A 216,876-nucleotide genomic window follows, 5' to 3' on the forward strand; every position below is an offset into this window, starting at 1 on the left:
CCTCACTCCTGTTCAAAATAGTAAAAGTGAAGGAAAATTTCTGAAGAACAAGGAGTCAGCGTCAGAGCACTTCATGAGTAGGGAAATTCTCAACGTTTAACATATTTATTCTTTTATTTATAAACTTGCAATGCTGTATTCATGTCCAGCATGTGAAATTGTCTGATTTCCCGCTCTCTCACAGTCACAAGGATGTGTTCAGGCACCAAAACATGGTACCGTTTGATATTACGTGAATCGGTACTTGGTACTTCAAACAGAATTTGGTCAGTACCTATAAAAGTACCTAATTCAGTACCCATCCCTATTCATGATGCTTGATGGTTTTCTCATTTGTATAACTGTTGCTGCAGCATTCCATGTTCTTGGGGGTCCCAGCTAAAAATACAAAGTTAAACTCACACATAACAAAACACAATATAAACACACACACAATATAAACACACACACACACACACACACACACACACACACACACACACACACACACACACACACACACACACACACACACACACTCCCTTATTCATATCTGAATCATGCCAAACGTCAGTCTTTCATTAACTCCATAGGCTCAGCAGTTAAATAAAGACTGCGTTAAACACAAAAAGACAAAAAAAAAATGTTTGAAGAAGAATTCACTGTCACTAATGAATGAGATGCCCTTTTATTTTTTAAATCTGAGACTTTTGTATTTCCTGAGCCATAATTTAAAAGCTGTGATGAGTTAAAGGGCCAGCAGAGCTAACAAAATAGACTCTTTTAATCTTATTGAGACATTGCTTATTATTTTATCTTTAAAAGTAATGCTGATGTAATGAAAATTACCAGTAGAATAAAAACATGGAAGTTGTAAGTACAACATATTACAGTTGCACCCTTTAATGCTCATGTTTATTTTGATCTGTTAGTGACCATATTTCGTCAAAAGGTCTATTACATCTTCCACTCATCCCTAAACTGAATGACAGCTCAAATATTCTGCCTGCCACAGCTCAAGAGCAACATTATTCTGTCTCTGCTTTCTTCAGTAGAGCCTCAAAATGAAAATCCTGCTTCACTGAAGAAAACTTGAGATTTGTTATTGATCCATCAACATGAATGAAATGTTTTCTGAGGTGGTTACAAAGAAAAGCAGGGTGATTCACCAAGGGAACGAAATAAAACTTCTTTTGGCAGTGAGTATAGTCGCCCCCTGCTGGCCCATGTTGAAGATGCACACTCTGAAATCAATGAGTCCCTTTAATTTCAGGACAGGCTTTGAGTTCTGTGTTGATTAAAACACATCTCAGAGACAGAGAAGTGTGTCGTCGTCATGAATAGGTGGACAGAAGCAGATGTTAAGACAAATTTGTGGTTTTCAATACTTCGCAGTGAAGACTTTGACAGTTTTAAACCAGCTCCAAGTTAAAGTCCTCTCTTTGCATTTGTTATTAATCCTCTTGTTAAGTAGCCAAAGATAAAATCTGTCAATGAATTAAGTCCTTTAGGGCCTGAATGCATTTTTGCCTGGTCACTTTTTCAGGCCTGTTGAGCTTATTCATATGGATATTCACTAACACCACCACCACACAGAAGTCAAAACACAGTTAAAAGGAGGGCCTCTGGATTCCTGGAGAGCTCTGGGCCCTGGGGCTGTGGGGTTTTGGCCTCAGGCTTATGGCTTTAGTAGATTATTTTGAATGAAATAGATTCTCAGAAGTGATTGTCTCATCTTGAAAGTTCTTTAAAATATGATTTTTTTTCCCTCACATCAAAAGAGCCTCATAAGGAATACATCCAGCCTCTAAATGGTTGCCTTACCATGCTGCACGTGTTGCTGCGTGCACAGGGGGGCAGTGTTTGGTCGTTAATTGGCTCTTTCATGTAGAGCAGGCTGCTGCTGATTGGCTGCCTGGGAAACATCTGTATCCATAGTTCCAGAAGCTTGTGTCTCCGGCCAGAAAGGAGCTCAGACAGCCCAGGTCCTGGAGAGTGTGCAAAGTGGTCATACCTTCATTATCACTGTCATCGACTGCACAGGACATCTCAGTCAATGAGATACAAGCTGGGTTGCATTCAGGCCTGTATGTGGTGCTGCATTCTTAAATCATAGTGGTTTGTATTCTGTTAAAGGAGGATAAAAAGTTATGAAGAGGATGGAGGACGGATGGCTGATGAAGGAGCTCTGAGAGACTGTCACACACACAGACACAGGCACACACACAGCAGCGTGCTTCTTCTTGCGGAAGGCACTGCCGAATCCCATTTTTTTTCTTGCCAGCTTTATTCCAAGTCGCCCTGAGGACGTGATGAAGCCCATCCCACTCCGTTCCCTAAATTCACTGCGCCTGCCGGAACACAGCAGGAGGCGTTTGGCGCTGGATTTGCCGGCTCCCTTTACCTTCATGCAGCCGCTGTAACCTCCAGGTAGGCTGCTGCTCCTTTTTTGTAGGAGTCGCTGCAGACACAAAGGAAGTCGCTTTACTTTTCCCCCCATATTTTTTTTTTAACCGACTTGGATATCGATCTGTGCGTGAACGCAACGTGGAAATCTGTCTCGTCTTGGATATTCCGCTGTGTGGATTTCACCGACAGGCTCCGGAGGACTATTGATAAGTTTCTAATCAAATCGACGATCGTTGCGTCATCGAGGGGAAGTCAGAGCGGCCAAATCTGCTGCGAGGAGCTGATGTCTTAATGGACCGCTGAATGGTTTAATAACACAGCGATGAATGTTGTGATTCCTCTCCCCTGATAGAAGATAGCTTCTTACCCAGAGCCGCAGCAGCTGCCTGCCTGCCTGCCAGTTGCCTTTAATGCATAGCCTTTGCAGGGTCAAGATGCAGTTTCGGACTGTGCTGGACGTGAAAGTCGTGGACGTGGAGAAGAGGCGCAATCCGTCTAAACACTACGTGAGTTGTCTGCCTCAGCTTCATCCATGTCACCTCATTCCCACCTTGTCCCATTGAGATGTGTCAGCGCTGTGGCCTGTTCACAGTCTCAGCATGACACCTAAACGCAGCGTTTAGTCCACTAAATGTAGCCCGGCTATGCTAAGCTCACGGGCAGACTCTTGTTCTGCAAGATACCTGCTCATAAATTATTAACCAATCCAGAGCATTTCCAGCTAACCATCAAGAGCCTTTCAGCAGACACAGTTCATGGGCACAGGTGAGCTGTCATAGCCGTGCACTGTCAAAGAGGCAGTCATTATGCTGGATTAAACATGTTGAACATCAGGAGCCTGGGGGGCTTTGTTGTTGCACAGATTCATGTTTGGATGACTGGGGTCGTGTTCAGAGTGTCATTTGAGAATTTCTTTTTTTTAAACAAATGGTGAAATTCTTCTCATAATAGTGTTATCCATTGAAGGTGGGAGCAAACTTCACCACTAAAAAAGACCAAAAGCAATGTCCAATGTCTTTCTTTATGGTTGAAGGATGGAGACTATCTCTAAGCAGATTTACATGACAACTTGTTTTTCTTACTTCGACTAGAACAGAACACAATAGGAACTGATTCCCCCCCTAAATCTGCAAAACTGTCGCCCCTGATTCATGTTTCTTGCTCTCATGAATCTGCAAAAGGAGTGACTGGATCTGAAATGATTCAGTCCAAAATGAACCAAATTATCTGGCAACCCTTCCTCAAAGTACAATTTTAAGGAGAAGTATGTGAACCCTTTGGAATTACCTAACACAGTCTGCTCAAAATAATACCATAACAATTCTCTGTTTTCATGTTTGAACATGTCAACATTCAAAAAGTATGTGAACCCTTGGGTTTGATAACTGGTTGATCCCCCTTTGGCAGCAACAACCTCAACCAAACATTTCCTGTCGTTGCAGGTCAGGTGGATATCTTTTCCCCAAATTTATGAGCAGTCTATGCAGAAATCCAGGTCATTCCACGTGGTTCACATATGTTGCTTGTTTGGAGCTTCAGACTTTGGCCCTTATCAGTGTTTGCTTGTCCAGTTGTCACAGACTGGTAGAAGTTGACGTGATAATAGTTCTCTCAGAAGTCACTTTGTCTGTTTCAGCTTCAAAGTTTTGGTTGAAGGTTAATCTTGACTTTTGAAACATCAGTTAACAATATTATCATTTCACCACAGAGTCTGTACAGTGTCATTTTGGTGCTATTAGGCTCAATCGAATAACCTGACTTTTTCTGATCTCACAGATTTATTGTAAAAATGTTGATCAGTTTATCTTCCACTCTACCAACCGTGCAAAAGGCCTTTGATAAATTATCACCTTCCAAACCCCTTGTGTGTCAGCCTGTGTCGTGGTTCTTGTTACGTCTTGGCCCTTCATTTAGATCCTGTTTTGAGCTCACAATTAATGACTAGCTCATATGCAATTATAGTCCCTTGGACCCTTGGCGTGGTGATATGTGGGCACAATTAGCCCTCCTGTCCTCCATTGATAAGGGACATTCACAGCCTTCATTAGATGTACTTCTCTACAAGACAACATGACAGTAAAATTTCATGGACATGGGATAGTTTCTAATTAACAATCAAACTGCTTATATGAGCTTGAATTATATCACACTTGCAATATGAGTGTGTATCCTTTAACGTGGTGAGACTCTAGTGAAACGGATCCAAAATTCTGACACTGTTGAAGCAGCTTTGTTCAGAGCCTCAGGGCAGGAGCAAGCTGCATGTCCATGACTGACAACCCCAACCCCCCTTCCTCCCATTCTCCAAGATTATTGTATATGTTGCCTTCAAGTACCCATCAAGTACAGTGTACACAGCACACAGACTTGGCAGCTTAATTATACTTGGCCTGGAGCTCTAAAATCTAACCAGTGCTCCTTTACTGGAACAGAACCCACCCCCAGGTTCCCTGTGTGCCTGTTGGTTTGTGTTTACTTGATTTAACACAACCTTATTTACTCCTCATGTAACAACAATATCAGCTGCAAAAATGGATTGTCTTCAAACCAGATGTTAATACGACTTCACAATTAGGTTTTGATGCACTGATTCACAGGCCATTCACTTCACATTATGACATACATTATGACTTGTGTGGTTCAGTAACAACAAACTCAGGACACTTACTTAAAAGCTCTAGGTTTTTATTACATGAGGAAGATTGTTTCAAGTGTGGAGGTATCATAAACAGAATAACAAAAATTATGAAAACTGTCAGAAAATAGTCTAAATAAATGATGGTGACATGTCAGCTGCCATAGCATGTCACAGACAAACTTCAAATGACCACATTTTCTTCCTAACATTTAAATACAGACACTTGTTATTTGTCTGTAAAAGATTTAATTCACTGCAACTTTTGCTGCCAACTCCATAGCAGAAACTCTTTTTCTAAATTCTTGATTTTGTATGACCATATAAATCCAGAGTAAAAGCAACACTGTCTGTGTTATTGATTGATCTCTTGAGACAAAATACAACACATTAAATCATCCCGAAGGATTTCTTAGGAGTAATAAAGAGATCAAAGAGAGGAGACAGACCCCACACGTCCCTCACGTACTGCCTCTACTGGAGATGGTCTCATTGTTTATCTCAACTTCCATCTTTATCTTAGTTTTGTCCATTAGGTGTCTTGATGCTGCTTCCCTTCTCTGTCCCCTCTGGAAAAGAGGACCTAGGATCCTCTGATTTTGGAGCAGTATAATGATATTCATCATGTTTCAGACTGCATGGTTGACTGAGACAAAACATCATAGATAGATGACAGCCAGAGTCTGCCAACGTAATGATTTGAACGGTTTCTTTAGTATACTAAGAAATGCTGGTGTCAAGGCAGAAAAAAAAACTGAAAAGAGCTGCAGATATTTTGTTTGCATTCTGCAAACAAACTCAATCAAGTTATTATTCAAATACAAAACAGAAACAGAGAACTTTTGGCTCTCTGTTGTCCAGATGGTCCAGTTTACTGCTTTAGCCCAAAGGTAATGTAAACTGAATAGTGTGTGAAATTAATAGTTCTGAGCTGCAATCACTCCTTCAACATATATACTGTACATCTTATGAATTAATATGCTTTAACTTGTAATGTCTGTATGATATGAGACTAATGAGACAGGGAGTTTTCTGTTGCTGTCATACTGAAACACTTCTGAGTAGGAATGGTTACCCAAAGGTACTTTGATAGGTACTGACCAAATCCTGTCTATAGTACGGAGTGCTTATTCATGTAAAAGCAAAAGGTACCATGTAGGTACCTTAACATATTCTTGTGACTGTGAGGGAGTGGAAGAGTGGGTGATTTTCCATGCTGGACATGAACACAACATTGCATTGAGAAATAAATATGTTGGATTAAAAAAAATTGACATTTAAAAAAAAAAAAAAATGTTTATTACCGCATAGACACACGCAAAAGTACTGAAGATTGTCACGTTGAGTACTGTTACAAATTGCCAGATACTGGGCATCGGCACCACCGCATTGTTTCAAATGTGAAAGGTACCCATCACTACACCTAGGAGCTTGAGCAAGTCTCATTTAGCTCCGAGCTGAGATCAGGGAATGAACATCTGTGAGACAATTTGAGAAACTCAGACCATAAGACTAACCTGTCGTCTTGAGACAAATCTTTAAAACCTACACTGATCTAATTTTTCTTCCAACTGTAAATGATATCAGAGGCTCACAGAGGACTCACTTTGACACTAAACCCTGTCTAGTTTTCAGGAGTCGCAAACATAACCAGCAGGATTGACGGCTTGTGTCTCAGACTTCCATTACAGCTTGTCTTTTCTACAGGTTACATTATGATAATCCAGACTTGTGTCTCTCTCAGCCTGTCTTTATATTTCTTTATTAACACAACCTTTACCTACAGTTAGCTTGCATAAGTAGCAGCTCATGTGAGAAAATTCTCTCTAGCACAATTATCTGTTTTATTAAAGGCACCAAATTAGCAGCTCACTGTTCTTATTCAGGTATCTCTCCCACAGAGTGATACATTAAGGTAAGATGAGCCTCTTACAGCAGTACAGTCTCACAGGAAGGGTTGTGGAGCAGGACTAAGTACAGGTGATGTGCTGGGTCCAAATACAGCATATACTGTACATATAGTATAGCCTACAGAGTATTTTTGCTTTTAAATCTGGAGGTCTTTTAGACACGTTTTTATCTCACTGATTTTAATTATGCACACAGAAGACAGAAAACTAAAACTTCAAGTTGTACAATTTGGACCAGGCCCAGAAAGCTGTTTTCTCTTGCCTCCAGTTTTATGCTCGGTGGCATGAAAAATTGAGCTCTGATTACTGCCTCATGCTTGAAGTTGCATAGTTAAAGCAGCCACAAAAGATTATTTTAAACCTGACAGGTCAAATGTGTACATTTCCTCAAAGACAACACTGAAAACATGAAACAGCACTAAAGTTAGCTAGCATTAGTAGCAGCTAGTGTATTCAGATTTATTAGCAGGATGAGCTCCTTAAGATAAATCATTTTGTTTTGACAATAGCAGCAGCACAATTCAGCACAAGATATATTACGAAAGAGTGGAAATTCAGACAACAAACTTATCTACAAAAAAACACAATAAGGAAGTGGGAGGTGGTGCAACTTTAGAGAAAGAAAACAATTCTACAAGGAGCAGTAACTTCTCAAAAAAATATATGGAAAATGAAGGCTTTCCTAAAAACATGAACAGTTTGTTTAAAGATAAAAAAGTTCAGTTTTAATTAGGGTAAATATAGACAAAGAACAAATATTCATAGGTGAAATAGTCCGATCCAAATTCCTAAAACACAAATGGGACCACAAAAAGAAGACAATCCGAACTTCTTCTTTCATAACCCAGGGTAAAATAAACAAAAAATAGCTCAGGTAATTAGGACATATTTAAAAATAAAATAATAAAGTGAAATTGGTGTCTTGGTTTTATAGAAAGCCACATATTTTTATCAGTCATTGTGAAATGTGAGTACCCACAAGTGTCAAACCCATTTCAATTCAAGGGCCACATACAACCTAATTTGATCCTAAGTGGGCTGGACCACTAAAATTGTCGCATAATTACCTTTACATAACAACAAATCCATGTTCTCCTTTTGCTTTAGAGCGAAGAAATACAAGTTTATTGAAGACTTATTTATTTTTAATGATCTATCTTTCTACTTAGAATTTAAAAAACAGCCTGAGATTTCTAAAGGAAGATAAAAGCATTTTCAACAGTAATAGGCCTATGTTAATCAGCTGTACATGCTTTATATAACTGATCACATTGATTCTACAAAGGCACAATACACTGAATGAAAAGTATTTTGGAACTTAAACATATAGCATTGCAGAAAAGATAAAATCAAGGCATGAAGATCTACAAAGTATTTTAACTTGATTTTTCCACATCTGTAAAGCTATTCTGAACGCAAAAATGGATTCCCCACCTGTCAAACTGAAGTGGGAACTATCCAAAACCATGGACTGCACTCAGCATGGACAGTGTGGCCCCTTTTTACTATTTTATGGTCACAGGCACAGAAAATCTGCAGGGATATGATAATAATAACCCAATAATATCTTCACATCATGACACCACAAGGCTGTGAGAAACATTTCTACTAGGTGTATTTATTTTTTTAGGTGTGTAACCACAGCAACCACTGGGGAGATTGGGTTTTTGATCTGTTCATCTTTTACAGTCTATGCTCTAAATATATAAAGAACAAAGTTTCTTTAAACTCTTTAAAATCTGCCTGTACCATATGACAAATAGTTCTGAAATCTTCTTCCACAGTATTTATCGTCAGACTAATGTTAGGGAAAGTTGGTTGTTTCTTTCTCAGCAGTCTTCAGCATGCATGTTCTCATGAACTCCCCATCATAGAAAAACTTTGATACTAATGCTAAATCGTTAGCATTTAGGAAGCTGGCTTTCACTGCTGCATCCCTGACCTCTGGGCAGACTGCAGTTTCATCAGAGGCATCGTCTCTCTGCTACTTTGTCCTTGCAGGCTGTTGTATGTTTTGCCATGCTTAGTCTCATAGTAGTGCTGGGCCCGTATGCATGTCAAGCCATTAAACAAATGGGACCATCAGTCCTAATGTTCTGTTATGGAACAGCCCGTTTGGCTGCAGTGTTAGCCGCATGCATGACTGCAAATGATCGTCCAATTAACTAAGTACACCTTGAAAGAGATGCAGGTGCAGATTACGTCATAATTAAGAGGAACCTCCTGGAAAACCCCATCAAACAAACTCAAAACTGTGCATGTCTATCCCTCATAAACTGGCGACTGGTAGTGGTGTGACTGAGAGAAGATCAAGAAAAACATTTTTAGAGGAAAAAATGGAGATTTTATAACAGAACTATACAAACGGCTGTTATCAGCGAGTCAATCAGGTAAACAAAGAGAAAGAGAAAGTTTGGCGATCTTACACAGAGTAAATGTGTGTGGTGTTTCTGTAAGCACAGTAAGAAACCTCAGTATTAAAATTCATAATATGAAAGCTGCTTTGAGGAACAAGTGCTGCGGTAATGCCCCAGTACCTCCATGAATTACTTTTAAAGTAGTTTATGAACTCCAACATTTTACCCCACACATCTTGAAGAACCCAGACGTATAAAAGCAAAGAGTGAATCAAACTTCTTGAACTGACAACAGCGAGCCTCGCCGGTTTGAGACTCCGATTGTCACTTTTATCTCATCTATTAACTGAAAAATGTCATGTCCTCTAAACCTAAATTTGCTGTATGGCTACACATCACCACCTTTCTAAAGGATTGTCCAATGTCTTTGCAAATTTTGTCTCAAATGGTAATGTATCACGCGATGTCCATCTTTAAACAACTGAACAGGCAATGTTATCCTGCTGTTAACACCTGTAATGGTGGTGTTTACCTCCATTAAATGTAACACTCTTTTTTCCCATTAACCTGGCTCATGCATAACCCTAATCTATTTGTTTTTTGCCGTTAGTACAAACAGTCCGTTTTCCCTGTTAATGGCTTGTCATGCATATGGGCCCTGGATATCATATTCCTTGAGTCCCACAACTTGCATCAATCACACTAACCACACAGGTTTCCCATTCACCTCTGAATTCATGCTGGTCTGATTAGACCCCTTGGTGGGTGGGTTTAGGCCTTGTTAGAACCCAAAATTTAACTATGATTCGAAATGTAATTTAAAAAATGGAATTAAGCCTAAACTTGTTGATAATGTAATAAAAGTGCTGAGGCTGAAATAATTCATTCATTCATTTTTTTGAACCGCTTATCCTGTGCAGGGTCTCGGGTGGCAGGAGCCTATCCCAGCTGTCATTGGGCGAGAGGTGGGGTACACCCTGGACTGGTCGCCAGCAAATCACAGGGCTAGGCTAAAATAATAAATAGTAAAATAAATGTTATAATAATTAAAAAAAAATGTTATAAAACCCAAACTGTAATAACCAACCCAAAATCCAACAAGTTGTTACATTTTGGCTTTATCATCAGGCCTGCAAAACCTAAGTTTGACACCCCTGAACTGTACCCCCCCCCAAAAAAAAAAAAAAAAAAAAAAAAAAAAAAGTACTCTGGTGCTTTATGGCAGGACAGATGATTATCAGTTTAACACAAAAATACACTCACACAAACAACACCTGGGTCAAACTTTCAACATGGTGAACATTTTCTATCTTCTTTCATTTAATTGTGCTTGACACAGATAACTAAAGCACTTGAAGTCAACTGCGTATACTGAATCATTGCTACTGTCTCTGTACTTTAAGCAAATAAGAGTGTGTGAATCTTTTTGACTCATCGTGAGCCAAATTTGTAGAATTGGTGTGAAGACGAGCGGTTGATTGGCTTTGCAGTGAGTTTGCACTGGCAGCTAATGTGAATCTTTAGCAGAATAACGGACTGTTTTAAGCCGTCTACTTTTTTAAAGGTTTCACAGTTTTTACCCCAGCAGAGAGATCATGAGGTGAAACATGAGCTTTCTGTATCTCAGAGCTTTAAAGGCAGGTTTTCTGAGCTGGACCCAGAGCTACTGTACACATGGCTAAAGTGTTAAAGGAGTTTCTCGTTACTAAGCTGAGCTGCAATGTGTTTTAGGCTCTTCTATCTCAGTGGGCCAGTCTGTGGCCTAGTTTCCCTAGTTACCCGGTCTCATGAGACAAGGCGAGTCACTGTGAGAAGAAAATAGAGGGAAAGTGGGAGGGAGAGAGGAGAGAAAAATGAGAGAAAGACACAATCTGTGTCACCCATTGAATCTCATTTGTGATGTTTGTGAAACCAGCTGGAAATGCTTATCTTGTGAGAGGAGCGGGAATGAGACTTGGGGCTTTGTGCTTGTCTGACCGTAAGGAAAGCTGGACCACCAAGTCCCAAACATGCATCAAACACTCTCACACACGCATTCTCTCACTGCTTGCATGTGTGTATGGGAGTAGTGTTTGCAGGACAAGGTGATAAAAAGAGAGTGCAAACTTGGACACGGCTCTGTTTACTTTAAGCTTCTGTTTCCCTACAAGTCCCAGTCCCATAACATTTCATTTTCTAGAGACTCCTGTGCCACGCTGAGGCCCAGACTTGAAGACGGTGTTGTTATTTGGCACCATAAAACATCTCTTCTGAGACCTGTTCTCCACTCAAATATTTATTGGTCCATCAAACATGGAGTGATATCTGGGTGAAAAGGAGTCCCTGTTTTTAGATGCTCACCCCAAACTGGGAGTCACACGCTGGGAGAAAGAGGAGTTCAGGAGTCTGTCATTTTACAAAAGACTGCCATGTGTGAATGAGTGAAAGAGTGTGGGAGACACAGAAAGGAGCTTTGCTAACATCTGTCAGCGCAGTCAGTGTTCCTGATAGTCAGTTTGCGGAGCTCTGACACTGACGCTGACATGATCGTGTATCCGGGTTGCGTTCATCATCATGAGCAGCTGACAGAAGCGGCTGATGTCATCTTGGCACTGTTATTACCAGGCCCTCACACACATGCTGAGAGTTGTTCTCGTGTGTTCAGTACCAGATGTTGTTTGAGATAGTGGAGCAGTTTTTGTGGCCCCTGCAGGGCTCCATTCCCAGAGCAAGGTGACTGCTACAGTCTCCCTGTGCTGTGAAGGTAAAAGCTCATGGTGTGAACTTTAAGTCTGAAGCGTTATTTCACACAGCTCAACTTCTAATGATGACACCATGATCCTCTGTGAAGAGATAAAGTATGTGTTTGGATCATGTATGGCATGGGAATCTGACCTGACCTAAACTCTCTCAGCATCACTGAAGATGTTGTTTCGTGTGATCTGTGAGTTTTTCAGAGGCAGTGGAGGAAAAAAGAGATTAATAAGATGAAATTGAAGAATGAAGGATCAGTTGCTAGCAGCTCACTTTATGAAATCACCAGATCGACTAAAACTTTATGAGAACTTGACGGACTTTAAGGGGATAAAAACATGTTTTTTCCCTACCAAAGCAGTTAGGAATGATTTACCACTTATTTAAAAAATTTAGAGTGAGTTTTTTTTTTTGCTCAGCCAGTTGCTTCCTTCTCAAAAACCTTCTCTCTACTCAACATGAATATACAGACCTCGTCACAACCAACGTCACTATGAAGATTCTTGTGCAGTAGGGCAATGGAAGCAGTGTTTAGCTCCATTCAATGAAACAAGTTAGCATCAAGATTTAAGTAGAACTGTAAGAAGGACAGAAATGTCTATAAGCTCTATGGTCAGCTGTAAGAAATTATTTTAAATAGGGATGGGTACCTTTCACATTTGAAACGATTCAGTGCCAATTCTTAGTACCTGGCAATTGGTATCGGTACTCAATGGTACCCATTTCCAGTACTTTTGCGTGTTTATTTGGTAAAAAAATATCAATTTGTTAAATTATAAAATCTAAGTTCTTTTCAATTTAACATATGTATACAACCTTGTAATGTTGTGTTCATGTACAGCATGGAAAATCACCTACTCTTCCACTCCCTCGCAGTCACAAAGATGCATTTGATTTTTTGTGAATCAGTACTGGGTACTTTTGACAGAATAAGGTCTGTACGTACAACAGTACCTAATTCGTTACCCATCCCTGATTTAAAATCATGGAGTCAACTTCTGTTGAGTTATGACGGATACAAGGCTATTGGTGTTTTGGAGTTAAGAGTGACCGTTGTAACAGGTGACTCTCAGCCGGACTTGTCAGTGACGGTCACCAGTTAACAGGGTCACACTTTACACTGAAACACCAGCGAAATCCATGGCTGTGAGTTATTGAATGTGTTTCTGTATCAACCTCAGTTAATCAGGTTTGACCGCAAACAAGCTTTGTGAGCTGCTAAATCTGAATGCAGTTGTTACCAATCCTGGTATCTGCGTACCCATGCCCCTCAAAGCTGGATCAGTATCTATGGGAAGGGGCCAATCCATGGTGCGGATCCAGGCGACTAGCTCTATGCCTTTTTTTTTTTTTCTTTACCAGCACCCTTAACTCATTGGTTTCAAATGATACTTCTGGTGCATTTTCTTTTTTTCCCTTTTCTTTTTTTGTTTTTGCTACATTACCAGTCTACAGGGTACAAAAGTTCACTGCTGAGTAGAATTTCTGTTCTTTCTGAAGCAATTTTCTTGCTGATAAACATTTAAATGTTTTATACTTTGAATAAATATTAACTTCAGTAATTCCATCTGAAGAGTTCTTTTTCAAAACACTATAAATCCATTTAATTTTCAGGACGGGGTTAGACCAGGAACAGGATTGGTGCTTGTCGCAGTTTGGAGAAAAACTGCATCTTACAGATCTTTTTAAACAAGGAAAATAAGTGAATTAACATAAAATAATGATAGAGCAGTGAAAAGGTTCAGTGCACAGCAAAATGGCATTATGAACTCATTTTTTTAAATTGGCATTTATAGCATTTTGAAAAAGAACTCTTCATTCACTAATTTTTGTCTTTTACCCAAAACATTACCAGTCTTATTTCACAGTAGAGCAGGGATCTGAAACTCGTGCCATGGAGGGCCAAGAGGCTGCAGGTTTTCTTTACAATCAAAAACTCCACCAGCTGATTTCACTGATTAGCTCTCTGCTTGAAGGTGAGGTTATCAGTGAAATCAGCTGGTGGAGTTTTTGGTTGGAAAGAAAACCTGCAGCCTCTTGGCCCCTTCAAGGCATGAGTTTGAGATCCCACAGTAGAGCATGCAGGTTATTCTTTAACACTGGTATCGGTTTGGGATCAGAATCGGTTAATGCCAAAAACCCAGATATTGATATTGGTGTTGGAATGAGAAAAGTTGGATCAGTGCATCCCTAGTTTTTACTTTGAGTATTTACCAAAGAAAATGGTTTGGAATTGAGATATCACCAAATATGATCTCAATATGGAGAGTAAACAATGAGTGAAACTATAAATTATAATTAACAGAAAGATTTTAAGTTCAGAGTAAAACTAAAGTATATAATCAAACTACAACCCAGTCTTATTAGTAATCTTCAAATACAAACCATTAATATTCTGTATATTTGGAGCAGTTCTCTGTCTGGACATAGTTTTCTTGCTCTTTTTATTATAACCCAGGTCTCAGAAACATCTGCCTATGTGCTCTTTTTGGTTTGGGAGGGTTTTTGCTTTATTGACACAAGTTGATGTCTTCATATTTCACCGTCTGGTCAACAGATAATGCAGTCTCAAGCACTGAGTGACTTGTTTGTGTAAACTCCTCTCTGGGGTACACTCTGGATTCCCCCAATAAAAACGTCGGTCCACTGAATATCTGTCCACTAGCTGATGTTTTCCATCCACTCACTGATTTCTTATGAAGCTGTAAGTCTTTTACGTCCCTAAAGTTGTTGCTATTTAGGTAAAAAAACATTGCTTGGCCAACCATTGTACCAAAGACTGGTTTAACTATGCTTTGCTATACTTCTAAATGGTTGTTCCCTCTATTGCAAACAATTTAACAGTGAACTCAGTCTTCTACAAATGAGTTAACGTAGTGGTTACTACCTGTATTTAAAAAGTCAAATTTCTGTTTTCTGTGTTTAAAAACCAAATATTGAGTTGAGATGTTGGATGTCAATCCTAAATGTAAGCAAAATATCACACTGTGAGGTGAACTTGTGCAGGGGTAATCTGGTATTTAGACTCCAGACGGCTTGTTGTTCAAACAGTCCCAGCAGGATTACACTAGAAGGGCACAGGACTTGCTCATGTCATGATTCACCAATCTGTAAATCTCCCAAAATGGATGTAACACTTAACAAACTGGCACATCCTGATCTCTCTCTTGTTGTTCTCTTCACTGAGTCAGATCCATGCTCAGAATTCATGGCTTTATACTGTTGGTGTTATTTTAAACACTGATACACTCAGTGATGATGGCATTGCAGCATGGCAACAGTGGAAAAGCTCCTAGAGAGCTGGCCAATTGCAAGAAAGTCGGCTCATAAAGAGGAGCTCTGAATACAGTCCTGAAATAAAGAGTTTCAGGCAGATATAAGGACGATCAAGGACACCAGTTTTATGAGCTGTCGATTACGTGAAGCTATGACAGAAGTATCAGAGTGATATTATGAATATTATCTTCTCTATTGACTGAAAACATGCACTCACCCATGACTCAGCTCTGCACTTGGTCAAGTTTTTCCGCCTTGTCATTGTCATTATCTGTGTCCTTTTCTTTCCATTTATCAGCCTTTCCTCAAACCTTGTTTCAGGTCATTGTCAATCTGGCACACCATCTTCAATTTTAAAGTTTTTCCTGGAGTAGTCTTTTGTTTGGTGCCCTAAACCTCTCCTGTCTTCCTCCTTGAACTGTAAACAAACTGGCATCCAATTAACCAATCGTCTGTTGACAGATTGATATGATCATAGTTGGTCAACTGGAGTCTGTGAATAGAGCTGAAACCTGGCACTGTTATGAAGACAGGTTCAGCAGAGTGAGGCCAATTAGACTCAAGTATTTAACAGAGCTGTGTAAATATCTAAACTGGGTTGCACCAGCTATGTGTAACATCACATGCTGCCAAGTTTTCAATGTTGTTTCTACTTTAGGATGGAGTTCACACTCGACGTTTTTTTTTGTTGTTGCACCAGCTGAGATAGTTCCAGCGTTACATTCATGAGCTAAAGTGAAGTCCTCTGTAAAAGACTGGTCATCATGGAGCAATGTTTTTAAAGAGGTGATCATAAAAAGGGTGAGGAAAAGTTGTGACATGTCAGCAATGTGTTTTCTGTGAAAAATTACATCAATCAAAAACAACATCCAATAGTGATTTTAACTCACAAGAGATGAGATAATTACCTTACACTTGAACAACATGAAACCAACAGTAATTTGGGCAGTAGAACTGCTGTCTAAGACAAATTTCCTGCAAAGGACAACAAAGTTGATCAAATCTAATCTAATAATCTATTTTAACTGCAGTTTGTTGACAGTTTTCCCGCTCCATGTCACTGTTGTTATTTCCTGTACGGAGTTATAATCAATATTTTACAATGTGTCATCTTGTTTTACAAACCTTCTTGGCCAAATCTAAGACACGACTTTCTCTGAGCTGGTACAACAGGCCTTGAGTTTACAACATATCCAGGACTAGCAACACAAAGCTAGAACATTCTCATAAATGCTGTCTCTGAAAGGATTCTCCGAGCAGTGGTCTACACCAAAGTCAGTTTGCACAGCACAGGTTAAGTTAAGTTTTTATTTGCACATATTCGAACAAAATACAATAAAATTAGCCTTCCAGAGTGCTTATAACTTAAATATTGTACAGGCGAGGGTAAGAGCCCAAAGGGGGTTTATGAAGACACCACCCCTCTTGGAATAACAGGCCATAAAACAGATTAGATGAAAAATGGTTTTGTATTTACAAATACATAAATGACTATGTCAATTTACAAAACTAGTTTCACAGTTGCATATTAACCTCATGCAAAGGGTAAAATGAGATCAGAGAAGTATTTTCTGAGTGTGGTCACACTGGCCATTTGTACTGAAGCATGATTGCCCCCTGGCAGTGCCCCCCCTCCCTGCAGTCACACTACTCCATGGTCCACGTGTGTCATTGTGAAGCGTTTGTTTACATGAAGTGTGATCTCATCAGAGTCAGCGCTATAAGACACAGAGAACACTGCTACAACTTCAGACCTTTTGACTGATGCTAAGACTAGACATGCACAGATGGATTGGTGCCAAATTCCTTAGTTTTGGGAGATTGGTGATCGGTGATCAGTGATCAGAGAACGGTGATCAGCCTATCCTTACATATGAAACGTATCTTATATACCTCCATGAAGGTCTGACAGCCAGCCATTGTTGCTTTATGCTCTGAGACCTAAAACTCAGGACACTTTATTGGCAGTTTAAGGTAAAACATAAAGATTTGATTGATCCACAGGTACTGTTCAATTATTTTCAAAGAATAAGATTGGAACATTGAAGGTATATGCTGCCAGTTATAGATAAATAAATAAATAAATAATAAAAATCGGTACCGGCCCAAGTCGGTATCAGCTGGTCAGGCTTTTTAAAGATCAGTGATCAGCCAGAAAATTGTGATCAACGTTTTGGTCCTCACACCCTTGGCACTCCTTAAAATGGTTGTTAAGTGGAGCGGTCACATCGATCATACGTCATGGATCACACCTCATGTCTGCGTGCTTGTGCTCGTGAATGAAGCGAACCTTGTTGAAGCCCACCTCTTCAAAGCGTGCCAAAGCAGAGAAGTCAAAAGTGCTCAAGCACGGCACTCTAATGGTCACACTGGCCAAACCAACTGGACCTTTGGGTTGAAGCGTGCTTAAGCACGGTACGGTTTGCCAGTGTGACCGTGTCCTTAAAACCCTGTTAAATGAGGTGTGCTAGATTTGATACATGTTTAAGTATAAACAGATACAAGTTTGCACTTTTTGAAAAAGAGGAGCAGATACAACACATCTTTTATTCAACTTATTTAAATTTACAGCACAAAACTGTAAACTAGAATTCATGAGGATGTCATTTGGCTCAAGACTTGAATGTGTAAGCTTTAGCTTTAACCCTTTGACTGCAAACAATATGGATGATATGACTCTATGTCATCACAAAGAAACAAGTATGCAAAAAAAATTGTTTGCGCTGACATCTGAAGCGTGTGCAGCGGTGATCTGACTGCAATCGTCATCACTCTGCTTTAGCTTACATTAAACTTGGAATTGAAGCAGCAAAAATCCCTACTCCAGAACGCAATCTCGTGCCAGTTTGGAGTAGACACTGCAGGCACCTGCGTCTGTCAACACACCTGACAATCATGAAGTCACATCCTCTTTTTCTGCATCAAAGAACAACTTCAAAGCCCCCAACACTAGCACTTACATGTAAAATCAGGCAGATAAGAACAAACTGTCATGACTGAAAGCATGTTGAGGAAAAACTGACTTGACAGTCATTATAAATTGGACTGGTGTTATGTCAGAGGAGGTGTATGTCCTCTGTCGCAGCCTGTCAGTGTTTGGATCTCTAAATGTTTTGGCTTCACTTGAGGGAAGCTGTTCTGTCATTACACTAGGATTTTAAGATCTTAGGTTTTTGATAATCACCACAAATCTTACATATTGCATAAAAATGTTTCCTTACAAAACTTTTTGTCTTCCTGACTTGTTGTTTATTCCATCATTAGATTGAAAAATGGATCCATAAGAATAGAGCTAAGAATAAGAACACAGCTATGTGTTTGCAGCATCCTCATGTTATCATTCATATTCCCACTGCTCCTCTGCTGATGTGATTTATCACTGTGTGCCACGAGATGTTATGTAATGCATTTTAGCACAGCATGGTTCTCTTTACAGCTCTTTGTCTCTTGTTGCTTTCCAAATTCACATATCAAAGTGCTCATAGCCAGACTTGTGCTTACAACTTTCATTTTGCTGGAATCCAGTGAAATTAAATTGTTTACATGACACACGACCCGGTCTGTCTTTTGTCTTTGTTGGAATCTGAAATGAAAATCACTCCAGCATTGTTTTTTGTGAGCAAGAACATACAGGAAGTACCTGCTGAATTTACACTTTTCTTCAGCAGGTTGCTGACCCTCACTTCCTGTGCCCGGCACAAAGGCACAGACGGCGTCATTGGTCCTCTTTAAAGTGGAAGTGACCTCAGTTATGTAAAGCTGAGGCGTGGGCCTGGTGTGTGGTTTACAAAGGGCACTTTTCTGGCAGTGATAACAAGAACTGTCTCTGTAGAGTTTTGCTCCAAACTCATGAATGGGATTGTCTTACAGTTTATTTCACTCCTGTGACATTTTTGTTGGCACTGCTTTGAAGAATTTGTCAGGCCTCTTTGTCGTTTGTTAAAAACCGGCTGTATTAAAGAAAAGGAGCGCACATTCAGGGCAGACGTGGTTACATGTGGAAAGATTTCACTTGCATGCAAAGACACTTTTTCCAGCTTCACTTTTTGAAGTACAATCGTTTGTGCCTTGATGGTCTGGAAGTATTCTGTGCGTCTGTTTTATAGGTTACTTTAAATATAGTAGTTTAGGCGGGGTTCAGTGCATTTAGTGGCTAGGCCCACATTCTCTGCCCCACCAGCGAGTGCACTCTTTTCCCGTCTTCGCTTGAGAGCTGAAGGACTGGGTCCTGGCTGTCCTCCGAAACTGTAAGTTTTCATCCTCTTCTTTTGAAATTGAGTCTATCACTTTAATTTTTGAGCTATGCGAATGTTATTAGAAGGATTACTGCTCGAGGAGAATCTGAGGGGAAAGGGTTGTTCAGTCGGCATGAATATTCAGACGATCACTATGGGATAACCAGAGGTCCAATTTGTTTTGTCTGGAGCCCTCATGTTCTTTGTCTTTCCTTCTGAACATGAATAAAACTTTTGTTTCCAACTTGTGCTTCCTCAAAGGGAGTAGCACATGTACACTTCTCTCTTTTTTTTTTTGCAATCTGGGACAATCAAGCCCCCAAAGCTGTTTTTAAAGTGTTAAAATCTTTTGCTCTTTCTGCTTCTCGTTTTTTAATCAGTTTTAGACTCATGAACCAAATGTGCTGAGAAATAAATGTGCTAGAAATAAAAGAACAAAATGTCAGGTGACTGCTGTGAAATGTCAACTGAAAACAAAGATAAAAACAGCTTTTTGTCACCGCGTGTCTGAATGTCTCATCTTCCTTGAAAAGATTTGTTATATCACAGTAACAGCTGCACAGTGCAGCAGCCTCAGCTCAGACAGACTCACGTCCTCTCTTCACTCGTTAACAGTGACTTATAGTTCAGCCCGCTCATTGTTTCCTAATCCCTTGACGCTTGTTTAGTCCCCAACACCTTCCTGTTTCCAAATGTAGGCGTGATTATTAACAGCTTACAGTTGGAAATCAAACGATCACATGGATCACGCTTTCCCATGTGAGCTTTAAAGTTGCCTTCTAGCCCAAAATTCAGCCTTTATTTGGAACCACGGCCTCAGTGCCTCATTGTTCAGACATGACCGCTGTGCTCAGTGCCCTGAAGCAATCACAAGATAATACTGGACTTTTTTATCTTGATTTCTGCATTTCTAGAATCCCTGTACAAGAGATAAATTGAAGAGTATTAAAAGTTGATGAAAAGTGAAATGACTCATCTCTAGTTTAAACAAAAGATCTCTTTAATATTACAGTTATTATTTAACAGACACTGATTGAGCCAACTTTAGTTTGAAACACTTTAATCACTTCACCCTCAGTAAATGCTTTGAAATGGTTTATAACACTTTAATGTGAGTGTGGGAAGATGTGAGAATCAAACTGCAGTAAACTGTGAGCATCCACTTGATGCAGATGTTAAAAACTATGAATAATGTTGAAGTAGTTCAGAGTATAAATGATTCATTTTAACATTGCTTCAATTTAGGGACATGTGGTGGCATTAGTAGTAGCGCTAGATGTGAAAATCATATCTTGACAGAACATTTAGTCCCTCCTCTGTACCTCCTTCATTGTTGTGATCAAAGCTGATTGTTGACAGTGGAGCTTTTGCCAAATGAGAGGTAGAGCTGCCCTATTCTTAGAAGGCCTGTTATTCAGAAGCCCCACTAGTTTGAACATTTGTTTGGATTCATTAATAGTCTTAAATGAAAACCAAGCATCTGACTAACATGCCCTCTAAATCCTGGCCTAATTTTTTGACCAGTGGGCCTTCTGACTTTCGGGCCTTCTGATTTTCTGACTAATGGGCCTTCTGACTGAAAGGCCTTCTGTCTAACAGGCCTTCTGGCTAACAGGCATTCTGACTATAGGGCCTCCTGATTTTGACTAACAGGCTTTTTGACAAGTGTACCTTGTGACTACAAGGCCTTCTGACTTTCTTACCAATGGGCCTTCTGACTCATGGGCCTTCTGATTTTATGACTAACAGGCCTTCTGGCTTAAGGGCTTGCACTAATGAGCCCTCTGTCTAACAGGCCTTCAATCTAATTAGGGATGGGAATCGAAAACGGTTCCTGTTGAGAATTGATAAGAAATGTTTCAATCCATCGATATTGTTAGCCTTTGTGCTTAACCAGTCCCTTATCAATTCTTTACATTGTGTCGGAGCCGCCGGGCCTTATGTCGACTAGTCTGCTGCAGCTATCTTAGCTTAGCAGTTAGATAATGTTTCCCAAGAAAACTCTGGTTCAGGATTTTCAGCTTGACGTTTTACTGAAGAACTGACTTCGTAAAGAAATGTACATTACTCTCTCTCAGGAGATTCATATTCAGTACATTTGAAATGGTATAAATCACCTCATTTACCATAATAACAAAATAGCGCAAGCTTGATGCTAACCTATGTGGGAAACTGCATTGATATGCTAGCTGTTAGGATACATCAGTATAACTTCAGCTTCAGAATAGAATTTAACCTTCATCACAGAAACATATCACATCAACTCTTTGTCAAAAAAAATACTGAGAATTCCAAATGTCAAACGCTAACAGTCAGTTGACAGGCTCATGGCTGAGCTGACTCCATAACTACGGAAAGCTTACAAACAACTTAAACCATTGCTATAACTACTTTGAGACACTAGATGGCCTACTTGAATCATTAATATATTAGAACACAGTACATTAACGTCACATTGTGTGCAATTTTTACCTGTTTCTGTATAATTATGCGCGGAAATATCCAGACTCAGGGACCAATTACATTTTATTCACTTACAGTATGAACTAAATTACATGTTGACACAGAAAACCTGTAAAGCTACTTATTGTACCAAGAAAATTCACAACAGGAATTGATAAGGGAATGGATAAAGAATCAGATCTATAAGCAGAGTCGATAAGGGCATCAGTATTGACAGAATCGTATTAATTCCCATCCCTACATCTAACAGACATTCTGACCAGAGGACCTTCTGATTTTCTTTTTGAGGCTTTTTGATCAATTAGCCTTATGATTATAAGGCCGTCTGACTAAAGAACCTTATGACTTACTTGTCAACGGGTCTTTTGACCAACAGACCTCCTGATTTTCTGACTAAAGGGCCTCTGGAGGACTGAGAGTACTGTGGTGCCTTGACTAATGAGTTTAATTTGTTCAGTGACGGAGCTTGTAACTTAAACTGCTCATATGTCCAATCAATTTTTTCCCATTGAAATAAATTGAAATTCTATAAACCTGTTCTGGACACCCCTAGAGAACTCTGCAATTCTTTTGTTACATTTTTTTAAATAAGAAAAATGTAACAAAACACGACACAAAAGAATGTACTGCAATGAACTGTTTTTATTAATAGTATAATATTCAGCATTTACCTTTGAGATCAGATGACTTGAAGATGTTGACACATAAAGCTTTTGCGCTTTTCACCACATGTCCAATAGGGTCTGTTTTACTTTCTCCCTTCCAGAATGTTTCTAAAATAAGTTTGGCAAGTGTCATTAAATCGGCTGTGGCATGTCCACTTGCAACTTTTTCTGGGTGATTTTTTGAAGAAAGCCTGAAAGTTTTGTAAAATAACTGCGAGCACAAATGCGAGCACAACCCTGACGCTTCCACTGCGAGCTAACGACTTGAAGTCAACCAGCGAAACACTGGATGCTGGGCGCATGTTACTAAATTCATGTGGTGGTTGCTGCAGTAACTAGCTGAGGGGTATCTGAGGCTGGCTTGTAACCCGACTTTTAGCTCTCAACTCAATACAAAAAATGTGAGAGAGATGGATTTTGTCTCTGTTAGTTGGGTAAGTCAAGGTACCACTATTTTTTTCACACAAATGCTTCATTTGATTGGAGGCATTTCCACAGCACTCACAACTGGGTGTGCTTGAGCTGTGAGTCAGCTTATTTCTAGTTATTTTGGTTTTGTATGAGTGTGAAGGAGCTGAAAAAAGCATGCAATATACAAAATGACTAATCAGATACCACCACTGGCAAACTGAAGGTGCTGTTTGTTTCCTCGTTTGTCTTGAGAGCTTAGACTGTTATAATTTCCTGGCTGTGTGCAGTGAAAGGGGTCTATTTTGGATGACTGGGGGGAGCATTTGGTTTGGGCTCGATATTTTGGGCATGAGCATCTCAGATGGTTGTTGGTTGTGTTTTTCACTGTGGTTGCCATCACATACCCATCTGCTTCTGGGGTTTGGATCTTTTCTCTGAGTCCACATCTTCCTGCCTGGCTCCTATCTTATGCCTCAGCTCAGCACGGATTTGCTTCTGCGTGAAATTATGTGGCCTTGAGGCATGATGGGAGGACGATACTCTGGCATACCGTTGAGGTCAGAGGAGTTTATAGCACACACACACACCCACACACACACACGCACACACACACACACACACACACACACACACATACACACACACACACACACACACACACACACACACACACACACACACACACACACACACACACACACATAGCTAGAGACGTGCCACATAGATTTGCAATTAAGTTTGTGAAGTAAGATAAGGTCCAGCTGGTAATTTGATCTCCGGATATATAACTGTCATGTTTATCTGAGATGTGTTTGTGTGTGGATATTATGTTGGTCTGACAAATATCATAAACTGCATGTATTCCTTGAGTTGAGTGCTAATACCATTACATGTAGAAACTCACAGAGGGATAGCCTGGATGCTAGAGTTTGGCAGATATGTGTCCTCAGGTAGTGACCTGTATTCTTCCCATTCAAGGGACTGTGAGGAGTTTGAAAGTGATCTTGAAAAAGTCTTCCATCTAGATAAATCCACACTAGATCCACACTTTAAAATGAGATTATGAGCGCCAATATTGCTGGTTACAGGTTATTTCAAATGGCTACTTCTTAGCTTCCAGGTCCCTCTAAAGAAGGTGAGGTTACGTTAGCTCTGCTTTGGCAGGACATAGCTAACCAGGGTTCACTAACGTTACACATTACAGACCTGTCTTGGAGCACCGGACTGCCAGCTTGGCTAAACATAGAAAGCTACTAAACTACTTACAAACTGACGGTGTTTACTTGTTGTCACGTTAGCCTACAGATACGTGCCGATGTTGCTATGTATAGCCAGCTACTACAATGTTTGCTTGACGTCACATTTCAAACCCTAGCACTACGTAACTGTACTGATAAATACCTTACCTTGGTGCGTTGTATCCAGTAAAAAGTTGTCTTGATCGAAGAAAATTTCTTCAGATCTGATCTCCATTCAATTCCAAAACAAAAACCCAGCTCACTTAAAGTCATTTACGACTGTGTGCGGAGACTCCAAGCCACAAGGTGGCCAATTAAAAGAGATCCTCCTCATAGCATCTTTAAGTTGAAGGATGATGAGTGAGAAGTCCTGCCTACATAGGCACTGCTATTCATAATACTGGCTGCAGTGTTTATGATACTGTTGAGGTGTAAGGAGAGATTAAGAGATGAGGGGGAAGGAGAGGTGTGAAGAATCATTTGAAAAATATCGTCATGTGTGATGCGCTGGTAATACACCAGTTACGTCTCTGGTCCGGCTCCACTCCGTTGTGTATTGACTGTGTATGTGGACTCACATGGGCTGCTTGTTCAGTTCGGCCCCTTGGAGGACACTTGACAGCCTGACTCAGGAGTCAGATGAGTTCCCACCCAATTGATGAGCTTCTCCTCGTTCACGTTGAGCTGTAAAACCTCAAACCTGTTGACTCCTGTTCTGGCTCTGCTTATTATACCCATTTGTTGTTGTGGTCAAGCTAAACATGATCTGGTTTAGACACGGTTTGTTGTATTTTGACAGTCACTGGGTGTTTTTGGGTAGTTTATGGACAACATCTGCCCTACAGTGAATGCAAAAATAGGATGGTTGCATAAATGCAGTAACCTGCTGAAGCAGGGGCGCTGCTGGACCGCACCAGAGTGGATCCAGAATGAGCTGACACATTGACTTGGAAACCTATCTGATTTGTTGTTGTTGTCATAAGTACATCAGTTTGGTATCTGGGCTGTTGTTCCGTTGTTGTTGGGTGGTCAGTGAGTTTTCTTTTTGGGGTTGTGTAAGTGGTCATCGGTCTGGGATCTTTTTTTTTTGTATCAGGCTGTAAACATGTTTACTTTGGTTGTAAAAATAGTTATTTTGGCTTAATGTGTTTGTGGTTTTCTGTTCTTCAGGAGCCAGCACTTCCACATTGTCTTCATTCTCCCAGCTTAAGTTTTTCACTTCATTTCTACAAGAAACAATAGATACAGGTCAGTGGGAAGTGAGACTGCTGACAGGGCTGAGTCTGCCACTAAATTAAGCTGATATTTAGACATTACACAAAACTGAGGTGCAATAATATCAAAATCATGATAATTCAGTTGCACATGCATCATAGACCCTAACAGCCAGTCACTGCATTGTGGAGGAGTACATCCGTGTTATATCCAACAGTGCAATACAAACAGGTTTACAGGTGGCAAAGAAAAGTACTGGAATTCTCAGAGAGGTGTCTTTCAAAATTAATTGGCAGACTTGGCCCTGTGTGTTTCTTCCAGCAGTAGCTTGTACGATTACTAATGACATGTAACTCATAGAATCCCGCCTCAAAACTACTGAAAGATGAGTTACGATGGGAAAATGTTGGAGCTCCACACATCTGTGGCGAAACATGTCACTTCCACTGTTTGCACACTCCCTTGTCAAATTCAGGAAGATCTCAGCAAATTCATAATGGGATGGCGAGAACCAGGGCCCGTATGCATGTCCAGTCATTGAAGAAACAGGACCATTAGTCCTAACGTTCTGTTATGGAATGGCCCATTTGGCTGCAGCGTTAGCCACATGTACGACTACAAATAATTGTCCAGTTAGCTGATTACATCATGATAGGGGCGCGGTGCAGATTATGTCATAATCAAGGGGGACCCACTGGAAAACTCCATCGAACAAACTGGAACTGGCAACTGGTAATGGTGTGACTGGGAAAAGATCAAGAAAAACATTTTATAGAGGAAGAAATGGAGATTTTTTTTACAAGAAAACACAAACAGCTGCTATCAGTGAGTCAGTCAGATAAACAAAGAGAAAGAGAAAGTTTGGTGACCCTGAAGAGAGTAAATGTGTGTGGTGTTTCTGTATGCACAGTAGAAAACCTCTTTAATAAAATCAGTAATATGAAAGCTGATTTGAGGAACAAGCACAACAATGCACCAGTACTTCGATGATTAACTCTTAAAGCAGTTTATGAACTCCAACATTTCACCACACACATCTTTAAGAACCCAGACATGTAAAAGCAAAGAGTGAATCAAGCTTGTATCTGACGGCAGTGAGCCTAGCTGGTTTGAGACTTCGATTGTCACTTTTATCTCATCTGTTAACTGAAAAATGTCATGTCCTCTAAATCTAAATTTGCTGTATGGCTACACATCGCCACTTTTCTCAAGGATTGTCCTCTGTCTTTGCAGAGTTCGTCTCAAACGGCAACCTATCGCGCAATGTCCGCCCTTTAAACAGCTGAACAGGTGCTGTAATCCTGCCGTTAGCACCTGTAATAGTGGCATATACCTCAATTAAATTAGCCCCTTTTTGCCAGTAACCCTGGCTCATGCATATCACTATCCTTTTCTTTTGCCGTTAGTACAAACAGTCCGTTTTCTCCTGCTAATGGCTTGTCTTGCATATGGGCCCTGAATTCCAATCAGGAATCAGGATCATTGTCCTGTGTTTAACATTTTTCTTACCCAGGACAATGATCCAAGAGCCTCCGGTAGTTTCCAAACTTTTGGACACATCTGACAACGTTAACTGCTTTGCTTCAATCTTCTTCGCTAAGTGGTCATAATCTTTGATTACCCGACCAAAAACTAATCTAGGTTTTTGAGTTAGAATTGGACACTGGTCGATACCTGATACAAGGGTTGAATTGGAGTACCCCTTTATATCAACATTTCATCCAACCCCACCACCACTAAGAAAAAAGACAGGTCTCCTTTTGGTCTTGCCTTGAGCTGATTTGATGGAGGAAACATAAATGACATCACATTAGATTTTACTCCACCATGATTTGGTATCAGCCTCAAAGTTCTCGTTCTGGTGGGACGATAAAACACACTCATCACTACTCAGAAATTCCTACCTTACAATTGAAGCCTGTGTTCTGGAGCAGCCTCTCTGTTCTCCCTGACATTAACAAGGGTCTCTGTAAGGGTGAAAGTGACTAATAGCTTCAGATATTATGAGTAAGACTGTCAAGTACCGGTGTAACTCCAACATTTAAGTCTTTAAAGCTCAGATTTAGCTCCTCTGAGTTTAAGGACACCTCAGCCACCCATTAACCCACTTTTCCCTTTGTGCCCTTCTCTGAAGCGTGCTCTACTTTTGTCGAGAGCTGCTATGTTAATGAACAGCACAAAGAGTGATATGCTGTACTCACGAGTCCTTGTTAAGCTGCAGGAGTCACAAAGACACTTGGTAACATCGCTGAATGTGGCTGCATGAGCCGTTCTTTACTTTTATGATTCTGTAACCCGGCAGGACCCGGGGGAGCACATTTCCATAGCAATAAATGCCAAGCTAATCGCTGTGGTGACACCCCACTGTGCTCAGAACAAGTTCGTCAGTGTAGTGTGACAGCCTCAGCCTGGGGATGCCAGTAGCTGTGTTTGCATGGGAGCGAACACACTGCAGTGGCTCCTCGCCAGCAGCAGCTGAGCCCCCTCCAGCAGCAACAAGGCCTTTTAACCCCCGGCTTTGTCGTGGAACCTTTTCTGTTTAAAGCTGCTGCCCTTCGCGCGTCAACTTCAGGGTCTTTCTCTCGACCTCATTCATCCCCGCTCTGCTCTTGAGGCTCGTGGCAGGTACAGAGAGACTGAGTGACAGTGGAAGATCAGTCACAAAGATTGAGCTAGCAGGAGTGAGGTGCAGAAATGTCTCACCAGGGAAACTCGCAACCTTTTTTTGATCTGATGCCATACATGAGGCAAAGTCAATCGTTTCTGTGTTCACGGTGGCTCGAAGTTAAGTGGATTTCAATTTTAGCTGTGTCTGGACCCCTTAACTTGAATGTCTTGGCTGCACCGTGTTTTTTTGCGTATCACTTGATAATGGCTATTTGAGCCAAACATTGAATCTATGCCAAATGTATGATCTGGCAACACAACAGCATAGGGAGTATCTATATTTGTAGTCACAGTTTTCTTTTGTGTTCTAGATACATATATTTGTTTGTTATTAAAAAAAAGCATTTAAATATTGTTAGGTTTACCAGATGTTTTGGAACAAATGTGCTTTGTGTTAAGCTGTTAGTGGCCACTATTGATAGGCATTATGGGTGGGAGAAAAAATGTATCCTAGTATCAGTTTTTTTTTGTCTAACAATTTTAAATCTCAAGTTGTATGTTAATTTTTTTTTTTCTAAATTTAAGTCCTTTATATTAGTCTTTGTTTATAAACTGGGTTGGATAACAGTTTTAATGTCAGATCCCCTGAATAAATCCTAAAATCTGACTCACATGTGATGCACGTTTTTGGGGAAAATATGGCTCCTGATAAAGTCTGTAGATATCATCATCATTATTTAACTTTTTCAACTGTATGATGTTGAAAAATCAAATAAAAATCACAAAATTCAGAAATACTGAAAAATTGCAATTTAAATCAATTTGGCAATTTCGCCAAACATCATAAAAAGAATCAAATTGAGAGAAAATCATATTGTCCCAGCATTAACAGCCATTTGCTCACTTCCATCTTAACTGGCTCATGTCTTTGTCAGAAAGACATGAGCTGAAACAAGTGTGACATAATGGAGTACAATGCAGTTCGTTGATTGTCTGCATGAGGCTGGCTGCAGAAAGACTGGGAACCACATACACACCAAGCCAGAAAACTGACCATTACAGCATAAAAAACAAACAAACAATATTTACAGCCTTTGTCAAAAAACAGCTTGGGTCTGAAACGCTTATTTCGCTACACACTTTCTAGAGCAGGATTTTTTTTTCCAACTGAGGAGTTAAGAAGATATTAAGATTACAAGTTTGTCCAATCAGAGGATCAGCCCATGTGACTGACAGGTCTGGCGCCCTATAGCTGTTAGCAGTTGAAGATTGGCTTGATCACTCTATATCAGGAACAGACAGGTGAGACATTGTGGAGATTAAGCCCATGTCAGTCACTAATTTCCATTGTTCTTCTGATGTAAGCTGTGCACTTTGGGACACAATGCATTTTACTCTCTGACATCTGCACTGTTCCTCATTTATTAAAGGGATAGTTCAGTTTTTTTGAAGTGGGGTTGTATGAGCTCTATGTGACCACTAAGGACATTAGATACAGTAGAAAGTTGTCTCCTCTCCCTCAGTAAGACACAAACTTTAATCGATTGTGACGAGGAAATAGACGCTAACAGGGACAGACGGTACCAAATTCAAAGGCTATTTTCTCTGCCTACAAGAACTCAAATCAAAAAGTAATACCACAGTTTAAGAGTACGCTACATAAAACATTTTTAAGTGCATTAAGTCTACGGAAATATAAACATTTATCCAGACCTAACTAACTGGTCATGTGTTCTTCCGCGCAGAGCTAGTGCGCTCCGTCCCCCCTCCTCCTTTCAGCTGTAGGGAATGTAAACAAGCTATGCTTCAGCGCTGGTTGTAGCCTCGTGTACGTTTGATCAAGTATCGTAATTCTTTTGTTTGTACTCTAAGGATTGTGAGGCAGCGTAGGAAATTCAAAATGAGTGACTATGACAGCGACGATGAAGTTTCATTCACTTTGGAACCAAAAGGATACCTGTATGAACCGGAGTACACAGAAGAGGAGCTGCTACAGATGTTGACTGAAAGGAATACAGAGGAGACATCCACGGACACTAGACATCGAGATTCTGAGTGTTACTGCTGCCACGACTGTTGTTGTTGTTGTTGTTGCTGTTACAGGACACTCCAGAATTCAGAAGAGCAGTGAAATCTGTGTGATGAGTTATACAGACGGCTTGAGAGCCAGCACTGTCCTCTAACTCAGACAAATTCTGAAGAGTGTCTGTAACCAAGTTCCACTCGTGACAGCAGTAACACTCAGCATCCGTGGGGATTGAGTCACAGCTCAGACATTTACACCACTGAGTATTCCCGACTCTATCTTGATGTCCAGTGTCCGTGGATGTTTCCTCTGTATTCCTTTCAGTCACCATCTGTAGCAGCTCCTCTTCTGTGTGCTCCGGTTCATACAGGTATCCTTTTGGTTCCGAAGTGAATGAAACTTCATCGTCGCTGTCATAGTCACTCATTTTGAATTTCCTACGCTGCCTCACAATCCTTAGAGTACAAACAAAAGAATTACGATACTTGATCAAACTTACACGAGGCTAAAACCAGTGCCCGAAGCATAGCTTGTTTACATTCCCTACAGCTGAAAGGAGGAGGGGGGACGGAGCGCACTAGCGCTGCGCGGAAAGACACATGACCAGTTAGTTAGGTCTGGATAAATGTTTATATTTCCGTAGACTTAATGCACTTAAAAATGTTTTATGTAGCGTTCTCTTAAACTGTGGTATTACTTTTTGATTTGAGTTCTTGTAGGCAGAGAAAATAGCCTTTGAATTTGGTACGGTCTCTCCCTGTTAGCGTCTATTTCCTCGTCACAATCGATTAAAGTTTGTGTCTTACTGAGGGAGAGGAGACAACTTTCTACTGTATCTAATGTCCTTAGTGGTCACATAGAGCTCATACAACCCCACTTCAAAAAAACTGAACTATCCCTTTAACAGGGTCATTTATTTCTGATAAGTAACAATGAAAGACTCACACATGCTGTTTGTCAGCAGCATGGACAGAGCAACTCTTGTTGTAGTCATCACATTAAATTAAAAGTGGTTTTAATAATTGTCATATCAATGAGGTTGCCAGTGTATTGGAACATTATCAGCTCTGAGAACTTGTATTTGATTATTAAACAGTCTGGAGGTGTACCAAATAAAGGGTGACTTGGCGTAATTTGCCCTTCAAAAGCCTGTGCGTAACGTTATGCAACAGCTCATCCACCTGAGGGTTTTCACATCCACTGCTCACTTCTGAGCTTCTCTAAATCAGCAGTTGAGACATCCCACCTGCTCTTAACGTCTCTAATGAAAAATTCCCGGCCTCTGGATCTGTTACCAGGGTTCTCTATATTTCATTAGATTAGAGGTGGCGGCAGCATCACTTACCTCCTCTTGACATATAAATGGACTCTGGCGCAATCTTATCAGGCCTCTCAGAGCTGCAGCATTGCTTCTACCAAGGGTAAAGGCCAGTGGGTCAGTGTGCTGACAAAGAGGAATGATGTCACCCCCCACCTCAGAGCATCAATCCCTTGCAGATGTATGAGTGTGTGTTATTGAATGTTGATGTTGTTGCAGCATGTTATGGGTTGGTTGAACAGTACAGACCAGAGTCCACCACATGAACTATCACCAATCCAATCAACCGATCACACTTTATTTCTCCAGCAAGTGAATGTATCTTCATTGGTATCAGAGGTCACTTGTTGTCAGTCATTACACTCAAGTGTATTTATTGGATTTTGTTTTTCTGACATACAAACGATTGGCAACAATGAAGAGACTGTGAGAAACAGGATTAGCTATTTCTTCATAATGAATTTTAGGGCCTGTGTTGGGTCGAACTACGCACAAAAAGAAACTAAACTATTTTTTGCACTGACTCTGAAGTTTCTCTGTTTTAAGCTCTGCTGGTCAAGTCTAGCAGGTGGATGTTAGTTAAAAAATAAATCTGGGTCGGTATGGATATCTAGTTGTTTCAAAACATACCGTTATGGAGCGGCCCATTTGGCCATAGAGTTAGCTGTATGCTCAAATGCCAAAAGACGGCTGAACAACAAATTGCACCAGAAAAGTGAGGCAGGTGCAGAATGTCAGACTTCCTGGAAAAACCCCTATACAACAAGTATAAACATGAAAAGTCTCATGTCTCTAAATTTGTTGTACAACTCAACGTCACCATACTTTTCCAAAGGTTTTGTTCGATCCTGAAATATCTGTTTTCTTTACATACTTTGTCTTTTTTCATTGGCATGATGTCCACCATCTTTGAAACAGTCTAACAGGTGAGGTAAACCTGCTGTTTGGGCCTGTAATGGTGATCATACAGTAGAGGTGTGAAAAAATATCGATACAGCAATATATCGTGATACCTCTGATACCTCCAATACAATATTGATATTTCAACTCTTAATATTGATATTTTTGTAAAAAATAATAATTCATATTTTTTGCCAAGCTGGAAGTAAATTACGACTTCACAGCTGTAAACGGCACTGAAGAGCTACTACCCAAGTCAGTATGCCGTAGACATCAATGTTTTTCTTGGTCCTTTTAAATTTTCACAATATTTTGATTTACAAATATATTATCTCTATTTTTTCTGAGTTAACTGAGTAGAATATTGCAATATATCACAATAGTGGGATATTGATACTAGACATGCACCGATCGATTGGTCGGCTGATCGATCGGTGCTGATCTCCTTAATTTTGGGTGATCGGTGATTGGCCCATCCTTACATATGAAACTGATCTTATATACCTCCAGGAAGGTCTGACAGCCAGCTATTGTTGCTTTTTGCTCTGAGACTGAAAAGTCAGGACACTTTATTGGTTGTTTGAGTTAAAACATAAAGATTTTATTGTGTCACAGGTATTGTTCAATAATTTTTAAGAAAATAAGATTAGAACATTGAAAGTATATGCTGTCAGTTATAAAAAAATAGAAATAAAAATCGGTATCGGCAGGTCAGGCTTTTTAAAGATCCATGATCAGCTAGAAAATTGTGATCTGTGCACCCCTTATTGATACATCATTATACTGTTGTAGCATGACCCAGGTATTGTGATGCGTATCATATCAAGAGGTCCTTCCCAATACTTACCCCTAGTCTACCACCATTAAATTCAATGGATGTTGTTAACCTGGCTCATGCATGCCACTTATCATTTTTTCTTTCACCACAAACATTTTGCAAACATCATCACTAATGGCTGGACATGCTTAACAGCCCTGGAGACTTTTTGTATTTTTCAGATTAGATTATTTTTTGTGTTTCTGGCTGGAGTAGAGATTTGCAAAGAAGGATGTTTTCTGTTGTAGTAGCAGATAGAGGAACTCTACAAACGAAGCTGAGATGTGCATTTTTTATGTTATATACACTTGTATGGAAACACTGCAACCCAGATTATGTCATGGAGACTGTGATGGGACACATTAAATGGCTCAGTGTATTCACCTTTTGTAAGCTAACTAATGGTAATAAATAAGAGTCTGTTTTGTTCAGAGATGCACCAGCCTAACATTTTTTGCCTTGATACCTGGGCTTTGGTATCAGACGATACTGATTTTAAATCCCAGTATGAACTTAGATTCTTTATTCTTTAATAAAAGGGTGAGACTTATAATGAGTTTTATAGATCTGTCCTTTGGACCTAATCTTCCAATTACATTGATCTTTGATCTCACTTTTTGAGTCTTTAGCGGGTCTTTATTGATACCTGAAATCAGGACTTGAACAGTGCATCCCTAAGTTTCATTGTTTTTAAGAAAATGTAGCTTATTGCGACACGTGAGGCAGAGGTGTGATAACTTTGTTTTTTGGATTTTGAACAGAAAAGGTAATGGATAACAGAAGATTGAACTAAAACATGATGAACTTTTTTGATCAGATGTGTCAGCCCTTCTTCTGCATTTAACACTCGGGCCTAACTTTGTTTGTGTTTTGCTTGTGTTTTCTTTGGCTTCTGGTTCATGATTCATGTTGAAAAACTGCTGCTTGAATAAGAACTACCCAGTAGGTGAGTTTTAACTCTCCTTTCTTCTCTTCGTAGGTATATCTCATCAATGTCACCTACTCTGACAACACGTCCCACATCATCTACAGAAGATACAGCAAATTCTTTGACCTACAGGTAAGCTCCCATCGTTCGTCTCTGTCCTGTGTGCTCGGTGCGGGCTGTGTTTGTGTGGAAATCCTTATTTACTCTGCTGATGATGTATTCGAGCATGTCAGCCCTGTGAACTTGCTGCACTGTTTTGTATAGATTAATGCGTAAGCCTAAAACTATTCACTGCTGCTGCTGCGTCCGCGCCTGTGTTCTCCACACCTCGTTGCTTCATGAATCAATGTGTGTGTTAGTAATTGGTTGGGGAGCAGGGGAGGCATGGTTTCTATCTTTCAGCCTTGTAGAGATGCAGCAGTCTATGCATCCCTTTCTGTCTGTTTTCTTTGTGTCACAACTCATCTCGCCCCTCTCCTCAAAACGTCTGGGAGCTGACGGGCTTACTTTATAGTACGAGCAAGAAATCCAAAGGGAAGTGATTTTAATGTACAGTGCTTTGTAGCAGGTCACTGTTATATTTCTATGTGCAGCTTGCTCAGCCTGGTTGATTACTTAAATGTAGATGAAGACAAGAGCGATGTCTCAGATGGTTAATATAACCCTGTCCTTGCTTAAAAGGTAACGTTGGATTGAAATGAGGTTTGCATTTTTCGCCACACAAGAACATGTCTCAGATTTAAGACTTGGTATGTTATCTTTGCACAATCAAATAAACAGTTTTAACTTGTAATGAATATGTGTAATGTACACAGCCTCTTAGCACTCTAGGTACAGTGGTAACGTACTTGTTGTCATCACTTCTAATGTATCCGAAGAAGAGGTTACGTTAACCGATTATTCTCAGTCTTTGACAGAATTTTTTGAGCAACAACAGAAAAATCTAAAGGTTGACCGTCATTATGATGGATTAGAAATCCTTAGAGCGATCCAGTCCATCCTTTCATTGTTACACAACCATTCATTAACCACATACAGCACCTACAGTCAACCCCCTGTCCAGTTGGTGGCGATCCTGCATAATTAAGTAGGTGTTGTGTTGTCATGTTGTTGTCGTGGGTTGTTGCTGACGGAGCGCTTAAGATCTATGGAGTTAATGCGTTGAAGTGCGTCTGCGACTCTGACGCGGCCTCTCTCGTACAACTGGACCACATGCTCCAGGATTTCCTCCCAGTGAAGCGGGTTCTGGCAGGATCCTGAAACCTGTCTTTCCAAGAGTCGTGCTGACTGAAAACATTTCACTGAAATGTTAAAAATAATACAATAATAAATAATAATAAATAAAACTAGTGATAGACCAAAATGGATTTTTTGGGACCGACACTTATAAGTAGGCAAGGAGGCCGATAACCGATATTTGAAGCCGATATTAAGTTGTAAAGTGAAAATATTGGTGTAAATTTTTTTGAACAGTACAAACTCCAACACCTCACTGCATTTAATGCCTTCAAGCATGTTTATCAAACAGCTCCCAGGCTTAGTGGCATGTCTTACAAAGTCAAATGAAAACTTAAAAGATAAATAGCTGAAGTTTTATACGGTAAATAAAGTTTTCAAAGTTTCTATGTAACTGCAATAAAACTGGACAGAATTGAGTTTGTGCTGCCTTTTACAGGCACGAAATGCAGTTGGATTAATTTTCTGTTTGGTTTTATATGACTGATTTTAAATGACCATCTAGGGCCTCTAAAGTGTAGACAGGGAGAAATTCTGTGCAGAGAAGCATCAGGGCCAAAACAACACAGTGCTGAATGGGTTTCATATCGGCCGTTGGATTAAAAAAAAAAAGGCCCATACCAATATTCCCCAAAATGCTAAGTATCTGCCCGGCCGATAATCGGTCTATCCCTATTTAAAATGCTTACTGAAGCAGCAGTGGTCATTCCAGTCTGTAATGTTGCAGCAGAACGAGGCTTTAGCCTCCATAGAATCAAAACAGGCACGTAAAGTCGGCCGTCTTAGGCAAAGACACGTATCCTGATGCTGATTTCCTCTGCCGCTCTCTCGGTTCATGACCTTGAATACGCCAAAACAAGCATCCACTTGAAGTCCACGCACTCCAGAAGAAACAGACAGTAACGAACAGATCTTGTTGAAATTTTCAGGAAATGTTTTATTTTCGATTATTTCTCTGTTTTCTTTTTCAATATTTCCTCTTTCTGCCCAATAAGCTATATAGTTGCCCTACATAGTTAATGTTACAAGTTGTATTTGAGTTGCTTTTGTGATTACATGCTAAAATATATAGTTCATATGAATAGGTCTCATCATCTTTTTTTTAATTGAGGGATCAATATTCATTTTGATGGAATCTTTACAAACGTGTACGTCAAAATGATGGACAAGTAAAATATCTAGCGCAATGTCTGATCCCAAGAATTGGTTTCTCCCAGGTAAAAGTGATGATGATACAGATCCTGTAAATACATCCACTGATACCTAAAATAGCTGTGATAAGACCGCTTTAACTAAGCCATCAGCTGACAAACAGATCTGCCTCTCTTGACTTCTTTGACTTGGCTCTGATGCTAAAATCCCATGTTTGAGTGTCAAGGTCTTGCTTCAGGACTCTGTTTATTTTGGACTGGGGCGTGAGTTGCAGAGAAAACCCGGCCTTGTGTCTCTGAGATTCCATATCGAGTGAATGTTTGTGTGTGTTTGTGCCTCTTGCACCCTCAACTCACTGCAAGCTGATACCTTATGTATATTGGAGCAGAGGTCTCAGGGTCAGTAATAAATATGAAGGGGCCGCGGTCAGAGCGTTACAGGCTGCACGTCTCAATAGCAGCAGTGTGCTGGTCCTGCAGGAAATGATGTTTCAATCAGTGGAGGAAAGGTCCTCTCTGAAAGCTTCCATTGATAACCAGTGGGTAAGGAGAGGCGCAACATGGACCCCCTGCTTCTGATTGCAGCCAATGTGGCATAAAAGACAGAGGTGGAATAATAAACGAAAAAAGAGCTTGGATGTTTCTCCACTCTGGAAAATCTGAGTCTGGGGTAAGAGGATGGATGCATGGCTTCCTCCTGTTATTCTGCTCCTTACAAACACAAGCTTGGTCCTCAGATTGCCTGGGAGGAAACTAATGAACCTTAATGGTTCATGGATGGCTTGGCACAAAAGCACTCCCAGTCAGCAGCAGGAAGATTGATTTTGTTAGTTTTTGCAGATGGTGTGGGGCAAAGGTCAGCTAACTTGGGCCGAGCTTTATTGAGTTGTTAAAGAAGTAGTTCTAACATGAGCGGGGTCTGGCAAAGTTTGCAGATGTTGAGTGAGTTCTTAGTGAAAATTTATTGCTTCATATTTCAGGGATTAAACTACTGTCCATTTTAAAACACATTGCAATACATCAGCACTAGCACTTCAGCGCTCACATCTTATTTCAGCCGGCTCTTTGATGTTTCCATTTGCACTGCCACGCTTAAGAGTAGAACCACCTCCAGCCATCCCGACGTAGCTGCTTTCTAATACGGAGTTATCCTTCATCTCTGCCGGTGTATGGATCGAAGCACCGCTCTCTCTGCCAGCCTTTGATCTGGACAGATGCCTTTGATGGTTCTGTTTGATCTCATTGTTTTCGGAGCAACCTGGAGCCTCTCCTGTCCAAACATTTATCTGCTGCAGAGACCCTGCTGCTCCCAGCAGCCCTGCTAACCCTACGCAGAGAGGAACACGAACAGCCTCTCTGACAATCTTAGAGAGTGCTTTACCAAAGCTTTGGCTTGGACCACTAGGAATTTCAAGTGTGTTTCATGGCAATAACCAGAACATGTGCTCTTTCCCTGCACTGAAAACCCTTAAGTTCAAATTACTCCATTGGATTAAGATATGAAAACTTAAAATTTGTTCGTAAATTCAATTCCCTCACATGTCTGAGTCTTCAGTGTTTAAATTGATGATTTTTGAGTGGATTTAACTTTTGTTATTGTTTAAGTAAGCACAACTTTAAATCATTAGTTTGTGTGACTGTGTTTTGTAACCATGACTGAGGAGGGGACGCAGTCGATATGAGACCCTGCCGTACTTCTAGAAGTGCATCAGTGGCATAGGTTGTCTGTGCTCCACATGACACGGACTATTTGTGCATCACAGCACGGACCAGCTGTCTGTGCCCCTTGTGGCTATGATCAGCTGTCAGTGCTCTACGTGGTGTAGACTTGCTGTCCGTATCAAAAATAAATAAATAAATATATCTTTTTTTTTTACATTTTCAAAATTGGCCTAAATAGCATGATAGTCCAGTCAAAAATTTATTCTATTAATATATTAACCATAACGCACACACTGAAAAAGTCAAGGGGTACAAGACCCCATGCCGTTGAGCACAGACCACCAGCCAGTGGCATGGAGCACAGACCATTAGTCTGTGCCATGGAGCACAGACCACAAGTCAGTGCTGTGGGGCGCAGACAACTAGATGTTGAGTAAAATTAACTTAAGGTTAATTTTTTAAGGTAACTTTTACAAGCATTTTTCAAGTAAACTCCACTTATCCAGGTTTCTGGTGTGGAAATGTATTAAGCGGTGTCTGGACAGGTGGCGCAGAAGTTACAGGGACTGGCTTGGTTTGGGTTTTGCCCTGAAAACCAGCTCCTTGTGATTTGAGTAGGATGCATGGGCATTGAAAATGCAAGCTTTCATGTTGTTGCGTTGTTTGATGTTTGGTTGTAGGACTGACCACTCAATGTGTATTTCCCTCTGTAGTATCACTCTTTAAAGGCTTAACTCAGACTTTCCTCTGCCAACAGCTCCTGGACGATGATGACTATGAATGCACATGTTCTTCAGTTCTCCTGTGCTTCCACTGAAGTGAAGCCAGCATGAGTAAAAAGAGTTACGAGTAAAAATAATATGAGCCATTGTAGTATTCTGTCGCCCTCCACAGCTAATGGACTGAATATATTGATGCAGATTGTTGCTAAAATTGCCCTGCTGGGTGTTATCCGTTTTTTTAAGATCTCAGGCCAAACGTTTCTTTAGGGCAGGGAGGGAAACCTTCTTTTTCCATCGTTCTATTCATATACACTAGTTTTGAAGCAGAAGCTGTTAAGGCTGAAGGGTGCTTTGAAAGGCTTTTGATTCAACTCTTAAACAGTCTGACCAAGAAAGAATACAACTAACTGTTTAACCAGACTTCAAGTTTTAAGGGAAGAGTTAGTTTTGGTGTTTAAAGACTCTGAATTCAAGCTAGTTTTTGTAAGGGAAGGATTTATTAGATTATATAAGAATGCTTACTTGCAGCCCAACAAATGTCAATAAGCACGAGAAAATATCATGTTGATCAGATGGGTCAAAGCCCAAATTGAAATGCATGTTAATTTTTTTTTTCATAAAGACTTTCTGTTTCTTATAGTTTGTTTTTTTCATGTAAGTGTATTAAAAAGATGACTCACTTACAGCCCTGCAGAAAACTGTGGATACGATGCAGTTTGAATTAATGTGTTTCAGGTCAGAATACTGTTGTTGTGTTTATTTTTTCAAATAGACACTGACAAATCAGACTGTACCTGTGTCAAAAGAGCAAGATATTAACACTAGCCCTTCAGTACATTGCAGTACATAAACTTTGAAAAATCCTTAATGCTTAACACTTCATGTCCCTGTAAGCATGTGGACATTCAGGTTAATGTCCACAGGCCTGTGCGTATAACACATGGCTCAATTGGAGTTAGCGTCACACAGCCTACATTTAACATCAAATTAGCCAAACCTTCCTGTGATATTACCATCTGTGCCCATTTACATACAGGTAATAGAGCATTATGAAGCAGTATGGCTGTTATCATTAACCAGCTGAGACACATCACATGACCAGTATGATGTGTAAGTCCTAAGTAGGGATGGGTACCTTTCACATTTCAAACGATATGGTACCAATGCCCGGTACCTGACAATTGGTATCAGTACTCAATGGTACCAATATTTGATACTTTTTTGTGTTTATGTGGTAATAAATACAAATATGTTTCATCATAAAAATCTTTTTTTTTTTAAATGTAACATTTTTATTCTTCAACATATAACCTTGCAATGCTGTGTTCATGTCCAGCATGGAAAACCACCAACTCTTCCACTTCCTCACAGTCACAAGGATGGGTTTAGGTACCTAATCATGGTACCTTTCAATTTTATATGAATCAGTAATCAGTACTTTTGACTGAATTCGGTTGTTACCTATAAAAGTCCCTAATTTGGTACCCATCCCTAGTCCTGAGGCAATATATTGGTAAAAAAAAAAAAATCTTATAGAGTGCTTTTCTGGTTGTTCATCCATCCACACCACATTCGTACGCTGATGGTAGTAGACTACTATTGTAGGAAACCATCAGTGTTAGATAATACATTCATATTCATCCAGAAACCACCGTTGGGGGGGAAAGTTGGGGTTCAGTTTTGCTCAAGGACACTTTGGCAGACGCTTGCAGGAGCTGTGTTTCAAACGTTGTGATCAAGAGACGGAAAAGGAGCTGTCCCTGTGTCTGTTTGCTTAGGTCTGGATTATCCTGACTGAGTTTTTGAACTGTTTACATTCAGCAGACTGATCTTTCTCATACCTCACCTACAGACGTGAACGAGTCCATACAGGTTGAGACTTGTTCACACACACCCTCCCTTACACCACATATATGTGTCACCCAACACTCACACTGCACTGCATACATTTCCTATTACCCATCTTCACACCCCTCTCTGCTTTCCATTCCTCCGCCCTACCTGCTCCTCTCTGTTCATCCACTGACGAACTCCTCATCTTCCACATCAGGATGTGACTGGCCCGTCCTGGCTGCTCTGCTGCATAGCTGTGGTTTTGTTACAGAGTGACTGAATGAGTCAAACAGTTTGTCTTCCTGTCAGAAGTAGGCCGCCTAAGTTACTCTCGTCAGAAGAGAGGAAACCGGGACAGGGAGGGGGGCTGGTCATCTGGAGGGGGCCTGAGGAGAAAAGACACTGAGGAGTCAGAGTGGGATGATGATGATGGTGATGATGGTGATTGTGGTGATAATGAGGCAGAGGAGGACAGTGATGAAAGATATGAAAGGGATTATGGTAATGAGGATGACAGTGATACCAGTGGCGTTGGTGATTAAGATTCATGCTGCTGATGCTGACGACATTGGTGATGCAGTAGAGAGGGATAAGAAATAAAGAGATATTGTGGATTTTAAGTTCATGCATGGAATATAAGGAGCAGGTGATCTGTGCCTTAGTTTCCATGAGCCAAGAGCAAAGTTTTGTATATATATATAAAGCTGTGGCATGGCTCACCATCTGAGAGAAGGACGCGCTCTGACTCACAGTTTTTACAAGCGCCTTTGGTTTGTATTCTGCCCGCGCAGACCAAACAAACCTCTCTTTTCTTTTTCCAAGTCTGCCCTTCATGAGCCTCCCCGCAGCATCTGAATATTCAGCTTTTAATGTTACACTTCTCCAGTCAAGTGTCCCTTTGAAGAGCCAGTGTATGACATTAGTCTGTTTTGCTGAGGCTCAAGGTCAGCGTCTTGTTCTCTTAACATTTTTTAAATGGATGCTAGCTTTAGGCTTTGGACAAACAGCGTGTTATGTTCAGCACAGAAAATTATACAGTAGCTGTGGTCAGAGTGCTTAAAAGAAAGGTCACTGAATTGGGAATCTCTAACCTCTAAGTGGGCGGGTTGATGGAAACATATGTCTGAACCACGAGGCATTATCGGTATGCCATCCTCCAGGATGAATTGCTGAATAGCCAGCAGCGTTTTTGTCCTTGAGGTGCTCTGTGAATGCACTGTAACTCAGCTGAATGAGGTAGCCCATTGTTTCAGGTCGAGGATAAGGGCTTGTTTTATTTTATTTATGGGTGAGTGTGAGACAGGGGGGAGCAGGAAACACACTTTTTAGCCCCTGATGAGGAGGCAGAGGAAGGACACCTACACGCTGAACACAGGACCTGTTCTTTGTGAGTTACAATCGAGCGTTTGACAGGACGGCTCAGGCTGGGTCCTCTCTGGAGTTGGAGCAGAGAGGGGTGGAGTGGGGGTGGGGGGTATGCAGTGTTTCCCACAGCCATGGTAGAGGGATCAGGAGAGTGGGCTAAATTTAGGATGAATGAGCACTGTTCAGTCATTTGTGGGATGTTTCCATGCTTCAAGAATCTGAGCAGTGTGACTGCGAGGTGACTGGGACACATTCAGGGAATCAAACAGACTGCCTGTCTGTCCCCCGCCACCAAGAAGTATGTCACTGAGAGAAAGATAGACAAGGTTTGAGAGTCGACAGGGTAAACTCGAAGCCTAAAAGTCAAACAGCTGGTGGAGGAAATTGAAAACTTTATGGAAGGTGTTTGAAAAGTCAAAAGAAAAAAAAAAGACAGAGAAGTGAAACAGTTTAGGAAAAAACTTCCCACACCAAATGCAATACTCAGACTAGTTTCTCTATAAAGCAAAATAAACAACTGCAAAGCACCTAGAGAGAGCTGGAAGGCAGCCTCAAAATCTAAAACCTCTACCCTGTTTTGATTTTCTTTTTATGGACTTTGAGTAGAAGGAGCTGATGTGGCTGCAGAAAGATCCCTGACGTGCCAGAACAGTTTTACATCCACTTCTTTCTCCTGTGCCTGGGTGGCCCCAGGTGGGCTATCTTTCACACATAGTTTTCATCAACATAACAAACACATCATCCTCATCGAACACCGACCTGCAGCTGGGATGGAGATCAGCTCCTCTAAGTCTGAGGCCATGGTTTTTCAGCTGGTGGAGGATGGACTGACCACTTTGGGTCAGAGAAAAGTCTTCGCCCCAAGTGGAGGAGATGAAATATCTTAGGGTCTTGTTTGTACGTGAGAGGTAAATTAAACAAAAGATTCACAGATGGACTAGTCTTTTTGGCGAAAAGAGAGCTAAACCAGCAGGCAAGACTCTCAGTTTACCCGTCAATCTACGTTCCAACCTTCACTCATGGCCAAAAGCTCTGAGTATTGAAAAGGGATGCACGAAATATCGGTATCTGCCAATGTTGATCTTTTTTTTTTACATATCGGCATCAGCTAATGTGTAAAAGTGGGCTGATATTTGCTCATTGGCTGCCAGACATTTTCAGAGCTTCTTGAACATTCTTTCAAGATCCAAGTAATATTGTTTTCTATGACTATGTAAACACCAAAACTACCTAAGAAGAGTGGACTTAATTCTCTTCCTGTTTTTGATCCAAAAAACAGACAAAAATTATTTTATTTTGATCGCCTTCATCTCAGGCACTCCATCCTTTAATCCTCTCCATGGTTGTCTTTTCTCATGATTGCCCCACTCTTTCCCTCTGAACTACCTCTACACGTCACCTCAGATTTTTTTTTTACCAATACTGATGTCGGTCATTATCTGTTATCCGCCATACCAGCAATATTAAAATCAGATATCGGTATAAGCTAAAATTGTCATATTGGTGCATTTAGTATTGACTTAAGGAACAAGATCATGATTACAAGCAGATGAAATGAGCTTTGTACTCAGGACGTCTGGGCTCAGTCTTAGAGAAAGGGTTCAGGGCTCTGACATCCTGAAGAGGCTCCAAGTAGCTGTCGCTCCTCTGCATCCAGAGGAGCCCGATGAGGTGGTTCAGGCACCTTGTGAGGTGCCAACAGATGTTTCCCTTTGAAGGTGTTTCAGGTAGAGCCCGACGGCCGATCATAGCCTGTCACCGATTAATCGACATTGGCCAAAATGTAGCCGATTACAAAAATTTTTGCTCAGTGGAGATTCTGTCGCTCCTGCTCCTGTGTGTCTGTGTGTTGGGCTGCACACTGCCCGAGTGCCTGGCCCATCCGTCCACCATTATGTAATGCAAGACTATAACGTTTTAACGTTGTGTTAGTTTCTTTTTTGAGAATTTAACAGAGATAAATGCTACTGTTAATTCACACGTCCACCATTATCTAATGTAAGACTATAATACGCCGTTTTAATGTCATGGAAGTTGCTCATGGTGTGTTTACAGTTTTAATTTTTTTTCTACATACTGTGTTTAAAGTTTGACTTACTTATTTAAAGTGTTTACAGTTTGACTTCTTTATGTATTATTGTGTTTACAGCTTGTTCTTATTTATCATTGGTTTACACTACAGTTCTTATGTTGACAGTTTTATAACTTAAGTTCCTTGTTTTAATTTAATAGTGTTCTGTCTCTGTCTTGAATCATATGGGAATTATATTAATTTGTGATTATATACTGTATATATCCTAAACAGTATTTATCCTGTGTATATCAATGAATTTATTAAATATATCTGCCAATATATCGGATATCGGTCGATATATTGGATATCGGTCGATATATTGGATATCGGCTTTTTTTTGCCCTCAGTATCGGCATCGGCCCCAAAAATCCCATATCGGTCGGGCTCTAGTTTCAGGCATTTTCATCTGGAAAGGAGACCCAGGTTAGACCAGGACTCTTTGGAGAAGTTATATCTGTCAGCTAGCCTGAGAAAGCCTTGGTATCCCCCCAGAGGAGCTGGTGGAAGTGGCAGGGGACAGGGGCCACTGATCTTCACTCTGGTGTTTTAGGAAACTCTTATCCCAACACTTTGATTTAGCTGCTTTCTCTATAAGTCTCCTTTTCCTCTGATCAGCCAGCGTTTTGGGGGATTGTAGGAGCTTTGGGCCTACCTTGGTGTTTGAGGCCCGTCCTTCCAAACGTGCAATGACCTCATAGCTTCAGCAAGTGTAATGAAGATTTCGTGACTATCTCATGCTGTTATTTCTTTTTATGGAACTAAGCATTTTGATCAGTTTACAGGAAGATTCAGAGATTTTTACAAGAAATGAATATGAAGAGGTTTGAAGAGGAAATCTAGAAGTTTCCTGCAGCAATGTTTTGCTGAGCTAACAGCCTTCAGCTAAAAAAAAAAAGTTCATTTCAGCCCAGTAATTGAATTAAACTATGTATTTCATCAGATTTGAAACTACATGAAAATAACAACAGCAAAACATCGGCATGACATATCAGCCATTGGTCAACCTGCTATTCAAAGATCAGCATCAAGGGTTGAAAAACGCATGTTGACTATTCCTCTTATTGTCAGGGTTGGACTGGGATGAAAATCTGCTCCACTGGTCGACCAACACCTGCATCAAACATTTAGTCAGATACACCATCATTTAGCTGCAGCTCTCAGACTGCCACACTCCTCCTCACATGCCACGTCATGTACCCTTCACATACCAAACTGATGAGCTACCTGTGTTGTTGTGTTTGTTTGCCCTTCTGTTATCCCCGTCTCCTGTTATCTGGAGATGTAAGAAGCTGCAGACAGACTCCTCCAGCTCTTGGTCTTGTGTTCTTTCCCTCGTCTCCGCGCTCAGCTGGCTGGCCTCTCTGTTTCTGTGGAGCTCAAGGTCTCCTCCACCTGAATGGGATGGTAAGGAGAGTGGATGAGAACTCAGAGCGCTTTGTAGTTCAGTGGCAGCTCTGCTTCACACAGAGCCTTGAACAGAGGCTGTGCTCAGGGTTCTTTATTTTCCTCGTTATTACATTGCTAACTAAGCCTCCTCTACCTGCGTTTCTCATTTGATAAATCACTTAGTATTTATTTTACTCCCCTTCTGTGTATCTACCTCAGAGAGGGTGGGTTGTGTACTCTGTACACTCGGATGTTGTTGCGCTCACAGCCGCTTACACTGTTGAATGACTGAAGGACAGATGATATCGCAGACATGTGATAAAAAGGAATGTGAAACAGCAGCACAGGCTGGATTCACACGGTTATTTGTTATCCTCACAGATGGAGGGGCGCGCCAAAGAACAGGAGGAATATTTCTCATCAGTCTAAACTTTTGCTTTTAAAGGGTCTATCTTTGAAAAGTTTGCACAGTGACGCCCTGAGACGACTTTCAGAGAGTTTCTGCAGCTGGATGAATTTTTTTTTGCCATCTTCTACATCAGGATTTATACACCAGTTCAGTTGCAGGTCTGATTAAACATTCGATTTAGCAAAGTATGATCAAAGTTAAGCTTTAGGGCTAGCTGTGGCCTAAGTGAATTTTCATTGGGCCGCCATATTTCATCACTGCATTAATTATGACACTGAAATAAATCATGTAGGGCCTGATCTGCTGAAGGTTTGTGGGTATAAAAGCATATTAAGCAAACTTGATAGCACATGCACCCCATTTAGCCTGTTTGGCTTTATGAATTTGTAGAATGTATTCAAATCATCAGATTGCCCAAAATAAATAGGAGATGCCTCCAACAGAACCTCCAGCTCCACAGCTTCAAACTTCTTTTGTCATTTACAGCCACTCTGCTCTCCCAAACTCTCCACAGTTTTACACATCATCGATTGTGCACACAACAATAGTAGATCTACACGCCCACGATTATATGTGCAGTTTTTTAGTTTACACACAATTTAGTGCTCCTTATTTGGGATTTTAGTTAGGGATGCAAATTATTGATTAATTCATCAATTGATAATTGTTTCATCTTCTCGATCGACGATCGATTGATTGATAAGCGGCACTTTTCCGAGAAGCTGAATTTCCTCTCTGAATCAATAGGTTCTTTTTTATGAAAATGCTATCTTTCTTATGAAAGAGGAAATGCAAATCATATTCCTTAATAACAAAAAAAAAAAATCTAACAGCAGGGAACAACACATTCACAAATGGAACAATGCAATGACAAGGCTTCTTTGAGGCTACCCGAAACATGAAAATAAATCAGTGCAGTGTCTCTGCATTTCCAAAAAGAAGTTAAGGTGTCACAATTGGACTATAAGCACCATTTATAATCCTCATTTACCTTAAAATACAGGCTGCCTGTAAACAGCTAAAAACATCCCTGAAAATAATGGATGTGCCCATAAACAAAACAAAAACATCAATGCGATGGTATTGTCAACAGCTGGGGGCAGGAGAGCCAGTGTTGCATCTTCACAGAGAAGGCACTGGCAGATGTTTCTTGTGGTGGTTTTTACTATACAGAATGAGTTTGCCTGTGTGTGAAAATGTGCGCACGTTTCTGTGTCTATCAACACGTTGGGGCAAAAACAGCGTGAGGAGAAATGTAAACGCAACAATGCACAAATGACATTTTGTCATGTAAATTAGATGGATACGGCTATATGCTGCATGCCTATACAATGGTAGGGGAAACACTGGTAAGGTGTGAGCCTTGTGCTCAGCCTATTCACAGTTAGGCCAGCTGCTGAAAACACACAGCAGGGACAGACGTGCCTTCATTCACCTACCACCATGCTGCAGGTCTTGAGTCAAGGAGTGATGATGGATCTTTAAGACAGTTGTCCACTTTTTTTCTTTTGTCTTGTTGTTGTTGTCAGAGGTCTGCTTCTCTTGCGTTCCCATGTGTGCTTTAAGTATGTCTGGCACAAAGTGCGCCCTCATGCAGTCTGGTCGGGAATTACGGGTAAAAAGCGCAATTAATTGTGATAATTAATTGATTTAGTTTAATCTATTAATTTCTTATCAACAATTAATCAATAATCGATTACTTGTTTGCATCCCTGATCTTAGTAGATCAGGCCCTTAGTTTTCTGTCAAGGTCACAAACTAAACCAAATTATACTTTGAAACGTCTCACTTAACTACATCTGGACTGTGCAAAAGCTACAATCCAAACAATTAGAAGACACAAGGTTATTTTAAGTTATGAAATTATGCAGAAAAGGCAAAAAATAGTATCAAAATAGGTTATGCAGGCAGTAGAATTTTTTTCTTTTGAAAATATCAAAATTGGGATTCTTTGTCAATTTTTTCTTTTTTTTTAAAATTCAGATTTTTTCCTTTAGCCCTTTTTTATAAACTGGATTGGGAAAAAGTTACCACTTTTCTCCAACAGAGGGTGAAATGTTTCTCTCTGACTCAGGTAATGTGCATTTTATGGGAAAATATGGCTTCTGGTACATTCTGTAGAGATTATCGTCATTTAACCTTTTCACAGGATCTGGTGTTGAAAAAGTAAACTAAAAATCGTAAGTATCGGAGAATCGCAATTTAAATTGAATCTGCACCCCACAAATAGTAATGGAATTGAATTGTGTGAATAGCATATCATCCCAGCTCTATAAAAAAGTCTGAATATGTAAAAAAAACAATACTGATAAAATCCAGATCCTAATTCTGCCACAAAAACATCTTAACATATTTCCCTCATATCGCCCCCTAATGGAGAACATTTTCCTTGGTCAGAGTTTGCTGGTTTTTACTTAGCACATAACTCTGCAGAAAACTGACCACTGATCATCTGGGATAAAGAGACACCTGAGGGACAGGTGAGCTTTGTTTCATCAGTCTCTAATGGTGGAACAAGGAGGTTTGAGCACAATTAGTGACTAGTTTTTACAAGAATCACTAAAAAAGGAATGTTATCAATATCTTAGCCCAAATACTAAATTTTGATGGAACGTTTTTTGGTTTAACTGGAAATTATTGTTCCCAGGGTTAACGGTTTTATTAGTTACTCGTATCTCCCTGAAAAAACAGAATTTTTCATTCCACATCACTAAATGTGAGTCAAGTCCAAGCAATAAAATGAAATCAAGCATAAATCCTTTTCTTATGAAAGTGTGTGACAGGAGCACTCATCTGGCACGCCACACATGGTAAAACAAACATCCCTGCAGGTTGTTGCTGATGTTTCAGAATCATTGGACTGCTTATCTACAGTTTCTATGTCAACGCTCCAGTCCAGCCCACGTCCTGACCTGCCTTTCTGTCAGCAGGTTAATGAACAGTGATTGGGTAAACAACGGGCTGGATGATGCCATCACCAGACTGAAAAAGACAGAGAAAGAGCGTTAAGACAGAGACACTCTGTGATAAGGACGAGAGTTCCCACTAGCATTCAGAGTGAAACCCAGGTGTCTGTCTGATCTCCTTCGGCTGTCCCCATCCGTCTTCCCCCCATTTGTCTTTGCCTCCCTCTGCCCGGCTGACTCCTCACGTCCTCTGCTCTGCCACACACACACACTTTCTCACATTCATATCTTACTCCCAACTATTTCTCACCCTATCTCTCTCCCCCTGCTGCTCTCATATCTCCCCCCCGTCCCCCATCTGTCTCTGTCTCTCCTCAGAGAGCCCCCCCACCCCCCACCCCGTGTCCCATTTGAGCTAGTTTTCTCTGGCTGATCCAACGTGACCTGCACGTTCTTTGGGTCAAGTGCATTAGCTAACAGAGCGGGTTTCATGCATAGGTTTCCACGTCAGGCTGTTTTGCATGCATGTGTTTGTGTGTGTGAGTGTGTGTGTGAGTGTGTGTGTGTGTGTGTGTATGTGTGTGTATGCAATGCTGGCATTTCCCCTTATCGCCAGACAGTCTTTATACCATGTGATGATCGAGTTTCCCCCACTGGAGCCCCTGTCTTAGCATCAATTCCATACTTACCAAAAGTATCATTTAAAGTGACAGAGAGCAAAAAATAAATTTGTATCATAAGTAAATAAGTAAATAAATAAATAAATAAATAAATGAATAAAACACAGACTGTATAAAAGACACACAAGAAAGACAACCTATCATCTGCTCCTGTGAATCCTTTGCTGAGCTGTCCCAATTTACACATTTTAATATATATATATTTTTTTACTAGAAATGACTTCACTGATAGTATAATAAAAGCAAACTGAAAAACACACAAAGCTGGAATGCTGAAATGGTTGCAATTTCACTAGAGAACTCTAGAGAATTGACCAAAATACCACATCCAATGCTGGAATAAACTGTAATCAGTAATCTGGTGCAGGTGTAGAGGTGCAGGTGGAGCCAGAGCAGGAGAGGGCCGCCAAAGATTGGTGCAAGTAACTTCCAAAATGCTGATTCAAAAGCCAAACACATGTAGCCATCACCTCAGCATGTTTCATTTTTTGTTTACATTATTTCTCTATTTATTTTAAGGCTTCTTTTGTCTTTTTTTTTTTTTTTTTTTTAGAAAAGATAGAGCAGGAAACTGAGTGGGAGTGGGGAGTGTTGTGCAGGAAAGAGGCTGCAGGTTGGACCCAGGCCACCCACTTAATGGGTGAACTTGATGGGGCGCAACCTAAACTGCTGGATCGTACCACTTCCTCTACAAGGATTTAGTCAGCATTGAGTAGAACAAATGTTGAGAAATCCTCCAGAGACATGATTTCTGTTTCCTTAGAAAGCTTTCCCAGATAAACTGTCATTTTAACTCAGCCAAGAAATCTCTACCAGGGATGAGAAACACATGATGACTCACAAATCATCACACATCTTGATGACTGTAATACAATGATGCAGTGATTCTGGAAAAACTGATGTATCATATTAAAATCATATGATGATGTGTCATAATATCTCACAAAGTGCCAGGATAGAGACAAAGGATTTAAGCTGCTGTGATGCTCATTGCTTTCAGTCCTCTGTGCCGTATACTGCCACTCATGGTTCATAGGTTTGTTAGGTCTGTTACCATGATTGTCAGCTCAACACAATATACACTTGGAAGAACTCATGCTTGTGACCAGACATGAACATCAAGTGTTTTTGGGCCAGAAGTTCCAGGAACTTGTAGTTTCAAAGCATTCCCAGGGACTACATGGTTTTTGTGACCTGTTGTTTGTCTTGAGTTTCCACCACAGGTCAAAGACAGGCCGGCATCTCTATTTGCTGCACCACAGTTAGCCTGTTAGCATGTTGGATATTCATCCTGTGCTGGTTTGGATTGTACTTTATTGCACTGCAGATGGTATCATTGAATTGACCGCTGAAAAGACAAAGCCATCGCTGGTCAAAGACATTTCACAAAGTCATTTCAAACAAGTCAAAAACAATGGTTGCAGGCCACCCCTTTAGTTCCTGGAAATCTGGCAGGTACTAACTCCCAAGAAGGGCCGTTTCAAGGTTTGGGCCAAATACCCCAGAACTAAATTGAGACCCTGATTCCTCCAGCTGAAAAGCACATAGTTCCTCAAAAAGTCCCAAGTTCCTTGGAACAGTTTGTGCAGTTGAAAAGCAGCCGTATTATCCCTGTTGCTTTATTTTAGAGGTATCATTCAGACACAAGCTGGTGTTTGGTACGATGGAACTGGTGACTCCAATGAACTTCTAACTTCTCCAGGAACTGGCTAAGAAATGGGCTGAGGCCATCCCCTTGCTGTTTTTGTGTTGAAATCGACTCTCATGGGGCTTGTTTGGCTCTTGGAGAGAGCCTCTGGTGGAAACTTGAGGAACTGCAGCATTTTTGCGTTTCAGTATTTGCTTCATTTTCCAAAAATTGAGGTGTTGAAAGAGAAAATAAGACAACAGATTAATAAAAACCTAGAAATAGAGCCACTACTTGGTGTCAGTGTATTAAAGCAGTTTACAGAATGTTTCCAATGGTTATCGTACAGATCTAGAAGTCTCGTTCTGCTAACAGAAGCCACTGTTTTCTATGATTTCTTTTTTTAAAATCCATCTTGTGTCTGCTGCTTTGTTTTCTGTATTTGAAGCCTTTCCCTTTGAAGCTCTCTGTGCCTCTTTTAGCACACTCATGGTTTTATCCCAAACCTCACTTCACTTCTCATTTTCCTTCCACGCCCTTATGCGTGTGGGCAGTGGAGTGCACTGAGCACATACCCACAGTGGCACTGCCATCCGATTCACCCCTTCTGGGAGAGACTGTGGTTTGGACACAGGGCCGGGGTTTGTCCTGGCTGTCAGTGTGGAAACTTTTGGGGCTGTCAGCATGGCTAAATTTGGTGCTACATTGCTCTACTAGCACTTACCCCTGGCACAGGTGAGAGCAGTTCCTCCATGCTTTCCTCTGTACCGCACTGTAAGTTGGCTGGCCTACTTATTCCACCCAAAGTGTTTGAGGGGACACTGTTCCTTCTTCAGGCTGAGGCTGTGGCGGCTTTGGTGAACAGCCTGAAAAATCCCCTGGAACATCTAACTAGTGCTTATATTGAACTGGAGAAAGGTTCACATCTTCAAATGAGCAGAAATGAGGAAACAATGACTGGTTCTTCTATGTTTAAAGTGATTTAACCAAAAAGGCTCTGTTTTTGTTCTTCATCACTTTAAAGCTGCACTACATTTTGAGCTAAATATAAACAGCCGTCTCTGCTTGAATGCTGTTAAATTACTGTTTGTGAGGTGAGAAAAGAACTTGTCTTCTCATCTTTTTTTCTACTCTACTGGACGTTTTCTTTCATTTTCTCACAGCTTATGCCGTTTTATCTCTTTGATTCATGTATATTTAATGACTGTGCGTAAGAAAAGCATCCAGATGTCAAAACTTCAACACCATTACCTCAACTGAACTCTGGAGGCGCAGGAAAGGAAAGGGAACAGTTCAAGTTGTTGTTTGGAAGGTTCTTCCGGCAGCAGCTGATGTTTTGCTCGGCTGTGTTAACTTAATCAACACAAATGACAAACGGGCTCACGAGTCTTTGATTTGTGTTAGTGGGAGAGCTGTGATGGTGCTGAAATGTGTTACATTGAAAAGTTCATAAGCATCTCCAACTGAATTTTTCCCCAAACTGTTAACTAAATCTACCGAGCAGTCAGTTCTCCCAGGACTGCTTAAATACATTTCTCAGTGATTGGTAAAACATGAAGATGAATTACAGGAGAAAATTTCAGAGACTGTAAATTTGCATTTCTTTGTGTTTAAAGGAAACCATTGCAGTTATTGTGAATTACTGTAAGTCCTTAGTTTAAGTAACAAAGTTGGAGAAGAGCTCAAGGTTTCATTAATGTGCCAGTTTTTTTTTTTTTTTTTTCAGATCTTGTCTCTGTTTCAGATTTAACACTCCCTGGTTCATGTCTGTGAAACAGTTGGAATTAATTGGTGACTCAAAGTGCAGAATGAGACTATGTGATATGGTAGGATGAGATAAATAAAATAGAATAGAATAGAATAGAACTTTATTACAAGTACAACGAAATTGAACTCACAGCAGCAATCAAGGAAACAAAACCAAGAAAGTGTATGGAAAGTGCAAAAAGGTCCATAAGAAAATAGATGACGACTGCTTGTCCATCATTGTCCAGCCGAGCCAGCCTCCACCTCCACAGGAGAAGCTCTTCCAATGTGGCGTTGGTGTCTGATGTTAGCTCCGTTAGCCATGTCTGTGAATAGCATGATGCTACTCTGCCTGCTGGTATTCCCTCTGTTGCTGGGTTAGCACGGCTAGCTCGTCAATCTTATTGGAGATAGATCTTACGTTCCCATTAAGGATGGATGGAAGGACAGGTCCAGGTCGTCACACCTGAGAACAGCACGTTGTCCTCACCTTCTCCTCACCTTGTGGGGAAACATCAGGCCTTACACCAGTTAGCACTGACATGCTACAGACTGCAAATTAGTAAAAATTTTGCTGAAGCTACAAAAAGTTTGGTGTCCATGACCAATAAATGAGCCAAACAAAGTAATGATCCACTCCAAATACAAAGATTATGAAAAAGAGACGAAAAAATTACAAGAAACAGACAAAGAAGAGAGAGCTGCTGCAAAAGGCAGCCATAGCCAACATGGCGGTGCCTCGCAAGAACAACATGATACACCACCATACAGTATGACAAACACAGCACATTATGACACAACACATTTTGATGCAATGAAATACTCTAAGACACTTTTACCATACCATACAAGATCTGAAACCTAAAGATAGGACGCCATCCATGGGATGGAGCGGTGCCATTCATGAAATTGGATGGAACTGATGCTAATTCAAAGAGATGGAACAGTTCACAAAATCCACGGTTCGGTTCTTATCCCAGTTTTTTGGTCACATGTACACGGTTAAGTGTACATGGTAGTTTTAACACCCCAGATACACTCTAATAACCCACGAACAGATTATTTTTAATCAATGGTGTCATGTAAGTCATGGAAAACCTGGAAGAATGAGGCTGTTTCTTATTTCAAAAATCATTAAAGCTGAGTGAAATATTACTGGTTCCAACATGCCAACCCCTCAGTAAGGACAGTCACTATTGGCTGTCCCAGAAGTCACTAAAAGTCACTAAATGCCGCTGCTGTCTAATCTGTATAATAATCCATTTGCATGTAATTGTCATGGACTCTGTTGGAGAGAGAAATAACGTGGGAGAGACAGAAAGCAGGAAAAACACAACATCATGAATATGTTAAGAACTAAAAATTAACTTTCTTCTGTCCATTCTTGTTTTTTTTTATGTCTAAATATCAACCCTCCTCCTTTATATGGGCTGGGGACCTAGGAGGAGACTGCTGTGAGTGAGGAGAACTGTTTGTCTCTGTTTTGGATAGGGGAGGGACTCACACATGCTCACCACTGAGGAGATCAAAACACACTTTGACCTCAGATTCTCCAAACTCCAGAAAAGTTAAAGAATTGTCATCTTTAGAAAAATCTCAGCAGAGGGGTCTGAAAAGTCATTAAATGTTGCGACAGAGTCTCTCAGTTGTCAACACTTAGTTGTGGTTTTATCCTTCACTTTCTTAGCGCCGTCATCAGAGCTCACACTGAATCTAAAGTGCTCCCAGACAGAAGAACGACACAACACCACAGGTACACTCTATAACTCTGTCTTCTCTGCTCGTCATGTACAGTACATACATGCTTATGCCCCACAAAGTGTCCTGCTGTACCTCTTCGCCTCGTGATGTGCATATGATCGGAGCTACATACTTGTTCAAACTGAGTTGAAAAACACAAACTGAATGAAGCATGCGCCCCGACCTAGAGAGGAAAACCGAATGGTTTAGATTCTTTTCAAAAACCCTAGAATTCCACATGATGTGTTATGGTATGTCATGACCATGTGTCGTCACCCAGCGACGAAGAAGTTCCATTCACTTTGGAACCAAAAGGATCCAGTGTCCGTAGATGTTTCCTCTGTATTCCTTTCAGTCGCCATCTGTAGCAGCTCCTCTTTTGTGTACTCCGGTTCATACAGCTGTCCTTTTGGTTCCAAAGTGAATGGAACTTCATCGTTGCTGTCATAGTCACTCATTTTGAATTTCCTATGCTGCCTCACAATCCTTAGAGTACAAACAAAAGAATTACGATACTTGATCAAACTTACACGAGGCTACAACCGAAGCATAGCTTGTTTACATTCCCTACAGCTGAGGAGGGGGGACGGAGCACACTAGCGCCGCGCGGAAGGACACATGACCAGTTAGTTAGGTCTGGATAAATGTTTATATTTCCGAAGTCTTAATGCACGTAAAAAATATTTTGTGTAGCGTACTCTTAAACTGTGGTATTACTTTTTGATTTTAGTTCTTGTAGGCAGAGAAAATAGCCTTTGGATTTGGTACCGTCTGTCCCTGTTAGCGTCTATTTCCTCATCACCATCGATTACAGTTTGTGTCTTACTGAGGGAGAGGAGACAACTTTCTACTGTATCTAATGTCCTTAGTGGTCACATAGAGCTCATACAACCCCACTTCAAAAAAACTGAACTCTCCCTTTAATGCAGTAAAAGTCAGTTTTTGGCTTGCTATGTATGCAGTTTCTGTCCCCTCAACCGGAGACTCGATAAACTGTAGTTTTTAGCACAGTCTTCTGCACAGGCTTCAGTTTTTGAAACCGGATGTTGCCTCTTGACCATGACATGATCTACAATACAATATGATACAGCTCAGTATGATACAATGCTACAGCCATATGGACAAAAGTCTCAATTCTTTGAGGTTATATTATGGTTTTATATTTCATGGTTCATAAAATACTTGTGCTTTGTTGTTCTATCATACAGACACACCTGAAGATCTGAGTGTTGGTTTCATTGATGTAGAGAAATCATTTTTAAAATGTAATCAGCTTCATCATGCCCAGCTAGAACTCAAGCCAAAAGCTCACTGGAGCTTTAAGTGAGCAGACTGATGCATCTTCAATGGAACAACAAAAAAAAATACAAAACAAAACAAAACACTGTCTGATTCATATCACTCATAAAACAACAGATGCTGCCAGGTTTTCTGGTAAACTGGAGTTCCGGTTTAGTCCCAGGAGAGTAAAATAGGATCCTTTCCACGGGGATTTCCCAGTCCATGATCATCCCCTGGGTCTCACTCCAAAGGCCGCAGCAGCTCTGCCTCAAAGCGAGGAGTGAGGAGTGAGCGACAGAGGACAGACAGAAGTTTCCACATCCCTGCACCTGTTGCCTTATTGACACAAGGAGAGGGAGCCTGAATCCACACATGGGACACAAACCAGCGCAGTGTTGACATCTCCAGGAACAGATTTCCAGCAAATCCCTTGATGCCACTCCCATACATGCATTCCCTGCATAGAAGCATGCTGGGTATCATGTTGCATCCGGATATAATGGGCCAACCAGTGGCAGTGATTTGGTGCCAGGGTGCCAGTTTATATTTAGAGGCACAACTGTGAGTGATTGTGGCTGGAAAGGACCAACCGCTCCTCCCCTGGAGCCTCATCTCAGACATCTGCCTCTCTGAAACTGCACCCTGCTCACAGCGCATGTTCAGACCTGATTCATATGCCCCATTGCTTCCTCTCCTTCTCTCTGCAGGACTTATGTCATAATAAGAAAGTTTGTTGATCAATTTTCCTTCCTGAGCTCGAGCTCTTGTAAAGGAAACGAGGTCAAACAGAGTCAAGGGTGTGTAATGGATCCTGGGAGAAGTCAGAGGAAACATGTTTACAGTGTTGTGTGCAGGAAATGTGTAGCCTTTATCTCTAACTGTACACTCACTTACAAACACAAGAGGAGCAGTAAGAGCGATGACACGCCGCGGCCTGAGAGCGGCCAGAGCCCTGTGCTCAGTCTGGTCTCACTATCACTGTGTTACTGCACAAATGGTGTTAAAGGTCACATGGCTCGCCTGTCATGGGGTCATGAGTCTCTCCAGAGCCCGAATGTGTGTGTGTGTTTGTGTATGTGTGTGTGTGTTTATTCCTGTCCGGTTTTATTCCACTACTGCGACGCCCTGGGTAAACCCTCAGAGTCACATGACCGCCAACAGGAAGTAAGGCACATCAATCTGCTGCACATTAACAGAATGGCATCCCCTGAGTTTATGCCAGCAGACTCTCACAGTTCCTAATATGGAGGCTCTATTCTTAGCACATGTGCATGATATGAAGACTGGGCTGCTGCCTCTGGCTCTGGTTCAGTCGTTCCTCTGTCTCAACACTTCTCAAGTTTTATTCACTGAGTCAGACTCCATGCTGAGCTTCAGACGTAGGTGTCTTGTTGCTTTGGTTTTTGCTCTTCTTTGAAGCTTTTTACTTTTTTTCTGCCTTTCAACTTTTCTTTAAAACAACAAAATGGTTCATAGTTTACAGAAATAAGTTCTGAAAAGTTTGGTGAAAAATAGTTTTACTTTTAAGTAGGGCTGGGCAACGATTAAAACTTTTAATTGTAATTAATCACATAATTTCCCTGAGTAATCATAATTAATTGCATTGTAAATTCAAAATCTAATAATGAATTCAAAAACAGTGTATAGTGCACTTTTATTGGAATGTTCTGCCATATGAACGGAAGTGCCATAACATCTGTCATGCAAACACTAAATCAGTACTTGTTATACAGTAATAGTTAAATCACATATTTAGTGCAAATCAAATTTACAAAATGAAAATACAAAATTAAAGCTTATTGCCACTGTCAGGGCATTAAAGTGATACTCCGAGATGGAACAAGTTGGGTCCTATCACAAGGTTTAGGGCAGAAATTACCCCTACAGCAGTGTTTTTGTGCAGCAGAAGCCCAGAGCGCTTGCACCAAACACCCCCTCCCTGCTCCTCTGCCGGTTTCCTCTGCACTCAGACGGGGCCATATTTTACTTGACCAAAAACAAAAATAAACTGACTCCCACCGAAAAATCTGATATCGGTCTGCATTCACGCTTTATTTAGAGAATTTTCAGCGTGTTGCTTTCACACAAAAACACCGCTAAATAAGGCTCTAGTTCTCATCGTGTCTCTTTGTCCTGGCAGACTACCTGTGTTTGTTTATATCTGGCACGCCGCGCACGCAGACTGATACACTAAGCGGCGAACGCCTTTAAGTTCCGTGGCGTTGGCCCTCTTCTCCATGCTTGTTTTGGTTACTCATCGTGTTTTTCTGCCAATTTCACTTCCGGTTCCGCCGCGGTCAGCAACAGACATTTACAAAATAAAAGCATGTGAGCAACATGATGAAATATTAGCGTTAATAGATTGACGGGTTAACGCGAAAATAACGCGTTAACTTGCCCAGCACTACCTTCAAGATATGTCATTTATCCACTCCATTTGTGTCAAAGAATCTATGAAAACACTCAGCAAAATTCGGTACACTAATAAAGAAAGTGCAGTCTTGAAATATTTTGAAACCAGAGATTAAGGGTTAGGGTTAGAGACACTCACTCCAGCACTGATGCCTGTGTCAACCCTAACCCTAACCAAGCAGCAACCTCTGGTCTGGGAATATGAGACAATGCTAAAGTGCTAAAATCTGCTGTTTCTCCAGTGTCCACTTGAGGCTGGCTCCAGAATTACAGGAAGTCACATACACGCCAAGACAAAAAAAGCTGTTTTTAAAGCAGAAATTAACCTATTTACAGTCTGGTTCAAGAAATGCCTCCTGTCTGAGTCGCTAATTTAACTATCAGCACACACTGTACGGGTGGTGAAGTTTTTTCTAACTCAGCGGTTCAGAGGATATTGAGATTGCGAGCTCGCCCAATCAGAGGCACAGCTCAGGGTCACGTGACCGACAGGCACCCTATAGCTGTATGCAAAGCCTTTACCACTACCAGTATGGCCGCTTTAGCCGATGTGCTTCATTTTCTGTTTCAGACACAGACAGGTGATGTCGGAGAGACTACGTCCGTGTTTTTTACAATCTGTGTCAAATGTTCTGTAAATTAGCTCAGCGATATATCGTCCCACAATTATCAATGATAAACAATATTGACAGTATTATTTTGAGAGCAAATTAACCACTAATATAATGAAAATATATAATAATAATTCAATAAACCCGTTCAGATACAATAAACTTTTATTTCTCATTATTAGTTTTAACAATTGTCAGTGGAATGTCAATAACTTGAAAATATCCTAAAACAAACAAAAAAAAAACACAAAATCAATAAAGCCTCATCATCCTCATCCCAAACTCTAAACAGTTCAGCTGTCTCAGTTTAAAGTGTTCAGAACTTTCTGTAAGTACACACCGTTTTGCTATGTTGTGTTTGTTTTTACTTTTTTGATCAAACGCCTCAGTGAGTGTTGACCATGAACTGTAAAAAAAATGGACGTCATCTTGCTCGGCTCAAAGTGAGATCGCCACAAAAACTGCTCCTCCTGGTGACTGGCTGCAGTGTAAGTCAAAAAATCTGACTCTCCAGTCATTCCAGATGGGCTGTGGGCAAACTTGAAAAAATTAATACACCTCGTAGAAACGTTTCTCACGTTCGATTGCTGTGGTGATTTGAAGATATTATTTGGCTGCCTTGTATTTAAGGCCTCTTTTTTTCTGAAAGGTTTTGTTTTCATTGGTTATAAGAGGTTAAAAACAGGGTTTTACATCATGTTCAATGATGATTGACAGCTGCCGTTCTTGTGTATTTTTTTCAGGGATTGTAAAATTTGTTGGGAGGTAGTTCAAGTTCATTTAATTTATCATACGATTAATTGAATTATTGACTATCGTCTCAGGCCTCCATGGGGTCAAGTTGTATCCATTTAACAAATCTTAGTATCTGTCATTATTAAAACCACTGTAGCGGCTCAATTTTCTCTGACAAATTCTGTGTCTGTTAAAATTTTTAAATTACTTTTAGTTTATTGTAGGGGTGGGATTAAATACCTTCATGCCAATGAATCCTTTTACAGACCCATGTGATACAGTTATTAAAAAAAGGTGCTCTAGACAACTCTCTCTGCCAATTTGACTCACTCCATCAATAAATTATAATAACTCAGTGAGAAGGCGCCACTGATATGAATGAGTGGAATGTAAAAGTCAGTTTTTTGGCTGTAGGAAAAGTTGACAAGGGCTTAATGCAGAGTGGGCAGTGAGAATTAAGACAGCATTAAGAAGAAACTAAAACGCTGCATTGCTCACTCTTATAGCTCAACAGCTCACAGCGCTTGATGCTGAGATGAGTGAGTCCCAACCCTACTTTAAAGCCACAGTGAGGAGGTTATGAAACAGACTAAAATCAGTTTCCTTGCCTCTTTTTGACTCATGGAAGCAGGCCATCAGGGATAAGAATAGGGATGGGTGCTGACTTAGGTACTTTTACAGGTACCGACTGAATTCTGTCAAAATCAAAAGGTACCATATTTAGGCACCTAAATGCATCCTTGTGACTGTGAGGGGGTGGAAGAGTAGGCGGTTTTCCATGCTGGACATGAACACAGCATTACAAGGTTATATATTGACGAATAAATATGTTAAGTTAAAAAAAACAAACATGTATTTTATTATTAAACAAATTGATATTTTTTACCTCATCAACACCAAAAATACTGAAAATTGGTACCTTTAGGTACCGGTGCCGATTGCCAGGTACTGGGCATCAGTACTGTATCATTTCAAATGTGAAAGGTACCCATCCCTAAACAAGAATGCTGTTCCTATGTCAATAATTTGTATCCTTAAAAGCCCTGCAAGAGGGTTGATATCTGATATGTTAAAGGCAATGTCTGCAGAATTTTCCTCAATAATTAAAATGTCAACATATCTGCTCAGTTGTCAATTCTGGGCTTCTATACATGTGTGCCAGTACCTGTGTCTGCCTCAAACCCTTTCATTAGCCTGTATGTTGATGTTTTTGTTGTATTGAGCTGTTTCTGGGCAGCGAGTAGGCGTGGTTACATCAGCTAGTTATAGCACACCCAAGTGACTTTGCATAAGTGACTTTGCGTGTTGATTAGCCAATGAAAGAAGCGTAGCACAGAGGAAGACAAACACAACCAAAGTGAAATGAAACGCCAAATAGATAAAACTTTTTCCTAAATGTGGGTGAAGCTTGGCTCGACTTTCACTCCCATTTGGACTCTTGGAGAGCAGCACAGGATGAAGAGTGATGTGAGTTAGCTTTCTGCTAACCAGGTATGTTTCAGATACCAGGAATTGGCTTGTGCTTACATGCCAAGTCAGGTGCATGGCTCTCAAGTCTCTCCTGAGTAGAAACCCAATGCTGCAGATGGTTGCTGGGCTACTGAATGTTTTCATATGGTCTGGGTTGGAGGCTGTGGATGTGCGCTGCCAGTGGCACTGAGTCAAGGAGGAGGAGCCCAGTTTGAAAATTGTGTTTACAAACAAGTAACAAAAATTCCTGCTGACCCTACCTTTAAAGAATGAACCATGTTTTTACATTTTTAACAGTGGAGTTTTTCTGTGATTGATACGTTTGAAGGTTGAGTAATAATTAAAAGGAGACAGTTTACGTCTGAAAACCCAAGTCAGTGAGAAAACAAACCACTTCATTTACAGGGGGCGCCAAAATCAACAACAAGCCTGGAAAGGGGTGCAACTGCCAGTCAGTGAAATTTCACGATTCGTACTGATGCCCACAAATCTTTAATTTTCATGGAAGTAGCGACATGAAGACACCGTGAAAACTGGTACAATGAAAAACAGTCGTTTAGCCTTCGGCTCAAATCATCACATCCACACGGATTCACAACATATTTCATGACTTACTCTTATCTTTTAAGCACATAAACACAACACAAGACAATATATACCGCGTTCACCTGCACGGTCGACCAACAGTTAGGAACAAAAGGGGACGGAATAAAAGCTTCTTCCACAACCCGCCATCTCTCTTTCCATCGACTGAGCTGCTGATGTTAGCTCAGCCTCCCAGTCAAAGACGTGACGCCTTTCAGCACAACTTTATTGACACAGTAACAAAAAAAACAACCTTGAGATAACATTTTCTATATAACAAGATAACTTTCCTTTGAAGCTTGCATAAAGGGTTATACAAAAAGAAATCTTATTAAATAAAATAGTTTTTTTTGTAGCTTTGGGCGTTGCCATGGCAACCAATGATACTCTAACGGCGACAGTTACAAGGGACGTGTAGTTTAGCTGCTCGAGCTAATGTTAGTGTAACATGATGCTGTTGTTTATGCTTGTGAGAGTCCATCTTTAAGTCATCTTTATTTTGAAGCTGTTTTCATCAAAACCCAGGTTTGACCGTCCTCAGGTGTCTTTTGGATTGAGAGTTTGAATAATTCATGCATGCCTAGTTCTGTTCTGTGTTTGATCCTGAGATTTTCAACCCAAAGACCTTCATCATGGAGCGGGACCAGATTGACGAGCGCTGCTTCCAAGTCATTTTATAACTAGCAGTAAAGACCAACCTGTCGTGCCTGGCGTCAGAGCTGGACACAGAGAGGGAGGGTGCTTTTTACTGATCAGGTTAAGATGCTGCCTCTGCTGCATTTGTTTACTCCTTTTGTCTTATACAAATAGCACCATGGTCCAGTGTGTGAGCCTGCCTGGATTGTAAAAAGTAATATCCAAATGTCCCTGAAGGTGTGATGTGTAAGAGCTCTGCTGAATTACATCATCATCATCATCATCTGCACACACTCTGCCAGCAGATAAAAGAACCTCTTCCTCCTGCTTTTTTTTATACCTGACTCTCAACATTTACACCAGTGGTCCAGAGCTGCGCAGCATCATCCAATCACATCCCTTCACAACTCTTCTTTGCACTCGCTCTATGCTGGTTACCAAGGAGACAGTGAAGTGAAGTCTGGAAAGTGGAGCAATGGTTTGGCATGAGTGTGTTTTTTTTTTATTATTTATTATTTATTTTATTTCTTTCTCTTTCCACATCCTGGGAACAGAACATCACCACCTGGACGATGACTGTGTGTTTGCCAAAATACAAACGGAGGGCTGAGTTCTTCCTGCAGCATGTGGAGCATGTGTGCTAACATGTAAAGGAGCACTCATGTCACAGAGTCTGTCTCCTGATACACACCGTCCCACCTGTTCTCACCCTTTTCTCTCTCTGTGATACCACATTTCCTGGCGGGATGCAGGCGTGCTTGCTCTTGCCAGGAATCTGCCAGCCGGGACAGGGAAGTGTGTATTTTAGGGTGAGCTAGAACCAACCAGAGACTGTTTGAATAATGAGCTGACCTTGATCCAAGTGGGCCAGTTTGGACCGGAGCTGAAGAATAAGCAGAGAGGAATCTCACTTAGTGTGTTTGAACCCTGGGAAAAGAAAGCAAACATAAAAGTCAGCTCTCTGAAGGCGCCGTCAGCTGAGAGTCCATACGCCAAGCCTGAGAGAAATGTTCCTGCAGCTTTGCACATAAACAACTCATAAGTGTGGGACTAACAAGGAGTTACACTTGGATCAATTAGAAACAGACTTTTAGCTGGCGTGAAAGTAGACACATTCAGATTTAACCGTAAAATAAATGAACATTGCATTATGGCAATGCTGAGTGAAGGCTGTAATGAATAGAAATAACAAAATAAAGGCTTTTTTGTTTTGGCTTGCTTTAACTTTTGTCAGACTAATGCAAAAATATCCAATATAGCAGTGTCTGATCCATCGTGGATTAGTTTAGCTGATTTGTCAGAGGAACACGTGTGGTGTCTAAGAGCAGTGAATGTGCTTTCTGACAGCAAAACAAAACACTGAAAAAAAAAATCCAAATGAAGTGTTAAGACCCTTTGGCTGTTTGTGAACAGTTACAGCTGCCTGCACATTTTGACAATGGAAGTACTGCAGAGAACAGGTTGGTTTGCCAGGCTGCGGAAGGAGGTGAACCACCACACACCGCAATTTTCACCTGAAAAACAACTCCCAGCTACGTCTGAAATCAGTGAGTGGATTGAAGATATCAGCAAAAGGACAGATATTCAGAGGACAGACACTTTTACGAGAGAAATCCAGCATGTGCACCAGAGAAGGGTTTGAATACACAAGTCACTCAACAGACCATCATATACAAGACACAAAAATGTAGGTTAACCAGAAACCCTACCAAGCCAAAGACAAGAGCACAAAGTATTTGACCTGGGTCAAAGTGAGGGATCAAGAAAACTATGTTCAGACAGAGAACTGCATTAAATATGTCAGAATAATGGTGATATTGTATTTTAGGATTCATGATTAGCTGATTTAACAGTTTAACTATACTCTAGTTATGTTGTGAATTTGTTGTGAAATCTGTTTCTGTTGATCATAATCTAAACTCATTATTTACTCTCCATATTGAGTCTCAGGTGTCATATTTAGTCGTAACTAGACATGCACCGATCGATCGGCTCCTTCTTAATTTTGGGTGATCAGTGATCGGCCCATCCTTACATATGAAACTGATCTTATATACCTCCATGAAGGTCTGACAGCCAGCCATTGCTGCTTTTTGCTCTGAGACTTAAAACTCAGGACACTTTATTGGTTATTGAAGTTAAAACATGAAAATTTTTGCACAGGTATTGTTCGATGATGATTTTCAATAAAACAAAATTAGATAGTTGAAGGTATATGTTGTCAGTTATAAAAAAAAAAAAAAAAAAAAAATTGGTATCTGCAAGTCAGGCTTTTCAAAGATCAATGTTCAGTGATTAGTGATCGGCCAGAAAATTGTGATCGGTGCACCCCTAGTCGTAACACTGTCTGAAAATAACTTTTTCATGAATTTTAAAAAGTGAACACTGGATTCAGAATTTTGACAGCTAATTTCACTAGTTTTCGTTGACACCTGGTTCACTGAGGATTGATTTTTAAGTCATATTTAATAGCTTGAAGCCACAATGTTTCAGTGTTTCAGTGTTAAGTGTGACCGTATTAATGAGTGTGTTACAGAGCCAAGCTACGTGGCCTACCCAAACCTTGCAAGCCCACACCTAGCCTAGTGGGTAACTTTACCTGCTCCTGCGTTTTCCCCTGCATGTTGTTGTGGACATTGGCGTGTTGGCTGCATTTCCCTAAATGTGTGTAGAGTTGCCCTGCTCTGAAGGTGGTTTGTGTGTGTGGTCACTCACCCCAGTCTACCGTCCTCTCACTCGGACCAGCCCGTCCTCGATCCGTCCGTCGCCTTCTCTGCTACAACGGTCCTTTTACCGGCCAGCCCGCTCTCTTTTGTTGTCATTGTTCAGATTTTAAAAGGTGTATTTACAGTCCTTGGTACGTGGGGTGATCAACTGTGCTTTCATTTTCTGTCTGTTTCTTCTGCCGTTGCGTCTCCTCTCCAGACGGGAGGGGGGGGCAGTGTGTCCCTACAACGACGTACAGCGAGGGGGTGCTGCCTACCTGTCAATTGAGCTGTCCTTGTGCCCGTAGTGTACAGATGGCTGTGCATAAACGGGGAAAGAGAGAAAACAGCTTTTTTTTTTTTACTTTCCTCCCATGATCTTGGAGCCTCCCTCTACCTAAAAAAGTTGCTAGATTTGTTGCTAGTCGCTTTTCTCTAATTTCCTCGCTGGGGGGGCCCAGAAAGTCACTAAAAATAGCGACAAAGTCGCTAAGTTGGCAACACTGTCCTCAGGTGCAACCCCTTGAAAATTAGCCTTTGATTTTCCGCACCACGCCCCCCTCATGTTTGCACGTGCGTCTGGCCCTGTCACTCACCCTAAACCATGCCAACCCACATAATGGCAGAGAAACATTTCATAACGAAGTGACTGTTGGCTGAGTGAAAATTCCTTATCTGATGGGTCTATTCTTATATTATAATAAAATAAACTAGTCATTATTATTGTGTAATTTCATGTTTCAGTAGTAGTGATCAGAAAAATCCCTGACACGATTGGCTCGGCAGTTAGCACGCTTACCCTTTACGTCAAAACACCGTTTGCTTTGTCATTGTCATGCTCTTGTCAGAATCCAACAGAAGTTGGTTGAGTATCGTTTCTAACGGCTGATCTCCCGACTTGATGTTTTTATGCTGCTTACAGTTTTAATTTTGACTTTAATGAACGCTATCTCATCTGAATGAATGAATGAATCTTTATGATGACATAGGTTGTTCAATCTGTCTCTTAGTTGAGTGCTTTACACAGAGTTTATAAGAAAGAGCTTCATTAAACGGTGGAGCTAAAGCGTTCTGCAGCAGTTAATAGCCTAGCTTCTGTTTTCTCAACAAAGAGGCAGCTGACCAGGGTTCACTGCGGCTAATTGGCTAATTAAATCACTGTTGACAAGTAACATAAAAAACCCACTTTAAAAACAAACAAACATCTGTCTTTGTTTGCTGCTACCAAGTTTGTTTCCTTGATTATTGAAAAACAATCAGGGATGTTGTGGCTGAACCAGTGCAGTGAGTGTGCACACAAGACTCACCTCTTCTCTCTAGCTTTTGATCAAAGTTTAAACGGACATCTGACAATGTTTTAATTAAATCTTAAATTATTTGTTTTATTTTATTTTATATTTGCTATAGTTTATGTTTTTATGTATCAGTACTGTATCTTGTTATTTGTGCTGCTTTTAATCTGAACAGGCCTATTTTGGTCGTTTTAAATGTGCTCTATGAATAAAGTTGGAGTTGAGTTGAGGATCTCACCTGTGCATTCTGGACAGAGTTGAAACAGGACTTTTATGATATAAAGAAGCTGCAGACGATGAAACAGTGAAAGCCAGGTCTGCATAATCTAAGGAAAAACATACATATGCTGTAACATCAACACCAAGTTCAACATCATTAACGCATTTGTCTGTCTTAAATCTAGCTACTGCACAAAATTACTCTACATATGTTTCCTTTAAATGAACAAATTAATGTATGAATGTTTTTTTCATGCTTGTTCATTGAAACTTGCAGTCATGTTCGAAGCTGCCTCTCCACAGACGTTTGGTATCTGGTCCATCATCCATGCTTTCCTGTTCCGTGTGTTTCGTCAGAGCTGGTTGTAAAACCAGCAGGAGTGTTTTCTTGTTCCGGGCACCGCGGTGGGGGGTCCAAACAAACAGCTGGGTCTGCAGTGAGTTTTGTGCTGTCGCTGCAGTAGAAACCTGGCAGCTTTAGAGAAATCCTTCAGGAAGCTGGACCCTGACATTCATGCCATGTGTGGCATTCTCTTCCTCTCCCCCTGGTGTCCTCTAACTCTCCATCCAAGAGGAACTGGGTGAAAAAGAAGACAGGAGTTCAATAGAGAGGTGGGCTGAGATTGACAGACGCACAGGAGGAACTGGATCTGGGGAGGGATCTGTCAGGGGGAGGCATTGGGGATTTGAGCGTGTGTGTGTCTGGATGTCTCAGTAGCAGACATGTTGAAGCCCCACCAGGCTGTTAGCTCGATCAGTCCCCCAGAGTCCGACACAGCCCTGGGATACAGACACAACTGATGTCTCTCTTCTTTAATTATATTCCTTTCTGGACTTCCTCCCCCTTCCCTGTGCACGCATGCACATAAACACTCCTCCTCACCTCGTCTCCGTCTCTGATTGCTGTGGGAAACGCTTTGCTGCAGTGTGCTGTACAGTGTGTGTGTGTGTATATATGCGAGCCCTCTGCATCTCTTCTTTGCTTTGCTTTAACTTCCTCTCTAATCCCTCTCTTGAATGATTTATTTGAAGGGTGAAACTGGGTAAACACAATAGGGCTGACACAATCACCCACACCCCCGTGACCTCTGCTATATCCCCTCTTTCTCCTGCTCCCTCTCTTCTCTTTTCTTTCTTTTCTCTCCTTGTTTCTTTATTTCCCTCCATCCGTCCTCCCTCTTTTTATTCTTGCACCTTCAGCTCCCATGTCAGCACTTCTTTTCTCACTCTGTTTATGTCGCTGCGCTTTATGAATAAATTGGAGCTTGTTTGAGTCCCAGGGAACCCGCGGCTCACCCGGCCATGTTCTGAGCCCTGGGGGGACCAAAGGCGTGTTGACAGGCTTTGATTTTCAGACCAAGTGTGATACACTTGTGTGGATTTGGGATTGAGAGCTTAGAAAGGGGGTGTGATCCCCAAAGTGCTGCACATACCATATTAAGTGAAAGGATTTTAGTTTTTCTTTTGAAAAACATGAAAAACAAGCGTCTAATTCGTTGAATGGGGAGCCTCTCTTTTTATAATCTAAAAACACAGAATGAGAAAAACATGAACAGAGAGACATCCATAAGAACTTTGATTTTGTTGAAGCTGAAAGAGCAGAAAACTTTCTACAGTGTTGATTTACTTGACTGTGATAGAAACAAACACTTCTTTCAATCTTTTATACTAATAGCTGTAAACATTCATATCGGTTGATGATGGTTGTAAACTGTGTAGACTTTATGGACTGTAAATACATTTGTTGACAGGGCCTCCACTGTTTTCAGTCCCTGGTGATGTTATGTCTTCCTTTAATAAGCCATAATCTAAACATAGCCCTGCAAAGAGGCCCACATGAATGTTGCAGTATAGGCCAGCTGTTAACGGTATTATCTTTAGTGACCTCCTTGGACCGTTGCCACTTTGTGCAGTTTATTTCAGGGTGTTATAATTAAGACAGACATCATTTATCCTGCACTGTGCATGCCACGTACTCCCTAAAAAACCCTCAAAGGTCCCATATTATGCTCCATTTCTGTAGTTTAATATGGATCATTCATGTCTTCATGAAATGGTAGTAACATGTTTTGGTCCAAAAAGCCAATAAATCAAGCACAGCAGCATTGTTTCCAGGCTCTCATAGCCCCTCTGTTCAGAGTGGTCTAATTTAGTGGGCGTGGCCTTCATATGTAAATGAGCCACAGCTGATACCGCCCCGCTCTTCAGCGTCACTGAGAGCGGCGCCACGAGCTCCGAGTGCACAATGTTTGGAAAACAGCAAAGCTCGTTTACCATAACATTACAGGCTAACTGCAGCTAAAGTTGGCATCCTGAAGCTAACACAGAGACATGGGGACATTGAGGAAAAGCTCTTACATCTCCTCCACAGCACACAGCATTTGAATTACTCACATTTCCAGGGTCTGAGGTTTGTTGGTGGATGGTTGGTAATGCGCCCGGATTCAGGACCAGTCTATTCGCTAGCCCTCTGTTGTACTGTCCAAAGTTGGAAAAGTAGTTGGCCGTGAAGTGACTAGCACACACATGCACAGTTTTACTGAGTGTAGCTGGCACATCTCCCTCATAAATGAACTCAGGGAAGCTTGTACATGGAACTATGTGGCTGTTTACAGCCAAAAACAAAGCAGCGATGGCCCTTCAACTTTAGCATTCTCCTCCCTGCTGCTGGGGAGATTTTTCTCCCCTCAAGTCAGACTCTCCCCTGATTGGTCAGAAAAGGGAATTGCCAACGTTTTTAGAAAAAAAAAATCAAGCTTCCACAACTGCTTTTCATGTAGAGGCATCAGTATGTTATTCAGTCAGTTTTATCACCGCCTTCACAAAACAGGCCAAAGCATGAACCTTATGTTAAGAGATGGTATGATGGAGCAGTTGTACAGAATTGCAATCGAAAGTCATAGAAGGATTTTACATAATTAAAAAAAATCCAGAAACTGAAACATCTTTTTTATTTATTTTCTTTGTGTGTAAGTGGGCTGGGCAGCCAGCTTCAGGTGTCTTAGGTTTTTGAGTTCATTCAGATATCAAGAGTTTGTATTGACTGGAGTGGACTGTGGTGTCGAAGGCTAGGCAAAGAGAAAGTTTAATCCTGAATTTACTGCTGAGATTTATGGTTTAATTCTAAATCCTGTTCATTTTGGAGATTTGCCACATTTTTGGGACTATAAGTCGCTCCGGACTATAAGCCACAACAGTCAAAAAATGTTGTGTAATCTTTTTAATAATTTTATTTACAGATGTTTTCAATTTACAAAGATTAACATGTTGGAAATAGCACACGCAAGAGCACATTTTAGACTAAATACACAAATAAACACAAGTGCAATCACAAAAACCCAAAAGTCACACTGAACTGTAAGTCACATTTATTTAGGATGATGTGGTACAGCATTTCCAGAAAGAATTGTTTACATAAAGTTTTGGTAAGAAGTGGTAGAAAATGAGATGAGATGAGACGCTTTGAAAACTAAGTATTTCTATATTAGGAGTTGAAGATATATTTCCTACAGTACCTTTGACCATAGTTAAGTTTCAGTTTCTCTTCTCTTTATGTGCTCCTCTTACTCACTTGGCTCATTTCCACCCTGTTCCACTGTGAGAGTGAGACTAGTGCAGTGTGAGATTTAATGAGCTCTACCAGAGAAACCTCCTCACTTTGAAAGAGTTTTGACACTAGTCTTTGACTTAAATCCAGAAAAACTGTTTACAACAGAAAACGAAGAAGATGTAAGTTAACTTTTATTTCTCTGACACATGTTATCAGGCGATAAACGCTGGGAGCTGTCAGGCTGTCCAAACCGGAGATGCTGAGCCCTCACTAGGGTGCAGTGTAGTGGAGATACTTAACACACATTTTCACATTTATAATCCTTTAATGGTTGGTTTGAATATATATTTTTATTTTGGTTCACAAAGTTAGAAAAGCCAAAACATTTCTCAGTGGTATCCTCATTTTAGGGAATAAAGAGTGTTAAATTCATCCTGATAGTGATACTATTTTATATGATTAGTGTCAGTATCAGCCGATACCAAAGCCCAGGTATCGGTTTTGGTATCACAACTAAAAAGTTAGCCTTAGTTAGTGTGACAAATTTATTTATTTATCAATTCATTTTTGTAGAAGTAGAATAATGTAGCCAGGAATAATCACAATCAATAGCTAAAAATATAGCTCAACCTTCAACAACATTCAATGATCAGTGCTGAATATTCCCTAAGAGCTGGGTCTGAGACCCTCAGACTAAATCTACCCCTGAGGACAAAGAGTAGAAAGGGTGAGATTAAGGCCTAAGTGTTCCCTGAACAGATGAGTCTTCAGACATCTCTTAAAGTAGAAAAAGACTCTGTGGATCGTACAGAGTTTGTAATTCATTTCACCATGTGGGAACAACATAGGAGAAGAGTCTGGCTGGAGATTTAGAGCCACACTGGGCTAGGAGCACCAGGTGTCTTTCACAAGCAGAGCGTGGTGGGCCAGAAGGAGTGTAGACCTGGATGAGGGACCCCAGGTAGGCAGGAGCTGTTCTTGCAAATGTTTTGTAAGCCAGAAGAAGAGCTTTAAATTTGATTGGAGCTGCCACTGGAAGCCAGTGAAGAGAGACTAACGGCTTAGTGACATGTGCTGTTTTGAGCTAGATACCACTGTTATGTGTCTACATTAATGATACAGGCCACATAATTAAAGATTAAAGCCTTGTTTCAACCTTTCTATAAATGAACACATGGACGAGGTTCATCTTACTTTTTTTAATGTAAAAAATTAAAAAACTGAATCAAAGTGTTGTTCTTGAGGTGTTTTATTCTGTGATCATTGTAACACATAGAGACCACCAACTGTATCGACTCTAGTGGGGTCACCCACTGGTTTCTGAAGACCGTGTTGGAATACTGACCCAACCTTACTTGAGGTGGAGTTCAATTGAGCCTTGGGGGCCTTTTGCATACAACAGTTTTAGGGTGAAACGCAAACATTTTTTTGTGTTTTGGCCTGGCGTTAAAACGGGAAAGGCCGACCTAAAACACAAGCTTTTAAAAACGACCTCCAGAGTGGGATTTTTCTGAAACGGTGGTGACACCCTTACGGTACAAACAGAAAGCTGACATTTTCAGTGGAAACGCTGACGTCACGCTCCACTTTGCGCAATTGCGTACAACAGGACAAGAGTACTGTTGTTACGATTGTCGTGAACTACCATGTTGTGCTTGTGCTGCTCAATCTGCTGAATCTGCTGACTGTCTTTAACAGAATGAGCATATGTTGCTCCACTTCTGCTCTTGGCATTCACCAAATGATCTGCTTAACTCTACTTTAGAGGAGATCTCTCAAAAGCTGCTTCTGGACGAGACAGTTATAGCGCCAGCTACAGGCCTGGCATGCTTACTACAGCATTATCAGTCAGTGTTTCCATGTAAATGCAGATTTTTTTTTTCACTGCATTTTAGCTTTTTCACATGAAACGTTGTTGTGTAAATGTGGCCTTAGCCTCCTTGCTAACACCTTTGCTGCACTTTCCTCTGAAAACAGCCCTTCCTTAAATCTGCACAGTTTGAAAGTGAACATTGTCAGAGCTAACAATCTATAAAACAAATCACTTTAAATATGTAAACATGTTGATTTTTGTCTGTTTCGTTTCTCATGAGTGCAGCTTTACATACTGCCTCTAATTTTCTTAACAAACAACTGTTTATGTGTCTATTTTTTAATAATTTGCCTTGTATCAAAGACTGGATTTAAATCCCCTCGCACAAGCTTCCCCCAATCATTTTCTCTAAAGACAAACACAATGATCGAGATGTTGAGGATGTATTTACGTCTGGTACCAGGGAGCTGTTGGTTGGTGTGGAGACTTTTCACCGAGCCAGCCTGTGTTTTTTCTTATGCTAAGCTAATTGCCTCTGGCTCCAGCTCTTCTCTGAAGATAAAGACATGAGCTTGATATTGATTTTTTTTATCTTCCTCCCAGAAAGTGAAACATTTTCCCTAAACCTGAAAAAAGCAAAAACATACAACTCAACCAGTTTCCTCCCTCTCTGTCTTCCTCAGATGCAGATTCTTGACAAGTTCCCAATTGAGGGAGGGCAGAAAGACCCCAAGAAGAGGATCATCCCGTTTCTCCCAGGTAACAGTCTGCTCCACAGCTCCAGTTATCTGAACAGGCTCCCATATTAATAATGTATGGCTGGCACTAGCGCAGTGTCAATATGAGCTGGTTACTGATGCCTGCCTGGGCTGCATGTGTGAGTGAGTGTGTGAGTGTGTCTGTTTGTGTGTGTGTTGCTGTCTGCTGACAAGGCGCTATCTGTGACTTTGAAATCACAGCTGTGAGCGTGTGTATGAGAGGTTTTCATTTTAAGGACATTGTTGAATCAGTTTGACTTCTATCACTGAGATTACTGTCATGCTTGTATTTAATCATTCGACAAACACAGACTGGAAAATGTGTGTGTGTGTGTGTGTGTCCTTACATTGATTGGAGTCATGCCACGCATGCTCATCTGTCCTGCTGTAAGTCGTCTCCTGACATTCAGGCTCATGGCGACCTACAGTACAGCGTGGCAGTGATCGATGGGGGTGTTTGTGGCGGTTCAGAGTCTGGGGCAGCAGGGCTGACAGTGATTCTGCTAATCACACTCCTGTCTGCTGTGTGAGTCTATCTCTGCACACTTCTGCGCTCGTTTCACAGGTTTCTAAAGATGAATTCAAACTGAGGGAACTTCTTTTTATTTAAATCAGTTCACTCGAGGCTCTGCCTACGCCCCGTGGCTGACACATGATCCTCCTCCTTCAACCCTAAAGCCGTCGTCCTCCTGTGTTGTGTGTTTCTCACTCAAGCGGACACACACTGACAAACGAAAAGCAATTTGGAAACCAGCCAGAAGTCCACCTACCTCTTATCTGTGAAACCAGCAGCAGCAGATGCAAACATCATTGACCGTCTGCATTTGTTTGAGGATGTTTATTTGAGGATAAACTCCTCTGTCCTTGCTGTGACACTTATGGAATGCATTTAACTGCAGGACGATATTTCACATGAGGATGAGACATTAACCCTTGAACAAAACTGGTCTTGTTTGGATTCAGGTTGAGTATAAATCATCACTGGTTTATTTATCTATTAAAGAAATGCTCTCTTCCCTTCTAGAGAACTGGAACCTTATTAATCTAAACTTTGGTCATTCCTGATTCCAGCTTTACAAACTCATCATATAACCTAAACCAGTGGTGGCCAGCCAATCAATCAGAGACCAAGAGCCACAAAAATTACCGTAGCACCACAAAGAGCCACATCAAAAACGCACTTCCTCTCACACATAAACAAAATGACATAAAACTTTCAAAGCGACATATACTGTGTTTGTGTGTTTCAATTTGTACTTTGAGAAAAATTTCTGTTTTTACTGCAGAAGACATAAAGTTCCATCTATCTAGATAGCCATGAGCACATTAGGGATGTATAGAAAAGAAACTGAAACCTAAGTATCAATCTCATCACCCAGGTATTGTTCAATACTGATCACAACATTGGCATCAATATATCAATATTTTAGATTGATTGGCACACCACTACATAACAATATGATATATTTTTTAATGAATGGATCAAAGAGCCGCACACTGAAAGGCAAAGAGCCGCATGTGGCTCACGAGCCGCAGGTTGGCCACCCCTGACCTAAACACTTCCAGGACAAAAAAGTGTTAAAGAATGACACTAAAGGTCCTTCAAAGTCTGTCACATTTGTTTCTAGGGAACTTCTTGGTAGATTTGTTGAGAATGCAGCTTTAGGCCCAGTTTACTCAACAAACGTTTCATCCGAAAACACTAAAACAGGGTGAAAACGCAGTGAAAAAAAAATCAGCATTTATGCCGATGGACTTAAAACGCTGAAGTTAGCATGCCAGACCAGTAGATGGCGCTATAACTGTCTTGTCCAGAAACCACTTTTGGGAGATCTCCACCAAAGTAGAGTTGAGCCGATCATCTGGTGAATTGGTGAATGCTAAGAGCAGAAGTGGAGTGACAGATGCACATTTTGTTAAAGACAGTCGGCAGAATCAGCAGATTGAGCAGCACAAGCACAACACAGTAGACCAAGACGATCGTAACAACAGTACTGTTGAACTGTTGTATGTGCTTGTGGGAAGCGGGGCTGAAACACAAAAAAACTTTAGCGTTTCACCCTAAAACTGTTGTCATGTAAACGGCCCCTCAAGTATCAAGGTCTTCCTTGAATTCTGTCAATACTAGGGGTGTAACGGTACACAAAAGTTCAAGCTCTGGTTGGTCGTTAGCAGCAGCCATGATGCACAATTCAGACACAAGCTCCTGTGGCTACAGAAGCTCTTTGATATTCATCTTCTGCTTGGCTCACTGTGAGACGTCACGTCCACATGATATACACATGATCGCAAAGCACGAATCCGGACCACTTTCCTCATGAATATTAAAATGCCTTCCATGCTTAGCCAGTCATAGACAAGTACTCACATGAATAATAAAGGGCCATGTGCAGCGGCTAACGTAAACTTACTGCATTCGTTCAAATACAGCACTGTACCGAACCGAACGGCCTTATGGAGCTGTTCAGCGCCCCGTTACACCCCTAGTCAATACTGTCCCATAAAAATAACCACAGACAAGGGTTTTCTTTATTCAGACATTCCCAAAAGCCACCATTTTCATGATTCAACCAAACTGGAGGATCTAAAATTCATTTAAGTCAACACTGGTGAAATTTGACCAGGAGCAGCTTCCATATACAAAATTCTTTAACACCTGTGCAATGGTATAATCAATAAAAATGTATGTTTTTTTCTGTTTTGGGATCAGTGTAGAATAGAGCTGAAGGATTTTTGGAAAATAATCTACTTGTGATTGTTTTTTTTTTTTGAGTAACATTGCTATCTCAATTTAGTATAAGTTTTTTGGGGGGTGACATTTGTCTTCTGCATTTTTTGCTTAACACAAGTAAAAATCATCATATAATATGACCAACACAACAAAGGATACTGTCAACGTACAAACAATTCTTTACTGTACTTTTTAATTGAAGAAGAACAGGAAGACTGTGAAACTTAGCTGACCTCCAGCAGGATATCTGTAGCTCACAGGGTTTATTGTCAGAAAAAACAGCATGTTGACTTTTGTCTATTTGGAAGAAGAAAGAGTACAGGTTACTTTATTCCCTCCAGGTCTGTGAATGTGAACTTATTATTTTTTCAAGTTGCACCCTTTGCATCATGCAAAACTGCATCATATAACACTGTGATGTCTGTTTCAATTTGATTAATTGTTCAGCCCCAGTGTAGAGGTAGTTTCCAATAGGTCCAATAAACTAAAAAAATTGCCAGGTTTTAATATTAGCCTTCTGATACCTTTCATCCTCAAAAGATGTCAATTAAAAACTGAAGGGCCAATAAATCCTAAATTTCTTTCTTTTTCTGTAGAGATCAAGATCCAGCTCTTGAGCTGCTGCAGCAGCTGAGGTGTTTGTGTAGGTTTAGCTGTTGGACGCCACATTCTTTGTGAAGAACTTCAAGTCTTGATTGTCTAGAAATATAAAAATCCATGTGCTGTCATGTTAATCACTGTGCAGGGTTTATAAACGCGTGTGTGTACATTTGTTGACCTGTGCATGGATAATAAGTCTGTAGTTACCAGTTTGTTCAGTTTTTAAATGAACCTGAATTTAATCCATTTGGATAGATTCTATTATTGATGCAACCTGAATCTTTTCATTAACTGTAACTGGGAGGAGTTTTAAAAGGAGCTCTGTTTAACATCCTCGATGTGCTTTAGAAAGCCATACACCAGTGTATTAGCTTGTGTGTTACTGCTTTGGTTCTGTATAACAGAAACATCACATGAACCAAATATTTATTGATTATTGGATTAAAAAATTCAAATGAATCAATAACTGGGTTGCCTGTACAGCCTTGGGGATAAATCACACACCCTATGTACAGAGACTGTGGTCTCCAAACCCTGCAACATTTTTTTATTTTTAACATATTACTATGAACATTAAGCCCAAAAAGAAAACTGGAATCTGTAAATCATTTTTAAAAAGCTCTAGCCACAGCCCCTTTAGAAGAACCATTTCATTTTCTTTTCTCCAGCAGCTTTCAACATAAGGTCAACAACAACACCACATCCTGTTTAATGCTCTGTTTGTGTCTTAATGTCTATTACATTTGTTGGAACACTAACGCTGATGCAACTGATGTTGATTTTCTTTACATTTTTTAGCAGGTCACAAACTGTCAAAGTCCTGAAGGTGTAAAGACAGGACCTTTTTTCCTGGTTTCATTTATAAAACATTCATTATGTTAATGAATTGTTATTTTTATTCTAGGATTTGAGTAAAACCTGCTTCATGATGTCTCCAGTGGAGCTAATCTTGCAATAACTACTCTTATAAATTTGCTCTTCCTGCGTGGGATGTGGTGCATACATCTGATGGTAGGGGGTCTTTAATGTCTCCCCCGGGTGGGTTGAGAGGATGACGGGAAATTCATGACCCATGTGTCTATAAATCCTATTTGTTATTTTAAAGCCGTGTCACAGACAGAGGTCAGGGAATCCATAGGAGGACAGCTGGGGCCCAGAGTGTGGGATAGAGATGCTGTACCCACAGAACCACAGCAGTGCTCATTACTGACACCTCCTGGTTGGAGAGGGTATTACAGGAAGCCTTCAGGACTGCAAGACCAGCTGAAAACAGCCAGAAAGGAGTGAATGCATGTGACGAAGATTAGCTGCTTTCCCGTCTTTCTCCTCCGTACATCTTAATCATCAGTCTGCTGCTTGACTTTTCTATGAGTCCCTCTTGAATGCAAAACTGATCTTTCCTTCATCTCTTTTTAATGAAATCCTGTGCTCCTGTAAAGCATTTTAAATTGTTCCTGAAAAGTTGTGTGCCAAATTCACTTGCCTTCTCCTTCACCCTGTCTGTCCTCCCACATATTTAATCTTCTCTCCGTCCTCTTTTCCTCCCCTCCAGGCAAAATCCTGTTCCGGAGGAGTCATGTGCGAGACGTGGCCATGAAGCGGCTGCGTTTTATCGACGACTACTGCAGGGTAAACATCCTCAAACTCTCTCTCTCTGACTCTGGGGAATGCTCCCCCAGCCTGTGAGGGGTTAAAAGTCAGCACCCATACTGCTCTTTCACATGCTATAAACATGGGATGTGAGATTTAGACAGCATTGTTGGACACAGAAAAGTTCCTATAGTGATGTGCTGTGTGTCTGAGCTATTCTGAGACATCTGAGGAGACTCTAATGTGCTCTGACACTGAAGTTTTCTGAGGCTGAGGCTTGGGTATAACTCCTCTGACAGTCGGGGGGTTGTTTATTTTATGTTGTGCCACAGTCAGAGACGCTGTGTGACCTAGTTGTGCATTAAACTTCTCACTCACTGCGCTGCATGAAACAGACTTTAAGCCCTTAAATCAGAGACCTCTCACTAATGACCTCGTCCCCTTGTTTGATACACAGAGAAAGAAAGTTCTCCTCCCAGCCCAAAACACACAAAACAAACAAATCTAAGCCTTTCAGTCATCAAGAAGTTCAAGGGAAATCCACCCTTTCACTTCCTGTTCCTCGGCAAGAATTATTTGATTTATTCTGAACACAACCCTTTCCTCTTCTCTTCCTTCCTTCCTTCCCTCCCTCCTTCCTTCCCTCATGTTGGCAGAAATTCACTCAAACAGAGGGATCAAGTGACTTTAAAACCACTGGTGTTTCAAATCAAAGTTAGCCCTCTATATGTGTCACAGCCCGATTGTGAGTTTGTTAAAATCTAAGTATATTATTTTCAGTTGCATTTAGGAGCTCCACTGTTCAGGTTTGTAAAGCTTTTCTGACATTATATCTGAATGAGGGGAGGTTAAAGTTGTGTTTTATTATTAAAAAAATGCAGCAAACGGTCACACAGCTGCTGTAGAATTTACCCAAGGTTGCATTTCATAGAAGAGGCCAAAAAGACAGAAGTCAGAGAAGTGACGGAAAAATAGTTTTCGAAAAACAAGCAACTCTCTGTAGACCCACCTATAGACTTTAACCTAAACTCTCAGATGCATAAATTATGAAAGCCTGAGTCAAGATTTAATTCTTGTCAGGGTAAAAAAAAAATAAAAATCAAGGAATTACCAAACCAACCAACCAACCAACCAACCAAACAAACAAACAAACAAACAAACAAACAAACAAACAAAAAAAAATATATATATATATAAATATATGTAAATGTATAATTTATTTTGGTAATTTCTTGATTAATTCTTTCTTTTTATGCTTTGCAAAACACTTTAAATGGGACATATCATACTGATCCGTGATTTAATACTTATATATAAAACAAAGTTGAAAATAAGACCTTTCACCCCCTGAATTTTCAAAAAATGAGATATTGTATTTTTTCTGATATCTTAGAACGAGATTTGATGCCTCTGAAAAAGGTCATTGCCAGTTGGCCGCGAGATTTTGACCTCAATGACGACACGAGGATCCTTTCTTTTTATTGGAGTAATCTGATAAAGCAGCTCCTCCTCTGTGATGTCAGTTAGTCACACAACCGCCACCGAGGGATACACCCACCAAGAGCCGAGTATAAATATAGCTCCTTTCTAGCTCTGACTAACTTGACTGAGTGCTAACATAGTGACAAACTGACGGTAGAGGCGATCTTTAGATTACACTTTCAGCATGATGGATAAAACAGACAGAGAAAAGTGAAGGAGCAGGATGGAGCCCTGTTATAGAAGTAGTTTAATGGTGAAGTCTGCCTATATTTCTACATATAAACTATAAATGTTACAGTACCGGTTTGACTCACCACACTGAAGCGTCCTGAGATGATCCAGGTGGATTTTCTTCCTCCTGAGCTGCAGAACCAGGTCTGACTGGGGGTCCAATACAAAAGGACGTATCCTACACTCTGCCATTTTATTAGTGCTATCAATGCCTTACGGTGAAGTTTTGGCAAACAGCAAACTCGCTCTGTCTGCTCCATTCAATGTGGCGGTTTTGTAAATACTGCCATGCTGCAAAATCCGCCCCCTGGCTCTACCCCCTCCGCCCCTTTGATAGAACTGACCAATCAAAGCACAAAGGGCTGTGACGTTGTGAGGTTATTGGAGGTCATTCTTGAAATGGAGCGTTTCAACAAGATCTTCAGAATGGCCTAAAATGAGGATATTGAGAACGCTATTGTGGGGCAATGAAGGAACTAAATGACTTGTACTGAGGGCAGAAATTCTTTACAGGCATCCTAGTCTGGCATAGTGAAAAGGAGAAACAAGCATGATATGTCCCCTTTAACCTGTTTTCACACATTTTAGTGTGGCTGTCTGGAGTCAGAGAAAATTAACTTGCAGTTACACTGACTGACCACTGAATGAAACTCTAAGGAGTGGAGCAGCAGAGAGCACTCTAGAGGCTGATATTCAGAGATAGGTACCAAATTAAGTACTTTAATAGCTTCTGACCAAATTCTGAGTTTAATTCAAAAGTATCAGGAACCGATTTACAAAAAATCAAAAGGTACCATGTCTAGGCACCTACATGCATCCTTGTGACAGTGGAGGAGAGGAAGAGTAGGTGATTTTCAATGCTGGACATGTACACAGCATTACAAGTTTATATATTAAAGAATAAAAAGATTAAACTGAAAAGAATCTACATTTTATTATTAATCAAATTGATATTTTTTGTCAAAGAAACGTACCAAAAAAGTACCAAAACTTGGTACCTTTGAGTACCGATACTGATTGCCAGATACCGGGAATCTGTACCGTATTGTTTCAAATGTGAAAGGGACACATCCCTAGTTCCACCATTGAGACCGTTGGAGAAAATGACTTTTAAACAGCTTTCCACTGCAGTCACCACCATTCAACCGAGGGTTAAACTTTTTTGATAGAGGCCTGAAGTTTAATGGCTGGGCTTTCACAACTGTTTTTGATGCAGTAAGACAAAGCTCAAGGGTTCTTTCAGTGGCCTTAGTTGCCAGTTTGGGGATTTTTTTTTTTAAAGAGTACTCTTTTTTTTTTTTTGAAATGAAGAACAGGAGTCAGACATTGTCACTATGAGTTATCGCTTATTGATTTATTGACTGACTGGAGTAACTTTAAGTGATTTAAAGCTGCAAATGGGATGATCTGAAGGTACTCTTTTCATCAGCCATGAGGTAAGAAAACAGGTTAATATCTGCATGTCTGAGCTGGTAACGCATTAGTTTAACCAGTCACAGCCTCCATTCAGTTTTTTCTCCGTTATCTCTATGCTGACAAAATTCTGGCAGATTGTGCCGCAATGCAAGATGTCATGGGTCATCAGTGCTTATTTACATCCTGGTAGTAAAGCACAAAAGCTTTTTTGACAGTATCCATCATCCTGAGTGACAGCCCTCACTAGTGGAAGGCATTGATGCGTTGAAAGTGTTTCTACTTCCTTTTTCAAACTCAATGACTCGGAGCGCCCTTTTAGAAAGACCGTTGCCCAATGCTCTGTTAGTGTGCAGATTTAAATAGCTGAAAAGGGAAAACAAGCAGGGTTTCCTGGTAAAGAGAAGATAATTTCCACTCAAATTTTTCTGGGTGAGTAATGAGAGTCTCAATTATAATATTAAAGATGCATTTGTAGTATTTCAAGCCAAATTTGTGATGCTGTGAGTCAAATTTGGGCTTTTATGTTTTTCTCTGTGTACTCAATTAGTTGGTAGTATCGTTTTCCTGTTTTGGGAGAGGTTAGCCACTGTGTCAGCTCGGTAATTGGGACTAAAAGAAGTCTAAAAACCAAAAGCAATTACACACATCTGAAATAAACCCGATCCTTTGCTCCACACATGCAAAGGTTTCCTCATTACCCAAACAACCCCAAGCGCTCTAATGTTTATAGTTGCTATAGCGGGCCCAGTACTGAAGTGTGGCGCACTGTTTACTCTCTGCATCCTGTTTATGAGGCAAACAACAGGGAGGAAGAGTAATTACCCAGTGTTCTCAAGGGATCTGCTCTCTAGAGATTGTGGGAGTCCAGCCAGAGATGAGCTCACAGCGAGGTATAGCGTCTTCAATCACAACCACAAGGCCTTTTCAATAATACAAGAACCTATGAATGAAATATGAAGGAGGCTCAGACCGTGCTGATTTGAATAAAAGGACTGAGATGTGTACGTTGTCACAAATCCTCATGGTCCAGCACCCGTCCATACATGAGCAAGACCTTGAGGGGGGACTGGTCAGATCATTAAATATGGATGATCAGTCACACATATGGGCCGGTCTATTACAGGAGGATCACTCTTTCAGTAAAAAAACACAGGGAGAATGGTTCATTTGGTAAAGTAATATTACATAATCATGCACTTCAAAGACACAATTGTTAACTGAATGAGCCAAAAGTCTGAGTCATTCAACCTTATTATTTGTAGTTTCAGTACACCAACATGAATCCCCCTGGAATTACCATTTAAAAGCATTAGAAGTGCACTTTAGTCGCCAGAGATCATTATTAGCATTACATTTGGTGGTGTCTCTGTTTTCATCAAATGCTTATTGTCTTCTACATCTTTTGGAGAGCCACCAATTTGTTATTTTTGCTGAAGCAAGTCTGATGCAGAATAGGGATGGATCGGATCACAAAAACACATTATTATTTTAGCACCCCAGATTACCATACACCCTAATAATCCACTTTTAACAGATTGTTTTTAATCAATTCTGTCATGTTTAGTCATAAAAAACCTGAAAGAATGAGTCTGTTTCTCATTGCAAACATCATTGAAGCTGGGTGGAACATTGCTACACTGTAAAAAGGGAATCTTCAATCAGCTGAAGTAATGTAATTTTTTTAATCAATTCAACTCAATATTTTCAAGTTAAGGTTTCCAATGTATTTTTGTGGATCATATCAACTTGAAATTCTGCGTTGCTACAACTAATAAAGAAGTAGTTGGACCAATTTAGCTTAATTGCTTCAATTGGTCACACCTAAATAAATTAAGTTCTTTGAAATGAAATTTACAAGTTCAATAAACACAGTTTAAAAGGCCATGGCTTTGGCTGCCTGTCTGTGCTCCATGGCAGTGAGGGCTCCAATTAAAATACTCTTTCGGAAATGGTAATTTAAGTTTAACTGAGGACAAAACCCAGTTTTTCATTTTGAATCATAATTTTAGCCCATCAACACATCATTAACAAATTATTAACAAATAAAACATTTAACACGCTTTAAGGTACATGGTCCATGCCAAAGGGCACAGACAGCAGGTCCATGCCATGTGGAGCACAGAAAGCCTGTGCCCTTGGCAGGTTAACATATTAATGTACAGCTGGGTCTAATATCCACTGCATTCCCTCCTCACTCACGGTTTGAAATGAGTCAATTCAACAGGCTGTAAAGTAAACTTTCCAAGTAGACAGTACTCAGCTTAAGACTATTAGTCATATTTACTAACCTTTTTAGTGCAATTATTTTCCTAGATTCTTTTAAGTAAGCTCAACTTGTCACATTTTTACAGTGCAATAAAGTATAAAAACACCTTGTCAGATTTTACTTTGAGGTTTTGCAAATTATAGAGTTGAAACAACTGAAAACCTTTAGTTGGACTGATGCAAAATGTTGATTTTAGAACAATCAATTTTTTTAAGTTCATTTGACTTAATTAATTGTGTTGATTGAACTTATTGACGTCATTTCAAATAACTTATTTTTTTATGTGTGACCAATTGAAGCAATAAATTAAGTTGGTCCAACCGTTTTCTTTTTTCAGTGTAATTTGAACATGCCAACTCCTCAGTAAGGAAAGTCACTATTGGCTGTCCCAGAAGTCGCTAAAAGCCACTAAATGACGCTGCTGTCTAATTTGCGTAATCCTCATGGACTCTGTAGGAGACAGAAATATGGTGGGAGAGACAGAAATATGTTTAGAAATAAAAATGAACTTTCTTCAGTCCATTTTCTTGGTGGCGACTTTCTTTTTGGCCAGGCAGTGTGTTTTGAAACGTATACCTTTTTAGTAAAGAGCTATCCACACCATGTATGGTGTTTTTTTTTCTGACATCTTCTAAATAAAAAAAAAACAACAACTACTTTTCAGCGCTGATAATTGCAGCTTGAACACCCTTCACATTTGAAGAAGTAAACAAGGCTAATTGGAGGCTGTTGTCTTGCTAACACCCACTATTCTCTCCCCCTGTCACTCTCTGTCTCTGTAGGCGCTGGTGAGACTCCCCCCTCAGATTTCTCAGAGTGAGGAGGTGCTGCGCTTCTTCGAGACGAAAACTGAGGACATCAACCCCCCAGTAGAGTAAGTGTCAACAACTTCACGGTGCATTGACAAAGAAATGGAAAACGCGTGTACATGTAACACAAGAACTCACAGATGCCAACTTAATTATGTGTCAGGCTCCGCTGCAGGCCTTAATTACTGTGAAGGTACAGAAACCAAACACGGCCACATCGGCTGTGAGGACAGCTCAAACCAGTCACAGTAATTAATGTGACTGTAGGTTTAAAACAGCAGTGCAGCACTTGGTGCAGCTTTTAGGTGAAACTTTAATGTTGCTGCATGTTTGTGACCTACTCTCTGCAGCTTGTCCATTATAGCTTTTCACACATTTACTCCTGGAACAATTCAGGGAAATCTGCAGACAGCCTTCAGCTCAAATCTTCCTTTGCTTTTTTTTTGCATGGCACTGGCTGTAGAGAGGTGAAATCTCTGACTTCTTGGAAAGTTGAGAATGAAAGAGTTCAGAAGAAGTTTAATTCAATATTAGACAATTCTCTTTCAAATATGTAGCTCACTTCGATATCTGAACATTTCCAACCAAGTAGTGCGTGAAAGGGCTGAGTTTAATGTGATAAAGAAGGCTAAATGTTGAACCTGCAAGTTTGAAAAGTCAAGAGGGGTGACTTTGGTGGATATCACAGCCTGGTTTTAACAGCCTTTTGATACAAGCAGTAGCACTATGAATTCTTCTTTGGTTCTTTCCTTCCAACTTTTTTTCGGGTAACTAAGGACAATCCGAACTATGCCCAAGCACCCTTCAAACTTTAGGTCTTGTTTGTTTGGCCAGTGTGATGGCTCCGTATCATGTTCAGGCATGGTTCACTTCCCTGGCTTTGGCATGGAGAGTTGTGCTTTGGCGGTACACTTCATGCATGAGCACAGACACATACGTAATGAAGACATGATGTATATTCCATGACATATAATCACTGCGACTGCCAACCACCAAGAATCCCCACCTCAAACATAAATAAAATCCGAAGCGCAACTAAAGTTGTTGCCATGTTCTCCGTGTTCTCCATGGTGCTGACCCTGATGAACCCACGCCTCTAATAAACAGACGTTTCATGATGGTGATATGGGGCTCCATGATGATGATATTACGACATATTGACGACGTATATACAGAGGCAGTTTTACTTAGTCTGGTTCCTATTGGAGTGGTGTGACCATGGCCTGTACCTGCCAGTGGGGGAATGGGGCTTCTGGGGGACAGTCATGCTTAAGTATGGAACACTTCAGATCATAGACTCAAAAGAAGGACGTCATCTTGCTCTGTTCGAAGTGAGGTCTCCACAAAAACTGCTCCCCCTGGTGGCTGGCTGCAGTATAGGTAAAAAAATCCATCTCTCCAGTCATTCCAGATGGGCTGAGGGCAAACTTTAAAAAAAGGAATATGCCTCGTAGAAATGTTTCTCACGTCTGATTGCTGTGGTGATTTAAGGATATTATTTGGCTGCCTTGTATCTTTTTTTCTGGATTGTAAAATATGTCGGGAGGTAGAGACAAGACTTGTTTAGACTCTTGAAAGAAAAAAATAATTGTTATTTTGTCTCCAGCTCAACTCAGATTCTCTCTGAGTTCCTCAAAGTCTCTACTGCGCAGACTATGCCTGCACAACGGCTGCCCATGGCTGCGCCTGTGACGGGTGGAGCCACGCTGTCCACTCTTTATACAGTTTATGGTTTGGATGGCCAGTGTGACTGAATATTTTCTTAAAACAAAAAGAAAAGACTTTAAAAAATATCCAAAGTGTTGCTTCTGTTTTAATTTGACTGATGGCTACTTATCTTCTGATGGCCTGAGATGACACTTGGACAAGTTAGCCTTCTGTTAGTGTTCTCTTCAGGTGAATTACATCACATAATAAACCTCTAAATAATGAATTTTCTCTAAACTGAGAAAGGGCTTTACCTTTTTTTAAGGGCTAAAGATAAGATGATTGGTTAGAGCAGAGACTCAGTTGAAGTTCATTGTTGAAGCGTGACCTCTATATAGAAGTTTGCAGATGAACAGACATCCAGTTTCTGTTGCAGGACTGGACTCAGTTTTGTTTCCAAGACAAAAACACAACAGCAGCAATTTTGTGTCACTGATGCACAGCATTTAGATATAATATGGAGAGTTTAACTTACATGTATTGAGATGGACTCAGGTGTGTGAATTCAGCACATATATGCTTGAGCATGTGTGTATCATGTCCTAATTTCCTGGTCTCTCCACGTTGCCTCTTAAATACATCTTGGTAATACTGCGGCTAAGCTCATTACCTCTCAGTCTCCTCTCACTGTCCATGAAGACCATTCCCATACCAGCTCTTTCTGTCTGAGTTCGTTAAAAGCTCGCACCAGGCCGGGCTGAGGCAGAGGGGGGCACGGAGAGTTGATGGATGTGAGGGTAGGAGGCGCAGAATGACTTGTTCCAGTGTGGGAGATAGCCCCTTTGGGTAGTTTTTAATTAGAGAACACACTCTTCTTTCCAGACCTCAAATGCCAGTGTGGCACTATTCATTTGTAATGTGTTCCTGTAAGGAGCGCGTCAGCTGTACCCGAGGCGCCGCAGCCGAGCGCTCGTCATAGACCTGGGCTGTGTCTTTTTTTTCTCATTTTAATTACTTTTCTCAGTATTTTTCATCTCTCCTCTCCTATCTCCTCTCTCCTCTGCTGTCAGTCAGTGGTTTAGAGTTTTGTCCTCAGCTGTCTTTCAGAGATGATAAAAAAAGTAGTGCAGCAGGCAGGATTTAGTGACCTCTGCCTGGCGATGTTTTACAGCACAGCATAATCGGGTATCTCTTCCTATCCATCCTCTTCTGACTCCTTATGTCTGACGTGGCCTCGTATATCCAAGAACTTTTAATTGACGTGACAGCTCAAGGTTACAAACACCAACGCAATCATTCTTTGATCAACAGCTTTTCTCTCCATGCTGTCCACACAGTTACTGTCATTCTCCTCTCATCTTCTACTTCTCTTCCTGCCTCTAGTTTCTCTGACACCCTTCATCTTCCTGTCTCCTCTGCAGGAGTCTTTCTCCTGTCTTCCTCCTGCTCTGTATGTGCCTCTATATGTTGCTGCAGAGCGAAAAGGCGTTTATCTTGTTGTCAGGAGTTGATGAAGCTGTGTGTGAACGCGCGTTGCTCAGTCTGTTTGCACCCATGTGTGACAGACTTTAGTGTGAAGACTCATTTTATGTATTTAATTTCCATGTGATGAAGTTTAACGGGTGTTAAAACGAGGACGTTTAACGACGGAGTTCTCAAAATCAAACAATACAAACACCTGTTTCCAAAATAAACAAACTTGATTTCTAACCTGCTCACAGCGCTGTTACAGAGAGAGTCATCATGAGGTATCAGAGACACTCAGAAAAACACTGGTATGAAATTACCTGTTAGGGAGCACAGAGGTTGGTGTGGTGGCTGTGATGGAGAGAGGAGCAGTAAGACACACACAGCAGGCAGGAAGAAGTGGTTGAAAAAAGTTTTTGAACATGCCTAAAATTTGTACTCAGTCTCAAATGTCATCATGAAATTGTTCGAAACTGAACAAAAATAAATAAACCATCACATCGTAAATTTATATGCAGTAGACCTGCCATAAGCACGCTGTATAGCTTTAATCCTGGATGTTCCCCACCAGCCTCTAACACTGTTGAGGGCTCATCTTGTTCCACTTTCAATCACTGCCCTTAATTCTTCTGAGTACTTTGGTTTACGCTTTGAAACAGACCACAGATTTTCAGTGGGGCTCATTTCTAGTGATTGAGAAGACCACTCTAAGACCTGGATCCTGTGCTCCTGCAGCCAAGTTCTCCTGGCCCGGGATGTGTGGCAAGTAGCTTTAACTTGTTGAAACATCCAGTTTGGAGCATGTGAGTTTGAAGAATGGCACAATGCTTTATTGTAACAGTTCAATGTGCAGTCACAGACAATGAGAGGAGCAACAGCAGCAGCACCTATACCTTGACCCTGCCTCCACCATGCTGACTGTAGGTCCTGTACCTGCTGGAGATAATGCTTGGCCTTCTTCGTATCATGGCACCAGCAGGAGGAAGATAAGGCACACACCACACAATCTTCTTCCAGTCCCTGGCTGTCCAGTTTTTGTGAACATGGGTCAGAGGACACTGGGCTAACCTCTGTCTCTCATTGATCAGGGGTTTCTTGACAGCCTTGAAGGACCTTAGGCCTTGATCTAAAGTCAGCCACGCACAGTGCAGGTGGAACACTGGACACCAGTTTGGCGCTGAAGCTCCTGTGATGTCATTTGCTGTTCCTCCCTGCACATGTGCTCCTCTCTGCAAGTTTGTGTGGAGGAATGGTTATGTGTATCATTCTTTAACATGTTATTGTTTTGTTTGACTGTGGTGTCTTCATGGACCATGCTCTCCTCCCTTTACCTCTGTGTGACTCTATCCCTTCTGTTTTCCTTCAACTGGCTTTTTTTTTTGCAAAAATATAAACTTTAAAGACCTATTAAAGGGCATTTTTGCCTTTTTTAGGTAAGAACACTCAAATAGTGACATGAAATGTGGGGAGAGTAGTGAGCAGAGGACACATGAAGCAAAGGGTCATAGCTATTATCTAAAGCAGCATCCATAATCTCTCTACAATGGGTGCATCCTGTGACCAAGCCCAGCCAACACCCCTGAAAATATGATATAAGATATTTCCTTTGAGGAATACGACAATGTAACCTTGCAGAGCAGACGGACCTGCCTGATTCAGTTTCTGAACTCTTGCAGCTCCATCTTGCCAGGCTCCAATGACCAATGATTTCACTCGGCTAAATTCTGACCGGCCCAATCAGGGAAGAGAGGCGGGAGCTGTGGGAGCAGACGTGACTTCAGCAGACTTTCGTACTTGTCAGCGTTCTTTTGATTCTTTAGTTAAATTTATAAAAATGGAAGCTGTCGTCTAACGCCTTTTTCACAGCTGTTTCTCATGATTCAGTAGTTGCTAATCTATTGTTTCTTAGAAGCATCGGCTAGCATAAGCTACGTCATACAGTGGCTTGATGTGGATTGGTCTGTGGTGAGTGTGTTAATCAGAACGGTCGCCCAATCACCAGCTACGGATTTTTTTTTAAGTCCCGCCTCTGAAAACAAATCGGAAGAGCTGCTACCCAGATGGACTAGTGAAATATTTCCGTGGCGGATATATGAAACTGTTCGTCTGGCATGTCAGGTTAACAACAATGAGATCCTGGCGTCAGATATCAGTCCCATACTGACTCAAAAAGCTCAATCTTTTATGGGTGACAAAGTGCTGATCAATGGGGCAAATCAGTCACACTCTTCTTTGCAACTCAAGTTAGAAAGCCTGAAGTTACTGAATCGAATCAACACTCATCATTATAACAAGGAAAAGATCTTGTAAAAGTGACACTGGTATTGGATCAAGTATCGGCTGACATGAGGGCCTAGGTATTGGTATCAGTTTTTGGACTGAAAAAGTTTGAACCATGCATCCTTTGTTTATTTTTGTGGGCTTTAGTACTGAATTGTTGTCTTATTTAACCCCTAGAGGACAGACCAGTTGTTTGGCTGCAGAAAGCTTTGAGCCCAAGCTTTCAGGGCACTAATATAATGATTTCTGAGCAGCATTACAAACACAGACGCAAAAAAAAAAAAAAAACTTTACCTGAGTGAGAGGCTTTTTGGAAATTCTCTAAACACACTTACTGATTTACATTTGAAGCTGCTGGCCCCCTGTAAGAAGTTATACCTGGAGATCACTGTCAGACGATCTCTCTTATCAACACACTTCAGAGGTTACAGAAGTAAGATTGCATCTGGAGGTTGGAGTTGTAGTTTGAACATGAGGAGCTGAAGCCATAGAAAGCTGCCTGTGACTGTACTCCTGTCAGATCAAATGGAGCACTAAGCTCCTCCAGCTCCTCTCCAGCTCCTCTGGATCCCCGCAGGTTCCCTCTCTCCTCTCTTAATAAAAGAAGAACACACTGGGAGAGCTGAGCTGCCCTGCTCTCTGTTAGGAAAAAAAGAGCGCTCAGTTAATGGTGAGAACACGTCATGATCCAGAGGACTTGACTTGCAATGGGCTAAATTGGATGGGTTGCTTCCACTCCCTACCCATAATGCATGTGGGAGATGAAAATAAATCATGGGAGAGTGCGGTTCAGGAATGAGATTAGCTATTGATTTAAGATCCTGATTGGAGCGTGTGTGTGTTACTGTGTGGTTTTTAATGTCTGCGTGCAAATACATGTGAGTCCTGAGTGCTGTAGGGATGGACCGCTGAGGACTAATATTAATCCATCCTGGTTTTTTTGTGTGTAAGTGTGTGTGTGAGTGTGTGTGTGTCCAAAGTTTATCCAATCTTTTACCTGATTTTGTTTTGACTTCAGTTTCAGTTTGCTTATTTGTTGGTTCCAGGAATATCGCGCTCAAGTGTTTGACCCTGAAACTTCTTCAGTGCTGCTCATCCACTGATTCATAGTTTGAAGTCATGTGTCTGGTGTGGAAACATTGAGTAACTTTACAGCAAAAACTTTTCCTTGGAATTGTTTTCTTCCTTCTTGGACCTCCTGTGATGAGATTGAGCAAGTATTTGAATGTTCCTGCTTCATTTGTTTTGTTGTGTTAAATCCTGCACATGTTGAAAGGATGTACAACAACAAATAGAAACCAGACGTGAAACTTCTCTTTTCAAAAACTGCTCAGTCAGCTCATGGTTCATCATTTCTATGGAGTTAAATAAAGGCAAAAAGTTTTGTAAATTTGACAAAAAAATCTTTTAAAGAAAAAAATAAGATTGAAACCAAAAAATGTTAAGTTTGAACCTTAATTAAAAAAATAATAAAAGAGTAAACAGAAACAAAAATTAAGCATTAGCAATTATTTTTCAATCCAAACGTGGTGTTGATTCAGCTCTTTAATTTTTTTAAACAGTTTTTTTTATTTTCTGTTTTTACTATTGAATCAATTTTTACATTTGAGATGTTAATTTTTCAGGTGTGATTTTCTTTTTTTCAGATTCTTTTTTTTTTCCACATTCAAATCTTCTTTTTTGGATTTAAGGTTTTTCTTTCACTTTCAAAAATGTTTTGTTAAAAACACATTTTTTTAACTGTTCCTAATTTTCAAAGTCATGCAGCATTATGAAATTTAAGATAAATTTCATAGCACCTCTTTAAAAAAAATGGATTTCTTACCTGTGCACCCGAACCAACAGGTTTACCCGGTAAAAGAGATGCTGTTGTCCTCTTCATCGTGACTCTGCGCTGCGCTTTCAGTCAAACACAGAAGTGGGAAAGCTTGTTTTTTTTTTAGTATGTGTGATAAGTAAAAATTTGACATATTTTATGGAATTAATTGATGGATATCTGCCAAGGGCAGTCTTCAACAGCCCTTAGAAGCATACTTTCACCCCAGCATCTCTTTATTCACAACTAATCAGGTTCATAGTCTGTACAGGAAGGATAGAGTCAGAGGGCCTACGTTTCCTGAAGGTTACATCACTGGGGAAGGCTCTGAGTCTTCTTTGCTATGCTGTCACTGACAATTCCACACCCAAATCAGTCGAGACCACGCCCCCCATGCCAGAACAGGGCCAAAAGTTTGTTTCTGTTAAATGGAAAAAAACAATTTAAAATTGGAAAAGAAAATCTGAAACCTAGAAAAGAACTTTTGAATGAAAAAAAAAAAGAATCTGAAAAGAAGAAAACTGCACCTGAAAAAATTAAAAACTCAAATGTTAAAATATATTTAAGAGCAAAAACTGGAAATATATAATTTATTAAAAATAATTAAAGTACAGAATCAGAACTTTTAATGGTTTGAAAAATAATTGCTCATGTTGATTTTTTGTTTTGGTTTAGTGTTTTATTTATCTATTTATTTTTATTTATTTACTTATTTATTTATTAAATTCAGGATCAAAGTAAAGATTTTTGTTTTTAATTTTTGTTTTCTTTTTGAATGGATTATTATTATTATTATTTTTTTTAATTTTTCAAAACTTTTGGCCTTGATGTAGCTCCTTACATTTCTTGCTTGGCCTGAAACAGTTATGTCATCCTGGTCTTGGCAAACAAACACACTTCTCCTCCTTACCTCCCTGACTTTCTTTTCCTACCCATCATTCCTCTCTTCACCCCCTCCTTATGCTATCCCTTCCTGCTTTCTTCCATTGTTCTGGAGTTTCAAAGCATCCCTCCCTCCTCCTGTTTCCCTGTCATCCGCCCATTCCTCGCCGCCTGCTGCGAGCAGGAGCCAGGCGACAGGCTCACTCAGCCTTAATGGATACTCTTCTCCGCTCCTCTAACTATCAGGATCAATAGCACTCACTGGAGACCGCACAGCAGCAGCAGCAGTGTAGAACATCGGTGAGCATGGGGTTAAACACTTAAAGTGTCTCAGAGTGGTGAGGAGTGGTCAGCCAGGCGTGCAGCCCCTGGGAGGTCATGTGCATGTCCGTGTGTGTGAACACGTATGAGTCCTCATGTGTGAGCGTTTATTGATCCCAGACACTTCAGCCAATTATGCCTTAAAATGTTTGTACAGGAGTAGAGTTGAACGGTAATCTTTCACGACTGCACTGCTCCTCCTCGTCATTGTCCATCGTGTGTGTTGTTGTCAGGCTAATTCAGCGTCTGTCTGTGTTCCCCCAGTCCCCCCTGTTTTCTGCTTGCAGCTCCATCTTACGCGGATGCACTCACTCACCCCTTCTCCCACCCGATGCGGCGTCTGACTCACTTGTGCTCTCTCCCTCTCACGCTTACTCACAGGGTGTTGTCAAGGTAGGGTTTGGGCTTTCAACAGTAACAGCTTGACTGTACACGGGCGTGATGGATGGAGCGAGAAGGGACAGCTGTAGAGCTACCAGGGTGATAAAACGCCTGGATCACGTCCTGGAAAAGAGGAAGGAGATGAAGAGGACTGAGGGGATCCCCAGGGAAGGGAAGAGGTCAGAGGCAGGGGAGTGCAAGTCCAATGTTGCACAAGAGAAATGATTGGTGTATGAGGAAGCAGATGTGATCTATTGATGTTCAGGTTAGAGCGAGGTGTGTAATCTGACCTTTATATGAACAGATTGAACTGTGACGTCCTATTTTCTACAATCAATCCATAAAATCTCATTGAAGAAGCCATGCTTTGACAAAAAGCCTGCACCTGTCCTGCTTCACTATGTTAGATTGAATTTTCTGTCGATGATTTGACCGGGGGAGAGGAGCCACGTGTCTGTCAGTGCAGCGCAGGAATCAATCCCATCCGTCAATTCTGAGAACACACTCAGATCCTGAGCACGTCTCAACATCAGTCACACTTAACATCACACCCTCCTGTGTGTGAGGGATAGCGACCCCTGTCTGTGGCCCGAAACACTGCAGCTCAGAGGGAAGTGGGTCTCCAAGCTGACGCCACTCTCATGCAATCAGCAGCTCCTTTTTGAAGCCGAGTGCCCTTGATGTTTAATATATATTTAGTCTGGACCTTCAGCTGGATCTCTGCTCTCCTTGTTTTTGCTCTCTCATGCGATGAAACGTCCTGTGGAATAAACGCTACAAAAACATGGATATTTCTCCCCCACGGTGCAGACGTCTGAAATCAAAGGGAAGACTTTATCAGAACAGCTTCATGATATTTTTATGTGTCAAAACAGGGTCTGTGTAAACACAGTTGCTCGGTTGTAGACTCTTAAGGCGCTCCACACACATGGGAAATACCCCGCGTTGCTCCCTGAAAGAGTCACTTTTTTTTGGTCTCCCTCTGAAATGAGTCGTTCAAACACTTTAGCTCAGGCCCCCATGGTGAATCATATAGAAGCTACACTGATTTGTGACTTTTAAGGCGAATATGGATACACTAAATGAGACGGTTCATCAAATCATAATAAGGCATCCAATAGAGGGATTTTCAGTCTACGTCATCATAAAGATGTGCACGCATTTTGACCGCAGAAGCAGCGTTTAGTTCCATTCATTCAGACGAGTTGTTCTGTGGTCAGTTTTTAGAATCAACACTATACAATAGAGGCAACGTCTATCAAGACACAGAGCAACCGGTGTTTTGGAGATAATAGCGACCATGCTAAATGGTGAATCTCAGCCGACAGTATCAGTAGCCACGTATACATGGACCCAAATATTCCGCTTGCATTTGGTTAATTTGCTCAAACAGAAAGAATTCGACCTTTGTAAACACCTCATTCCGAAAGAAAAGTGCTAATCCGAATGGACATTTAATCGGTTTCACAGGGGTGGAATATTCCTTTCCCCAAACCAATTGAGATATCATGTATCCACTTGAATGGAAAGTTGTCAGGGTACGTCCTTTCAGCGCATGCTCAGACACAACATCAGACGCAACTAGAGACATTTATCAACTTTAAAAATGGCGGTGAGCCGTCAGCACTAGACTGCTGCGGAAAGTTTGTTTTTCATCCAAGCTTTGAAAGAACTGAACATAATTTCAAGACTGGACTGACGAAAAACTTTGATAAATCACATGATGTTTATGTTTTTCTGCGCATACCCCATTGACTATTCTGTTTGATATTTGCGGCGCACGTAGACCAGAGATTGGAATATTCCTTTCCATGTATTCTATTGTTTTCGGAAAAGTGATTCAGAAAGATTCCATTTGGAAAGACGAAAAACTCCTCATGTAACCGTGGTGACTAATTAACGTCCAAGAGTCACTAGTTACCACGGAAACATTTAACACTGAAACACCTGTGGCGTCTGTGGGTAAATAATTAACTCTGGACGTAGTTTTCTGGTTCTTTTATTATGAACCGGGTCTCAGGCTCAGCAGTCTGTTTTTTTTTTTTTAGTTTGGGAGGGTCTCTTTTTAATAAAATTGATTTTATTGATTTATTTCCAAAATGCCCCTTGCAGGCGTTTTGCTTCATAACTCTGTTTGAGAACCAGATGGGTGACGTCACAGAGGCTACGTCTGTTTATTATACACTCTTTGGCTAAAACACAGGTTAAATATGTTTGTGCTAATGTTGATTCCAGCCCACAGTCAGCAGTTATTCTGCAGTGGTCTGTTCAAACTTGAGAGTCTATCAATAAAATGAAGAGTGAGGTTACATTAGCTCTGCTTGGTGAGGTTGGAGCTGGTAGATAGGCTCTGGTAGGAAATAACAAGGATTCACTACGTTACATATTACAGACATGTCTCAGAGCTTCAGAAACACTAAACAAATACTCTGCTCACTTTTGGACTAAACTAAACTACAAACTGAGTTAACAAAGTTGTCTTCACATTTCAAAGGATAGCTCTATGTAACTATAAAAACAATTGCCTTATTGCTTTGTCTATCCTGTGAAAGGTTGTTTTGAACAAGGAAAAGAAGTGTTAAAAACATGTACTCATCATGCTTTTGATTCCAAAACAAATGCACGCCTTGACAAGAGTCATGTTGTTATGACAGAGAGTGATGTTGCTCATGGGAAACAGTCTTTATCCTGGAAAAAACACCACCCATTCCCCCCCTAAGTGTTACTGAAATCAACTCCCAACAGAAAGTCCTCAAAGAGAACTTTGTCCAGTTGCTCCCACACCTTTGATAACTTCTGTCCCAGTTTTTATGGCTTTTGTGTGACACAGCTCAGCCAGACTTTCCTGCCTCGACCTCTCTTGATCATCCACCCACACATTTGCAAACCTCTACGTAATGTGAGTGGAGCTCAAATGTCAAAACACATGACCTGTAAACACCAAATTAACACAAGCTCTAAGTCATAAAACACATTTGTATCATCTGACAGAAAACCTGTCAGACTAAAACAACAACAGCAATAAAAACAGCTTGTGGTTTACTGCCTGAACATGTTTGGGAGCTTCTTTTGTTATCCAGAACCACAAAAAGAGAAACTATGAATAAAAATATCTGGAGCTTTCACAGTAAAACTTTAGTAGAGTGATAAAGTTTTTGTTCTCCTGGAATGACCAAACTGAATTAATCTGCAGATAGACAAAACAAAGGATTTATGTCCTCCTCTGGTTTTTGAGGTGAAAAGCCAAATTCTTCTTTCTGTTTTTCTTTTTTTTTTTTTTTAGATAACAGTGTTTAATATATCTGTTAAACCACAGGATACACATGTTTGAGAGCCACTTTTCATTCAAAACATCTGTAACAGATGAATCTACTCAAAGACTGTTGACCTTCTCCTGATGAAAACATGAACTGATGATTGCAGCCTGAAGTCAAACACAGTCTTTATGATTTGTTAGCATCAAGGCTAACTTGGTTAAAGTTATTCAGAGGAACTCTTTCTCTGTTAATTCTAGTATGAAGTATGGATGTGGTGCTTGGTCCAGAGCCTTGAGCGCGTCTCTTGTTGTCAGTTGCTTTCGTGTTTCTTATTTTAGTCTTTTCTGTGATGTTGCACATGGATCTGCTTATTTTAAGACACAGCTCTCCAAAAAATGTTGAATCGTTATTGTCAGCATGAGTAACAGCCACAGACTGACCCGGGCACATGAGTTTCTACTTTACCCTGCAGCAGTCCTCCACATGGTGGCGTACCTCTCAATACAAACATCTGTGCATGGAGTTTCCTCCCCTCAGCCGCTGTATTCAGGTCAGCCTCTGGTCCAGTCTCATGTCCACTTGGAAAACCTCCCCAGGGCTTCCCTTCATCTATAAATGTATCTTCTGTCTGACCAGATTCTCAAGCATTTCTCAGCCTTTTTCAGCCTTTCTCTCTGTATTTATGTCCACGTTGGACCCCTGCTTTTCCTGTGTGAGATCTATTTCCACTGCTTGGAATTTCTCGCCTCCCAGACACCCCCCTCCTCCTCTCTGTTTCCCTTTCTGTCAGACATGACTTTTTTTCTTCTCTTAGTTAGCATTTTCCCTCCACATCTTGCATTTTTATTGAGTCCATTTGCATGGAACGTGGGCTGTGATTTGTTTTATCTGTCTGGGCTCGTGGTATAGTAATCATATAACTATCAGCCTAAATGGCATTATCTTTCCTCTGCAGACCATAACGCTGACAAATCTCTCCATTAACATGCGCATACCGCTGTTCAGCCATGATGAAAATATTGGCCGCTGCCCCCCACAGGCTGCTGTGGAGTGAGGCAGGGGTGATGTTATCATCATTCATCATGCCCCCTCACAGCCCTCCCCATGAATAACAATAGGCATCGACCTTGGCCCGTGCCTCCGAGGAGAGAGATGCTGCGAGATTATCAGATTATTACCGGGATAAGTCATGAACTGGTGCGATTGGTCAGCTTTGGGCTGGAGTGGCACCGCTGACAGGGTGAAGACAGATTTGGAGTTTTTGTGCTAATTAGGAATAAGTGGGTGATAATGTGTTTGTGTTTCTGACTGAGCGTAGGGTCTCGCGGCGTAAGTGTTTCCAGCTCTGACACTAGCTTTGGCTTTGGGAGGTGATATTTAAGGGGAGGCTGTTTTATTCCGTACAAAGAAAGAAAACACATTGCCCCTCTCATAAATGAACTTTAGAATTCATTAGAGCTTAAACACATCCTGGCTCAGTGACATAAATACTCTCAGCAGCTCAGGAGTGTGTGTAGTGTGCTGTGTTAGTGACGCTAATGTAAGCAAGCTTTAGATTTATATTCTGACTGTTAACAGCTCGGGAAGTGTGAATACCTCATCACAGGCTGCTGAAATAGCTGCTTGAGTTGCCGCTAGCAACATTTTTGCATTTAATGATGCTGGGTGACAAATCAAACTGTTCATTTTAATAATTTCTTTTTATATCCTTAATTTACGATACAGAGAATGTTAACCGGCAGCTTTCCATCCCCAGAATATAACTGAGAAATACCACAGTGAGGAGAAAAACATTTTACTTAATTTACCCATTTTTCTTTAAACCAAATGAAACAAACGTGCTCTGAAAAGTAGCTTATGCCATCGCCTGCCTTCAGTCAAAATAACCACAAACTAGTTTCATGCACAGACTCACCTGTTTCCTTTGTTTGTTCAGTTGAAGTTGGGTTGATGACTCCTTCTTTTATGGGGTTTGAGGTTTCAAAGCAGAAATGTTTCTCTGACTGAGAAGCCTCTGCAGAAGCGACACTATGGTTTAAATTGAGGTTCTTCTATAGAGTTTCTCAAAGTTGTCACTAAAGATACAGACTCATTAGTCCATTCCTCATTAAAGCGTTCCTGCATCAACCTTCTGTTTAAGGCTCTCTGAGAGTGGCCTTTTCTGAGCTTTTTCCTCTTCTCCTCAACCTACCACGCTGCATCTGATGGTGATAGACACCTGAACAGCCTTACAAATATAAAACCCTAAATATTGCAGCTGCCCCCTGGTGGCTGATTACAGCAGTGGTTCCCAACCTTTTCTGTCTTATGTACGCCTAAGCCTTTTTTCATACAAAGAGTCCCCTCTCACTCATGCTTGTTGATGATTTTTCAGAAGTAGAACGTAACATAACTGATTATTAAATTAAAAACATTTTATTTTATCTCCTTACTTTGAAAATCTGATTCTCTGGCATTTTTTAAAAACTTTTTAACAGATATTAAACAAAAGAATGATATGATGCCTTGAAAACAAATGAGTAATAAAGATATATTAACACAACATCCAAAATAATCAACCTGCTTTTGTTTAATATATGTCCTGTATCTTTAAAATTTGTGTTAAAAAAAATAAATAAATAGATAATAATAAAAAATACTACTACTACTACTACTACTACTACTACTAGTAATAATAATAAATCAACAAAGTAAAAATTGAGCTCCGTTGAATGAGTCACCTTTAAACAGGTATTTAAACCTTAAAAATCAGGTACAAAAATAACAATGTGATATTGATACTCTCTATAGCAGCTTTCCTTTTTTTAATCAATCATCTGAGCTTTTATTGATAGTTTCTGGGGAAACTAGTTGTTGTGCACATGTTCCTTTTTATTGGCAGGTATTTCTCAATTCGTCCAAGTTAGAAATAAATTATCAAATATTTCCCTGTACCCACTGCAATGCGTTAGTGTACCCCTAGGGGTACACATACCCTTGGTTGGAAATCACTGGATAGGTGATAGCAGTCAGTCTACATTGACAAATACCAAAAAATAACACAAGTTTTGATACTAATTTGGTACTAATTCTGTTTATTACATGAAAGTATCTGATCCTGACAGTGTCTGCCCATTGGAAAAATGTGGTTGATGACCCCTGATTTAATAAATGGAATTAATTGTTAGGGGTGGGAGAAAAATCAACATATTGTAGTATCTGGATTTTTGGTTTAATGACTTTTTGTTCATTTTTTTTCCAATTCAAAGTCCTTCATTTCAGTCATTGTTTATAAGCTGGGTTGGAAAAATGTTGAGATGTCAGATCTAAAAAAATAACTCACATGTGATGTGCATTTTTGGGAAATATGTTCCCTGATAAATAGAGGTGTCCCAGTCCGATATTGATATCGGATATCGGTCCAATATCAGCAATAAAGCAAGTATCGATATCGTATTAGAATGCATCTAAAATCTCCGATATTAGCAGTTTCTGTTACCTATTGGTTAATAATAAATGGGTCAGTTTTTTCTCATACCTACTGTTGCTGACTACTGTTCTTTGTTTGAATATCACTTAATCAAACCTTTTCTAACATGACAGACATAGTACAAATTAAGTAATAAAAGTATGCATGTTTAATGCCGCGGCCACACCAAACGCGAACACGCGAATTTACTCGCGCGAATGGCCTGTCACACGCTGCGTGAACGCCCGAGTCTCGCCGCTGGACTTTTTTGACAAGCTGAGGCGCGAACACGCGAACACGCGAATGCGCAGTACTGCGCATGCGGAGTAGAGAGCTCGTTCATTTAAAGACCGAAAGTCCAAAAGAGCATCTGAAAAACAATGAGCTGTGGTTTCCAAAGCATGACAGGAGAGTGTGTGAAAGCTTTGGAGATCACAATCAATGCCTGCTGCCTCTCCCTGGTAATCCACCAGCCCTGCTTGGCTGTTCCCTGCGATCTCATCCCCGATCCCCCGACCCCCCGTACCCCCGACCACCCGAACCCCCGACCCATGTTCCCGGAGGTCTCCCTGGGGATAATGAAGGGGTGGAGGAAAGAGAGGAGCACAGAGAACTTCCATCTTTTCCCTGGCTCTGCCCCTGCCCCACTCCTCCCTCCTCTCTATCAGGCTCAAAACTCCGCTGAGGAAAACACAGTCGGACTCAGTGATAGCCCGTGCAGGCAAATCCAGCTGGGAACGAATGTTTTCAGAACTTACATTCAAAACCTGTCTCCTCAGAGACTTTCAACCAAGCCTGCTCCTGTTTTTCTGGTCTCTGTAGAGTACACACGTCGTATCGTATAACTCTGGATGATGACACACCACACAGATTGTTTTCTCCTCCATCCTCCGGCGGAGTTGGAGCCGGAGCAGGCGGCAGTTGCCCCCCAACGTCGTCAAAACAATGACGTCGTGGGGGAATATTTTGAACTCGAGCGGATTCGCGTCTACCGCCCAAACGCGTGACCGCTCCAAACTCGCCGCGCCAAACGCAGGAATCGCGCCGCCTGAGGCGAATCGGCGGCTAAACACGTCTTTGCATTGACTTTGTATGTAATCGCGCCGCAAATTCGCGTTTGGTGTGGCCGCACCATAATGCTGTTATCATATTGGATCAATATCGGATTAATATTGGTATCGGCCAATACTCAATACTGCAGTATTGGTATCGTATCAGAAGTGAAAAGGAAATATCGGGACATCCCTACCGATAAAGTCTGAAGACATCATCACCATTCATTCTTTTAAAAAGGGGACTAAAAATTGCAAAAATCAGAACTATCAAGAATCACAGTTGAAATCATAAAAGAATCAAATCTGGAGAAAAGTGTATCGTTCCAGCTCTATTAAACGTGGACATGACCCGTTGAGTTAAACATCATCATATCAAAGATTTCAAACAAATGCACGTTGACACAGACGAATGGTCAGTTCACATCATATCCAACAGCGCGTTCTGTCTCTTCTCTTTCTTTCCATCATAAACTGACATGAAATGAACTGAGCTCCTTCCTGCACGTTGATTTGATTACAGTTTGTCCTCCGGAGTCTGTGATTAGAAAAACATCTTGGCTGCTAATCTTCATCTACAAAACCATTTCTTCTCATTTGCATTATTATTTCATATGTATGAACATAAATAGTTATCTCCATGGTTGCACTTTAATTCTATGTCTTGGCGTCAGAATACTTTGTTGTGGTCATGAAGTTGTGTGCTGTGACAAAAAAATTTAATTTCTACATGCAGTTTTATTGGAGGCCAGAGTGGAAAAGATCAAATCAAGCCTCTGCTCTGTGAAAGTCATGAATAAGTCTGGTGAAGCTTGAATAACAACAGATGAATGACAACAGGCATGCCACAGAGCTGGAACGTGTAGCATGTTAATGACAAATATTCCATGATAAAGTATTTGTATAGGAATACATATATGTATGGGAACATTTAACAGTGTTTTGAATCTTGATGCCAGAATGGGTCACATTGAGCAAGCACTCGAATATCAGTTTGTCTGCAACAATATGCTGCAGTGTGCTGAAACATTACAGGATGTTCCTCTGGAGTTTGGGCCAAACAAAAAAACAGTTCTGCAGTTATGTAATAAATATAGAAGGTGAGCAAAGAAATCAGGAAGAAATTATTAAATATGTCAGAAATGTGCCAATGTTTGTTGACACTAAACGAGCCCAGAGTCAGTCACACACTTTTTGCACGACTTAATTTGCAGGTTTTTTGTTGATTGTTCACAACCATTCAAAGGGAAAAAAGTTAGATGTGTAAACAGGTCCTGCTGTGCAGCCTCCTCATGTTAAAAAGGACCAAAAATGTGAACCTGATGAAAAACTCATCCGATCTGATATTTGTTGTTTAATCCGTCCACGTCTCTTAGAACAACCCGTGTTTCCCCCTGCGCACACAGAGAAATGCTGAAGTTAATTGATCCCTTGAACCCCATCTGGAGAGTTAATTCCCACAGTGGGCTGGAGCCTTGTCACGGCCATGAGGATGAGTCTGTGCTCTGCAGGGCTTAGAGTAGGAGGGTCTGTGGTTTAGAGGGTTGGGATGAATGGATGCAGAGTGCAGGAAACGACAGGAGGGAGGGGAGGCTGTCAGAGCGAGAGGAGCTGAGACGCTAATCTCAGGAGGTGTTTACTGACTGGCCCTGCAGGCTGGTGTAGCAGGGGGCCACTAAGAGTCATTAACCAGCAGCCATTATGCTAATACCAGTAAACACATTGATTAGCTCTTTATCTAGCACCCCATCTGTACTCTGCTAATGAGTAAATCTACGACCACATGGAAGGTATTCCAGTTTCTTCTAAACTGTCAAGCTCAGGAAAGTTAGTTTAAATTTTACAGTTTATTTCTGTTAGAATTTTTTTTTAACTTTGTTTTGAATTTCCTGTAAAGGAGAAAAAACTTTGCTATCTAGCCTGACATCTCTCTTTGATTCATTATCCAAAATAATAATAATAAAAAAACCTAAGCAAAGGTAGAATTTGAATAGAATTTTGAGGGCGCTGGTTTGATGTAAGTTTTACATTTCATATTTCAGTGATGATGTTAAAGTCTGTGCAGATTCTTGCCAAATTGAAACCCATACAGGAGTTTCTTGGGTCATACAGCAGCTAGGGAAACAAAGGTATTAGCTCATTCTTCAGTCTGAGTCTAAACTGAACTTTAGATTGCACCAGTTAATCAGAGCAAGTGTTTGTCTTAAAGAAGCTTAAAACAGCTAACAGCCTCATTTTGTTCACCCCAAAAGCCAACATAATCCCCTTCAGCAGCTCTCAGATCTCATAGATACCAGTCCAGGAGGAGGTGAAGTGAGACAGTGTGACAAACAAAAGTCCTGATTATTTCTTCAGTGTTTGTCACTTTGTTATGAATTTGAATATTTGTCGAAAAGAACAAAGAACCGTTCAGGACCCTTTCTAAGTTTTGCTAACAAATCTGAAAATGTATCTTCTTGTCATGGGAGCTGAGTTTTTAGTCCTCCTTGCTTGTTAAGGCCCACATGTCTGTGTGGTATAGACCCCTTTACAGTCTGTTTCATTGTTAAGATGTGCACTCATCTTGGCAACACAAGCAACGTTTTGCTCCATTCATTCAGTTTTCAAACTCAGCATTAAAACTGCATCATGGTTGGTTGTCAAAAATTATTCCCCACCGTGGACTCAAGTTTTACTGAATTCTGACAGGATCGTAAGTTGTAACAGAGACAACGGTGTTTTGGAGTTAAGAGTAACAGTGCTAACTGGAGACCTTTAGGTTAATGTGTCAGCTGACTGTAACCAGTCAACAGGGTCACGCTTTAAACTGAAACACCAGTGAAGCTGTGAACTATTAAATGTGTTTCTGTCTTTAACCTCAGTGAACCAGCTTTGACTGTAAATAAGTCATATTAACTCTTAATATTCTTAATCCAATTACTTCTTATAATTAAAGTGACTTTGTAGCTTATGAAAAAGTTGGTTTGGAGCCGAGGTTATGACACTTAGGTCTCAATGTGGAGAGAAAATAATAACAGGAAATTTGACAGAAACAGATTTCATGTTCAGGACTTTGTTTTCTGGCGCCTGTGTTAAGACCCAGGTCTCAGACTCAGCGGTCTCTGTGATCATTTTTGCTTTAGTAGAGTTTCTGGTTTGTGGACACAACTTTATGTCTTATATTTCACATATCTGTAAAAATCCATGAATAATGTCATATGCACTAATGTGTGTAAGTTGGGGATGTTCAATACCACTTTTTTTTTCAGACCAATACCAGTACGAGTACTCACTCTTTGGTACTCACTGATACAGAGTACTGATACTGCTAGTGCTTTTGATGAATTTGATAATAATAATAATAATAATAATAATAATAATAATAATAATAATAATAATAATAATAATAATAATAATGATAATAATAATAATAATAATAATAATAATAATAATAATAATAATAATAAAATTATATGATAATATAAATTATATGAATTATAATTTATATAATATAAATTGTGATTATAAATTATCATTAATATTATATAAATTGTGGTTATAAATTCTAATAATATAAATTATATAATAATAAACTAGATAAAATATTATTGTTTATATTAATCAAATAATAATTATGATAATAATAATCAAAGACACAAGACTGTCATAAGGTTCAAAATAAAACACAAACAACTCTCTTTGAGTTTACAACTTTTTTTTAATAAATTAACAAAAGTGCAAATTAAAACTTACATCTGTCAGAGTTCAAGTATTTTTAAAACACACTGAAGTGAAAAATAAAACGATTAACTGTTAACTCTACTTGGTTCATTCATGATGTCTGAACAGGAGCTGACGCATATTTACTGTGGTGTTAAACTAGCAGCAACTACTCGCGAGGAGGGCTTACTCAAAGATTTGTTTGCCTTGGGTATTTGCTGTTGGTATTGGAAGCCTTCACTAGTGCTGATACCTTGAAAAAAGGCTGGTATTGGCCTGATACCTGATACCAGTACTCACCCATAGTTTAAACTCCACTCTGGTGTTTACGCTGGATTTCTCCACAAACCAACTGATCATCCATCCACTCACTGGTTTCTCAAAAAGCTGAAAATCATGAAATGTAAATCAAAATGAGTTTTTAAGTAAAAAGATGTTTTTTTTGTAGGTTTACCTCTTTGTGAACCTTGACAGATCATTATACTCTGCAATACTTGTGTGTCCAGTTTGCACATGCAGCCTTGACTGTTTTCTTCATCAGAATACGTAGATGCAGCATGTGCCTGGCATATCAGCATACAGTGATAGAAAATCTCAATAATTCTTATAGCTGACTTGTAACCCTGGTACTGACTAACAATGTTCAGACTTTTATTAATTGACTCCATGTCTTAAACCTTATTACCTTTCACATACACTGAACATCCCTGTACGAACCCAACACAAACTGTCTTTGAAAACCTTTAATAATGTTAAAGCTTTTTAATTTGATCAAATGATAAAAAGATGAAGAATTGAACTTTCTCACAGCAGCTGGAATAGACAACAGACAAAACAAAATCACATCGAGAAAAAAAAAAGCCAGTTTCACCACATAGTCTCTGTTTTTCTCCGTATACACTCTCACTGAAACATGATGAAAGCTGTGTACAGTAGAATGAGCCTGATTCAGCTTGATGCATGTTCATACATGGGGCTATCAGTTAAAGGCTTCTTGACATACTCTCCTGCAGTCAGCTGATCACCGAGCTGACCCTCCCAACCCGTGCACCACATGGCCGGCCTCATCAGAAGAACTCACATCTGTTTCAGCTCCACAATCAATGTCAAGAGCTCGGAGCTCTGGAACTGATGAGAGGTGCATGAAAGTGCTCCTGCTTCATGGAGCTGCAGTCAGAGAATACACCGTGACCAAACGTCAGAATGTGATGAAAAGTGTGACAAAGTGTTTGTGAGTGTGTGCTTTTTGTGTACACAACTCATCTATCTGCTGAAGTTTTTGTGTGTGCAGTGTACAAACCCACCTTTACTATGTGTGGTTACTTTATACATGATACCAACAGATAGAGGCCCTTTAATCCTGATGATAACAGGCAGGAAACCTTTTTTAAATTGTGATATCATTCTGTAAAGACACTGCAAAAATGTTAAACCTTTATAACTCCTGCTAAAGCAAACTGTCAGCAGGACCAGTGTAGCATTTCTTTTCTCACCGCAGAAAAACTCAACCTTGAGAGCCTACCTTGCCACATAAAACACCACCACTTTTCTCCACAACTGCAGTACTATGTATTCTTCACATCGCCTTTCACCCCTGGCTTCCTCCTCTCCATACCTCCAGGAGATGTGGAGAAAGAGTTGGCAGCTGAAGCTGGTTGCTCAGCCCTCGAGGGAAGAGTTTGATTTCAGCCTGAGGGATTCGGGTCACTGCGCAGAGTCTGGACCCTGTGTTTCTGCACCCCCTTCCTCAAAGTTCTGCCCTACCCTGCCTCTCCTTTGTGGCCTAATGCTTTGCAGATGCCTTGAAAAACCATACCTCTAAAAATAAAGCCAAAAATAGCCAGCTGCTCTCCCTCTGGCTCATCTTAATGTAACGTTTAATGTTTAATACTTCGCTAACAAGCCTGACATCTCCCTCTTTAATTCATTATCCAAATAACGTCTCTTCTTGCTTAAAACTAGGTTAATTTAACAGAACGTGAGCGCTAATGTTATCACCTGCTGGTTTCTAGCATAGCTAATGTGCCTGTGTGTTGACGACTATTTGCCTTCTGAGCGCTCTTTGTTGCCTAATGCTTGCATAAAAGATTACATGCAGGCATGTTGTTCCAAAGCCCTTTGTGCTCACTTAATACCAGCAACCACCCACACGTGATACGAGCTAACCTTTCACTCTGACCTGTTTTTCTTTGGAGCAGAAAAAGCACACGTTATTGATCCAATTGCCTATCACTCTCTGTGTCAGGATTAACAAAGTGTTTAACCGTCTTCATCCTCCGAGCCCGCTCCTGATCGTTTATCAGGAACAATTAACCTGAATGAGTCCCAGCGCAGCGCGGCTTAAACATGAGTAACGTGTGATTTTTTTTCACACTCCTGCAGTCGGACCTGTGACTGCTCACGCCCCCGCCTTTGTCTTGATTGGGACTTGTTTATAGAGCTTGGAGGTCGTGTTTGCCTTTCAAACCAAGCACAGCATGAATAGCTTAACAGGCTCCCTGGGAGCTGGCTCTAACAGAGTACTTTTCATGCTGCTGCTGTTTTCCACCAAACAAAACTCATTTATTGGCCCCTGTCCTCACCTCCTTGATAAGTTACAACCGGCCGTTTCCAGGTCCTACACTCTCACCTATTGTACTGTCACCGTGAGAGAAGTGTTTACTGTCAGCCTGTTCGATTAACCCAGCAGGCAGCCAGCGTGCATAGGGAAACTCTGCCTGCAGCTTGGCTTATGGAGAAGCAAACATTTGACACATTAGTTCATCACAGATGTGTTACACATCTCACTGTTTGCATCCAGCTCACTTCCTGGAGAGAGTGAGAAAGAAAACAGCTGAGGATAGAAAATACAATGGTAACACTACAACAAAACAAAAAGAAAAGCATTCAGTTGTGCACAATGGCACAGCCTCTAATGTGGAGCTACAGACCAACCTTTCCCTTTATTAGTACAAAAAACAGTAAAGTCAAAATAAAATTGACAGATTTTATGGTCATATGTACTTTTTTTCATCCTGAGGTTGAATTTATGTAGTTAACACAGGAAACTTGAGTGTACATTTGGTGCTTTTACACCACAGGAACCTGGGGCATTTTGAGGAATTATGTGCTTTTCAACCACAGGAACTAGGTTCTAAATTTAGTTCTTCTGTAGTTGATCTACCCCTTGAAACTGGGTTCTTTCCATATGTTCAAGAACTTCAGTGCCTGCAAGCTTGAGAGCTCCATCTGAACGTGTTGATGGATATCAAGTTTACAACAGCTGTTGATCATACAAGTCCTTAGGAATACAACCTAGTTTAGTTTTGTATGCACGTGTCAACAATTTATCATTGGATAAGTACACAATGACGATCTAAAACTGTTTGAAAAGGATGCATTTGTTGGTTTCTGCAGGTATTTCACCAGTCAAAGCTGTTTTGGGCTTGTTGATAAGGATTTGACCAGTGAAAGCTTTGACAGGCTAACAGAAGTGCTGCAAACAAAGCTGCCGACTTGTCTTAGCCTTCTGCGGGGTCTTTTTCAATGAATGACCATCGTTCTTGTCTTACTGCCCTCTACTGGTCCAACTGTGTATTACAATTACTTTTGTCTCTTTTCCTATAGAGGGATTATCAGTCTATGTCATCATGAAGATGCTCACGCATCTTGCCCGCAGAAGCAACATTTAGCTCCATTCATTCAGACAAGTTAGCATTTTTTAAACACTAAATTCAACCTGTTATCAGCATAAAAATGTACAGTTGTTCTGGTTTTGTCCGTCACAGAGCAACCAGTGTTTTGAAGTTAATAGCGACCATGCTAACTGGAAACTCTCAGCCGACAGTATTAGTGATTAACGGCAGAGAGTCACCAGTTAACAGGGTCACACTTTACACTGAAACACCAGCGACGTCTGAGGGAAATAATTAACACTGGACGTAGTTTTCTAGGGTTCTAGGGTCTCAGACACAGTCCAGGTGCTTTTTTTGGTCTGGGAGGGTTTCTGATTTATTGACATGTGTTTACGTCCTGGTATGTCACAGTCTGAAATGTCTGCAGATAATGCAGTCATAAGCATCGAGTGACAGTTGTGTGTTTAAACTGTTCTCTGGGTACAGCTTTCTCCACTAAAAATGTCTGTCCACCTAATATCTGTCCACTTGCTGATCTCTTCTATCCACTCACAAACCTGGGAGCCGTTTACCATCCGTATAAGTGATGCTATTTAGTTTAAAAAATGTGTTTTTTGGTGGTGAACTCCTCCACGTCAGTTGACAAACCATTACACTCCGCAGTGCTTTTGCACCCAAGTTGCGGCGTTGTTGATAAACAAATAATTCCTCTTTATGTCAATGGCCTGTTTTATATAATATCTCAGGCGTGGCCTGTAGTGCAACACAGATATAGCATGGACCACAGGAATTATGTAGTTCCTGGGAATGCTTTACCAGGAACTCAATGTCTATGGACCCCAAAGCTCATATTGGTAACGAGTTCTCCACTGCACTTGCTGCAAGCCCTCAGAAGATGGTCAAACATCGCTCTAACTGGGCAGGGGTAATCACACTGGTGTTAAAAATTAAGTTACTTGCAGCAAGTGTAAATTGCAAAGAAAGGGGCAAACTTTTTCCTGCACAAAGTGACATCACCTTACTCTTTGCCTGTGGTTTGTGAATTCAACAATGTTTTCCTGACTCTTGCACAATTTTTGTGGTTCCAGAAGTCATGCAATCTTTTATTGAATCAGGCGTTGTTGTTTTCCTTTGTTATAACCACCAGGTCTGTTTGTTTTGGACATGAGGGAATTCCTGTGGATATTTTGGCTCTGAGGAAAAACATGTAACACCAGAGATCCGTTTCAAGATTCACTTAGTAAGGTTTACACTCATTGAATAGATTGATACAACTATAAAAACATTGTAATGAGCATAGTGACAGCATGCAGGTTGATTGGGGCCCTGTTGACTTCAACGTTTAAAATAAATGAATCAAATGCAAAATTTTCTTCTGCTCCCAAACAGAGACATCAGCATCTTTAACTTCGCTGCAGCAGGCCAGGAGTGAAAAGGACAAACATGCTGGCAAATACTCGGCCAACTCTGAGGCCTAGTCTGTCCACAGCATACTTTCCACTAAGACACTCTGCAGTACGACTCTCTGGATGTATTAAACCACTGAGTGGAATTTCATCTGATCCTCATGTATTGGAGGTCATGTGTCTGGCAGAGCCAGAGATGGATGGGATGAGGTGGGGGGTCAAGTCCCGCTCTCTCTGTGCCCCACTTGGGTGACAATGAAGCATATTCTGGTTGCTAGCACAGAGTGATCTTGGTGGAGAGGTCAATATAAAGGCTGTATTCATCTGCTGTGGCTCGTCACAAAGAGACAGATACATCAGATCACAGGGGATTGGATGAAGGGATGGGCAGAGAGAAAGAGCAAGAATGAGCACAGTGACACTGAAGAATCCTGAGACACTGCTTCTTGTTCGTGTGCATGTGCTGTCGTGTCCGTCGGCCCTTACAGTGTCTCTGCGCGCTCATGTCGGTTATTAGCTTGAGTGCGGCTGTAGCAAGTGCCAAGAGGAGGTTTTCATTAACCTCATGCCGAGAGAGGGCACTACCTTGACTGCTAGCTCTGCTGCTCTGTGCGGTTTCTGCTCTCCTGGCACTGCAGTATAATCTTCCTCGGCCGTTTTGCTCCGCATCATACCGGACATGATGAGAGGTCGCTCATTAAGGAAATGGCCTGTTTTACAAGCTAGGTCAACTGTCCCAATCAAGCGCACTCTTTCAGGGGTGTAGTTAATCTGGAGTCTCTGGGGATGTCCGTGATCAGCTGTATGTAGCGCCTCTTTGTGGGCTTCTTTAACTGACATATCATCCGCTCCAACACGCCTGCATACACCTGCTTACCTCACACTGAGATATGATGAGCGCTATCGGCAGCAATCTGGTACTCCTCTTGAAATAAGAGTCGCTATCACTCATCCACAAACCACTTCACCCTCTCTCTGGGGGTTGACGCTCCTATATCTATAGGGTGGTTATTTTTAAATGACAGATTGTGTTTCACAGAGAAGAGATGGCTCCTGTTGGGCTCTTTGCTGCAGGATGGTGCTGTGGTTTTATTGCTCTGGTTTTCAGTTGTACTGCGGCAGAATGACGCGGCTTGATTGAGGTTGGATGAAGGTTCCGATATGCCCTTGGGGGACCAGAGAGGACACATGGATTTTGAGGCAGAGGGCTGAGAGCAGGAAGGGAGACGATGGACAGTGTTTCTATAAATAGCCGTCTCTTACCTTGATTTCTTGCTTAGCCCCCATTTTCTTTTTAACACAGTTTTACGTCTGAAAGTCAGAGCAGACAAGCCGAGCACAGTAAACCTCATACACAAGCACACTTAAAACTCTGTCACCCCCCGTCTATAGCTTAGCCTTGCAGCATAATCCCATTAGAATGCATTAAGCAGGGCATCTTAAAGTGATCCTTCTTCCCTCCAACGTGGGGAGAGGTCGCCGTCTTTCTTGACACGATGAGGAAGGGAGGGAGCGAAGGAGTATAGGAAGAGGATGGTGGTGCCGCTTTGGAGTCACATGACTAATTTGTGTCTGTTGCGGGGAGCACGGGCAGCTGGCCAGAGCCGTTCCTCCCTCTCTCCCCATCCCTCGCCGTGTTTCTCTCCTTCTCTCCCCCTCTCAAACACATGCATTTCTCAGCGAGCTAAAGCCGATTGCGTGCATGTGTTTTTGTACGAGTGACTGTTTTTTTTCTGCTCAGGAGTGTCAGAATCAATATGCAGTGACTTGCATGCCTTGTTGCTGACCAAGGGGCGTCTGCTGACCGCTAACCATGTCCCTCTTGTGTTGTTTCTCCCTCAGGGACTATGGCTCCAAGCGCAAGTCAGGTAAGTCACCTGTTTCTTTGAGTATCCCAGCTTCCCCTCTCCCTACTTGTTGCTCCTAATAGCTCCCCTCCTTCAGATCCAAGGCAGGATGTTGTGCTGCCTGGTGTATGACTCTGAATCTCTTCCTCTGTCTTGTCTGTTATCCATGTGGTGTCAATGTGTGGTTTGTTTACTTGTCCCGCTGCGGGATACTGACTAACTGTCGACTGCCATTTGGGATAGTTTCAAGAAACTGTCGAGCCCTCTGTTTGGCTGGAGATTGCAGGGTGGGGTTTTCTAATCGCCTGATGGTTCTGTAAGATGTCAAAACAGAGTGATTCATGTTTGTCGATAAAGGAGAAGTGGTGTTCTCTGATGTGACGAGTTGGACGTCTGATTGGGGCTTTCAGCTGTTCCACTTCCAGGCTTTTCCTGTGATACATGTTTGATAAACCAAGTCATTTTTGACATGACAGAGGAAAGACTGACTCTTTATAAATTGTAAAAAAAAGAGGTGTTTGCTTGTGATCTGTGTGGTCTTGTTTCTCAAGACTCAGGAGGCAAACACAAGCTGTAATACCAACATTAGATGCCACAAATGAAATTCGTTTTGGTAGAGAGTACAACCAATGACAGGTCCTGAACCCGTGCCACCGTACCCTGCACGTCAACATCCAAGCATGAGCCCACAAACCACAAAATAACTCTCTTGTTCAACTACGAGATTATTCATGCACTTCTTTCTGTCAAGGGGTTTTAGCCTCATTAGCTGTTTAGCAAATGTGTAGCTCTGACAGGGGAATTAGTGGGAGTATAGCTGAATTAAGGAGGCATTAGCACAAAATGCGTGACAAATATGCATTGGGAAACCTGTGTTTAGGCTCTGTGACTGAACAAACTGAGGGAAGTATTCGTCATTCCTCCTATACAACCTTCATTTCAAAGAAGACGTGATGCTGCGTAAAATGTTCAAGATAGATTTTTGAGGCTTGTCCCTGTTTTCATTTTAGTTGATGCCATCAACAGGTTAATAAAGACAGGATAGGAACAATAAAACACTTCAAAGTTTTGATATGATGAATAAAAGAAACACTAGGGAGAACCTCTCTGGTCACATCACTCCTCAGAGGTAAAGGAAAGAGGTTCACTGCTCTGTGTAGGAGACTGCATTACCTAACAGTGCAACAATTTCAGAAACTGGGCGTAATATCGCAAAGAATTTGAGTGTTTCTTCATCTGCAGTACATATTATCATGGAAAGATCCAGAAAACAACCAAGGCTGAAAACCAGCACTCCTTTGCAACATCTAGTCTGCCAGAAACTGACCTGAAGAAGGAAAGGAGCAGGAGCAGCAGCAAGAATGATGTTGAAGTCTGAAAATAGCAGCATGTAAGATTTCCACAACTGTGTTAGGCACCCAGTGAAAATGCTAAACAGCAATCCAGTGACAGACAAGACACAGACAATATGTAAACTAGGGATGGGTAGCACATTAGGTACTTTTATAGGTACTGACCGAATTCTGTCAAAAGTACCGAGTACCAATTCACGTAAAACCAAAAGGCACCATGTTTAGGTACCTGAATTCATCCTAGTGACTGTGAGGGAGTGGAAAAGTAGGTGATTTTCCATACAGGACATGAACACAGTATTGCCAGGTTGTTTGCTGAAGAATAAATATGTTAACTTGAAAAAAAATTATATATTATTGAAAAAACTGATATATTTTACCACATAATCACAAAAAAGTACCGTAAATTGGTGCCGTTGAGTACCGGTACCAATTGCCAGGTCCCCAGCATCTGCACCGAATCATTTCAAATGTGAAAGGTACCCATCCCTAATGTAAAAAAGTGGAAAAAAACAGGACTTTACATCTTGGCTAATACGAGCGGTACGCTGAGGCAAATACCGAACACCCACAGCTCGCTACGAAACTCCACTACACCTGTGATAAAAACTATTAAAGCAGACAACACTGACAGACACCTTAACACCTGAACTCCCAGAGTCAAGCAAAGGTCGGTTCCTGTTTGCACTTTTTTGCACTACTGACAGAGTAGTACTTTAGTTAAAGTTTCGCACATATTGATTTCACTTAAAAAGGAATTTTTTAACTTAATTTGTGGAAAGAAGTTCAAAAGTTAAAAGCTTATGCTGAGGTCATGTATGGATGCAAGTTATGAAACATTTCAACATGAACCTGCATTATTTTGTGACTCTGTTCAATAAACAAAAATCAGTCATTTTAGTGTTCTTAAAAGTGTTGTAGTAATCCTGTCTCGTCTTGATCTTGTGAGCTGTGCCTATCGTCAGTATAGACTTGAAATCCTTCCCCAAAGCAACACTCTGTAAACACAGTGTGTCGTTGTAACCATTGATGCAGGTAAAAACTGAACCATGCAAACGGGGAATCATACATTAACATGATTCAGCAATAATTCTCTAGTGAGAGCCTGTTTTAAGGTGGACTGAGGGGAGGTGGAAAACTGTCCTGTGGTCTGAGAAACCAAACTTGACATTTTGACTTTCTGTTGAACCAGCGTCTTACACGGCCTCTCTGTTTTGGAATTAAGGTTGGGGTTGGACATGAAGTCAGAAAAAGAGGAAAAGTGGAAAATAGCTTGTGGTTTATTGAAAATAAGATTCTCTTGCTACACATGCCATTCAAGACCACTTTGCCCTAATATTTAAATAATTTAGGGGTTGTGTTTGGAAACAGAGGGACATGGGATTCTTCTTTGTTTGCAGTTAGATTCTTCTTTTTGCACTTTTTACCCCACTGAATAAAAGTTTTGGGTAAGTTTTTGGACCACCCCCTGGAGTAAACAACTCTCAACATTGATGGTGAGTTTATTTTTAGACTGAAAGAAAAGAAACTTTGTGACCCTCCTGCCAGGGATTGATTTGTTGTAGCCCCTGAGGGTGTTTACTACCCGTTCAATTACATCCACATTCCTCCGAGTGATTTAGTTTCTTAGACGCTGATTGCTGCTGCAGATAAGCAGGCTTGTGTTATTTTCTCCACATGCTCACAAAACAGGTGGATTTCACCTTTTCCTGCCTCTGCTTTGACCTGAAGAAACATTAAATGCAACAAAGTGGACTTGAAAACTACACTTGAAGTTGTCTTGGTGTAAGATTTGAAGGCCCTCTATCCCCTAACAAAGGAGATATCAACTCGAGAGTTACTCTGTCAATGTTTGCAGAAGTTTTCTGAAAGAAAAGTTTTCTTTCTGTAGCTGCTGTTTCTGTGGAAACTTGTGAGGTGATTTGGAAGGCTTATCGTTCAGGGTTTAGTTCTACTAATAACCCTTTTTTAACCATTTACTACACCATTTACATCTTGCCACAAAGGGCTCCTAGTTTTTCTTGCAGAAGTAGGTTTTCTTTCAGATGTAGTTTTGAGGATTCTTCCCTGGTACATGTAGTTCACTGTTTGTTAAAATAAACCTTTTAAAGTGAAGAGAAGTTAGTTCAAAATGCATAAAGAAAAAGTCCAAAACACCTTGTTAGCACACACCGGGTTGTCTCTGGTACATGAATTTGTTACATGTCTTGAAGTTTTGTGTGATGTAGGTTTAACCTGTCAGTGCACTCATACTTTAACTAAAGAAACTGCATAAAAGCAGCAGGCAGATAGAAAAACACCTCTTAAAAATGTAAACAGTTGTATAATTTCATGACTCTGTTTTCAAATTAAGACTAATCATATAAAGATGCCATGTGCTCAAGGTCCAGAAACAGAGGAGCCTGCTTAGTTTCTCCTCCACCATGGTTGTTGACAAAGTTGATACCAGAATGTCAGCCGCTAACAGCTGATCCTGACAGTAATGATGTGCTTTGAAAGCCATGCAGTTTGTATATAGAGTGGAGGGTATCAGTGATGCTTGTGGCCCCAGGACTTTAAAGCCCTGTTTATAATCCACAATTTAAATGGGATTATCAGCACCAAAACTGGTTATTCCTTCATGTGTGGATCCATGGTCGGGTCAGATTTTCCAGAGGGAACATGAATGCATTTATGGCCTGAAAGTCCCTGATGGCAGTGAGGAGCGAGTCGACAGAGAAAGAAACAATATCTGTTTTTTCTTTGAAGAAAATGATTTCTTGGATTAATGTTGCATTGATGTTGGACACTGGAGCTGGACTGACAAAATGTTGTCAGAGCAGAAGAAAACTTAACAGGAGAGTGATAGAGCACTGGCTTACACAGGGGCTAATCTGTTTGTGCTAACATTATTCCAACCCACAGTCTGCAGTTATTCTGCAGTGGTCTGTTCAAACTTGAGAGTCTATCAATAAAATGAAGAGTGAGGTTACGTTAGCTCTGCTTGGATGCAGGATTCATTAACGCTACACCTTACCGACATGTCTCAGGTTGTCAGCACCAGGTTGTCAGCGCTATATACGTATAGCTACTAAACCCCAACCCTAACCCGAACTGAGAGTTAGCTTGTTGTCATGTTAGCCTATGAATATGTCGTAGCACCGGACTGCTTGTAGCTCTGCATTTAGCCGGCTACCTACAAACTTAAGCTTTTTTGTTGTCACGTTTCAAACAGCGCTACCTAACTGTACTGATAGATACCTTACCTTGCTATGTTGTAAGAAGTTGTCTTAAACAAATAAGCTGTGTTTCAAAACAAACACACACCTGGTTAAAAGCAAAGACTGCATAACACGTGGACCTAGTCTCACCGATGTTGCTGGTCTGTTTCTGAAACGGAAAATGAAGCCCATCAGCTATAGCGGCCATATTGGTAGTGGCAAGGGCTTCGCCTACAGCCATAGGGCCCCTGTCGGGCAAAATATTGGGCAAGCTTGCAATCTTTAATATCCTCTGAACTGCCAAGTTAGAAAAAAATGTACCCCCTGTACAGTATGTGGTGATGATGAAATTAGCGACTCAGACAGGAGACGCTTTTTGAACCAGGCTGTAAATAGTTTAACTTCTGCTTTGAAAACAGCTTTTTTTGGCTTGGTGTGTATGTGACTTCTGGTACTTCCAGAGCCAGCCTCAAGTGGACACTCCAGAAACAGCAGATATTAGCACTTCCTCATTGTCTCATATTCTTAGACTGGAGGTTGCCGCTGGGTTAAAAGTCACATCTTTACGACAGTGTATGTGAGACTCCGGGCCAGAAGATGGCGAGGCAAACAATTTAAGATAGATCCTCCTCATAGCATAACCCTTAAAAACCCATAATCTCTGAGCTTGTTGTTTCAGTTAGTAAGTCTTATCAGTCCTGTGATGTAAAGTTGTATCTTAGAATAAAAAGATCTGCATTGTGCATTTGATTCCACCAAAATGTAGTTTCTTTGACTGTCTCTGAAGAAATATCAGCTCGCTCCACCTCCTGCTGCAGGTCAGCCATTCTGCTTGCATGCTTACCAATACACCCAATGCACTCTTATTCTCAATATGTGGAACCATTTCTTTACGTAACTTGAATGTTTTCCTTTAACTATGCGTGTCTGGCAGTTCTGACTCTTGCAGCTCTCAGCATCCACCCTGCTGTTCTCCATTTCTCTCTGAACTCATTGTTGCTGCTGCTGTGGGAAACATAAATGCGTCACTTCCACTGAAGCAGAGCATTTCTCAGGAAACAGATGATGTTTTGAACGTAGAGAATAAACTAGGTTTGTGTTGACTCACCATTATGAAATACCAAGCCAGTTTAAAGAGATTAGCCAAAAGCAAGAAATGTGAGCAGCTGGTGTGTCTGAAATGTTGTGTGGACTGGCTATTTTTCAGTTTCTGTTCGGGGATTCTCATCACATGGCAGCCCCTCCAACAAAAGAGCGTTTAACAACACAATCTTGATGTGTGAGATTTGAAGATGAACATCTTTTCAGTGATTCCTAACAGAAAACAAACATTGATTCATCTAGCCTCAAGTGAGTCAGGGACGTAGATGTCAGACTTGTTTTTTTAACGGGGGTTCAGGTCCAGAGAGTTTCAGGGGTCATCCCCCCCAGCTCGGCGTTGCAGATGGAGCCTTTACTCCCCCATGCGAGGGCCAGATTTGGAGGGATCAGAGGAGGGTGCTGTTGGGGCTGCAGAGGCTGCAGGGGTTGAGCCTGTCAGACAGACTCTAGTTTGTTTACGTGGCACAGTGGATAAGATTTCAGCCTGAATGTCCAGGCATATTTACCCAGAGGAGGGAGGGAGGAGGACTGTGTCAGTGAGTGTATACGAGTGTTTTTACAAGTGTGGGTTTAGTGGACAGGGCTAGTTTGAGGACAGAACTGTTAAGCTGTCTTTGGTAATTAGAATCTGAGGGGCAGGCTGTTGTTCGTGCCATCAGGAGCTCCTCCGTCAGTCGACACATTTATATGACACTTACACCCTTCATTACCCGCCTCCAGACGAGAACCTGTAAGAGTGAAACATCCCTCTGTGTTGACTTTTACACACTTTACATCCCACTGAGCACTTAATTGCAGCAATAATAATGTCAGCACACTCTTATCGAATCATTGCGGAGGATACAGTAGAGTGAGTATTGATTCAGACAGAAAAATGATAACAGCTCGAGGCTTCGTGAAAATATGACAGAGAAAAAAGCTCACCTCCTGAGTGATACAAGCACTGAACCTCTGTGGTTCATCTCCATCCAGGAATCAGCTGTTCCGTCTTCCAGCTGTTTGTTAATCTGCGTCTTTTTGGGGCTTCTAAATCAGGGGTCAGTCGTGGTTAAAGGAATTTTACTGTTTGTTCCAATCTTATGACCCTTACAGCTCATCTCTTTGTTCATCCCAGCCTGCACACTTGTTCTAGTCAAACATATCCTACACTGTGAGTCTAAGCTGTGTGAAGCACAAACTGCTGTCTCTGCAGCCCACCTGTCTCACACCTTTCTTGCAGCAGTGCTTTCAGACATAAAAAAAAGAAAAAGAAAAAACTTTATAGAAACGTTAAATCTAATTTCTGACAGACTGGTTTGCTTTTGAGGTACTTTAGATCAGGGGTTCCCAAACTTTTTTGGACAACCAACCCCTTTTAGGTTAGACATTTTTCCAAGGACCATCTCATTACCATAAGATTGATTATCATAACATTACGCTACATTTGTACTTTCCAAGTAATTCATTTTGTTAACTTTGAGAAAATGTTGACTCTGCCGTGTTTTTTTGTTTTGAGTTTCTTTTTCTAATGTTGTGCTCTAAGAAGTGATAAACATATCACAGTCACAATCTCGTGGCACAAAGCTATATGTTTTTTTAATAATATAGCACACTTGTACAATATTTTTAAAATTATTCTGCGGACCCCCAAGCTATGGTTCGTGGACGCCTGAGGGTCCTAGAACCCCACTTTAGAAAACACTGCTTTTGATGGATCTGTATTAATTTGTTTCCCCTTATAACCAGAAACAAACTCCTCACAGGAGACTGTACTAAACATAGGCCTAGACTCAGTGATGTCACCCAATGGTTCCTGGAGGATCCCTATTTAAGTCAAAGGTTTCATTCACCACATTAAATATACTGACATCGATAACAAGTTAGTCTAGAAAGATTGGACAATCCTGGAATCAAACTCCTGGTCAGAGACATTTGAAACCACTTCAGTCCTGTTAGACTTGACTCCAAGTCCAAGTTCAATGAGAGCCCCTTTTTCCCGAGACGTCAAAAGCTCCTGTGTCATGTGATCAGTTTAACTCCTCCAGAGCTTCAGTAAGTGAGCTAACTGATGCAGGAGTACAAATAAACAATCTTAACATGAAGAAAAAAAAAAAACCCAATCATACAGTGTTGGTCAAGATGATTAGAACACTTGGAATATTTAACAGGTTTTAGTTGTTTTGTTGGACTGGCCACTTAAGTACCAATAAATAAAGTCATCATAATGCTCTATTTACCATAGAATAGAGCCATAATAAGGAGATTAACTTCATTTTTATGTATAAAGAAACATATAAAATGATGGACTGGACCCCTCAAGTCCACATTTAAACCTCATCCAGTGAATTTGGTTAAGTTGTAAAATAAACTGAATGAATTCTCAACAGCCAAAGTGGCATGATGCATTATGAAGCAAGGAGCTAGCATTCAGCCAACTGTAGCTAACATTAGAAATGCTACAGAAAAAAATAATCCTAAGGCAAAGTGGCAATATGTTGCGTCAAATACGATATTGACTTACCTTAAGACATGTAGAGATCTACAATTCATATGACGATGCGGGCTGCAGCACAGCTTTATCCAAAGAAGACTTTTTTCAACACTGCAGTTTGCTGAAGAAAAAAAATCTGACTATAACACAGGAGGAGGCTGATTTTTTAAACTAAAAAGCAAATCTTTAGGAGTCAAAGTTTCAAAGTGTCCTCAGTGGGCCTCTGTGTTGTGCGGGTCGGACATAAATAACCGTGTGAAGCTGGGATCCTCAGTTAGCTGTGAACTATCTTTTCCGTCAAAGAACCTCCCTTTGACCTGCTTTAACTCCTGCTATGATAAAGTGTTATAGATAACATGTTAGCTTAACTTAAGTTTGCTTAACCTGCCATAATTCATAACTAGCTGTGACGAGTGTTAAATCATTTTTGGTGTTTTTTTTAAATCAGATCAGTAAATCCACAGCAGATGAATAAACAAAGAGGCTCTGCACCACAGAACTAACACCACAGAGATCTGAGGTGATACCATCACACACAGACGATCAGCAGGGAGATTTCTGTGTCATTAAGATGAAAAAAAAAAACAAGCAGTGAAGGATAAAAAAAAAGACTATGAAGAGGACAAGGTGAAAGTTTGGATGGCCGTGAAGTGACAGTTCCTACCGTGGAACAGATGTGACCTGAGCTGTGATGTGACCCCACCCTGAGGCGAGCACCCTCACCGTGTCACTCTTCCAGCCTGGACTGGGACCTGTTTGTCATTGCTAACGGCTGTGATCTGTTAGCATTGTGTCAGGGCTGAGCTAAAAGGCCTGACACAATGCTAACCCTCCACCCCTGTTTGCACACAAATACCATTTGTCACTGCGAGCGTGGTGTCACAGTGAGAAGAATTGTTTGGTCTCTGCGGCTTGCTCCTCGTCTTTGTTAAACAGAGTATCAATACCAGTTAGCTCTGCCCGTGCTTTGACATTGTTAGCATCGGTGTCACTGCGCTTTTTCACAAGTGGCAAATCGATGTTGGTTAGCTGTAATTTGTTATTGGTTGCCTTTTGTCTTGGTGTCAGGTGACAATGTTTTACCATTTAAACTCCTGACTGTGTCTCTGCGTGGGAGCAGCAGCCTTAGCTGCACAGCTTCAGCATGGATCTGCAGGGAGCTTCAGCATTAATTTTTTTGTGGTTATCCATGTTTTTGTTTTAATTTTTGGATCTTCTGTCTGCTTTTTACAGTTTTGATCCTTGATACCTCATATATGACGCCTTTCCAGATTAATCATTCAGATCTGAATGTGTCAAACTGTTTCTTTGTCACTCTTCTTCCCTCTCTTTGCTTTTCTCTTTTTTCATTGCTCATACCCTTTAAAGATACACCCTCTGATACTGTTGGAGGTTCCCAAAGGGTTTCCTCAGACAGATGTTTGTTGAGGTGCAGAGTGACAGATTCCCACTTGCAGCCAACAACATAAATGAAAATAGAGTGTTTTCACATGGCTAAGTCACCTCCAGCTCAACCATGTTGGAGGCAATCTCGCAACAGAACTGAATTTTTGCTGCACTAATTGGTTGGACTGAAAAGAACATCATTTCATTTCCTTTTGACCACCAGATCAGGGTGAGGAGACCAAACAATTGTTCACAGGAGAGAGAGCATTGTGGTTAGCTATATGCTCCATCAGGGTTTTCAGGGCAATAATCTGTCATTAATCTCAACATTTGAGTCTGTTCACGGCATTTCCTGTCAGACAGGTCATGTTCTCTGTCCACAGCATCTTAAGATCTCACTTTAGTGAAAGTAAATACATTTTGATAGAGTATAACTTTGATCAAGAAGTAACTCACGGCAATAAATGGTACACAAGTCTTAGTGGCTTTTCTTAAAGTGTCAAAAAGTGAGCTTCTCCCAAATAACATCATTTATTCCATGGACCCCCCTCCCATGGAAAAGAAAGTAGTAACATCTATGTTTTCACACCTTTGGGTATATGATGAGTAAGATGCTAACTCCTCGTATGGGTCTCTCCCACTTGTCAGTAGAGCTGAATGACTTTGGAAAATAATATAATTGCAATTTTTGGACATTGAGCATGCAATCTTTTTAATTTTTTATTTTTAATTTATTTATCTATTCATTTATTTATTATTATTATTATTATTATTATTATTATTATTATTATTTATTTATTTATTTATTTAATTTTATTGATTAATTGATTAAATATATATATATATATATATATATATATATATATATATATATATATATATATATATATATATATATATATATATATATATATATATATATATATTTTTTTTTTTTTTTGGGGGGGGGGGGGGGTCTTTTGCATTATTCAATCAACATGAGCAATAGAATCCCTCAATAGTTTGACCAACACGACAAATGATTCTGTCAAAATATTATTAGTTCTTTCCTGTAGGCCAGGCCTACATTTCATGATAAAACGAGATGAATTCACATGTGAATTGATACAAATAACATATCTTTATTTAACCAGTGCACTCTGAGTAGAATACTAAATGATTTGAGGCATATTGACTTTTGTTTTGGGTTTTTTTGTTGTTGTTGTTTTTTTTTAAATTGCAACCTTTGCAACTTGAAAATTGCGTTTTATTACATTGCAATGTCCATTAAATTAGATCAATAGTCTACTTATCAGGCAAAATTTTTTCAAAATATCTGTCTTTTTCTTGCTGGCTGACCTTTACCATAGGTTTTAGTGTGCTCTGTGCGTTTTTCTACGTTTGTTGGTGGATAAAACGTCTTAAAAACACATTTTACCATGCACTTTTGTCTCCGTCCATTCATTGCTTATGCTTGTGTACTTCCAATGTGGCCGCACATCCAGGTAACTACCAAAATCGTGATGTCAGTGTAAACACTCAATAGCATTTTGGTTGAACCCTCTGCCATCAGTGTATGAGTGCAGTATGAATGCGTCATAAAGAGGTGTGAATGTGCTGTAAGTGTCTAAAGACCAGAAACCCACTGTGTAAGTCCAGTCATCCCTAAAGTTTCGTCAGCAATCAGTTAATGTTATGTTTAATCTACAGATTCTTTAAAGCAGATTCTTCTCCTCTGATACTCCTCAGGCCGTCATGCTGATGGATTCAGGTGTCTCTGGACTGTGACAGACTGTGAAGTCTGCAACAGAAACTTTTCTTTCAAAACACAAGTTCTTAAGTGTATAGAAAACAAGACAGCCAATTAATAACCCCCCTACCCCCTGTGCCAAACCCCATCCTGGAAAGGACTTGAGAAATGCTATCTTTCACTCTTTCTCGACTCTCAATTGCAGGGTAATGTAGATGTTTCAGGGTCAGTTCTTGGAAAATTACACACAGCAGCAAAGGGGTCAGAGAAAACACTGCTGGTTTGTAGCATCATCAGCCAAACCTGAAAAGAATTAACCATGTGTGTGTGTGTGTATGTGTGTGTCAGCATGGAGGACCCAGAGCAGGGAAGAGAGTTAATATCAATCAGATGTTGAGGGCTACACTGAGAGCGGCCGGGCGGGTAATAATCACAGTAGGGCGTCAGTGAGTGGAGGTTGACCCTGGCTGACCTGGGACCAGCCTGTTCCCCTCCCTCTGGGGCCAACATCAATCCAGCAAAGCTCCTGAGCCCGGGGTGGGTAGCAAGAGAGGATTTGGCCTTTATTATCTCACGTGAGTCAGGGCAGAGGAGCTGCCGGCTTCGCTGCAGGGGCTGTGCTGTTTGTGAGGCGTTCAGACTCAGTCTCTTCAAAATAATAGTGGATTATTTAGGGAACCACCCTGTTAAAGATTGAAGATGTTGATCCTGAAACTTTTCATAGATTTTTAATGTTTTCACAGGCCCTCAAGCGATAATAAAAATTGCAATTGTTGGATGTGATAAACTCAAAATTAAGTGCAAATAAAAGTCAGGGTTTGGATTTCTGATTCGGAAACATAATCTATTTCCCCGGGCAAAGTTTGGAAGGTATGCTGAAAGTGCTTATTAAATAAAGATGTATCAAAGCCAAACAAAAGCAAAAACTGAAGGTTTAAAGTCCCAGTGGTCAATAAGTTATCATCAGGTACAGCCAGCAAGAGTATCAGAGCTTTTTACACCCACTGAACCTGCAAATGAGACAGAGACGTTGTGCAACCGCCTTAGGGGGTGCGTAATGCCTTTTATATTCAGACTATGAACAAATCCACAAGTCCATGATTTCAAAATCATAAATAAAAATAGAAGTTTGATTTTCAATAAAACTGTGCAAACAGAAAATGTTGAAGACCCCCAAGGTGACTTAACCAGGCTAATAACAGAATAATATTAATTTAGGAAACAGTAATATGTGCACATAATGGGTCAAGTTTAAAATTTATTACCTAAGTAGTGTTTTGGACTTTTTTGTCTACTTCTGTCAGTGTTTTGATTAGCCTGTTGGTGTTTAACCACAGTTGCCAGTCTCTGGTACCACTGTTTTGGGAATTGTGGGCTGAAAAGCACAGACTTTATAAAGTATGGATGTAGTCTCTGTAATGTTACCCGTCTGTTTCTGAACACAGTAGTGAAACTCTTCATTGGTGGGGAGGCTGTATCAGATTTGCTGACTCAACAGGTGGACTTTGAGCCCTCACGCTAACAGCTATAGGGTGCCAGACCTGTCAGTCACGTGAGCTGAGCCTCTGATTGGACAAACTTGTGATCTCATTATCCTCTAAACTGCTGAGTTAGGAAAAAAAGATCACTGCCTGTACAGTGTGCGCCAACTGTTAAATAGGCGATTCAGACCTGAGCTGTTTTGGAATCGGGCTGTAAATAGTTTTTGTAATGCTGTAGAATTCCATTTTTTGGCTTGGTGTTAATGTGGTTTCTACTCGTTCTTCAGTCAGCCTCATGCAGACAATCGATGAACTTTAGCTTTTAGCACTTCTGCATAGGCTCCATTTAGTCAGTGTTACCCCTTGATAAAAGTTTGGGTAGCTCTGGTATTAGCCAAAAAGGATCATTGTGCTTGAGTGTCATTTGCATACATTGAGGATGGACCCTAAACATCTATACAGGACAAAATAGGCTTTTACAGTGGTGACCAAAATTATTTTTACTGTTTTTGTTGAATTTAACATTAAACAACCCCCCTCCCCACTCAAAAAAAAAAAAAAATCTTGAAAGTCATCATTATGCTCTTTATACCATAGAATAGAGTCCAGACCTCAACCCCACCCAGCAGATTCGGGCAAGTTGGACTGTAAGTGGACAGATCTATTGAACATTCAAAGGAAAACATTTGTCTGGAGTTGCAAAAGTCATGGGATAACATTAGTGTTAAAATTCTCAGAAAATATACTGACATTATGCCAGAGACATGCTGGTGTAACTGCTGTAAAAGGTGGACAAACCAAATATTGAAGTTAAAAGTAGATAAAAAAAAACAGTAGGGCTCACTTTATGAAGCAAAAATCTGCATAAGTCATGATCAGGATTTGGAGTCAAAAAATATCAGTACAGTTTGATCTGTCAGGTGTTCTGATAATTTTGGCTACCTCTAAAAGGAAAAACTAGGGTTAAATTAACCTTGAGTTGTTTGTGGCTCAACCCCTACAGATACAGTCAGTGCCGCTACACACAACAGAGTGGTCTAACATTTTTATCTGGATGTGCTGCTCTCTGCTGTAAAAAAAGCTAAATTGAGACAATTAAACATGTCACTTCTGTCATAAATAGGCTGAACAATAACAACCTGCTAGGACATGTCCTCTCCTCTCCAGATGATCTCATGGTTGGACCATAGACTGTATAAAAATATGGACGTCCGCTTTCTCAGCTCAAAGTGAGGTCTCCACAAAAACTGCTCCCCCTGGTGGCTGGCTGCAGTATAGGTTAAAAAATCTGTCTTTCCAGCCATTCCAGATGGGCTGTGATCAAACTTTAAAAAATTAATAGTCCTCATAGAAATGTTTCTCACGTCCAATTGTTGTGGTGTTTGGAGAAACCATTTGGCTGTCTTGTATTCAAGTCCTCTTTGTTCTGAAGAGTTTCGTTTTCATTAGTTATACGAGGTTAAACAACAAGGTTTTACGCAATGATGATAGACAGCTGCCGTTCTTGTGATTTTTTTTCGGGGATTGTAAAATATGTCTGGAGGTAGAGTCAAGAAGTGATTACACTCTCGAAAGACAAAAAAAATATATTTTTGTCACCCAGCTCCACTCAGATTCTCCCCTCGTCGTCTCTACTGCGCAGACTCTGGCTGCAACTGCTGCCAATGGCTGCACCTGTGATGGGGGAATTTTGGCTTCAAAACCATACAGTGGTAGATGATGGAGACACACTGTCCACTCTATATACAGTCTATGGTTTGGACTGATTGATCTCTGTGACGATGAGAGCACACTGCACAGCTCTGCACTGAGGAGTGGAGAAGCTGGTGGGACATCAAAGCAGCATCAGAGCAAGCCTTATGGGCGTATTTTCAGTGTCATTAGAGCAACATGCTGCGTGAGATGGACTTTAAGACACAGCAGATAGTGAGGGCAAATTAAATGATGCACAATTTCAGTCCACTATCCATTTGTGAGCTCCCTCTGGAGACTTGACCAAGCATTTCAGTGCTCGCGCTTTCACATGAGTAAGACTTTCCTCAAAGTATGCAGTTGAGTCAAAGCCCTTCGTGATTGGCTGATTTTTGATAGAGCTTCCCACTTAAATGTCCCGATTTATGGCATCTATGAAAGTCAAACTTGAAAAAGATGTTTAGGGTTGAAGAGACCTATGGTTTAAAGATTGGGTGCTGAGTGTTGGATTTATGGAAGAAAGTTGGTCTCTTTTTCAGCCAATCACAGCGCAGTAGGGCAGGACTTCATTTCAAAATCTTCATGGAAAAGAAAAGATGTTATTAGACATATTTAAACATCTCTGTGCTATGGTTCTGTGTCAAACCCTCTTGGGTTAACAACCCTTTTTTGTCCCGAAGTGGTGAAGCCCCATGTTGGCAGACACTTCCTGCTAAGGTGACAGCTGCTCTGTATGAATCTTATCAGGTCAGATAGCCCTCAAATCAAGCTATAAATCGTAATCTGTGGAATATACCAAGGCAGTTAAATCTGCTGCGACCCCAAGTCTTTGTGACAAACCTCTTCTCCCTGAGTCGTCTCTGATGCATGGCGTTTAATTTCCTGGTTCGGGGCAGAGATGTTTTTTAAGGAGAGGAGGGGGATGTGGTCGACGCCCCTCTCAGACATTCCAGGAGGTCTGCACAGAGGAAAGGAAATGTAGGCAGATACAAGGGGATGGAGGACAGGGGATCATGGGAAGGGTGGAGTGAATGTTTAGGAGGCAGAGTGTGAGTGTGATGTTTGTAACCATCCAGTATCTTGTCCTGGGATGCTCTTTATTCCCTCCAGCAGTGAAACTTTTAAACACTGCCCACCACTTTGTGTAATAATCCCAGAGGAGCAGGCCCAGACTCTGGTTCAGAGCTATTTTTGCCTCCACCTCTTTATTTTTAGAGTTCAGTAGGTTTGATAAAGGTGTGCTTTGCCATACTGCTGCTTCTGCATGCTGTCAAACTGAATAATCTCTCTCTGCTTCTCTCCTTCCTTCTCTCTGTCTGCAGTATGGATGTACGGCTTTACAGACAGCCCGAGGAAAGAGGCCTCAGGTAGCTTTGTGTGTCAATGTCAATATGTTGAATTTGCATGCACTACTGTGCTTGAGTGGCTGCATCCCTTTTGATTTTTTTTTTAGCTTCTCTCCACACTTGAGCTTTTTCTCGACATCTGCTTTGCATGCGCTGTCATCAACCTCTCCTCCCGCCCATCTGCTCAAATTCAGCCTTGCTCTCTTCCTCAGCACTCTGTCCATCCATCTCTGCAGGCCTTGCTGGCCAAGACAACAGCTGGGCACGTAGCCAGAGAGTGAGAAACATGGACCTCAGGTCTGCATGTGGCGAGGTGTCTTAAACTCAAATGAGGTGTCAAGTCTGGTTCTGTACATTTGCTCGTGACACTGGCCGTAGATCAGTGCCTGTGACCTCATTCAGCTTTGGGTGTGAAGAAATGATGAGTCGCGAGAGGAAAAGTGGGATTGAAAATGTCTCCTTTGTAAATAAACATCACTGAAATCAACGTCATATTCCTGCAAATGTCAACAGATTGTAGACTCAGAAACTCACTGGAGGTTCAGCACATCTGTTGAACATTTAGCCAGTCGTCTTAGCTGTAATTCACTCATTGCTGTGGAAATACACGATGTGTTGTTTCCTGCTATTCAGGCAAGTTAGAAACCCAACCCCCCTCATAAAGACTTAACAAAATCAACTTCTCCAGCAAAAACAAAGCAATGGTGTAATAGTTCACTTGAGTTGTTTATCACCTTTGGAGAATGAGAAAAGCAGCTGAAGAAGCATGACCTTAAGGCTACACCCAAAAAACAGAATGCACTTAAAAACAAAATTTAATACCATGACCAGCAGCACAGAAATTATCTTCATATTGCAGTTTTTCTTTTCAGTCTGTAAATAAAAGATGGAGAACTGTATAGCTATGCATCAAAACCCAAAGTGTGAGAACAGAAAGTTACACCAACTCTTATTGTTTGCATTTCAACATCAATTTTTCTTTTCTTTTCTTTTTTCGAAGACTTCATGTTGATTCAGGGAGTAAGATTTTTTACTCCCAAATCAACTCAACAGAAAGGGTAGGTAAAAATATTGAATAATCTTTGCATCCAAATATTTTCCTGCCCACTTCAATGCGATTCGACAAATCCTCTGAATTGATTCACCTCCTTGCCAGTGTGGGGCGCTGTTTGTGGTATTCACATTTTATTGATGGAGGCCGTACCAGACCAAACAACAAGGAAATGGAAACAAGAGCAAACAGCAGCAGTGCAAAGCCAGCTTTAACTTTTAAGTCTGATGGTTGGGCTGTTTTATTGCTCAAAAATGTGCTCTGATATACCACATATACTCACATGGGCCTGAATGTAAATATTTAAAAAATTGTCAACAGAAACTTGACCTTCTTGAGTATTTCTACTCTTTACTGAATCGTCATTGAAGGATTCAAAAGGATCAAAATCAAATTGAAATTGAATCTTCAGGTTCTTAACAATACCCAGTCCTACTGCACAGTATTGATTTCAAACTGTATCAGTGTAAGTATCAGTTTCCATCTCTGTTGGCTCTATTGAGAAGGATCTCGTATCAGGATTTTTTGTTCGACAATACCAAAATCATGACTTTTTGTCAAAAAATCTTTTTTTTTTTTAATTCCAATTCTTCATTTCACTCTTTGTTTATAAACCGGATTGGAAAAAAAGTTTCCACTTTTCTCCAGCAGAGGGTGAAATGTTTCTGGCTCACATGATTTGCATTTTATGGGAAAATATGGCTCCTGATATAGTCTGTAGACATTATCATCGTCATTTAAGTTTTTCACATGGTCTGATGTTAAAAAAGAAAATGAAAAATCGCAGAAATCGTAATTCTCAAAGAATTGCAATTTGAATTGAATCGGAACCCCAAAAAACGTAATAGAATAGAATCATGAGAATAGCATATTGTCACAGCCCTAATAAATATTTTTGTCAAATTTGATGAATAAAATTACTTAAGAGCCATATCACCATATTGCGTTACTAGGAAGTTTACTGGTTTGATTCCCTGGCCAGGCAAGGTTCTTAATGTGTGGAGTTTGCTTGTTGTCTTGGTGCATGGACGGGTCCTCTCTGGTTTCCTCTATCAGTCCAAACAAAAAGTCTCACCATCAGATGGATCACTCTATAAGAACCACAGGTAAAAGTGAGTGATTTGTTGTTTCTAAATGTTAGTCCTGGGATTGGCTGATGACCTGGTCAGGGTGAAACCCACCTTGCACCCCAAAGATAGCACTCCTGTTACCTAGAAAGACAAACATGTTAGAGACGATTGCTGGATGGTTTTAATTCTGGAACTTCATGTAGAATTTTCAAACTAACACTTTACAATGTTTGAATACAAAATTTTCCCTGTGAGACTTAAACATAATGCCTGAGTCAACTAAGTGTTAGATTTTACCTCAACGAGAGTGACTCCAATTCTGTCATAGTGTAAAACATTTCGCACTTTTAAAAGTGTAGTTTTAATGTTATCTATTGTTGACCAGTATGGACATTTTGACCTTCACTGTGAAGTTAGAGTGGAAAAAAACATTCCAGAAAAAAAGAGGTATTTTATAAATACATATTCACTCATTGTACCGGACAGACATAACCAACCTTTGTATGTAAATATGTTGACCTTTATGCTTTAACCTTTAGAAACATTTAGCTTCAGTTAGACTGTGTCTAAAACAGCTACGGTTGTATTGGCTGTAATGTCGGTCTGGTTTTCAGTCAGCTTCCTCCTTCAGCCCTCAGTAAAGCATCATGAACAGTGTTTGCCGTTTGTGGGAAGAATTTCAAACAAGTGGAAAATGTGATTGTTGGACTCTACAGAGTCCAACTATTGCAGGCGACTAACTCAATGTTATTACGCTGTCTTCTGCTATTAGCAAGTGCCAACTTTTTGGGGGGCCAGTTAACCACCATTAACATTACCTCCTTTCCTGATATCCACACCACAGCAGTAAGTCATGAATTAGTGATGCAGAGTATCAAATTTACAGGTAAATCAGTTTAAAGCTGTGTGTATTTTTTCAGATATTGCTCTGTAGCTCCGGCATATTAGAAATTGTGTTGATCAGGACAAATTCTGTTCTTGTAATAGTCAGCTGAGAGTCAGGTAAACTTACGGCTGTGCTCTCTGAAAGTCAAAGGTAGTATAACTCATAGCTTTAGATCACACAAACATGAGAGTTTACAGTATAGCTCGGACCCAGCCCGTTATAGGATCCTGTAAAACCTGTAGCCTCAGATCAAACCCAGGGAGTGTCAGGAGTTCATCTTGGATTAAAATCTCTCACTGGGAAATCCTGCTGTATCTGAAACACTGCAGACAGCGAGCAGCAGGTCTTTAGGACTCCTGTTATTTCTCACCAAGGTGTGGTTGCCATTACAACAACATAAAGCCTTTAAATAGCTGTATCTGCGCCGCTTTATTACCTCAGGCTGACTTTGATTGCTCCCTGTATCCAGGCTGCTTACATTCTGGGCAATATGTTCCTGTTCTTTATTTGGCCTCCTGGGAGAGTGTTAGAGGAAGGCAGAGATGAATGCCCAGCTTCACTCAGTGGGGAAGTCGGGTTACGAGCATTCTCTTGGTGTTCCCCGCTTGCTTATTCGAAGAACAACATGTAGAGATGCTTAATTGTTTGTAAAGCACGGCACGAAAGCTGTAGCCTGCGTTTCATTTTATTAAGCTGTTTGAATGCATGACTGCACCGCAACCTGTTTAATAGCCATAAAATCATTACATGGCCCACTGTGTTGACTCTGTGTGTAGGTTTGGGATGCTTACTCTGAGCTCTGAGTTTGGTTAAACTTTTTTTGAAATCTCAAAGGACTGTGACAACCCAACATTCAGAACATGTTCAGTTCCACTCTGCAACACAAACGCTTTTCAAGGTCTTCTCCCATTAAGTGAATGACAAAGAGGCTGACGGAAGAGAATTTATTATCTGAGATGCAGGCGACAGTGAAAGATGGGAGATCTGCTGACAGAGTTTAATACTTTTTCATCTGCTAATCAGAAGACACGCACTCGTGTCTTCACTTATCGGAGGCTAATCTCAGTATTGTGTCATTGTTTGAGCTGCAGTGTCTTCTGGGGAAATGATAAGTGAATGCTTATTCCAATATTACATGTGGCATCTTGGTTGAGTTGAAGGTGCTTCATGTAATGTTGAGTGTAGGAAGGGTTATTAAAGCACCACAAGCATGAGAAGGAGTCATTTGTTGTGATCAGAAGAATATGAAATGGCTCACAGAAATTATTTTGGTAACGCTATTTCTGTCTTTGACATTACGCAGTGACAGTTTTTATAAAGACTCAAGCTTAGGGTGAGAGGTTTGCATGGAAATATCATGACAATGTTTGCAGAGCCCACTTATTTTCAATGGGGCAAATATCAAACCCATAATATCAGCTGAAATACAAAGGTCAGGCTCCTTTTCCCATTTCTGTTTGAATAACATCTCTTCATGTCCGATAAGAGTCAACCAGGTACAAACCAACCAACCAACCTGCCAAAATGCTGGCTTAACATCATTGGCCCTATCAAAGACTTTTTGTTTAGCCTGTCCCTGCTAATGCAAATGACCTATAGCTAAGCCACGCCCCCTCCACTCACTCTGACAAACAGTGAGCATTCAGTGATGGGCCTCTATGGCAGGTGTAACAGTAGGAGTCATTTCACAGGAGGCCACTGATAATTTTTGTAGACAGAAAGATCACATATACTCAAGGAGTCATCAGAAGGGTATAAAATACTCTTTGGAGGGATGAATTAATCATTTTATTGTAGAGGAGGTCAATAAAAAGCTCAGTTGCGAGACAAAATTTACAGATCCAAGTGATAAATGTGATAAACCACATCTTGTTGCCATCACCGTCTCCACTGAATGTAGTGACGATGGGGTCTTCTGGTATGACTATGAGAAAAGTATAACGTTTTTTAAACAGAGTGTGTCTCTGTTAGTTTGGTGATATGGTGCTTACATTGAAACATTCAGCAGAACATTTGACAACCTTTGTTGCTTTTACAGATAAGCTAATGAAGCTAAGATCCAGAAGCTAATATTAGCTTTACTAGAGCCCTTTGGACAACAGCTAACAATGATGTACAGTCACCAAAGGGCAAAAACTAGAACAAAATAGGCCAATGAACTCCGAACAAACAAAGAGACATGATGAACAACACAGCTAGAAGCTAACAATAGGCTAAGTTTGTATAATGTTAGAAATTCATCTTTTACCGCCTATCCAGTGTTAAGGTGTTCAAGATTAATATTTCTTTCCAGCTAAATTATGGTTTGTTGCCTGGAATACAATGTTGACCTGCCTCAGAACAGATGGAGACATCCTTGTTAATTTTATTCACTTTCAGTTGATGTTATGGTCTACTGCGCAGCTTTATCTAAAAAAAGACACTCTTCTTCGTTGAGATGTGGCTGAGGGAAGGGTAAAAAATACACCTGTCACCCAGCCTCTCAGGTAACCTTGAGTCTGATTTTTGTGTAACATGTTAACTTTTTTTGTTTGTTTTTTTGTTTTGAGGGATGCTTTCATACCTTTTATTAGACAGTAGAGGGCAGTGGATAGAGCAGGAAACAGGACAAGAGTGGGGAGTGACATGACAGCAAAGAGTGAGGCCACAGGCTGGATTTGAACCCAGGCTCGTCGTAGACCATGTACATTGTTTGACCAGTTTTAGGCTTTAAATCTCGAAAAAACATCATAAAGCTGAATGAAAACTAACTTACTGCACTGAATTTCAATGGACATTTGGGCAGAGAACGAGTGTATGAGAACACTCTGCGATTGGCTCATCGCTTTGGAGGGAAAGACTTAGCCATAGGTCAGTTTTTTTTGCAAAATAAAACAGAAATCTTTTCATTTTTGGTCTTTTCAAATGCACCCACACAGCTGTTCTATTGAGGATGTAATTAAGCTTCTAATTCATGAAGCTAATAGTTTATTGTAGTCTTCTTCAGCAATGCACAACAGTTGCAATGGAGTCAAAGTCAGAGTTGATGGTGTGTGTGAGAGCACTGACGGTTGTAACATGAGGCTAGGTGTTAAGTCTTAATTGGTCTTTTCTTCTTTAAATGTGCTGTAAAACTTTCTGTACTCCTTCTCTATGAGAAACTTAGCTGGCACAGGGTTAAAGACTTAGGAAAGCAAAAAAAAAAAAAACTCTTTCTGGGCTCATTAATTGCTTGAAGTTATACTTAAATCATCTCTGAAGTGAAGACGTAAAGACCTCTGATGGGCTGCATGCTGCAGGGCTCGTGAGCAGGTTGTCAGGCACGATTCAGCTGCCTGGCTGTTTTTGCCAAGAGACTCAGGGGACATTGTGCAACATTCTGTTTGTGATTTGACAAATAATTCAACATGTTAATTACTGAGCTCTGGAGTTACTTGTAGACATATTTTTTTAATTTGGTGAAGAGCCAGTTTCTCTTGCTTCCTGTCTTGATGCTAATGTAGGCTAAACCACTCCTGGCTTTGAACAGGAGATCTGTTTTTATTTTTTCAACTCTGGAAAAGGAAAAAACAATTTCTAAAACTGTTTTCCTGCAACGAGTGACTCAAGATGCCAAAGTCAACATCTTTAGTAAGCAAAAAACTTCAGCAGTCAGACATAGTTCAGACATGAGTTGTTCCTCGTTGTTTTGTGACTTTCTTTATCAGTCACATGTCAGATCTTCTTTAAATCCTATTAAAGTCAGTGTTATTGTTTTTTGATCAGCACATTAGCATCAAGTGTTGATGTTAAAAATCACACTACAGTTGTAGCTGTTGAGTACTGGCAGATGAGTATTTGTACGGAGGCTGTGTGTGGGCTACAAAAGGTGCATGTTCGTTTACAGGGTTGAAAATCATGAGTTTGATTCTCTTTAACATCAAAACAGTGACCTTGTATGTGATCGCCTGGTGTAACAAATTTTTATTTTATAAAAGAGCACCAAATGTACAGTTCTCATCAGAAACTGTAGTGTAGCAGAGCTCGGTGTGTTCGGTTTTCACAGGAAAACTTCAAACTTAGGAAACACATCATGGTGTGGGTTGAAATAATAGCTCCATGTTGACTTTTTGTGTCAACACTGGACTCGAACGTTGGTCTCCTGGGTGGACAGCCAGTGTTGTTTGACTCATCCATCACCCCAACAACCAGATATGAGTAAGAACAGAGAATAAGAACAGACCAGCTCTGTAAAGATGAATCATATCTTCATTTTTTTTTATCATTCACATCATTGGTGAGTTTGTTCTTATCACTTCTTGTTCTCTGTTTCTGATCATATGACGGATACAGCCGCACTGAAAACCTTAAACAACAAACACTGCAGGGTTGCTAAGTGAAATCTGTCCCCTTGATTCTGCCGTGTATGATCTCAGTGCAGCCAAACAGAGTCCACACGCCTGCAGCTCCCATCATAAATGCATCATGTGAAGTTAACAGATGAAACCACTGCTGGCGCTGAAAAGGTTAAACATCACAGGGAAGGAGGGAGAGAAAACAGAGCAGCCTAACCCCAACTGAAACGCTTTCTTCTTTTGTTTCACATAAACATGGACCCAGCCTCCTTCCCTCTTTCTCTCCCTCTCTCCTTCTCTTTACTCCACTCATATGTTTCTATTTAAGGCCAGCAGTGCCGACTTCCATGATTGGTGTGTTCACCCCCCTCTCTCCACTCACTGTCCAACGGCTGTGTCCCACAGGCAGTGGAGGGGAGGCCTTTCCTCTCAACCACACTGTTGATTTTCCACAGGGAAACTTCACCATTCTTCCACTCATTCGCTCCCCTCCAACTGCTCGCAGCTTCTCTGCCCCTTCTTCTTCCTCTTCTTCTCTGCGCTTCTTTCTGTTTAGATCTTAGAGTTTGCTTGGAACATGGATCCCCTTTAGACGCAAGATGCAGCCTGATCTGAGCTTTTCCTTTCACACTCCGCTTTTGTTTTGATTACTTCCAATGCTCCTCAGTCCTTCGCTGTGGGCCGGGGGTCGACTCAGCTATATGGCCAGATGTTTGGAGCTATGCAGCCAAGTCCCGAGCTTGCATTGTGATAGGTTGAGGCGGCAGGGAGCCGGGGTTGGCCCATGGCAGCGCGCGGGGTGCACGGCAGCAGTGGTAGCAGCTTAGTGGGTTGCAGTGGGCGTTCGCGGGGTGCAACGGCAGGCAGGTGGCTGACAGCCTGTTTCTTCCCCTCAGGGATTGACAGCTCGGAGCCCATGGTGCTGGAACAGTACGTGGCTGTGGCCAACTACGAGAGGCAGGAGAACTCGGAGATCAGCCTGAAGGCCGGCGAGACGGTGGACGTGATTGAGAAGAGTGAAAGCGGTGAGTGGGTTCTACATTTGTTTCAAAGCCTTCTGATTTTTATTATGATTGAGCTTCAAAATAAACTACAAAAAAAACATGGCACACTGGACATGATTTTCAGGCTACCTGACATTTGTTTGGTTACTTCCTGTTTGTATCCCTCCCTCACACACACTCACACATGTGGCATGCTTACCCTCTATCTCCTCTGTCTTCACTTTACCCCTGGTTGTTTTCACACTTTTGTCTGTAAAAGCTCCTCGGTCCAGTCCCCCCTGCTTTCTCTCAGCCTCTCCCCTCTTCTCCTAATCTCCTGATCCCTCAGCTTGGACTTGGTACCACCTGGAGGTGCTGCAAGGCTGGCAGCAGTTAGGGGGCTAAACACAGAGGAAAGGTGTTACTGCTGAGGGCGAATCTCTTTCTTTATCAGTACACAGCAAAAAACTGAAATCTCATTATGTGATATTGTCTTATTTTCAGTAGAAAATGCCTTTTTAGACTTATTATGAGCCACATTCACCTGACCAGCCCAGAAAAATGTCTTGTTTCAAGTTATTTAAAGGCAAAAATAGCATTATTCGAGTTTTAAGCAATTTTTTCTTGTTGCATTGGCAGATTTTGTTTACTTGTTACAAGCAATTCAGACCTCATTTTCGTCTTTAAACAACTTGAAATAAGACATTTTTCTGGACTGATAAATTGAATGTGTCTCATATCAAGTGTAATGAGACATTTTTTTTTTAACTTAAGATAAGACAAAAACACTTGCTGAGACTCCAGTTTTTTGCAGTGTATGAATGTTGGATACACCCAGACCTAGACCTAGTTGTTGTCTCTTTTAAAAGTGATGGTTATACTGAATTGTTTGGCTCTGTACAGGAGTCGACTTGAATTTGACCACAGCAACATCCTGTGTGTTCATTCTGAACTCCAGCGTCAGGATTTGGCTAACACTGCAGAACAACTGTTAGTATTTGCATCAGATGTAAAACTTCACGTTTCACCTCCTGATGAGGAACTCTGTTTGGATTTCTGCTCTGACTCTCACACATGCATCCTCTGACAGGCAGCAGCTTTCACAACTGAAAGCTCGGCAGAAAAACATCATCCCATCGTCCTCTCTGCTCTTATCTCTGCTCTGATTACGTGCGGTTCACTCGTCTTGAAGTTATCTTGGCTCGCACATCTTGGGGGAGTTACGCATTCCTTTGTGCGTCAGTTTAGCGTTGTCATATTCCCACTTTGTGTGTGTGATTTATATTTACATTTGGCTCATTTCTGACTTGCTCCCTGTCAGCATGAATGAGATAATTGTTTAATGAAGTTTGAATGAGGACAGAGTTGCATGGAGTAGTTTTTTTAAAATTTATGACGTGGTTTTGGCACCAAGCTGCACTCATGGCTTCTTTAGATTGTCTTTAAGGATGTGGCTGTCTAAATGCTCACCCCTGCTCACAGCTGTATTTCTAAGTTTTGTTTAATTCTTCTGACTTTTGGGGAATTTCTGCTTTTCTTAGTCATGCAATTTTTATCACCAGAACCTCTTTGGAGTTGGAAACACGCATCGCTGAACATTCTGTGGATTCATATTGCCTCAGCACACAGTAATTCATTATGTGATGTCCGTTCTGGATATCTGGCCTGACAGCATCTGCTCACCAGACCCCTTTGAAAGCCTCGTACTGAATATCCACGCTGAGCATTGATTGAAGTTCTTACAACAACATGAGCAGCTTCAGCTGTTTGGAGCTCTGGCCCGAGAGCTGAATGTGTGTGCTGTCGTCATTTACTGGGCCAAAGAAGTGGAGCAACTGCCAGGATGATGATGATGATGATGACATCACTGGGAGTCTGAGCCAAGACAAACACATCTGAGAGCTTGTATAATATCCCACAACCCCCTTTCTGCTTTCAAGGTTTTACTGCAGCCTCCTGGTCCGCGCGTGTTTTCTTCCTTTGACGTTTTCAGCGCTGAGACTCTGTCAGCCCCAAGTTAATTAGAGCTTAGTCTCTTCAACATCCAAGTCAGTACCGTGATGTCTGTTAATCCTCTCCGAGAGAGGAACAAATCCATATTTTAACTGCTTTCTTACTTCAGACGCTCTTTTTTTTTCCCTTCACAGATTGGCTGCAGATGGTTTCATGCGTTAATATTCTTTTCCTCATTCAAACTCAGAAGTTTTCCACCAGTTTTAAGTGTCTGCAGGCTTGACCTGTCATAAACACGGGTTCAACCCTGCAGTCGGATGTTGTTGTTTTGCCTCTGTGAAAAGTTATTGCCCTTGCAAGTCTCGACCCGGGAGTGTGTCAAGATGAGCCATTGTCAAAGTCAGACCTGGAGAAGTCGAAGGCCTTCTGTTAGTCTGGGAGTTGGTGTTTATGTGTCTAAGTTTGTTGTGCATCGTATTCCCAGATGTGTATGTGTGTGTGGATTTTATGTCTATACCTCACACGAGTATCTCACACTATAAGAGCTGCTATCTATTAAAGTAAGATTTATGAAGCTTGTTAGCGGTCTGACGGGCTGGAATCGTCCCTCAGAGAGGACAGGAGGCCTTGTCTGGGCCACTGTCCTTGTTTCTCTCTCTGGTTCCTTCTCGGACATGGGAATGATGGCGTCTGGAGAGAGGAATGTCCCAGCTGGAGAAAATAAATCTGCAAATGTGACCAGCCAAATTATATGGTGGAATAACAGGAGGCAGTGATGGGAAGGAAACAAAGAGTAAAGGCCGGGAAGTTCATTTGAAGGAGCGTCACTTTTTTTCTTGATGAATCAGAAACTCATTTAAAAGTAAGAGTTTCACACCGCTGTGATGTGTCATGCCCTGTAAGTAACCCACAGAAGCATAATGGCGGTTTTTCAACAGTGACTTGCTGTTGCAGGCAGAACCTAAGGTGTGATGAGAGGAAAACAACAACAAGTGGTAGGATGTGAGCCGGTACAGTGAAATAACGCTGTGTGTATATGCATGTCTCCATGATGGTAGAACCTTGTTGCAGCGCTATTGCAGAAACCAAACGTGAGCACAGCCAAAGATCACATCAGTCAGGTCATTGCCTGAGTATTTGAGTCATGGGAGCCTTACAGAGTACTGGATTTCAGTTTATCTCTGGATCATAAATATAGCTATAAAACAGTGGGACTGTCTTCCCAGTAAATGTAAATCTATATTTTAAAGCTTTGAGGTTATAATGGGACAAATAACTAAAGCCAGAGGTTTAGCACAAAAATTAGGCAGTTTGGACATCTATGCCAAATTTTAAGGTGATTTAGCTGATAGTTTTTGTGAAATCACTTTGCACCAAATACAACAAACTCCAATAATACTCTGGTTTTACTATGCTGTGGTCTGTGCACACTGTAAACCCCAAAGTTCACATTACTCAACTGGATTAAGCTATGAAAACTTACAATGTGCTTGTAAGTTAAGTTACCCAAATATCTGTGTTTTCAGTGTTGAGTAGATTTAACTTTTGTAACTGTTTAAGTGAGAGCCAGCTGTGCTTCTAGACGTGCAGCAGTGGCACAGGTTGTCTGTGCTCCACATGACACAGACTGTTTGTCTGTGCGTCACAGCATCGACCAGCTGTCTGTGCTCCTTGTGGCATTGATCAGCTGTCTATGCTTGGTCTGGCTGTCTGCGTAAAAATAAATAGATACATCTTTTAACATTTTTAAAGTTGGCCTAAATGGCATGATAGTCCAGAAAAAAAAAAAAAAAAAAAAAAAAAAAATATATATATATATATATATATATATATATATATATATATATATATATATATATATATATATATATATATATATATATATATATATTAATGTCAACCATTAGGCGCACTCTGCAAAAGTCAATAAGTACAAGACCCCGTGCCATGGAGCACAGACCACCAGTCAGTGCCATGATGCACAGACAACCTGAAGAACAATGTTTCAATGTACAGCAGGGTCTCATATCTACTGCCTTCCCTCCTCACTCATGGTTACTAAAGTAAAAAAATCAGAGCTGATTTTTGTTGAGACGGCGTTTGTAAGCATGAGTGAGGAGGGAACACTGTGGATATGAGACCCAGCTGTACTGTAAAATGTTAGTTAATTTAGTTGTTCAGATCTTTTTCATTTTTTTGTTATCACATTTACTTAATTCATAAGGGAAATTTATTGGGGTATCACATCTTTTTTTAAGGAAACTGTTTTACAAGCATTTTTCAAGCAAACTCAACTTATTCAGGTTCACAGTGCAGCAGATACACAAGCTTCCTAATTATGCCCGATACTGGAGCTGTGTTGAATCAATTTTCAAAAAGCAGATTGAATGGGACAGGAAGTTGTGTACAGAAACCACCTAAAAACTGCTAGTGACTTTCAAAATGAAGCACACCTTGTTAAAACTGGATCAGTTTTAGCTTGACTACACCAACAAACTGATACAAAAAGCAGAGCCAGGACAGAAGTCAACAGATCTGAGGTTTTACAGCCCAACAGGATCGAGCAGAGGATCATCAATGGGGTGGGAAATCCAAAGTCTCACAAGTCCAGGTCTCTGGCTGTCCTGCAACCAGACTGAACAACCAGCTGGTGTGAACTGACTGATAAAAGAGGACACAATAAACACACAGAGGAGATTTATTATTTACTTATTTTTACAGTAATACTTGACCAAAAGGATGAGCAATGTGAAAAGTTGTAGGCCAAAGCATTAACTAAAGTATGACTTCTGTGTGGAACTAATTGACCTGAAGTGACGCGGTTTATTAATGAGGTTTGTCTTCAAGAAGACGTTGGATATAAACCTTTGAGGTGTCTTGCTTCTCTTGAAGTTTGTTGCAGTCCCCCCCCCCCCCCCCCCCCCCCCCCCCACTTCTTTGTAAAGTCAGTTTTTCAGACCACTACTCAGGGGCTTGGACAGTGGAGCAAGAAAAACAAGGAACAGCGGTAGTGGTGGGAAAGAGGCTTCATGTCACCATGAGTTTTAATCCTTAGGGTTGTAACTGAAGCATTCAAAGTTCCTGTCATGTAAGCTCATCTCTCTCTCATCTTTTTTTCATCAAGCACTTCATCAAATAAATAATCCTGTGCCCCACGTTGAGCACACATGAGCAGTCATCCTGCCTCATGTTTTTCCTGCCATCATCTAAGACAATGAAATTGTAAGCATCTAGACTCCCACTCTGCTGCCACAGTGTCAGACGGGGGTTTGGGTTGTGGGGAAAAAAAACTTTTTCCTCTGTTCCATCAGCCGAGACTAATGGATCTGCCATGAGGGCTCTGACGCTAAACTGCAAACTGCATTTTATCCTTTGGGTGCATGTACCGCACAAGCCACAACACCAGCCGGAGAAGCCATTCACCCAGATATCTTTGCCCTCTTTGTTGCCAGGTTTCAGGGGCATTTTGCTGATTTACAATGATTTGACAGATTTGTTAATTCACTTCAGTGAACACCTCACACACTGTGCAAACCCTGATTTGTTTCCAGACTACACAAAACCTTCGTCTTGGAAAATTGTGTTGGTAATGTTTTTCTAGACTTCTGTCTCAAATCGCTGCCATTTACACTGAAACATGAAAGCATCTATCACCCCACTAGCTTTACTTGTCAAACAGTGAAAAGGAGTGTGATGGAGAATCAGTGCCAGGAATCTTGTCAACATTTCCTCACCAAACCTTCCCCTGGAGATCTGGTTAAAGCTGGCTGTGCTCAGTCTAAGGCATATGAAGTCTTCACAAAGCATTTTCCTCAAAGAACTGTTTGGTCTGACAGAAGATTGCTTCTTGTGCTGATAAGGTTGTAACAGGGAAAATAAGCTCCAGTTTGCTCGGACAGGCCTAAACCGTGATACTACAAAATAATGAAAAGGATAATCCTGTAAAACATACACACTTAAGAATGGGTACCTTTCACATTTGAAACGATCGGGTACTGATGCCTGGTACCTGGCATTCGGTATCAGTATTCAATGGTACCAATTTTAGGGAACATTTTTGTGTTTATGTGGTGATAAATATCAATTTATTTAATTATGAAAATGCTTTTTTTGTCAATTTTATGTACTTATTCTTTAATATATATTAATTGTAGTGCTGTGTTCATGTCCAGCATGGAAAATCGCCTACTTTTCCACTCCCTCACAGTAACAAGGTTGCATTCAGGTACCTAAACATGGTACCCTTTGACAATTCATGAATCGGTACCCAGTACTACAGACAGAATTTGGTCGGTACCTATAAAAGTACCTATTTCAGCACCCATCACTATATTCACTATTGCTGTGCCCTGAGTTAAAGATGAGTCTTTTTGACTGAAGTACATCTCAAATTTTGAAAAAACAGTTTGGATGCAAGGTAAGATAGTGATAAAACCACAATTTTATAATTTGAAAATGACTTAAACTTTTTCTTTATTTAAAAGTACAGCAAAGATTAGAAGCTGGAAAAATGTCTTATTTGATGAAAAATACACACATATTTGCCACCAGAACTTGATGAATTAGTTAATTCTTCATTTCCCGTTTGCTGGAAACCTTAAGTCTGAGATGATTCCAGCTTTATGATATGGAGCGTTATCCTGCTGGAAGTAGCCATCAGAAGATAGGTACACTGTGCTCATAAAGGGATGGACATGGTCAGCAACAACAATAATACATTTTATTTGTAGGGGCCTTTCATGAAAGTCAATGTCACCTTACAAAGCAAAGTATAGTTTCATTCAAACAAGAACACAATTAATTACATAAAAACAACAATCTCTAGAAGTAAGTATTTGAAAGTGGAGAGACAGGTAACGTCCCAGATGGTTTGAGGGAGTGTGAAAGCTTGGGACCCCACATAAGTGAGGTGGACAGGAGGTTTAGCAAGGAGCATGGAGGAGGAAGAGTCTTGGAGGGTGTATGGCGAGGAGAATCTTGTAATTAATGTGGTATTTAAATGGCAGCCAGTGCAATTGCTGAAGAACAGGAGTTATATGATTTGCAGAGGGGGCTCTAGTGATGATCCAGGCAGCTGAGTTCTGAACCAGTTGGAGTTTATGGAAAAGCTTGAGTGGTAGACCAGAAAGAAGGGTGGTGCAGAAGTCTAAACAGGTGACCAGGGTATTGACAACAATATCAACAATACTCAGGTAGGCTGTGGACTTTAAACCATGCTCAGTTGGTAATAAGGGGTCCAAGGTGAGCCAAGAAAATATCCCCCACACCATTACACCAGCAGCAGCAGCCTGAACCGTTGATACAAGGCAGGATGGATCCATGCTTTCATGTTGTTGACGCCAAATTCTGACCTGTAGCCTGAGTTCCCTGTTCATAGCCTATAAAAAATGCCTTTTGCTATGTAAGAAAGACGGTTGTGTGCAGAAATCCTAGGAGATAAGCTGTTTGTGAGGAAACCAACAACTGTGCCACTATCAAGTCCCTTAGATCACCTTTCTCCTCCATTCTGATGCTCTTTTTGAATTTCAGCAGCCTGTCTTCACCCTGTCTACATGGCTAAATGCATTGAGTTGCTGCCATGTGATTGACTGATTAGGTGTTTGCATTATCAAGCAGTTGAACAAGTGTATCTAATTAAGTTGCCAATGTGTGTACATGCTCACTTTAGTTGCGACAGAAGCATTTAACTGTTGTGTTGCATCTTCTTAGCACTCTGTGTGTGTTTGGCAACTGAAGAAACCAGTTTCTGAGGGTTTGAAAGAGAAATGTTACTCTAGGGCTTTGTTATTGTACTTTAGTAGCATGATCAAAATGTTTGTAATGACTCTTTTTTTGCAGAGCCATACCGTTGGGATGTGTGCAGATCATGTTTGGCATTGCCCTGATGAAATATTTAAAGTGAAAGTGTGGTGGATTTTCAAAAATAATGTTTGAATTATTTTAATTTGTCAGACCACAGGATTGTTTTCCACTCCGCCTTGGTTCATCTTCAAATGGGCTCAGACGCAGAGAGGTCACCGGGGTTTCTGTGTCATGTTTGTTTTCTCTTTGAATGGTGCAGTAATAACCTGCTTCTCTGGAAGCAACAACAAACTGTACTAAGTAACTAAATGGATGTTTGCAATATGAAATGGACTCCTGGACCATGAAAACACAGTGTCAATGTGTGAAATGATGCAGCATTTCCCTTTGAAGCCTCCTCTGGTGGGAGATTTTAAAGGTTTTGCATGGGAGCTAGCTTGACATACCCTGCATTAGGCTGTCAAAGGTTTCTTATGTCTTTAATCAAGGTGCACTGAGGGCTAGCTTATGGGATGTTCTGGATCAGAGAGGGTTGTTTTGGACACAGTTCACATGGGAGACTGAGGGAAAGCATTAGCATCACCTCCAGGCTATAAAAGAGACAGCAAGCATCAATCAAGGTGGTGCGTTTGAGCACAGGGATGACACAGTATCATTCCCACAACACCCTAGCTTAGCTGTGTTAGCTTGCCTCAGCCTCGGACTGTAAACGTGTTCTGAAAAGCCTCAGTCCTTTCATTCCTGGGATTTATTCCAGACAATCTTCAGGACAGCACAGACTCAGATGAATCTCTTTTAGAGCTGACCAGGGAGCCACCTTCAGGGCTCAGCTTCAAAATAGTATGTTTCATCGAGCATTGTAAAGAGATTAGCCCACACATCCAACTGATACTGACAGCTTACAGGTTTTCAGCTCAAGGTAACACACACCCACACACACACATGAACACACACACACCATATGGAGCATTACTGCACAGTTTTAGCCTGACCCCACTGAGCAGGATGTTTAGTCAACAATGATTTCAAAAAGCCCCCGCGGCAGGCGGTCCCCTTTCACTTGTTACAGTTCTGGCTCAGTAACAAGACCCCTGCCTTTAATGAAAACTTCAGCCAGGTAACATGATCTTCAAACTGGGATGTAATGCCTCAGTCTTACTGTGTCAATAAAGACCCAAACCTTGAAATTGGCTCTGACTTTCTAGGAGGGAACAGCACGGTATGGATTAGGTGGCCCCCTAACATCCTATTTTTAACTCCTAGAAAAGCTTTGAAGTTTGGTGCTTCGCCCGACAGGGGTGGATGGCGTTCAAAATGGATTTGAATGGTGAGAGCTCTTTTGAAAGTTTTAGTTTCTTTAAACCTCTCAATCGGAAGTGATGAGGAGTACAGTTTCTCGAACAAGCTGCCTTTTCTTGGAAGACATTATCAAGGGGGCCATGGGGGCCAACATGAACCATCAATGAATTGGCAATGATTGTTTGTGTCGCAGGAGTACACACTCACCTCTTTCTAAATCATTCAGGGTTTTATTGGAACAAAGTTCCTGTTCTTCTGGAAAGATGTTTTAGCTGAATCAGGGATTATTTATTCAACAAAGCAAATACCTGTTTTCATTCTTGGTGGTCAGCACCTGAATTACTCATCAGTTAAACTAATTTATGGTTTTCATCCTCAGTATTTCTATCTTGTCTATGCCATAAAGCAGTCAGCCACCACATAAAGGCCCATTTCTCCTCCCTTTACATACAAAAATGTATCCATCATTTTCAAACGATGTTAACATCACTGCTCATAAACATGCGACCTCTGCGTTGGCATTGCTGTTAACCAGTACATCCAACAAACTGGACTGCATGACAACAACAAACTCAAAAACAAACATGGCATCTGTGGAGGAGGTATTGCTAATGTACTGCTTGCATAACAGACAAAAACGGAGGCAGCGTTGTATGAGGCGGTGGTTGGTGAGGCTGTTAAATATATCGCAAAAGTTCCGCCATTGTTATTTCTTCTCTGCGTCTCACTAAAACTGCGTACCAGGTAGTAATAGCAACACTGCCCCCAGGGTTTCCGGTGGTACTGCTCTATTTGGCGCGTACCCGTGAGTTTTCTGAAATGTGCAGAAATGTGGACAAATTGAACGCATTGTTAACCTGCAAGCAGAACCCAAGGCTGGTGGTGCTAACTCTACTAACTTAAGTCAGGTGTCGGAATTTTAATAAAACTAAGCAGAATCTTGGCTGCTTTTGGATTCTTTTCCTCCCTTTAGACTAGTCAGGCACTTGGGACCTAAATTTTGACACTTTGGGCTCTAATTTCATAGACCCTGCGCAAGCGCAGGCACACCTGCCCTGCGCTGGCCTTCGCCGCGCGGACAGGGCGTGACCAGCGCACTTTGCAAATTTCCTGCAGTGCCAAGAGAGGCGCTGTCAAGGCGCAGAGGAGCGCAGAGGAGCGCAGAGCTGCGCGTCCACGCCTCCCTCCGCGCAAATGGCAGAGAGGGAGGAGAAAAGCCGTGAGTGGGTTTAACACAGCCGAGCGCTGTTTTCACCAATCAAATGATCCTCGCCTTTAAATGCCCTGCGGCCGAGGCGCAGCCTCTGATTGGTCTGAGTTATCCCCAGCACCACGGAAACAGCGCTGGTAGCGGAGACGGTCAGAGCCGCTGTCCCTGCTGCAGAAGAATGGATAGCGGGGCACATCGGAGGACACGAAGCGCGTCACCTTGTGGGCCAGCTCCTGGGACAGATTTAATCTGTTCCTTTGTCATTAATAGGAGTACAAAATGAAGAGACAGTTACACAGCTGGCTTATCCATTCAGAATACTTTTGATCCACCTGCACTCCTGGTTTGTCATCTCCAAATAGCAGAACCTTTGGTGATATACTGTATACTCTCCCAGTGTCTCCACCTCATCCTCCTTACAATAATGTACTCCATCTTTTTAGATCACGTTAAAAATAAAGACTAAAACAGAGAAATATGGGAAATCACGGGTAAATCCTGAGTGACATACATTTATTTTGTCTCTTTGTTCTTTGTCTTTTCTCTCCCTCTTTTCTTTGAATTAAATGAAATGAGAGAACCAGATATACTCAGTATCAGATGTTAAGCTGTTTATTGTTTAATTGTAAGATGTGCATCAAACTTCCAGCTGCCGTCAGGTTAACTTTCTATTATGACAAACGGCTTTAATCTGACATCAGATGTGACGGGACAGTTAATATAGATATAAATGTATATGCTGGTTCAGACGGTTACATTAAATAGTGATTGCTGTGATTGTTTATGGCATTAAAATGTGCCTGACACTCTGGAAACCTGCCTCTGAGGCTTTGATGACATGTGCGCACATGTGCGCCTGTCACCAAATTACAGCTGGGTGGGGTGCGCTCCTCTTTGCGCCGAGGATAGACCAGGTTGGAGCTGGCGAGCTTTCAGCGCACTTTTTTTCCACAAAATTGTCACTGCGCCAACATGAATCTGCTGACACCTCCCCCTGGTGCGCCGTCAACTCCCCCTGGCGCGCGGTCACACCCATCTCTGCGCAGACGGTCTACCAAATTGTCAAATTGGCAGGGCACGGTGGCTTGCACCCCCTGTGCTGCGCTACGAAATTAGAGCCCTCTATCTTATCCCTTGTATGGTATAGTGACACAAAACACCCTGAAGAACCTGCCAAAGTCTGGTCCAGGATAAACCCATCCATGACCACATTAGATGCTCAAATCAGCTGCTGTAAATGCAGAGTTGAAAGGAGATGAAAGTGCTCATTCATACGTCTATCCTAAACTTAACGACCTGCAGACTTTTTAGCTTAACTTGACCAGGTGTTTATTTGTGTTTGAACAAATCCAGACAGTTTTACCTCAACCATGTCGCAAATTCTTACATGAGTCCAAGACACTGTGCTAAAAACGTTGCTTTGTGTTTACCTGGGGTGAGATCACCACTTCACCTTGGGTGAGTGTTTAAAATACATAATTTTTATTCATAAAACCTGAGACTTGAATTAAATGTTCAGTGAAATGTGTGGGAAAGGTGGTGTTGAGTTTTAAGGTAAGGGATATTTTGATGTTTTAGTTTGACTGGAAAAGAGGTTTTAGGCTTCTGGGGTATTTTGTCATCTCTGTATGTCCTGCACTTTGAAAAGGTGTCTTAAATGATCCAGACCCTGATGACTAAGTGTTGTTACGGTTACGTAACAAGCCCATGTGGTCCATGTGAAGGCCAACAGTGTGGCTGTTGACTGGCAACAACAATTGTTTGTTGCTAATTTTGGCGTTCACTTAAACCTCCCCCTCTGCTGACTCTGCAGATAGTCCATCAATACGTCGCAGTTAGAAGATGTTTCCTGTTCCTGGGCTTGATGCTCTCTGGGGAACCTGGTCCTAATTAGAGAGGAGCACACAGAAAAGACTGCCACCTCCAAAGCCCCTGGGTGCCCCCTTTTTAACAGACATCGTTGTCAAAACTGTCTGAAAACCGTTCTTATGATCCAACCTTGAGGAACCTAAAGAAAGGCGTGCTGTGTTGTTGTGGGACGGGGAGTTAGCGTGAAATACTACAGCTTTGAAGCTTGAGCCAAACATCTGCTGGCTTTTTTCGCTTTTGTCTTCTTCTCCCACAGCTCTCTCAATCTCTGTCCCCCCTCTGTCATTTGCTCTCTGTCTCACCTCTGACGTTTTTGTTTTTACTGCTCTTTGTTTATTCAGCATCACTTCAAGCATCCTCCACTCCTCCAAACTTCTCCCACGGGGCTGAAGCATGTGACACTCCATGATTATTTTGCTCTTGCTTCTGTTACTGTACCACTCTGTTCACTGTGACCTCGGCTTTCCCTCTGCTGGGAAAAAAGAAACAGGCAATTATTGCCTGCCAAGACATGGTGTAGCTAGAAACTCCAATTAGTTCTCAGTGCTGTAAGAAATGCCAATTACAGCCTCTCTGCTGTCTTACATATTCATATTCTCTGCAGTGTTTGTGCTTGTGTGAGTGTGTATTGGTGTGCATAAATGTGGTAGACAGCAGGTGGTCCTGTATAACCTTTCCAAATTTAAGTCATTACTTGTTCCCCATATTTTAAGTCCTCTGGACCTCTTGGGTCTGTTCTGTCAGACAAACTAGTGAGAGTGTCACTTTAAGTTTTGATCAGGAGGCTCTTATAGAGATGAGAGTTTAAACCATGACTGGTTATAAAAATGTGGTTGTATCATGCATACATGGACTGAAATCCTCTCTTGTTGTCTCACACATGAATGCTGTCAAATTTTGGAATAATGGCTCCAATTAAATACAACAGCTAAGCAACAACTTATAACACTTTACAACCTTGGAAAAAAAGAAAAGGCTGAACAATTAATCAAATTAAAATCGACATCCCAATGTAATAGAATGCAATTTTCAAATCGCAAAGGCTGCAATTAAAAAAATTGCAATTATTAAAGTTAATTAAAATGTTTTAAAGTGCATTTAAAAAGCATTGACACATGTTTCCATATATCAGTAGTAACCAGTCAATATTCTAATGTGACTGTAACAGTTAAGATGTGTTTTTCGTATCAAGTCTTGCATCAATTCATCTCATTTCATCATAACATGTAGGCCTGGCCTACAGGAAGGCATTGTTTATACCTTGACAGTATCCTTTGTTGTGTTGGTCATACTACAGAATGATTTATAGCTTGCGTCTAGTGCAGAAGATACCCCCCAATAAATAAATAGATAAATAAAATGAAAAAAAAAAGTAGACTAAATCGCAATATTGGCCTAAAAAAATGCAATTAAATAATTTACCAAAATCATTCAGCCCTACTCCCTTTTTCCTTGAAAGATGCATGGAGTGAGTCTTGTATGATGTGAAATAAGCCTCAGAGATGGTCGAGGCTAATTTAATAAAAACCTGCTGCCACGTGGAGAGCCCTGATGGAGATCAAAGAGAAGGAGAGAGAGCCCAGGAGTGGACTGCTTGTGAGTGATTATATGGGGGAATCATTAAAAAAAAAAATCTGTCTTTTTTTCCTTGATATTCTTCTTGTTTGCAAAGTATATACCTGGAATGTACCAAATTCATTAGGTTAAAACTAAAGCTCTAATGAATTCCTAAATATTTAAGTAATAAAGAAAAATTTGGTGCACTATTTTGTGAACTGTGTTATGGACAAAAGTAGTGACTACTTTTTCAACATAAATCCATATTATGCTGAATTTAGAGTTATTCAATTTTCTATGCAAGACTACACTCCCTAGAAATGTCCCTCATCATTTATATCACAGTTTAGACAAAATTAAAAAGAATTATTGCACAAAAACTACAGGTAACACGGTTGGTGGTTTTTTTTTTTCCATTTTTTGGCTCTTGTGCTAACTGCAAATCATGGCACCACTTACCTCCATCACCTCGTATTTTTGCACTTTTTTTCACAGTTTGGTCTTTATAACATCCATAGTAGGAACACTAGAAAATGTTGGTTCCACAGTTGGCGAACAATTAATGTGCCCCATGTATGGACGATCATTCTGATGAAATATTGATGAGGAGTTAAAACAGGCCAAAATTTCCTCAAGGTTCCCACCAAAAAAGGATGTGATCTCAGCTGATTTGGGTCATGTGATTTTGGAGCAAACCATTGCTAATTTAAAGGGTTTTTTTTAAGTAACAAAAAGTTAATGCAGATTTCTTGCTTGCACACACCTGGGAGACAGTCCAGGTCCTTCAAGGTGTGGTTAAACCCCGCCCACCAGAGACCTGCTGGGAGACAAACACAGAGCCGGCAAAATAGTGAAAAGAAAACGGAACATCAGGCTCTGTGAATGTGGGAGGCCGTGACAGGAGATGGCCTGTGCTGATTCTATCAAGTGAGACCCAGAGTGGAGATTTCACTAGTGGATCTATATGCAACATGTTGGCTTACATTAGCCAAAAGGCTATGAGGTGTAGCAATCCCACACCTGCTTTTCTTTTTAACCATACCAGAGCTCCCGTACTCTGATCCAGAGCTTAAAAAGATCTGTTTTACAGACTCACTCACTTTCAGTTTCTGTACCACAGAAACAAGTGCATGAGTTCCACTTAAACAAGCACCTGAACATTAAATGACCCGACACCTAACAGGAAGTGAGCGCTCATACTCTCTTAACACCAGGCACTCCAGCTCAGCTTAGAGTGCAGAGGACTCACAGGGGCTCAGGGACCAAGTCTCCATCACTTTCAGGTGTTGAAAACTGTCCACTGTGGTCTGCTGTGTTTCAGGTACACCAAACACCTTTTCTTTTTTATGCCATGCACTCACTCATTTTCACAGCTGCTGCTGAGTGACCTGCCCACCCCACAGACTCTGACACTTGTTTTTACACAGCAGGTCATTGGTCGGGTTATGAGTCATGTTTCAGTGATGTAGTTTCACCTTATAAAACCATCCAGGCTGTACTGAGGCTTCAAACTGAGCTCCACAGGAAGGAAGATTTCCTGAACGTTAAATATTTTTGTTACATTATTTTAAAGTGAAGAGAAAAACAGTCACAGCTCTTTATGTCCTTGTCTGTGTACATCATAGCTCTTGGTGTGTGGCTGTATTTTGAATCAATGCAAGAAGCTTGTCATAGTAAAAAGTCTGTTCCAAGTTACTGTTTGCTTACTCAGCTGTAAAAAGTCATAACTCATAACCTAGAGACTGTCTTCTATGAATCATGTAGTCATAAATTTTGATGATGTGGACTGGTTGCAGGTGAGAGGCAGTTGCACTGAAAGAGGAGAGGTCTAACGGGGTCAAACCCAAGCATCACTTTTGGAATAAAGGACAACTTTCAGCAACACAGCTAGGTTTTTGGCCTACATCAAATCACAGTCCACCTCCATACATGTCAGCTAATGCAGCTGATGCAAATTTGGGCTGGCATATGGCCATGTGGCTACAGGCCAATTATCATCTTAAGGTTGAGTGTCCCAATGATTGCAGACTTGCAGCTGTATCTTATTTAAGACGAGCAGCCCTGAAGGGTTTTATCTTTTTGTGAGTTGGACTTCAGCCAGGATTTGCTTTTTTAGTCTGAATCACTCCTTTCTCATCCACCTGACAAATGAAAAGTGTGCAATATTTAAGATAAGATAAGATACTCCTTTATTTGTCCCACAGAGTTAAAGCAGCAAACAAGTGTAAAGTGAAAAGATTACAATAAGAATATTTCAAATATAAATAATGTAATAAAATAAATGAGAAAAAAATATGAGCATATGAAACATGACATACAAGTAAAATGTCTCCTTGGCCATCATTCCCCTGTCAGCCTCCACCTCTACAGGGTCCAGAGGGCAGCCCAGGACTGAGCTGGTCTCTGTTCAGGCCCCCTCTCTGTTGTCCTGTCCACCTGCAGAAGGTGAAATCCCTCCAATGTGCCGTTCACACCCAGTGTTAGCTCTGTTAGCCATGCCTGTCAATAGCATAATGCTCCTTTGCCCTCTGGTATTCCCTCTGTTGCGGGGTTAGCATGGCTAGCTTGTCCATCTTATTGATGATAGATCTGACATTGTCTGTAATGATGGATGGAAGGACAGGTCAATATTGTCTCTTCTTAGCTCAACCACAGCACCAGCACGTGCAATGATGGGTAGAGGTAAGATCCCAGTCACAAACAGGAAAATAGAAAAATAGTGAAAACACCCTGAAAATTTAACCAGTTTAGTTTTTGTAACCCATATTTAAAAAAATGCATTAAAAACAAACAGAACACAACAAAATAATAGAAAGATCAGTAAAGTATTTTACTACTTTGAAAATTTTAATCAAGTTACACCGAGTACACTGCCAAGTAATCAAGACCAGACTGTGCTGATAAGTTACTTCTGGTTTTTAATTCTTCTAATACCTTGGTTGGACTCTGGATTTAGTAGCCTGTCCTCCTGTTGATTCTGTATTGAAGATAGTTTCAGTAAGGAAAGTGTGAACAAGGAATGGACTGCTTGGTGCTCATAGCCTTGCTAGGGATGTGTATCATGTACTTTTCAGAGGTAGTAATGCAATTCTGTTAAAAGTACCGGGTATCGATTTACGTAAAATCAAAAGGTACCATGTTTAGGTACCTCAATGCAGCCTTGTGACTGTGAGGGAGTGGAAGAGTAGGTGATTTTCTATGCTGGGCATGAACACAGCATTGAAAGGTTATATAATGAAGAATAAATATGTTAAATAGAAAAAAATGCTGTATTATGTTATTAAACTAATTTATGTTTTCAACCACATAACACAAACAAGTACCAAAAATTGGTACTAAGTTCCGATACAGATTGCCAGGTACCAGGCATCGTTACCCTATCATTTCAAATGTGAAAGGTACCCATCCCTAAGCCTTGCTAATGGAAGCTGAAGTGACCACGTACCCTCTGCTGGAAGATAGTCAACGTAGAACCTTTACTAACATGTTCAGGATACCCAACTCAGGGTCATAGTGTCTGAATTTGACTTTTATTTCTAAATTCTATGCTGATACCAATATGAATTTGGTTATTGTTGTGTGGTATAACACACATATACGAGACCAATCAAGTATGTTCAGTACAATTTTACTGTGGACTATGCTGAAACTGATAACTTTTTCATTCATTCATTCATTCATTCATTCATTCATTCATTCATTCATTCACTCATTCACTCATTCACTCATATATTTATTCAGGTGCCTGGAAAAAGATAATAGATGGATAATATTTAGGGGGGTTGATCCCTTGGAAACATGAATATGCCCATTAGATCCAAATATTGTTTCTTGCGCAAGCAAAACAGATGGAAAGCAGTTTGTTTCTTGAATACACTTCATAACTCGACCAGACTGATGCCCCAGAGTCACATGATCAGCCATGATCTGTGGTTTCTTAAAATTTTGGTCTGGTATCTTGATCCTTGTCATAGTATTTTTTATTATATTCTTATCACTACAAAGAACTTCAGACACAAAGGCTAGAGAAGATCAGTAGTCATTAACGCTGTATGCATTGTTGAGTACTGGTTGAGTCTCGGAGATACTTGGAGGAGTAGGTGACTAATTTTGGTGACTTTGTACGAAAAATAAACCCCAGAAAGCCTGTTTGTGTGTAAATTTAGTCACAGCACTCTGTGCCTGTTTGTTGTTGCCACTTCTGTTTGCAAATGCTATCAAATCCACAAAGAGCCAGTGTCTTGTTGTCTGTTGTGTCTTTCTTGTATCGCAGAAATTGTAACAACAATGTGGTGCCAAAAGTGGGTGACAATTGGAAAGAGAATTTCACCAGAAAAGGGAAAAGAGGATGATTGTTGTTGTGTCTTATTTGGTTTCAGAAATGGCCACAGATATCACAGTGGGGTAACAAACCAACTACATGTCTAATCTGGGTCACCAAACTGAGATGTCTTGTTATTTTGGACTCTGCAAATCCACAATGTGACGATTCCACTTCATCGTGAGCAGAAGTCAGAAAGTAGCAGCTCCTGTTTTATTCTGCTGGGTTGTCATTAATTTTTTTTTTGCAGCACATTTTGCTGGGTTATTAAACCCCGCTTTGAGACAGGTTTAACTTGTTTTTAGGAAAGGCTAGTTTGACTGAATTAGCATCTCCTGCTCTTGGTTATCATTCTGTATGATACATACAAACTGCATCCGTCAGTCACTTATTTTTTCCAGAGTGCATATTCAGCATCAAAGATATTCGTCTCACCACGCCCTCGCTGGGCTTCACTTTGTGCATCATTCCATGCACACACACGCGTGCACACACACACCCTGAGCCAAGTTATGCTTTGCTTTAATTGACTCTGAGTAATATTTCTCCATCTGGCTGCCAATCTTGGGCCCAGATCTCCTCCTACGAGACAGATTTTCTGTGAAAGCTGACTGCCGTCTTCTCACACATGAGGGTCGGCTCACTTCTTTCATTTGCAAAGCAGCCAACTGGATATCACAACACGGGAGAGACTCCTTTTCTGTCTTCTCACTTCAGTCTCTTATACCCACATCTGCATCTCTTTTTTGTCTTAAGTTGTGCCGTGTGTGAGGAGAGAGTACGTGTATGTTTCAGGGGGTCCAGTTCAGTTTCTGGTCCTCATTTATCTGCTTTTACTGGGCCCACTCTCTGCAGAGCTGGATTTATAGCAGAACTGGGCCCTGTTAAAACCTTGCACTGCCATGTGTGCGCACGATGGAGTCTGAAGCTTGGCATGTATAAGGCAGATAGAAAGGCTGGCTGTTTCAGGGCTTTTTTGGATGTTTTATTGGGTATATTTGAAAGGACCAAAAAATTATCAGCCAGCCTGTCCAGGGCCAAATCATACTGGGCATTTTCTTTATACAAGCCTTGCATGCTCATAAAAGCACACAAAATAAAGTCCATGCAGATTCTAATTCTTTATTCTATATTCTTTTCATTCAGCTGGTCGACACATCTCTGTACGACAAAGTTTCCATTTTAAACTCATGAGTCTACCTCAGATAACGACTTTTAGGAGTCACTGATTATTTTGGGGAACAAGTAAGTTAATAAATGATGCCACTTTGAGCTTTATTCACTTTATTATTGAGAGGGGTCCAGCAGCAGACCTCCACTGTCAGCTGACTCTCTTATAGAATCCACTCTAAGATCCCCTTCATCATCAGTAGGAAGTGACATCAGGAAATGAATTTAAAAAATACAAAATAAACAGCATCATATTGATTTTATAATTGAATAAATGTAAGCTTTGTCAATGGATCTGGATATTTCTTGATCGTATGTCACATGAAGTTGGTGTTTTGTTATTCACTGAGATAGGACATCCAGTGTCTCAAGTGGTTAGTGCCATTAGCTGTATCTGTCAGCCATGAGCCTTAAACTTTTCTTTCATCTTCCTGTTTGGAAAATATTTGCTTGTTGGTATTTTGGCATTTAAAGTTTTTAGCATGGTTATCAAAGAGTAACTGTGATATGTTTCTGAGATGAAAAGTGAAAGTCTTTTTTTTTTTTAAGAACAAATTTATATCAATGTATGATATAACTTTGGTATGCTAACCGCTAGCATATCAATACAGTTTCCCTTATATGATAGCATCGAGCTAGCGCTATACTTTATATGGCGTTTTTGGTACATTAGGAGATATATAACATGTTGAATGTGTTGTATCTCTAGGAATCTCTTGTGGGAGAGTAATGCACAATTCTTTGTGTGTTCTGTGCTTCTTGAGTAAAACTTAGAGTGGACAATCCTGAATCAGAGCTTTTTTGAAAAACTGTTATCTATCTACTAAGCTATGATAGCTAAGAATAGTCAACCTAAGATCTGGCTGCTCCAATGTCATGTGGGAAAAAAATGATGTTTGGTCGAATCAGGAGTTTTTGTTTTATGATTTTAAGTTGTATTTTTTTTGGCCCAAATTCTTTTTTCCCCCCCTTTATATAAGTTCTTCATTTTAGTCTTTGTTTATAACCTGGGTTGGAAAAATGTTGAGCTATCGAGTCCCCTGAATAAATCCTAAAAACTGACTCACCTATATCTTTCACATTTAAAACAATATAGTACCACTGCCTGACACCTGGCAAAAAATACTAAAAATTGGTACAGGTACTGTCTGGTACCAATTTTTCCGGTACTTTTTTGAGTTTTTATAGTAAAAAAATATTAGTTTGTTTAATAATAGAATTTGAAAATTTTCAATTTAACATATTCACTCTTCAATATATAACTTGCAATGCTGTGTTCATGTCCTGCATGGAAAATCGCAGACTCTTCCTCTCCCTCACAGCCACAAGGATGCATTTAGGTACCATAACATGGTACCTTTTGGTTTTCCATGAATCGGTACCCGTCACTTTTGACAGAATTTGGTTGGTTCCTACAAAAGCACCTGATTCGGTACTCATCTCTACTTACATATGATGTGCAATTTGGGGAAAATATGGCTCCTGATCCACTCTGTAGACATCATCATCCTCATTCAACTTTTTCTCATGGTCTGGTTTCTAAAAAGGAAACTAAAATTTAAATAAATCAGAAATACTAAAAAGTTGAAGAATCCCAATTTACATCGTAGCAGCAACCCAAGAATGTAAAAGAATTGAATCGGGAGTTAAGTATATTTTTCCAGCCCTAAACAGAATTGTTAAGCATAAAAGGTTAATGTTCTTGATGGATTGAACCATTTCTAATCAATTCTTAACAGAAACCAGTTATTGATACCGATCCCCAGTAAAAGTTGACCTGGATGAATATTTTCATTGCAGTATGTCATGAATCTAATATTGATACAATTGTGTCTCTCTCAAGGAAATAAAAACAGTCGACATCATCACTCGAAAACAGACGTGCCCCCACCAATTAATGTTGTTTTCAAAGATGTGTGTTTTATACTTTGTTTTTTTAATGGGACACACTGAGGAATCAGGTTAACCCGGGTAATCAAATGCAGGAAACTGGAAATGTCTACCCAACATAACTTTAAAGGCAAGGCTCTTGATTTTTTTTTGCATTTTTTTGCGTCATATCCTGACATCACTTCCAAGAGCTACAGCTTCACTGTCTTGTGGAGGGAGGAAATTATTTTTCCTTAATGATTAGAAGGTTAGCTTAGCATTACAATAAAACAGAAAGGTTGGGAAATATCAAGGCTGCCATGAAGTAATTCATCCAACAATGACCCGAAAATGATCTGAAAATAATCAAAAAAGAAGAAAGGTGCATATGCATGTCAATGAGGGAGCAGAGGTGCTTGAGGGGATTTTGTTAGATTAAGATAAAGCCAGGTTACTGAGCTGTTTCCAGGTTTTTTCCACTGTTATGCTAAGCTTATCTAACTGTTCCGGGCTCCAGATGCATTATTAAAGTCAGATATGAGGGTGGTATCAATTTGCTCTCCTAACTCTTGGCTTACACATCTCACTAAATAATTCTTTCCTTGTATTATCAAACAGATAACAAAAACTCCCCACAAAAAGAAAATAGTTCCATAATGAATGAAGGAACTCTGGTAACCAGTGCAGCCTGGTTTTGAGAGCAGAATAAACCTTAGAAACAGTCTCTGATTATGATGACCAGCAGTAAAGCTCCAGCAGACCAGAGCAGTCTGTTTTTGTTTCCTTTGAGGACTGTTTTCAAATCAGAGCAATTTGTTATAGTCCATCGTTCTGCAACAAATCCTGTTTTTCATTTTTCACACTTGGATGAAACTCTCGTCTCTATGGTATCAACAACAACTCCTACAATGTCCTCATTGTGATCAACACTGCAGCTGTGCTTTTAATCACAACTAACAGATTAAATCACATCATTCCTGATTTGGATTTTTGCATGGTGTCATACGATTACAGACAAATCTTTGCATCATTCGTTTCAAGAATCCTCCTAAGAACATACTCTTCTATCTCTCATAACTGATACAGGTAAGATTAGATACGATGAGCAGCAGCTGAGAGGCCTACACTGCTGTGCTGATGGCAAACAGTCACCTGAGTGCTTCATCAGAGCAGGAGGTTTATTATTCCTGGAGTCCTGGGCAGCAGATCTCCTGCTTTTGTCCCTGTGCTGATACAACTGCTGCTCACCTTCACACAGGTGGCTCCAATTCTTCTTCGGCTCTTTGAATCGATGCAATGAATCAGCCGTCATGTGTTTCAAACTAAGCTGCTCCTACTTTTTCACTCCTGCACAAAGGAAAAAGATTAAAACCTTCAGCTTGTCAGCCAGTGGGGCTTTTAGATTACATTTGAACACATACATAATAAAATTACATTGAACCTGTTTATGTTTAAAGGTTGTTTTTCATAGAAACATGGTTCCCTCTTTGTTGAATGTATTCTTAACTCTTGGCTCGGGCAATAAAATGATAAAGATATGTATTACAAAACCAATTTTCCTTGATTAGAAGATGAAACATAGGCGATGGAATTGATTTGTTTATGTTTTGACAGACGTATGATTACCCAATATCTGGGAGGAGGGGATGAAAATGTAATCATTTAGTGCTTGCAGAGTGGTCTATCAAACCTGAAATTGTTAGCGGTCACTGTTTTTGCATCTGTATTTACCATGTTTGTAAGGCAGGTGTAAACTCGCACAGCGTTACACTTAAATGGCTGAGGTCATTGTGGCATGGAGGTGCATTGAACGATTAGGGAGAGAATCTTCCATGTGTGTATCAACCAAAGACTGTATAAAACATGGACGTAGTCTCCCTGACGTCACACGTCTGTTTCTGAAACAGAAAATGAAGCACATCAGCTATAGCGGCCTTATTGGAAGTGGCAAGGGCTTCAGGTGCAGCTATAGGGCGCCTGTTGGTCCCGTGACCCTAAGCTGTACCTTTTATTGGGCGAGCTTTTGATCTTAATATCCTCTGAACGGCCAAGTTAGAAAAAAATTCACCCCCTGTACTAAGGCTGAAAAATTTATCGTTTTCAGATCGAAATTGCAATTTTAGACAATGCAATTTTGAGATCGCCAAAGCAGCAATTTTTTGCAGCGCTCCTGACTAACTCAGGATCTGTTTTGTCAAGTATCATACACATTCTGTTTTCCATATTTGTAGACAATCGATATGTTAAAAGTGCTGGTAAGCAGGTCAACAACACAAAGCCTCTGTTTAGGAGTAGAAGTTGATGAAAACAGATGAGTTATCATCACTATTGATGATTAAAAAATCGTGAATTGCAATATCTGCCAGAAAAGTTAGATCTTTTCCTAAAATCGTTCAGCCCTACATGTGAAAATCCTAAAACTTGATTTGAAGAAAATCGTGAATCGAATTGAAATCACAATATCTGCCAGAAAAATTGCAATTCAATCTTTTCTTAAAATCGTTCAGCCCTACCCCGTACAGTTGCTGCCGATAGTAGAATTAGCGACTCAGGCAGGAGATGTTTTTTGAACCAGGCTGTAAATAGGTTAATTTCTGCTGTGAAAATGCCTTTTTTTGGCTTGGTGTGTATGTGACTTCCTGTACTTCTGGAGCCAGCCTCAAGCCGACACTCAAGAAACAGCAAATTTTAGCACTTCAGCATTGTCTCGTATTCTCAGACCAGAAGTTGCCGCTTGGTTTCAACACAGTTGAACTGTCAGAAAAAAAACAATGAAGACATATCGTCTATCCTGCAATGCCACTTCTGAGCTTTCATTTTTTTTAACCTGGGCTTTTTGTTTTTGCTTTGGTCTCCAACTTTGTAAAATGAACGTTTGCCTGTCTACACTCTTCAGAGAGCACAGGAGATGAACCTCCCTCTTCATCCATTGGTGATCTGGACTGTTGATCAATGATCAATGTCAGCCCAAACACAGCACCGACCAGCTGCGGTGTCTGTGCAGCAATGGCCCAAGTGTCACGGCAATGGGCGTGCACCACATCAGACACAGCTCTCACCTTCTTAGCAGCAGCCTGTGACCCATACGTCTGATTGCCATCTCCATGGCTCCATACTTCATTTTTCGTCTACAGCAGGTAGTAGATTGCCTGCAACATGCCCACTAATAAAGTAAAGTAGATGCTGCTGTTTAATATATATCTAAAGTAGTTGTATAATGTTCTTCAGTACATCTGTCATGATCAACTTCTAACAAAAAATTAACCATGTAAAAAAAAACCCCTCTGACATCTTCACAACTCACTAATGAGGAACAGAGCATTTAAGCTTTGCAAAATAGTTATTTGATTCATATCATGATAAATATTAATATTGACTGATGTGAAAAAAATGATTGTAATTGGACTTTTTCTTATATCGCCCAGCCCTACTGAACTCCTTCAAAAAGTCAATGTCGTCTACTGCTTACCATGTTTGACAATCCCTCCTGAGTTTACGAGTCCCAGCACGGTGTCAGGGCTGTTCAGCACCAGGCTTCTTAAACCAGGAGTTATGGTGTAAGATTTAATTAGTGTAGTATAACTGCCCTGGTGTCAAACACAATAACACATAAAACCACTGCCTCCACCCATGGAGGCCAAACAGCCTCCCGAATTGATCCTGACGACTCCAACGTGAACTGTGCTGACCCTGTGTGTGTCAAACTGTGCTGTAACGTCTCTGCAGGAGGCAGACAGTGGGCTGTCAGCAGGTACACAGCACCCACAGAACTCTGCTGTGACTGTGAGGAAGCAACACAGTCTGTACAGACTGCAGCAGCAACACTTCAGCTTCTGTGCTACCCCCCAGCCCTCATGTCTGTCTGTGGCCCCTCAGGTTGAATTAACGCCTGTGTTGACTGTGAGACATGACCTACGGCAAGGAAAACAGTGAGAGATTGTGTGTGTTGGAGGAAGGAGCAACACACGGGCTGCCAGAGTCAGGGTGGCTTAACACTGTTAGAGGTGAGACTGCATGCAGAGGCCTCACCTCTCATAGACATACCCATCTAAAGAGAGGCAGTTAGTAAATCTACATGAGCACCAATTATCTTTTTGACATCATTAATGTTGGACATGTTACCATAAACCTTCTGTATGTAGCAGAGTTTCTAACACATAGACTACATTGAAAAGAAATACTTATTTCAGAAAGTGGCGTTACATCTTTCTGTCCCTGCTTTTTGCTGAGGATCATTTCTCTGACAGCAGCTGACTCAGCGGTTCATGTGAGGAGCACATCTTCAGCAACACACCCTGAAACTAGTGTGCTCAGTCTTTTCTGAAAAACAGACTGTAGAGCTAGCGGTGATTTTAAATCAAGCTTTAGCTGTTTGGATGGAGTGGCCTCTCCTTGGTCTGCTGAGCTAACAAGAACCTCACCTGAGTCACCAGTGACTACAACTACCTCTGAATATCTTTTTTGTGCCATTACTAAGGTATGATTTTCTGGAGACTATAAAACTCATGCTGCCTCCAACCTTTTTTCAAAGAGGTGAACATTTGATTTTTTGAACATGACTGAGGACCAGCAGCTCTTACTGACACATTTATGACCTGTCAAAGTGACAGAGAATGCTCTATTTGATAATTATTATTCCATCATCACAGACTGATAAAACCAAACCTCACCTGTTCTTTAGGTGTCTCTTGATACCAGATGATAAGAGGTCAGTTTTCTGCAGTTACGTGCTACGCAAACATCAGCAAACTCTACTTCTTCTTAAGAAAAATATATTCTCCTTTAAGGGCTGATAGGGTGGAAACATGTCAGGATCAGGGTCTTTATAGTTATTCATGATGTTTTAAAGACTTTTGACCTGCAAACAACATTTTTAGCCTTGAGACTTTCTTAACCTGCATTCTGAGCAGGTTAATGCACATTTTTATCCTTTCTGCTCTACCTTATCACTTTATTATTGCCTTGTGACCTCTAAAGTGTTTTTTAAACTCTGGATTTTCATGAAGGACATTTTCACACCATAGTAAATCCATTTATTTAAAGACGCCAGGTGAAGGGTTCTTTGTTTATGCAGGAAGTACAGAGCTTTAGCTTTATAAAAGTAGCCTAGACACATGCTACTAAATATACTTTAAATTTGTTTGTGACTTTGACAGAAAAAAAAAATGTTATACATTTGGTTAGCACTGTTGCCTCACAGCAAGAAGGTCTCTAGTGTGACTCCCTGTTTTGTCAAGGTGGACCTTTTGCTGTTTCCAGTTTGCATGTTTTCACTTGCATATGTGTGTTCTCTGGCTTTCTCCCACTGTCCAAAAACATGCTTAACGGGTTAACAAGCAATTCTAAATTGCCTGTAGGTGTGAGTGTGTATCTATAGCAGTCATTCCCTAAGTCTGGGTCCTAACCCAAAGGTGGGTCGCCAGAGATTTTTTATTGGTCACCAAATTAGTTTTCAAAATGTTTACATGAAATTCATGCTTTCCTTAAACAGAAGAAGTCTCCCCTCGCTCCTCACACTGTCATAGCTGGTTATGTTTTTATATTGAAGGGTCATCGCCACAATGTTTACTGTAACTGGAAACTTCTAATTTTTTTGCAAAAGTCTGAAGCTATGAGCTGGCACTACTCACCCAACCAAAGCCAAACCTACTTTTTTACAGGACTCAGAGGAAAACGCTGTCAGTGTGTCACCATCACACATATGAAATAGCTGAGCCATTGATTGCTCTGATCGTTAGTTTGCAAAAGAAAGATTTGAAGTCAGATTTTAAAACCTCTTTGAGTTTAAAGTCCAAAGTCACTGCTAGATCTTGGACTGGCACCAGCTGTAGAGACGAAGCTGTTAAAGTTTGTTACAGCTGTGCAGTGACGGCACGCTGATAAAGAGGCATGGACGGTGCTGTTACCTTTATTCTGGATGGACATCGCATTTTAATATCTTGTCCCGAATATCAGCTGACTGGGATACAATTCTGAATAGCAAGCAGGCTAACCCGCAAGTATTTTATTAGAGCGTAAGCCTAAAAAAGCTGTTATGCATTTGTAAAATTAGTCACATGATTAAAGAACCCTTTTTTATCTTTGCACAAATATTCTGACAATTGGTTTACAGGTTGGACATATTTTGGATTGGGTCACTGTGGCTTGTTCCCCCCAAAAAGTGGGTCACCTGAAAAAAATTTGGGAAACACTGGTCTATAGGTTTTCCTTCTCTTTGTGACTGAGTGGCAACCAATCCAGGGCGTACCCCAGAGACAGCTGGTGTAGGCTGCGGCTACACGCAACCCTGAACAGGATAAGTGGTAGAATAAGAATGAATAAATTAATTAATTAACACATTGTAATGAAAATAGCTTGGTACATGCCTGACTTAAACATTGGCCTCTTTAGCCCCTTAAAGTATTATTTATCCATTATGAAAACAGTTAAACTATTTCTAGCTGCACTTGAAATGATTTCTCATGTATTTACAGGAATAAGATGTTTCTGTGTAGTTATCCAAAAACAATAATGGTTCCTGCCAAATCTTCGTTTTGCTGCATGTTGGTTTATAGTTCATTATTCTGGCGCTGCTTTTTACAGTACAGAGACGTTAGCCTCCCTAACGTTACTGTTCCTGCTCCTTTCCCTGTGATACAGCTCTATAAAGCAGACATACTTTCCACATGCCTCATACTCCATCTCAATGTGATTGGTGTCTTGTGTGGTAGTAAAAAAAAGGGTGCGATGTCTTGATTCACTCTTGCTTCTGCAACCACATAACAAAGTTTGCCGTATGAGCAATGATGATCTAACTGTTGGACTCATTTTGAGAAAGGAAAAAAAAATCTGTGTTCAGTAAACCTCCACCCATCTGTCAAAATCTGTCACCTCTACTGTACATAGACATTCAGTCACTCTTAAATAAAAAAAGGACACTTGAGACCATTCTGAGCACTTCAGACCCAGAGGTTGTCAGTTCACTGCCTTGAGGGTGTGTATTAGACGCATGAGTTACCATCAGAAGTGCCAACAAGTTAGGGGTGTGCTGCCAGACACTAAATCTCACTTCATACTGCTCTTGAAAACCCAGGATTCAAATCTTGTCAGGATGAGCGACTTGAATAAGTCATGTCGCCATTTATCAAATTGTGGTCGCAGTGATTGATTGGATTTCTGCTTCTTTAGGTTGTGGCTGCACTTTGAACTGATGTTTTTTGCAATTATGTGACGTCAGTGACTGCTGCAACAAAACTGCTAACACTTCACGTAATCCTGGAGTCAGTGGTAGAATGCTGTAATCTCTCTTCTGTATGGGTCAGTATGGAGACGGTGGGTTAAATTTGAATGAAATGAAGCAACACCATGATATTTAGACTGGAAACCCTTCCCATATGAGACTCCCCAAAGACACAAGATTAGTCAGCCGGTGTCAGACCGAGACATCAGACAGTTTCTGGAAAAGCAGACTGTCCAGAAACACTTCTTTGGCTGTGAAGCAATGATATGTCAACATTGTAAAGAGTTCCAGTAAAACATACGTTAAGCATCTGTAATAACTGTATGTGAACATGCCATGACTCAGTAGGGTGAAGTAGGAGCTTTTTCTGTGACATATAGGAGCTGTAAGGGCAGTTGTTTGTTTCAGACTTACAAAAAACTCCATGATCTCCAGATCAGAGGGTGAGCTTAAGATTCTGGTTTTCTATTTAATCAATTGCACCACCAGCACACCAAATGCCCCATTGCTTTGGTGAAGCAATAACTTCCTAAGAACATAGTTTTGTGACAGCCTCATTTGAATGTCTTAATAACAACATGTTGGATGACTCTTGTAAGGCTATAAACTTCTCTTTTTTATTAAAGCCTCTAGTTTGGATTTTGTTTTGTTGGGACCATCTTGATTTTTGGGAGCCCTGAGAGTTGACATTTGTTTGTGAAGATGGGAACACATTGCTAAGCCACAAGTATGGCACAGTGATGTCAATCACAAGCAGCTTTGCAGTAAATTACACCCCACTCGATCATCTGTTTCACTCTGAGTGGAACCAGAAATAACAAAATTGACATCATACTGAATTAAAGAAGCCTTCAAACTAACAAACAAGGACATAAAGGTAATTAACAGGCTCATGGAGATGGAGAGTCATTTTCTGGACATGCTGAGTTCTATTACTGACTGGTTTCTGTTGCAGGTCATCTGCATTGCTCCACTTTTGACCATCAAGATCTGATTCTGGATGGTTTTATTATTCTTTGAGTGTCCATAAGAGAAATGTGTTCTTTCTTTCTTTCTTTTTTTTCAAATATTTGATTTTTTTTTATGAAGTTACAGTTACAGACATTTTCCAGTGGCCTACATGCACCAAGCATTCAACATAAAACAGTAACACTGACTGTTAAAATGAAGCAAATTGTAGTTTTAGGTAACTCCATGAAGAAAGGTCCGGCTGTCTGGTGGTTGTATCCGAGTCAGAGAAATTTGACTTGCAGTTACACCAGCTGACCACTGAATGAAGCTCAAAGGAGAGGAGCAGCAGAGAGCACTCTAGAAGCTGATATGCAGTTCCATCATAGAAACCACTGACTTTAGGAGACTTTTTAATAGCTGTTCAATGCAGTCACCATGATGCACCAAAGGGTTAAAACCCTGGGTGTTTTCACTTCTCATATTTTGTCCAAGCTGCTCCACCACATAAAAATATGTTCAAATGTTGTTGGTCAGACACTTTAGAGACTTAAAGATTTATCCTGCAATAAGAAACATGCTAAGGCTGGCTAGCAGCGCTGTCCCTGTTTCCTTTCACGCTCCAAACAGAAACTATAAACATCAAACCAACCAGCTACGAAACATAAAGCTGTTGGAGAATGCTAAAAACTGCAGTTCATCAAGTGTCCACCTGAGGCTGGCTGAAGAAGTACCATGAACCACACAAGCATAAAACCAAAAAGGCAAATGACTCTGGTCCTAAGTTTATTTCTTTAATGGCACAAATTGTATTCAGGCTGAGATGATATCAGAACTAAAAGTTTGCCCAATCAGAGGCATAGCTCACCTAACTGACAAGTTGGTTCCCCTGTAGCTGTTGATGAGGGGGCTCAAGGTCCAACCCCTGAGGTTAGCAATTTGGTTTATGGCTTCTGTTGGGGATAGGGTTCAAAACGTAGTATCAGAAACAGATGGGTGATGTCATGGTTACTAGGTTTACAAATCAGCATTTAGCTCTGTAGCTTCTACATAAAGTGACAATTGTACTTTTTTTTTTTTTGGAATTATTATAATTATTTACTTTTGTATATTAACTTTTGTACCAGTACTTCTTTTTTATTGTAAGGTGTCCTTAAGGCCTAAAAGGTGTCATTCAAATGAATAGAGTGTATTATCATTATTATTATTGGATTCAAATAGATGACATTTTGAATACCATACCTGCCAAATATCAGCATGTCATTTTCTTCCAATTCAGATATCAGACTTGATTTTAGAGATTTTTAAGTCTAAGGTGAACTTAATATTACCTGAACATCTTGTTTTCCCTCCTACAGCTTTCCAACTTGGAGGAAGGAGAAGCAAATCCCAGAAACAGCAGTATTAACATTTGAGAATGATGAATAATAAAAAGAGCAAAACAACCATCAGTACCAACAAATTTATCTTTAACATTTACAAGAAGTTATTCTACTGCCAGTATTGATCCATATTTTGCTTCAGGCTTCCACTTTTTCCGCTCGGCTATCTTCCCTTTCTTCCAGTGTCTGCTTTTGCAATGATGAAGCTTTCCAAGTGGGTGAAACATTCATCAGCCATGGATCTGCTTCAGATGTCTTTGTCTTAACAAGCAAGCCCATCATATTAACTGTGTAGTCTTGTTGTCCACTCACAGGCTGATACGGTGATAATGCATACGTTGTGTCATCCTCAGTCACATACTGCTACATTTAAGAGACGAGCAACAGTGATGTGTTATTCCCATTGTGTGGTGAAATCCCCACATGGGGACGATGGCAGCTGCAGGCCTCCAGGCTCTGGTGATTGTTAGCAGGGCTAATGTGCTCTTTTCTCTGCCTGGTTCTGACTCACCCTTATCCATCTGTCTCTTTCTGTAGGTTGGTGGTTTGTCAGCACAGCAGAGGAGCAGGGCTGGGTGCCGGCCACATACCTGGACTCCCAGAATGTAACCAGAGACGACTTGGATCTGGGTACCTCCAGGACTGGGGAAGGTTAGCTCAAACAAACACAACATTATTAGATTCATAAAACACAGAAATACCCAAACGTCATCTTGGACAAGGAGCGCCTTCGTGGAACTAGCTGTTATTTCTCAGTAATTATTTTTATTTGGGTGTTTTTTGCAGTAAAACAGCACACAGAAACCAAACACACACTCACACTTCCAGTCACACACTGGGAACCTTGGAGACCACAGTTGCTGCTCCATGGTGAAATGGTACCAGACCACAGCCAAAGGGTTTGCAATATTTTGGCACCACAGAAAATTCCTTTCTACTCCCCCAGGAGGCTGCAACTCTTGCAGGAGGCTCGTTTTGTTGTGACCCTTTCCTCCTCAGTGTTTAGTCTGACTGCAGAGATGGAGCATTTCATCACTGTGTCATAAGCCCCCTTTTCTGCTTTCAGACCAAAAGAATCCCATAGAGATAACGCCAGTGCTCACACGCATGCTGAAGAATGCATGCTTCACACGCATGCTTCACACGCATGCTTCACACGCATGCACGTGGTTTATCTGCAGCACTGTGGAAATGAAACAGGAATGGTGCAATGCTTTATCATGCTTCAGACTGCCACTGGATTATCTAACAAACATGGTCTATCTCTCGTTAAGATGTGCAAGGCTTCCTGCTTCACTGAGCTGTGCACATTCTGCAAGACACACACACACACACAAACGCATACACAAACACACTCTGCGAGAATGATGACAGCTCCTGCACAGCTGCCACAGCCACTGTTATTTGCTGTTCTCTTTGCTTTCTGGGATTTTTTTTCCTCTCTCACACTAAATAGATGTTGTCAGTGCCTGCAACAGTAAACTCGCTCCCAGTCTGTATCCTGGAGGTGAAATAACAGCCTAATGGATCCGCTGCGTTTGCTGCAGGGAGATTTTGTGTTATGATTGTTTTGATGGGTGTTGTCTCATTTGGTTTTTCATGTCTTTGCAAATGTACTTTGATTTAATTTGGTGTGCCGCAGGGTATCAGATTTGGGTTCATTCAGGCCCTTAACAAAATTATTCAGCCAAAATAAAACTTGGGATTCAACCTGTTGCTGTCATATAAGATTATATTCGCTGCAGATGCTACAAGTGCACTAAAGTGTACAAGTAGGAGCCTGAATGTGTGTGCGGCCTGTGACTGAAGGTTATACAACTCTATTCACTTTTTCTTATCACTCTGGGTGATTCATGTGTGTAGAGTAGATTAATGTAAGACAGAATAACCACAGAGCCCTCTGACAGAACAGCTAATCTCTCCCTTTTCCACCTGCCGCTCATCACTCCTCAGATTCTTGGCTCCCAACCAAAGACAAATGTCTTGGCTTTAAAGCACCAGCTGTGAAAACCTCAGTCACAATTTTTCAAGTGATAATCTTGAAAATTCATTTGCTGCATCCTCCAACTACTAGTGTTTTGTTCACTTCATAAAGTAAATGAAAGCAATCTGGTGGCCGCTGAGGCTATGTTCCCTGCTACTTGCAAAACACACTGCTACCTTGTGTTGGACGGTATGAGGAAAGATTTATATCATGATATTTTATGACATTGTGCTGGTGTCACATTTTATCAATTTTTTTCTTCATAAAGGGGCTTATTACTGTGTGTGTGTGACTGGTGCATACTGGCACATACATGAGTGGCGCCTTGCACAACTCAGTCACACCACATACTTGAACACATCCTTTTTTAACTCAGACTCTATTACATTCACCCCAGTTGCAATAAATGGTAGGTGAGACTTCACAAAGCCATCCTGGGTAGGAATGGGTGCCAAATTAGGTACTTTTAGAGGTACTGTGCCGATTCTGTCAAAAGTACCAAGTACCGGTTCACATAAAATCAGAAGGTACCAAGTCCTACCTAAATGTATCCTTGTGACAGTGAGGGAGTGGAAGAGTAGGAGATTTTCCTTGCTGGACATGAACACAGCAATGCAAGGTTCTATATTAAAGAATAAATATGTTAAATTGAAAAACTTTTTACTTTATTATTAAATAAATTGATATTTTTTACCACATAAACACAACGGTACCAAAAATCGGTACTGTTGAGTACCGATACCGGTATTGCCAGGTACCGGGTATGTGTACTGTATCATTTCAAATGTGAAAGGTACCTATCTCTAATCCTGGGTATAGCTTGCGATCAGAAGCTCTGCTAAACAGCTGGACGAGGCTAAGGTGGGCTGAGACATTTAAAAACAAAGAATGGTCATTGAACATGAGCCCAGGATGGGAGCTGTGTCTTTCACTTGAAAGTTTTTTTCTTTTAAAACATCCTGACATTGGTAGGAAAAAATAAACTCAATTGCAGTTATGAATGGGTACCTTTCACATTTGAAATGATATAGTACCGATGCCTGGTACCTGGCAATCGGTATTGGTACCAATTTTCAGTACTTTTGTGTGTGTTTGTGTGAATAAATATTACTAAGTTTAATAATAAAACCTCAACATTCTTCAATGTTACATATTTATTCAACATTTAACCTTGCCGTGCTGCGTTCATGTCCAGCATAGAAATCACCTACTCTCCCACTCTCCTACTTTCAGATGGATGCATTTAGGTACCTTAACACGGTACCTAAACATAGTACCTTTTAATTTTACGTGAATTGGTACCTGGTACTACAGATGGAATTCAGTAGGTATCTATAAAAGTACCTTATTTAGTACCCATCACTACTTGCAGTCATGGATAATGTTCTCGGATCTGAAAACCGTAAAGCCAGTCATTTATTTATTCAAAAATATATATCTTTTTTGATTACATTTATATGTTTTGAACAACAAAATAAATCAATGAATATCATCCAAACAGAAGACACTGCTCCTGTCATCATCACATGATCTTCTCTTGTGTCACTGAGCACGCATAACTCTCTGCCTTCTCTTTTCCCCCTCCCAACTGATTAGCTAAGCTACAGATTGCAATCTATACCCAGAATGCCTTTTGTTTTTTGTTATCTAATATTTGTTGCAACTGTGGGTGAGGAGGGAACACAGTTGGTAAGAGGCCCCGCTACACACTTATACTAATGGTGCAAGAACACTCTCCTGAATGCAAAATAGTCCAAATAGTCACAAACAGTCATGTCTGAAGGAAGTTGAGGACACTCTGATTTGACCGAGGAAATTTAAGACTGTGCAGATTGTTTTGGATGGTATACCATTTGCACAATACCCCTGCCTGAGATTAAGGGAAGCATTCTGATGCTGTTTAAAACTATTAGACATACGTTCATTTGTTATAAATGCAGGTTATGCTTGTGAATCGGGTTAAGAAATGACTGATTCTGTGTCAGTCTGAAAGCTGCTCTCAATGCTGTTTTTTTTTAATTTCAGAGACAGTGTGATGTCACAAGTTGATGTAATAGCAGATACTGCAGGCTTCTAGGGAACTGACCTGTCAGAAGAAAGTGGGCTTGTGGTGTAAGGGGGGCCTTAAAGAGACAGTACCTTAAATCTGCCTTGTGGAAAGGACATGTAATGAGGTGTTAACAGACACTGGAGTGGGATAAATTAGGAGTTTCTGAATCACAGATCAGGCAAAGCCACTACAGAGGTTACATAGAGGTTATATGAATCTGAGCATTGAAGTGTTGGCAGCTTTTTCAGTGACTGATACAGATTACATAAAGCAACACTTTCTATTCTGATGCATCATTTCGAGGGGGGATGTTTCCCTGCAGAGCATCTCCATAGACCATGCTTGACACAAGTCTCTTTTAAAAAGAGTCTCTAAACAAAGGTCACCTCAGATGTTTGAGTCATCGTCCTCAGTTAGCAAACCCAAACCACAAGAATGTATCTGGTGAGTGAAACTGTTAAAGTGAGAGGAAGCATGACCTCATCTACCAAAATAAAACCACAGTTACTCCAGAGGGATCCTCTGAACTGGTGGGATGGCTCTGGTAGTTTTGTTCAAAGAGTCTCCCTTCACTGTTAACCAATGCACTCAAGTCAATTTATAGAGAAAGTGCCGGAGCTCGCTGCTACACACAATTTCCCACAGCGACACACTCCTACCCTTCCTCTGTCAGTGGCCCCCCTCCTCCCTTTAGGCCTGGTGTCTCTGTGTTTGCACACATCGTCACTTCTTATTTCTGATCTCCCCTCTCCGGCTTCCTGTCGTCTCTTACATCTCATTATCTCTACGTGGTCTGTAACCTAATTCCACTGACAGCTCCGCTCGCTGGAGAGGAACCGACAGGCGCAGCACGGCCCCCACTGAAATTACCTCGAAATAACATTTCCCTCTGTGCCTTCCCTTAGCTGATATTTCAATTAGGAGGTCAGGGGGTAGGCTGGCTCTCTGAGATGGATAGAAGACAGCGAGGAATCAGAGAGGAGAAATGACATGTAGAAGACGGCACACGTAGGAAGGAGAGATGGGAGACAAGAGAGTGCAGAGAGTGACACAGAAAGGATTACATTTCCGCTGTTCAAAGACAGACAGAAGACAAGTGCTGTTTCCATCCCTCTTTCCCAACTCAGATGGTTTTGCACTTTGCATGGCCTCCAGGATGGCTCTGAGTCAGGAAGAGGACTCTTCATGTTATGACTGCTGCTTTATCATGCAGGCTTTAAACTAATAAGGGCTGATGGAGGTTAGGAGTTCAGTCTGTGCAGACCTCATCAGCTACCAGTTCATTCAGTCTGGTCTGTGTTTTGTCCTCCCTATGTGATCCACAGGCAGCACACAGACAGTCTTTTCCTGTATGTGTGTCACATGTGTCTGACTGCTCCTCTGACACTGTAACAGACTCACCGCAGGTCTGAACCCTTTTTAGACCAATGATAAAATCCAGCAGTGTCATAGATGAGGATCACTTCACTCCTGCTGAAACCCTGGTGCTTCAATAAGGGTTGATAACAAACTAATCATTCTCTCTGTTTGAGTTGGATTAAAGTTATTTTCTTTGATATGGGTGATGCTATTTTTACCTCCTTTCAGTACAGAGCATGAAAATGATGTTTTAAACAGAGTTCAGTTTTTGCTGATCCTCAGAGCTTGTCCATAGTTGGGCCTCAACACAAACACTGTGTGACTAAACATATCAAGAATGCACCAGGAGTTTTCCAGTCACAGTTTTTGCTTCAGTCCGACATGTAGTGCAGTGTGTCTGTGAGGTAGCTCTCAGTTGCTTGTGAACTCCAGCTGTACCTCTGCACATTGTTTCATTGACGTTGTGAGCCACAAATGTACCAGATAGTCATTTGTTATTTAGGTCAAGTTTTTATGAATTGGCGTGATAGATAGCATCATCCCTATGAGACAAAACATCAACTTCCCCTGTCACTCGTTGGTCTTAGAAAAAGCCAACCATCAGCTGTGTTCATATTGGAAACACTGCCACGACTTAACAATCAGCCAACCAAAAACAGACACATAGTCAGGCTAACGACTGCATCACTCCCACCTGTGAATTCAGCCCCACAATTAAAAAACAGATGACTTATGGAAAAATATCTTTCCTGAAGTGTAGAAAAGCTGTTAAATATGTTTATTCCAGCTTTAGAAAATTGATACTTTAACATGGGTGGAATTGGAGATTCCTGGACTTTTGGGATCAGCCTCCAGTGGACATTGGAGGAACAGCAGTCTGTCACATTCAATTCATTTTAAAACACAAAAGTTTAGCTTGTGATCAGCACCCAGAAACCATGTTGAATTTTAGTATCAAGATACACTGATACCCATAAAGTTGGGATACTTTCTTTCTTACCTTTTTGCATGGTGTGATTATAAAAGGATGAATTGTTGATTCATTTTTCTCTGTGATATGTTTGAAAGAGATCCATCATTAACACTTTGAGAAGATATAACATTTATCAAAGAAACACAATTCCAAAACATTTTCTTGAAAAGAGTTGGAAAATATTTTATTATTTATTTGTACATACAACAATAAACACATATACCTTAGAACAGAACAGGAAAGAGCAGGTTTGGGGTTTTCTGATAAATAGAACATAACCTTTGTTAAAGTTTTTTTTTTCTCACACAACTTCTCTTTGTTTCACTCTTGAGATTTTTTTGTTCTAACTGTGTAGCTCACGAATTTAAAGTTTTATCTTGGTTTTCGTTCCCTATCTTTTATGTTACGAACCCTGTTAGCTCAAAATGAACAATTTAATGGCTTTATACTGACAGCACAGACATTTATTATTATTTTTATTATTATTATTATTATTATTATTATTATTATTATTATTATTATTATTATTATTATTATCATCATTATTATTATATATTTTTTTAAATTGTGCTACTAACAAAAGCTTTTTCTCTGCATGTGTTGACAGTGCTAAGCAATGCTTCTTATACTAACCCAGCATTTGTGTTTTGTTTCTTTTCTTCTTGGTTTTTCTTCATCATAACCATCAGTCACTAAGAGACGCAAGGCTCATCTGAAGAGGCTGGACCGCCGCTGGACCCTGGGGGGGATAGTCAACCGCCAGCACAGCAGAGGTGAACAGATAAACAGCAGGCCCACACACTAAACACACAACAAGCAGAGAGTTCATACACACACCTCCCACAGGCAGGGATTTTTATCTCTGTACGCTATCTTTGTTGTGACAAGTGCAACATCCTGGAAAAGAGAACAAGGTTGAAAACAGAGGGTAGGAAACACTGTCCTTTGTGTCCTCATACGGCTGCTGTAAATTTCTTTACCCTCAGTGAAAAGTTGTAACTGTTGAGATCCAGCCTTTTGCTGCAATGAAATGATTTCAGTGATGAGCTCCTGCTTAAGAAATGTAGACAGCAACTGTTTTATCATGGTATCTTTAGAGAAGTTTTAAACGCCACTCAAAAGCCGGGTGTTGAAGGAATGAAATATTTTTCAGTAGTCATTATAGCTAGTTTAATCTCATAAAATAGCAGACATTTTTAAAGCTAATGAAAACAAGTTGTAAAAGAGGGAGCAAAAGATAGCATGTAAACAAATGCTAATGCTGCTAATTAGAGTCATAGAAATAATAGAGACAAAGTTTGATCAAGCTAATGGTAGCCTTACTTGCAATGGTTTGTGTCCAAGGTGGAGTCATTAAATAATTCTGCAGCAACTTTTTTTTCCTGTGCTGTGGAGTAAAGATGGTCTCTCTGAACTCTGGTCACAGTTAGCTTTCCTAAAAACTCAGTAAAAAGGCAAATTTTAGTAGTGCAGCTCACAGACTAGCTTGTAGTTATGAAATTAAGTTGTGGTTTCTTTTTAACTGTACCGTACTGGCGAGAAATAAGAGTAAGTGATTTATTTAAATTGAGTGTGAGCATAAATTTCGTCCTATTCCACTTTGTTTACCTGACGACCAGGAGGTAGATCTCATCCAATCAGCTCACAGTCACCAATAATTGGAAGATTTTTAACTTCTTTACTTAAATTTTCTACTCAGTAATGGATTCTGTCCAAAAGAAAAACTAGAAAAGTATAATGTTTCCTACAGTAAGCGCTTGGATAAAAGTAGAGGCTATAGTGATGTCACTTTTTCGACAAGGACTGTGAATTTATAGAGAAAATTATCATCAACTTTTATATTCAGTTCTTTTTTTAAGCATTGTCTACCAGTTTGATTAATCTCTTCAACCATTTTTAAATTGGGGATTAAAGGGATAATCCTGCAAGGAAGCTGATATTAAGCCTTTAAATGACGCCAGAGTCAGTTTTACAATATGGGATACCTGGATCTCAGAGTGCGGCAGGTTTTATTCTATACATAATTGGGGTTTTGTTTTAAAGATAAATCTTCGTACAGGAAAAAATAAGAGCTGTAAAAATAAGAAGAAACTGACTCACCCTCATGTAGTAAACACCTTCCCCATGTGCTGTGAAAAACAAACTCACAGTACCTCTGCGGAGCCTCTGTTGGCTCTTCTTGTCTTTACTTTTGCATATTTTGTGGTCCTCATGGTAAACACCCTCATTTACATCCACACCAGCCAGCCAACAACAACTGGCCTCTAAAATCCAGTGGGAGCAGCAGATTGGGTGGCCATGAGTCAGCTCTGACAGTAAAATCTCAAATCTCGCTCCATCAGACTTGGAAAGCTCACACTGAGCAACAGAATAATTGGATTGCTTTAAAAAAAAAATGTGGATGAATTTGGCCGCTCACAGCTTTTGGAGAACAGATGCTTCGACTTTGACAGCCGTTTAGCCAGGCTAGGGTTTATTACTGCTGAAATAAAGAGAGCTCCCAGTGTTTTTTCATGCTGTTAATAACTTTTCAGTTCACATCTTCAGAAAGAGACACACATGTAAATGTTATTGCACTCCTTCCATGTTTGCATTTCTCTAGTTGTGTGTGATTTTGTTGAGTCATTATTGCTTTGATGCTGAGTCTACGTCTGCAACAACATAGACATTTCTCCCCGGGGTGAGTCGGCGCTTTTTCTGCCAGGCTGTAAGTTAGGTGCCTGTCTGGATTCAGAATTAGTCAGGCCTTCCAACAGATGCTTCATAGGTATGATTTGTTTGTTGAAGCTGTTCCTGGAGCGGTGAGAAAACACTTTTGGTGTCTTCGTATCATAATACAGTCTGATTGAAACGGATTCTGTTACCGCCGTCTTGTAAAGCAGTTGGAAAAATAGTGTTCATTAAAAAAGAGTGGAAAAACGGGATCAGGTCAGATGGCATGTGTTCTCGTGCTAATATACCATAATTTCCAGACTAAAGGCTGCTCCTTTTCTCACATGCTATGAAACCTGTGGCTTATACAGCAGTGCTGCTAATTTTGGGGATTTTTTTATGGCCACTAGGGGATGCTCTTTAGGTTTTACTTATCAAAGGGGACATATCATGCTTGTTTCTCCTTTTCACTATGCCAGACTAGGATGCCTGTAAAGCATTTCTGCCCTCAGTACAAGTCATTTAGTTCCTTCATTGCCCCACAATAGCGTTCTCAATATCCTCATTTTAGGCCATTCTGAAGATCTTGTTGAAACGCTCCGTTTCGAGAATGACCTCCAGTAACCTCGCAACGTCACTGCCCTTTGTGCTCTGATTGGTCAGTTCTACCAGAGGGGCGGAGGGGGTAGAGCCAGGGGGCGGTTTTTGCAGCATGGCAGTATTTACAAAATCGCCATATTGAATGGAGCAGACCGAGCGAGTTTGCTGTTTGCCAAAACTTCACCGTAAGGCATTGATAGCACTAATAAAATGGCAGAGTGTAGGATACGTTCTTTTGTATTGGACCCCGAGTCAGACCCGGACGGTTCTGCAGCTCAGGAGGAAGAAAATCCACCTCGACACAGATCATCTCAGGACACTTCAGTGTGGTGAGTCAAACCGGTGCTGTAACATGTATAGTTTATACGTTTATACTTGGCTCTTGGTGGGTGTATCCCTCGGTGGCGGTTGTGTGACTAACTGACATCACAGAGGAGGAGCTGCTTTATCAGATTACTCCAATAAAAAGAAAGGATCCTCGTGTCGTCACGACGGTCAAAATCTCGCGGCCAAATGTCAATGACCTATTTTCAGAGGCATCAAATCTTGTTCTAGGATATCAGAAAAAATACAATATCTCATTTTTTGAATCTTGTTTTCAAATTTATTATATTATATGTAAGTATTAAATCAGGCATCAGCATGATATGTCCCCTTGATCTCCCATGAACTCCAAAGGAGAGACAAACAGAGCATCCCGTGGTGAGGAGGAGAAACACAGGAAGAGGACAGGTCAGGACAGAGCTCACCGTACACAGCCCTGAGGAGTTTATTTCAAATCTAAAGAAAAAGAAATTCACCTATTTTTTTTTCATATTTTGGACATTGTTATTTGAGCATTGTGCTAATTTAGGGTTTAGCTTTAGCATGCAGAAAACATATAGCCTTAAAGTGACAAAATGATTGTGGACCCAGTTTCACCCTTTAGCTTATTTTTGCTTTTAATTTAAATAAATAAATGAACATGCAGACACACTGCGGAATAAAGTGGTTTTTCAACTGACGTGGAGGAGTTAACCACCAAAAAACACATTTTTAAACTAAATATCATCCCTTATACCGATGGTATATGGCTCCCAGGTCTATGAAATAGCAGTGAGCCGGCAGAAGAGATCGGCATATCAGGTGGACAGGCGATTTTAGCAGAGAAATCCGGCGTGTTCCCAGAAAGCAATTAAAACACACACAACTGTCAATGCTCATAAATGCATTATCAAATGCATGAACAGACCAGGAAGTAAATGTTTGTCAGTAGCCTATCACAAACCCCCCCCAGACCACAAGGAGCACACACACTGCAGAGTCTGAGACCCAGTTCATTTTGAAAGAACCAGAAAACTACGTCCAGAGTTAATTATACACCCGCAGACGTCGCTGGTGTTTCAGTGTAAAGTGTGACCCTGTTAACTGGTGACTCTCAGCCTTTAATCACTGATACTGTCTGCTGAGAGTCACCAGTTAGCATGGTCGCCATTAACTCCAAAACACCAGTTGCTCTGTGACGTTCAAAACTTGATAGATGTTGCCTCTGTTGTATAGTATCGTTTCATAAAACTGACAACAGAACAACCGTACATTTTTATGCTAGTAACAGGTTGAATTTAGTGTTTAAAAAACACTAACTCATCTGAATGAAAGGAGCTAAACGCTGCTTCTGCGGTCAAGATGCGTGTGCGTCTTTATGATGACATAGACTGATAATCCCTCTATGTACAATTTTTTTTTTCTAAATTTAGTTGGTGCAGTTTATTTTTAGGTTCACCCAATAGTCTGGAAATTATGGTACATGAAATGTTTTTAATCATTCCCAGCCTCTGACAGTTGCTGCTGGTTAGTTTCACACATGGACTCATTCCCATGTTTTTATTCCTTCTTGGTTTTGTAGGGAAGTGGTAGCTGTCCCAAGACGGGTGACTTTATTCACACAAGTCCCTTGTAAAGCAGATTTGGGGATACAAACTGGCACTGATGAAATATTAAAGGATTCCTGTTCTCAGTATATCACCAGTGTTGGCGTGGAATCAGAACAGGAGCAGCGTTTGCCAGGTCTACAGGAATGAGATCTAATAAGATACGTCTCTGAGAAGTGTGGCCGTAATGAGCCGGTGGAAAGTGTGAAAGTGGAACGGCAGCCCAATCAGCAGGCTGGTTTTAATCACGCAGACCTCAGCTTCTATAGAGTGTGGATGAGTCACCAGGCGTGCTGTCGCCACCGGGGAATGAGGGCATGAAACACTTCTGGAGGTCCTGTCCTGGAATTCAAACACTTATATTTTTAGACACCAAATGTGTTACGCTCATAGGGTAGACGGTTTGCCTTAGATCATTTTTGTTTAATCTTTTTTTTCACTTTGTTGGCTCATTGATTTTTTAAAACCCATGCTATGTGCTTTTGGGTTTCACACAGAGCAAAAGGGACAAACTCATCCATGCCCTGGGCCCACAGAAGTCCTAAAAGCTCAAGGCGTGAGAGGCAGAAACTTTTTAGACACTACATACAGGTGGTTGTGTTGGGTAGAGTAACACTCCAAAGTCTCCAGGTAACAGAAAACATGTAGTGTTATCTAAAACTCACTCTGTCCTAGGCTTATCTCCAGACTTCAAAACAGAAAACAGTTCTGAGGTAAGATTTCACATCTCTGGAAATTTATCATGTCGGCAAAAGTGATTCCTGTTGCATGTGTGTGATCGGCCAGCTGGCGTTGTGTTGACTTGCTGCAGAAGTGGAGCACCATTTGTCTTTTTTGCCCTATAATCTTAGCACTGTTTTCCAGACTGGCTGTGGTTTTATTCTCTCTGGCTCTGAGCTAACCTGAACGTGGCTTTAGTTTGTGGTTCATGATGGTTTTTACTGCACATGTATGTGGAAATATGCCTTAATAAAGCACAGTATTGGAAAAACATTAGGTCTGCGGGATTTATCCTGCTTTATTAGCTGATGTTGAGGTCCTGTCTTAAAGAGGAAGCCCGTACCATGATCCAAATACAAGACCCCCAATTTAAAGTTTTGTGATTATTTGTGGCCCTGCCACAAATTGAGCCCACAGTGAGAGTACTTTCTTACATCCCATGGTTACACAGAGCTACTGGATAAACTTTAACATGCTGACCATCCAGCATGCTTTGGAAACCGAGGGAACCTGAGGTGCTCAGAGTTTAATATTTACTGTGCCTGTTGGATTTAGTGATGTCATTGCAGGTCATAAAACTGCTATGCTGATGTCATAGTGCCAAATCATGAAAACCTAAGTCAAAATCTGCAAATCACACCATTGTGGTGTTGTTCTGTTTTGTTTTCAGGTGAACACAGATCTCAAAATGAGATCCTAAGAAGCAACACATTTCTAAGCAGCTCAAATTGAGATATAAATCCTAACACATCAGTCTGAAGATGAGCAAACACCCAGAAACAGGATCACACAGTGTGCAGATAATTTGCTAAGTGTGGCTAATGCTAATACATAATGCATTGATTGGGAAGTTTTATACTGTTTTAACTTCAGTTTCTTCATCAAAATGCTGGAAACTGCCCAGCAACATGTTGTGCCATTCATCATCTGTGCCTGTTTGTATCCAGGTAGTAGATCATTTTAGCACAGCAGAACCACTTACTGGAGCCACTGGGCTGGCTGGTGCCAGATGGCTGTGCCAGAGTTAAGGGACATCATGTTTGGGCCTTGAATAAAAAGTAAATAAAAATTCTGACTGCGGCTGCAGTGGATTAACGATGTTGTTTTAGAGCAAGACAGCTCCCGGTTTGATGCCCGGGTCAGACAGGTGTCTTTCTGTGTGGAGTTTGCATGCTGTGTGAGTTTGTGTGTAAATGGTTTTGTGTGAGCCCTGTGATAGGCTGGTGTACCGCACCTTGTGCTCAGTGGCAGCTGGGAAAGGCTCAAGCTCCCCCAGTGGACTGGAGGTAGTAAAGATAATGGATGGATAAACTGACTGCTAATCTCAGTGTTGACTGGGTGCTTGATGACATTTGATAGTTGAATTAAGTAAACATACAAGCCTAATTTGAAATCAGAGACAGCTGCACTCAACATGAGAAACATCACTGTGAGGTTTAATTTTGGTGTTTGTTGCTCTAAAATATAAAAACGGTTAGAAAATCTGAAACTGACAGTTTGGGCTCCTTTTTATTAAACTTCAGTAAATGAGCCTCATATCATCCTAATTAAGTTCTGCTTGTCTAGAAAATGAAAATGTTGCTTTGTGATTGTTATTTCTTGAGTTGATAAACCCTCATAAAGGGTTGGGGGTTGTTGGATATGAGCGGAAATCTTTCACATGGAGGCGCAGACTGCATTACAAGGACGCTAACGTCTCCTGAACCAGTCACCTTTTTTTCCCATTGCTCCGAGTTGTCGCACCATGAAACCTGCAGCTGCTGCCCACTGCAGTCTCTTTTTTGTGGATTTTTCAGGTTTTTCAATCACGTCCACTCTTCACTTTGTGACTGTAATACCTTCTGTCGGCATGCTGTCCAATTACCGTACTGCTGTCTGCCTGTCCCTGCCTGAACTCGCTTCAACTGTGCTTCAGTCAGACCTGCCGCACCAGATGGCTGAGTGTGTGCCACTGGGAATTACTGGAACGCCAGAAAGTAAAGACGACCACAAGAAAGTCTTGTAAAACCCACTCTGTTCCACGTGTTTTATCTTGGAAGTTTTAGCGCAGTTAAAGTATTTTCACTTGATAATTAACGCCAACTTTCAGACTCCTGTTCTTGTCCTCCCTGCTTTCTTCTTATCCCCATTTCCCCCTCTGAGCTTTGAATGAATGAATGAGTGGAGACACCACTGTCCCAGCCTGATAATGCATTGCCAAGCTGGAGATAAGAAAGGGGTGAGTGAGGTTTTACAGCTCCGCACAGACACACGAGATACAGTTTGATTTAGTAGTGCTGGCAAAGGACGAAAACAAAGGCTGATCCAGGACGATTTATGTTCTCCCAGGAGCTAATTTACTAATGGAGGAGAGCAGTGGAATACGCTGCTGCCTGTTTGCTGACGCAGATTTCTTTTCTCTTTGTGTGGTGCTTCATAAAGATGACAGAGATGTGATCCTGACAGCTTGATGTCAAACCAGGGTGCACTCAAGACTCAAATAAAATTAAAGCACATCATCTTTTTTGACTCCCATGCTCCCACATGAAGCCAGGGCCGGCCGTCCTGACCTCTCTGGAGGCTTTGATTGGCTACTGACGGCAGTGTGACCTCATTGTGTGTTCAATAAAAGCTGTCCTCCCTCCGCCTTGCTCACAGCGCTATCATTTACAGAAGGTCCCTAATCTGATTTATAGTCCCACCGACCGCCCTCCTGACTCACTGTTCTGTCCCCGCTGTGTGACGCAGCTGCCAACACAAACACAGAGATGAGCTCTGAGGCACGTGTTCAGCACATGACAGTCACAAACACAGATGTGATTAATGGATGTGACTTATGAAAACATTCTTCTTTATTTCTGCTCCTTAGAGAAGAAGAAGAGAATGCTTGAAGAAGTAATCTTTGTGGTCTGACTGATAAACTGAATAAGAATGGTGGTTACAGATAAATCAGTAACACTGACTCTTTCGCACAACAGCTCGGCATCCAAAAAGATCTTTAAGTCAAAGCTCAATCTGTGATTTTTTTTAGTTTCAACACAAGTCAGTGAGGGACCACAAGTATGTGAGTGTTTTGATGAAGATATGGGAATATGGAGGACTGGAAAAAATGATCAGATTTAAAGTCCCTGTGATGACACTACGCTGGCCAATGAAGTTCACAAGTGTGAAGCAAGATTTGTCATTTTTTGGATAGATTCGTGTCGTCCTGGTAAAGGTTGTCACGACCACATATATTGAGGAATAGTATTAAGAAGTAACCGATTTTGGCGCTGATAATCCTAATTTAAATCATTGATTATAGACAGGCAAATAATTTAGAGCAGGACTATTTCAAGGTCACTCATAAAGCCCTCACAGGGGCTTCAAGGAGTTTATGGATTAAACTAAAATGCTCTGTGAAGAGCTTATAAGCCATCTTTTTGAATTTATTTTGTAGCAACGTTGGACACTGGAGCTGGACCGTCAGACAGAGAAAGGATGTCAGAGCAGAAGAAAACTTAACAGGAGAGTGATACAGCCCGAGCTAAAGGCTAACACAGGAGCTAATCTGTTTGTGATAATGTTGATTCCAACCCACAGTCAGCAGTTATTCTGCAGTGGTCTGTTCAAACTTGAGAGTCTATCAATAAAATGAAGAGTGAGGTTACGTTAGCTCTGCTTGGTGAGGTTGGAGCTGGTAGATGAACTCTGGTAGGACATAACCAGGATTTATTAACGCTACACCACTAGCAATTTTTCTGAGAATAAAGTCAGAATTCTGATTTTTTTCCTCAATACTGAGATTAAAGTCAATCTCAAAATGACTTTTTCAGACTTTTTTTCTCAGAATTCTGAGAAAAAAAATTGGAAGTCTGAGAAAAAAGTCAGAATTCTTACTTTTTCTCAGAAACAATGGTAAAAAAAGTGTTTTTTTTCAGTGGACCCCTCTTTGGTACAGAGAACTGGGCTGAAACAAAGTAAAGTTTGCTTGTTGCCAAGTTTCAGACAGCAGCTCTATGTAACTGCAAATAAATACATCACCTCAGCGCTTTGCATTATGGGAAAAGTTGTCTTGAACAAAGAAAAGTAGTGTTAAAATAAAAAAAATCTGCTCTCCATTTATTTGCATCAAAATAAATTTACCCCTTGATAAGAATCCTGTCTTCACAGTGGCAGTTGTTAATGGTGCTCATGGGAAACGGAGTCTGTATCCTGTGAAACACTACAGATTCCTGCTAAAGGTGTCACTGCAATCAACACCAAACAGATCATCCTCACAGCGCCTTTTAATAAGAAAGAGAATGACGTGGGATTAAAATGATACAGCCTTTGTTCTGGTCTGGAAATAACCATTTCTGATTGGCTGTTTTCTGGACCTCCACATAACGACAGACACAGTGTATGGTCTGCATCTACACACACAGGACATCACACATTTAGGTAGACTTTGCTGATTCCTTTATAAGCTGCTCTGAACTCTACACCCAAACATACACACACACACACACACACACACACACACACACACACACACACACACACACACACACACACACACACACACACACACACACACACACACACTCAACAACATATTTAGGGGCCAGACATTCCTTTGAGCTCCATGTTATTGACCTCAGCTGCTCTGACTGAAAGGCAGTAGAGGAACTCAGAGCCCCACTGTCTGTACGTACCCCACCTATCCAAAGCATGCATTCAGATGAATAAACACACACCCCACACACACACACACACACACACACACACACACACACACACACACCCCTGAGACATCATCCCTGCCTCTCACATTTTCCTGAAATGTTGTTTTTACCTCCAGCAATCCGAGGCACACTCTCAGCTTTATAACTGATTTATTCCACACATTTTCAAACTACCTCCTTTGGGCAGTTCCTCCACTGATGGATCACTTTTGCTTTATTTTAGCTGTTGAGAGGTAAAAGTGATCATTTCATCACCTCTCCTTCCTCTGGGAAGAACCCTACACTCCTGGTGTGCTCCAATCTGTTTGCCCGGAGTCTCTGATTCCCGCTAACCTTCCCCTTTCCTCGCCGGCCGATTGCAGGCTTTCTCTGGAATCCTAGCAGAGCGTGAGAGAGGATTGGTGATCAGAAAAAGGATATGAGAAGAGTCCAAAAATCTTATCTACTTAAGGGAGGCCCTGATGTGAGCCTGCTGCAAGAGGAACAATCTCTCTCTGGAGAGAAACAAGCCCTAGATCAGGGTCCAAAGAGGCCCAGTGTGGATGAGAAACAAGCAGGAGAGAGGAGAGGATGGCCAGTAGAGGGAGCTGCTTGTTATTATTGTGTAAGATGAGTGGGAGAGGGTTGTGTTTGTGTTGGTATGGAAATAGTCAGAGCATTTTAAGTAGGTCATACTAAGCATTTCTTCCCCTGATATGGTCCTCTGGGACACGTGTAAAGTATACAGTGGTCTCATTGTGCAATAAAAAACTGATTAACGACAGCTTTTCACTCACTTTACTCTGTTTTCTCTTCGTTTCCTTCGCCTCTTGGCTCCAGAGGAGAAATATGTGACAGTGCAGCCGTACACCAGCCAAGGGAAGGATGAAGTCAGCTTTGAGAAAGGGGTCACCGTGGAGGTCATCCAGAAGAACCTGGAGGGCTGGTGGTTCATCAGGTGAGTGAAGGCTGCTGCATGGTGAAGCACGAACACGGACAGCTGAACAGAGAGATGCATCTGGTTTTATCTTTATTTTATATGTTTTATCATTTTAGTTCATCAGTTTTTGCATGGATTGAGTATTTGCAAGATCCTCATGACAGGATATTTATATGATTTGACAAGTTGGTGAAATTTAAAAATGCAGCTTGCTATGTAACTAAATGTAAACATTTCAGTAAAAAATGTCCATATTAGCTTCTGAAAACATAGGACTATCCAACATTTTAAACTGCAATATGATGCTGCTAACAAGGTAGAATAACAATTTTCCACAAAATAAGGTCTATGCTCACTTTAAATTTTTTTTGGTAAAGGTTTGATTATTAGGACAACATAAATTTTACATGTGAATCCATCATCAGTAAAAACATCCTGTGGCCTGTTTCATACATAAAAACTTATATGAATGACAATAACGATCAGAAAAGTCTTGATTAGGGATGGGTACCTTTTACATTTGAAACGATACTGTACTGATGCCTGGTACCTGGCAATCGGTACTGGTACTTAATGGTACCAATTTTTGGTACTTTTTTGTGTTTATGTGGTAAAAATATCCTTTTTTTAAATAAAAAAATTTATTTATATTTTCAATTTAACTGATTTATTTATCATTATATAACCTTGCGATGCTGTGTTCATGTCCAGCATGGAAAATATCCTACTCTTCCAGTTCCTCGCAGTCACAAGGATGCATTTAGGTACCTAAACATGGTACCTTTTGATTTTACGTGAATTGGTACCCAGTACTTTTGACAGAATTGTGTCGGTACCTATAAAAATACCTAATTCGGTACCCATCCCTAGTCTTGATGTACAAATTTGAATACATCTAGCATGCATGCTTTGGTTCCCTAGAATAGAATAGAATAGAATAGAATAGAATAGAATAGAATAGAATAGAAAACTATTATTTTTGTATTTTAATATACATCCTCATATCAACCAAACAACTTTATATTGTAAAGAAACAAGTGCAGTACAATTGCACTAATAACAAAACCATCAACAACATCATCAGTATTTGCGGTAATAATAACAACAGCACAAATGTAAAACCATAATTGTCAGTGAAGTAAAATATAAAAGAAAATAGCCACATGGAAGAGCACACAAATCCTATGTCCATTCCCCCTGCAGTTTCTTCAAATGTAACAATTGCTACTATTTTTAAAGTGACATTAAAACAAACAAAAAATAAATAGTTAAATAAAATACAATAAAAATAAGAATCCCATTATAATAACCCATCTGCCCATTTTTCAAGCACAACTTTTATTTTTGTGTACATTCCTATGTTCATATTCAGCTTAATTCAGGTAATAAATCTCAAGTTGGTCTGGAAAAGGCCGCACTTCACTGTCCATCCTACTCCAAAGATGGCAAAGATCATGAAAGGGACCCCATGATTCATGTTTTATCAAAGGCTTCAGCTTTTCTCCTTACATTGTATAATATTTTTTTAGGAGTGTAGCAAGACCCAAGTTTGTTTATCCAATGTTTTGTTGATGATGGTTTCTCAGATTTCCAGTGAGTTGATATATTTCTTTGCTGCGGTGCTAGCAAGCAAGATAAAGTATTGTTTATAATGGGAGTTACTGACAGCCCTCATATCCCCCAAAATCAAAACTTTTAAGTGTTGCTCTGCATTGTACCCTATCGTCTTTGTGGTCAATGTTATGGTTTGTCTCCAAAAGGATTATAATACAGGACAACTCCAGAACATGTGAAGGGAATCATCTCTGGTCGTTTTGCATCTCAGGCACTTAGGAGACATCCTGCTGTCAGTTTTGTTATTTTAAAATACTCTTTCAACCCAGTTGAAATGTGACCTGGTATCTCTGCCTGCACAAACCCTGGCTTCTGTGGATGGGTTTGACTTTCTCGTCATGTTACTTCTTTGTGCCAGTTATTGTGAAGAGCTATAGAGCTCCCCAGTTACTTTATCAGGTACACCATGCCAGTATCTGGTATGACCCATTTTGCCTTCGGTACTGCCTCAATCCTTGGTGGCATAGATTCAACAAGGTCCTGGAAACACTCCTCAGAGAGTTTGGTCCATATTGACATGATAGCATCACAGTTCCTGCAGATTTGTCAGCTGAACATCCATGATGAGAATCTCCCGTTCCACCACATCCCAAAGGTGCTCTATTGGATTGAGATCTGGGGACTGTGGAGGACATTTGAGTACAGTGAACTAATTGTCATGTGGAAGAAACCAGTCTGAGACGATTCCAGCTTTATGACATGGAGCGTTATCCTGCTGGAAGTAGCCATCAGAAGATGGGTACACTGTGCTCATAAAGGGATGGACATGGTCAGCAACAATACTCAGGTAGGCTGTGGACTTTAAACCATGCTCAGTTGGTACTAAGGGGTCCAAAGTGAGCCAAGAAAATATCCCCCACACCATTACACCACCAGCAGCAGCCTGGACCACTGATACAAGGCAGGATGGATCCATGCTTTCATGTTGTTGACGCCAACTTGTGACCCTACCATGTGAATGTGGAGCAGAAATCCAGACTCATCAGACCAGGCAACGTTTCTCCAATCTTCTATTCTCCAGTTTTAGTGAGCCTGTGTGAATTGTAGCCTCAGTTTCCTGTTCTTAGCTGACAGGAGGGTCACCCGGTGTGGTCTTCTGCTGCTGTTGCCCATCTGCCTCAAGGTTGGACGTGTTGTGTGTTCAGAGATGCTCTTCTGCAGACCTCGGTTGTAACCAGTGGTTATTTGAGTTACTGTTGCCTTTCTTTCAGCTCCAACCATTCTGTCCATCCTTCTCTGACCTCTGGCATCAACAAGGCATTTTGGCCCACAGAATTGCCGCTCACTGGATATTTTCTCCTTTGGGACCATTCTCTGTAAACCCTAGAGATGGTTGTGGGTTAAAATCCCAGTAGATAAGCAGTTTCTGAAATACTAAAACCAACAACCATGCCACGTTCAAAGTCTCTTAAATCACCTCTCTTCCCCATTCTGATGCTCGGTTTGAACTGCAACAGATCGTCTTGACCATGTCTACATGCCTAAATACATTGAGTTGCTGCCATGTGATTGGCTGATTGGAAATTTGCATTAACAAGCAGTCGGACAAGTGTGCCTGATAAAGTGGCTGGTGAGTGTATGGCTCACAGACAGTCCATAGAGTAATCAGGTGCCACTGCTGTTGCTCCTGTACTCTTTACTGGCCTGCATCAGACACAAACATATCTTAATGAGGCACCAATGGACTTCACAAAATGCCATTACCTGCAAACATGAGGCCTGGCTGAAAAGCAGCTGCATGCACATGGTGCTTGTGTGTTTGTGCAGAGTGAAAACCTGCATGAAAAGACGTCAAATTTCTTTCAAAGCTTTGTTTTAAAAGTGATGTTAGCTTTCAACCTCCCCTGGATGTCACCTGACTGTGTTGTAGTCTCAAGGAGCCAGCCTTATGCTCAAACAGTGCCATCTACAGGAGGAGAAAGGGACAATCATCCAAACCATAGTGAAAACAAATGCCTTCGTACTGTGCTGTGTTGATGGTGGTATAGTGAGCCATTAACTCCCACTCTTTGTCTACTTGTCATTTCAATAAGTGGTAAATTAGAAGACTTATGAAAATGTCATTTACCTATGCTTTTAATTAGAGTGCCAGCCTGGATTGTGAAATATTGTAGATCACAGAAAACAGCCACAAGCCTTTGCTGATATTATGTGATATTCTTGTGATCTCTGGAGCCCTCACACCACGATGAGGACGTGAGGCTGAAAACTCTTCCTTCAGCATCTTTTGGCCCGGCTGGATTTCTTCCTCCTGTCTTCTTTCCAGTTTGCCACCTGGCTTCTCTCATTACTCATATCCTGGACATGTAGGTCACTGCAGTCTGACAGTGTCTGCATATTGATTTTATTCGTCTGTCACCTTTTCTTCTTTCACGTTCTTTTATGAGGGGAATCTGAGAACGCTTCCACATGTTAGATTTAAAAGCCACAGAAGTCTGTTTTAATGTCATGTCTCTGTCCTTCACAACGAACACCAGTTTCTTACCGTGTGCGTGCAGGTCAGTGATGTGACCTGTCATCCCGTTTGAAAGTGAACAGTCCTCAGCGACATTGTGGGTTGTATCCTGTCTTGTTTTCCGATCATGGCAGCAGTTTCCTGCAGCCCTAATTAACACCACAGTATAGCGGAGAGCTCATTAGCATACAGCTCTATGCAAAGATCAACAGGGCGCTCAGCCGGAGACTTCTAATAGCATGTGCGTGTCTGTCTGACTGTGTGTGTGTGTGCTTGTGTGTGTTGTTTATCCAACCATCCTGCTAGTTGTTTACTTCTTTGTATCCCGGGGGGCAAAAGAGAGTGGAGCTGATCTGCACAGAGGATTGCTATCACATGCTGCCTCGTGGCCTCTGACATCCACATGCTTGTGTAATACTGTGCATGCAAACACACATTTATTTAGGAATGCTTATGTGGGACTTGTTGTATACACACTATACTTTCAGTTCAGTAGAGAAAAACTAAACATGTCTGCAGCCAGGTTAAAAATTATATTTAAAGATGAGATTTGTTTATTTTGTATTTCTTTATACAGACTGTCCAAGTGAGTCAATTCAAATACATCAATAAAGATAATGTAAAGGCAAGGAGTAACACATATGCGTTACTTGCTTAATATCGCGCTGTCACACTTATCCAAAAGATTCATTCAATCTTTCGATTTCAATTTTCACTCTTTGCATATTTAATCATAAACTGTAATACATGAGCACAACATCCACCATCTTTCAAACAGCCTAACAGGTGTTGTTATCCTGCTGCTAGTGTCTGTAATGGTGCGGTCTACTTCCACTGTGTTTAATATGCTCTTTTGGGGCACTTACCTGACTCATGTATACTGCTGATACATTTTATTTTTCATCATAAGCAAAAATTGTTTTCATGGCTAATAGTTGGAAGTGCATACAGGCTCTGGTTCAGTGGTTACAAGCTGACTTAATCAGACACATCCAACCTGCATTTTCTAGATTAAAAATACTGAAAAAACTGACCCACAGGCCTGTATCATCTTGCTAACATCCAGGTAGCGTAGCATCGTTGTGCTGTAGCAGTACGTCATATGGTTGACTGACAGCTAGGGTGGGCTGTAACTGGATGCCAGGAGGCTGTGTGTCTGCTTCTACTTCACTTCCTCTTCTGTTTTAAGATTGATCAAAGTTTGGTTGAATCAGCATTTCAAATATAATAATAAAAATAATAATACCTCTTGGTCCATGGTTAGGATCTATCACCAGGTATATTACGCGTTTAGTCCACCTCTTTTTCTGCGTCCTGAAACCCAAAGCCTTACTGGAGAGTCCTGGTCTGAGGATGGAAGTTGTCGTATGCTATAGAGATTATTAAGACCCCTGAGACAAATTTGTGGTTTATCTTGTTACTAAATAAATATTGCAGGAATGAAAGTGACGTATTTATTATGTGCCTGCCTGCAGTTCAAATGATTCATCTAGAACATGTTGTTCAACACACTCCAGGGGAAAAAAAAAAAAAATCCTCCAGGTGTACATCTGAGTCATTCTGCACTCTGTGTGCCCTTTTTTTAACGGTGAAATTGTTGCATGACACTCTTTTCGTTGGGGGGGGGGACTCCTTCACAGCTTCGTCACAGCTGGAGTCTTTCAGCAGGAAGTAGACATGATCACATCTTTTCTGAGCAGAAACTGGCCCACCTGGAGGCAAATGAGTCAGCGCTCCATTTAAAAAACATTACAGATTGCTGCACAGAGCTCTCTTAAATGACTCATTTAGCCTAACAATGACCGTGGAAATGTGGGGAGCAGCGTCTCTTTGCATAATACAATGTGCTGTGTTTACTCGCCTCAGGCTACCTTTGCATTATTAGAATTTAAAAAGCTTCTTTTTTTATTATTATTTTAGATCTAACAGAGTGCATTTCATTACAGCCGTGTATCAGGGGACATGGAAATTTTGATGTCAGTATAAATTATAGCCCAATAAATCAATGCACTTAAAAGAGGCATTGTGCTTAGAGCTGGGAGGACTCATAAAAAGAGCAGTTTCAGGAATAATTGCACAAAGTCACCTTTGGAAAACAAGAAAACCAAAAAACAATGAATCATTCTGCCACAAAAAAGTCTTTTTTAATCCTGAACATTTTTAAATGTTTCACGTCCCTGTCATGTCTTTAAACTACAAATGTCTTCCAGGGTAGAAATTCACAGTTTGAGGTCTCAAATGTGACAGTAAAATGTCATTATTGTTCCCCTGTGAGCAGGCTTTATGGAAAGCTATGGAAATCACTCAGAATTCTGTGTCTTAACCCCAAAGAAGGGGTGGCCAACCAGTCAGAGACCAAGAGCCACAGAAATTACAGTGGTACTACAAGAAGCCACAACACACACGTGTTCTGACAAACATAATTCCTGTCAAACATAAACAAAATGACATAAAATGAAAATCAATACATTTCCAATTTTCAAAGCCAGATTCATTGTGTTTGTAAGTCTGTTTAAATTTGTACTTGAAGCTGTGTCAAAGTCAAATTTCTGTTTTTAGTGCAAGAGACCAAGTTCTATCTATCTATCTATCTATCTATCTATCTATCTATCTATCTATCTATCTATCTATCTATCTATCTATCTATCTATCTATCTATCTATCTATCTATCCATCCATCTATCTATCTATCTATCTATCTATCTATCTATCTATCTATCTATCTAGAACAGGCATGGGCAAACTACGGCCCGGGGGCCACATGCGGCCCGTTAAACGTTTTAATCCGGCCCGCCGAACTTGAAAAAATTAAATGAATAAACCCTGTCAATGTTTTATTTTCCCTGCAATTCAGATGTTTTCTATACTGACGTTCACATTTAATATCAAAATATCATACAAACAATTTTGACACAATCTTTTATTATTTTTTGTTTTTTCATTTTTAAAACCAGGACAGAAAAAAACATGTTTTTCTGTTTTTCAGTAATTACTTTTTTCCGTTTTACTTTTAAAACAGAAAAACAAAAAAAAAGGTCAGTTTTTTCGTTTTTTTGATTTTGTTTTGAAACAGAATAACAAAAGAACGAACCATACATGGATTAAAAATCCCATTATAATTCCATTCTCTCATATTCTAATTTTAATTTCAAAACAAAATCAAGACAGCGAAAAATGGACCATTATTTGTTTTCTGATTTTTGTTTTGAAAATGAAAAATTGAATAACAAGTCTTTTCCGATTTTGGATTTTGAAACGGATATGGAACGAACAAATGAAACCCTGATAGTTACCAAAGCACTCCATCCATCTGCTCCTGGTCCAGCCCCTTTGTCAAATGTTAGAACCCATTGTGGCCCACGAATCAAAAAGTTTGCCCACCTCTGATCTAGAACATGTAGAGAAGAGAAACTGAAACTTAAGTATCAGTCTCATTACCCAAGTATTGATCAATATTGATCCCAACGTTAGCATCATTATATCAATATTGGATTGATCAGCACACCACTACTCATAACAATAAACATATAAATATTTTTTTGTGAATTAATTGAAGAGCCGCACACCGAAAGGCAAAGAGCTGCATGCGGCTCCTGAGCTGCAGGTTGGCCACCCCTGCCCCAAAGACACCTGTATTTGTAAGGTTGGTGCAGCTTTACTTGAAATCACATGAAAGAAAAACTGAATCTCTCTTTTTATTCCTTCTTCCTGCAGATATTTGGGGAAAGAGGGCTGGGCCCCTGCCTCCTACTTGAAAAAGGTGAAAGAGGACTTCTCCCCTCGCAAGAAGACCCTGACAGGCCCCGTGGAGATCATCGGCAACATCATGGAGATTAGCACCCTGCTGCAGAAGAAGTCGGTCAGCGAGAAGGACATCCAGACAGACGGAGAGAGCGGCACTTCACCAGAGCGCCACATCTCAAAGAGCGAGATCAGCCTGCCCATGCCATTTAGCTCCGAGATCAACGCAGAGACGGGCAGGCGGCTGAGTGCAGGCCGAGACACCAACAGCCCCTGTCTGGGAATAGCAGCCAGCGCTGCATTAAGAGAAAGCAAAGCAAGAGGCGAGCCCGGGTCCCCAGCTGTGGCTCGAGTGGCGCCTCATCGAGTGGAAATTGGTGAGTGATTGTGGAGTGTGGGGCTATTAACCTTCCTGCACGTGGGAAGAAACAGGTATAAGAGGAAGAAAGCATATGCAGCCTTTGTATGAGGAATAAAGACATTTCACCCTTTGTCTGTGTAGGTTTTGATGCTATAGGTAAGCTCCATGACTCCACGACTGGTGCCGTGTCTGAAGTTGGTTTAATTTAACCAGAGATAACTAATCACACTAATCTCTGAGGATGTTTTACATGTTTGGTGTGATGGCTGACATTTTACATTCAAACTAAGAAATAATGTTTGCACTGGTGATGCAAAAAAATACATAAAAAAGAACTCATTGTGTCACAGTTGAGCTGAATTTGACTCAACAAAATGTCATATTAGTTCTAGTCATCGCTCCAACAAACCTGGAGACTCTTGCATCGTTTGTGGTTTTTGCAACAGCTCTTATCTGTGACACGGTGGTTTTGTGTGCTAATATTCAAAGCTTCAGAAATATCAGTCCATCAGACTTTAACTGAAAAGTAGTTTCCACACATCATGTTGTAGCACAAAGTGTTGAACCTAAACAAAAGGGTTAGGGTAAACACTTCATTCAGTGGTCAGTCATTGTAACTGCAAGTACATTTTTTCTGACTACAAGCTGACCTCCGGACAGCCACTCTTGTAAACCCCTGCTGGCACATCCTGTCAGTCCCTCTATTCTAAAAGAACCCTAGAAGTCAAATATATATGATGATATACAGTAAGATCAAAGTTATTGTTAAAGTCTTTTTTTTTTTTAACAATTTAACTCATTTAAGCAGTAAACTATGATTAACCATGTGTCCACTGAAGTAGACATCATGTAGCACCGAGCATATTTTCAACACAAAGTTAAAATGTGTGGAAATGTGTTTAAAAAAAATTCAAAGCATAAAAAATAATTATTTATGAAATTACCAAATGAGCAAAAAAAGAAAGAATAAATGAATAATAACAGATTAATTCATTTTACAGTAATCTGTTCTCTTCTATGTTGAATGTTTAGATGCATGTGGTACACTGGAGTGGAAATGTCTGTGTCTTTTTAAACAGATCAAATACTGGGAAAAATGAATAAATAAATAAATAAAAATAAAAAAAAAGAAAGAAAATATATGTTCATGCCGTAAGACAAAAAAAAATCTTGACACAGGTTGTTGTGATTCATGCATCAGAGGGATAAACAACACTTCCCACCTCACAAGGCAATAGCAATTAAAGAAAACTTTCAAAGTTAAAGACTTATCTTAAACAAAAGCTGAGCTGAGGTAATGATAGGTTAAATGAAATAAAATATCAAAGTTTAAATAGAAAGCTAAGACAAACAAAATAGAGGTAAAAGATAAGATAGTAAAATACTAACTTACTTGTGTACATTTCACAACTAAAACCCTGTTTCAGTAAAACTGAATGTATGTCCTTAAAACAGACAAAAAATTGAATTTGATAAAAATGTCGATGAAAACATGAAGTCAGTTAACATACGAAAGAATAAAACTTAGAAGCTGGGCTGAAAAGGTGTTAAAACATTGACAAGAAGAACAAGTCTGACCTGATGTCTACAGTTAAACAAGTACATTTAATGACTGTTGCAGCCAAGCTATCTTGATACTCATTAATTTGTCTTGGTGCCTGATTTTATGGTTCTAAAAATGATGTCCAAGATTTTCTTTGAGAGATATGCCTGTAATTATAGTGCCTGTGAATAAAAAATAATCTTTTTCAAGGACACGAAAGGAGCTAATTAGCTGTCATTTTAAGCTTGCTGAGATAGTTAGAGGATTGCAATTATGAAAGATGAATAAAAGTAAACCATTAAGGTTGGAAAAAGTCACAGTTGATCCTGTTTTAATAATTGGAAAGCCTTGATTATGTGTTTTGCAGCCGCCTGCGTATCTCAGTTAGCTCCTCCTGACATGAGCTGTCAATGAAAGGGCGCAGGGATCTACCTTAAACTAAAGTTAACAAAGGCCCCTAAATGTTTGGTATTAACTGTGTCTTGGATTTCTTGTGGTCTGTGGGTTGAGTTTCTAACCACCAATCTGTTTTTTTTTTTTCCTGTTTTTTAAGTAACAAACAGTGATCTCAGGCCAGAGATGCTGATGCTCTAAGTGTGGGTTCCTTACTGTGTTTGTTTGTATGTGTGATGCAGACTGACAGGCAGTCATCGAGATAATCACGTCCTGCAGCACAGGCAGTCTCCATGTCCAGTGTGGAGACATCAAAATTGAGTGGTGTGAAGAGAATTCTGGGTTGTCTGCACGGCTCTTACTCTCTGAATAGCAGGAGTGATGCTGCATTGATTTGTTGTAATGAATGCTGGCCGCTAAGGTGTAGAAATATTTCTGACTTTCTGAATGAGACCCAAATAGATCTCAGTGTGTTGCCAATGAATATACTTTCTCTCTTTGTTCATTAGGCTCCCCAAACCTGAGACAGAAACCTCCCCCAAGAAGAGACGCCAACCTCGTAAGTAGTAAAAAATCTGTTTCCTCACACCACCTTTCATACAAAGTCATATTCAGAGGACTATGTAAGTGAAGAGTGATCAAACACGGCTACGAAAAGATTCTCAAGGCCTTAGAAAAATAGTTGAGGAGAACATTAAGATAGATGTAAAGGTTATTAATGAGCTCCCAGTTGGCATGGCAACCCCAGAAACAGCTACAGCGCACATCCAGCGTGTCTTTAATCATCTGAACACTTTCACTGACTGCATCCGTGTGTGTAAGTTATAACCACAGGAACAAAAATCCCATTGTAGATTTCTCTCCTACGTTATGTCTCCAGTCACACTCCGTCAGAGGTCAAGGCCAGATCTTTTATAATGATGTGTAAAATGATGTCAGCGGCTCACATCTCTCTCTTTGTGCTGTGCAGGGGTTCCAGTTACCCAAGCCACCAGAGCCCCCTGCTGTGGAAGCAGAGTACTACACCATAGCAGATTTCCAGTCCTCGATCTCTGATGGCATCAGTTTCCGTGGAGGACAAAAGGCTGATGTAAGAGGCCAAATTTACATGATCGTCACTGAGATGAGACAGTCAGGGCTCATTGAATATGTATGTTGATCGAGCGCTGATAGACTCATTGACTTGAAAGGCGAAGCAGTGAAGATTCAACCTTGAGATTTGTGTTTGAACGTGATGATGTCGACAGAATTTACTCTACAGGGGCTCGGGTGGAGAGATGATGATAACCCAGATACCATCGAGTGTTTTATCACTTCAACTTAAAGTTAGGTCAGCACCCCAATTCTGCTCAGTCTGTTATCTTTAAATCATAAATTGTCTGCAGAGGAATATTACAAACTGAGATCCAAGATCAGTTCTACAGGTGACACCAGATTAACCATCAGCAGGGAGTTAAAAAAGCCAAATCTATCCAAGCTTATGTTAAAAAACAATATTTCAGACAATGACATATCTGATTTCTATCATCAAATTGTGCCAGAGTATCAAAGAGAAAACTCCTGGAGTCAGACAAGTACTTAAAAAATCTCTGGAGCAGGTTAAATTCAGTTGAAGATTGTGGTAGAGATTTATTCTCCCCCACCAGACAAAGACGGCTGACACATCCCAAAAACCATGAGTCAACACTGCAGCAGAATAAAAAATATTGTTTGATTCCTGGATTATGTTGTACAACATTTGCCCTTGATGGGTATTCAGAAATTACATCCTGAGGGAATCTGATCAAGAGCATAGACTGTATAAAACATTGATGAAGCATCTGAGACGTCACTCGTCTGTTCCTGAAACCGTGAAATGAAGCCAATCTGCGGACGCAGCCACATTCCCTAGACTGAGAGTTTTTCGTAGAGCAGAGGGCGCCCGCCGGTCATGTGACCTGAGCTGTGCCTCTGATTGGAAAATCAAACGATCCCAATAACTTCTAAACCACAGAGATAGAAAAAAATTCACTCACTGTACAGTTTGTGCCGGGAGTGGAATCAGCATGTTGGACCCAAGCTGTATTTTGAACCAGGCTGTAAATATGCTTTTTAATGCTGTAAAAGTCTGTTTTTATGGCTGGGTGTGTACGTGACTTCTGGTCTTACTGCAGCCAGCCTTAAGCGGGTTCTCAACAAACAGCAACTTATGACACTTCTGCATAGGCTTCATTTTTACTAACCAGATGTTTCCCCTTGATCAAGAGGCCAAAAGCCACAAATACAGTACGGTGTATATTTAGGGACATCCAATTTCAGGTGTCAGACCTTGGAAGAATCAAGTCTCCTGAACCTTGACCAAACTACTTTAATATGGAACCATCTCAGAAAAACTTGTGACTTATATCTTAAGGTATTACACTTTCCCTTTGGTTTAGAATAAGAAACAAAGGCCTATGTTTTTTTTGTTTTGTTTGTCTAGTCCAAAGTTTGACACATTGATGGAGGTTTTCTGTAGAGCTGATTTCTGTCAGACACCTCACACTGAGAGAGACCCCAGGATGTTCCAAAATGTTCACCATAATACAGTCTTGTCATGTATTGATGACTTTCTCCTCACCTCTCAGAGTGCAGCCACAATGGTCTAAAGTTCAGTTTCTTTGGCCAGTGTGACCCCAAATGTGCCATGCTCAGGCACAGTTCACTTTACTGCTTTGGCCCATTTGAGGTGTGTTTCAGTGGCATGCACTTAAATGAATGCAAGCATGTGAACATGAGGTATGATCGCTGCCACCGCTTGGTCCAACACAACTTTACATAAGTCAAAAAGTCACTTAAGTTGTAGCTTTTATGTCTCATTGTGCTGACTCTGATAAGTTTGCACTACTTATAAACAGACATTTCACGATAGGGATGGGTACCTTTCACATCTGAAACGATACTGTACCGATGCCCGGTACCTGGTAATCGGTACCGGTACTCAACGGTACCAAGTTTCTGTACTTTTTTGTGTTTATGTGGTAAAAAATATCAATTTGTTTAATAATGAAATATAAAAAAAATCAATTTAACAAATTTATATATAAAACAAATCAATATATGACCTTGCAATGCTGTGTTCATGTCCAGCATGGAAAATCACCTACTTCTCCACTCCCTCACAGTCACAAGGATGCATTCAGGTACCTAAACATGGTACCTTTTGGTTTTACATGAATTGATACCTGGTACTTTTGACAGAATTCGGTCAGTACTAGTGCTGCACGATTTGGGGAAAAGGTGCGATTTGCGATTAGGTGGACAATATTGCGATTGCGATTGTGCTTGCGATTTAATAAAAAAAGTTGTGTCATGATGAGTCTACAGACTTGCTTGGTTATCATGGAGAAAAATCTGAATTGCATGTGCTGACATTGCGATTGCTATTGCGATTGCGATAACCTCTTTTGCGATTACGTAATTGCATGTGCTGACACTGGGATTGCGATTGCGATTGCGATTGCGATAATCGTGCAGCCCTAGTCGGTACCTATAAAAGTACCTAATTCGGTACCCATCCCTACTTCACGATGATGTGACTGGGCCATGTGACTGCCTCCAGTCTGGTTCTGGGGTAGTGTGAATGCATTCAGCAGGGAAAGGGGGGGCAATTGCTCTTGAGTATAGCATGATATGAATGGCCAGTGTGACCATGCCCTTTCCCCATTATACAGTTGAATGTCTTTGTTTTTAAACTCAAGGGACATAAATCAACCTGCAATGTATATTTTAAGAAAGATAAGGATGAATTATTGACCAGGTACAGAGGGTCAAAGCCTGCAACAACATGCATCAGACGTGTGTTTGATGCTGGATGTAGAACAGCACCACTGGGAGAAATACTACCACTACTAATAGCATTTTTCTTTCTGTCTCTTTGTACAGGTGATAGAGAAGAACCCTGGGGGCTGGTGGTACGTGCAGATTGGAGAGATGGAGGGCTGGGCCCCCTGCTCCTACATTGACAAGCGCAAAAAGCCAAACCTCAGCCGTCGGACCAGCACCCTGACCCGGCCTAAAGTCCCGCCTCCTGCTCCACCCGTCAAAAAACAAGATTCTGAAGAAACTCCTCAGCCTTCCTCTGTTCCTAAAGTTGCAGAGCCGCAGAGCAGGCCTGTGTATGAAGAGCCTGAATATGATGTCCCTGCTGTTGGATGTGAAGGGGAACCTGACACTGATTCCCTGAAGGACGAGCGCCCCCTGGATGTAAAGATCAGCAATGTGGTTAGTGATAAGTACCGCAGCTCTCCGCCTTCCTGTAAGGCCTCTACTCCTGTCTGCAAAGCATCCCCTGTTTTCACTCGTAGGAGAACCTCCTTCAGATCCGTGGAGGAGGTTTCAAAAGAGGAATGCATCTACGAAAATGATGGCTTCCGGCCAAGCGGTAGCATGGAAGGCACTGCAGTCAAAGGTGCAAGTGAGCCAAGTTCCCCCAGGATTTACCATTCCTCCACAGTACCGCGCAAACCCTCTGGATCCTCACCTTTAGCTGGTAGACCCATGAAGACCATGACACCAGAGATGACCAGGAGAAGCCAGACCCTGGGCAGACACATAGATATCAGCCTTAGGTCTCAAGACAACAGCCCCCACTCCTCATCTGACGAATTAACCAGAGGACCCAAGAAAGCTCCTGCCTTCAGCCGGGATGTGGAGCAAAGAATAGGCCAGAGCCCCTCAACCAGACCCAAGCCATCTGTCAGACCTAAACCACTCCTGACCAAATCAGAACCCCAAAGTCCAGAGAGGATGGACATCACCTCTCTGAGACGACAGCTGAGGCCTACAAGTCAGTTTCGCCATGGGCTAAAACCCACACGTGGAGAAGACTCTGAAACGGCTTCTGTAATCTCATCTGAGGATTCCATGTGTTCCCGCAGCACCTCAGACCTCTCCTCTGTTTACTCCAAAGGGAGCCGGGGGGACTCAGACGTAGAGGGCCCTAATCTCTACCGATCCCTGGATGCCTACAAAAAGGTCCAAGACTCTGAGATCAGCTTTCCTGCTGGGGTTGAGGTGGATGTTCTGGAGAAGCAGGAAAGTGGTTGGTGGTACATCCGTTGGGGATCAGAGGAAGGCTGGGCTCCTTCCTACTACCTAGAGCCTGTGAGACAAGCAGCTGATGGAGGCCGGGTGGACTCTGATGGGCATGGTAGCACTGGGAGTAAGTCCAACAGCCTGGAGAAGAATGAGCAGCACGTTTTAGCCCTCAACAACATCAACATCCAAGGGCTGAACCAGCAGCATCAAAGCCTGCGCAGGAACAGTCCACCAATTCCTTCGAAGCCTCCTGGTGGCTTCCAGAAGCCGTCAGGGATGGTTAACGGAGGTGTTCGGATGAGGAACGGGGTACGCCAGGTGGCAGTAAGGCCTCAGTCTGTATTTGTGACCACAACACAGCCACCAAAGGATGCACACTACATGACGGGATCCCTGAGGCGAAATGAATCGCTGGGCCGAAGCGATCACTACGGCTCTGGTTCTGCCACTCTCGGCGTGCGCAGAAACGCCTCCTTCAGCACAGTGCGACCACACGTGGTTGTTGAGAGTCAGACAAGGCCTGCAGAACGCACCAGCCTTGGGTCATCTGGGAGCGTGTTTAGTACAACCAACGTCCAGGACACCCTCAGCAGAGTTAACCAACGTAACGGCATCCCCGTGTCCACAGTCCGACCTAAGCCCATAGAGAAGAACCAACTGATCCACAACAACCTCGGCAGGGATGTGTATGTGTCCATCGCCGACTACCGCGGTGATGAGGAGACTATGGGATTCACTGAGGGCACCTGTTTGGAGGTTTTGGAAAGAAACCCTAACGGGTGGTGGTACTGCCAGGTGCAGGACAGCCTGCTCCCCCGCAAAGGCTGGGTCCCCTCCAACTACCTAGAGCGGAAAAAATGAAACCAGTCCCATTCCCCCTCCTCTCCCCTCCCCTCTCTCTCCTTTCTTTGATGTCTTCAAGGACATGGGCGGCATTGTTTCTTAAGAATGTGACCCACAATCTCCCGTAAGCAATATGTCCTTGAAAATGTAAATTTTTGAAAAGACTGTGTGTAAAAAGAAAGATGTTAAAAACGAAGGACACTTTTAGTGCTGGTTTACTAAAATGTATACAAAGAAGAGAGTTGAGATTTAAAATATTTTGGCTGGGAATGAGAGACAGGAATGTGGGATTGGTCACCCTTCAGTGAGGAAATCTGAGGAGGACTCTGTCTTAAAGATCTAAAACAGTATGAATGGGAGAGATAACCTCTTAAAGAGGTTTGCATCATGTAAACAGAAGTTGAGCAGGGTAATGGCTATGCTTGGTCCTGCCCATCACTGACTATGATGGCCAATAAGTGCCTTTTGTGTTTTAGTTCACCTGTACGGAGGTCCTAAATGGTGGATGGCAAAACATTAAATCAACCAAATCTTCTAAGAGTGCCATAGATGGATGAACACCACCAAAATCTTTCTGTAACTTATAAAGAGCTCCACCATGGAGAGAACATACAGTCAAATGGAGCCGAAAAATTAGATCTGGAGTGCTCGAAACGGTCCAACAAGATTTAATCTCCAGAATCTTCAGAGAGCTTGTTCATTTCAAGCCACAAGTCATAAAGCAAACTAAAACATCCTGTTAATCATGTTATTGAGTTTTGTTTCATTATGTTTCATGTCTTGTGTTAATTAAAGTCGTCTTTAGAGAATTATTTCCGCTCCCTTGTTACATCAGCTTCAAGCAACAGCTGAAAATTTGGAGAAGAAAAAGCTACAGCCTCCTTTCTTGTATCCAACATTTGACAATTTAAACAGGAAGTGCTCGGGTTTGAAGAATTTTCAGTTTAGGTTCCTCAAGAAAAAAAATCTTGTCCACATTGTTAAAACCCAGATGTAAATATCTGGAGGGATAAAAGTCTGAAAAACCTGTCAACTTGAACGTTCCGTCGGACAGCTAACTACATCTCGGCAGGTAATAATGTTAAGAAAAACAAAGAAACAACCAGTTTACAAAGTTTTGGATTTGGACTAATAATGTGAATTATTACAATAATCATCTTTGTACATTTAATGGTATTTTTTTAGAGCTTAAACATTTTGTCTGACGTACAAATATGTTGAGATATTGGAAATATAGTGTAGTTAAATCACAAGGTCATATTTTGCTCATAATCTGATCAAAGTGAAGGGAATTTTTGAAATGTATTCCTCTCAGCACCTGGAGGCTCTTCATTCTTTAACTAGCTAAAAGAAACAAAGTGGAAATAACATTTAATATAAAAATATTTGATTTTTAGTTAAAATGTCTTGCTTTTAAAGATAGCATGTGCTAGATTTAGTTAAATTCAAATTTAAACCTCTTTAAATATTGAGATAAGGTTGGAGGTTTTGATAATCTAAATCCAAATCAAATGGCTGATGTTCAAGAGTGCTGAAATAGTTTCCTAGAGACCAGTGGGAGTTCTCTGCGTGAGGCTGAACACTAACCTTCATTATGTTTCTGCTGGACAGTATCATAGTATTATACTAAGTACAGTACCTGCTAGATCGCAGTTATCTATTTAGAGAAGCCTATTTGTTTTTGTTTATTTTGTCCTGTTGATTTGTTTCTTTGTGATCACACAGTGGCAATAATGAGGAAAGAAGTGGTTCTGTTTTGTGGATTAGTGCACTTTAAACCTGCTTTAAGGTGCAGTAATGTAAAGATGCAGTCCATACTCAGCATGCTATTTATTTAATAACTTTTGTTACTATTTAATAACTATTTTTTTCTCACCTCATGTGAGAGGTGACACTGTCAGTGACAGTTTGAGTAGAATTGGAGAAACAGAGACCTCTAGTGGGCGGCAAAAGGTACTACAACTTGAAACGTGCCCCATCTACGAGGCTTACAAGCCATACTACCTCAGTGCAATAAGAAATGCACTGCTGGACAGTGAGTCTCAACAATGACTGTAAACAAAAAGAATCAAGAATTTTTTATTTTCTTTCTTTTTTTTCAAAGGAAAATTCAAAGTGCAGCTAAAACTTTTTTGTAGCACAGGTTTTTTTTATTGGGCAATTTTTATTTTCTTATTTTTAAAATTAAAATAGTCTTTTTTTCTGTGCTGTGTTCTGCAACTTTAGCAAATCATGGGCTCTTCCTTCACCTTTATTGTTCTTTACATAATGCCTGATTTATGTGTATTTATTACAAATAGTTTTACATCTCATCATGGTTTGGCATCTGCATTATTCCCTCATCAGAATAACCCACCTTAGCTTGAAACAGATTATATTTATTGACTGTTTCGACTTTTACCTAAATATGCAAAATGCAGACTCTATCCATGTGACATGTGGATGGGCATTTAAAGTTTTTGTCATCAATTCCATAAATGACGAACAGAAAAAAAAGAAAGTAGAAAAAAAAGTTTTACGACCAGTAAATTCAAAACAAACCTTTGGATGCTGATGTTTGCTGCCAGGCAGCGAAGCCCCGACTCATCCAGACGAAGGCATTATGTAAATGTGTTGAATCACTTTAAACATTTTGCTCCAGCACACATTATTATTGCATATTGCTTTGTTTGATCAAGATGAATTCACTCGGCTGAAATAGCGAGGGAATTGTTCTGTGACAAGCATACATTTAGCTTTCTTGTATCTGTCTTTGCTTCTCCCCCTTATTTTCCTTTTTTTATTTTTTGTCAAATTCTGAAATGTACCCGTGAGGAAATGTGCAATAGATAAGAAACCCATCAAGCTTCAAGAAGGTCACACAAGGTCCAGGAGGATTGTGAACAATGCCATTACATCTGTTGGGAGTCAAAGTTGCCAGTCAAACTGCCAGTCATGAGCTTTTACCATCCGTTGGAGTGTATCATTTTTGAAAGAGCAGATGTGAGAGGCCGTGTAACTCATCGGACCAAAGCAGTACTTTGAGACATCTCATTATCCCCTGACGTACGTGACGGACTTGAGGATCTGTGCTCCTCCTGCTGGGGATCAGCAGTGGACAGCATGAATGAATGGCATGGCAGAAACCTGCTGACCCAGTCTGTATCGACTTTACAGCCACCTGAGGTCTTCTTCACAGACGGAGAGTTACGTGCCCATCATCCGGGGCCTCGCCGGCCCTGCTCTGAGCTGTCACATTCGTGCCTGAATGGAATTTTGATAGTTTCTTATTTTTGTGTTGTTGTTTTTTCTCTTTCTGTTCTTTTTCGTTTCCCTCTGGAGTGTGTCCTCTCTGCGCCCACGCAGACACCTCTCTAGACTTTTACTCCACCGTCATAAAAACTAGAGCCCAGCTTTTCCCTCAACAAACAACGTCAGAGGAGACGTGGAACCGTTGGCAGAGACACGTGGGCCGGGGAGTGTCTGCAGTTAACAAGACACCCGGAGACAAATCCTTCAGGTCATTTCTGTTCAATCCATCAACTTCCAGGTCGTTTGCCAAAAATAGAAAAACCTTTATTTTTGTCTCTGCTGAGCCTCACACAGGCCTGATTCATGTGGTGCAGGTGGACACGTCATCTTGGTAGAGTCTTCTGGACTCTGCTGATGTTTTTGTAGTAAATAATCCAGATTTTACCCAGAGTTGGATAAGAATATTTGATACCACTCTTTTATTTAGAATAACTATTGTTGAAGACAACATCTGCTGCAATATGTGTTTTAAATCTGAGTTGAGGAGGCACCAGCACAACCAGAGGCCAGTCCTCCAGTTTGCAGCTCACTCTTCTATTGTGCAAACTCTAAAATTTTAAGATATTTCAGAGCTGGGATATTCAAAAAAAGAAGCTAGAGCCAGCAGGCATGCAGTTTGGCTTGACATGAAGACTGAGAGACCAAAGAGGCCAGCAAGCTTGGCTCTGCAAAAACAAAATTATCCCAGTTTATCACATTTACAACCAACATCCTGTTTAAAAACACATCAGCACTGAACAACAAACTCACAAAACTCATACAATATGTCGTTCTTACTCTCAGAATGAATCCCAATCCCAATTGTCACTCTTTCCCTCCCCCTTCATCTTATCCCTTCCCTTTTGGCCTTTTGTTTTTAAGGGACAAGGAGAAAGGGTGACAACACGCCCATGAGAAACGAGACGTCACTCGATCACCCCTAAACGCTCGCTGGCTGTGTCGCAGGTAGAACGACTGTTTATTCACTTCCAAACCAAACTAATTTTTACAAAGTGAGGATAAACCAACATCAGCAAACAGACTTCACTACCATGTACTGCATTACATGAGTGATGAGACAGGTTAGGTGTGAAAAGCAAACTTTAAGTGAACGTTACGCCATTCAGAAGCTGTATTATGTAGCTTCTGAATACTGTAACATTCCGGTCAGACAAGATTCTTGAAATTGCTGAGCATCAAACAACCAACTAGCTAAACTCTTATAATAGTTTTTACCCTCAGAATGAATCAAAAGTAGGTCCAATCCCAATAGTCACTATTTACCTCCCCCTTTGTCTACCCCTTCCCCTTGGCCCTCTGTTTTGAGAGTTTTTAGCTGTCTAATCATTCATGAAATGCAGTTTATTGTAGTGACGTCTGTTTGCTGTGAATTTATCCCCCTGGTCTGACATCAGTGTAGCTATTATTAGTGATAGCTGGAGCTAAAGCAGCGTTAGCTATAAAAAGTAATTTCGAAATACAACCAACAATTCAATATTTGGCTAATTTTTGTATGTTGTAGCAAGGGATTGGATATCTAAAAGAAATATGGCTATCATGGGAAATTTTTCATACCACTTGGCTTCGGGTGAGGTCTCAGTCCGTCTTCATTTCAAGGGCCGTGTAGCCTTTTCTCTTCACCTTATGGAGAATTGGGACAACCCTTTACTAAATGTAAATGCGCAAAACCAAGGTGCCAAGGGGTAGATTTAGGATTGGCCCTGAGGCCCCGTTTACACGACGTTTCATCTAAAAACGCTGAAACGCAGTGAAAAAAATCTGCGTTTACACAGAAACGCCACTGAAAGTGCTGTAGTAAGCATGCCAGGCCTGTAGTCGGCGCTATAAGTGTCTTGACCAGATGCCGCTTTTGGGAGATCTCCACCAAAATAGAGTAGAGTTGGTCATTTGGTGTATCAGGGACCACTAAGTGCAAAAGTGGAGTAATAGGTGCTCATTTTGTTGAAAGACAGTCAGCAGATTGAGCAGCACAAGCACAACATGGTAGTCCGCAATGAGCATAACAATGGTACTGTTGTCCTGTTGTAAGCGCTTTTCAAAAGTTTGAGCTTAGGTCGCCTGAAACACCGTTTCCGTGTCAACGCAAGGCTGAAACTCAACAAAACTTTTGCGTTTGACCCTAAAACCGTTGTTGTATAAACGGCCTCTCAGTGTGTGTAAAAAAACAGGAATATTTGGTGATTTCTCAATCAGCACTCTCACTGGTGAAGCAAAACTGAACTAATGAGATGAGAACTTCCTGTAGATCATAAATCTGATCCTGCATCGCCAAGTTTTAACGTCTGAAACTTCAACTACTCCAGTTTTTGCTGGTCTTTCATTGAATACAGAAGCTCATGGGGCTGGCACTGCTTTGTTTTTTTCTGCAGACTGTAGATAAATGTGTCTGAAAAGAGCCAGGCCTGCTGTTAACGCTCCTATCCAGTCTTTGTGCTAAGCTAGGCTAACTACCTCAAGGCTCCACTTCTCTAACGTGATAGTGGTATCAATCTTCTTATCTTACTCGACCATGAAAGCATATTTCCCAAATTGTTCGTCTATCGCCATCGGCAGCAATCCGTTCAGCCCATCTCAGCCAAAGTGCTCTAAACGCTGCGAGCGTCCACATGGCAGAACTGAAATGGGATTGGTGGAGGTAATATTTCTGCATTCCACCTGCACCACTCAGCGTGCACACACACCAACACACACACACTTTGTGATGATGAGGAGTCATTCATGCCAGAGAGAATAAATGAGTTTCCTGACATATTCCTGAAGGTCAGCCGGGTGAGACAGCTCCACTGCAGCAGAATCCTGTTTTATCCTTCGCCCTTTTTTTATTTTAACAAATGGACAGCACCTCCCAAGCGTGAAGCACCTTAAGCTCTGTAATCCCAAACACTAGCTGCTGCCATAGCATATTCTTCTCCCTCTCCGCTCTCTAGTCCTCTTTCTGTCCCCTGCCACGCATTTCCATTCCTCTGTTTCCTCCTCACAGCCGAGCCGAGTCTATTCCTGGTGAAATGATTGAGATATCCATGCAGGTTTTTCCGGCGTGCGTTAGTGTGTGTGTGGTTTTTATGCATGATGAGATGAGTTGTTTGCAGGTGCACTCATGAGAAAAGAATCGGGAGGTCAAGGAGGAGGTTTGAGAGAGGAGAATGCAGAGAGACATGAGATGGATCAGATAGTGGATTCTTGGAGACAAGGTGAGAGCGAGGTGAGAGGAGCTGCGCTTTGATAGGAGACAGATGAAAGACCAGCGAGCATCGCTTCCACCATGACAACGATGAAAAATCATTTTGTCCAACTGCTTCTCCCCCATACCTGATCATCTCTCTGCTGCCAAACAAGAGCTCAGAAACCTCATCATCCCAAACAATCTTTTAATTGTGGCTCCTTCACCAAAAACTTCAAGTTTCAGCAGGAGACGAATAAGTTCACACTCCGGCAGCTTCTGTCATCTCGCTCTCCATCCATAGAATAACTTAAGATCTGATCCTGCGTCTGATTTTAACTTCTTTGCCGTCAGTGTCTTCAGATGTTCTGTAGCCCTGAGGGTGTGAGAGTTGAGTTGGGTGTTGGAAAAGTTTTTTTCTTTTATTTTATTTTTTTAAACGAGAAGAAAAGAAATGGATTCTCTGTTTTTATTTAATTATTTTTGCCACTTTTCTTTGAGCTTTGTATAAGAATATCGTTGAATGTTGCACCTGATTTGAAAGGTTTAGTCATGTCTAATGAAACAAGTTTTAATTCATAATTGGAAGAAATCAAAGCGTTCAGAAGCGAGCGGCACCCAGCTCTGGAAGAGAGTGATTGCTGCTGTTAATAAAGGCGGAGGTTTGATCGACGGAAGCGCAGGTTTGATAAGAAAGTTTGAGAAAGTGTGTGGGAGCAGGAGGGAGGTATTTAAGGGAATGATTTTTGTAGGTTTTAATTAATATCTAGTTTTTGTGTGAGTGAAAGAGAAAGGAAAAAGACAAAGCTGCAGGACTTTTCAATTCCAGAGCCTGTGAATCAGAGGATGCTGATTATTTATGTCATTCTTAAAAAACTTCCTCACAGAGTCGCAGTTGTTTGACGCGCCAGCGGGCATCAGCGGGCATCAGCGGGAGCTGTCTCCAAGCTCCAGAGAGGAAAAAATAAAGGCTGTGTCGAGGAACGAGGCGTGCAGCTGTGTCTCTGTGGCACTTTTTCTTTGTCTCTGTTTGAATCCCTGTTTCTAATTAGCACAACAGTGTGTCTTAATTAACCTTAAGCCTGTCAGAGGATGCTCCAGCGCTAACAGCTTCCTTATGAAGGACACTGAGGACGCTGCCACTTGGTGTGGCAGCTTCAGAGAGTGACTGCTTTGGATGTAGATGAGGTGGGTTTATGAGGAGGTGGGGTTTGTTTTGGTCACAGTTAAGGAGAAGAGTTGTCGTCACCCTGCTGTGGAGAGCTGCGTGCTAAAAAAACAGACAGACAGAAAATTGACACCAACAAGCTCTTGATCTGTAAATTCTGACAAAACCATCCGTTACCAGCATGTCTGAACAAACTCAAACAACAGGCCTCGAGTTGGACCAAAGGAGGTGCTATTCTTTTCTTTTCTTTTTTATCACCATGGTTGTTATTGCAAATTGTGTTTCATTCAACTTCTTTCAAACCTTTTGTTTTCAAAAGACATGCCATGAGAAAGTGAAGGAAGAAGGCTTTTTTTTTTATTATTATCATCGCTGCAAATGTCAGTGAGTCATCCCGTTGATGAGTCATCTGCCCACCAAGTCATACGTGGTGACGGAGAACACTAAGTGTTCACATCCTAACAACGCTTTACATCAGAGGGTGGGGAAGATGTGAAAAGAAAGCAAAGCGTCTCTGCTCTGATGAAAGTCGTGTGCATCCCTTTTGAAAACAGGACATTTTCTTATCTACCCTTTTATTTTGACAAACCCTTTTTTCTTTTTTTGTATCTTGTACATGTTTACATTGTATCTCGCATTGCCCAAAAGAGAAAAATATTAAATGTATTATCTTTGTTGTTTAAATTGGCTCCTCATTTATTTGTCTGCTTTTAGTCTCATGAGCTCCTCCAGATAAAGAGCGGCAGCCCCCGCTCCCTGCTCAGAGATAGCATGTGACAGTAACATAACAGATTGAGACATTTATCTTTATTTGGTGTATTTTGAAAGCTAGATTAAGTGAGTTTAGTTATGGGACAGCAGAACAATACAGCTGGTTATATATATGACTTATGACAGGAATAGTGTGAGGAGGTTGAGAGCAATGAATGAAGACGAACGAGTTCTCGGAGCCCCAGTTTCCCTCTAAAGAGGAGAGACGAGAGGTTTTGCTCCTGTATCCAAATCTGTGTGGAGAGATTTATGACTTGTGGCCAGAGTTACATGAAATATGCGCGCACCCTGATCCAAATGTAACACCACAAATCTTCACCTTCTAACATAAAGATAGCCTTTCTGTAGGTCAGGCTATCGTTTGAGCTCTCCCATCATTCATGCATTTCTCCTTTAGATTATTTCTTTAGACAGTTTTCATCTCTAATTTCAAATTAAAAGCTGAAAGAAGCAGTGGTGATGCACTACTTTTCAAGGTGATGTTTTTAGGCCAGATTTATTTCCTGTTATGATATCTCATAGACAAGAAACCCTTGTTCCAAAACATGACTCGGTTGCTGATAAATGTAACTTTAATATCCACTCTCCCTGTTTAAGAAAATTAGCTAAATTAGTTTAGCGTCCTCTTCCTGAAAATCAGGACTTAAAGGGCAACTCTGTTTTTTTTGACACCTGGACCTTATTTATAGGTGTGTGCATGCTCATATACTCACTCAGACAAACATCGTGCAGCTCGGAGTCCTTCAGAAGTTATTTAGATCTAACCGATTTTAGCCGCACTTAGCGGGGGCCACGGCAAGGGAGCTTCAGCGCGGGACATAATCTCTGCAAAATCGCTCATTTCGGCTATATTTTTTCATCCATCGCCAGTGTTATCATAAAGTCAGCTCGTCTATCGTCTTCAGACTACAACTTCGAGTTTGACGGTTGTCCTTACCGGTTTGAGCCTGAGTACACGGACGAGGAGCTCCATGAAAGAAAGATGCAGAGGGAGAGAGATGAAGAGCTGGCTCGAGAACAACAAACAGGAGCACGTCCACGACTCAATGCAAACTGGTGGTGCGCTTGTGGACCGTGTTCGCATATGGCAACAGAAGAGGAGTGTGTTTGTGATATGGATATGACGATATATGACGATGGATAGCGATGGATGAAAAAATATAGCAGAAATGAGCGATTTTGCAGAGATTATGTCCCGCGCTGAAGCTCCCTTGCCGTGGCCCCCGCTAAGTGTGGCTAAAATCGGTTGGATCTAAATAATTTCTGAAGGACTCCGAGCTGCACAATGTTTGTCTGAGTGAGTAAATGAGCATGCACACACCTATAAATAAGGTCCAGGTGTCAAAAAAACAGAGTTGCCCTTTAAGGGTCTAGCTCCTGAACTCAGGACAGACTTTGGTACTTTGTTCATCAGCTAGCTGCCCACTTCGTCTATCATGAGATGCTAAACTGGGAGTCCACCCATCATCTTCCTCCATCCCAGGTGTTAGTGGGCACATGGCGGGGTACACCCCTTGCAGGAAACAAGTCTATTACATGTCCAACATGCAAACAACCATTCACACACACACATTCACAACTACTGTAGAGTGACCAAACTGCAGGAGCCCCCAGAGGGAACCAACACAAGACTTCTGTCCAGCTGTGGAATCAAACCAGGAACCTCGGCGCCATCCATTTACCACCATGCTGCCTTGTGTTGTTTGATTCTTCTACAAGAGACGACTGGCACCAGGAACTTTATTTTATTCTGTTTGATAGAAATAACCTCATTTTTTTCCAAGTATGCAGCACGTCTCTGCTCCTGCATGGATAAAAGCACATTCAGCTCGCTCAAACCTCAGGGCACGCCAGCCAGCACAAAGCTCGTACTCATTTAGCTACCCCACTGAAACAAACAAAATGACATTTTGAACATGACATACAAACAAAATTAGAATAAAATCTGTTTAATAGACATATTAATGAAAACAACAAAGAGCAAAAGCACATAAAATAAACAAAAAGATGGGAAAAAATAAAAGAAAAAAATATAGCTGCATGTGCAGCAATATCTGGCTCAGCCAAAAGCCATGTGTAAGGAAGCTGTGTGGTCCCCGCAGCAAGTGTACATGAGAAATTTGAATCATCGTTAACCTGACTTGTCTCCAATAGGTGGAGCTACAGTTTTATTGTGATGCTTGTGAAGAGCAGTCCAGCATGGTGAGGTGATGTCTTCAAAATAGGGACCAAATGTGACAATTTGTCTGAATAATGTTATCATGCATTTCCAGAGGGTGGCACTATTGCAGTAGCAGAGATTTATAGTTATAAAAGTGTTTGGAGATGGACCTTGATGGTGTGTGGGACATTTGAGGGATATTAGACCTTGTACGGCAGTCACTATTACTTCCTGGTTTCTGGCCACATTTACGAGTCTTCTCAGGCTCGGGCATTAATTGTAATCCATACGGTTCCAATAGGGCCTTTGCCTGGTTTCACGGGCTAGGGCCCCAATGAACACCCACCTCTCCCTCAGGGATAACACAAAAGAGGAGGGGGCAAATCAAGAATAACCCTGTTTGATGTGTAGGGACTGTAGAGCTACAACTGGTTCCAGCTGAAAACAACAACTAAAACAATGAATGCATACATTTATAAAACTATATCAAGCAATTAAAATTTTGTTAACATGCTAGCTGTTTTAGCATTGTCCTTGATATGATAGTTATTTTTGTCTCCATATCACATAGACTCAAAATAAATAATAATAATAAAAAAAAAAGATAGAAAAAAGAACAAAGCAGTTCTTTAGTGTTATACTCGGCAACATAAAAAGATGTTATTTAGTTTTATCTGAATAGCTAGTTAGCCAAGTTAGCTCAGCTAGCTTAGTGCTAGTCATGTCTTCAAGCAAGTGAAAACTTAAACATGAGCTGCAAACTTTAACTTTTACAGAGCAGGTAGGCTCCTATTATTTTGAAAGAGCACAGAGTTGTGAATTTCCAACGAGAGACATCATCGACTCAAAATCTCCCCTGCTGACTCCTCCTGATAGTGAAACTTCAGTGATGAGTGTTAGATATGATTTTTAATTGGAAAAATGTTTACCATTGGTTTCTTGAGCACAGCAACAACCACAAAAACTTGTGCAGGGAAACAGAGGATTCTGCCAAAAAGTGGCAGAATCAATTCTTTAGTTTAAGTTTAATTATTTAAGAAAATATGCAAGTAACTGGGATGAAGAAAGGTTTGAAATGATTACTGTGCATGTATTACAGATAAATTGTTTTCAAATGCCTCACTACAGAAATATAAAAGTTGTTTTGAAATAGCATAACTTCCCATGCCCACTGGGTGATGCTAAATGCTTTAAGAGAGGGCAAATTTGGGCTTTGGTGGCAGATGTGCCAGGTTACTTGAAAAGTTTTATTTTTCTGATTTTTCAATGTATGACATTTGTTTTTTTTCAAGTGGATTTTTCAGTTAATGTGTTACTCACTTCACTGTTGTTAAAAATAAGAGTAAATAGTCTTAATTGTAGTCTTTCTTTTCTTTTTGTCCCACTCCTGTTTTTTTTTTCCCATTGCACTCAGAAGGCTGGCAGCCAATAAATATACCTTTATTTTTTGACAACTCCAGTCTTTCCACTTTTGTGTGACAGTTTACTTAGTAAAGTAAACTTTAATAAGTATATTAAATATTCAACGTTAGCTAAGTCTGTTAATGTTGCCCATTAGCACACAAGGCATTTAGAAAAGCCTTAAAGCTGAAAATCTACAATGTTGAGAGCCTTAGTACCAAAACTGTGAACTCAAAGGCTCTTAAGCTCTTAATGTAAAGCCAGAAATAAAAGTGAGACAGTGCTTTAATGGCTTTTCCCATTTGGAGTGAGAAACTTTCACTTCTATTAAAGTTGCTCTGTCACTTATGTAGTGAAAAAAGTCAAACCAACACAAATGACATGAATCTTTTATTGATGGTGTCAGTGTTGTGGAAACCAAAGTTTGAGCTAAGCAGCTCTTTTATTTTTATTTGATTTTTTCATCTTGTCTGCCAACTCCATCAGTCTGATGTATTTTACTGAGAACAATAACTGTTGGTTCTGCTGCTCGTGCATATTTAGTGAAACATTCAACCTCTTAATGAGGAATCACTCTGAGCAACTGTAGTGACCTTTGATATTACATACACTCAGTTTACCTACAGTTATCTTCAACACAAGTGAAGGTTGAATCCACTGAATTTTATCAACATTGGAATTTTTAGAGCAATATTATTTTTCCTTAAAGCAATAAGCCCCACATCAGTGCTGACATGGAGGTAACTATGGTGTCATTTCGTGACTTAAAGGCTCTGTGAGGACGATCTGTTTGGTGTTGACTGCAGTGACAACTGAGGCCCCGTTGACACAACAATGTTTCGCCTGAAAACGCTCAAATGCAGTGAAAAAAATGCATTTAATCATAGAAATGCAGAGGGACTGAAAATGCTGTAGTAAGCATACAAGGCCTGCAGGTGTCTGCAGCATTTCAGGGGCCGTTTACAGGACAACGGTTTTAGGATGAAAATCAAAAGTTTTGTTGCATTTCAGCCAACCACGACGATCGTAACAACAATACTGTTGCCCTGTTGTATGCACATCCTTTCCACTGGAAACGCCTGATTACTGTTTACACGGCAGCGATGTCGGCAGCGTTTCAGAAAAATCTCACTCTGGAGGTCATTTTCAAAAGTTTGTGTTTTAGATCGGCTGAAACGCCGTTTCTGTGTAAACGCGAGGCTGAACTGCAACAAAACTTTTGCGTTTCACCCTAAAACCGTTGTCGTGTAAACGGCCCCTGAGGCTGGAATCCATAGTGCCTTGACATGATGAAGACACCGTTTCCCATGAGCATTGTTACCCATCGTTGCAAAGACGTGACTCTTACCAAGGCATGCATGTCTTTCTGAAGTAGATGAATAGAGAACAGATCTTTTCAAAACTACTTTTATTTCCTTTGACAACTTTTTGCTGAATGAAAAGCAAAGATGTGATGTTTTTGTTTGTAACTTCATGGTTCTGTGGTAATTGAATATTCTCTATTGATCCCCCTTGTCACAGCAGCTCACAAAAAAGTGCAGTGATGCAATAACGATAAAATTAGAAAAACGATAATAAAATATAAAATACGAAATTTTAAAGAATATAAGAAATATATATCTATATCTATTTCAATATATATATATATTTCAATATAAATATATATATATATATATATATATATATATATATATATATATATATATATATATATATATATATATATATATATATATATATGTATATATATATATATATATATATATATATATATATATATATACATATATATATATATATATATATATTATACCATACAAATTTTACAATCAGTAGTGACTTTATCTGAAAATGTTTTTAGACAAACTCAACATCCTAGAATGACACGTTGGTAAATTTCATTGGTTGGTAACAGGGAAATAAGTTCAAGCTTGCACCAAAGGAACAGAACACCTTCTTGCTTCCACAGACACTCAGGAGGATATTTACCTCCTGGTCTCCACTAGATGACGCTCTTGAACCAGTCTTGCCTCCTGCAGCTTGTGCAGCACAGAGAACCGACAGCGAGGCCACAGGTTTTCCTATGAATAGAATGAACATCCACGTTATGAACTCAATATGTGCGACGACATTGAGACCTGATGGAATTCTGCTCCGTCTTAGCCGTCTTTATTCAGCAGAACTAATAACACTGGGTTCAAACATTGACAGAAGACGGTCTCTGGCAGGGTTATGAATGTTCAGTTGAACAATGATGAGGATTAGATACACTTATCTGGATTATTCTTTTCACGGGAGTATTACACATCTTATTCATACTCCTTAGTCACTTCTATTGTTCGAGGGTGTCATACAGCGGCGAGCAGCAGACGGGCAGATGGCTATCACGCAGCTCTGAAGTCAAAGCATCTGCTGGAGATGCTTCATGAATTTACAGAGCAGTTACTCCAACAGGAGCATATTTACAAAGTAAGTCTCAGAGTTGGAAACTTCTTCTGATGTCCTGATCCCCTACCTGTCACCCAGAGGCCCCACAGCTGCTTTAGGCTGGGACAGAGGCCACAACACATGATGTAACAGAGCACAGGGGCCCCACATGACTTAGCATTGTGTTTCAGCCCAGCACCTCAAAGAGCACAGCCCAAGGTCTGAGTAATAGGATGAGCCACATTTTTGGTGTCATGCCAACGACTCATGAATGCTTTAAACTTTGAGCAGCAGATTTTATTCTCTGGGAAGAAAAATGCTCACACTGAAAAACTGGAAGTGGAATGGCTGTTACAAATCATAAAAGCAACACAGAGCATACTTCCATCTGTGGGGACAAACTATCAAACTTTGTGTGTTAGAAAGCATCAAAACACTCAATAAATCTGTTTAAACTCTTCAAACTTGGTCTCATAATATTTTTCAGTAGTTTAACAGGAGAAATCTCTGTTTGAGTCAGCTCATCCACACTAAGTCCCCCTTCTGTTTTCTTTTTCTGACAACTAATGAAATAAAGATCTACTTATGTGTAGGTACTGATATTCAAGTGTCTCAGTGAAAGAAAATCAACTTAGTTCAATCTTTGCCTCTTAGTTGGTAAGAAAGCTTTAATTAGATCCTGACTTATCAAACCAAACAGAAACATTTCTATGTTTTCCCAAAAAGTGAGACAAAGACTGGTGCCACTGTTAGATGTCACTATGTAGACTTTAAATTAATGGATTTATATTTCATGTCCAGAGCCGGCACTGACCAATTTGGTGCCCTAGGCAAGATTTCATCAGGTGCCCCTTCTATTTCAGCACCAATAACAATTTGTACATACTTAAATAAAACTATCATACAGCTCTACATTTTAGTGACTTTATTTCTATTAAAGAAAAACTTGCAAATTAAATTTAATCAAATTTAAATAAATACAAAATAAAATAAATTAAATGATAAAAAAAATAATTAAAATTTTCTGAAACTGAAATACAAAGATCTATAAATACAAATTGAAGATTTGAAAATGTCTATATCACAGGAACCTTTAATAACATACAATAAATAAGAAAACAAGTGAGTGACATATATCAGTCAAGCTAGTAGCAGTGAATATGTATTGATAATAAAGCAAGGGTTTGAAAAGCTTAATTCCTAGGTATGATTTCTCTTCATCAGAGCAGCAGGGCAAGTGTGCTTCAAACTATTTATTACAATATTTGTATTTAAAATCAGCTGAATATTTGCTTACTAAGTGCACAATGATGCTACTAAAAAGCAGGACTCCAACGATATCTGCCTCACAAAAGAAAAGCTGTAATTCTATACCTGGTTATTTTATCTACACGTATGGAAATGTTTGTTTACCTAATTAAAAAGAAGTGAAAATCACTGACATTGACTATTAGAAGTTAGGACTTACACAGTCAAATGGGACTACAAACAAGCTAGCATAACTGCGAGTTAAACTTCTAAATAACATTACGCACATACCTCTGTTTTTTTAGCATTTCTCCTCCTCCTCTCTTCTTCTCTTTCGCCCCAGGGCTTCTGAAGGCTTTAGCTTTTTTACATGATACCTGTTATTTAGCGTACTGTAGGTTAGTATCATTTAAGCAGCATAAACTGCCTGTCCACCTCGTCCACAAATGTACAGGTGAAGAAGAGCAGTGTTGATGTTGTGATCATGTGTCCCAAGCCGAGTGCAGGATAACAGGGCTTTTTTAGGCTGTTGTCATGTTCTGTAGGATTCTCTTGTAACATAAGTCTGGAAATTCTTTTTTACAAAAAAGATAGCTGCGCTGGCGCCCCCATGATTGCCAGCGCCTTTAGCATTTGCCTATACTGCCTATGCCACGGGTTGGCCCTGTTCATGTCAGCTGCTTTTACCTGGTATGATGAAAAGTACAAACCAAGTGCATGATGCAGACCCTTAGTGACTAAAGTGATGACCTGAGTGTCTGCTGATACATGCAAGAAGACCTGACAAAGCGTCTGTCCATAGGTAGAGCAGCCTCTCAGGACAATCTACAATTTTAGGAAAAAGGTCGCAACCTTGAATCATTTTAGGATCAAAGCCTTAGGCTGCTCCTAAGACTGATTTCAGAAGGTGATAGGGTTTCCAAACTCTGTTCAAAGAGGGCCACATTTGATTTTGTGAAAATGACTGAAGGTCATCAGCTCTTACTGACATATTTATTAAACTTAAAAGTAATGGATCCTGCAATTTGTGAACTATTTTCTTTTAGTGATTTCTGAAAAAAATCAGTCATTCGTTGTGGTCTAACATCCTTGTCCCATCATCACAGACTGATGAGATCGAATCTCAGCCATCCCTCAATTGTCTCTTGATACTTGATGACAAGTGAAGTCACTTTTCTGCAGTGTTACGTACATTGGTCACATCACAGAAAACTCTGCCTCTTCTCAAGGAAAATGTTCTCCATTAAGGGGCGACATGGGGAAAAAATGTCAGGATTATTTCAAGGCTGGATCAGGATCAGGATTGTTTTACATGATGTTTTAAAGATGCTATGAGGAGGATCTGTTTTGATTGCACTCCCTTGCCACCTTGTGGCCTGGAGTATCTGCACACTGTCGCAAATTACTTTTAGTGAGGTGTGTGTTTGTTTCGGAATGAAAAGGAGATCAGGTCAAATCAACTTATTTTTTTTTTTATTTTTTTTTAAGACAACTTTTTACTGGATACGACATGCTGAGGTAAGGTATTTATAAGTACAGTTACATAGTGATACTGTTTGAAACATGACATCAAGCAAACGTTGTAGCAGCCAGCTGTATGTTAGCCCAATGCTCTGACATATCTGTAGGCTAATGTGACAACAAGTAAACACTGCCAGTTTGTAAGTAGTTTAGTTGCTGGTTATATTTAGTGCAGCTCACTCTTCATTTTATTGATTGACTCTCAAGTTTGAACAGACCACTGCAGAGTAACTGCTGACTG

At 40.7% G+C, this 216,876-nt stretch overlaps 1 protein-coding gene across 3 annotated transcripts; it reads left to right on the forward strand.

The window, feature by feature from the left end:
* Positions 1-2,501: 2,501 nt before the first annotated feature.
* sh3pxd2aa (SH3 and PX domains 2Aa) lies at positions 2,502-207,790 on the forward strand. Of its 3 annotated transcripts, XM_074684189.1 has the most exons (15): positions 2,504-2,894; positions 34,174-34,254; positions 72,652-72,727; positions 77,610-77,686; positions 83,825-83,916; positions 110,964-110,989; positions 126,702-126,746; positions 134,942-135,070; positions 166,165-166,278; positions 172,683-172,766; positions 183,380-183,497; positions 191,263-191,666; positions 194,096-194,145; positions 194,557-194,676; positions 197,490-207,790. In XM_074684189.1, exons 1-15 carry the CDS (start codon positions 2,799-2,801, stop codon positions 199,503-199,505), a joined length of 3,528 nt encoding a protein of 1,175 aa, XP_074540290.1. In that variant the 5' UTR covers positions 2,504-2,798; the 3' UTR covers positions 199,506-207,790. The 3 variants fall into 3 exon arrangements, with proteins under 3 accessions (XP_074540305.1, XP_074540290.1, XP_074540298.1); XM_074684204.1 differs by lacking the exon at positions 172,683-172,766 and having other exon boundaries at positions 2,502-2,894; XM_074684197.1 differs by lacking the exon at positions 126,702-126,746.
* Positions 207,791-216,876: the final 9,086 nt, after the last annotated feature.

This window comes from Halichoeres trimaculatus, unplaced genomic scaffold (genome assembly GCF_033239565.1).
Source record: "Halichoeres trimaculatus isolate MK-OKI-2021-1 unplaced genomic scaffold, fHalTri1.1 fHalTri1_scaffold_2, whole genome shotgun sequence".
NCBI classification, from domain to species: domain Eukaryota; kingdom Metazoa; phylum Chordata; class Actinopteri; order Labriformes; family Labridae; genus Halichoeres; species Halichoeres trimaculatus.

Coding starts and splice junctions, on each gene's coding strand:
- sh3pxd2aa (XM_074684189.1), top strand. CDS start 2,799: ATGCATAGCCTTTGCAGGGTCAAGATGCAGTTTCGGACTGTGCTGGAC. Junction 72,728..77,609: donor GATCATCCCGTTTCTCCCAG/GTAACAGTCTGC, acceptor CCTCCCCTCCAG/GCAAAATCCTGTTCCGGAGG. Junction 126,747..134,941: donor CCCGAGGAAAGAGGCCTCAG/GTAGCTTTGTGT, acceptor TCTTCCCCTCAG/GGATTGACAGCTCGGAGCCC.